The sequence below is a fragment of the Macaca nemestrina genome, chromosome 11 (assembly GCF_043159975.1).
Source record: "Macaca nemestrina isolate mMacNem1 chromosome 11, mMacNem.hap1, whole genome shotgun sequence".
NCBI lineage: Eukaryota > Metazoa > Chordata > Mammalia > Primates > Cercopithecidae > Macaca > Macaca nemestrina.
In genome coordinates this window covers 53,247,247-53,535,604 of record NC_092135.1, presented here as the reverse complement: position 1 = coordinate 53,535,604, position 288,358 = coordinate 53,247,247, and the positions used below count along the sequence as shown (strand labels likewise).

The 288,358-nt window shown below is 33.8% G+C and overlaps 2 long non-coding RNA genes across 4 annotated transcripts; one reads left to right on the top strand and one right to left on the bottom strand.

Moving 5' to 3' along the window:
• Nucleotides 1-50,653: 50,653 nt before the first annotated feature.
• Nucleotides 50,654-176,250, bottom strand: LOC105493229 (uncharacterized). Of its 3 annotated transcripts, XR_011609784.1 has the most exons (6): nucleotides 176,161-176,250; nucleotides 159,452-159,531; nucleotides 156,860-159,191; nucleotides 153,800-153,859; nucleotides 55,011-55,162; nucleotides 50,654-53,066 (listed from the first exon to the last, which is right to left on the bottom strand). It is a non-coding gene; the product is annotated as an uncharacterized lncRNA (long non-coding RNA). The 3 variants fall into 3 exon arrangements; XR_011609782.1 differs by having other exon boundaries at nucleotides 153,800-159,191; XR_011609783.1 differs by having other exon boundaries at nucleotides 153,800-156,964.
• Nucleotides 71,361-95,073, top strand: LOC139357120 (uncharacterized). Its single transcript, XR_011609785.1, has 4 exons — nucleotides 71,361-71,481; nucleotides 90,432-90,552; nucleotides 93,971-94,032; nucleotides 94,954-95,073. It is a non-coding gene; the product is annotated as an uncharacterized lncRNA (long non-coding RNA).
• Nucleotides 176,251-288,358: the final 112,108 nt, after the last annotated feature.

Genomic DNA, 288,358 nt, shown 5'->3' with positions numbered 1-288,358 from the left:
TACAAGACTATGTCTAATCAGTCGACTCTGTAGCTGGATAGAGTCAAGTGCCATTCATCTGCCTCCCCTGAGATTTGTGGAAACAAGAAGGAGGACCAGGCATAAGACAAAGATATATAACCATGTTGACCACTGAAGTTCATGGTTAACAACTTAATTATCTAAGTTCAGCTATCACTCAGAAACAAATCTGTGCAATTTAGGCACATTTTATAATTTACAATAGAAATAGCATAATGCTAAGGACAGTGCTGCTAGAATTGGAATCTACATTAAGCATGTTTAATTTAATTTTTCTAATTATATTTCTAATAGCTTAAATATCTGCACTGATAAAACTGTTAACCACCTGCATTTAAATGCCACCTGATGCGTTTATTTTGGAACAGTAACAGATTGGTATAATTTGAGCTCAAGTTCCTCTAAAAAATTTTCTATTAATGGGTCCTAATTTAATCTTTGTGCCTGATCTCAAAATTATGTTATAAGGCAACAATCATTGTGAGACTTGCCATTATCTGGTATTATCCTGTTGTGATCTATTTTCCCAGTTCAAACTTGGATTCATAGATAGTTAAATCAAAAATAGAAATTTGCACTGGCATTTCCATTTTCCTGTGGAGCTTCAACTTTGGAATAATGCCTGGTTAAAAAAAATCAATTCAGTGAAATGTTTGCATAGCACTATGTGAGGAAGGTTAGGTGAATATGCACTACATCTACTGTTCCAAGTGGGCAAACATATGCAAAATGCCCTTATGATCATATAATTTCTATATGGCCCACGTATTTTGGGCTGATAATACTACAATGAAACTCAATTTTTCACCCACATAGTAAGAAGTCTAATCTTTTGAAAATCTGATGAATGATATAGGTCCTCTCCTCCTTTCCCAAAAAGAAAAAAAAAAAAAAAGAACAGAGAAGGTATCAGCATTTTATCAGACCATCAAATGAGAGTATTCTATTTCCTTTTATTTAGAAATAACCTAGTCCCAGAGAAGCTCATTGTAGTGAAAAGATCAAATAAGCACTGCTGTTCGTTCTTAGACACACAATTGTATTTGAAAACGTTAAGTCTTAAGACAGTGGAAGGAAAAGCTTCTGAAGCTCTGATTCTAATGATACCACTTTTTCACTGAGCCGACGCATAGTCCATGCTCAATATGCTATTATTCAAGGAAGCGTGAGATAATGCGACCATAGGGAATAATATGGTAGTCCCACAGAAGTTCCATCACTAACTAGAAGTATGGTTTCAATTAGCAATGGCAATAATAATACTTATGATTGTTGTAATATCTATTATCATCTTTTTCGTTGAACATGATACAGAAGAGAGTTGAGGGAATCATGAGTTTAAGTGTTAGCTCTAACAAATGTTTGTGTGACCTTGATTTAGTCATTGAACCAGTACATGGCATAGTTTCAGCATCTGTAAAATGTGGAGGTTAAACCTAATGATCCTTAAACGTTAAATTTCTATATTGAATGCAATATTGTAAAGGGTACAAAACAGGAGTTTTGAAATCCACAAGAACCTAGGTTAATATTTGGCCTTTACCACTTATTACCTATGGGACTTTGTTCCACAACAAGCACTTCTATCTTCATTTTTCTTTTGAGTACATTTCAGATAATTAAACTGCTAAGATGGAAGTCAAGATTAAAGGGTAATAGTCCTTGATGCATTGTAGGTGTATAAATGTTTGTTTATTTCATTATGACTACTTCTTTACATGACTATGAATGAGGCAAAAGCGACAGAAACCATGTCAGTAACCAGCGATGGTGTGATTAGAAAACTATGTATGGGTTCATGGTAGCTATGCTTTTCAGAACTATCACAGTAGCCTTTGTCTCATAGTTAGCAGAGAAAATAGACTATGCAGTTCTGAAACTTAAATGCTAAATTTGGAAGCTTGTCCTATATATGGAATAGACTCGTGAGTCCATGAAGATATTGCAGGAGACTAATAAAATAGCTCTACTCTGGGAAATTAATAGATTCTGTTCTGCTTGTTCTTTCCACACTATACTCTCAAAAATACTGCATGATAAGGTTGCTGATTGTGTAAAGGGCTCTTGTTGTAACACTCTGGAACTGTAAAGTGGGGCACACTATATCTTAACTGTTCAGCAAATGTAAAATGGTAGGAGGTTCACTTTTTCTGCATAGTTCTGAGTTCTTTCCTCTCTTTTGCAGAGAGAGTTCAGCTCACTATGATTTCTGCAATATACAATTATGGGAAATCATGTTTGGATTGACACTGCAGACAGAAATGGCATGCATCATTCCTGTTTGGACAGGAATAGCTGTTGCGGAGGAAGCCAACCTTGAATGACACTGAAGAGCAACATAATGAAGCATGAATTGACAGGTGATGGGAAAGATCTAAAACATTGAAGGTCTATATAATAAAATGAGTGAAATAGGTTGACTCGATCAAGTGATATTATGGGAAATTATGTCATTACTGTACTATTTGTTTCTGTGATGAATGAAGAACTCTATTTCCTTGAGTCTGGTTTAAGATTTTTTTCTATTCATAATTTTTTCTAAATCTATTTTGGAAAAAAAAGAGATTCATCTGTAAAGTATTATTGTATTTGTCTCCTGGTCCAAATTGTATATGTCATTTTGTGCAACCCAAGATGAATATTGTGGTAATGACAGTCTTATTTTCTTTCCCTGGTTTGAAAGAAAAACAATTCCAGATAATGGTCAGTTTTGAGACCACCAGAAAGAGGCAGAACATGTCAAAAATATGTTTGCAAAAATTACTTAACAATCTCTTCACTGATAAATGGAGAGGGTAAAATAAATATGTCAATTAGATTTAGGTCATTCTTAACATTGAGGAGAAATGATTCTTCTTTACTCTTTCCAGTATTTTCAATTTCTGGTTAACAGCTTACCAAGACTTGTGTGTGTCCTGAACCGTATAAGGGATACTAACTCTTCTGAGAAGATACACTGCTTTTTAATTTCCTTAATGCCTTGCTATCACTGACTAGGTAGATAACGGCAGAAGTGAGGTAGGCACATCTCAGAGGGACTTTTACTGATGCCAGGGAACTACCTCAGTACTGGAATAAGGGCTGTGCTGCCAATCACACTGGCTAGCAGCCAGGAAAAACACCTGACAACCATTGTGCACATGTCAGGGGTCAACTAATAGGTCTTCCTGTTGAAGTTTCAAGATTGACTGATAGAAGCAACTTCGAAGATAGTTTGTCTATATGAAAAGTGACTTATTCGCTGTATTTAATTGTGTGAAAATATGAGTGATCATTTAAATCAAACTGATATTTTAGCATACTTTAAAAGCACTACAAAGGTGAATACTTCTCTCCTTGGGGAAAGCACAAGAAATAAAATAATGAAATCCAGTTAAAATGTAAAAGTGTTGAATTTACTAAGCCCCCTATATCTCTACTTCATTCCTTATTCATTGTTGTCAGATGATAAAATCTGAATCCTTATTGACTCCTCCCTCTGGTAGAAGCCATTCCCTAGCTGGGTCACCCAAGCTATCACTTCTACTTCCCAAGTATCTCTTAGACCTGGCTGCTGCCTTCTACTCCCACTCCCACTGTCTTAGTTCAGAATCCTAGCAACCTTCCCCAGGAATAGCCTCATAATGTGTCATACTGCTCTCATTTCCTTCTGAAAGGCATCCTTCACGTTGCTTCTGGCTTCCCATGTAAAAAACCCTATCTGAGCGCAGCTCTTATGGGGCCAGATCCAGGGGAGGAGAAGGGAAGTGAGGCCCAGAAAAAAATAGATTATCATGGAGTAAAACTGAAGACAAAACAAAAAGGTGAAAAGATTAAAGCGCCCAGTAAGTTATCTACCAAGAAAGAGTTTATATTGCCTTTTACTTTCCGTACTAAAAATGTGCAAACATAACCCCACTGATTGTCAGTGACTACCACACAGGACTTTCCACACCTAGGCCCCTGGCTTATACTGCAATGGAAGAAGAGGAGCAGAAATACTGCCAAGATCCATATGGTAAATTTGATACAACTCCTCAGAGCAGTATTTTCTATGCTTCCTTTTGGGTCTTTTTGAACCACAACACCTCTTACAATTATAGCTTAGAAAGTGTGCATGGACATTGTTTTTATAAAAATGCACTTTTTTAAGCATTAAGAGGTGATTGCTTTTTAAAAATTATTATTTTTATAAAACGAATAAATTTTTCAAATAAATACTTATGTTCTGTTGGTGCAGAGGGTCAGCATATATAATGGCAACTTTGTAAACAGAAATTGAGTTTGAAGTTTATTTATTCCTAGTACTTAACTGACTACAAGGCCTCAGTTTCTGGTCTGATGTGTCTGTCTAGGCAATTGTTTTACTTCCATCTCCAGACTCACTTAATGTTACACTCTGTTTACACTGAATTTGTTGCTGTTTCTGGATCAAGTCATGCTGCTGTCCTACATTCAGCCTTCAGAAATGTTTCCTCTGTTTGCAACATTGTCTCATAATCCATTTTTTTGCCAGCTGTTTCTCACCCTCACACACATGCACAGATGAATACCAAATTCCTCACCATCCTTCAGGCCTTAGCTTAAATGAAACCTCCTACAGGAAGTCTTATTTAACTCAACTGAAGTTTGGTCTTCCTCCATGACCTTATATTTCTCCCATCATAATGCATTTTATTAAATTCTGTAATTGTCTTCCCAGCAAGACCATCAGCTCTATGAGAACAAAGCTCTTGTCACTCTTGGTTACCACTCTATCTTTAGCGGCTACTAGCCAGGTCTCAGGAAATATAGGAGACACTCAGTGAATATTTGTGAAATAATACCCACAAATGCAATTTGTTGTTTATCAGAGGGGTGTACAAAAATCTCACCAGTTCTGCTGTATAACAACAGACTAGCACATAGTAGACATTCATAAATATCAGTTCAAAGAATGATTAAAGGAGTGAATGAATAATGTGCTAAAAAAGAATCGAAAGTCCCTTTGCCTAAAACGTTTGTTCATAGAACTGGAACTCCTGAATAATATTGTTCATTTCATAGCTCTTAATTCTCCTTCACAGCAGCCAGGCCTGGGAGAATGGAATATAAAAGGATAGGAAGCCACATAGATTCCAGTTTGAGGACAGGTCCTTGGGAAACTGGAAAAAACAAACAATGAAGACCGCAAGATATTGGAGTGGCAGAAAAAGGAGACAGAAAAAAACTGTAACTACCTGCCTGTGTTAATTATTTTGCACCCAGTTGTGGCCAGTGAGAGACTTTTTTCAGGGAAACATGTTGGAAGGCTTGTTCTGCAGCAAGGACCTCAGAAACAAAGGAGACATATGCAAGTTCACGAAAATGAAATCCGTGTTTAATTACTAAATATTCTACCTCTAAAATTAAAGGAAAAAAAAAGCTTAAATAATTCAGTTTGATTTGGTCTCATTAGTCTGATTTCCTAGTATTTAGCCTTAATTATGTGATACATAAGCCCTAATTATGTGGTACATATACAGTGCGCTCTCTAAAGTTAAAGATCAGAACGGATACTGACTTAAATGATAAAATATGTTAAATTATTAATGGTAATTAATCTTACAAAATAGGCATAATTAGTTTAAGTACTTTAGATATTATTCTTAATAGCATTACAAATAATATGACACAGTTTGATCATTTTAAAAATAATTTATTGGGAAAAAAGTCTACACAAGCACTGTTTCTTACTCAGGAGAGCTAACCAATTGCTTGGCGCTGTCAAAATATATCTAGCTGTCCTTATTGAAAAGGTGAGTTTGCTTTAACCCAACAAATGCTGTGTCCTAAACAAAATGGGGATATTGCTTTTAAAGAATACTTTTTCATGGACATAATCATCTTTATAACAGCAGTACCTATGCCTTTCAGGGTTTAAAAATAGTTTTTGATTTAATTTACTCTGGGTATTGTCCCACGAATTGTTCAGAACTGTTCAGTTTGTTTTTGTATTTAATTTTGTATTTAGTATTCATATTTATATTTAGTATTGCTTTTTTTTAAAATTTTCTACTGAGGTCAGTTTAAAAGTTAGTAATTTCACTTTGATACCACAATCCAAAGTGTTTGGTTTTAATTCTTTTTCCTAACTTTGGATAAATCCGCTATTGTCAGTTAGTATCTAGCATAGGTTTAAATTCTGAAAAGTTCTATAGGAATATAAAAGAAATAGTTTGCTTTTAAAGCAACATTTTAAAATGGATGTTCTTCTATTGAATGGGAATCAGATAACTGTTCATCTCTTCTAACTGGAGTTTAGGGATGAAGAATAAGATGATAAAAACTACACATCAGAAATCATATTCCTTACTCTCAAAGTTTTACTAGTGTTCCCAGGCCAGGCTTAAAAATATTCTGACTGAATACAACTGAGGAAATCTTACAATCAAACTGCAGAACCTTCTTTCACACTGTAATAGAAGAGAATCACTGGAAACGTGATTTTGTCAAATAAAGTCCTAACGCACTGAGCACAGTGGAAAAAGTCTATAGTCCCAGCTACTAGGGAGAGTGAGGCTGTATGACTGCTTGAGCCCAGGTGTTTTAGGCCAGCCTGGGCATCATACTAGGAGAACCCATCTCAGAAAAAAAATAATCCTGATGTGATAAGATTACCGCATTAGACATAAATCAGTCTTGAACCTTGATGTTATAAGATTCTACAATAGTTAAAAAGTAGGTGAAAAATGATAAGGATTATCTATCTCTAAAGTCACCCAGGAATAGTTTCTAATATTAGAGATTTTTTCTAATGAAATCCTTCCACAACATTCAAATCAAAACTGCATTCTTTTCAGACATTACATTCATTTGATATATTCTTCCAAGTCATCATCACCAACAGTTTAAGCACACATCTCCCCAATATTCAGGCTCCCAAATTTGATGTGAGGCAGCATTGATGTGATAATAATTCAAATTTGATTCTGCTGCATAAGTACTTGTTAAGGACAGAGAGTAAAGACTGGCCCCAGCAAGAGAAGGCTAACTAAAGTGGGGACATTCAGGGAAACGAAGTGTCTGCACTGTCACAAAGTTTTGCTGAGAGAACTTGAAGCAGTAAAGGGTTGCAACAATGGTTTTGATACTTTAAAAAAAAAAAACAGTAGAAAATTTTCTTTGGATGAAATCTTGTACAGAAACTCAGCATGTAAAAACAGATAAAACTGACATTTTAAAAGTCAATGAAAATAATGCAGGTATTTAGCCAAAAAATGTAAAATTTGATATTATGAAGGACAAAACAAAACAACCTTAGCATTCAGATGATTTCTGTATTTTGTGTTGCACCATTTTAAGAAAATCTGCCCAGATATGGACTATGAACAATTTCATTTTTATTTTTCAACAGATGGCCTTGCATTTTAGACTGCTTTTCAACTGATTATGACAGTATTAACAAAAGAAACTTTCACTTGACGTATGCAAAGAAGCAATATTAATACAGTAGCATGTTAAACTATTGGTTCATGTGTTTTCACTTAATTATATTTTGTTGTGATCTATACGTTTATGAGTGATTTTATACAAAATATTCTTATTAAACTCTTTATTGCATATTTCATATTGCTTAAGATATTGCACATTATATTATACAATGTGGTCTTTATGAGGTCTCTGACGAGAAATTCCAGTTTGAACTTGTGCTAAAAACGAGTGGTGGTTTTAGCCTAAAAACAAAACAAAACAAAAATTGGTGAACATGGTGAACTGTGTAATTGCCAAGTCTTACCTAGTCATTTTGGCTGCAAAAGTACTTGGAGCCACCAACTATGGCCAAGTACTGGAGAGTCATGTCTTTATACCAAGAATTTTAGCCTCACTGCCAGTCTACTTTTTCCTTACTTGCCTCTTTTGTGTATTTTTCTGAACTTTAAAATTGCTGTATAATATCATACATTATCTTAGGTATTATCATGTTATCTGAAAAAGTCTAAGATTAGGGCAACATAAATGATAGATAATGTAAAATAATCTTTTGACCATTTCTCTCACTGATTTTCCCACTCTTGAAAAATAGGCTTGTATAATTGGATCTAGGGCAGTGTCTGCCATTTAGAGGGTACTAAACCAGTGATACTAATGAAAATGAATTAATGAAAATACTAATAATTTTATACTATAATTCTATACCTCTTTGCTATTGTGAATAGTGCTGCCATGAGCAAACATGTGCATGTTTATGATATAATTATTTATATTCTTTGGGTATGTACCCAGTAATGGGATTGCTCATGAAATCAACCTAAATGCCTATCAGTGATAGACTGGATAAAGAAGATGTGGTACATATACACCATGGAATGCTATCCAGCCACATAAAAGAATAAGATAATGTCCTTTGCAGGGACATGGATGGAGCTGGAGGCCATTATCCTTAGCAAAGTAACACAAGAACAGAAAACAAAATATTGCATGTTCTCACTTATAAATGGGAGCTAAATGATGAGAATATATGGACACATAGAGGGGAACAACACACACTGAAGCCTTTTAGAGGGTGAATGGTGGGAGGAGGGAGAGGATCAGAAAAAATAAATAATGGGTACTAGGCTTAAAACTGGGTGATGGAGGCCAGGCGCAGTGGCTCACGCCTGTAATTCCAGCACTTTGGGAGGCCAACGCGCCCAGATCATGAGGTCAGAAGATGGAAACCATTCTGCCTAACATGGGGAAACCCTGTCTCTACTAAAAACACAAAAAAATTTAGCCAGGTGTGGTGGTGGGCGCCTGTAGTCCCAGCTACTCGGGAGGCTGAGGCAGGAGAATGGCATGAACCTGGGAGGTGGAGCTGGCAGTGAGCCCAGATTGCGTCACTGCACTCCAGCCTGGGTGACAGAGCGAGACTCCGTCTCAAAAAAAAAAAAAACCAAAAAAAAAACACCAAAAACAGACCCTGGGTGATGAAATACTCTGTACAGCAAACTCCCATAACACAGCTTCATCTATGTAACAAACTTGCACTTGTACCCCTCAACTTAAAAGAATAATCGGCCAGGCACAGTGGGTCACGCCTGTAATCCCAACACTTTGGGAGGCTGATGTGGGCGGATCACCTGAGGTCAGGAGTTCGAGACCAGCCTGGCCAACATGACAAAACCCCGTCTCTACTAAAAATAACGAAAATGATCTGGGCATATTGTCACACGTGCCTGTGATCCCAGCTACTAGGGGGACTGAGGCAGGAGGATCGCTTGAACCTGCCTGGAGGAGGTTGCGGTGAGCCGAGATCGTGCCACTACACTCCAGCCTGGGCAACAGAGTGAGACTTCACCCCAAATAAATAAATGAATAAATAAATAAATAAAAGATTAATGAACAAAAACAAACCAAAAAACACAAAAAATTCTATACTTCATTTTATAAAATTCTATAACTGTTTATTAACTACCAATAAAAATGTGTGATAAAGGCTATTAATGACGGGGTTTCCTTTTTTACTCTATAAGCATATTTACCATCTCAATAAGTTACAAATATCTTAACATACCCTATGCCATTTTATATGTATACTATGACATGTAATGATTCTTGCCCTGTTCTTTGTGTTGGAATGTTTTTGTCAGTTTTAAATGAAGTGTCACTTCCTCTTTGAAGGTTTTTGTAACTCTGTTGAAAGAATTTGTCACTCTTCCCTTGAATTTTTAATGTAACTGGCTCAAAACTTTATGTAAGTATTTATCAAACTGTATTTTAATTATCCCCTAATATGTTTATCCTGCAAGTCTGTGATCTCCTTAGGGATAAATAACCAGACTTCCTCATCTTCATACCTGACATGGTATGAATGTTTAATACTTTTTACTAAATATATAATATTAAGCAAATTAAAAAATGGCTATCGATTCAATAGTTTTTAATATCTTCAATTTCAAAAATATTTCTTATAATTGCTGTTATTTGCACCAAGTTTTGCTAATATTTAGTTTTACTTATTGAGATGAGTTTTTAAAAGTATCTGTTATTCTTTCCCTAAATTTAGAGATAAGTAGTAGGGGTAAAGTCTCCAGTGTTCTCGAAATTTGTAGGAAAGTTAGTAAACATTTTTAGGGATTGAAGACTTTGCCAGTATACAACTATACAAATATATAATATTCATAAAAATATTTAGATCTATGCATAAATTTATAATATAAATAAATTTATATTAATTGATTTATGTATTATTAAACCATGGGCTGTAAATAAATTGATCAATTATAAATATATTTGCATATTTATAATATATTTATATATTCCAATGTCTATATTATAAAATTTACAAAATATTTTACATAAACATAAAACTAAATATACATATACATATAAATACATATGTATACTTATATACACATATATGCAAATTTTTATATTTATATATTTTATATGCATATGTATATTTATGTATACACGATGTATTATATATATTATGTATATACATATCTGTATGTTTATATTATGTTTGTATATGTATATACATATATACATATAAAAATGTGTATATACAAAAATATACATATAAAATATATAAATGTATATATGTATATAGAACTATATACATATAAAATGTATATATGTATATAGAACTATACACATATAAAAATGTATATGTGTATATGTATTCTTGGCAAAGTCTTAAGCATATGTATATGCCTAATTAAGTAATTAAGCAGGAAAGCAATAAGCAAAACCATGTAATATTTGAAATCGCACAGAGCTAGAAATTTTATTTTCTGCTGATGCTGCACAATGCATGGAGTTGAATGTTTGGTAATTGTTACTCTGTTTATGTCTATCTCCTGGCTTTAAAGATAGGTAAGCCTAGCCTGAAATCTGAAGAAATGTGATGTTTGAGACTAAGCTCACGAAACTAAAAAATATGTTAGTGTGCGCTTTAGAACTGAGTGAATATTTTCAGCTATGAATAAGCTGCAAAATGATAAATACTTGGAATGTCAGTTTTACATGTCTAATGTAACTTTAATATTTACTTGTGATCAATTATGACAATACTAGTGCTATAAAACAGGAGATTCATTTTTCTATTCATTTTAAATAATCTAATCACTTGACATATACATATTGATTTCTAAATATTTTCTTTGCCTGGTTGTCTGGATTTTCATTGATTGTAGGTTCAAAATCAATATTTCTATAAGAAACTTTTAGATTTTTAAAATTAGTTTAGTTGCTTTATTTGTTTATTTTTCTTGACTTCTGGGAAAGCTACAAAATAGACACAATTACATAATATGTGGTTTTAAAGTTATAGCAATATGTAGTTTTTAAATTGAAATGCTTTGGGGAGGTATTAGAACTTAATGAGAGAACAGATATTAAAACTGATGAGCTCCATATTACCTTATATTTATAATCATATTTCAATATTATGTATTGTTAGGATCCATGATAATAATCTCAATATGATAATATACTTGTGGAAAGTAATGGTGCTAATTTGATATCAGGCTGCTGCCTTGCATCATTCAGTTTAATAATTATAACATCTAAAAGTTAGTGTACAAATGGTGTCAGTTCTCTCACTTGTTTCATCTTGGCTCGCTCCTCTCTGACCTTTCCACTTGCTTCTCAGTTATTAAACAGAAGACTCAAGATGTATGAAGAAAACTTTTAAAATCATTTCTTAATTTTTTCTATTTTTCCTGAATTCTTTTGCTTGTTAGTCATCAAATACATATACCTTTAGTGTATTATTGATTGAGAAAAAACATTTAGGTAGTTTCAATATTAGATATCAAATACATATACCTTTAGTGTATTATTGATTGAGAAAAAACATTTAGGTAGTTTCAATATTAGATATCAAATACATATACCTTTAGTGTATTATTGATTGAGAAAAAACGTTTAGGCAGTTTCAATATTTTAATAAATTTTATTTTTGTTGCCTAATTTTAGTTTTTTAATAACTTTTTTGTCAATGCAGTGCCTATTTTTGAGACTTTAAGAAACTACTGCACAGTTTTTTTCTGTACTTTTTAGGTTACTCATTTTTTTTCCCTAGCAAATCTTTTATAATTCATAATCCAAAGGAGGGGTTAGAGAAGAGCATAAGAAGACGAAATAGGAGGAGGAGGAAGAGGAAGAGGAGGAGAAGAAACTAGAGAACAGAAGAGAAAAAGAGGCATTCATTTTCTACATCCAGAGCTTCGGAGAAAATCTAGCTACAGTTAAATGAGTAAGAGGAAGTTGAAGCCCTCCCAGAAATATGGGAGAGGTCAGTGGCAGTTAGAACCCTTCAAGAAAAGACAGAGCAAAAGCACCAATCCAACACAGGTTATTCTTGAACTAATTTGATATTCAGGAAACTAAGTGTGAATAAATAACTTGCCAAGTCTCAGTAATTCTGTAGTCATTTTCTACTCTGCTAAGCGAAACAGATCTTACCAACACATCCATTACACTCTGTATTGAGTGATAAATGTCTTTTAAATCTTAAACATTAAGTTTCATCAGAGTGAAAAGGAAGAAAACCTACTTTCTGACTATAACAATCAGCTTATGTCTTCACTGGAAAAGGTGGCACTTGAGTTAGACCTGACCAGCTTGTCACTAAGAGGGATAGAATAGTGTCCTTCCCCCCATGTCTTGAATACTTCATGTCAAGACAGAAGAAGATATTGCTCAAAAAAAAAAAAAAAAAAAAGGGATAGGTAATTAGGTAGGGCTGGCTGATTACATTAGAAGTCTATGATAAGGATTTGGAAATTTATATAGAAATCACTCAATAGAAGGAGATTTACATGGTTGGAATGTAATAACATTAAATTTAGTGTCAACTCTTTAGTTGGCTTCTGGAGAGGGAAATCTGAAGGAGAGGCTAAAATAAGCCCAGTAGATAAGTTGAGACCCTGGGATACAGTGGTAAAAATGGGGATCAAGTGAAATAATAAGATTCATAAAATGTTCTTGAAGATAGTTAGCTCATTTATTTTATTTTTGTTTATTTAACACTCAATAAGAGGTTATCATCTATTAGAAACTGTTTTAAGTACCTTGTAAATATTAATTCATTTAATTTGTAAAACTTCAAAATATTTGAATAAAAAAGAAATAAATTAAAAATGGCTACATATTTGTGTGGTTGTAGTCAGAAGAGTTAATTCATTGAAAGTCCAACTAATTCAATGTCGTCAGAAGAGTTAATACAATTTAAATTATATTTAAGTTTTAATATAATTTAAAACAACTTTGCCATGGAATAACTTATAGTTATAAACATATAGTTATAGACCTATATGGCTTGTATGTTTAGTGAGATAATCTATAAGAAACAACTTTATAAACATCAAACTCCTGAACAAATGTACAAAATATTATTATTCTAATTGTTCAAAATTCACCACACACTTTGGAAACAAATCAAATTTAAATAAGGCTGCAGTCAGGCAGTGCATTATCAGAATTGCAAGAGAACCAGGCAACAGTGGAAAAAAATGCTTGCATGATACCAGAGATATATGGCTATTATTGGGAAACTGTTATGTGACTATTTTCCATGTACTTCTTAGCATATTTTTGAGATGGAAAATCCATGGAATGCTCCATTTTCCTTTTTGCATTAAGGCTTTCATAAGAAACTCATTGTGCCAGTGTGATAATTTTGCATAGTTTAATAGTTTCCATGAATCATGAAACTACTTTCAACCCACACATCATTTGACCCTTATCAACTTTTACACACTAATCCCAAAGGATGGAATTTGGATAAAATAAAGAAGTGCCAATCACAAATTATTCTGGATTAAAGACAAAGATGAAGAAATTATTTTGATTGTGGTATAAATACGCGTTACAACATTCAAAGCAAAATGTTGAATCACATTAGAGCACAACGAACTGAAGTGAAAGACTTAAGTTAGAAAATGAAACTCTGTGGATACAGCAGTGCAATGAATCTGCTTAATATTATTATTTTTTAAGGGTAACTACACTAACTTTTATTTGCACTACTGCGTAAATCAGTTTTCAATTTCATTAGTTATATAGTCCAGAAAAAATACAGTCTGGACTTCTTGGAGAAAAATCTACATTTTCATTGAAAGTTTCATCTACTCTGATAATTTCATATAATAGTTGTAGGCTTTGTATTATGAAATATTTATCTATAGGCCTGGTCATTCCCAGATTTTCAGATTCATACATTTAAATACGTACTGTAATCTTCCTGTTGAATAGGCCATATAAACCTCAAACTTAACAAGTTCAGAACAGAACTGATTATCTCCTCTGCTCACTTGCTGCCACATACACTGACACCAAAATTTCTTCCTCTTTTTCTCTTTTGGCAGTGATTGGGAAAGCTTGAAACCTAAGAACGTCTGTGACTCTAAATCACCCGTATTATCTCCAGTGAACAGTTGATGATTTTACCTCCTAAGTATCTCAAATCTGATTCTTTCCTTCCTGATCCAATATCATCCATGTGCTTACTAACTCTCTCCTGATTATTGAAATAGCCTCTGAATTAATTACCTTGACATCATTGTCTTCCTTATCTAATCAGTTTTTCACAGTTATCAGACTGATGATGCCAATATGCAAATCTTTGATTTTAAAATTAAAATTAAACTTAAAATTTTCTATTGTTTCCGAAAGCCTAAATTATAAATCTAAATTCATATTTTCTGCTCTACTACACAAAATTCAACCTTCAGCTTTAGCAAGCTCTAAGAAATAGGTTTGATAGAGATTGTCAAGGTATGGCCAGATGGGTCTATCCAAAGTGAGGTATGGGCTTTGGTGTTCTAAGGAGTAGAGTGAAAACTCAGAAAGAGAGACAAGCATGCCTTCATTTATTACCATCTATTTAGTGAGCAGTTAGTAGATACTAGGTGCTGTGTGAAGACTGGTAAGGTATAGTCTTTGCCCTTGAGTTGTTTCGGGATGTCTATGAGAAACATTTAAACTGCTGTTTGAACTTGCACATCTGTTTTTGACTAGAGTAGGAGGTGGTGCCTGAGCAGAATCTTAAAAGACACTTAGGAGTTATTCAAGAAAAAAAAAAGAATGGATTTTTAATCATAACGAGAGTGCCAAAGGTACAGAGATTCACAGGGTATAATTACATTATAACAACTACAAAACATTTAAGCTAGACAGTCAGGGGTGGTGTGTGTCAGTATTGACAAGACAAGAAGAGATCAAATCAAAGTCCTTAATTGTCATTGTAAAGTGATTGAACTTTGTTATTTGTACAGTAAAAATTGGTATATTTTTGCTTTTTTGAGGCCAGAGTACATCGATACAAAAAATAAAAGTATATAGAAAGTAGAAATTAACAATTCCATTTTAATGCCACCTTTAAAGTATGATGAACAGAGGTGACTTGATCATCTCTGCATTTAGAAAGGTTCTTCTGATCTTGGGAATAGATAGAAGGGGACCAAGACATGCAGAAAGAACATCAATTTGGAAGATGTTGTTATAATCCAAACAAGAAATAGTAAGACTCTGACAGAACGGAGGAAAGTGTGCATATTTGGAGATGTTTAAGATGTACAATTCACAATAGGTGAGTATTTGAATAAGGAAGTTAAGTGAATGAGAACGCACAGATACGACTAGCAAAACTAGGAAAATGAAAGCAGAGTTCATTGCTCTGATGCAAAACACAACTGTTCTAGAAATGAAGAACCAATACCAACCATCCATTTATATACTCATATTGCATGTTTATTTGGATGGCTCAGACTTGTTTATAGTGGCTAGGTTATAATAAGATAATTATTCCAGTAATTGGCTTACAAACAACAAAACCTAAAGTAGTATAAACTACACACATTTTTGATTGGAAGTACAAGGAGTTATAATATATATGAAAGTTCTTAATTTTTCTGTATATGAGTATGATGTTCCTTTGAAGTTAAGAAGATGTGTACTAAGTTGTGGGTATTGATACTGAACACCCCTACGTTTTCAATAATCACTAGCCCTCCTTCTCCTGTCTATTGTTTTTGGACAGGAGAGAGTTAATAAGGCAATGCAATAATAAAGAAAAGAACATGAAGAGAAAAAAGCTATGTGACATTAAGATCTACTGGGGCACTGCTAAAATTGTTGAGCTTGATTTAAACCTTCAACCTAATTTAAGAAGGAGGCATTCTTCATCATTCTAAGCTCAAATCCTGAATATAATTAAAGCTGTAGGTTAAAGCTTTGATGGAATAATTTCCAGGTTTCTCTTTTCTAGTTCTGCATTTTGAAAAATCTTAATTATTATTCTATTTAGAACTTCAATCACTTAAATTTACAACTTGAGTGACTTTAGTTCAACCAAAAAAGTCTGATGTTTTCTGTATCCAGATTTTCTGTTCTATTTTTCTTTAATCTTTTATTACCAACATGTCTAACAACTAAGGTCTTAAATATTCAGCTCCTCTTTGCTCTATGTTGAAAACAAACAGGGAACAAATTAGAGTTGCAGTTATTTTAGAGAGAGGATAAGATCCCTAATGAATTCTGGAAGCTAGGGAAGTTGATTTGTGAGGGATGTGGATATGCGTGAGAGATGTACAGATATAATCTAGTGAGGAAATTTGAATCACGCCTCGAGGCACAGGATGCCTGTGAACCAATCATTACATAAAGACTTTTTTGTTGTCCCATGCTTTGGCCTCTTGGTGAGGTTATTCTTTTGGCAAATGATCTATCTTAATATTACACAAGGAAGCTTTGTATGGACAGTGCATAATCAGAGTTCTCTTGTCCGACAATAATGTAGGGAAAAAAATGTGTGCAATATCAAACACTACAGAACAGAATAAAAATAGTATTCCTTTGTTACATAAATGTAAAAGTAATAGTGAAAAGCAACGACTTAGAAAGAACACTGAAATTATGAAAACTTGGTGTCTTTGGAAGATTCTTTGTAGGATTTAAGCAGGAATTTGGTGCTTTGGAGTATATATTCACATCACTAATGAGAACATTAATAATATGTGCTAATATGTATTGTTAACGTGTACTAAATGCTTTACACGTGCCATTATTATACTAAGTAATTTTATATATTATTTCACATACTTCTAAAACCAAATAAAGAGATTGGTATAGTTAACTATTCACGAATCCCAGATAGGGGAACTGAACCTACAGTTGTAGTTCAGAATTTCAACTAAAGTCCATTGATTTTTAGATATGGTCCTTCCAGTCACCATCCAGGATTTCTTCTAAGAGTAATGTGTATTGTGGCTCCTTAGGAACTGCTTAATGCTATGTGATAAGATGTTTTGTTTAGTATTTCACTGAATTAGATCTAAGATACTTATGTAAGTATTATATGCTGAAGAAAATCTTGAAACTGTGTTTACCTGTCTTTCATATTTTCAACATTTCAAAATTGTATTTAAATCATAGATCATTATTTTACAGTTCATGGTTCTCTAGGAGATAAATAGAGGTGCTTTAGGGTACCAGTGGCCTTCTAAAATTACATCTTAAACATAGCATACTTGCAGTTTGTTGTATTTTTCTGGAAACTGATAATATTTTATAGCTGCATATGATCCAAAAAAAGTTTAAGAAACTTTAGCTGGATGTTTTGAAAACAAATGAAATCTAAAAGTAACACTTTTACCAAAAAAAGTAAAAATCAATATTATCCCCAAATTTTAATAGGAATAATGACAGGTTCATAAATGCTTAAAGACTTAGAAATAATGTCACCAGAAAACAGTGATTTTAAAAATTATTCCTTAGAGATTAGAGTATTAGAGTTACGTGATGTTGACTCACTAAGCAATAGCAAGCCCTGTTAAAATTCTGTATTTTGAATTTGTTTATGTCAAATATGACTATATCAAATCCACTTAACATGAATCTCTCAAATCTGTTTTAAAATTTGGTATGGAGTGGTTTGGATTACTGTTTTTATGTGGTTTGACTATTATTTTAATTTAAACATAAACTTTATTTGGTAAGTGTGTATGTGTCTTTATGAGAGACTGCCAGTCTATTCAAACGTGCATAAATTTACATTTCTACCAGAAATGTATGAAAGTTCCAGTTACTATACATTTAGATCAGCAATTGATATTTTCAGTCCCAATTTTAGCTCTTCTAGTGAGTTTATAGTAGAATCTCACTGCAGTTTTAATTTGAATTTTCCTGATTGCTAATGATGTTGAACACTGTTTCTTGTATTCATCATTCATTTGTGTATCATCCTTTGTGAAAAATCAAATGACTTTCCCAATTTTAATTGAGTTGTCTTCTTGTAACTCATATGTAAACATGCTTTTTATATTCTGAATATAAGCTTTGTGTCAGTTTATGCATTGTGAATATTTTTTCACAGTTTTTGGCTTTCTTTTTCATTTATTTAAGGGCTGAAAGATTCTTAGATAAATTTTGATAAAGTAAAATGTATCAATATTTTCCTTTTATGGACTCAGCTTTTTTGTGGCTTGCCTAATAAATCATTGCATAGTCCAAGTGTGCAAAGATTTCCTACTGTGTTCTCTTCTAGAAATTTTATATTTATAATTTTAATTTTTAGATCTATGTTCTATTTCTTGTTAAATTTTATTTGTTACATAAGTTAAGAATTGAAGCTCATATGCATATCCAGTTGTTCCAAGGCTATCTGTTGAAAAAACTACTTTTTCTCCATTGAATTGCCTGTGTTTTTGCCAAAAGTGTTATAATTGTAGGTTTTTTCTAGATCTAATTAGTTCCTATTAGTTAGATTCTAACTAGTTTGTTAGGACATATGTGTGTCCTAACAAAAAACACACTGTTTTGATTACTGTAGCTTTATAGTATAAGTGCTCCAACATTGTTATCGTTCAAAATTGTTTTTGGCTTTTGTAGGTTATTTGCATTTCTATTTAATTTTAGATTCAGTTTAATAAATACTACAAAAAAGTCTTCTGGTATTTTAGTTTGGATTGCGTTAGATCTAGAAATCAATTTGAGAAAAAAAATGATATTTTAATATTGAGTCACCCAGTTCATTAACCTGATACACTTTTCATTTATTTAAGTATTTAATTTCTCTCAACCTGAAAATGTTTAAGAGACAAATAAAAGTGGGTGTTTCTTCATACTCTTCATTCAAGTAGAGTTATTTTTAGTTTACTTTAATATTTGTTTATCCCTCTCTCCAAACTTGGAGGATCTCAAAGCGTCTACCTAAGCTGCAAAAGAGAAAGAGGTCTATGTTGGGGTTGGAGAAATTGGAGTCTTCAAAATTACAAAATTGTACTGTAAACTTCCACATGTTGCTTCTCCTTACAAGCTCAGCAGGTTGGAACTTTACTCTGAGAGGGTATAGCCAAGATCTTTGTCTCCAGTACCCAGTCAAGGACTAGGGTTTCTCCTAGGCGTGCCAGGTCACCAGCATTTCTAATCACTCTCCCGTTTGATATTGCAGAAGCTCTTTCTTGGCAAGAGCAACAGAGAGGTCCAGGGACTCTTTTGCCCATCCAACTCCTACGTGTAGGGCAGGAAATCTATTCCAGGAGTGGCGAGCCAAGAATACTGGGCTCTCATTATCATTGCTGCAGCTTGCTCATAGGGCAATGGGCTCCATCCTGTGAAAGCCAAGATGGGAAGGCCAAAGGCTACTACCCACATCCATCCAGTGTTCCAATAGTAGACTGAGTTGTCACTCTTAAAGAAGCAGACTGATGTCACCACCCCAGATCCAGAGTAAGGATTCAGAGGAGCAGATACAGAGATACCACATAGAAGGTGACAGGACACAAGAACAAAGTGTTCCATAACTCTTTCTAAGGGGATTGACTTCCTTTGGGACAGAGTGTGGGATAGCACAGCCTAAGGACACTGTGTAAAGCAATAGAGATTTTTGGTGGAAAGCAATTAAGAGGAGGCTGGTAGACTTATGAGAACAAAATGGACACCAGTAGACCAGTTAGAAATTATTTTTTAAATTATTATTATTATTTTTTAAGACCAAATCTCCCTCTATTGCCCAGGCTGGAGTGCAGTGGTGCGATCTTGGCTCACTGCAACCTTCACCTCCTGGGTTCAAGAAATTCTCCTGCCTCAGCCTACCAAGTAGCTGGGATTACAAGCGCCCACCACCACACCTGGCTAATTTTTTTGTACTTTTAATAGGTATGGGGTTTCACCATGTTGGCCAGACCGGTCTCAAACTCCTGACCTCAAGTGATCTGCCCGCCTCGGCCTCCCAAAGTGCTGGGATTGCAGGCATGAGCCGTGGTACCTGGCCACCAGATAGAAGTTTAACAGAGAGAAATACAGAAAGAGACAGGGAAGAAGAACCATCATTGAAAGAGCCATACAAAAATGTATACAGGAATGTTTGTAGCAGCATTATTCACAGTAGACAAAAAATGCAAACACCCCAGTTTCTAACAACTGATAAATAAACGTGGTGTATTCATATAATGAAATTTTATTTTGACAATAAAAAGGAATAAGGAACAGATGCATATTACAATGAATGTATAGCATAAACCTTGAAAACCTAAGAGAACAAAAAAAGTCACATAATTCACATTGTATAATAATATTTAAATGAAATGTTCAAACTAAGCAAGGCTATAGAGACAGAAAGTAGGTTAGTGGTTGCCTTGACCTGGGGAGATTGGGTTTGAAGTGAAGGGGGTGATTATTGATGAGTGTGGGGTTTTTCTCCTGGGTGATGAATATATAAAATTCATTGTGGTGATAGTTGTATAACTCTGAATATACTAAAAAACCGCTGAAATATACACTTTTAATGAGTGAGTTGTATGTGAATTATATCTTTAAAAAGTTGGTAAATATAAAACTACAACATCATAGTAATTTATGTATATACAGCCTATATATATATATATATACACAAAATGTTTTGGCCACTTTGTCCTTCCCTTTAAAAGCTAAAGGGAAGACCCTTTAAATGCTAAAGGGAAGGACAAAGTGGCCAAACATTGTGTGTGTGTGTGCGTGTGCATGTACACACAAATGGTTTAAAAATATATATATATATATGTATATATATGGTTTGAAAAAATTTATCTCCTAAACCATGGTACTGATGATAAAATGTAATTCTAATGAAGACAAGAAGGAAATATGGTGGTCCATTTAAGAGAGGCTTTAAAGTAAGTCACTCAGACTCCTATCTATAGATTAGCCCTTAATCTAAAGAAGAAAAGAGCCTCAGTTGGTAGAGTTCAAGCTTAAAGTTCTAGCTATTTAAAAAAAATCATATTTAGCTTTTAAAACTTGTATATTGTTAATGGTGAGAAAGGGACAGAATATCATGACTGATGGAGGACTTAGAAAGCTTGTATATATTTTTCCATTAGACACGACTAAAGAATATTTAATAAATCTTATTTTTAGAAAAAGAGGAATTAATATAAAAAATAAATTAATGATCAATACCCTTTTCATTTAGTACAGAATTACTCTAAATACTATCAATGTTTTCTCTCAATTGCCACTCTTATAAATCCTTTCGTGTTGCATCAACTTTCTCCCGAAATTTTATCCAGATTACATGTAACAAATTTAAAACAGTTGATCTACCCTCCCTCCCTTCCACCTCATGCAGTGTTAAGATAGAGATGTGCCTTTCATTAAAACATTCATCTTCTCATGCTATGCCAGAACTCACCTGCCCTCGTTGGCACCCTGTTATCACAGAGCTCTGGTTTACAAACTGTAATTATCCCAAAAGGAGTCACAAAATGTGCTTTATTTGAGAGTCAAAAAATATTGGAAAAACATTAATTTTATCTCATTCTTTAATAAATGTTTATATATGTCCCACAATATCCCCATTATATAATTAGTACAGTAGTACGAGTACATAATTTGTAAATACAGTACACACATATGGGATATGTATGCCCAAAAGTTATTTTTTACAGATGGCAAATGTGATACAAATTTTGAGGCTCTATGTCCTTAAGGAATCACTCATCGCTGGAGGCAAGGGTTTGACATTGGAGAGGGCATTTTTTGCAATGACTCTTAGAATTTAGTGGGTGGGAAGGGGGAGCAGAAAGGGATTTTAGGTGTAGTGCATAGCACAGTCCTGATCAAGGATGATTTTTCCTGAGGGAGGGTAGATCAACTGTTTTAAGTTTGTTAAACGTAAGTTTGTTACATGAGTCCTTAAACACTCTCCAAAGAATCACTGAATAGGCAACTGGGTGTAAAACAAATAAAAAATAACAAGCACTGGATTTGATTCCCTAAATAAGCAAAAGGCATTCTTTTGCAGTTTGATTTGCAACATTTTCCAGAAATGCCGCCACAATGGAAATAGAAGGAATTTTTAAAAAAATCATTATTTTGGAAAATCACATCATCTTTAGCAACCATGTCAGTGATTATTTGCGTTGCCAATGCAACACATCTGTTTCAGCCTATATTTATAAGCATTAAATTCACAATGGTTCCACATATAAGTGCAAGTATCTGAATTCTTTATCAGGTCTAATGCAATCATGTCTGGCATTTATGCCTTAATATTTACATTATTTTGTTTAAATATTTTCTTTTTATTTTGTCTTTATATTAACTTTTTGTTTTTAGTTTATTATATACATGTTATAATACATATAAATGTTATTTCCAGGTAGCTAAGTGGAGATTATCACATATTTTATAATATTTCATATATATAGATATATATTTGTTATTAAAATAGATCTTTGAGTCAGATACGGTTGAGATCACTGCCCTGTGAGATAAGAGCCATATAATATGTAATTTGCAGACTTTGGTCCCTGTCATCAGCTCATCATTTCATCATCCACCTTTGCAACTGCTCCCCTCATGTTTCCCAAATATGCCATGCACTGTTATGCCTATTCTGCTGTTCTTCTTATTCCTTTTCCCGGAAAAGTAGTTATTATTTTTTGTAAGACTCTGCCCAAATGGCAACCCACTTAGAGTTTATTACTCTCCTGCCTGGGTGACCATAGCATTTTGCCCTTATCTCCAACATAACACTCCTATTTCTATCTTCCCAATTAAACCGTGAGCTTCTAAAGGGCAGAGACAATGTCTTTTTCAGTCTTGGAGGGCAGGGATTGTGTTTTACTAATTTCTATCTCCACAGCTTCTAACTTGGTTGCCTTATAATTGCTTATTGACCAATCATTTATTCAATAAAATTGTATTCTTCAATGAAAGAATAGCAAATATAAACACCTTAATGCATGACATTTATTTGGATTATTGCATTTTTAAGCCTTTTTGTTCCCCAGGATTAGAAGTCTGTGGACCTACTATTCTAAACTCAGTTTGCTTTGTTGGTGGCTTTGCCTGCCATCCGTCTTCATCATCTCCCCTCGTCTAGCATCTGCTATCACTGTCTTATTTATGTTCACATTCTTCAGTGGCTCTAGCTATTGCCTCCAAATTATGCAGATTTCTCACCTATTCTTTCTCTTCATATCTGGAATCAGAAGTATGAAGCAGTAAAAAAAAAAAAAAAGAAGAAGAAAATACTATGCCTTCCTCACCATTCATTCTCCGGTGATTTTTACTCCTCTGATTAGAATTGCCAGTCCCTTATCTTGGCGTTCTTAATGCCCAGCTCAGTTGCTATCCAAATCAATTGTTGGACTACGTCTTTCCATAATACCAAAAGTTAGCAAATAGCCTTTGACTTTAGCATGAGAAATATCTCATGTATGCCAAGGCATGCTGTTTAATTAATTGCAGTAAATGAAATCGAGTTTTCACACAAATATGATTTTTGTTAACAAACACAATTATGGAAAGCAATAGAATTTGTGTTACATCAGCAAGTTTGTTTCTTTAAGATATTACATAAGAATTTATAATTATTCTGGGATACACAAGTTTATTGAATTTAAATTAATTTATAAATAAATGTTCTTGCAAGATTCAAACGGTAGTTAAAATAGTTGGAAGAGAGGCAAAGCTGATGACAGTATAAGGAGGAAGCCAATGTTATACAATTCAGCGATAGCTAATTCTTATTTGTTTATTGATTATTTCAGTATATTTCAGATACACTACTTGTTTGGTTTAAGTAATCACAGCTGATCATAAACTATGGAAAGTCCTATATTAAAATAAGGCAGTTTTATAAGAAAAACACACTAATTCCTGAATATGGTCTTTGAAAACTCTTCCATATCAAAAATTCTATGAGTCTTTCTCAACTATGTTTCTGCCAATAGAAATATGATCTATGGGATAGAAGAGATGTGACCTTATGAACATCCCTGTAAATTTCCTTTAACAGAATCTTCTGTTCTTACTAGTAAAATAGAAGATTATACTTTTGGAATAAAAATTCATTGAAACGATTAAATAATTTTTTTAATGTGCAATAAACTACCTTGTCTGAATAGTTAATATTAAAATAACTGATACAATATAAATGCTCTTTACAAGTCACAAAATATAAAGAATTTTTCAAGTCTGAAAATCTTTTCAGAGACTTTCTATCCTTTGAGACCAGAAACATGTAAGAAGATATATCATTTTGTTTCCTTGTGCCCAATCCTCTTCCTTTTCCATTTAATTCTGCAAATTTTTCTTAAATATATTTTTGTAGCAAGGAGAATCTAACTTCTATTTATACCATTAATATTATGGCAGGAAAAGAGCATTTAAAGGATACAGAGCTGGAAAAGATAATAGAAAATATATATATCTAACACACATTGGTATTTTATAGCTAGGGAAACTGAGTTCTGAAATTCTGAGGCACTTCTAAGGCACTCAGTAAAGCAGTACTACTAGAATGTAGATTTTCTTAGTATACAGATCCTTCTCATCATTGCAAGAAGTTTATCCACCTGTGTTAAGGCTCTGGTTGGAATATTTTGGGGGAGAAAAGAAACATGATTCAGCTTTTATTATTCTCTCTTCTCATCCTTCTGTTTTTCTAAACTTCATAATTAATCTTTCTTCTATATGTCTCCAATAAACAATTATCTGTTTTCAGTAAAGCCACATTTGATGTCAATACTTCTCAACAGCTCATCACAAATGTCCCTTACAGTAGTTGGTAATTTAATTCATTTTATCAGTCAAGTCCAGCAGCTAATATCTGATATTCAGGAGTTGTATACCTGGATAGCTTTTGACATAGACCATTTACTCTCCAGAATTGCAAATCAACGACTTTGGGACAGAATTTGGTTGCAGGTGCATTTTTCTTTAGTTGCATGGTGTTTTAAAAATTGAAAGCAAATCCCTTTATTAAGAACAGAATCACCAGTGTATCATTTGCTGTATTTCCTACTACTTGTGTGTATGACACCTGATGATCAGTTTCCATTGTGATTATAGAACTGAAACCAATATGAATATTGCTTTATGTTTGTTTATTTCTGTTTCTGGAGAGGAGGGTGTTTGCATGTTTTCTTCCAATGGAGAAATTATTGGGAGAGAATGGAAATAGTCGTTAGACTCATCATGCCACTGATGCTTCATAGACAAAGACTTTGCGCTTAACAGGGAAAGTTTAAAAACATTTCAAATGTTTCTTACTGTGCCTAATATTCTGACATTTATCATAGCCCTAATTCACTAAATAGACATTTGCATGTCTAGTAATGTGATTAAATGTGTTGCTTAAAAAATATAGTCTTACCTAAGTCTACTATCTTTTAAACTTCTTTTAAAATGGTTGATTGTAGAATAAAAGGCCAAACATTAAGACAGTTAATTTATATTTTAGTATATATATTTGAGTATTATGAAGTTAATTTTTGTCATGATGATTTTAACTAGGAGCACAGTAATAATATTTTAGTTTATATTTAGTAATGTTCTATAAAATTAGTGCATTGTCTTTTACTGTAAATGTAATGGCAAACAGCAAAGGCTAAATATTTTTCAGGTGAGTTTAATGTCATTAATGAGAGTTTTAAAGTATGTATACATTGTAGATTCATTTAGTAAATTGAAGAATCATATGTAAGCACAATAGTTAGAAGTTCTACATTTACAAAGAATGTTTAAAATGAGATTTTGTAAAAGAATATTTTATGAAAATTAAAGATGACCTGCCTAAAAACTATAAAAAATATTATGTTGCTAATTTTGCTTCAAATATACTTCCTTTGCAAATGTATTAAAAATTAAAATCAAAGAAATGAAAATTTTTGTTTCTAGCAAGTATGAATATATAATTTGCTATGAATCTTAATGAGCATGTCAAAACATCAGATGATAAAAGGGATTGAAATACTGCTTGCAAACAACAAAATTATGAAAATTAATGCTTCATGGTCTAAATATTATTCTTCATTGACCAAAAAAAATGTAACTTCTGTTTGGGTATACATAAAATACATAGTAGTTGCTTATACAGTTTTATGAAAATAGAGTTTTATTCTGAAGTTATTACATATTTTTAGCAAGAATACTGACAAATTATTCTTATCACTTTTTCGTTATACTTCTCAACATTTCTGATAAACATCTGTTCGATTTCATTAAATTATTTAAGTATTTTATATTTTACTTTTCCTTTTAAATTTTTGTAAGAAGGAATATGGTTTTAAAATTTTAATTTTTCTTTTTTTTAAGTGTACTTCTAATGTGTATTAGATCTAAAACAATGGCTTGATTAATATTAATACAGCCATTTTTTTTTTTGTATTTTAAAATTTGTATTCTACATCACAACACTAGAAAAAAAAAATCTGTCCCTCTGCCGGACTAGTGTTAGTTTGATGATTATACTAATATTAACTGCTTCACTTGAGTAAGCAAAGAGGAAGTAAAATACCAGTCAGACCAGCTGTTAATTCACAGAGTGTTGTACTACGCTTATTAAAAATACCCAAAAGATGTACCTTTGTGGTTCAGTCTTTTGAATTAGAATCAGAATATTAATCATGCCTCAGGCCTAAATTAAACATTGGAAGGCCCCTTAAGAATTTTCACCAAATTTTCTTGGATTTTTCTTTATTGGGTCTTCCTGGACTCTGTTTAGCTCTGTAATTGCTTTGCTCCTTTGTTGATAGGTTAAAGTACAACGTGATTTTCTCCATGTCACAATATTTAGGAGGACGGCTCAATGGTCTACTCCAAGTTGCGATGTGCAGCTGAGACACCTATTTGTAACAGAAATAGTGTTTATAACGTTAAATAAGGTATGAAGTAAGAACAATTATGTATCTCAGTGTCTGTAGTTAATTTTAAAAATCTGAATCATTACTGTCTTCATATCATTGTTATTCTAGCAGGGTTATCTTAAGTGATCCTGCCAAATGTGATTGACCTCTTATATATGAGTATAAATTTTAGTTTTATTTAAAAACAGAAAACCTAAGAAAAAGCTGAAATTCTAGCATGGTCAAAACATACTATTGTCTGTTTTCAGAAAATGTTCATTATTACTAATAAATAAATATATGCCCCATTACTTACACGTATATGTACACAATTTCAAGGAGCTGCAGCTTATGATTAACAGTAGCATTTGTGCATCTAACTGTCTAAGAATTGTTTCTAAAGTATATTATTTATACTGAAGTTCAATTTGAGCTCCGGACACTAGAAACCAAAACAAAAACATTATGATCTTCAACTATTTTTAAAACGTTTAACATATCTCTATTATGTCATTTACAAGGCAAAGGGATGAAATAGAAAGGTATGTTAACTCGAGACTATATTATTTTAAAAAGCAATTAATGATAATAACAAAAAACTCATGCTTTTGATACATCACAAAAGTTCCTTTTTCATTTCTCCATTGAATTTTTAATAAACTGCTAATATTCAAATAGGAACCATATTAGTTCTGAATTCCCTCATAATTATTTGTAGAAATATAAAATATGTCTGTTGAAATTGATATTTTTATTAATATTTATCAATAAATCTCAATAATAAATTGATATTATTAACACATTTAGTAGAAGAAACATGTTCAGTTTTTTTAAAGTTTGCTTAATAATATTTGAACTAAGCTGACACATGGACTTTATCTTGGAAGCATCTGTATATTGTGTATCAGAGTAATAGGTGTTGCTCTATGTGATTAAAACAAACAAAATGCTTAACAATTCATGCTACTATTAGATAAAAACAAGTGAGGGTGAATTGTTAACTAGTTTAAATTATCAGTTAAATATATGTTACCTAATTACCATTACACAAGTTAACAGAGAGAAAATATAAATTCATCTGACCTGATAGGTATCTAAAAAAGCAGTGCTGCACACTGTTAAAAACACTTTGGGTAGCTATGAGTTACCTATAAAACAATGCAATAACAGAAAAGGAGGTACACATTTCAGAGGGAAGTGTGAACAGTGAATGACTGGGGAGGACTTGGGGAACCTAACTTGGCCAGTATGGTACTAGTAGTGCTGTGCTGTAAAACTGAGTATCATTGATGTTCTAAATTCAATTTCATCTTTCTTTATCCCTTTTCTGTGTAGCTACTTGAGTGACAGACAAATGAATCACAACTTATTAATTGGAATGTGTGAATTTTGAAATAATTTGCTAGTTTTTGAAAATCGAGTACAATTTTGTTAAGCATTTCTATCAGAGATCAAACTGTGACCAACAAAGAATAGGTAACTGGAGGAAAAATGTCCAGTGCTTCTTTGACAACTTTAGTAGTGAAAATTATCACAAATCCAATGAAATGTCAAACATTTAGTAGATTGAAAACTCATGAGACCTATGAGATTATGAACATTTTATATTAATCCAAATCATAATGGCCTAGAATTTTTATAGAGAGGGGCTGTTATAATGAATCTTTATAGCCCAAATCTAAACATTATAAATATTTTACAAATTTGTGTTTTGTATTTCTCCATTTTTTTGGAATACATCAAAAGCATATCCCAAATAATTTCACCCATAAATACTAAGGGAAGTGTTACTAAGAAGTAATATTTTTAATATGTCATTTTTTGTTGTAGTATTTTAAAACAAATTTCACAAATATTATTTTACTCTGAATACTTTGGTATGTATCTCTAGCAGTAAAAGCATGTTAAAATCAAATAATATTAAAAATGCAATTCCTTAAAAGCATCTAATAAAATGGTCTCTGTCCAAATTTTTCCATTTTTAACCTGAGCTCTATTTTTCATACAGTTTTTGACTAAGGATCTAACTAGAGTTTATATGTTGTACTTAGTCAATTAAGCCTTTTAAATCTTCAAAAATATATAACTGCTCATTCTACTTTTTTTCTTGCCATTGATTTTTAATCACGGGTATTTACCTTGAAGAATTGTCTACATTCTGACTTGGTTGATTTTCTTTGTATTTATTGTAAATTTATATTTAGAAGTCTGATTCCATTCAGATTTAACTGGTACTCTGTGCTTTGTATTTTATCTCATCAGAAGGCACATATGTGTAGTTGCAGCACTTTTAGAGATATATTAAAGCATATCGGTGATAAACTGAAAGAAATATAAAAAATTTACTTTGTTTTAATTTTTAATTGTTGTGGGTACATAGTTGGTGTATTATTTGTGGGGTTACTTTACTAATTTTAACAGCAAAAGATTTAAAAATAAGACATATGTCCATCAATAGAAAACTGATCAAATAAACAAGAGCATACTATGCAGCTGAATAAAAATATGGAATATAATTTCCAGGATATGATGTTATATGAAAACACCATTTTGAAGAAATACACAAGTTGGTATGTGTATAGCAAATATGTATATGATGTAAAGCATATGTGTTAGGTATATAGCATGCTACCACTTAAAAATGGGTAAATGTATATATTACATGTATATATAGTATATTATATTTAGTTATATTAAAATGTACATATAAAAGATAACATTTTAAAAGTGTACATATATTTATATGTTATATGTGTTATATACGTATATATGCTATATATGTATATATATGTGTGTCTCTCTATATATATACCTGCATGTGGGGGAACAAATAGAGTGACTGGGACAGTGGTAGAGACTGAACTTCCTGGTAAATAGAGTATAGATTTATAGACATAACTCTGGAACAATGTAAATAGTTTATAAATTATAAAACAAAATAAACTAATTCATCTTTATATCTCTGGTATGGTATATATCTAACAGCAAAAAGGCCTGCAACAAATCCTAAGTTATTTTTCATGACCATATCAGTTTGTAATGTTAAAGTTATCCTGCAATACTTGTGTATATACTGTGGAATATATCAAAAGAATAATTATATCATTGAGAGGCAGGATTTTCATTGTGGTTAAAAGGGAAACATATTTAAGAAACCCAATTAGAAAAGTTAAAATCCTGTGTTTGAATTAAAGTCATTAATAAAAGTAGACCTTATGTCTTAAGAAACACTGACACAAACACATAAGCCCACACAAACACACATTCTGTCTCTCCACTCAGAAGGCTAGAAAAATAACTAATCTTATATCAGTAAGCATTCTGAGCACCCTTAAAAATCCTCTGTGCTCTGCCTATTCACCCCTTCTACCACCGTAACTCCTGGCAATCACTGATATTTTCGCTGACTCCATAGTTTTGTCTTTCCTAGAGTGTCATATAGTTAAAATCATACACTATGTAGCTTTTTCAGATTGGCTTCTTTCACTTAGTAATACACATCCAAGTTTCCTCTGTGTCTCAATATCTCATTGTATTTTAAAATTATTTTGTTTTAGATTAAGGGGGTACATGTGCATGTTTGTTATGTGGGTATATTGCTTAATGGGTGGGAATTGGGCTTCTAGTGTACACATCATCCAAATGATGAACATTGTACCAAATAAGTAACTTTTTTACTGTCACTCTGCTTCCACCCTCTCTCCTTTTAGAGTCCCCAGTGCCTATTATTTCTACCTTTGTGTTTATGTATATTCATTGTTTACCTTCCACTTGTAAGTGATAACACACAGTATTAGATTTTCTGTTTCTGAGCTAGTTCACTTAAGATAATGGCTTCTAATTCCACCCATATTGCTGCAAAGAACATGATTATATTCATTTTTATGGTTATATGGTATTCCATGGTGTTACATGTCACATTTTCTTTATAAAATCAACCATCAATGGGCACTTAGGTTGGTTCCATAACTTTGATATTGTGAAAAGTGCCGCAATAAACATATGTGTACAGGTGTCTTTTTTATACAATAATTTATTTTCATTTGGGTACATGCCAAGTAGTGGGATTGCTGGGTAGAGTAGTAGTTCTGTTTTCAGTTCTTTGAGACATCTCCATACTACTTTCCATAGAGGCTGAACTAACTTACATTCCCACGAACAGTGTACAAGTGTCCCGTTTTCTCTGCATCCCTGCCAATATCTGCTGTTTTTGACTTTATTGTAATCGCCATTCTGCCTGGTATAAATATCTCATTGTGGTTTTAATTTGAAATTCCCTGATCATTAGTGAGGTTGAGCTTTTTTTCCTGTGTTTGTTGGCTGTTTGTGTATCCTCTTTTGAGAAATAGCTGTTCGTATCTTTTGCCCAGTTTTTAATGGGGTTGTTTGTTTTCTCTCATGAGTTGTTTGAGTTCCTTGTAGATTTTGGATATGAGTCATTTGTTGGATGCATAATTTGCAAATATTTTCTTCCATTGTGCAGGTTGTCTGCTTATACTGCTAATTATTTCTTTTGCTATGCAGAAGCTTTTTAGTTTAATTAAGTCCTATTTCCCTATTATTGTTTTTGTTGCGTTTGCTTTTGGGGTCTTTGTCATAAATTCTTTGCCTAAGCCAATGTCCATAAGAGAATTTCCTATGTTTTAGTCTAGGATTAATACAGTTTCAGGTCTTCCAGTTAAGCTCTTTAATTGATCTTGAGTTAATCTTTATATATTTTGAGAGCTAGGTCCCCAGTTTCATTCTGCATATGACTAGTCAATTTTCCCAGAACTACTTATTGAATAAGATGTCCTTTCCCCTTATTTTATTTTATATTTTTGTGAACTTTGTTGAAAATAAGTTAGTTGTAGATATGTGGCTTTACTTATGCATTCTCTATTCTGTTCCATTGATCTATGTTTATTTTTATACCAGTACCATGCCACTTTAGTTATAAAATGCTACTGATTTTCGTACACTGATTTTGCATTCTGAAACCTTAGTGAAGTTGTTTATCAAGTCTAAGAGTCTTTTGGGGGAATCTTTAGGGTTTTTCTGGGTATATGATCATGTCATCAGTAAACAGAGATAATGTGACTTCTTTTTCACTTTGTATTCCTCTTATTTATTTCTCTTGCCTGATTGCTTAGGCTAATACTGCTACTACTATGCTGAATAAGAGTGGTGACAGTAAATATCCTTTTCTTGTTCTAGTTCCTAGGGGAAATGCTTCCAACTTTTTCTCATTCGGTATGATTTTGCTTGTGGGTTTGTCATAACTCATTTCTTTTTAGCACTGAATTATAGCACATTTCTGGCTGTACCAAAGTTTATCTATATGCACACCTACTATAGAATATCTCAAGTGCTTCCAAGTTTTGGCAATTATAAATAAAGCTGCCATAAATATCGATGTGCAGTTTTTTGCATGGATATAACTTTTCAACTCTTTCGGACCGCAGCTGCTAGATTGTATGGTGAGAATATGTTTAGTTTTGTAAGAAACTGCCCAAACTCTCTTCCAAAGTGGCTGTACCATTTTACATTACCACCAGTAATGACTGAGAGTGCCTGTTGCTCCCTATTTCAACCAGCATTTGCTGTTGTCAGTGTCTTGAATTTCGACTATTCTAATAGGTATGTAGTAATATCTCATTATTGTTTAATGTTTTATATCATTACCTAATGACATATGATGTTGTGATCTTTTCATATGCTTATTTGCCATCTGTATATCTTCTGTGATGAGGTGTCAATTTAGGATTTTTTTTTTTTTTTTTTTGAGATAGAGTCTTGCTCTGTCACCCAGGCTGGAGTACAATGGCATGATCTCAGCTCACTGCAGCCTCTGCCTCCCAGGTACAAGTGATTTTCCTGCCTCAGCCTCCTGAGTTGCTGGGGTTACAGGTGTGTGTCACCACACCTGGCTAATTTTTGTATTTAATAGGGATGGATTTTCACCATGTTAGCCAGGCTGGCCTCAAACTCCTGACTGCATGATCCACCTGACTCGGCCTCCCAGACATTTTTAAATTGGATTGTCCACTTTCTCACTGTTGAGTTTTAAGAGTTTTTAGTATATTTTAGACAACAGTGCTTTGTTAGATATGTGTCTTACAAATATTTTCTCCCAGTCTATGGCTTGTCTTTTTATTCTCTTGACAGTGTTTTCAACAGAGGAGAAGTTTTGTATTTTAATTAAATCAAATTTACCATTTTTTTTTCTTTCATGGATCATGCCATTGAGGTTGTATCTAAAATGCCATTGCAATACCCAGGGTCATGTAGATTTCCTCCCATGTTATCTTCCAGGAATTTTACAATTTTGTGTTTTACATTTAGGTCTATAATCCATTTTGAGTTAATTTTTTGTGGAGTGTTTCTCAAACTTTTTCAAAAAAATTGAAGATAAAGGAATATTTCTGAATTCATTTTACAAGGCCAGCATTTCCCGGATACCAAAGCTAGACAAGACTACAAGAAAAGAAAATTACATGCCAATAACCCCGATGAACATAGATGCAAAAATCCTCAACAAAACATTAGTCAACTAAAATCAACAGCATATTAAAAGGATCATTCACCATGATTAAGTGAGATTTGTATCTAGGATTAAAAAATATCATAGTTCAATATATGCAAATCAATAAATATGACACATATTAACAGAATAAAGGACAAACATCATATGGTCATCTCAGTAGATGCAGAAAAAGCATTTGACCAAATCAAACATTTCTTCTTCATAAAAAACTGTCAACAAATTAAGTCTAGAAGGAATGTATCTTAACACAATAAAGGCCATATATTACAAGCCCAAGGTAGCATCATATGCTGTGGTGAAAAGTTGAAAGCTTTTTCTCTCAGATGAAGAATAAGGCAAAGATGCTCTCTCCTGCTATGCCGCTTCTATTCGACATAGTACTGGAGTTATACGGAGTAATTATTCAAGAAAAAGAAAGCATCCAAATTGTAAAAGAAGAAGTTAAATTGTCCTTGTTTGCAGATGACATACTCTTATGTATAGACAACCTTACAGACTCCACAAAAACTGTTAAAACTAATAAACCAATTTAATTAAGTTGCAGGATACAAAATTAACATACAAAAATAAATAGTGTTCCTGTACACTAACAATGAACTATCCAAAAAAGAATTTTTTAAAATAAAATTCTATTTACAATAGATACCAAAAATACTTAGGAGTAAATTTAACCAAGGTGAAAGATCTGTGCATTGAAAACTATAAAACATTGATGGAAGAAGACACGAATAAATACAGTGTTCATTAATTGGGAAATTAATATTGTTATATCTGTCTACCAAAGGTCCATACTACCCAAAGCGTCTGTACTAACTAAGGTGATCTGTAGATTAAGTGCAATCCCTGTCAAAATTCCAATGGCGTTTTCACCGAGATTAAAAAAACAATCCTACATTCTTATGGAACAAATTGTTGCCAAATAGACAAGCAATCTTGAGAAACAGAGCAAGACTAAAGGCATCATACTACTACAAAGCGATAGTAGTCAAAACAACATGGTTCTGGCATGAAAAAAGCACATAGACCAATGGATTAGTATAGAAATCCTAGTAATAAATCCAGGAATTTACAATCAATTGATTTTAGACAAAGATGGAAAAGGACACATGATAGGACAAAGATTTTCTCCTCAGTAACTGCTGTTGGGAAACAATATCCACATGTAGAAGAATGAAATTGGATACTCACCTCATACCAGTTGCAAAAATCAAATCAAAATGGATTAAAGATTTACATGTAAAACCTGAAATGGTAAAGATACTAGAATAAAACATAGGGGAAAATCTTCATGACAATGATCTGGGCAGTGATTTTGTGCGATATGACCCCAAAAGCACAGACAACAAAAGCAGAAACAAACAGGATTACATCAAACGACAAAGTGTCTGCACAGCAAAGGAAGTAATTACCAAAGTGAAGACATGACCCACGGAATGGGAAAATATATTTGCAAAGCATACATCTGATAAGGGGTTAACACTCAAAATATATAAGGATCTCAAACAGCTCTATAGCAAGAAAACCAAAAACCTAATTAAAAAAATAGGCAATAGACTGGAATAGACTTTCCTTTCCTTTCCTTTCCTTTCCTTTCCTTTCCTTTCCTTTCCTTTCCTTTCCTTTCCTTTCCTTTCCTTTCCTTTCCTTTCCTTTCCTTTCCTTTCCTTTCCTTCTTTCTTGTATTTATTATTATTTTTTTTTACAGAGTTTCACTCTTGTTGCCCAGGCTGGAGTGCAGTGGTGTGATCTTGGCTCACTGAAACCTCTGCCTCCTGGGTTCAAGTGATTCTCCTGCCTCAGCCTCCGAAGTAGCTGGGATTCCAGGCACCCGCCACCACTCCTGGCTAATTTTCTGTGTTTGCTGGAGATGGGGTTTCACCATGTTAGTCAGGCTGGTCTTGAACTCCTCACCTCTGATGATCTACCTGCCTTGGCCCCCCAAAGGGCTGGGATTACAGGCATGTGCCATCGTTCTTAAAATAAGACATAAAAATGGCCAATAAGTACTTGAAAAAAATGCTCACCATTACTAACCATCAGAGAAATACAAATTAAAAACATAATAAGATAGTACGTCATGCATGTTAGGATGGCTATCATCAGAAAGAGAAAAGATGACAGCCGTTGGTGAGGTTGTGGAGAAAAAGGAATCTCTGTGCACTATTGGTAGGAATGTAAATTTGTACAACCAGCATAAAAATGGTATGGAGGTTCCTCAAAAATTAAAAATAGAACTTCCATGTGATCCAGTAGTCTCAACATCATGTTGTACACTGTAAGTATATACGGTTTATAGCTGTCAATTAAAAACAAAGCCTGGACTTAACAATATCCTAAAATCAATGAGGATGTAAGTTTGACATATTCCTGGCATACTGTAGGCCTAGGAAGTAGGGAATGTTGGAGTGGACCTATTATGTGTAACCCCTACAACCTTCCTTTAAACATTTCTTAGATGAGGCCAACAGAACACTCCATCCTTGTAAAATCAAGATGTGACTGTCCTCCGTAGGCAAGGCACAACAGTAGGAGGTACCACAATGAGATGGGATTTGGTGGTTTTTATGGAAATAATGGGATTACTGAGTGGAAGAGGCCAGATCACGGCCTTTACCCATTAGAAAAGAAGTGTGTACGATGACTGTAAAAAACACAGAGATGGAATAGTAACCAGAGATCTATGATATTGCCTGATTAATATGTCATTAGGGATAAAATAAGTGAGTACCTTACTAAGGTATTGCTTGACATATTTAAACAAAAAAAAAAAAATTGGTCTGGTAAACAAAAACCTAATATAAATTGACATGTGAGGATTTATGGCCTCTGATCTAGTTGTCTGTTCTAAGTTTGTCTTCCCTGAATTCACTGATGGGAAATTAATCTCTATGAAGCAGTCTATTTCATTTTTAATATGTCTTTATAATTTCCATCTATTGGTTTTTGCTTTTTCTTCTATATCCACATAGAGATAATCTAATATCTATTCTACTGGGAGATTCCTTAAATATTTAAGGACAATTTTGTGGTTTTTCTCCACCCTTGAAGTTTTAAATTCTTTCACTATTCTGGTTGCTACACATTTGCTTTCCAGTTTTTAATGACAATGTCTGAAATGCTTCACTTGTGTGAGGTGGACCTCCAAGATTTGGTGAGAATTCTCTCTGCCGTACTCCAGTTATAGTACTGGTTAATGTAGTCTAAGATTAAAATAGCTTCATTGTCAGATTTGTTGCAATGTTGAATTGAATAAAATGTTACCCTAAAAATTCTGGAAAAGATGGAATAAACAGATGCTCTTCAATAATGTATGCTTATGGTAAATCCTTTACAGAGTACCCCCCTGTAACCCATATTGTTCATCATTTACTAGTTAAAACATATCAGAAACTCTAGGTTTGAAATGGGTTTCAGACATTCTGTCTTGGATTTGATGGCTTCAGTGGTGTAGAATTGGCTTATGTTCATGTTTCGTTCTAAGCTAAGATATAGCTCAAGGACACATAGTGAAAAGTTAGGTCGGAATGGAGTTTGTACCATACATGATATATCTTACCCACTAATGACTGCTGGGTTTCATCTGACATGCTCAGTTTCCACGATGCTAAAATTCTGCATTTTCAAAGGACACATATATGCTGACAAAAATAAAATCAGTGTTGAGTATTAAAATAAGTCTGGAATCAACATGCTTATGAGAGAGGTGGCCTTAATTCCAGTCCACTATCATTCCCCACCACCTTGATGGCAATGAATCCATACATGGAATGCTTTTATTATACCTCCTAGGAGCTATAAGTCTAGCATATTCTTGAGTAGTTGGATTTTTCCTCTGATGTTGTTGTTAATTAGACTGTTTTATTCCATTATTATTCATGTAAAAGTATTAACATTTTTTTTCCAGCTCATTTCCCCATCCTGAAACTTGAGAAAAGTTTTTTTTCAAAGTAAAGTAACTCCTGAGTTCCTAGTTAATATTTAAAAAGAGCTTTAATAAAATAATACATAATCCTTTCAAGAACATACAATTTTTAAGCCTAAACTATTCCTATCATTAAGAATTTACGGGGGCGGAGCAAGATGGCCGAATAGAAACAGCTCCAGTCTCCAACTCCCAGCGCGAGCGACACAGAAGACCGGTGATTTCTGCATTTTCAACTGAGGTACTGCGTTCATCTCACTGGGGAGTGCCGGACGATCGGTGCTGGTCAGCTGCTGCAGCCCGACCAGCGAGAGCTGAAGCAGGGCGAGGCATTGCCTCACCTGGGAAGCGCAAGGGGGAAGGGAATCCCTTTTCCTAGCCAGGGGAACTGAGACACACAACACCTGGAAAATCGGGTAACTCCCACCCCAATACTGCGCTTTAAGCAAACAGGCACACCAGGAGATCATATCCTACACCTGGCCGGGAGGGTCCCACACCCACGGAGCCTCCCTCATTGCTAGTGCAGCAGTCTGTGATCTACCGGCAAGGCAGCAGCGAGGCTGGGGGAGGGGCGCCCGCCATTGCTGAGGCTTAAGTAGGTAAACAAAGCTGCTGGGAAGCTCGAACTGGGTGGAGCTCACAGCAGCTCAAGGAAACCTGCCTGTCTCTGTAGACTCCACCTCTGGGGACAGGGCAATAACAAACGCAGCCGAAACCTCTGCAGACGCAAACGACTCTGTCTGACAGCTTTGAAGAGAGCAGTGGAACTCCCAACACGGAGGTTGAGATCTGAGAAGGGACAGACTCTCTGCTCAAGTGGGTCCCTGACCCCTGAGTAGCCTAACTGGGAGACATCCCCCACTAGGGGCAGTCTGACACCCCACACCTCACAGGGTGGAGTACACCCCTGAGAGGAAGCTTCCAAAGCAAGAATCAGACAGGTACACTCGCTGTTCAGAAATATTCTATCTTCTGCAGCCTCTGCTGCTGATACCTAGGCAAACAGGGTCTGGAGTGGACCTCAAGCAATCTCCAACAGACCTACAGCTGAGGGTCCTGACTGTTAGAAGGAAAACTATCAAACAGGAAGGACACCTACACCAAAACCCCATCAGTACATCACCATCATCAAAGACCAGAGGCAGATAAAACCACAAAGATGGGGAAAAAGCAGGGCAGAAAAGCTGGAAATTCAAAAAATAAGAGCGCATCTCCCCCGGCAAAGGAGCGCAGCTCATCGCCAGCAACGGATCAAAGCTGGATGGAGAATGACTTTGACGAGATGAGAGAAGAAGGCTTCAGTCCATCAAATTTCTCAGAGCTAAAGGAGGAATTACGTACCCAGCGCAAAGAAACTAAAAATCTTGAAAAAAAAGTGGAAGAATTGATGGCTAGAGTAATTAATGCAGAGAAGGTCATAAACGAAATGAAAGAGATGAAAACCATGACACGAGAAATACGTGACAAATGCACAAGCTTCAGTAACCGACTCGATCAACTGGAAGAAAGAGTATCTGCGATTGAGGATCAAATGAATGAAATGAAGCGAGAAGAGAAACCAAAAGAAAAAAGAAGAAAAAGAAATGAACAAAGCCCGCAAGAAGTATGGGATTATGTAAAAAGACCAAATCTACGTCTGATTGGGGTGCCTGAAAGTGAGGGGGAAAATGGGACCAAGTTGGAAAACACTCTGCAGGATATCATCCAGGAGAACTTCCCCAACCTAGTAGGGCAGGCCAACATTCAAATCCAGGAAATACAGAGAACGCCACAAAGATACTCCTCGAGAAGAGCAACTCCAAGACACATAATTGCCAGATTCACCAAAGTTGAAATGAAGGAAAAAATCTTAAGGGCAGCCAGAGAGAAAGGTCGGGTTACCCACAAAGGGAAGCCCATCAGACTAACAGCAGATCTCTCGGCAGAAACTCTACAAGCCAGAAGAGAGTGGGGGCCAATATTCAACATTCTTAAAGAAAAGAATTTTAAACCCAGAATTTCATATCCAGCCAAACTAAGTTTCATAAGTGAAGGAGAAATAAAATCCTTTACAGATAAGCAAATGCTTAGAGATTTTGTCACCACTAGGCCTGCCTTACAAGAGACCCTGAAGGAAGCACTAAACATGGAAAGGAAAAACCGGTACCAGCCATTGCAAAAACATGCCAAAATGTAAAGACCATCAAGGCTAGGAAGAAACTGCATCAACTAACGAGCAAAATAACCAGTTAATATCATAATGGCAGGATCAAGTTCACACATAACAATCTTAACCTTAAATGTAAATGGACTAAATGCTCCAATTAAAAGACACAGACTGGCAAACTGGATAAAGATTCAAGACCCATCAGTCTGCTGTATTCAGGAGACCCATCTCACATGCAGAGACATACATAGGCTCAAAATAAAGGGATGGAAGAAGATTTACCAAGCAAATGGAGAACAAAAAAAAGCAGGGGTTGCAATACTAGTCTCTGATAAAACAGACTTTAAACCATCAAAGATCAAAAGAGACAAAGAAGGCCATTACATAATGGTAAAGGGATCAATTCAACATGAAGAGCTAACTATCCTAAATATATATGCACCCAATACAGGAGCACCCAGATTCATCAAGCAAGTCCTTAGAGACTTACAAAGAGACTTAGACTCCCATACAATAATAATGGGAGACTTCAACACTCCACTGTCAACATTAGACAGATCAACGAGACAGAAAGTTAACAAGGATATCCAGGAATTGAACTCATCTCTACAGCAAGCAGACCTAAAAGACATCTATAGAACTCTCCACCCCAAATCAACAGAATATACATTCTTCTCAGCACCACATCATACTTACTCCAAAATCGACCACGTAATTGGAAGTAAAGCACTCCTCAGCAAATGTACAAGAACAGAAATTATAACAAACTGTCTCTCAGACCACAGTGCAATCAAACTAGAACTCAGGACTAAGAAACTCAATCAAAACCGCTCAACTACATGGAAACTGAATAACCTGCTCCTGAATGACTACTGGGTACATAACGAAATGAAGGCAGAAATAAAGATGTTCTTTGAAACCAATGAGAACAAAGATACAACATACCAGAATCTCTGGGACACATTTAAAGCAGTGTGTAGAGGGAAATTTATAGCACTAAATGCCCACAAGAGAAAGCCGGAGAGATCTAAAATTGACACTCTAACATCGCAATTAAAAGAACTAGAGAAGCAAGAGCAAACACATTCGAAAGCTAGCAGAAGGCAAGAAATAACTAAGATCAGAGCAGAACTGAAGGAGATAGAGACACAAAAAACTCTCCAAAAAATCAATGAATCCAAGAGTTGGTTTTTTGAAAAGATCAACAAAATTGACAGACCACTAGCAAGGCTAATAAAGAAGAAAAGAGAGAGGAATCAAATCGACGCAATTAAAAATGATAAAGGTGATATCACCACCGACCCCACAGAAATACAAACTACCATCAGAGAATACTATAAACACCTCTACGCAAATAAACTGGAAAATCTAGAAGAAATGGATAATTTCCTGGACACTTACACTCTTCCAAGACTAAACCAGGAAGAAGTTGAATCCCTGAATAGACCAATAGCAGGCTCTGAAATTGAGGCAATAATTAATAGCCTACCAACAAAAAAAAGTCCAGGACCAGATGGATTCACAGCTGAATTCTACCAGAGGTACAAGGAGGAGTTGGTACCATTCCTTCTGAAACTATTCCAATCAATAGAAAAAGAGGGAATCCTCCCTAACTCATTTTATGAGGCCAACATCATCCTGATACCAAAGCCTGGCAGAGACACAACAAAAAAAGAGAATTTTAGACCAATATCCCTGATGAACATCGATGCAAAAATCCTCAATAAAATACTGGCAAACCGGATTCAGCAACACATCAAAAAGCTTATCCACCATGATCAAGTGGGCTTCATCCCTGGGATGCAAGGCTGGTTCAACATTCGCAAATCAATAAACATAATCCAGCATATAAACAGAACCAAAGACAAGAACCGCATGATTATCTCAATAGATGCAGAAAAGGCTTTTGACAAAATTCAACAGCCTTTCATGCTAAAAACGCTCAATAAACTAGGTATTGATGGAACGTACCTCAAAATCATAAGAGCTATTTATGACAAACCCACAGCCAATATCATACTGAATGGGCAAAAACTGGAAAAATTCCCTTTGAAAACTGGCACAAGACAGGGATGCCCTCTCTCACCACTCCTATTCAACATAGTGTTGGAAGTTCTGGCTAGGGCAATCAGGCAAGAGAAAGAAATCAAGGGTATTCAGTTAGGAAAAGAAGAAGTCAAATTGTCCCTGTTTGCAGATGACATGATTGTATATTTAGAAAACCCCATTGTCTCAGCCCAAAATCTCCTTAAGCTGATAAGCAACTTCAGTAAAGTCTCAGGATACAAAATTAATGTGCAAAAATCACAAGCATTCTTATACACCAGTAACAGACAAACAGAGAGCCAAATCAGGAATGAACTTCCATTCACAATTGCTTCAAAGAGAATAAAATACCTAGGAATCCAACTTACAAGGGATGTAAAGGACCTCTTCAAGGAGAACTACAAACCACTGCTCAGTGAAATAAAAGAGGACACAAACAAATGGAAGAACATACCATGCTCATGGATAGGAAGAATCAATATCGTGAAAATGGCCATACTGCCCAAGGTAATTTATAGATTCAACGCCATCCCCATCAAGCTACCAATGAGTTTCTTCACAGAATTGGAAAAAACTGCTTTAAAGTTCATATGGAACCAAAAAAGAGCCCGCATCTCCAAGACAATCCTAAGTCAAAAGAACAAAGCTGGAGGCATCACGCTACCTGACTTCAAACTATACTACAAGGCTACAGTAACCAAAACAGCATGGTACTGGTACCAAAACAGAGATATAGACCAATGGAACAGAACAGAGTCCTCAGAAATAATACCACACATCTACAGCCATCCTATCTTTGACAAACCTGAGAGAAACAAGAAATGGGGAAAGGATTCCCTATTTAATAAATGGTGCTGGGAAAATTGGCTAGCCATAAGTAGAAAGCTGAAACTGGATCCTTTCCTTACTCCTTATACGAAAATTAATTCAAGATGGATTAGAGACTTAAATGTTAGACCTAATACCATAAAAATCCTAGAGGAAAACCTAGGTAGTACCATTCAGGACATAGGCACGGGCAAAGACTTCATGTCTAAAACACCAAAAGCAACGGCAGCAAAAGCCAAAATTGACAAATGGGATCTCATTGAACTAAAGAGCTTCTGCACAGCAAAAGAAACTACCATCAGAGTGAACAGGCAACCTACAGAATGGGAGAAAATTTTTGCAATCTTCTCATCTGACAAAGGGCTAATATCCAGAACCTACAAAGAACTCAAACAAATTGACAAGAAAAAAACAAACAACCCCATCAAAAAGTGGGCAAAGGATATGAACAGACATTTCTCAAAAGAAGACATTCATACAGCCAACAGACACATGAAAAAATGCTCATCATCACTGGCCATCAGAGAAATGCAAATCAAAACCACAATGAGATACCATCTCACACCAGTTAGAATGGCCATCATTAAAAAGTCAGGAAACAACAGGTGCTGGAGAGGATGTGGAGAAATAGGAACACTTTTACACTGTTGGTGGGATTTTAAACTAGTTCAACCATTATGGAAAACAGTATGGCGATTCCTCAAGGATCTAGAACTAGATGTACCATATGACCCAGCCATCCCATTACTGGGTATATACCCAAAGGATTATAAATTATGCTGCTATAAAGACACATGCACACGTATGTTTATTGCAGCACTATTCACAATAGCAAAGTCTTGGAATCAACCCAAATGTCCATCAGTGACAGACTGGATTAAGAAAATGTGGCAGATATACACCATGGAATACTATGCAGCCATCAAAAAGGATGAGTTTGTGTCCTTTGTAGGGACATGGATGCAGATGGAAACCATCATTCTTAGCAAACTTTCACAAGAACAGAAAACCAAACACCGCATGTTCTCACTCATAGGTGGGAACTGAACAATGAGATCACTTGGACTCAGGAAGGGGAACATCACACACTGGGGCCTATCATGGGGAGGGGGGAGGGGGGAGGGATTGCACTGGGAGTTATACCTGATGTAAATGACGAGTTGATGGGTGCAGCACACCAACATGGCACAAGTATACATATGTAACAAACCTGCACGTTATGCACATGTACCCTACAACTTAAAGTATAATAATAATAAATAAATTTAAAAAATAAAATAAAAAAATAAAGTGCTCTTTTGAAAAGATTGCATAATTATATGAAATTTAGTCTGCTAAAGTTCTATTAACTCTGATCCATTTAGCAAATGGGTCACCATTGACATTGAATCTTATTTCCTGGAAAAGTTGGTTATGGAAAGGAGATTTGGGAATAGTCATAGTCTTTAAAGTGAATTTTTAAGGAACCCTCTGAGGTGTCATTACATTGCAATTGAATATGAAGAGTGTTAAGTGACTGCTGCAAAATATCTATATACTTCTGCCAGCCTCTATCTATTTTTAATTAACTGTATAATATTTATTAATAGATTATATGTAATGAATAAGGGGAAATTATAGACTACTACAAGATTTGTTTCTGGATGCAACTATGTAAAATTGGGTCATAAATCAACAGTGAATGTATTTTGAAATTTATTTCTATAGAGAACACTTTGTATTAGAAATACCAGTAATGAGAAATAGAAGCCACTGATAAGTAATACTGTGTCCTTGCATTATTAATTGTTTCTGTAAATGTATATGTGTATCACCCTAAATACATATATATTGCTTAAAAAAAAAAAAAGAATTTACATTCTCTGAAAAAGAACAATTTTGAAAATAAGCATACTTAGCAAAGAATAAACAAGGTGTATATGCCTGCTATTGATATTTTACAAGTTAACTATCTAATGTATTTCAGTTTATATTAGGGCTTGACGACTTTGCATAGCATTTGGTGAATCACATGTTGCAATGTATCTTCCATGGAATTCTTTGGAATAGACACTTGGAAAACAATGAAGTTCTTGACATTGTACACATAGTTTTTGAGATAAATGTACCTGTGCATTTATCTGAAAAAAAAAATTCAGACTTGTTAGATTTTCACAATGGCCCATAAAATAGATCCCACAAAAGATTAATAGCTTTGATAGATAAGTGTGATATGTGATATATTTACAAACTGATAATCTTTACTTTTAAAACTAGGGTTTTTGAAAGGGACGTTGGAGCTTTCAAGTAGGCTATTCGTGAGTGTCAGGAGATCAAACTCTAGATGGCAGGTTCACTTCAGATTGTGCTCCATTTGATCTGACTAAAACACTGTGGATATTAGTTCTTTCAGAATATCTCTGGAAAGGCTAACACAGTAGGTGTGTTTATAGCTCTTCAAAAGATTCATATTGGGAGACCTGAAGATTAATGATCTTTGTTGCACAAGGCCAGGTATAAGCTCAGGTAGCCTCCTAGGCAGTCTTGCACATTGCCATGGCAATGGATTTCTAACCTGACCTGGAGAGCCAATACCTGTTGGAGAAAGATAGGTCCTTCATATCCATGGACCACAGTTCTTTAAGAAATGAGGTTACGCGTTTTATTTCACAGTTTTATTTTTTAATGTTGTTATATTGTATTTATAAAGAAAAAGATTAAATAAAACAAAGTTAGATAAATTAATGGGAATGAATACCACTAGAAAGAAAATTTACACATTTTCTGGTCAGTGGGACTTATCAAATACCGATGACTTATGTCTGAAGTTAATTCACATAATTAAGACAAAACTCAACTTTCCTGAAGAAAATATCGGGTTGTATTTTAGCAGGGGTGTGGGAGGGGATTAAATCCTGTGGGCTATCATATAGAAAACGTTTTGATCAGTGTCCTGCAAAATAATTCTGAATAACATGAACCTTATTCTTTTGTAGTGAGAAATTAAATTGCTCTAATGTAATTAGCTGGATTTTAAGCAGAATTTTGCTTTTCTGCTAACAAAACATTTGGTGTACCATATCATTTCTACTTAAGCTACTGTTTTATATCCATGTTCCACAAACTTTAATGTGCACAAGAATCACAGGGGAATCATGTTAAATTGCAGATTCTTATTCAGTAGTTCTGGAAAAGGGCTTGAAATTCTGAAATTTTTATAAGCTCCCAAGCTAGGCCAATAGTGCTGGTGCCCAGGCCACACAACTGAGTAGCAAAGCCCTATATGATATGGCTATTATATTTCTTCAAATATACTAGGTAATTGAAACATTTTCAGTTTCATATTGAGATATTTTTTGATACAGAATGTTTTCATTAAATAAAATTGAATAAAAATAGATTCATAAACAGGTCTGTATTGAAAGAAAATAATAGTTCATATCTGAATTTTTAAATATGCTAAAAGTAAACATGATTTAGGTTTGTATTTTTGAAAAAATTGATTTTACCCGATGGTTCCAGAGCCACATAAAACCTCTATGCTTCATTGCCATAGATATGCTAGCTCCTTTTCAATGGATATTTTTACATAGCTTATGATATCAGAAAGCTGGAAAAACTTACTGGCAATTTCTCTGTCATTTATTTGAATGGTGAGATAGTTTCAAACAATAGTGACTTTAGAGAATAACTTAAAAGTACACACATACATGTGCCCTGCGCTCAAAATTCAATGTTCATATGTAGCACTGCATAGGATGCACCTAGTTCAAATCCTCAATCAGCACGTATTTGACCTGCTGAGAACTGGCAGTGTTTTGGACCACCATGTGGCTTGCTTCCTAATGTACAGTAAATTTCTTTTAAAACGAAGGTCCGTGAGCTTTTTGACTTTGGCAGGAAGGACAAAACAGGAGCATAATGAACTATAAATTTTAGTGTATTTATGAGTATTTATAGCTCACTGCAAGGTTTTACTTTCTGTGTTTTTCATACATTTCAACTGAACTTGGCTCTGGCAGCAGATTCAGTATGTTTGACCTTCTGACTAGAACAGTTACATCAGGTCCACATTAACCGGCAAATGTTTTATTTTGTGGAGAGAGTTGCAGCATGGGGGAAGGTTAGAATAATTTTCAATAAAACACACTCTTGGTACTACCTTTTGGCAAAAGTTTGCATTTATTTTTTACTTCATTTTAAAGGCAAAATTAACAATTAATGTTAATTGTAACACTATTACTCTTTAAAATGCAGCTGCCATAATCTTTTAACTTTAATTATCATGTGTCCGTGTGAGAGCTTTTGAATGTCAAAATGCTTTTGAATGTGAAGGGACAGGTAACACTGCTTTATAGCCTTCTGCCTATTCTTGGGATTATTTACCAATTGCATAGATTTGAATCTCTAGACCTAATTGTCTTGTATAGCTGCGGGGATGATTGTCTGAATTAACCGAATTAGACTTGCTACAAAGACAGGAGAAATTTTTTGATTGACAATGATGTCTCTGCCACTTCAATTGTGGCCTAGTACTTCATGCGAGATGTATCTTTGCTATTCTAGCTTATTTTCCTTCACACCAGCGCCACATGGCCACAGTAGGATAAGAGAGCGAAACGCTGTGTGAGCCTTCCTCAGCAGGAGCAAGTCCTGCAGGCCTACTGGGGGGCGGAGGCCTCTGAGAAAGGTGTCACAGAAAGGTCCACTCGAGGACCAAAAGTGTCACTCAAAAAGCCCTTACTAGGTGGCAGTGCTCAGGGGAGGAGTGTAGATTGGAACAAAATATTCTTATTTTCATTCAATAGAGCAAAAAGTATTTACAATTATGTTCTTCCAGATTAAGTACTTAAGGCCTCTTGTTTTTATCTCCTTTTACAGTTTTTTTTTTTTTTTTTCCTTAATCACCCCATTAATTTCCAGTTTGGTTTAAAATATTCAACAGGCTGGAACTATATGGCTCATTTGATTCTACTTTACTTATTTACTTTTTCAAAGCAAAATGGATAAAATCAATTAATAAATTTAAGCCTGTTTGCTATGATTTGGAGAGCTGTTAAATAATACATCTTCCTTTCTTCACTAAAGTGCTATAAAGTAATTTATCTGTGAGAATAAGGCAAAATGGCAGACTGTTGTCTTCCGAAGGCTTAAGTTCAGTTCTGCTCAGAGCCAGGATATGGGCTAAGCAGCCTGCACGAGGATTCTACCATAATCTATCAATGAAATTCTTAATTGCTGGCTTTATTACTTATATGAAAAGCATAAACAATTAATCAGTATTCTGATTCTCTTTTACATGTGTATAAATCTATTTTTATGATGATTCCTATGATGTGTTTGAGTTTTAAACTAAAACTAAATCTTGTGTAAGGAATGGCAAAACCACTCTTCAGCATGAATTTGGAAAGCATAATGATTGATAATAGCATACACGCAGGCAAAGACACACAATCTGAAATATAGTCAAGTATGTTAGAATGAAAAAGTGCCTGTCTGATGGGAAGAATGGATAGGGTATGGATTAAGGCTAGTCAGGGAAAAGGAGTATGTTAATGATGCCCAGGAGAAGAATGAAAGGGATTGCTAAATGCTCTAGGGAAAGAAGTCTCCAGACCCATCTGAGGTGGGCAAACTTCTGACTGTAATAATTTCCAACGTAGGTATAGCTTGTTCTCCTGTTTACAAAAGAGAAGTAAAAACACTAGAAAATAGGTGTTGAGGGGGTGGGGTGCAAGGAGAGGGACAGCATTAGGACAAATACCTAATGCATGTGGGGCTTAAAACCCGGATGACGGCTTGATGGGTGCAGCAAACCGCCATGGCACATGCATACCTGTGTAACAAACCTGCACGTTCTGCACATGCATCCCAGAACTTAAAGTGTAATAAATGAATTTTAAAAAAAGAAAATAAGCATTGAGTAGCACAGCTCAATCAGTATATGGTAGTAAAAATAATCTACTCAAGGGTGTCATGGGTACTGAGTTGTATATCATAATTAAAGTGCTTAGACCAATGCATGGGACAGTTAGTGCTCAACACACACTGGATATAATTTACATATACATACAGACACAGCTAGTGAAAGATAGAGATATATACTACATGTATATGCCATTTATGAAAGAAAAAATAAATCACAGAAATCTACAAAAGAAATTTACACAATTTTGCATAAGGCTAGAAATGTTTACATTTTCTGTTTTATTTTTTAGTTTAAAATTAAGTAGTTACATGCTCATTGTAGAAAAGTAAAATGGCACAGAAGTATATACAATAAAACATTATAATGTATACATCTTTTAGCAATTTTTACAGAATTTTTCTATTTACACATATACATATACATACACTGATGTGTATATATACACACACAAATAAATAATTTTTACTTTACATTCATAAGCACAAATGGACTCAGATACATTTTATCTCTATATCATTAGCTGAGTAGGAATAAGCAGAAGCTTTACATGAAGATATTTTGGTCACACACACTTGTATTACAACTTGATTACTTACAGTGTATTAACCTAACATAGTTGATTTCTTTTAGAAGTATATCTTTATCTATCTATCTATTTATCTATCTATCTATCTATCTATCTATCTATCTATCTATCTATCTATCTATCATCACGGAGGAATCCAGTAGTATAAACATAGTTGCTATAACAAATACCCAGTGAAAGATATTTTATAGTTTCTTCTTAAAACTCTGCATTAATGACCTAATAATACTCTGTGATAGCTTTTGGAAAATGTGTGAAGTTTCTGACAGTATGTCAACAAAGTGTCAAATATTGTGAGCAAGAAGCTATGAACTGGAATCATAGTGTCACCAAGTGTTAAAGCTGGAGGGACCTTAGACCCCCTTCATGTTGAAAGTAATGGGGCTGAAGCCCGGGAGGATTTAGTGATTTGTTCAAGGTCAAAAACCGAACAGTAGAACTTTGGTCCCCTGGTTCCCAGTCCTCATCTCTTTTAGATTTCTAATTTTGCTTCTAACTAGATTTATTGTTTAATTTTATGTAGAACAAAACACAGATTATAGAGTAGAGTCAGAGATTTTTGGGAATCTGAGTCATTTTAAAGGTCACTCATTTCTTATTAGTCAGAGTAAGTAGCTATCTATCCCGATCATTATTTAAGCATTTATTCCATGTAACTCCTAGTGATATTACTTTCCCTTTATTCCATGTAACTCCTAGTGATATTACTTTCCCTGACAATGAGAAGCAGTAGTCATAGTTTTGAATAAAACTCATCCCTCCCTTTAAATCTACTTTTTGTTGAAGGAAGTATTTTTTGTCTTTCTTTCTTGCACTCTAGCTTTTTAAATAGACATACCTTTTGTCTTTGTACTACTAGATCATGACAGTCAAGTAAATAGAAATTATTATCGCAAACACAGGCACACAAATACATGCAAATGCCCACGCATGTACACACAGACACACACACACATACACACACACACCCCACATGAAGCATTTGACAGAAGCTGAGCACTTTCACATATTCTCACCATAATTGCAAATTAGTTGAATGTTCTCAAAAGTTCACTTTATAGATGAGAAAACAGAGTTAAAGAGTCATAGTTTTTCCAAAATAAAGGCCCAAAACTAGGTCTTTTCCTTTCAATATACATAGCCATAATGGATTATAGATCTTTAATGAACAATTAAGATAAATGAGACTATTTTAAAGAATACTAAAATCTTTTGTATAATGGTTCTGTTTTCATATTTGGATCCTTTATATGAGTGTCTGCATTAAGAATTACCCAAAATAAAATAAAATCTTAATTTAACAAAATTAATAACACAAATTAATATGTAGAAATTAACAAATTAATATAAAGAAACTTTATAAATCATAGACTTTTAAGATGATCAAATAACCTTGCTGATCATCTAGATATAAAAGAAAATTAAAATAATATTTTTACCTAATATTTAGTGATAAGGAGTAATATTTTGCATTAGAAAATCCAAACTTAGACTAACATTTCTGTAGTTTAAATTTAATATTTTAAATTCTGAATCTTCTTTGAAAGATAAAACATATATTTTTTCAAATTTTTATTTATTTAATAAACAAGTAAAAATTATATATACGTATGGTATACCATATGATGTTTTGCTGTACGTATACGTTGTGGAATGGCTAAATCAGGCTATTTGTCATGTCCATTACCTCACATAATTATCTGTTTGTGGTAAAGACACTTAAAATCAATTTTTTTAGCAATTTTCAAGTATACAATATATTGTGGTTAACTGTAGTCACTATGATGTACTATAGAACTCTTAAACTTATTCCTTCAGTCCAGCTGAAGTTTTGTGTGCTTTGATCACCATCTTCTCAATCCTTTCACCCCTGCTACTAATTCCCAGGACTCTGGTAACCACTATTTTACTCTCTGTTTGTGTGAGTTCAACTTTTTTAGCTTCCACATTTAAGTGAGATCATACAGTATTTGTCTTTCTTATGTTGAATTATGTTGTCTTAATTGACAGAGTTTCCTTCATTTTCAAGGCTGAATATTATTCCATTGTGTATATATACTACATTTACTTTATCCATTCATCCACTGATAAACATTTAGGTTGATTCCAGGTCCTGACTCCTGTGAGTAATGCTTCAATGAACGTGGAAGTACAGATGTCTCTTAGACATACTGATTTCCTATCCTTTGGATATATACCCAATAGTGGGATTGCTGGATCATATTGTAGTTCTATTATTAGTTTTTTGAAGAACTAACTTTGAATATTTTAAAATTGACATTGTGGTCAAATATATTCAAAGTATATTTTTGTTTATAATCTCAAAGACATCTATCTTTAATTTAGAATGATCTTCAATAGGGTGGTATCACCTTCACTCTGTTTTACTATTTTACCTTTCCTCCTTTAGCCATTTAATGAGTTAACAGCTTGTGCCAGAGTCTTTTACAATGAAAATGATGAGTCATGGTGTTTGTGATGAGTCCTGGACTAGGAGCCGGAAGACCTGTGTTTTATTCCTGGTTTGTCCAATAGCTTGCCATATGCCTTTAGTGAGATCATTTACATTTGTGAGTTTTAGTCTAGTCTTCTATAAAAAAGGTGTGAGACTAGATGATCAGAAAGGTTCTTTGATCATCTTGAAAGTCTATGATTTATAAAGTTTATTTCTATATATTAATTTTGTCAAATTAAGATTTTATTTTATTATGGGTAATTCTTAACGCAGACACTCATATAAAAAGATCCAAATATGAAAACAGAACCATTTTACAATTACTACACATGTATGCCTCCATGAAAATACAGTCTTATAATTCCTAGGGCTTTGTTAACATGCTTCCAAAGTAACTACCTTCCTAGGGCTTTGTTAACATGCTACCAAAGTAACTACCCTCCTCAATGAAAACAATTTGTACATCTTTAAGATAAATTTGTGTTTAATGTAATTACTCAGTGATAAATTTATTTAGTTAAACATGTGAGTCCAAATGGTACCCTAATTTAGATGAGGTGTGGACATTGAAACTTAAATTATAAGACAAAATCTTGAGGCCATACACTATATTCACTCTTCACAATATGTGGGCTCAGTTTGGTGACATTTCAAAACATGATGATGGATTTAGTGATACCAAGATTTGTCAGCAATTCCCTACATATAGTCTGAAATGCATATGAAATACTATGAACCTCCAAGAACTAATAAACCTACCTACATGTTTTTAAGATCATACATAGCATACATTTCAAGACTCAAATTGTGTTACAGGTTTTAATTTTTGAAGCCAATTTGCATAACACACTTTACTGACATCAAAAATGGTGAATAAGATCTGGTATTTTTCTGTTTGTTTAAACATCTCTAGCAAAGGGTTAAGATAAAGATATATTTAGTTTTTTGGAAACATTTACAGAGTAGAACGCCTATTCAGTTCAAATCAGAAAATGCAAAATGTTCATGGCCTTTTATGCGTACATAGATTCCCAGGATCTGTTCACACTGCTGAGTCCATGGCAGAAGTTTTGGTGGTCAGCCTTACCTAGTCAACATTTTATTCTCTTCTGCTGCAGAGGAAACCTGCCATCCAGTAGGTATTGATAAAATCACAATTCTACTGCTCTTTAATATGCTAAAAATCCACTGTACTAGTTTTCTGTGGCTGTTGTAATAAAATTACCACATACTTGACTAAAAACAACAGCAATTTAATTCTCTTGCCATCCTGGAGGCCAGAAGTCTGCAGTCAGTTTCTCTAGGACGAAATCAAGTTATTGGCAGGGTTACATTCCCTCCACAGGCTCTAGGAGAGATTCTGCTCCTGACTCCCAGTTTTTTGCTGGACGCTGGCGCTTCTTGACTTGTGGCCACATCACTCTAATCTCTTGTCTTTATGGTCCCGTTGCCTCCTCCTCCTCCTCTTCTGGTTTTCATGCTTCTCTCTTCTAAAGCTTCTTGTGATGACATCTGAGTATCTGAGTATCCACTCAGATAATTCAGGATAGTCTCTTCATCTCAAAATCCTTAACTTAGTCACATCTGAAAAAAAATTAGCATATCAGGTAACATACATAGGTTTGGGGGAGATGGAAAGTATCTTTGGATGTAACTTTGGGAGCTGTTATCAGCCTACCACATCCATTCTTCAGTTAGTCAGTACTTTGTGTTTAATGGGTTCTTAAACTGCAACAGGTAAAAAGACTCCCTGTTACTTAAAAATTTGTAAGTCAGTTATAGAAAATTCACCTATACATGCGATAAGAAGAGTATAAAGAAGATGGGAGACAAGAAATAAAGCATAGTTACTATTTAAGACCAAGGAGGTAAATTTAAATTACACTAAGGTATTATTTAATATTTAAATTTAATGTAAATAAAATATGACAATTAGAGTGGATCAAGCATTTTTCAAAACCAAATTTTAAAAAAATAAAATCTTTTAATGCTGCTTTAGCTGCGACTGTTGATTTGCTTTTACTCTTGCTGTTTCTGAAGCTTGGAAATGCATTTCCTTTCACCTACTCATTATTTCCTTGTTGTCTTTCATGTCTCAGCTTCAATGTTACAACAGCAAAATGGAGGCTGAATCATATAACCTTGATATATTTTAAGTAGCTCTAATCACTAATGAAGATTTTAATTACTTGTTTGCTTGTGTTAGCATCTCACTTCCTTCCCAAGAAGGTATCTTTATGAAAGTTGAGATCTTTTCTATAGAATCCCAGCCCCTAGAACTGCAACTGGCATAACAGATTTTTATAAGTATTGCTTAGTAAATTAGATACTCCCTAAACATTTAATTCAGAGGTCACTTTCTCCAGGAAGAATTCTTGAACTAACTGTGCAGGAGAAATTTCTTCTTCTCTATGCTCCCATCTTCCTCTGCTTGTGCTTAAAACTAACATTCGTCAAGTTGCATATTAACATGTTTGTATGTCTATCTTCTGAGGATACTGTAAGTTCCTGGAAGGCAAGGATTTTATCTTAGGCTGCTTCATATCCATAAGTTTATATTCATACTGGTGCCTGGCACATGAAAGTCACTCAGTGAATATCTTTAAAATGAATTACTCTTTGAAAACCATGAAACTATCATAAAAACAGTTTGTTAAATCTATCTACAATAGTTTTATGCATCAGGATGACTAGCCTATAGTACTCAGTTATTTAATCAAATACTAATCTTGGAGTTACTGTGATTTTATTTTGTAAATGTGGTTAACATCTATAATCAGTTGACTTTAAATAAAAGAAATTGCCCTCTTTAATGTGGGTAAGGCTTATCCAAACAGGTTGAAGGCCTTGAGAGCAAAATTCAGGATTTCTCAGAAAAGAAATTCTGCTTCAAGGCTGCAACATTAACTCCTGCCTGACTTTTCCTACCTTTGGGCTTTCTCTCTCTCTCTCTCTCTCTCTCTCTCTCTCTCCCCCCCCCCCGCCCCCCCCCACCCCACTCTTCCCTCTCCCTTTCCCTCTCTCTCTCCCTCTCCCTCCTCCTCTCCCTTTATACTATCCACCTTTCCATTTAAACCTAACTTAGGCCTAACTTAGAGCAGTGGTGAGAGTTTGACCATATCTAAACAGATTAGACATGAAGCAATTCAGTAACCTTTCGAAGTCATGACAGTAGAAAATTAAAACTGAAAATAATATGTCCAGAAAGGAAATGAAAAATAAATTGACCCTGAAAAATTATATGAAGAACTAAATAACAATTCAGAAAAAATAAAAGATGAATTGACATTATAAACTATTAGAAAGTTTATATTATATTCAGTAGCATTTACTTTAAAAAGTAGGGTAGTACTAAATGGTATTTTAAAATGATTTTTATGCTGCAGATCCTTAAAAAATATATCAAGTTATTAGTCATATACCATAAGAGAAAAGGGATATCTTGATCATTTTTTGAGATACTTTACAATTAGTTTGTAACTTCTCATGAAGTGAACTTTTCACTTCAGAGCACTTCAGAGCACCTACTTCAGAGCACCTCCACTGTGAAACTTGACCAGGAAATGAGGCAGTTTCCATTAGAAGTGGTTCCTTTGAGGCTTTCTCTACTGCAACTGAGTAATGAAACTTTATGGTGTGGCTGCATCTCAGGATCCCAGGCACTGACTTCCTTCAGTGGCCTGGAATGAAGAAGATAAAAGCTAGTTATTCTCAGCTCTCACTTTTCCTACTCTATTTCATCCAAAATGAACCTTTCTTTTCAAAAGCAAAGCACGATATTCTATCCACACTGGATAAAACTAAGTAAATAGATTTCCATGTTAGCAGAATTTGAAAAGAAACTGTATTTTATAGTCAGGATCAAGTCAGGATCATTTCTCCAAACATATTTCATGTATTTTGGTATTGATATTTAGACATGTATTTTTATTATCTTTTTTGTTTTAGATTTTTTTTGCAATAAGATCATAAATAAAAAATTATGACTATTGAGAACTCTGTTGGGATTTTGATATACTAATAAAAAATGACTCCAGTTAAGTAGGTTTGATTAAATCTGACTTTCCAGATGAAGACAAAACATGTCAAGAATCACAAGACTTTACTTGGTTTTTCAGGGAGTTGGAACCACAAAAGAGCCTTCCTTTACTGGAAAGAACTTTGAGGTGACTAGAAAAGGCAAGGTGCAACGGATGTCATGGACTAAAGTAAAGAGTAGAGGCCAGCGATTTACAGCTCGAGCATTTCAGACTCAGCATGAGCATTTCAGATTCATCATGTCTAAAACCTAACATCTTCTAGAAATTGGTCCCATTCCTGACCTTCTAATGTCCATGAATAACTCCACTCTTCTCCAGTTCTGGGCTCATGTCAGTTTTCACTCTTCCTCAATTGTTCCTCTAAATCTAAATCCTCTCCATTAATCATTTGTTTCTAGTTAGGTTATTTGTAATTTTTTCCGAATCGGTTTGTTTTACTGCAATCAACTTAACCTGATTTTACACTATTGTATTGGCCTTTAACTAGATATTCTGACATCTAATCTCCTACTTCTTCAACTTTTTGTGCATTCACAGTGACCCGATTAATCTCTCTATAATGCAACTATCAGGCTTACTTACCTTAAAAATTTTAAATATGCCTATGGATTATAAGCAGGATAGTCAAGATCCTTTCATCTGTCACTCTGTGTTCTTCCAACAAGGACCTTACCTCCCTCTTATATACTTCTACTTTCTAACATGCCAAATAAATATTCCCCTGCTTTCCAAACACAATTCAGTGTATATCTGCACTTTACTTTTGAATGTGTCCAGTGTAAATTCTATATAAATACTATGCCTCCTTTAGAAATGGAGCCAGAGATGTCTTTGTTTAAGAAACCATGGTTTAGTTCCAGCACAAAACAACAAAATCCACATCTGTCTCTTTTCCTGTGGTGGGTATTTACTGACACATAGCAAAACGTACTAGAAAGAATCATATAGGTTGGATTCTGGCTCTGCCATATGCCAGCTTTGGAATACAGGCAAATGACTTAACCTTTCTGTCTGTTTCCTTATCCATGAAATTGGGATTAAAATATTTACTTTAGTGTAATTGTTTATCTCAGTTGTTTATTATTATTTATTGCCTCTCTCCCTTCAATGGAATATAAGCTTAAGAAGTCAAAAATGTTGCCTGTTTTGTTAACTGCTATTTCCTTCAACACCCTGAGTGATGTCTGGAACAGAGTAGGACATCCATACTATTTGTTGAATGATAAACGATTAGCACCTGGTAAGGGCTTCACAAATGGTGGCCATAATCACCATTGCCATCAATCATTATACATCACCTTTTAATGCTGCCTAGCATAGCTATTTATTTTTCAAGCGAAATTAAGGTTATTCCTACTTTATAAGTCTTTAGTAACTACTTGGTGATTGTCCTGTCCAAAATTGTACCAAAGCTCATATTATCTAAGATTACATGAAGTTCATGATTTGAGGAAACAAATCAAAGTTTATTTAGTGGCATTTTCTCCCTAAGGACCACATACTCACATTTTATTGCTAGTAATCCAACTAGAGATTATCAGCTGCCTCTAGGCTCTTTATGCCATACATATTTACTTTTTTAGCAGCCATTTTTAATTATTTTTGATTCCTCTTCAAAGCCCACAAAATAATAACATGTCACATTTTAATAGCGCCTTAGAGAAAATTATTTCTGACCAACACATGAGTGTTTAAATTTACAAGACATATATGTAGGAAGTGATGATATTATTAGGAAGTCAAATTTACAAGACATAGATATAGGAAGGGATGATATTATTAGTAAGATTCTTCCATGAGATTTCAGTGGTACTGTTGGAACATCAATTTAAAACAGCTAACCTTTCTCTCAATCCAACCAACCTGGAGGTTAATTTTTCAACCATCCAATGGATCAATTAGTCTTATTTCACACAAAAATGTATTTTTGGAGAAGAGGTCTTATCTTTAGCTACACTCAAGCTACACTGCAGCTTGAGTTTATTATATTCAACTCCTTCCTGTGCAAAATTTGATAAAGAAGAAATCAGGGCAAGCATGACTAGTAGTGGCTCATGGAGTCTGGCCATTCCTGCATCAGGAAGATATGCAACCCACCAGGAAAGTTCAAGACCTTCCCGTTCTGGTTCACACAGACTATTCATCTACACAGAACTAAAAGCTAGGTATTATTAATCCCAATTCACAGACTGAGTTATTGAGATTCAGTGAGGTTAATCAACTTGTACGAAGTCCTGCTTCATACTTGGAAGGCATTTATTTGCTTATGAAAAATCAGGTACTTGGACAAGTAGAATCAATGATTGGTTTTAAATAATTTTTTTTGTACATTTCTTTAACAGTATCTATAAAATGATTTGTTTTGCTATGAATTAAAAAGCAACCTTTTAAGTTCCTCTACCAGCTACCTGTCTTCAAGTGCAGATATACACAGGATGAAAGAAAGAGGAGAAAGCAAAAGTATTTGATCAGGAATCATAGTGATGCTATCTTGTATTTGTACTCGTTTAATAATTTTGGCTGAATAAATGGTATCTTAAAAAGAGAGTAATGCTATATGAGCAGAAATTTTATATAAATCTCTAGTAAGCTAGCCATGAATATTAAACAAAAGTTGTCCTTTTAATAAAAAAAATTAAAAGAATATTTTTTCTTAAATCACAAAATTATGTCTCTGAAATTGGAGCTCTTATACTTTTTGTGAGTCTTCCCTATTATTTTGTAACTGTAACATGAATATAGATTCCAAATATTGTGATTGAAAATCCTAGAGGGGATTTTTGTGAAACTTAACAGCAAAATGTAGTTGACACTCATTCTCTGTTACCCTAGGGCTATAGTTTTGCTACAGTTTTGATCATAGTCAGAGTGGATTCATTCCTGTCAGCATGGTGAATTTTATACTCATATCACAGGTATATTTTACAATCCTTTTCCCTTTTTTAAGTACAAACAAAGTAAAAATAAATTCAGTTATGCTATAAAATTTCAACCAAGATCTAAAAAAAATATATATGAAACAGATACAGGCCGAAATCTGTCCCCTTTCAAGTCTGGTTGTCTGATTAAATTTACTGTAATGCTATTATTGATGTAAATATTAGCATGCATTTATGCATACATTTATTTACTTAACACAATCACTTTAATACATCATGATAAATAGAAAATCAGAACAAAAGAGTTATGTATTTATCAATTGCCCTGTAATTGTAAGAAAGCAGTGGCTGTGTGTTACTAAACCTTACAATCAGTGTAATACATTATATATCATCTTTTAGCTTTAAAATATGTTTTAAGACCCTATTCCCTATTGCCCAGGTATTAGACACCAATGACAGTTGCTTTCAATTTTTTAAAAAAGTACATTCCGATCGTAGGTTCCCAAGAAGGTTAAATATAAATTAGTCATAAAGCCAATGGAATAGACAGGAAATGATTAGGCTGTGTGATTATTTCTAGATTTATAGTGTTTTAACACTACTAGTGTTTAATTAAGGAAAAAAGGAGTCAATTTTATTTTATGTGATTATTTAAGACCTCAAAAATTAATGTTCTTCTTACTCTGTAATGCTGTAGTTCTAAAGCAATGTTGAAGACAACAAAGTCCTGTTTGATAGTCTAGCCTTTCAGCGAACAGCTCTTCTTCCTGTCTTTGATGTAGGAATGGTTTATTTAATCAATTATTAATCAAAGTTATGGCATTCTTCTTATATATTTAGGTAAAACTAAAAGATGACTTTCCCAAGCCTTATTGCTTAAATAAAAGTTTAAATAGACTGTGCAAACACTTGACTTTGACAAGGCAGATATTGGAGTGATTTAAGTTTTAGAGAGTTATGGTCTCAATTGGATGCTTAGATGAAAAGGGATGTGTGTGTTTGTGTGTGTGTGAGAGTGTGTATGTGTGTGTCTAGTGAGATTTTCTAGCAATAGATGATGAGCATGTGCCAAAGTATCCAGAACACTTTTGATAACCTTCCCTCTGATAACAAAAGCCAGTACAGATAATTTGATTAGTGTTTTCTTTGCACAGGTGTTAAAGTTGACAGGAAACAGCTGAAAGGCACACATAGTGGTGCAAGCTGGGCAGCTGGACACTTTGTGCATGGAGAATCTTGAGCATTTGGTAACATTTGGCAGCTTAACACAGAAAAAAATGACTGCAAGCAAAATCTCAACTGCTGCTAATTAGCAGCAATGAACTGTGGGTAGGACAGTGCATTTTAATGTGAGAAGATTTTTACAGTAACCACCACACTAAGGGGCGGGGGGGTATAGAAAGAAATGCTCCCTAGCTGACCCTAGTGGCAATCCAAGCTGCATATTGCAATAATCCTGTAAATTACTATGCTTTCTTATACAGTAACTTGGAGTTAATTAGTAATTTAACATTCCTCTACACTATTAAATGTCTTTTTTGCATTATATTATGTTGTTTCATGGGCTTACCTTAACACTAATGGGGTTTTGTTATATTTTCTCAAAACAGTAACAGTAAAATAAAACTGAGCTAGAAAATTAATTAGTTATCTTTTTACCTTTGATTTACCTGTTATTAACAATTAAGTGGTGGTACACATTTTTAAAGTGGTTTCAGAGGTTACATTGAGATGAATATACTTCCAGAATATATTAGAGAGGAAATGTGAATAAAAATGAATAGTGTACATTCTTCAAGTGACTATGCCATAGATGCAGAATGCAACGCAAACATATTTCATATTTCTGCTCTAATAGAGTGGTTTAGTAACGTGGGTGGCAGAAGGGAAGGAGGAATAGAGGTAGAAAAGGAAAGCCTATTTATCTACATTTTCTAATTAAAAAAAAATCTTTGTAAAAAAACATCCATACCATTCTTGAGTTTATGTCATAAATGTTAATGTGCTGGAGTGAAGCAGTAGATTTTAGCATATAAGAAAAATATGCACACTTTTGTAGCTTTGCAGTTTGTAAATGCCAGAGGATTTTGTAGGATTCTGTGATGAGGAAAATGTGATACTCAAAAATTTAGGTAATATAAATTAATGCAAGTCATGATAACTTTCAAATAGAAAACTCTTAGATGAGGGATTGTGGTAAATGAAATTATTCTGAATATTTGAACAGAAGAAAGAGGTTAAATTTGTTAGTATGGTGTTTTCTTAAAATTTTTTAACTAGCCACCTCTTTCTCCTCCTGCAATTCTAATTTTCCTACTGAATGAAGCAGACAAATAAAACAGTATTGCGTGCTTGCACTTTAAAAACTGTTCTTATGCATTTGAAATGGAAATTCTACTGTAGTGTGTGTGTATATTAAAGATAAAGAAAGTGTTTTTATTTGTCATCTTAAAGATCAATGTGAACTTGACGGTGGAACAATTTAGTAAAAGCAGGGCTTCAGAAGAAGAAAAGCTACGGATGTACGTGGAAAGGAATGAATTCAACACAAAACACTTCCAAAAGATTTCGTCTCTTGGGGCTCCCTCTAAAAGTGTCTGCTACCATTTAAAACCCCATCCTTTGCAGCTGGATTTGAACATACCATAAAAAATTCATCCACGCTTTAAGAGATTTCTGCTTTTCTGTCCTCTCTATTGTTAGACAAATTGAAGTGTGCACTCGGAAGGAGAGTGGCAGTGAACTGCGAATTTATTTACTCATTCGATTCTAATATTGAGAGAATCTACTCTCTCCGTTCAAAGGGTAGAGCAACAATGCAAGTGACATCAGGTCACCCAGCACTTCATAGCTACCTGTGAGATAGAATTGTTCTCCTTGCAGATAGGAAGTGACTGAAACCTCTTTTTCTCATCAATGTCTATTATGATTGATGGCTCTATGGTCACATTGAATATGCCCTTTTTAAATAATTCACAATGTCATCACCATAGTACTAGTTGATAACTAGCCTGTTATTTTTACCTTTGTTCATTCACTATCAGAAGGTTAGATAAATTAAGTACTGTGGATTTTGGTAGCATTTAACCAACCAAAGTAGACTGTTTATAGCCCAACACAACAACAACAGCAGCAAACATTGATTTTATTTTTTACTGGCACTCTGAATGTTCTCTCTCTCTCTCTTCCCCCAGTGAGTGCTAAAAGGAAAATCAAAAAACGCAGAAGCACTTGTAGAATGCTTTAACTTGAAACCACACTTCGGTATTAAGCTATCATAAGATTTTCAATATAAAAAGCAGTCACACTGCATTGAGATATATGGAATTTTACATATTCTGTACTTATTTAAAAATAACCTATCATATTTATTTAATGTGTCCATAATAATAAGATTTATAATTTACTTCCAAATATCTGATGCATGAGTTGTTAAACCAGCATCTGTACTAAACAGCAGAAAAAACATTTATTTAAAATGTAATGCTTGATATCGGGAGTACACTACATAAGAAATAATATAATATTTCAGTTATTTTCTAAGTCGGTTGGAAGTCAGAGTTTATTTAACTTTTGAAATGTGGATGCAGGTCATCAAAAATTCTTCATTTTATAAGATACAAATGATTATATAGCAGTTTTGACCAGTGCTAGTTATTAAAATGAGTAACAATGTGCCTTTTATAATGCAAATTTTGTTGTGTTACACATAAATTGTTGAGAGGTCAATTATACAAATTCAAAATATCAAACAAAGGAATTGACTTATGTCGCCTTAAATAAACAAACTTTCTTTAGATTTTAATTTTAACATATTGTAACATAGTAACATATTATTTAACAATATAATACAATATTTAACATATTGTAACATAGTAATTCAATATATTTTATTTGTGCAAGTCTCTCCACAGAGTACAAATGCTTCAAATCTCAGATTAAGAATACTAATTTTCTTTTCTTTTCTTTTTCTTTCTTTTTTTGAGACAGAGTCTGGCTCTGTCACCTAGGCTGGAGTGCAGTGGCGCGATCTCAGCTCACTGCAACCTCCGTCTCCCGGGTTCAGGCCATTCTCCTGCCTCAGCCTCCCAAGTATCTGGGACTACAGGCGCCCGTCACCACGCCCGGCTAATTTTTTGTACTTTTTAGTAGAGACGGGGTTTCGCCGTGTTGGACGGGATGGTCTTGATCTCCTGACCTCGTGATCCGCCCACCTCGGCCTCCCAAAGTGCTGCGATTACAGGCGTGAGCCACCGTGCCCGGCCTAAGAATACTAATTTTCTTAAAACTTAGATATGCTACACATATTCAACCTACAATAAGTTATATAATTTTCAGAGATAAATTATGGGCTTAATAGAATTGTGTCTTTATAAAAAAGTTTAACCTTGGTGTTTTATTTTTAGAGTCCTAATTTTGGATGTTTATTATTTGTTGATTTTATTGTCCAATTCTGTTTCTCAAAGTAACAATGTCAGGTGGAATGAAAAAATATAAAGTGAGTCTAGACTTAAAGTATGTGCTTAAAGTTTCAATATGTTATCATAAATAAAAGAGGTCGAATTGCTAGGTAAGAGCTGTCATGTTATCAGAGATGCTATAATTGTAAGTATAGAGTGCTATTCGTTCATTTACTCAATAAATATTGGCCACTAGGAAATGGAGAGATAGTTTATGTTCTATCAGGGAAGACAGACAACATATTTTATTTTTAAAATTAAGGCAACCTCAGATAGCAATACATCCTTTGAAGAAAATAAAGCAAGGTGATGTGCTAGAGAGACATTGGGGAAAACAGGTCTTGAGAGCATTATTTAGACTGAGTGGCCAGGGAAATCCTGTGTGGGTGAGACTGAACTGAGAAAAATAATGCACAGGTACCAATCATGCAAAGATCTGAGGCTAGAGAATTCTAGATCAGCAATTCCTAGATTTCTATTATGGCAAAAACAAACATGGTATTTCAGAATGACTAGAATGATGAGGAGAAAGCCCAGACAAGATGAGGTTAGGAAGTCAGGCACAGACCAGGGAAAATGCTGCATTTAGGTGCTAAGACATTTGGATATCACTGTATTCTATACACAGTGAAAAGCCATTGAAAGGTGTTAAGCAGGATAGTGACGTTATTTGGTTCCTGTTTTACAAAAAATTCCTAGCTGTAGAGTTAAGACATTTGAAGCCTTGCTGTCACCTCCAGTGTGTGCTACTTAACTTCTGGGAGCCTCCATTACTTTGACTCCAGTATTGAGTAGTGCCAATAAGAAAGATAGATAAGAAAGTGCCTAACACAGTGCTTGGCAACTTGTAAAGGCTCAATGAATATGAAATCTCTTTAGTGTTCTTACCTTTGGTTGTAAAGTTTCAAAATGTCTAAGCACAGGATTTGGACACCTTATCACTATGAAGGTTAATTAAATCTCATTTTAATATTAATTTATCTTCATGAGAAAATGAAGTAACAAGTTGATCAAAGACAGTTACTTGTTTCACAGGTGCTATCCATTAAGCAGCTATAGGTATTAGTAAAATAATTACATTTATGGAGACCTTAGCATGTCCTAGATACATCCTAAGCTTTTTGCATACATTTGCTTATTTATCTTACAATACAGACATGAATTTATGCTATGATTATTCTATTTTACAGATGGAGAGAGGGCCACAAGAGTTATATAACTTTCCTAGGTCATAGCAACAGAAATAAGATATTAAAATGAGGTTATTTCTTCAAAACTAGTATCTTAACAATATTCAGGGCTTAGGGAATTAGTGAACTTAAACATTTGAGATTTAATATAGTTAATATATATTCTCAATTTAGAGGTCAACTGATACATACATAAAATGAAAATTTGATTTGTTATTGTAAAACAAGTGGCTTAGGCTTTAAAATATATAGTAAAGAATATAAAATGAAAAGACTGCTGAGTTGAAAACAATCTTTTTCAGACTCCCCCTTTTAAAAAGCAATTTTATTTTAAAAATGATTATTTTGAAGTAGTTTTATAAATAATTCAAATATTTTCTCTTTATGTATTGTTGTTTCTTAACTTTTACCTAAATATAACCACATGGAACACGTGAAAAGTAGAAAATAAAACAAATGGAAAAAACCTGAAAAGTATTTAACTAGATAAAAATGTTCTTAATTGAAATAAGTGTTATTTTCTTTTCCCTGTGATTAAAAACTCAATTTTACTGTTAAAAAATAAAAGTCAGCATTTTAAATATATTTAAGAGTCTATTATCACAAGAAATTCTAGCCAAAAGAGGTAGTGCAATGTTTTAAAAATTAAGGTTCAATTTTGTTTTTTTTATTTCATAAAACTTTAAAGAAGTGCTTGTACAAAGAGATGGGGGCAATTAGAGAGGAAGCTAAGAAATCAAAGATGTAATAAAGAGAGAATATGCTTTGAAATTTGTGGAAGCTTGAAAATCACTATTTGTTTTTACTTAAAAAGAAAGAAAAAGTAACTACTCAGGAGCCTGAGGCAGAGAATTGCTTGAACCCAGGAGGCAGAGGTTGCAATGAGACAAGATCACGCCACTGCACTCCAGCCTGGGCGATGGAGCGAGACTCCATCTCAAAAAAAAAGAAAAAAAAAAAAAGAACAGAAAAGCAAAAAGAAAAAGTACAAGGGAAGACATGGAATAGTGGAAGCATGATTTCCTTGTAACCAATAAAATACATTTTATAAAAATAGCTCTTTAAAACGGGATTAAATAATCTTTAGCTATCCTAAAATTCCCGTGGCTTTCTATATAAATGGCCATCCTTTAGAATGCCATATTTGAGGCTTTGCCTAACTTAAAAACATTCATTTATTAAAATAATAACAATAATATTGTTGCCGTTTGACCACCATATTTCAGGTAATATGGTAGACAACCTGGGATATAAAAGTCAACAGTAATCAATGTCCAGCCTCAAAGTAGGAGAATTAAGACAACTATATGTAACACAAACCAATATACACTGGGCTTGGTGTGTTGAGCTGGTCAGTTCATATGGTGATGTGATAATCATTTCACTGTGGTGAGTTTAAAGTTGTAGTTGCCATTTTTTTTCAGGAACGATTCAAATATGGCTTTTTATTAATACAAAAATTATCTCTGTGTAACTTTTTCCATCAGTGAATATTACAATGTAATCTATAAAGATCTCCCATTTCCAAGATGACTGATTGAATCTCAGTTGTTGAAGCATCACTAGTACTTACCTCAGCAGGGTTAAACTTGACAAGTGGTAAAAGAAAAAGCAAAACAAATTAAGCAAACATCCAGACATGCTTACATACAAATAATCCAAATAAACTAGAAAGCAATCCAGTATATCCCAAATAAATTTAAATTGGAAAACCCACAGTAAATATATGGAGCATTATCAATATGAGAAATGGCCAGCATAAATATGAGGGCATCATGAAGGTAGGAGAGTCCATAATAACAATAGGAGGTTGTTCAAAGAAACATGTTAAGAAAGTGAAATACAAAGTTCTAAAGAGAGCCTGTGGAATGGAAAGTAAATTGAAGAATTAAAAAAAGGGGATGGGGAATAAGGAAAAGTAGGAAAGCAGTGCCATAAAAGGAAAAGAAAAAAATATATATCTTTGACCAGGCACGGTGGCTCACACCTGTAATCCCAGCACTTTGGGAGGCTGAGGCAGGTGGATCATCTGAGGTCAGGAGTTCAAGACCAGCTTGATCAACGTGGTGAAACCTCATCTCTACTGAAAATACAAAAATTAGCCAGGTGTGGTGGTGGGCACCTGTAATCCCAGCTACTCGGGATGCTGAGGCAGAAGAATCACTTGAAACCTGGAGGCAGAGGTTGCAGTGAGCAGAGGTCACACTAGTGTACTCCAGCTTGGGCGACAAAAGCAAAACTTCCTCTCTCTCTCTCTCTCTATGTATATATATCATATATATATGTATCATATATATGTATCATATACATGTATCTCATATATATATCATATATGTATCATATATTTGTATCATATACGTGTATCTCATATATATGTATCATATATATATATATGTGTGTGTGTCTTTTCTTATTATTCTTTGAAAAAATTAAAGAATTTACATTGGCCCGCAATGATGAGAGCAGCTTCAGTATGGTTATTTTGTGGGGGAGGGGGATATAGAAGGGACTGGTTATAGGAGGGATAAAATATAAAGTTAGAGTTTCTTAATTTGAAAGTTTGACAAGTATATTTTATGACAGTGTTGGCACAATGAAAAAAAGTATTTTGCTTGTTAAAAATATTTTAAATTTATATAATTAATAATTCAGTAAAACCATCCATTTACACTTTTAGCTGACATTTTGAAATATGCTGTGTGTGTGTGTGTGTGTGTGTGTGTGTGTGTGTGTGTGTTTATGAACTCATGGTGTTAATCACTCCCTACATAATACAGAATTATTTGGGACTTTAAAAATTGAGGAAAATTTGAGTTAAATTTTCTGAGGTGAATGTCAACAGCCTTGATACATGATGATGTTCACTTCTGAGAATATGCATAATTCCAGCCAGGTATCAAATCAAGCCACAACTGGAGATCTGAACTCTAAGAATAATATCAAAAAATAATTTGGTATGTGAAGGCTGAAATGATCGCAATTTGGATAACATGCTGGTATTTACCTTACAACATATATGCATGTAAACTACTAGGGTCTAATCAAAGTGAAAATAATTTTGAGACTGAATCAGTCTGGCAACAAAACATCAATTCCTTGAGCAACTAGACTCACTGCGCTATATAAAATTTTCCTAAACAAAGATACAAGTATCATTCTGTCATTTCTAACACTCTCTTTCTCTTACATAAAATACAGCTTTTTTAGTGTAGTATATTATCACATACTATCATTATTATTTTGTGAATATCGGAACCAGCAAAGAATGAACAGATCATCTGTCCAAATCCTCATTTATTACAGTTTTGTAGCAGCATAATAAACAAAACTTATAAAATCCCTGTCCACATGAAGCTCATAATATAGTTTCAAAAGATCAGGAAATCCAGAGTTTAAGTGACTCATAATCCTTATTTCTCAAGGTCTCTCTGCTACTAAATAGAAAATTGGGCCAAGAACTCAAGTTGCCTGACCCCTGATTTATTAATGTTTCTGGTGTTCTGGCCATGAGAGTCAGAAGGTCTGCATTTGTGTTCCAATTTGCTATTCATTGACAAATGTTTTGGAAATGACATTTGTATATGACATTTTCATTAGCTTATATCTAAAAAATACAATTGTTCAAACAAATAGTATATGTATATACTTTTTGTCCTTTAGTGAGTGCTTTTCTTATATATTAACAACAGTTTTTTATTCTTCAGATGAAGAAGGCAAGAAACGTGTACTTCAAAGAGTACTTCATGGTCCAATGATAACCCACAGGAAAAAAAAAATTACAAAAAAACACAAAGGTGCTACTCAGATTGTTAGATAATGTGCAAAATAATTGAACTAGGCTGTCTATGAAATCTTTCCAAATAAAAATTTTAACTCAAATTTAAAACAAAATTATTTATCTTGTTACTGTAATACAAATTTCTTCAAGCTTTAAAAGCTGTTCAAGAAAATACGGTGGTAGTGAAATTAGCATTAAAACTTTGTAAGTTATTAGCTCCTATTAACTGACATTGGATATCTAGCCTTCTAAAGTATACTTTCTCTTCAAGATCTTTCTGTGTTGCTAATGTTTGTCTCTCACACACTTTGCCACAAGTCTACTACAGCAATTCTTGCCTAGTCTTTTGAGCAGGATCTTGTCTTCAGATGACTCTCCAAGCATCTCAGTCCCTTCTAGCAGTTGCCTCTATTCTGTCAGGAATTGCAGTTATCATCAATGTATCAGCAGGATGGCATTCTTTACCAGACCCCGATTTATTCATCTTCTTCAACTGAGGACCACATTCATTTCCTCTACTCCTTTTGGCACGGCAGTTCACCTTTGGTGGCTATACCATTCTTCCACAAGGTCAAAGGTAATTTTTTTCTCTGACCAATAGGTTTACTCTCTTATTTGTCATACTGTTTTAGGACATCCATAAGTGGTATTGACTGAACTCCAATGTTATAGAGAAAAATCTCTTACAATACTCTACCATGCTTCTGGTGATGTCTTAATGAGGTACATACATACACTACAAAATTATTACTGTCTCTTGAGTTTTAGAATAACTAAGTCAGATGTATCATACTTAGCTACTGGTCAATGGACTCTAAACTCAAGTTGATGTTTTAACTTTATGCAATTTGAATAAAAGGATAACACTTTAAACAAAAAATTAACAAGTGGGTGTCATTGACAGCTTTTAAGATTTATTTCTAAATACCAAGACAAAGAACAAAAGATCAATACTTGAGAATCCACGTTCAAAGATCTTTTTTTCAACCTATGTAAGTAATTCTCTAGTGTCCTATGGATGACTAGCCTACTGGCAAGATATTAAGTACCAGAAGACATTCATCTGCCAACATTCAGGTTTTCTAATACAGAATCCTATGTTTACATGAATGACTTCTCTATTTCAAAGATATATGGAGAACGTGAGCACTCACTTTATTTTTCCCTTTTCTGTCTTTAATGGATAATGCATACATGTTTTACTTCTATTGACAGCGTAAAAACATTTGAAAATAAAATGTGTGGAAAATCTCATTGCTATTCATACAAACAAATGGACAATAAGCAACAAAAAGTGTGAACAATAAAAAATAAGACTAACTTCATTATGGCTATTGACTAATGGCCTTGTCTAATCAAGATACATCAAGAAGCCCTGATCTAAGAACTGACTAGCATTATCCAAGAATTTTCTGGATGTGGCTGGAGTGTGAGAATTCCACATTGATTGTGCATATGTTTTAAAGGATTGATCTTCCACAAAAACAAAATAGAAATAAATTACCCTTATCCATAAGAAACAAATTATAAGCAAGATTGGTTTTCCAAAATCCACATTAGATGGGATTGTAGTGTCTGAATGGAAGTCTTTACTTTATGAAAATTATAATTATTTTGATTTTTGTCCACAATCAGCTTGAAATGTTGCAAAACTCTGCAGGTGCTCACTGTTATAACAAAACCATGGGAACAGATGGTGCAAGGTACCAGGCCAGCTCAAGGGATTAAATGTGAGGCTTTTGAAATTTAAAATTAAAGCTGGGTGATCTTGGGAAAACCTGCCTGCCAAACACGCTTGCTTAAAAAAAATAAAAATAAAAAATTTACCCAAATTCTCTTGACAAGCTTATTTACATTCGAATGACTAGGAAATATTAAGTAGTTATAAAGTACTCTTGGCAGGGTGCAGCCCACCTGATCAAATTAAAATATGAAATGCTCACTTCCATTATGGCGCTAAGGCTTTGCATGCAGTGACCTCCCTCTTACATTTAGTTCCTACCAGGAGCCAATTTCTTTGGACAAGTTGGTACATTTATAGGTGCTAAAATAAAGATATTGTAAGCACTGTCTCTTTTAAAAGGACAGAGTGAAATGTTTGGTTGACTTACTAATGATGAGTTTAGGAGATTTACATCCATTGCTATGAGTAGAAGAAATGAGAAAAGAAAATATTCAAAAGTTAACATGCTCAACCAGCTTTAGTTCTAATAACAAAATCCAGGTTCAAAATACATTGAGAGAAACATACTTAAAATATCAAGGTTGTTATATTTATTTTGGTATTGCTAGTATACTCTTTATAATAAAGTAATATCTTATGATGATACATATTAGAACATTTGAGCAATTACTATGAAACACGAAGTATTTTTATATTAACATTAATGCTCCAAACTCCTTTGCAAGGTACATATTATCTATACTTACAGTTGTGGAAACATTCTCCATTACTTGCTACTAAGTATTGAAAACTTGAATACAACACTGAATGAGTTTCTCCTCAAAAGCCATATTTTTTTCAGTTTGCCAAATATATTTATGACTATCATCTAATCCTATTAACAATACCCTATGTCAAGGCATATGCAGTAATATCCATCTTACAGATGAAAACAACAGGTCCTTTCAGAGGGTCTGGAATTATAGCACATCACAGAGTTCTGAAATGACAAAGCCAGGATTAAGGCATAATTCTTTCTGTCGTAGTTAAGTGTTATTTCCATTGACCGCTTAATTTGTTTACAGATAACCTTGTAGTAGAGTGAGGCATTTGAAGATGTAGATGTATGTAGTTGAGCTTTTCTCTGTTCCTCCAGAAAATCTATCCAATGGCTTAACATTATGTTTCTTCTTTTCCAGGTTATAGTGTATTTCATGATCATGGGTGGGAATTCTTAAATTCTCTGGGAGAGTTTTTAGGCTTCTAAGAAGTTGAATGAGTCAGACATATATGCAAGATAGTAGTCCAGGCCTTTGAAACATAAGGATAAGTAAATCATAGACCCTGACTTTATGATAGTCATCATCTGAATTGCATAATATATCAGATAGCATGCTGAACATTTTCCATATTTGATTTTATCTAATTTCTCTGAAAATATGTTGGGTCAATATTGTTATTCCTATTTTAAACCATGAAGAAACTAAGGCTCTGCAAAGTTGATTTATTTGTCTAAATCCACAAAACTAAGAGTTGGGGCAGCTGGAATTCATATACAAGTGTGATTGACTAAAGTTACTACATATTCCACCTCTCATAGAAGGGGAGAGAGAATATACACAATTAAAATAAAATGTGAGAAAGTGAGATGAAGTCTCATAATTGGAATCTAAATGAAGTAATATTGAATTATTCTGATCGGAGGACATTCTCATTACAGGTGGTGACATCTCAGTTGAGTCCTTGAAGAAAAACAGATTTTGCCTATTGGCCTAGAGAATGAATGGTGTCTAAGCAGGGGGTACAGTGTCACTAAAGCCACAGAGTCATCAAATTTCATGCTACATTAAGAGAAACGAGGATATAAGTTTGGAAATCTTGATGGAAAGAAGAAATCAAATGATACCCATGTAGGGGAAATTTGGGGAAGGAGAAGTTCAAGATCGTGCATTTCTTGGATTTTAGAAGGCTATTACCAGTGCTTGGGTAAGAGAAGCTAGTAGAGCCACTGTGGAGACAAATCATTTTTCTTTGAATGTATCTCTCCAAAATACCCCTTAAAATCTTTCTAAAGTTAAGCCTTAGGTTACATAGGAAAGCTTGGATATATTGGGGGAAAAAGTTACCTTGTTTATGATAATGTGTTATTTCTTTTTAAAGTTACATAACATTTTTCTTTGCTACTATCTTCTCTGATGCATTATCAGCGAAAGCCCAGTGCTTCTCCATGAATAATATAATCTTTATTCCCAAGACTATGGAATAAACATATGTTATAGTAAGCAAGATTTGTCATAAACACAAAGTGTTTTGATGGACTAAAAATTAAAGGTTAATTAAGTCCACTATGTTTTGTAAATCTTTGATAAAGATTTATTTAGAGTAAAAGTATGAATTTTATTTATTAACCATTAGTGAGTTTTTCTAGGGTTTTGGGTATCAGTGCCCAGTTTTTAACCTACTAATAATATTAAAATAGAAAAATTCCAGTAGAGGCTCTGCATTCTTAAGTCTGAAAATGAAACACCTGCTCAGCTTTATGTTTTTTTGCATCACTCCTGTCTGCTTATAAGAATATTTTAAATGTCCTGAAATGTTGTAGCCATATCTGGAACCACAATACCCAGTATAGTTTTGCTAAACTTGTGGTTAAATATGAGAGTAGATGCAGAAGAAATCATCGCAATAGAAAACCAAAACTATGCACCAGGCGCGGTGGCTCAGTCCTGTAATCCCAGCACTTTGGGAGGCTGAGGCGGGCGGATCACAAGGTCAGGAGATCGAGACCATCCTGGCTAAGACGGGGAAACCCCATCTCTACTAAAAATACAAAAAATTAGCCGGGCTTGGTGGCAGGCGCCTGTAGTCCCAGCTACTCAGGAGACTGAGGCAGGAGAATGGCGTGAACCCGGGAGGCAGAGCTTGCAGTGAGCCGAGATCGTGCCATTGCACTCCAGCCTGGGTGCCTGGGCAACATAGTGAGACTCCGTCTAAAAAAAAAAAAACATAAAAGAAAACCAAAACTGTGGAATAATCATAAATTAATTGCTGGGCAATTTTGCTTTTAATCACTTTCCTAAATAAATATTTTTTGTGGTTGACCAGATCAAATGTAAAATTTCCTCATTACACATTAACATCTTAGCAACTGCAGTTCCTCATAGATCTTGTAAGAATAAATTGTCTATTTCTCTTTATTCATTGCAATACTAAGAAGTAATAGCTCATAAGCATTTAGAGAACAATAGACTCAACGTGGGGTGAGATAGAGATTGGGTTCACATTGTGTTTCAGGAATATTGTTAGTACCTGTTTTAATTGTTATGTTATTGGAAAGTGTAGGATACATAGATTTTCTGTATATTTAGAAATGACCATACATAATTACATCTTTTTAAGAATATTTAAGCACACAGAAAAAGGTGTCCACTTTTCACCCAGCTATAAGCTTCATAACCAGAGTAGTTCAAGGCTGAACAGACCATAGCAACCCTTTCAAAATCAATGCATTTTGCAAATCTGATAGTATTGGACCATGCTGACTTGTGCCTTTGTTAAAGCGTTAGATAACCTATTAATCATAACTTTATTGTTTCTATGCAAGATATGCCTAGAGGACCATTTACTCACATATTAGATGCACTTTATTTTCCTATAACTTTCTTTCTCTAAGAGTTTGTGTTCACTAACTAAATATGTTAGAGTGGAAAGACTTTGCAAGGCACAGTACATTCACTGTACAACTGAACTTCAAGATCTTGGAAAGGAGTGTGTTCAGGTTCAAGCAACCAGCAGACAATCTGATGGTAGCAGGTGCCAAAGGCGTGGGAGGACCTATCAGTGGCAGAGATCGCAGGCTGATAAGGTTTGATGACACTGAAAGCCAATTTGGTTATGATAATTGACTGACTTTCTTTTCCTCCTTCTTTCAGGTACCTGACCTATCTTGTCTTAGTAAAGGTTTTATATAATTTAATTAGGTAGTATGGTTATAGAAATGAGATAGAACAAAAGTCTTTCAGGATCAGATCAAACCTTTCTGCTTTGCACACTAGACATTTGATTGGGATGTTTTATTTGGCAGATACAGACCAGCAGGAAGAACTAATTTAAATAAACTAGAAGGGATAAAAGTAGGTTCAGGGAGCAATCTAAATTTTTTTAAAAAGGAATTTATAGACAAGGTCTTTGTCTGTCTCCTTGTGCTGTGTCATTGGAACACATATGGCTCTTTATATCAGCCTGCCCTATAACAAAGCCAGTGTTTATTCTGGCTGATACTTAGAAATAATATGAGCTGCAGAGCCAAAGCACCAGGGACTGTACTGAGACATTAATTATAAATGTATAGTCCTTAGGGTCTTTTCCTTCAAAACTTTATAGAAAGATTTTCTATTTATTAAAAAAAAACTTGCCATCTCAAACTCTTCTTTTTCCAACTAGAAAGACAATGCCTTCACTAAAATATATATTGACACAAAATCCCATTAACACTATAACCAGGTAAAATATTATCCAGTATAGGAATCCCAGAGCACATCAAAATTATAGTTCCTAGCATTTTGATACATGGTAATGATTTTGGTGTGAAATAATGTATTACTCTATGAAAGGAAAAATATATTACTTTGGTTGAATCCAAACTTTAAAGTGTTTCTCATTTTGAATTATCTATCTTTTTTCAATTTAGAAAGAGTTTGGTTCAGTTGTGTCCTATTTTTGCAATATCTTAGGATTTTAAAATATCACTCTGTTTTGAAATGTAAATCAGCACATATTGGTAGGAGAGGAATGGATTTTGAGTTATATATGGACCAAAACTCTAATATTCAAACCATATGGTTCTAATAATCCAAATTGGAATATTCTTCTTTTAGTGGAAATAATTGGGTTTACTTAGAATCATACAGGCATATCAATTTAGGGTTTCCAGGAAACTTAGAAAATATCATCTAGATGATGAAATAGATTAAATCATTTGCCTATGTTAGTTAATGAAAGACATAGGTATTACATAGTTTATTACAAAATAAAAATGAAACCACTACCCCTACTCTTCAAAAATTCTGTGTTGTAATACAGGTATCAATTCCAGAGGTCATGCACAGAAACAATAATTAGGGGAGAACAAAAGCTATGCATCAGCGATGAGCTATTTCCACTTGCAAACAAACTCAGAACAAATGAACACTGACCATTTCTTATCACGGCATAGAAATCTTTTGCATATTTTCTTCAGTATATCATCCTGACAAACAATTCAGGTTACTTTTCCCTTAAGCACCTAAATATTCACTTTGAAATAAGCTGGATGTGAAAAACTTAAAGAATACTTTCAAATGCTTATGTTTTGACATATTTGGTAACTATCATTCCAGAACTTGCATTCTTCATGGTTTTCAAGTTTTAATTTCTAATGAAGTATAGTGATCTTCTTAAAAATGATTTAATTTAGATAATAATACTGAATATCTTACAGTATTTAAGAAGGTCTGAATATTGTATATTTCAATGTGAAGATTCTAGGGCTGAAAAGAACATTTCTTTTATCTTGACAACAATTGCCTACCTGGTAAAATATCTGTAGTCATATTGATCCCAGTGTAGCTTTGGGTTCCAGGACAATCTATTGACCGCTATCCATTAATTGCAAGACATGAAATGTTAGAAATAAATTCTACTTATGAAGTTAAATAGGTGAATAATCAGAGCAAAATCCAACAGGGCATTTCAAAATCAAATAGAAATTTCTTTCCTTAAGATAGAAAAAACAAACAAACAAAAAACAAAAAACAAAAACAAAAAAAAACCTCCTTCTTAGAAATACCAAATAACCAGGACAAGAAACAGAACCACATATTTTTCCTGAACAAACTAGAAGATCACCATCTCCTCAAACAACAATTTATGAAGGAAAGTGAGAAATAGGTGAAGATACTGACAGAAGCAAATCTCAAAGTGGCAGAGCAGAGTTATCCTAAAAGAGTGGTTCACACTAAACGGCAAACCAAACTACAGTTTGGAATGATGGAATGGATGTGTGTGCTGTCACCTCCGTTAGCATAAAACGGAAGCAGGGATATCAGGAATGAATTTCACAGAGAATGATATTTTCAGAAGCATCATGAGAGTGCAGCAGGGGAGGAGAGAGAAACCCTGCATTGAGAAGAAGGTTAAAACTGACATTGCATACAGTTGAGAAAAAGTAAAGTAAAAAGTGTGTGTCCTGAGAAAAGTTCCTGCTATTCTGGAACATGTCCTTGGCCCCTTCTCTACACGAACCTCTTGCAAACAGCCTATCGAGGAATTATTTATTAAAAGATGAATTATGGAAAAGGAAATGAACACAAAATCTGCAGAATAATAATCAGAAAGTAGCTGGCCCAACATAAAAACACATTGCAAGGGAAAATTGGAGCAAGACTAAGGGACAACAGTAAAAGAGATACATGTACTAGGAAAACATTGCCACAAAGAAGACAAACAAATACAACCACAAATATTGCTGTGAGTTAAATAAGTACATAAAAACAATGAAGTATCTGACTTTATAAAATAAAAGTCCAAAGTGGAGGTACCAAAGGTGTGATTTTAAACTAAAGGCATTACTTAGAAATGCAGAGAAAAAGTATGATGTAATGAAGTCCATAGTGAAAGCAGTTCAGAAGAGATTTTCATTTCTGAAAAACAAAAACAAAATTTAAAAATCTATAATTATATCGTAGACAACAGATAAGATATTTGAAATAAAATGCAAATGAACAGGGATTTTAAAAGATTAGAGGTCAGGTGCAGTGGCTCACGCCTGTAATCCCAGCACTTTGGGAGGCCGAAGCTGGTGGATCACCAGGTCAGGAGATCAAGACCATCCTAACACGGTGAAACCCTGTCTCTACTAAAAATACAAAAAACAAAAAAATAAAAAAATTAAAAATAAAAATAAGCCGGGAGTGGTGGCAGATGTCTGTAGTCCCAGCAACTCCAGAGGCTGAGGCAAGAGAATGGCGTGAACCCGGGAGGCGGAGCTTGCAGTGAGCTGACATCCCGCCACTGCACTCCAGCCCAGGCGACAGAACAAGACTCCATCTCAAAAAAAAAAAAAAGAAAGAAAACGAGTTAGAGAAAATAATACAGAGAGAATGGAAAAAGTAGTTAACTTATATTTAATGTTTGTGAAAATAAAACAAAAAAACAGAAACAGAAAAGTAATATGTTGCAAAAATGTCCAGAAAATATAGAAAACCTGAGTATATAAATTCAAATGGCATATCTTATTCTAAAAGCAAAAAAGATGAAAAGCAATCAATACCCAGCCACTTCCTGGTAAGATTCATTAGTAAACAGCAACAGTATTAAGCCCTAGCATACCAATTGGAATGAAAACAACCCTCTCTGAAATACCTCTTGGGCCAGTACTTAATCAAAACAATAGCTTTAAAATATCTAGACTATAATAACAACATAAACGTACATATCAAAACCTTGTGGTCAATTAAAACAATGCTCAAAAAAAAGTTAAAATTTTTTAATACACAGGTAAGAATAAAAAATAAAGTAAGGCTCAATTGAAGAAGCTAGAAGAATAAAACCAAAGGAATCAGTAAAGAAGAAAGCAAAGATTAATGTTATAATATAGCAAAATAATTCATATATTTAATCTAATAGTTTTCCTTTTAATAAGAACCAACAAAATATAAACATTTAGCCAACCTAATTAAAAATGAACTAAAAAAGACACACATATTTGAAATAAGAAATGCTACTCAGGGAAAAATGATAGAGAAAACTGAAGTAAATAAGCAATATTCAAATGAGAACTCAGAGAAAAAAAAAAAAACTTAGGGAGATAAGAACCAATATCAGAAATACAGATTGTGGTCAAAGAGCTATCTTCAAATGAGTAGCAGGCCAACCAGTTCAGTTTCACATAGAAATTATACCAAACCTTTAAAGGCCAAAACGCATATGAATCAGATATAGAGAAATAGAGAAATAAATTAATATTCTGATAAATGACATAACATTGATAAAACTGACAAAAAGAATACACAAAAGATCATATCAAATATTCTTATATGTATTTGTATACAAATTCCCCCCAAACTAGCAAATAAAATTCAGTAGTAGTTAGATCATTATCTCAAGATATACCTCAAACTGTATCATAGTTTATCAAACAAAAATCTATAAAAGGAATAAAAGAAGATATACTAGAAATAAAAATAATTTCACAGTGGCAAAATCCTTTTTATTTATAAAACAAAAATCAGAAGATACAAAAGAAAAATAATGGTAACTATAAATGCATAAACAATGAAAACGTTGGACATAAGATAATGTAATAAAGTCAGAGGTAAATATTGTAACTTAAATGACGCACAAGAGCTTAAATTTCTTTAATATAAAAAAGAAGATTCAGAATATTAGTTAGAAAAAGATCAACGACACAATAAAGTAATTTATACTCAGTTAATAACAGCAACAAATATGATTTTACAGCGAGAGAAATCCAAAATAAACTTACAATAAGAACAATTTTTCATCTAGAGCTTGGCCAAACTCAAAAGGTCGGCTCTGGGAAATTACAATCTCTTTAAAGAGAGCTGTTTTTAAAATTTAAAGTGGACATACCCTTTGACCAAGTAATTCTACTGGAAAAATTTATCCTCAAATTATAGTCACACATTTATAAAGTAACCTTCTTCTTTTGTGATTTATACACCATTGTTTGTATTTGCTGAGGAAAGATCCTTTTAATTCAAATCTTTATATATATATATATATTTTTTTTTTTTTTTCCCAAAACAATGTCTAGTAATGGTTGTGTCTGAAAGGTGAGTATGGTATTAGATGTTTTTTATTGCATTGTCCTAGAAGCAGACACTGAGACAGGGAAAGAAAGAAGTGCTCTTCAGGGCAATATCTATAAGGGAGTGAGAAAAATAGAATTGGTCAAAGGCAGAAGTTATAGACGAGTCACAAAAATAACAGGTTTCACCAGATCCCACAAGAAACAATGGCACCGAGAAAGCCTACCCTTTAGATTGTCCTAATTTGATATAAGGGGACTGAGCTGGGTCTTTATAGCCCCCACATTAAATGCAGGCTGCTCTCAGGGGGAAGTGGAACTTTGAGTAAGGTGGCTCTCATCAACTCATCAACTCAGAGCAAGTTCATGAGACAAACTCCACTGAGAACTTTCAGCTGTCAATTCCCTCAGCAGCTGTGGAAATGGATGTCTCAGTCATGCAAGGGGAAGAGGATGGGTGGTGGAAAGTAACACACCACAACATGCACTGCACTGGCAGATCATAGGAAGAGGAAATTTCATTTTACTATAAATACCTCTGAATCTTTTCTATTTTGTATTATCATCACAATGTATTTTTTAAAAACAATACCTAGTCAAATAAATAATCACGAATAGCAACCGCAAAACAAAATGCAATGGGACACAAGGATACTTAAGACATTACTGTAAGCCAGAGAGTCACAGCAATAAACATCTGCAAAAGGCAGATATATGAAGATATATGTATATATACATATACGTTTTATATATATACATATATCCTCATAATATATGTATATATGTACTCATATATACTCATATACATATATATATACGATATATATCTGCCACTGTTATCAACATGAAAAAATTGGGTGTCTGTCTTTTTTGTCTGAAACTGTACATAATTTTTACCCATGTCTTTTCAACCTTAATTTTAAAATGTGTGTTGGTAATACAAGAGTGCATTTAAAAATATGAGTGACCTCTTAATCTCACTTGACTCTATTGGAATTATTAACGGATTCACCAAAGCTTTATTATTCACCAAACACAAGGTTGTTAACATTTAAGTTTTAACAACAGTTTCCAGGTTGCTTGTAGATGCTTTATTCAACAATAAGAATTGTATTGTGTATAATCCTATGAAAAGATATTGTAGTTAATTGGTGAATTGCTATGGCAGTGGTAAGTATTTTAAACCTTAATTACCTCTTCCTTTTGCTTTCTGTTTCAGATCATCAGTTAGGAAAGTCTGGCAGAGATATTCCACAAAAAAAGTGAAAGTGCATTTAGTTGGAGAACCAAAATGTTAATACTGAAATTTCTTTATTTTACGGATATTCAAAATCTAAATGGTCTTGTTCTTTGTAAAGTTTTAAATTAATGGCTAGGACAGAAGAAAAAAAGACTTAATTTGTGGGAAGGAAATCTCAGATGCAAGGAACTTATTCTTTAAAGCTGCAGAGAAATGTAGTGCATTTATCAGCTTTGAGTGGATATCATTGTGTTTATAACAGAGTGGAGGCACCATGCAATTTTGCTCCTGAAATTGGTTTATATAGATGACTGGTTGCTGTGAAGTGTGTGTCAGAGTTCCATGCAGCTGTTATGAAGTAGTACAATTGTCATCGCTTCTTACATGGTTGTTGAGAAGAGCTTGAGAGCCCAGCTCAGTCAGCTGTTGAATAGATAACCCAACACAGTTAACGTGGCATACATTGTAAAGAATTACATGCTTGCTACAATGAGCTTTGGGCCTTTGGTCTAGATAATAATTCTGGTGGGTGTACCACGTGTAGTGGCTGTCTGATCACTCAGATATAACTGACGAAACATAAAGAAAAATGTCAGTCGGCTGAAAGAAAAATGCTGCTGCAAGTTTGTTTAAGGTTCATGTAAACTGCTATGTGTATTTTTTAACCCCAAGTCTCCCAAGAACTTGACTGTCATGCTAAACGTCCAACACTAAGATGCAAAATCTGAAGAGAATGACCTATTTAAGGCTGTATTTAAATATATTCATGTACATGAAAGCACTGCCTATCTGTTTTGGTTACAGAGACTCAGCATTTCTGTTTCACAGAAATAAAAGCCTTTCTGAAAATCAACTTTCATATACAATGTATAAATAGAACACTACTAGAAAAGATAATTATTGACAACTTTTGAGTCATGGTGGCATTTTATGTTAATTTCCCAGAACATTAAGAATAGCAATGTAAACATTCTGGGTGATTGTTAATTATAATGAAATGAAATAAAAAAGTGGGAAGAAATACCACTATTTGCCATTTAAATGTAAACACAAACACTGGGATAATTAACATGCTATAACGATGTTCGTGAAGCCCAAAGGAGATAAAAACCACAAAAGTCATAGGATTTCCAACTTAAAGCTTTTATTTATTTTTTAAGTTATCCTAACTTACGCTTCTGGACTTGCTTGTTGCAGTCCATATGGCATGTCGCACACATGGCTTGAACTTGGACTACTTTGATTCCTACACTCATTGGGAGGATTTATGGATATAACATCTGCTTAAACTTGGAGACGTTTTTATATTTGGTAATTTATGTCTTCGAAAATTACCACTTTATCTCCCTAACTTCCATAAATAATAATTTATTCATCAGCAAATAATGAAACTCAGAAAATAAAACAAAGTCCTGGTTTTCAATGAGTCATATGATAGGAAACTGAGTTTTCGCACCTTGAGCTAATTTCAGTTTCTTATTATTATTCTCTCAAATCTCCATATTTACAAAGTTGGAGAGAACTTTGCGTTATCTTTTAGCTTTATCTCTTACCAAAAGCATGAATTGCTTTTAAATTTTTATGACTGATTTTTATAATAATAGTAATAGATTGAACTGAGAAATGTCTTAATAAACCATCTACCAGTCAAAACGCGATTATTTTAACTCCTGTTCCTATTACTTATATTTCTGGGGATTGTCTTCTGATGAGCTTATTTCTTAAATCAGTGTTTTTAAAAATGCAGTCCAGATACCAACTGCATCAGTCGTCCAATATAAAATTTCAAAGTATAGTAAGTTGCATTATTTATCAAGATCCTTCATATGCACATTAAAATCAGAGGCTTTTCCTTGCATTATATTAAAGCCTATTAAAACTTGTGAGAAATAGTTGTAGAGTCATTAAAATCTAGTTTTCTGTGATAATTACTATTGTAAAATTAATATTTGTCATTAAGGCTATCGAAAAATGATCAACGCACACCTAATTAATTGCAAACCAGGTACCATTTTTAAATAACAATGCTTTCCCGTATATTTTCCTCCCAATAAATAAAATCTTCAAGCACTTTTTAGTGCTTGAAGCACACTAGGGGCTATACAACACATAAATAATATTATACTCTATCCCATTTTTTATGATGTGAGTTTAAATTTTCCAAAATAAAATATTTGAACATGTTGTGTTAAAGCAAATAGAAATTGGGAAGATTCAACATGACCACGAATTCATTTCCAGTCCTCTCATCAGAAGTGATTCTATTTTTCAACCTCTTGAATCTGGGCTGGCCTTGTAAACAGCTTTGGCCAACGGAATGAGAAGAAGTGACTGTACGTGACTTCTGGGCCTAAATCTAAAAAGGCTTTAAAAGTTTCTGTGCTAATGCTCTTGTAACACTACTGCCATGTTGTATGAAACCTGGGCTCTCCTGTCAAAGGGGTTATGTGGAAGAGATTATAGACTTCCTACTAATGGCCACATTAACCACCAAACTCATGAGCGATGCTATCTTGGATCCTCCAGCCCCAATTGCACCTCCAGTGATTCCTTCCACGTGAGTAACACAAGACAAAAGCAGAAAAAAATCACCCCGCTGAGCCAGCCCTAAATACAAAGTCATTAGTACATAAATAGTTATTATTTTAAGCCACTAGGGTTTGTTGTGGTTTGTTACACAGCAATAGATAACTGAAACAAATGGTGATTATTCTGATGATGTCCTTGTTTGTAAAAATGGCACCATGATAATAATAATAGCAGTTTCTATGTCACGATATTAACTTATATTTCAGTAACTCTCATTCTAAATAAAAGAATTTAAGCATAGACTATATACATTTGTGGTTGAAGAAACTGGATCCCAAATATTTTTCTCTGTGTTATCAACTAAGCCACCTTAATAATGAAAATGTTATTCCATAGACAGTGTTTGTTTTTATTTTGTCTAAATGAAAATAAATTCACCACTTTTGCCTGTAGGAAATGATTAATTCTTTTAATACATTGGCTGTGTTTGGTTATTTAGGAGAAGAAAACTCATCCTTTTCCTGATATAACAGGATCGTTAGTTGTCTCAACTTGATGATGATCCCTAAAGAAGACATATTTCTGGGATATATTAGAACTCATCTGAACCACTTAATGATGAAGAGATGAACTTTTAAATAATCTATTATCATTTTTATTATCTGTTTTAATGACACCATTTGCCTTCTTGTTGCTTCTTTTGTGAGAACTGGGTTTACATTAAGTAATTTCTATTAAGCTATTGTTTCCAAAGCATATACCCTATTGACTTCACCACTTTTCACAATGTGCTTTGGGCATAGTCATCCACCACAGCCCTAAGGTCTCATTCTGCCAATCTCAACATTTTACATCCCTAAAGACACATTATTGTAGGAATTCCCTTGTTGATCTTTCGTGAGTCACTTTCTATTTATTGTTCCTCTTAGTAAAATGACAGCTGACCCTGAGTCTAATCAACATATTGTTTGTTAAAACATTCCACTTGGTAAATATACAGGTTGTTTTACAGTGATTTTTAAAATACATTCCATCTATTCAAGCCTGGCTGCATTTCTGAGCAGCAGACATAGGTTATGTTCTAAAATATAATATATTTCTGTCTTTCTTTTGAGACTGATATACTGGACATTTTTGAGTTTGATGTACTTGTTTCTTTCCTTCACCCATCACTTAGTTTGAAGATTGAACACATTAACAGAGAGGTCTCTCTTTGAGAATCTTAGCTAGAGTCATTGCCAGGATTTTACTTTAACAGGAAATGCTAACAACATGTCACTAAAATCCATACATTCCTGTATGAAAGGCCAAGTTCATGTTTTGGAACCCATAGATTGATAGAGATTACTTGATATAAACCCACTTCTCATAAAAGAAACAACATGAGTCAAATTTAGAAAATAAGCAAGCAATAACAAACACAACAAATCATTTTGAAAACCTATCACCATTTGCAGATTGATAGTAATAAGTAAATGAAAGAGATTTCTGGAAAAGCAGCAATAGGCTTGACCATTTCTCAGTAGTTAATTTTGTTTGTTTGGATGTTTTAGTTTTTATCTTTTCTTTTAAAAAATATTTATCACTAATCATATTTACAAGACTGCAAATTTGTATAAGATTACAATTAATACATACATCTCCTCTCTGGATTTATTGATGTACTCAATTTATGAGAATTTATTAATTATATACCTTTAAAAATTAATAAAATTTGAAATAAAAAACATACAATAGGAGGTTTGTATTTATATGACTAACACACAAACTAAGTCAGTTTCTAAGGGAGAAATCTACAAAGTGGTTGCCAGGCCTAGCATTGCACAACTACAGAAGTTATCTATGTTTCAGAAGGTATGTGTTAAAAATTTAAAATTAGAATAAATCACAAGTTAGATATAGAAGATTGTTACCTACCAGATCAATTTCCAAACACCAGTTAATTTCAAAGCACTCATTCCTGTTGGTGTGAGAGTCTCAGCCTCCTCACTCTCAAAGAGGGCACTTGCTGTGCTCCCAGCAGGAAGCCCAAATTCAGCAGTGCAGTTAGGATACAGCTCTTATGCCTAGTAACAGCAAGGGATTGTTCAAATATGAAACACTTGCTCTGAAAAGAGCTTCCTAATATATGTGCATGTTTATAATTTGGTCTCTCATGGAATATTATTATATATAACCCTGAGAGCTCTCACCACTCCCAGCTTTGCTGGGGTCGAACTTTTTATTTATGTAATAAAAGAAAATAATGTCTATGACATAATTATTTTGAGACAGCTAAATGATTACTATTTGACTAAAACTTTTCCTCCTACTAAGAGTGCACTGATGATAGATCCCATGACTATTTCACATATTCTTTCAACAATTCATATTGTGATTAACTTGTAGTATCATTTGGTCAATAATAAAGCACAGATACATTCACTTATTCACTAGTCAACAAGAATTTATTGAATAACCGCTATGTGTTAGTGTCTCTTAGATGAAAAAGAGATTAGACTAAACAAAATACAATGTTCAGCTGTCATAAAGCTTGCATTCAAGTGGGGAAAATAGCCAATAAAAAATAAGTAAATAAGTTAGTATGGTTGAATGCACACACCCACACAAGTAAAATCAGAGGAACTCATGAATGATAAAGTATGATAGAAAAAGAGTGAGTAAAAGGGGGCATTATTTTAGGTAGGAAAGCCAGCGAAAGTCTCTCTGAGGGTATGATAGTTTATCATAGACCTCAATGAAATAAAGAAATGAGACAACCAATTATTGAGAGAAGTGACATTCCAGACAGACCTTGAATGAATAACTTGGTACAAGCTCCCAGGAACAAGAAAGAGGGCCAATAATTAAAACTGCCACAATCACATGTGTGTTAGATTTGTCCAGTTGCTTTAAAACAAATTTCCACTTATATTTTAATTAACTGTGTCATAACTTTCTATTTCAGCCTCACTGCAACCAGTGCTATCTTATGAAGTATTCCCTTCTCAGTCACTCCTGCATCCTCCACATGCTTTTGCAGTTTTGAACTTCCAAACTGAACACTGCACTGCCAGTGGTCTGTTCTCTGTGGATGCAGACAGTTCTACAGTTTTATCTAGACGACTATGCATGCACACTACTGGCTTCACTGCTTCTCACAATGTGCTTTCAACATAGTGATCCACCATGACCCTAGGATCTCATTCTGCCCATCTGAACTTTTATATCTTTAAAGACATATTGTTGTAGAAATTCCCTTGTTGATCTTTGGTCACTTTTGTTTATTGCTCCTCCTGGTAAATGACAGTTTGAATTTCTTTTCTTAAAGGTTCTAGCTCCTTGTTCTGCAAATTGCTATCGTTGTCAGCCTCATTCTTTTGTCATACAAATTGTAGACAAAAATGTTAACTGCCATATCCTAGAGTGGTGCCTGTTCTTCCTCAGGGCAGAGGGTGATCCAATGAAATCTCATCTTTGACATCAGACTTCTATCCATTTTGCACAAAATAAAGATCTTGCACCTCCAAGTGTGATGAAAGAACCTGTGTAACCAACAGCATCGGAAACACCTGAATGAAGAAATTTGGGCCTCACCTAAGTCTTATTGGACCCAATTCTGCATTTTTATATGAGCTCTAGAAAATTCATATATACATTCGTTTTTAAGAATCTCTGTACCAGATGACCTCACAGCAGATTTCTTCCTAATTATAAAGGTCTTTCAACATTGTCTCGAAGTTGTCAGGGTGTAAGTGATTCTCCTTAGAAAAGGAAAAACATGATACAAACCAACACACTACACTGTATTATAATTACCTCCAAATTTCATAATTTCGGTTGTACATTTAAACTTTTACAATCAGATAATTGTTTTGCCAAATGCGTCTACTTAACCTACCTAATGCTTAGTTTGACTTTTATGTTAGTTAAAATAATTATACATTATTTATTATTAGATACAGTGTCTAAACCATGTATAGCACACAGGTCTTAATATGTTGAGGGTCTCTTGAAAAGAAATAGGTTGATCATCAAATTATCTCTACTGCCATCATTTCCTATTGTATATGTTTGTCATTAAGCACAGGGCTCAGTTCTAGACACACCTCCCTCATTTTAATGGATATTTTGCTAGGATTACCCTGAAATGTAGTACTCCACTCAATAGTCTGAAAGAAAATCTAAATGTTATCTCCTCTATCTAGAATCATATTACTTAAACTATCAATATAACACACTAATATTAAGGAAAAACAAAATAATTTCTTATTGAGATATTTTTATTTATATATGTAAATGCTTGGGCATTTGTCAACATAATGAAATCATCAGATTTTTGTCCATAATAATAGAATCACTGTGAATGTGATAATTGCAAATGGAGATAGATACAGGTGCTTCAGATTGACAAATCAAATGCCACAAGCAATATTGCTATTGGTGATTTAACAAAATGATGTGCAACTCAGATAATGTTCTGAAAAAAACAACATAATCTTCTCTTAATATTCATGGACTTGCCATCTTTAACAAATCAGAGCATATTCAAACTTTGAAAAATGAATTTTTGTTTCAATTAAACTCAGAATTATGTTTTATGTTCCGATAATTAAAAGTATCTTTAATAGACTTTACATTTTAGAACACTTTTATATTTGTAGAAAAGTTGAAAAGGTAGTACAGAGAGTTTTTTGATATGATCCCTTCACCCATTTTCCATATCATTAATACTTTCATTAGTATGGTACATTTGTTTCAATTAATAAAGCAACATTGAGGAATTGTAATTAACTAAAGTCTATAGTTTATTCAGATTTCCTTAGTTTTTCTCTAATGTCTTTTACCATTTCAAGATCCCATCCAGGATAACATATTACATCTAACCTTTTCTCCTTAGACTCCTCTTGGCTGTGGCAATTTCTCAGACTTTGTTTTTGACAACCTTGACAGTTTTGTCAGTTTTGAAGGATGCCATTCTACTGGAATTTTTCTGATGTTTTTAAGGTTATACATCTTTGGGAGGGAACAACATATCATAAGTACATACTATTAAAGTGATTTAACACTCTTGATATTGACTGTAATCATCTGGCGAAGAGACAAATAGTTTTCTCCACTATAAAGTAACTCATTCACTCAACTCCCTTTCCATAGTGTCTTTCTTAGAAGGAAGTCACTGTGCACAGTCCACACTTAAAGAGCACAGACTTATGTTCCTCATCTTCAAAGGTGAAGTATTTACACAAATTATTTGAAATTCTTCATAGTAGATTTGCCTTTTTTCCCCCACTTATTTAACTATTCAATTACTTATGTATAGCAGTATGAGCACATTGATACTAATTTTAAATTTTAGGTTGTAATCTCATACTATTTTATTTATTTTGCTGCTCAAATTGCTCCAGCTTTGGTCACTGGGGGCTCCTTTAGTTGGTTCCTATGTTCCTTTGTTATACCCCCATCGGTGTAGGAATTTGTTCTATTTTGTTTTCTGAGCCTTTTCTTAATTTCTGATACTACAACATGCTCCAGGCTTATTGTGTGTGCTTTTTGCTTAGTCCTAGAATCAGACATTTCTCCAAGGAGCCCTGGTTCCTTTTAGGTGGAGAAAGGTATTAGAAACCAATATAAGGATATTAGTTGTTTTCATTGCTACTAGGATGCCGTTGCTTGCAGGCACTCTCAAATGACAAAACAGGAGTTTTATGTACACTAATTTGTGTATATTGTGTATACTAATCCTCTGTCTACACACACACACACACACACACACACACGGGTAATCATCTGCATCTAGATTAAGCTAAAGATGAGTTCAGAGTAATATCTTCAACTCTAATTCATTAGCACATACCATATGAATTATTCTGGCTTCGACTCTAACAATGAAAAACCTGGAGCTCATTATCTATCATCCAGTAACTTAATCATTCAATTTTAGTCTACTTGTATAGCAGTATTATAATTTTAACATGTACCCCTTAAGGCGGAAAATACTCTATCAGCTGTAGTATAGGGCTGTTGTGCAATTTTCTCTGGGCTTTTGCTTTGCAGACTCCACTTATTTCCTAACTTACTTAGGTCAGCACCTTTTCTCTCCACCCTCTGCCTTAAGGTTGTTTTGTATATTTACAATACCGTTAGATTCATTTATATTCTTTCTTGGGATTCCTAGGCCTCCTAATGGTTTTATTTTAATTTGTATGTATTAAGATACACTCTTTGTGCTGTAAAGCTTTGTAGGTAGTCAAATAAGTAATGTCTTACATTACGGTATCATAGAGAATAGTGATGACAATCTAAATATCTCATACCTATTCAATCCCCTTTCCCCTTTATAAGTACCTTTGCCTACATAATGGCTGTGGAGATTTGTAAATTCCCTGAGCAACAGAGAGCGTTATAGAATATTCAGCATACCTGGTTCTCATCCACAAATGACAGTAATGCTCTTCCATCAATATGAAAAACAACATTACAAATTTCCTAAACAGTCTCATCCCATTGAGAACCATTGAACTAATAGAAAGCCAATATTTATGCAGTAAATAAAAATCCCTTTAAGAGACAATAGGCAAATTATATATAATTTGGTTGCTTCCTCTGGTTTTTCTATAAATGTGTATGGACAAAAATTTATATTACTGTAATGTTTCATGCTGTCTTCCTTGGTATACCCTCTAGTGGTCCTGAAAACATCTGGGCAATTTAGTCTTTTAAAAAATCAGAGCCTAATGGTTAAATCTCCAATGCATAGGAAAGGAAATCTGATGAAACATGGAACATGTTTATCTAAAATATTTTAAAATGTTTAAAATGTATTGTTGGACAGTTTTTGATCTTGCGCTATAAATATGCCAAACTATGAAAAGACAGTGAGGGTGAATTTGGGGACCCAGTCAAAGAAGAGATGCTTTAACTAAATAGTTAAGGTGAACATATATGAAAGGAAGTCTGTGCACTTGAAACTTTATATAATTTTCCGGTAACTTTATTCTACCTCACAGCTGCAGACCCTTCCCTAACAAGAACTGGCAGCAGTGATTGCTGAGGACAAATAATTTAGCACTAAATTTGAGTAAGTTAGAATTATACTCTCAATATTGCAGAGTTTATAGTGATAGATACGTATAGTGAAGTTATCAGAGTACCATTTTACAACGTGGCAGGTAAAACAACTATTAATAGCCAGTCTTTTTTTCGTCTCCCAGTATCTTGCAAGGGGGCAATTTGTACAGCAATTTAAAAAGTCTTATTGAATACTTAGATCTTTATATTATACTTTCCATTGTATACTTATTTTCATTATTCTCCTATTTATTGAGGAATATCATAGAAGCACATGGTTTCTACTATTATATGTGTAAACTACTTTTTAATCTATATCCAGATCACAGATCTCCTTGTCTTCTCCAGATCTATGGAGTCAATGGGCATGTAAACTTGAATGTATCAGGACTCTTAATCATGTTCAGAACTGAATGCACTAGTTTCTTCTCTTAGACTTCATGAACATATAAGAGTCTACCTTCCCTAGAACTCATCTTTTAATTTTTTTTGTCTCAGCTACTGAAGATAAACAGCTAAGGGTCACTTAATCATGTTTTCACTTTTTATTTAATAGATAAAAATTCCAGTTCATTTTATCTCTTAATATATCTTACATCTGTTTGCTTCTCTATCTCTACTGTTGCCTATATAGAGAGGAATAATATAGAGGCTTATGAAGTTCTCCTATTTTCAATTGCATTTCATGTAATAATAATCTGATCTTTCTAAAATTAAAATCTGGTTACTTCTCTCATTCTTGATTTTTTTATTTGTTATATCATATTGAATCATGATCTAAATGTCTATGCTTTTTTAATTTCTATAAGTCTAGCCTTCACCTCCAAATACTCAATGCAAGAAGAAACTGTTTACCTGTCCCTCAATAAGTCATAAGGTACTGTCATGGATTTAGACATATTGTACATAATACTTGAAATGCCTTGTCTTTTCCCTAATCTACCTTGTGATTTCATTTTTATCCTCTTACCCCAACTAACATAGGAATATTTAATCATTCTGTAAGCATTATATAAGCTACTCATTGTCCTAATAATGCTGTGTAACAAATACAAAACCTCAATGGCAACAATAATTAATTAGGGTATCAAGACGGCTTTGCTGATCTTGGCTGGATTTGTTCCTGTCTCTGCATGTCAGATGGTAGTTAGGGAATGTGGGCTGGTATCAGCTGAAAAAACTAGTAAGATTCATCTGTTATTTCTTGCCACATCATCTAACAGTAGGCTAGCCTGAATGTGTCTTTATGATCATAGTAGAGGTGCAAATGAGGACAAGTAAAAATATCCACAACTTCTTAAAACCTAGGTTCAGAAATGACACACTGTCACCTCTACCTCATCCAATTGATGAAACAAGTCACATGAGTTGAGGAAATGTACTGCACCTTCAAGGAGAAAATTCCTAAGTCATGTGGATTCAGAGAAAGGTAAAGAATGAAGCCATTAATGCAACTATTCTATCATACATCTATCAGAGCAATTTTCATATTTTATTAAAATTATTTTTACATGTTTTCTTAGAAAGTATGTTCTTTGAACAAAAAGAGCATGTTTCATTCAGTTCTCTGATCCAGGGACATATACCTAATGGTTCTTAATATGTATTTATTAAATAATTGTTTATCATAATGTAATTAAAATCTAATATGTATATATGACACATATTATATATTATACATTTAATTAAAAACATGTATATGCACAATATAACTTTTTGAAAAGTATGTGAATATTTTCATAGATTTTAAATATAATTTTTCAAAATGCTAAAAATTGTTAATATGTGATGAGTGATAGCATTTGTTTTTATAGAGCAATCCTAAATATAAACATTAAATATATAGCATAATAGCAACTAAGAAACTTATATGGTCAAAATTCATATGGCCCAAAGAGATAGTTATAATTTTCTTTTTGATAAGAATTTACAATTATACATTTGTACTGCATAAGGGCAATATTATGGAAAAATATAATTTGCTCAGACATTTTCATTGCAGTTATATTAGATGTAATCCTTTTACAAAATTAAATAGTTTACACATGACACTGTATTTTTAGTGATCGTTAATTAGTTCAAGTATTAAAAGTGTAGGTTAATATTAACATCCCCATTTTACAGAAGTAAAATTTTCTTCTTGATAATTAGTGTAAGTAGAACATATACAATTCTTACCATGTTTTTTCCCCTCTGTGATGAAAAAGAAAAGTAATGAATGGTTAGGTGTATTATAAAACCTTCTCTCGGTGTTGTTGTATACTGATCGAGATAGCCATTTTGATAATATGGATAAGATACATAAATTTTAGTATTTCTTTAAAATTTGGAGTGACTTTACTTAGAAAAAATAAGACACTGCTGAAACAATTTATTTATGTTGCATGTGGTTTGAATTATTTTAAGAGTGCACATTATGAAAGAATATTAGAATCCCTAAAGCCACTTTTTGTCCTGATTCCCTCTTGTCTCACTAGTTATCTCATACCAGGGACATTCAGTAGATGAGTGTTTTTGTTTTCTCTCTAGAGTTAGATAAATTAAAATACTTCAGAAATTTGTTTATATTTCCAAGCAAAGCCACATATTGCATGGCAATGAGTTCAGCAGAACTGTTTAATATATCCTTTGATATACTTAGATCAGTTAATAGAAGCTGCCTTAACTACTGTTTCAAAGCCAGACTTGAGAATAGTGTGAGGAATTGGAAACTCCCTATTCTATTAGAGAGAATATGAATTGTTCCAAACTTTTACAAAGCTGAAGTGATAGTATCTATCTCAACTGAAAATGGCAGTAGTTTTTTAACACCTTTAGAACATCTCTCCTATAAAAATAAAACAAATAATTTGGGGGCAAGGATTTGAAGTGCTCCCAACTGAAATCATTTTGAATGTTTTTTAAAAAGGAAAAATATTTGAATAAATTTTGTTAAAGCCCTATGCATGAAAGAAGAGCATGTGCAATAATCTAACACAATGTCCATGAAATATGTAGTAATTTCTTAAAGCAAATTGCAGAGTAAAAAGAAAAGTATTAAAGTTTAATTTTTGCTAAAACATTTTGAATATAAATTTATGTTTATATAAGTTTTGTAAATATAGTGATTTGTGTGGATAGATTTCATCCATCTCTTATCGTTGGTTACTCCAGGGAGTGGGTATCATGTAGCAAGATCAAGAGGTGGCCATTATACTTTACTTTCTTCTTTTTTCTTCTATCAAATAACTTATTTCAATGGCTTCAAATAACTTTTTACCTAAAATCGTAATAATAAAGGAATATTGGAAAGAAAAGAAAGAAAATTTTTATCAGAATATTTTTTTGTTAGAGGATTTCACACAATGAATGGCTAGAAAGTTGAAGCTATTGAAAATTATGATGTAGAATTTTATTGTTGTTTTTGTTTGTTTGTTTTTGTTTTGAGACGGAGTCTCTCTCTGTTGCCCAGGCTGGGCAATGGCACGATCTCAGCTCACTGCAAGCTCCTCCTCCCGAGTTCACAGGATTCTCCTTCCTCAGTCTCCGGACTAGCTGGGATGACAGGTGCCTACCACCACGCCCAACTAATTTTTGTGTTTTTAGTAGAGACAGGGTTTCATTACAGTGGCAAGGTTGGTCACGAACTCCTGACCTCAGATGATCCACCCACCTTGGCCTCCCAAGCGTTAAGATTATAGACATGAGCCACCACGCCCGGCCAATGCAGAATATTAAACAACAGTTTCTGATTTGTTAGACTGACTCTTGGTTGAAAATGACAACTTACAGGACCTTACTCATTTATTTCCTCATCTCCCCATTGCCCTACTTTATTGTCCTTTCTGTTCTATGTTATAACATTAAACCAATTTTTCCAAAATTGATATTTAGGACTTTATCCTTTAAATTATAGCACTTCTCAGAAGTAAATTGTATACTAAAATTTTATTAGCACATTATTTGTTTTGAACGATTGTATATATTTCAAAGTTTGGATTAGGGCTTAAGCTTGGCTCATATGTATCCATGTAGTCCAGCTACCCTAAATACTTTAGCACTATCTTTGAGACAGAAATACCGCAGATTACTGATTTCAGGTCCTGGTTCTTGAAATTTTCTATTTTGAGCCCTGAATTTCTCTAACCTTCTAACTCCTTTCAATTCTAAACTCATCTGATCTCTATGCCCCGGCTGCAGCTTTTGCCAACTCTACTGTCAGTGTCTAACACTGGAACTGAGAGATTCCTTAAGGTACATAATATAAAAAGGAAAAACCAGGCTTGAGGCAAGAGATGGAGCTAATGCAGTAATAGGAAGGAAGAAACACCAAATTACTTGAGGCTGAATGCAGAAGCAATTGCAGAATGCACCTAGGCTGAGGCTTTGCCATGGAATGTTTGTAATTTTGCATTAAAAGCTAGGCTGGAGAAGGACTCAAATGATAAGCATTTAAAAAAATCTTTATTTCATCTGACTTAAGAATGTTAATGTTTGATTGCCTGACAATTTTCTCACCAAAAAGGTAAAATAGAATCAGCTATCATTTTTAAAAATTTTCTTTGTGCTGAGAATTGTATATCCATTTTATACTCATTTAATGTTCAAACCAACCTTATGAAATGGGCAATATTATTATCCCTATTTTACCTAGGACACTTTCAGCTAATTAAATTGTCCACTCCTACACAATTAACGTGGTAGATCTGGAATCTGAACCAAGAAAATCTAGCTTGGAATCTTAGCTCTTGGGCACAATGACAGGAAACACCTTCTCTCCCCTCCTCCATAACTTATTCTTCAAACCATGATAAGCTTTAGAATTAATGACTATGTATTTTTTACCACCCAAACCCCCAATCTCTCAGGGCAGCAGATACCAGCTAGAAGGTTAGAGGGACACAGCCTAATTGAACCTATTCATATTAAGGTAAGAAGTATTAGTCACTAAGCGCTCCCAAAGGTATTTTCATTTTTAAAGAGAGTGCTTATTAAAACAAATTAATCTCTCATTGGTGAAACGTTCGCTTGTGTAAAACCAACAAGTGAAATAATTTAGGAATGTGAAAGGAAAATATTTTTGAGCAGAAGTTGCCATTCATTAAACAAATTGAACTACAACTTCCCTAAATTACCCTTTTTCTTATATAGTAACTTTAATTTTGTGTGTTCCAAACCAGATTTTTGTGCTATGGCTTTGTTTTTCACTGCTAGTCTCAATTCCAGTAAGAGTGAGAATACTGGAGAATAAACAAAGTGGAGGAAATGGAGAATGTAAAGAAAGTGGAAGAAAAGATAAATAGCCATGTGGGGGGACTGCATGTACAGCATTGAGAGGACTCTGGAGAAATGATACATAAATAGAAAAATGTGAAGTTATCAATTCATTCAGATCTATTGATGTCAGTAGTCATTAACTATTTTATAAGAACTGCATAAATTATTAGCATCTAGGATACATTCCTAAAATAATTAAACACACATATTCTCTTTGAAGCCCTTATCAAAAAGTAAAACAACACATATGAACCAATTAATTTTAATTAACAACTACAGGTTTCTAAGATAAATTATATGAAATTAAGTCAATTAATATCCTTCAAGGTACTTTAATCCAGAAATATTTTAGACTTCAAGTTAGTTTCAAATGAGTACTAGTGTGTGTGTGTCTCTCTTGCATATTTAAGGATAATGACCGAAATCTACTTGTAAGTTTCACAGAATGAAAAGACTAAAATCACAGTGTCAACAGCGATTTTGGAGATGAGTCTTCTAGGTAAAAATATAGATAAAAAAGTGTATGAAAAATAATATTGTTATTATGTTTTCATTTTTTCCTTTGTTTCAAAAGTTCTAGGCAAGAACTTCCAAATCAATGGACAGCACATAGCAGCAACAACTTTATTGAAATTTACCAAACATGGAAGTTAGAGGAGCCAGAGTAATGGAGGAGAGATAAATACACGTGCCTAATTCTAGTGAATAATAGATCATCTTTTCATCTTTTCTGCATCTTCGTGTAGAAGGCCTGCACTGAGAATATCCTTCAGAGTGTGAAATTGCCCCATGGTGTTGTTGAACAAGTCAAGAATATTTTATGAATTTAGTCATCTATCCTGACTGTTCACTTGCACTGATAGACTGTCCAGTTTAGAAAAAAAATCACCATTATTTTATGAGACTGTATTTAGTCAAATGTATATAAAATGTGCATGCTAACCTTTTTATCGTAAGCAAAAATATAAATTTGAAAGTTTGTGTGACTGAGCACATCAAAATATAATTTTCAGAAACAGTATTTTTTTCATCCAAACCTTGTACCTGAACTTTGCTGTGATGAGATCAGTTACACTGACACATCTCTTGCATGTAAGAAACCCAAAGCCCACAAGTCACCCTACTAAATTGTTTTTGTTTCTGTTTCTAAAATTCCAAACACTTGGATCATTGATTTAACTGTCTTCTGAAATGTGTAATTGCAAAAACATTCTGAAAATTAAAATGCTTACTTTCTTTTACTCATCCATTACTACTGAGGTGTTAAAATAATTTATTCCATTGTATTAACGATTGCTTGATGCATCAAAAGATAATTTGCCATGTAATTTTGTTAAACCTGAAACTGTAGCATATTTTCTTGATAATACCATTAATATATCAAGAGTAAATAAAATGTTTAGTGGTAGGCACATTAATTATCGCCTTCATCTATCGGTGTTTAAAACTTAGAAATAATTAAATGTGCTTTAATAAGATATGGTTCTGAGAAAGCAGGATCATTTATGAATTGCTAGAGGTGCGTGGAGCTACGTTTCCCTTGAGAGACGGAATTTATGCCTAACACCCCGCTGATTGTTCAGGAGGTAAAGAACCAATAGCTGCATGTACAGAGGTTTAATTTAAAGTGTGTTTCTCACTAGGCTGCTCACAACACTTAATTAAACTCTGCTGTTTTGGCAATGACAAATGCTGTAGTGCAAAAGGAACCTGAGTCGCAGTGACTGAGAAGCTTTTGTAATTTCTTTCATGTGCATTGGCAGCCAGATCCAGATCAGAAAAGAAAGCAAGAATAAAAAAAGACATGTTTAAGGTGTTTGGACAAAGTTGCCACTTTCATGCATTTATTTTAGATACCCAAAAGTGCTGCATTATTTAAAGGATTTAATCATGTGGTGTTTGTGGAAACTGTGGCATGTGATCAGGGAAAACAATTTGAAGTTGTTTCTAAGTCGTGGCTTTTGGAAAAATCCTCTTTTTCATTAGCAATTATAAAACCTGAAACGATAATTGATTCAAATTTAGATCAATATGTAGAGCTGTTATTTCTAGGCAGTATTTCCTGCTATATTTTATATATACTTTATACTGTATGTCTAAGTTCATTTCTGGGTATATATTCAAAATTAAGAAAGTCTATTATATGAATCAAAGAAGAAAAGCCAAATTTTTGTATTAAAAAAAAATCACAAAGTGAAGCATAGGCAATCAACTTTTACAATTCTACCTGTTGAAACGCTTTTAGTTTGAAAAGTGTCCTAAAACTCTTTTTATATACAGCTATCATCTCTTCTATACAGGCACATTAATGTAGGGTAGTGCTTTTAAGAAGACACAGACTTTTAACTCCATTTTTATATTGTTCTTATCCCAAAACGATGTCAAAGGTAAAATGAATAAAATATTGAACAAGATAAATATAGCTGATATTTATTGAATGCTTACTATATGTCAGAAGCCATTTAAGCATTTTTACATGTGCAAATTCAGTCCCCATGAAAATGTATGTATTCTATCATTATCCCCCACAGATCATACAACTGAGGTGTAGAGAAATTTTAAAAACATACTAGATTACACATCTATTTCATGAGAGAGCAAGGATTCAACCCCAGGGAGTCTGCAGAATCCACATCCCTAACCAGTATAATATACTCACAAATTAAAGCATTTCAATCCATGAGCAGAGAAATCAAATCAAATCAAGGTGAAAATGACATACACAGTAGATTTTTTTTCTTTCTTTCTTCCTCTTCTTCTTCTTCTTCTTGTTATGATTAATTATTATTATTATTGAGACGGAGTCTCATTCTGTCGTCCAGGCTGGAGTGCAGTGGCACTATCTCGGCTCACTGCAACCTCTGACTCCTGGGTTCAATTGATTCTCCTGCCTCAGCCTCCCAAGTAGCTAGGATTACAGGCACGTGCCACCACTCCTGGCTAATTTTTGTATTTTTAGTAGAGACTGTGCTTCTCCATGTTGGTCAAGGGGTCCTGAACCCCTTACCTCGGATGATCCGCCCGCCTTGGCCTCCAAAGTGCTAGGATTTCAGGCATGAGCCACCGCGGCCGGCATTTTTTCTTATTATTAAGGAACTATACTCTTCCTTGGAGAATCACATTGTTATAAAAAATTTAGAAATCCTTCAACTTCAACTCCTATCTAGATACAGAAAGTGAGGCACAGAGAGGTTAAAGAAATGTACAATATTGCAGAGCTAATAAATTGTAGAGGTAAAAATAAACTAAGCTTCCTACTGCCAATCTTTTTGCTTTTTAGCATACCAAGATCTTCACTTTTGATTGTTCGGCATACCTTAGCTTAGAAGCAAATGCATGTACTTGTTATTACAAACAATTAAAAATGAGATTTATTTAGTCTATCATATTCTTTATTAATTAAAATATCCTATTATTAAAACCATGATATCAAGTTTTTACTTAATTGAATTTTGTGGATAAAATTTACATCAGCAAGGTGTTCAAAAGTGGTTCAAAGTATTTGACTGAACTTATTATTTCTTTTTCCAACTGGTGTCGTAAGTTCAGATAGAGTCATCTTAGGTCCTAGGATTATGGAAAACATTTCAAAGCATGAAGAATATAACCTTCATTCCCTGATGTATGAGTATTCATTCTTTACATGAAAACATCTAGGGTGGAAAATCTCAACTTTGCAAGACAGCCTTTCCATCTTTGCACAACTCCAATCAGAAACAACTTTCTGACTTATTTCAGATATTGGAATCTGCCATGTTGGTTAGACAGTGATCAGGGCTTAATGTTGGATAGTATAATAAAATTTGCTATAAGAAAACAAATAACATAAAGATATTAAGGAAAATGGATAATATAATCAGCCTAGCTCATATCAGCTTTAGATTTGTGGTTCTAGGATATGGCATATTTAAAACTTTATAACAGAAGTTTCTCTAACTAAATCACATCAAGTATTAGGTTATTCATTTAAATGAATATTTGTACATTGAAAAAATTGCTGAATTTTAAAATAATGAACAACTTTATTTCTTTGGTTATTAACAATGCAGGGACAAGTATCACACTCACAAGGGAATAAGTAATAATTATCTTCCATTTTGGAATATATCGTATATTCAACCTGACAGCTTTTTAAGACACAATACACCAAAGAGTACCACATTTGAAAGGCTGCGAAATAATATCTCCAGGATGAAAGTAACATATAAAGCTTTCAACTGAAATACAGTTTTAGTCCCATGCATTGGCAGTGGAGGCTGTTAAAAGGGGTACAATGATACTGTTTCTGTTTTTTCACCTCTTCACATTCAGGCAATCTCACATTCAGCAGAATTTATCCCTTCATTCATAATATCCCAGTAGAGCATTTTGATCAAGTAATTTTAGTTTTCATAACAGACTTTTCAAAACTTTGTACTGTATCTAGGTTACTTTCAGTATTGGAAAATCACTTATACTTGCATTGGAAATTTATTTTCTACCTTGTAAGGGCTCCATTCATTACTCAGGTAAATAAATATATTTTATTGTGGCTTAAATGCCATCTTTTCACAGATGTATTATTTGACAATCTTATCAAAGTTATTCTTTTTAACTTCATCATTAAATCTAGTTTTCTTCATAGAACTTGTCAAATTTGATATATTTATTTTTCACATATATTTATGTGTATATTTATATTTATATCTCTTCTAAATTGTGAAGCTAGAGCTGTGCCCAGATCTACCTTGCTCTCCATTAAATCCTCAACATTGACAAAGTAATTATTAAATTATTATTCAAACTGATTAGTAAATATTTACCAAAAAATAACAAATGAAAAAATATAAAAACATGGTCAAACCACCTATATGTTCACTATAGTTTCTTTTTATATATTCTTTTTTTTTTCCAGACCTGTCAGCAGGATGTATATATATCCTTTATTTCTTATTTTCTGCCACTTTGGAAGGGCCTTTACCTGGCTCTTGGGAGATTTGTCCTGCTTAGACCAGAGTTATACTCTTCTGCTCAGAGAAGAGAAAATTATTAGAAGGCATTCACATCCTAAAACATGAGACTACAAAATACAGGTTTTCTGAAGTTTGATAGGTATTTATCTACAACAAAGAGCACATAGTCAAGGAGAGGTAGAATTTTGAAATGAGAGCAGCTGATGTGACAGAATATCAATGTTCTCGTGTTCATTTTGCTTTCTAACAAGCCACGTGATGCCACACATATTTTAACCTCTCTGAGATCTGTATTACTATATGTAATACATGGGGATAATAAAAGTTAGCAGAATTTTGGTGAATTACCAATGGAGTAATATATTTGAAAGAGCTATGACAAGCTAAATAACCATACAAGTTCAAGTTACAATAACAGTAATGACCAGCATATTAAAAGAATATGATAGTCAATAATTGTTTTATACAACAAACAATTCTTTCTTTGATTTCTGTTTTAGTTTTTCCTATCCGCAGTTAAAGTAATTTAAGTTTGCTCAAACGTTACAAGCAATTGTTTTATCTGCTCTGCAGAGTGTTTGAGCAAATACAGGAAAACACTATTGTAAGGTATAATGATTGTTACAGTTTCTTGTTCCTAGCATCAGTTAAATAGACCTTTTCTCTTCAGTCTTCCCACATTTTCACTATCTTAGATCTTCCTAAAAGCTGAGTGGCTTCTGAGAAATCAAAGCGGTTCCCTCTCCTGTATTTTCATCATGTCCTTGACAATGTTTTAAATGAACTTAAGTTGTAAAGGGGCTTAGTAAATTTCACCTCTCTGGATACTCAACTCTCTTTGCTCACATCCCATCTCCTAACACGTAGTGGATACAGAATGTACTTGAGTGGTTAAGGCTGAACTTCACGTCCTCAACATTTAGAGAAGCAATTCACAGCAGATAGTGAGCAATTCAGCCAGGGCCTATTTACCCTAGTCATTTATTTTAAAAACCCTAACACTAAAACCAGACCATATTAAATGGTAGATAAAAGGCAGTGAAATTGATGAATGCCTTTTGGCAAGTACAGTTGAGTTTCCATGGGGTTTTATACATTATTGACACTGTCAGTGATTTCGGTGATTGTGGCTACAGCTGGGATGTTATTATTACCATGTTGCAGTACTTCTGTTGGGAGGCTATTCCGTGGTCACAGCTGGAAGTGTTAGTGGCATTTGATGTTCATGACCTGCAGTAATTGTACCATTTTATAAGAGGAGTTCACGAAATCCATAGTCAAGAATTAAGCTGTGCCCAACCAAGTGACTTACGCTAGTAGGCAAGAGAATGAACAGGAGTGGCCTCAGTCAGAATTCAATAGTTGCCACGAGAGACTGAGCAGGTCGTTGTGAGGGTAATGCTACTGTACAATGGCCCCAATCTACACAGAAGTCTGAGGTTGCTGTGCTGGCACTGATACGTTTCCTTCCCGGCTGTCTTTGGGGTAGGAATTTTGTATGCCTTTAAGGCCAAGTGAATTCTACTCCATAAATGTATTATGTGATGAATAACCCTTTTACTTTCTCTGAAATTTTTTTCAGATTATAAAAGTAATACATGTTCATTATGAATAATTTGAACAACACAACAAAGGATAAAGAATAAATTTGAAATCACATTTAATCTTACTGCTCAGAGGTTACCAATTTTAATATTTCTTTGGACATCTTTCCAAATATATATGCATGCACAGTTTTTACAAAATTGAATTAATGCTGTGCATACAATTTTTTAAACAAAATAAATCTGTATTTCTACACTTAGGATTAGGACTTAATTAATGGGCTGATTCATAATATAAACAGGAGTCAATGAAATTATTTCAGGCTTCTGAGATAAAGAATAAGTTGATTTATTACAAAAATGTAAATTGGACTTTTAACAAAACAGTCCTAAAATATGCATCTTTTTTTGTGTACCTTAGAGTCAACTTTATGATGACAAGGATCGCACCTAGGTAAATCAAACAGTGGTTAATCCTATATAGTACAATAGGCATTGAGAGACCACTCTAATACCCTATGCCCCAATTACTTTCCTTGTTAACAATTTCTGATTATCTAAATTAAATCCTGAGAGATCAACCTTTTGAAACAGAGGAATTGTGTATGCAGAAATCCTCCATTAAAAAGCAACCGTGTTGGTGCTGGTGGAGCAGTGCGAGTCTATTATCACTTACTGACGTGGGCTAGTTGGTAATGTCTTCTAAGGCTTTAGAAAGAAGAGAGAAGAAAACTGAGGAAAAGATAGGCAGTTTGTGCCATGGAAATGAGGAATAGGATTCATGTATAAAGCTAATTTACAAGTGCACATAGATAGACTACCAAAGTCACAGAATAGTAAAGATTACCACCTGCAAGGCAGACTACATGTCTACCTGTGTATGTTACTAGCACAATGAACTTAATATGGCTCAGAATAAATATTATGTCCTCAATTCAGTAGGTACCCATAATGACTTCCTTGTTTCAGGATAATAGTTATCTTCTCCCAGTAACTTAAACATTATAGTTGAACCTTCGCTCTCACACCTACTATTAAAAAATACATTGTTATGACTTCTTAATTTTACCTAGTAATATCCATTCTTACCAAATACTGGAGCTTTTTAAACCACTTACTACCTCTCATTTGATCTATGACATTAGCCCTCTAGTTAGTTTTTCTCTCTCCACTATTTCCCCTATGAAGTATTTCTATACACAACAACCCATTAATAGTTCCCATTGTTTAATCAAGCCCATGCTCACTAAAGCTGTCAATAGCTCTCCGTTGTTAATAATAATAAAAGCAAACGACTTAATGACTAAGATATTCCAAATCTTTCTTCACTGTCATATTCTCTCTACTTCTTTTTGGTATCCTATACTTCAGCACACTTGGTCTTCTACTTCTTATAAACATATTTGGTACATACCTCTGTCACTTGGCACACATTGATTCTGTTTTTGTTTATCTCCTTTTATCATTACTGTTCATAAAAATTATTTCCATCAGCATTTTCTGAAGACAGAAGTGTATCCTCCTCAGAACTGCATTGGCAGAGTTTAGACAGTGATTTCTCAGAGTAGGTGATCAGTAAATGCTGGTGGAGTAAATTTATGTAGAAATGAATCCATATCCTTGAAAAATAAACGTTTTAAGGCAACGATGGAAATCAGTACATATGATTGTTTATTTTATATGCAAACTTGACTGGGCCATTGGGTGCCCAGATATTTGGTCAAACATTATTCTGTCTTTGACGGTGCTTTTTGATGAGATTAACACTTGAATTAGTAAACTGAATAAAGCAATTTGCCTTCTTTAATGTGGGCAGCCTTTATACAATCAGTTGAAGGTTCACATAGAATTTAAAAACTGACCCTCCCACAAGTAAGAGGAAATTTCTCCTGCCTGAGTGCATGAGCTGGGATATCTGTCTTTTCTTGCCTTTAGACTTGAAGTAAAAGATTGGCTCCTCTTGGGTCTGCTGGTTTTCAGACTGGCTCTTATACCATTGGCTCTCCAGGCTTTGAGGCCTTCAGACTTGGTCTAGAACTACATCTGCCCTCCTGAGTCTCCAGCTTACCAATTAGCAGATCTTGAGACTTTTGAGTCTCCATAATTATGTGATAATTTCTTATAAATAAATCATTTTATAGATTTATCATGTGTCTCCTCTTGATTCTGTTTCTCTGGAGAACCCTGACTAATACATGAGATTTGCTGGACAGAAGAGTACTTATAGAAATACATATGATTTCTTTGAGAAAAATGAGTAAGAAAGGAGATGCAAGGAGACATTTCCTCACTGAAATTTTTCCCATAAAACAATTGCATGGATTTTCACAATTGTTCTCTCACATTACTCTACCTTCCCTGGCCCTGATTCAGATTCACTCATGTGTCACATGAGTCTGAAGGAACAGAGGTTCCATTGCAGCACATGCAGATTGAAATGGCAAATCAGACATGGTTTTTGTTTGTTTTGTTTTGTTTTGGTTTTGGTTTTGTTTTGTTTTGTTTTTCTGAGACAGAGTCTCGCTCTGTTGCCCAGGCTGGAGAGTGGTGGCGTGATCTCGGCTTACTGCAAGCTCCTCCTCCTGGGTTCACTCCATTCTCCTACCCCAGCCTCCCGGGTAGCTGGGACTACAAGCATCCGCCACCACCCCTGGCTAATTTTTTTTTTTATTTTTAGTAAAGACAGGGTTTCACTGTGTTAGCCAGGATGGTCTCATCTCCTGACCTCGTGATCTGCCTGCCTCAGCCTCCCAAAGTGCTGGGATTACAGGTGTGAGCCACCGCGCCTGGCCGAGACATGTTTTATTGCTACTCAGGTCCACCCAACTCCTAACCTAGACCGTTTGTAACGAAGATGAGAAAAGCAGTAACAGAAATTAAAGAAGAATCATTATTTAAAGTGAACTCAATTTATTTTTAGAAAACAATCTAATTTTGAGTTGAATTTGATTCTTTTATCTTGACTTGTTTTTCTATGTCAAACTAGTCAGTTATACTTGAAAACGTAAATTTTTATGTATAGAAATAACTTACAGGCTACTTGCTCGGTGTTAAAAAAGATGGTACTCAATACATTACCACCATGCAAAATAAACTTAATTTTATTAGTAGTAACATTTATAACCCTTAATTTTATGTTTCTCCATTAGTAAATCATGAAGTATTTTACCTCAATAGTCTTTTTTATATTTTGCTGTCTCTTTTACTTTTATTGAGGTTTTACTTAGAACTAATCTATGTTCACTTTACAAAAGTTAGAATATATTGATAAACACAAAGAAGGAAAAATGCAAATAATGTATGATCCAATAACCACTGTGATATTTATATTTTTACCGTTATTATTTGTACCTATGAATACGAACATGCATATATATATAATCTTTTAAAATGGAAGTGAAATTTCACCACACAAATGGCTACTTTTATCTTTCTAATTTATACTCACACAAAAAAGTTATATATATATATACACATAATTGTGTGTGTATGTGTATGTGTGTATATGTGTGTGCGTAAATATACACACATATACATTATACAAACATACATATACATATGTAAATAAAATGTGCAGATATATATACATTTATAGTTACATATCGTGGTAAAGATAGTTTTAATGACTGCATAATAATTCACAATACATTGTTCATTATGTATATAACTAATTGCTTCTTCTATTTTGGAAAGAGTTTCAAAAGAATATTTGTTAGTTATTATTTAAATGCTTGGTAGAATTTACCAGTGAAGCAACTGAGTCCTAGGCTTTTATTTGTAGAAAGATTTTGATCAGTTCCATATCTTTGTTATGTTATAGATTTATTCAGATTTCCTACTCCTTCTTCAGTTAGTGAGGTAGTTTTTAATCTTTCAAAAAAATTTCCATTTCATTTAGATTATATAACTTTTTGTTATACATTTTTTATAGTTTTTTCATCTTTTTCATGTCTCTAATCTTTTTAGTGATCTTCAAGTTTTCATCCCGGATTTTGCAAAAGAGTAATTTTTTTTTAGTTGGTCCAGGTAAACTCCTGTTTTTCTACATTTTATTTCTATCTCCCCTGATCTGTATAATCCTCATCATTTTTCTTGTTTCAGATTTAGTTTACACATTTTCTAATGCCTTAAGGTGGAAAGTTAGGTTAATGATTTAAGATTTTTTTTAGTAAGTGTTTGCACCTATAAATTTCTTTCTAAGTAATGCTGTTACAGCATCTCATAAGTTTGGTTATGTTATATATTCTTTAATTTACATCAACATATTTCTTAATTGTAATTTGTGGTTTCCTTTTCTGCCCATTTGTTGTTTAGGTGTGTGTTACTTAATTTCCACACGTTTATGAATATCTGTAATTTCCTTTTGTTATTTATTTCTAATTTCATTTTATTATGATCAGAAAATCACAATTTTGTGTGATTTTGACCCTCTTAAATTCATTTAACTTGTTTTATGGCATTTTCAATACAGTCTATCCTGCAAAATATTTTATTTGTAATTGAGAAGAAACATGTATCCTGTTATTCTTGAGTATAGTGTTCTATAGATGTCCATCAGCTATACTCAGATTACTTTATAATTCAAGCCTTCTATTTCTTGTTGTCCTTCCTAGTTGTTCTATCCACTTTTGAAAATGAAGTATTAAAGTTTTCAACTACTAATGAGATATGTATTTTTCTCTTTAATTCTGTTTATGTTTCATAAATTTTGGGGCTCTGTTATACCCACAAATACGTTTATAACTGTTGTATCTTCTTGATGGGTTGATATTTTATCCTTATAAAATGTCTTCACTTGTCTCTAGTAAAAATTTTTCTTATAAAGTCTATTTTGTCTGATATTAGCGTTACCACTCCTGCTATCTTTTGGCAACTAATTGTATGTTATTCTTTTCCAACATTCTAGTTTCAAACTATTTCTTTGAATCTAATGTGTATCCCTTTGTAGACAGCATGTAGTTGGGTAAAAATTTTGTAAACCCATCTTGCCAATCTCTGCCTTTTGATTGAAGGTTTAATTTATTTACAGGTTTAATTTATTTAATGTAATTAATGATAAGGTAAACTTTATATCTTATATTTTTCTATTATATGTCTTATGTCTTCTTAATTTCTTTATTCCAACATCATTTCCTTCTTTTGTGCTAGTTAGATATTTTATAAGATACCACTTTAATTCTCTTGTTACAGATTTACCATATTATTTTGGAGTTATATCCTCAGTGTCTTTTCTGGGGTTGCAATTGACCTCTTAATTTATTACAAGCTATTTCATGTCATTACTAACTTTATTGAAATTGTATATGAAATATTTGCTTCTAAATAGCTCTCCCCCAAACTTGTGATTTTATTGACATACAAGTTATATGTTTATACATTGCATTTTTATAAGTACAAGTTTATAATTATTACTTTATGCAGTGCTAAAAATATATTTATATGATATTTAATATTTATCTGTGTGGTTACTATTATTAGTAGTTTTTATTTCTTTATTTTCATTCAAGTTACTCTAGTATCCTTTCATTACATCCTGAAAGACTACCTTTATTATTTCTTATCAGGCAGATCTGCTTGGGGTGAATACTCTCAGGTTTTGTTTACCTAAAAATGCCTTAATTTATCCTTAACTTTTGAAGAATAGTATTCTTGTTTGACAGACTTTTCTTTTAGTACTTTAAATTTGCATACCATTGTCTTCACAGCTTCATTATTTCTACTGAGAAATCAACAGCTATTCTTATTATAGCTACCTTGTAGATGATGAATTGTTTCTTTCTTGCTACTTCTGAGATTCTCTCTTTGTCTTAGTCTTTCTACAGTTTGAGTATAGTGTGTCTAGGTGTAAACATCTTTGAATTTTTCTTCTTGATGTTTGTTGAGATTATTATGTTTATTAACATTACCACTCCTACTATCTTTTGGCAACTAATTGTATGGTATTCTTTTCCAATCTTCTAGTTTCAAACTATTTATTTGAATCTAATGTGTAGCCCTTTGTAGACAGCATGTAGTGTAGCAATGGGCATAAGCCAGTCAAAATAATTTAGTATTTTTCTTCAGATTTGGAAATTTTTCACTTATTTTTTCAAATATCATTTATGTATTTCTCTCCCTCCTCTTCTATAATTCTTGTTATTCATATAACAAGCTTGATGGTATCCCACAGGTGTCTGAAGCCTAATTTATTTTTACATATTTATTTGTTATAATTATAATTATTTGCTTTCATTTCCTCACGCTGAGTCATTTTAATTGATCTGTCTTTAAATTTGCTTTTTCTTACTTCTGCCTGATCAAATCTGCTGCAGCCTCCTCTAGTGAATTTTTCACTTTAGTTATTGTAGTATACAACATTATAAATTTTGTATAGTTTTTTTAAAAAACAATTGCTATCACTATTTGTATTCTCTGTTTTGTGTGACATCATTCTCACATTTTTCTTTAAATCTTTAGATGTGGTTTTCTTTAGTTCTTTCACTTTATTAAAAATAGCTAATTTTTAAAGTCTTTGTCTAGTAAATCCAACATGTGGGCTTTCTTAGAGGTATTTTCAAGTGACTACTTTTTATTTCTGGGTAAGGACACTTTTGGTGAGAACTATACATTTTCAGAGTTCTGGAAATCACATAATCTCTACTCCTTAGGTTTTATTATTATGACTGTTGGATTAGTTACTTTTTCTGAGCTAATTCTCTAATGTCTTTATTCTTTATTGTGTGGACAAGGGAGTCTTTACTTAGCTTACTGATCAGCTAATAGTTAAACAGAGATTTTCTTTAATGCCCGGAACCAATACTTTTTCCAGTCTTTCCTAAGGGACTGTGTCTGCATTTTGGATCATCTCTTTAAAACTCAGGAAGGCAGTTGGCAATTCTTACTTTGCCTTCTTTTTCTGCTTAGGCTGAATTTCAAGGTCAGTGAGAAATGGAAGCACAGATCAGGTGCAAAGACCTGAATATATGCATAACCCTACCTATATAAGTGGCCTTCCATACCCCAGAAATGTGTCAAAGCTTTTGAAATATAGACAACTTGCTTACCACATTTCTGAGATTATTTTGTTTGCCTATTGTTTGCCCTAGCTGTTACTCACTGCTGTCTCAGTCATGATAGCAAACAATTGCTACTGTTTGTTGTTGAGACATGCTCCTAGAGAAAAGGCTATTTTCTTAAGCTCTGAGTCAGGTAAAATAAACACCTTCTAGATAAGGTCTTCTGGAAAATTACCAAACATATCAAGGAAAAACAATTGTCTGGGTATGGGGTTTCAAGGAGATTCAATCCACTTCTGCCCCCTCCAGTGGCTGCCAGGCTCTTGGTTTTCACTGTGACTGCAGGCTGTTAGTTTTCCAAGCTGCTGTAAAGATGGTGTAGCAATGGACGTAAGCCAAACGGCAAAGCTCACTGTTCTTACTGTGATTCTGCCATTTTTCTTTAATGATGCACCCTGGATTGCTGCAAGCCTTTGGTTAATTTCCAGAGTTCTGTAAAAGCTGATTTTAGCCAGTTTTCTCATTGCTTTTATGGAAAAGAAGATTTTCAGAGGCACTCCTTCTGATGCCTGAGGCCTACATTTCTATCACTGAAATTTAACATGTGTTTATAGAGATGAATTACTGAATTCATAAAGAATGGGGAACTAGAGGCAGAGAAATAAAATGAAAATTACAGACACAGTGGAGAAGTTGCAAAGCACAATGTGTGAAAGCATGAACTTTTTGAGGGCATAGTTATAGAGGAGCTGGGTAAGGTAGAGTTTAACTAGTTTTGTAGTACTGTGTTATGTAAAAGCAGTTAAAGATTAACTGATCCTTTTTCTAGTGTGATATATCACATAGCAATAGCTTTAGAGTTATACTTTATATATATGTAGGATGCTGTGTTCTCCTTTCTATTAAAGAAGTGGTAGGAAAGGTTAAAAGTAATCGGAAACTGAGGTGCATGCCTTTGTAATTTACATAGAAAACTGAGATATGGATGACTACATATGGGTAAACTTCAAAGAAATGTTACCTCTTTAATCATGCTTAGAAAAAATTTTGACATGAATATGTAAGTTTATGCTAAAATATTTACATCATTGAATATTTCTGAGTAAAGTAATTGTCAGTATGTAATACCAATAAAAATACTGAGTTTTAATGCCCTATGGCAAAGAAGATACATATCCGTAGTAATATAATTCATTAAAGCAAAAAATCTATGAAATAAAATAAGTTTTTTAATTTTCAAAGTTGTATACAAATTAAACATTTAATGTAATGAAACCTAAAAATACATTTTAAAATTATTTTGGAGGAATTATTTGAATTCCTTGAAAGAATTTTGAGTGTATATATTCTTTCTCTCTCAAAAGCATTACATTTAGTGTACATTTGAAATGCAATGATATTAACTTTAGTAATTACATAACGGTCATGTACTCGAGAAAATATATCCTGCTGCCTTCTGATATTACAGTACTCAGCATTTGCTTTCCAAGTAAACTTTTGTGGAGACAATGTAAGAAAATGTCTCTCATAGAGCCTGCTGGCTCTTCTAAGATTTTAGGAAGCAAATAATCCCACAAATATCCCTTCATAGGAGATACGTGACACAAACTTACTGCCTAATACAGAGGTAGCTCACCAGCATGTTTTTAGCGCCTACTACATGAGAGCACTGCACGTTTTCTGTTTTCCAATATTAAAGTCATCCAGGATCTACATCATGTACTCATCTATGTATTTTCAGATCAGAACTCTCCTCTTTTCACTCATTTCCCTTCATCTCTGTCAATATTATTCAAAGATATATGCCTTTTAGCTTCTTTATCCAGTACTATCAGTCTTGTATAGTGCTTCAGCTAATTAATAAAGACTGTGAAGAACATATTCATTTGAGACAAGCATGAAACCTACCTTTGTTGATTTTATTTTCTCCTCCTTTCCTACTCTTCCTTTGTGAGACTATTCTCTCTCTTTCTTTGTCTGTCTCTCCCTCTCCTTTTCCATTGTCCTGTCCAACCCCCCACCTTTCTTCTTTCCATGTTCACTTTGTGTGTATGTTTGTGTGTGCATGTGTGTGTGTATTAACACATGTGTGCATGCCTACTAATATTCTCTCCTATTTTCACCTTCTTGTTTTTTTAGAGAATCCAGCAAGCTATCTGAGACACATTTTCATCCCTTAAATTATTATCATAATGTGTTACAGAAGGGAGCAAGTGAAGAATGCCTCTAAAACTTCTTCAGCTGTTCTTTAGAGAATTTCTCTCTTGGAGCTCACATTAGAAATGAGAGCATGCGAGCAAATAACTTTCTCTTCTCTTTTCACTTTATATCTTGGTCAACCTTAAATACATATAGAGCTTAAGTGTAAAAGCCCAGCACCTCCTTCCAATTAGTATTTCTGTGAGAGAGCATTACCAGATGCCTCAAAGTCCGTTTATGATTATTTTAGGGTTATCTACAAATCCAAAAGATTCTGATGTTTTAGTTTTTAGGAGGTAATGAAAAGTGTCCTTGTGCTGACTGGAATGTGTGCACAGAAAGGAGAAAGGGTTAACCACTTTGAGGCAGAGGAAAGGATGAGATTACCTGAACTCTGCTTCTCTTGAATTGCTACAAGGACAGTTGTTCTCAACAGAGCTCGTAAAATAGGTGACAGAATAAGAACACAACTTTAAACCTTATTGCAAAGGTTCATCTAAATATCATAGTGAACTGTGTGTTTGAGCCACTTTTACTTCAACCTTTAGAACGGAAGATGCTGCTAATCTTTCAGTGAGAAATAAGAAAAATTGTAATTATATTTAGATAACATGAATGTTCAAACGCATCATGAGTTAAGATCAACATTCACAACTGCCTTATTTGGTATACTATTTTGTATTTTAAAATTATAGAAATCCTTTAATTTTAAACATCCTTCAAATTTTGAAGAAGACAACCTGAAATATTTACTCAGCCTAAGAAAATCATTCTAGACATTTTGTTATATGTTTTTCCAAACTTATATGTATTTACATTTTACTTTTTAAATTGAATTATTGGTAATACAGAATAACACCTTCTTACGGTATAATAAATGAAAGAAGAGAAGGAAAAAGATATAAAGACAGAGCTAAACATCTCTGCTCTACCGCCCCTGTACTTATCTTGTTCTCCTACTATGTTAATCGATATAAAATGATTTTTGTATATTAAAAAAATCCTCTTTATACAAATACATATATTGTATTTCTTTTTACTGATGCAGAATCATACCGTACACATCACTTTGCAATTTTCTATTTTCACTTAGTGTAACACATGCAATTCTATAAGTCAGGACACATAATTCTAATTCAATTTCATTATAACTGCTTTGCATTATGGCATATAAATAAGTACATATTTATGCATGGGAGCACACATAGATGTGTATTTAAACGAACATGAAAGGTATATATTATACTTCATTATCTTTCAAGGGCCTATTTTCTTTTTCTTTCACTTCTCACTTTCCTCCTATTTCTTCTGCATTTCTACCCTGACTGCCTACTCCCCAGATATATAGAAGTGTAGTGCTAATAACCTTGCATGTGGTGGTAATACAATAACCCATGGTTGGTTGAAATGTACAGTGACTGTGTGTATAGGTGTTTGGTGAGGCATTCGGGAATGTGATGGCTGAGACACTTTTAAGTATAAAGTGGCTTTGATGGCAAAGACAGAGACTATCTATTGGCCCAATAGCATAGGCTCTATCTCAATAAGAGTTAGCTACTTAACCATCACTGCTGATAGCAGAAAGTGATGCTGAGCTGTCAGTATGTCAATATTCCTCAATGAAACTATCAAGCTACTGTGTGGCACACACAGATTGATTATATTTGATCCCTTTCCACCTGGAGGTTGTAGCAATTTGTTCTGACAGGATTGATACTTGCAAAAAACAAACAAATAAAAACTTATAGAGAGGTTCTTCCTCTCTTATCACAGTGCTCTGACAGAACCATTATCGAAGGACTTCTATATATCCTTCTTCATTATCCAGAAACAGCAAACCTAATACAACAGTAACATTATGTGTTAACAGCTCAGCAAAAGGGTCAGCTTGGTGACGGTACTGTGTGAGACTGGGGAGCTTTGGATCCATAATAGCTACAATAGGGAAGCCAAGGATATAAAGTATAGGAGTAGAGTTTGTCTCTCTCACCATCACTCTCAGTGACACAATTAAAGAACTTGTGTTTTTCACCAGTGAAATCTTAGGCTCTGCTGGATTAGAGATTCTTCGTTGAGGAAGACTTCCACCAAAAAGTAACTATACAACTTGGCCACTTCAAACTCCTTATGGCACTCTTCCAGGAGACAAATCAATAAATTACCAAACTCATGGGGATGCTTGACCCCGAACACCATAGAAATCTAGTGTTCCTTCTAAAAAGTTGGACTGGAAATGCTTGTCTAGAACTTGTGGAGAGACAGAGGCATCACTTGGTTATTTTGTTCCCAGTGGTTATAGTGAATGGACAATGCAGGCAATCTCGTCCTGAGAAAGGCAAGAACACTCGAGACTGAAATCTTGGTGTATAAAATCTAAATAATCAAACTAGGCAATAAAGCTCCCAAAAGGCTTGCCAAAGGTGAGAAAAATCTAGAATAGGTCAGAGGAAAAAGATCCTAAATGTGAATGATAACCTTACCACAAGCTACAAAAATGGAAAGTGTAGCTCATTTTGTAAACAATCTTACCTTAAATTATTTTACAAAATTGTAATTGTTCACCACTTTAAATAGGACTTATGATAGATTAGATTTCATGGCATGCATGAGTGCATTGTACCAGACCCCTCCTATCTATAACTTCAGATTATCTCAACCTCATTGTTCTCTTATTTCAGCCATGGTTGTAAAATCCAGTTTGGTTTTTACAGGGCTTCAACCACTTTCATACAGTTCTTACTATCAGCATCATGCCTCAGAATTATACTGTCTACTTTCACTTCCCATCTTAGGCTTCTCTGCTGATTTTATTGTAGGGGATATTGTGATAACTCATTTATTGCTCACGTATATGCAACTATTAAGTAGAGAGACATTCACACCCTGTACAGTAAGTAAACCTTTGAGTAGACAGTGGGAGGATTTTCTGAGGGATGTTCTGAGATGCATTTCGTATGGTTTTTCAGATAGTACTGTAATATCGAACTATACATTGTCCTTAAAAAATAATCCATTCAGTAAAACATTTTTGAATTGACCTTCCCCTCTTCCACGCTTCAGTCCTCCATCCTTCTCTCCTAATTCTTCGATCAAATATCCAACAAAATAGTGCAAAGCACTGGGCACATAAGCTAAAGTATCCTAGACCAAAGGTAGAAAGGGATGAAAAATGGTTGGATTTTGGGTGCATTCTGAATGTAGGAGGAAAAATGTTGAAATTTCCCTTATGAATTCATTTATGGTGGAGTGCTGCTGATGAAAAACCATACCGGGGTGAACTCTGAGAGAGTGGGACAGAATTGAGGGAAGCAAGTACTGACAATACTTGTGAGGAATTTTGTTGCATTGTGCTCTCTTAGTTTTATATCATCCCAATTTACCCTCCTAATATGAACACCTCAGTGTATTATTACTTTATCTTTATCTTTACAATTTTATCTTCATATTTGCATTTGTCTATGTTGATAATCTTTAAAGTTTATTTGGCTATTATTGACCCTCATCAAACATAAAAATTTTATAATCTATATTTATATGTCTGGTTAATAACTTCTCCCTAAAGCCCATTTATTTGTGCTAAATCATCTTTGAGTTTTATTGTTTTGTTTTTCACTTTTAGTTCTTCAGTACACTGGAAATTTCTTTTCTTTCTGCAGATGGTATAAAGTAATGGTCCATATTTATTTTCTCCAAGTTGGATAACATTTATGCCAGCATGACTTGCTGATTAAACCATCCTTTTTCCTCCCCATTGAATAAAAACTTATTTTTATATTTAAATCTCAGAAGAATATTTCTGGAATCTCCGTTTTGACTAATCAATGCATTTGGTTAAGGTAAGGTTAGACTGATAAAATGTTACACCCAAAAGTGTATTTTCCTCTCACATAATAATTCCAATATGGATAATCTGGTTTCGAATGAGAGATCTGAACCTTCTTGTTATTCAGAATCACATCACTTCTTTTTTCCACATGTAAACTAAATCTCTGCCATGTCTAGGTTCTTGCTTATAGACACGGATCTGAGTACAGGGAGACTTGCCTGAGTGTGTTATGTACCTGATGGAGAAGTGAAACATTGAATTTTGCTAATATTTCATTGGAAAGAACTGAATTATAGTCACATGGCTAAGTTGAATTGCAAGGAATGCTGTGGAAAGTAATTTTACTAGGAATCCATGTGCCCAGCTATAAATTTGTTACCATGGAAGAAAGTAGGGATTCGTGTGGACAGCTAGAACTATCTGCTGCATATGCCCATGCCCATACAATACTGATTTGATTATACATGTTCTGACATCAATTAAAGCAAGGCCTGTCCCCATTCCTGCTTTTGAAATGTAATTTCTGGTTCTAAGTTTTTGAGGAATCGCCACACTGTCTTCTACAACGGTTGAAGTAATTTACATTTCCATCAACAGTGTAAAAGTGTTCCTATTTCTCCACAGCCTCACCGTAATCTGTTGTTTCTTCTTTTTAATAATCGCCATTCTGTCTGGCATGAGATGGTATCTCATTGTGGTTTTGATCTGCATTTCTCTAATGATTAGTGATGCTGATTTTTTTCATGTTTGTTGGCTGCATGAATGTCTTCTTTTGAGAAATGTCTGTCCATATCCTTTGCCCACTTTTTAATGAGATTGTTTGTTTTTTCTTGTAAATTTGTTTAAGTTCTCTGTAGATTTTGAATATTAGACCTTTGTCAGATGGACAGATTGTGAAAATTTTATCCCATTCTGTAGGTTGTCTGTTCACTCTGATGATAGTTTCTTTTGTTGTGGAAAAGCTCTTTTGTTTCATTAGATCCCATACATCAATTTTTTATTTGTTGCAATTGCTTTTGATGTTTTTGTCATGAAATCTTTGCCTGTGCCTATGTTCTGAATGATATTGCTTAGATTTTCTTCTATGGTTTTTACAGTTTCGGGTTTTACATTTAAGTCTTTAATCCATCTTGAGTTAATTTTTGTATAAGTTGTGAGCAAGAGGTTCAGTTTCAATTTTATTCATATGATTAGCCAGTTTTCCCAGGACGATTTATTAAATAGAGAATTCTTTCCCTATTGCTTTTTTTTTTTTTTTTTTTTTTTTTTGCCAAATTTGTCAAATACCAGATGGTTGTAGATGTGTGATCTTATTTCTGAGATCTCTATTCTGTTCCATTGGTCTATGTGTCTCTTTTTGTACCAGTACCATGCTATTTTGATTTTGTAGCCTTGGAGTATAGTTTGAAGTCAGGTAGCATGATGCTTCCAGGTTTGTTCTTGCTGCTTAGAATTGTCTTGGCTCGGCCGGGCGCGGTGGCTCAAGCCTGTAATCCCAGCACTTTGGGAGGCCGAGGCGGGCGGATCACAAGGTCAGGAGATCGAGACCACAGTGAAACCCCGTCTCTACTAAAAATACAAAAATTAGCCGGGTGCGGTGGCGGGCGCCTGTAGTCCTAGCTACTCAGGAGGCTGAGGCAGGAGAATGGCGTGAACCCAGGAGGCGGAGCTTGCAGTGAGCCGAGATCGCGCCACTGCACTCCAGCCTGGGCAACAGCGTGAGACTCCGTCTCAAAAAAAAAAAAAAAAAAAAAAAAAAAAAAAGAATTGTCTTGGCTCTATGGGCTCTTTTTGGTTCCACATGAATTTTAAAGTAGTTTTTTTCTAATTCTGTGAAGAATTTTAATGGTAGTTTGATGGGAATAGTATTGAATCTATAAATTACTTTGGTAAGTATGGCCATTTTCAAGATATTAATTCTTCTTATCCACGAACATGGAACACTTTTCCCTTTGTGTCCTCTCTTATTTCCTTGAGTAGTGGTTTGTAGTTCTCCCGTATTAGCTATATTCCTAGGTATTTTATCTTCCTTGTAGCAATTGTGAATGAGAATTCATTCATGATTTGGCTCCCTGATTGTCTATAGTTGGTATATAGGAATGCTTATGATTTTTGCACACTGATTTTATATCCTGAGATGCTGAAGTTGCTTATCAGCTTAAGAAGCTTTTGAGCTGATATAATGAGGTTTTCTAGATATAGGATTATGTCATCTGCAAACGGAGACAGTTTGACTTCCTCTCTTCCTATTTGAATATGCTTTTTTTTTTCTCTTGCCTGACTGCCCTGGCCAGAACTTCCAATACTATGTTGAATAGGAGTAATGAGAGAGGGCATCCTTGTCTTGTACCAGTTTTCAATATCACAGGTTCCACAGAGTCCCACAATAGGCTTTCTGTAAGCTGAGGGTGAAGGAGAGCCAGTCTGAGTACCAAAAGTAAAGAACTTGGAGTCAGATGTTCAAGGGCAGGAAGCATCCAGCACAGGAGAAAAATGTAGGCTAGGAAGCTAGGCCCATCTCTCCTTTTCTCATTTTTCTGTCTGCTTTATATTCACTGGAAGTTGATTAGATCATGCCCACCAGATTAAGGGTGGATCTGCCTTCTCCAGCCCACCGACTCAAATGTTAAGCTCTTTTGGCAACACCCACACAGACACAACCAGGATTTATACTTTGTATCCCTCAATTCAAGCAAGTTGACACTCAGTATTTATCATCACTAGTCCATCCCTTGTCAACTTGAACCCATACACATCTCCTGAGATCATACATAATCTTCAAATAAAGACAATAATGAAGTCATAATTACACCTAACATAATACAACTATCCTTGATAAAACTGGAAATGCACCAACCCCAACCCAAATACTATTACATAAAGTTAACAATACTTAAATGTTTACATAAAGTCAATTAATCTTATGTCACATGATAAAGGGAATAAAATGAAGATATTTTCTTAGTACAAGTGTATACATGCACAAACATGTTTTTAACAAAAGAAGGAGGAAATACTAGTGACACAGTCCTCGCTTCTGCAGTTGATCTTGTGGTCATAGCTGGTGTTGATGACTACTTTCTTCTACTACACATTCTGTATTTCCTTTGCGCTCAGCAAGCACCTCAGCATGTCATGTTTTTTGTTTTTGTTTTTGTTTTTGTTTTGTTGTTGTTGTTGTTGTTTGTTTTCTGGTGGAGTAACCCAAACCTTCATTCCTGAAGCATATGGGTCATTTGTAGTCCTACCTGGATTGGGCTAATACTAAGAGACACCCTAATGGACCTCCTGTATTCCATGTGTACTCTTCCCTACCTCCGTTGTGGGGTAGTAGACTGATTTCATCTTGATAGACTGGGTCAATCACTTCAGCAAACACTGTAACTCCCTTCATAGCCTGTTGACTTAAAGGTAGGGGGTGCCCAAGTGTCCAGGTGGCAATCTTAACTTCCAGTTTAATGGAATTATTGTTTGGTCTCCTGGAGGCAGCATTCCTCCCTCTGGAAGTGAGACCTCTAAGCCAGCAGAAAGTAATGTTGCAGGAACAGTAGGCAACATTTTGCCAGTGGATCACTAGGGGTGATGGCGAGTGGTGCCACTTCCACTTCCACCCCTTGATTCCTGGACCTGTGAATCCCGGTTACGGAAGGAACAGTACTATATATTGGACGCTGCTTCTGAGCATATATGGCCATATACTTTGCTGCAGCCCTGCAAACTATTGCCACCTAGTTAACATGGTAGTTATGACTTCAAAAGGCCATTTCACTGTTCTATCAATCCAGCTGCTTCAGAATGATGAGGAACGTGATAAGACCAGTGAATTCCATGAACATGAGCCCACTGTTGCATTTTTTTAGCCATAAAGTGAGTGCCTTGGTCAGAAGCAATGCTGTGTGAACTACCATGATGGTGAATAAGGCATTCTGTGAGTCCCCTGATGGTAGTCTTGGCAGAAGCATTGTGTGCAGGATAGGGAAACCCATATCCAGAGTAAGTGTCTATTCCAGTTAGGACAAACCTCTGCCCTTTCCATGATGGAAGAAGTCCAGTACAATCAGTCACCAGGTAGCTGGATGATCACTCTGAGAAATGTTGCCATATTGAGGGCTCAGCATTGGTCTCTGCTGCTGGCAAACTGGGCACTCAGCAGTGGCCATAGACAGGTCAGCCTTGGTGAGTGGAAGTCCATGTTGCTGAGCCCATGTGTAACCTCCATGCCTGCCACCATGGCCACTTTTTTCATGGGCCCATGTGCAATGACAGCAGTGGCTGGGGAAAGAGGCTGGGTGGTATCCACAGAATGAGTCATCCTATCCACTTGATTATTAAAATCCTCCTCTGCCAAGGTCACCCATTGGTGAGCACTCACAAAAGATACAAATATCTTGACGGTTTTTGACCACTCAGGGAGGTCTATCCATATACCTCTTCCCCAAATTTTGTTGACACCAGTTTTCCAATCATGCTTCTTCCAAGTTCCTGACCATCCAGCCAAACCATTGACTACAGGCCATGAATCAGTATATAATCGCATATCTGGCCCTTTTTCCTTTGATGGAAAGTGCACAACCAGGTGCACTGCTCTAATTTCTTCCTACTGGGAAGATTTCCTTTCACCACTGTCTTTCAGGGATGTCCTAGAAAAGGACTGTAGTGCTGCAGCTGCCCACTTTCGGGTAGTGCCTGCATATCATGCAGAACCATCTGTGAACCAGGCCCTAGTTTTCTCTTCCTCTGTCAACTGATCATAGGGAATTCTGCATGAGGCCATCAGTTCAGGCTGGTAGAGAGAAGGCAGGGTGGCAGAATTGGAGACCACGGGCATTTGAACCACTTCCTAATGTAACCTACTTGTGCCCTCAGGACCTGCTCAAGCCCAATCACGTATGTCCACTTCCATTTGATAATGGAATGATGCTGTGCATGACCCACTTTATGGCTAGATGGATCAGAAAGCACCTAGTTCATGATAGGCAGTTCAGGTCGCATGGTGACTTGATGACCCACAGTCAAATGTCCAGTTTCCACAAAAGCCCAGTAACAAACAGGCCAAGAGATGTTTCTCAAAAGGACAGTAGTTATCTGCAGAAGATGTCAGGTAACTTGCTCCAAAATCCTAGAGGCTTCCTCTGTGATTCACCTATGGGAGCCTGCCAAAGGCTCCAAACAACATCCCTATCTGCCACTGACACCTCAAGCACCATTGGATCTACTGGGTGATATGGCCCAATTGGCAGAACAGCTTGCAGAGCGTTCTCCTATTCTGGACCCAACTCAAAACTGGCAGCCATTCGGGTCACTCGATAAATGGGTCAGAGTAGCACACCCAAATAAGGCATGTGTTGCATACAAAATCCACATAGGCACACTAAGCATTGTGCCTCTTTCTTGGTTGTAGGAGGTCCCAAATGCAGCAACTTATCCTTCACCTTAAAAGGAATGTCTTGACAGGCCCCACACCAATGGACCCCTAGAAATTTTACTGAGGTAGAAGTTCCCTGAATTTTAGTCACATTTATTTCTCATCCTTCGGCACACAAATGTCTCACTAATAAGTCCAGTGTGTTTGCGACTTCTTGCTCACTGGAGTCAATCAGCATAATGTCATCAATGCAGTGGACCAGTGTGATATCTTGCAGAAGCAAAAAGCAATCAAGATCTCTCCGAATAAAATTATGACACAAAGTCAGAGAGTTGATATACCCCTAAGGTAGAAGAGCAAAGGTACATTGCTGGCCTTGCCAGCTGAAGGCAAATTGCTTCTGGTGGGCCTTATGGACAGGAATGGAGAAAAATGTATTTGCCATGTCAATGGCTGGATACCAGGTACCAGGAGATGTGTTACTTTGTTCAAGCAATAAAACCACATCTGATACAGCAGTTGCAATTGGAGTCACCACTTGTTTAAGCTTATAATAAGCCACTGTCATTCTCCAAGATCCATTTCTCTTCTGCACAGGCCAAATGGAAGAGTTGACTAGGGATGTGATGGAAATCACCACCCCTTTGTCTTTCAAGCCCTTGCTGGTGACACTAATCCCCCAATGCCACCAGGGATGCACCATTGTTTTTGGTTTATTATTTTTCTAGGTAGAGGCAGCTGTAATGGCTTCTATTTCGCCCTTCCCACCATAATAACCCTCACCCTACTGGTCAGGGAGCCAATGTAGGGGTTCTGCCAGCTGCTACGTACGTCTATGCCAATTATGCATTCTGGCACTGGGGAAATGACCATAGAATGAGTCCAGGGATCCACTGGATCCACTGTAAGTCAGACATGAGCTAAAACTCCATTAATTACTTGACCTCCATAATCCCCTACTTTAACTGAAGAACCATAATGATGTTTTCAGTCCCCTGGAATCAACATCAGCTCAGAGGAAGTGTCCAGTAGTCCCCGAAATATCTGACCACTTCCCTTTCCCCAGTGCACAGTTACCCGGGTAAAAGGCAGAAGGTCTCCTTGGGGAAGGATATGATAAAGATTCACTGTATAAATTGTCAGTAATGTAGTGCGGTCCTTCCTTAAGGGGACTTGGCCTCCCCTTCATTCAAGGTGCCCTGGGTTGTAAACTGGCTCAAGTCTGGAAATTAATTGAGTGGTGGTGATTCTCTGTTTTTATAATTCAAATTAGTCTTTTGTCCATTCGACCTAGAAGTGCTCTTTTTGTATAATTTAAGTAGAAATGCAGTAGGTTTCCTATCAATTTCACTGCTAGCAACACTGTGATTAATTAGCCAATGCCAGAGCACTACATGTGTCAGACTATTCTGATTGCTGCTTTGCCTCTGCTGTCCATTATGGTAGCTATGCCTACCTTGCCTTTGATGGTTGAGTGCTCCCACTTGGCCCCTGCCACCTCAGGATCCAATTATTCCCAGTGTACTTAAATTTTGTAGTTGAGTGACTGCAGTTCACGCAGTTAGATCTGACAGAGAAGAGCAATTACAGGGTTCTTCAAAAATGCATCTGCTGCCCTCACAAATTTATTGTGCAAGGCATTGGTCAAGGGTATTTCTTCTGGACCCCCTAAGCTTGGATGAGTAGGTCTAAAGTGACTAATCCACTCCACCTTCCCAATCTCCCTAACCCTTTGGATCCCTTCCTCTACATTAAACCAAGGGAGATCAGGCATTTTCAACTTGCTTACAGTGGGCCATTGGTTGGATCTAATCATATAAAGCAGTCAACTTTAGAAACCCCCAAACCAATGAAAGAACTCCATCCTTAATATTCTGTTCCACTAGAACCACTCCTGGTACCAAAACCTGTATTAGTCAGGGTTCTCTTAGAGGGACAGAACTGATAGGATATATATAAACAATAGGTGGTCTGCAAGCTGAGGAGAAAGGAGAGCCATTCCAAGTCCCAAAACTGAGGAACTTGTAGTTTGATGTTCGAAGGCAGGAAGAATCCAGCACAGGAGAAAAATGTAGGCTGGGAGGTTAGGCCCATATCTCCTTTTTACATTTATCTGCCTGCTTTATATTCACTGGAAACTGATTGATTGAATTGTGCCCACCAGATTAAGGGTGGATCTGCCTTCCCCAGCCCATTGATTCAAATGTTAATTTGAACACTCACACAGACACACCTAGGTTTAATACTTTGTATCCCTCAAACCAATCAAGTTGACACTCAGTATTAACCATTACAAGCATGATATTGGGTATATACTCAAAGAAATATAAGTAACTCTATTATAAATATGCATGACCACACATGTTCATTGTAGCACTGTTCATAATAGCAAAGACATGGAATCAACCTAAATGCCCATCAATGATAAAATGGATTTAAAAAATATGGTACATATACACAATGGAAAAGCAGCGATAAAAAGGAATGAGGTCATGTCTTTTGCAGGGACATGGATAGAGCTGGAAGCCATTATCCTCAGCAAACAAACTCAGGAACAGAAAACCAAACACCGCATGTTCTCACTTACAAGTGGGAGCTAAACAATGAGAAGACGTGTCCACAGGGAAGGGAAAAACACACACTGGGGGTGGGGTGGGGGGAGGAAGACCATCAGGATAAATAGCTAATGCATTGGGGGCTTAATACCTAGGTGATGTGTTGATAGGTGCAACAAATCACTCTGGCACATATTTGCCTATAAAACAAACCTGCACATTCTGCACATGTATCCTGGTACTAAAATAAAATAAAACAAAATACAATTCTAGTGGTAAGCTATGCAAATTTTTTAATGGAATCTAATTTCAATATTTTGGTAGTTCTAAAACATTCATTTTATTTTATTTTATTTTTTATTTCCAACTTTTATTTTAGTTTTGGGGGTACATTTGCAGGATTACTATTGGGTAAATTGCATGTCACAGGAGTTTGGTGTACAGAAAATTTTGTCAACCAGGTAACTAGCATAGTACCCCATAGGTCCTTTTTCAATCCTCACTCTCTTCCCACACTTCACTCTCAAGAAGTCCCCAGTGTCTTATTGTTCCCTTCTTTGGGTCCATGTGTACTCAGTGTGTAGCTCCCACTTATAAGTAAGAACATTCAGTATTCAGTTTTCTGTTCCTGTGTTAGTTTGCTTAGGGTAATGGCTTCTGGCCCCATCCATGTTGCTGCAAAATACATTATCTCATTCTTTTTAATGGGTGTGTACTATTCCATGGTGTATATGTACCACGTTTTCTTTATCCAGTCCACTGCAGATGGGCATTTATGTTGATTCAATTTCCTTGTTATTGAAAATAGTTGTATGATAAACATAAGCATTTATGTATCTTTATGGTAGAATAATTTATATTACTTTGGGCAAATACCCAAAAATGGGATTGCTGGGTCCAATGGCAGTTCTATTTTAAGTTCTTTACGGAATCCCCATACTGCTTCTCACAGTAACTGAACTAATTTACAGTCCCACCAGCAGTGTATAAGCATTTCCTTTTCTCCACAACCTCACTAGCATCTCTTATTTTTGACTTTTTAGTAATAGCTATTCTGACTCGTGTAAGATGATATCCCATTGTGGTTTTGATTTGCATTTATCTAATAATTAGTGATACTGAGCATTTTTTATATGCTTGTCGGCCATGTGTATATCTTCTTTTGGGAATTGTCTGTTCATGGTCTTTGCCCATTTTCTTCTAATATAATTGTTTGTTTTCTTGCTTGTTAATTTAAGTTCCTTTTAGCTCTAGATGTCAGATGCATAGTTTGCAATTTTTTTTTTTTTTTTTTTTTTTTTTTTTTTTTTTTTGTCTGTTGATAGTTTCTTTTGCTGGACAAAAACTCTTTAGTTTACTTGGTTCCACCTGTCAATTTTTGTTTTCATTGCAATTGCTTTTGAAGACTGTGTCATAAAATTGCTGCAAGAGTCAATCTTCAGAAAGGTACTTCCTAGGTTATCCTCTAGAGTTTTATAAAGTTTTAAGTTTTACATTTAAGTGTTTAATCTCCCTTTAGTTGATTTTTGTATATGGTGTAAAAAAGGGGTCCAGTTTTAATCTTCGGCATATGACTTGTCAGTTATCCCAGAACAATTTACTGAATAGGGTTTTCTTTTCCCATCACTTGCTATTGTCAGTGATCAGATAGTAGTCACAGATCAGATGGTTGTAGGTGTGTGACTTCATTTCTGGGTTGTAAAACCTGTTCCATTGGTCTATGTGTCTGTTTTTGTACCAGTAACTTGTGGTTTTATTTACCATAGCCTTGTAGTATAATTTGAATTCAGGTAGTGAGATGACTTGAGCTTTTTTCTTTTGCTTAGTATTGTCTTGGCCTTTGGCCTCTTTTTTGTTTCCAAATGAATTTTAGAGTAGTTTTTTTGTTTTGTTTTGTTTTGTTTTGTTTTGTTTTGTTTTTTTCTGATTCTGTGAAGAATGTCATCTGTAGTTTGATAGGAATAGTATTAAACTGTAAAATTGCTTTGAGTATTAGGCCATTTTAGCAATATTGATTCTTCCTATCTATGAGCATGAAATGTTTTCCATTTGTTTGTGTCATCACTAATTTCCTTCAGCAATGTTATGTAGTTCTCCTTGTAGAGACTTTTCACCTCTCTAGTTAGCTGTATTCCCAGGTATTTTATTCCTTTTGTGGCTATTGTGAACGGGATTGTGTTCTTGATTTGGCTCAGTTTGAACGTCATTTGTGTATAGAAATGCTACTGACTTTTGCACATTAACTTTGAGTCCTGAAACTTTGGTGGCAGGTGTCCTGAAACTTTGGTGACTTAAATTTGAGAACTTTCTAACTCTTTGATGTGGGTGTTAAGCACTATAAACTTTCTTCTTAACACTGCTTTAGCTGGATCCCAGAGATTCTAGTACGTTTCATATTTGTTTTCATTATTTTCAAATAATTTCTTGATTTCTGCCTTAATTTCATTCTTTAACCAAAAGTCTTTCAGGAGCAAGTTGTTTAATTACCATGTAATTTTATTGCTTTGAGAGATCTTCTTGGTATTGATTTCATTTTTTACTGCACTATGGCCCAAGATTGTGGTTTGTGTGATTTTGTTTTTGGGGATTTATTTTTTTAATTTGTTGAGAATTGCTTTTTGGCCAAGTATGTGGTCAATTTTAGAGTATGTGCTATGTGCAGATGAGAAAAATGTGTATTCTGTTGTTGCTGCATAGAGTGTTCTATAGATGTCTCTTAGGTTCATTTCAGTAACTGTTGAGTTTAGATCCTGAATATGTTTCTTTGTATTGTACCTTGATGATCTGTCTAATATTGTCAGTAGGGAGTTGAAGTCTCTGACTACTATTGTGTGGTTATAATTGTGTTCATAAATCTCTAACAACTTCTTTTATCAATCTGGGTGCCACAGTGTTGTGTGCATATATATTTAGGATAGGTAAGTTTTATTGTATTGAACTCTTTATAATTATGTAGTGCCCTTCTTTGTCCTTTTTGATTGTTGTTAGTTTAATGTATGTTTTGTCCAAAATAAGAATAGCAGCCCCTTCTCCTTTTTTCCTGTTTGCCTGATATACCTTTCTCTATCCCTTTAGTTTGAGCCTATGGGTATCCTTTCATGTGAGACAGGTCTCCTGAAGGCAGCATAGAGTTGGGTCTTGCTTCTTTGTCCAACTTGGACCCTTGTCCAACTTGCCCCACTTGTGCCTTTTAAGTGGGGCACAGTTACATTTAGCACAGTTACGTTCAAGCTCAATATTAATATTTGAGGATTTGATTTTGTCATCATGTTATTAGATGGTTTTTATATAGACTTAATTGTGCTTTAAGTGTCAATGATTTTCACACTTAAGTGTGTTTTTGTGGTGGCCAGTAACAGTCTTTTTTTTTTTTCGTGTTTAGTACTCCATTAGTAAAAAACCATACATAAGGCAGGTCTGGTAGTAACAAATTCCTTTAGGATTTACTTGTCTAAAAAGGATTGTATTTCTTCTTTGCTTATGAAGATTAGTTTAGTGGAATATGAAATTGTTGCTTGGAATTTCTTTTTCTTTTTTTTAATTTTTGAGATGGAGCCATATTCTGTCACCTAGACATACCACAACGCCTAGCTCTTTGTTTTTTTTGTTTGTTTGTTTTGGTTTTTGTTTTGTTTTAGTTTTTTGGTAGAGGCGAGGTTTTACCATGTTGCCCAGGCTGGTCTCTAATTCCTGAGCTCAAGTAATCTACCCACCTTGGCCTCCAAAGTGGGAATTTCTTTTATTTATGGATGCTGAATATGAGCCCTCAATTTCTTCTGACTTTTAGGGTTTCTGCTGAAAGATTCACTGTTAGGCTGATAGGGTTCCCTATGTAGGTGCCTTTTCTCTCTAGCTGACTTTAATATTTTTTATTTCACAGTGACTATGGTGAACTTGATGACTATTTGTCTTGGAGATGGTCATCATGTATTGTATCTTGCAAAGATCCCTGAATTTCCCAGATTTCAGTGTCAACCTCTCTAGTGAGTTTGGGAAGATTTTCAAAGACAAGACCCTCAAATATGTTTGTAAGTTGCTTACTCTCCTTCCTTTTCTTTCAGTGATGCCAAAGAGTCACAAATTTGGTCTCTTTACATAGTCGTATATTTCTGAGATATTTGTTTATTTTTTTAAATACTTTTTTTCTTTACTTTTGTCTGACTGAGTTAATTCAAAGAACCAGTCTTCAAGCTCAGAAATTCTTTCCTCAGTTTGGTTTATTTTGCTGCTAACACTTCTGATTGTTTTATGAAGTTCTTGTAGTTAGTTTTTCATCTCTGTCAAGTCACTTTTGTTCTTTCTTAAAACAGATACTTTATCTTTCAGTTTTTGTGTTGTTTTACTGGATTCCTTAGATTCCTTGGATTAGATTTCAGCTATCTTCTGAATCTTGATTTTTGTTGCCATCTAAATTCTGTATTTTACATCTGTCATTTCAGCCATTTTATTCTGGTTAAGAATCATATCTGGGGAGCTAGTTACAGTAATTTAGATGTAAGAGGACATTTTGGCTTTTAGAGTTGCCAGAGTTCTAGCACTGGTTCTTTCTCATCTGTGTGGACTGATGTTCTTTAACTGTAGTGACATTTGAGTATCATCAGTTGGTTTCATTTCTGGATGTTTGTGGAGGGCTGAAGCTTTGTTCAAAGTTCAAGTTTTCAAGTTAAGAAAGTAAGAAGTTGATATAGCAAAGAGCTAGCTCTCAGATTTCCAAAGATTAAGTGGAAATTGTGTACATTAAACATATAACTATGTATATTTTATGTATATGTACATATATATGTCAGCTGTATTGCATAGGGTAAATGATTATATAATCCTCGGTTTGTCACTTATATGCCTCTCTATTTATATTTTGTTTGCTCATATATTGAAAACAATATGTCTATAACTTATAAAATGGCAAGGGTTAAGTTAGATGAATCTCTCAGTACTCTCTGTCAACTCAAAGTAAGAATTCTAAATATCATGAAAACATGGCCATGGTGAATAAATAATACAATATAAAGATAATAGAAAAATTGCTTGTGTCATTTGTGTTTGCATTTTCCAATGAACTGAATTCATTAATGGAAAACATTTAGTAAGTTAACTTTTAATCAGTGTATTATGTATGCAATTTTCATGGAAAATATTCTCAACAAAATTATAGTTCCAGATTTGTGGACATATCAGGATTGGGAGAGATTCAAAAAAAACCTGGAATTTCTTTGAATTATGATAGGCAGAAACCAGGAATTATTAACTTTGTGAATACTAAACACAAACTCTATAATTTTTATTCTGTGTAGAATATGTGTGATAAATGAGGCCAGATCTGGCTTTGACATCCAGTTCCAACCATAGTTATTGGACATGTAATTTCAGGAAATTTACTTAAGTTTTTGAGTCTTACTTTTTTAATCTACAAAATTTGGAAAATACACCAATCAATTCAAGTTTTTTTATGAGAATCAAGTGAGTTAGTCTATGAGAAATAGCATAATTATAAAAATTTACAAAAAATAATATTTAAAAATGGTATCTATGAGGGTGTAAAACTTTAACATGAGGAAATTATCTCATTACTCAGAAGGAATATAAATGTAGAGATAGAAGTCACCCAAATATTATTATCTTCCCATTCCCATATTCTTATTTATTCTCTCCTATCATTAAAAATCAAGATCTTTTAAGTGTAGAGACTTTCAATACTAAATAGCAAGCAGAATATGAAGGATAAAAGGGGATGTCTAACTAAGACAATCAAATTGCATGTGTGTGTGTTTGAGTGCTGTTATGCATGTGTTTGAGCACAGTACATAATATCTATTTTAACCTTTTATTTGGCTTTGCACTTTTGTCCCACTTCTACAGACAAATACTTCTATATATCAGAAACTTATAAGGGAGAAGTTACATAAAGTTGAGCAAAATTTAAAATAAATTACAAAAGTCATATGAAAGTAAAATAAATATAAATGCCAAATGCCTTTGACATTATTTAGAACCCCTTCACAAACTCTTGGATTACAAAGAAAATATATTATTTTTTCAAAATGAAAAATATTTAAAATAAATCTTTCATCCTCTTCCTTCTCCTGTTTCTTCTCCTTGCTACTCTTTAATATTACTACTGATAATTGCACTAATTTGTAGTAAAAATAGTAACAGCAATTATTATTTCTTTGTTTTGAGAACATTCAAAATCCTCTCTTCTAGCGGTCTGAAAACATACAATAAATTTTTATTAATGATAGTCATCCTACAGTGCTATAGAATACTAGAACTTACCCCTTCTATCTACTTGTATTTTTGTATCCAATAACCATCCTCTCCCTTCTCCTTCCCTGCCTCTGGTAACCAGTAGTCTACTTCTATGAGCACAACTTTTGTGCCTCCCACATGAATGAGAATTTGTGATTTGTGTCTTTCTGTGCTTCACATACTTCACTAACATAATGTCCTGCAGTTCCATCCATGCTGCGGTGAATAACAGGATTTTATTCTTTTTCAGGGCTGAATAGTGTTCAACTGTGTGTGTGTGTGTGTGTGTGTGTGTGTGTGTGTGTATAACATTTTCTTTATCCATTTATCCTTTGATAGACATTTATGTTGATTTCATATCTCAGCTATTGTGAATAGAGCTACAATAAACATGGGGGTCTGCAACTCTTTGAAATATCCATTTCCTTTACTTTGGATAAACACACAGTAGAGCGATTTCTGGATCATATGGTAGTTTTATTTCCAGTGTTTAGAGAGCATTCATACTGTTTTTCACTGTGACTGTACTAATTTTTATTTTCACCAGCAGCGTATAAGAGTTCCCTTTTTGCCTTGAATTGATACTTACATTGTATACATGTACTAAAATGTCCCCCTGTGTATTTTATAAAATGTACAATTATTAGGTGTCAATTACAAAATATATATATCTATATATAATGATCAAATCCATAAAGACAGATACCTTAGTATCTAGTAGACTGGAAAACCACAGATACTGGGAAATACTGTTTCTAAAATTTCATTCAATTAAATAAACTCCTCTACAAAAACTATGAAGAACAGCTATAATTTACTTTGAACCTACAAGGCAACACTATAATTTGCAATTCACTCATAATATTTGTAATTTTTAAATGATAGCTGTTATAGAAATTATCAGAGCATCTTTAAATCAATGTGGTAATTTTTATTTCATGTATGATATGTTTTAATATGATACTAATGTATCTACCAAGATGTTAGAAATCAGAATAGTGGTTACCTTGAAGGTTAATGACTAGGAAGAAGCAAGAAAAACCTTTTTGGTGCTGGTAATGTAATATCTAATGATTGAGGCAGTGGTTTTACAGGTGTCTTATTTTGGGAAAATTAATAGAGCTGCACATTTATGATTTGCACACATTTCTGTATTGTGAGATAATATAATAGTAACTTCTCCCCAGTTAGTACCCATTAATATCTTCTGATCTTTTCCTGAATGATCTATTCCACATCTATAATCCACTAAGTTAAGTTGGGTTGTCTTTGACCAGACAGATGATGAATGGTGCTTTACCACTCAATGTTATTTTTAATTGTGAAGAGCTATTGACAAGTTTAAGAACACCAACATCTAGAAAGGGTTAGCTAATCAATACATATAATGTGGGTCATTGGTTATTATTTAATGCTGATGATTATTCAGTGTTCTTTGTCTGTTGTCTTATGTAAAACAAAATCATTTAAAAACTGGAAGATGCAGTGTAATCTCCTCTAAAATATTGACAGTCTATCTTTATTTGTGTGGCATGCTTCTGAGAAATGATCACTAGCTCTGGAGACCAAACTTATCTGTCAAATTCTAGTTTTTGAGATTTTGATCAGATTACTACATTATTTTTAACTTCAGTATGCTCATATGCCTGCTTATAAGGTAACACTAGCAGACCTGTGGATCCTTCTTTTCTTTTAACATTCTATGTATTTTATTTGTATTTGTTCTTGAATTTCTGACTATTCTACCTTCTTAGCATACTTTTCTAACTCTAAGCTTAAAGTGAAAGTTTTTGAGAATTAAAAAAATAAAGCTAATCAAAACAAACTTTGAACTGCACTAACAGGAACCTTAAGTAAATTGCCTGCTTTTGTTGTGAATTCTTATCCTCTTTATAAAAAGTATTTTTGTCATTTCAGATATTCTATTGCTATTTTTTAAGCAAGTCATTAATATCTTCAAAATTTTCTAATACAGTTGTATTACATTGTAATTAGGAGTAGGTATCTAATAGTACCTAATAACAATAATAGCAAGATTTATAACAATAATAAAATATTAACAATTATAACAACAGTGTTAAAACGGAAACATCCAAAACAAAGTTTCTAACTACTTAAAGCAAAAATTGGCAGAAATAAAATTAAAAATAGAAAAATTCACGACTATAGTTGGAAACTAACAAGTGGATAAAATATTAGTAGGAATATATAATTGAACAATACTATCAATAAGTTGATCTAATGGATGTTTAGAGAATAATGAACCAAATAGCAGCAGAGAAAGTCCTCATGTGTGCATAGAACACTGATCAATATCGATTATATGCTGGGCCATAAAACAATATTCTATTTATATTTTATTTTATTTTATTATTTATTTATTTATTTTGAGATGGAGTCTCGCTCTGTCGCCCAGGCTGGAGTGCAGTGGTGCGATCTCGGCTCACTGCAACCTCAACCTCCCGGGTTCACACCATTCTCCTGCCTCAGCCCCCCGAGTAACTGGAAACACAGGTGCCCACCACCATGCTCGGCTAAGTTTTTGTATTTTTAGTAGAGATGGGGTTTCACCATGTTAGCCAGGATAGTCTTGATCTCTTGACCTCGTGATCCGCCTGCTTTGGCCTCCCAAAGTGCCGGGATTACAGGCGTGAGCCACCAAGCCTGACCTATTATATTTATTTTAAGAGATCAAAGTCATCTAGAATATGTTTACTGGTCATATGGCATTTACTTAGAAATCAATAAGAAGACATTTGAAATTTTAAAAGTATACTACTTACTAAGTAACCCAAGGATCAAAGAGAAAATCACGAGGAACATTAAATATACAATAACTAAGTGATACTAATGACCTAACTTACCAAAAGTTATGGGGAGAAGTTAAAGCAACCCAGATGTAAACTTAAAATTTAAACAGAATTTTTTTTTTTAAAAAAAGTAAGGTATACACAGGATCAAATTTTCAAATCAGACTTACACAAATTAGAAATTTTCCCCAATATCAAAATTTCATAATAATTTCTAAGACGCAGACAATCTCAAATCACAATCTCTAATCTCTTTACTTCATTATTTCAATTAAGAACATAACCATGGGCCAGGAGTGGTGGCTCACACCTGTAATCCCACCACTGTGGGAGGCCAAGGCAGGCAGACAGCTTGAGCCTAGGAGTTTGAGACCAGCCTGGGCAACATGGCAAGACCCTGTCCCTACCCCCAACAACAACAAAAAAATTGCCTGGATTAGTCTGGTATGGTGGCAAGTGCCTGTAGCCCCAGAAACAAGGGAGGCTGAAGTGGGAGGATCACTTGAGCTGGGAAGATTGAGTCTGCAGTGAAACATGATTGTGCCACCGCACTCCAGTTCGTGGGCAACACAGTGAGACTGTCTCACCCCCACCCCCCCTCCCAAAAAAAAGAAAGAAAGAAAGAAAAGGAAATAAAGAACACTAACCCCCTTTCCTTCCTTTATACCCATCAGCTGATATTATACACTTTTCTCATTTAAATATCAGTGTGCAACCCTTCAACATGTCTATCTTGGTCAGCTTGGACTGCTATAACAAAACGGCATAAACGCAGTAGCAAATGGCAACAGAAATGTATCTCTCACAATTCTGGTGGATTGGAAGCCTAAGATCAATGTGCCAGCCGACTTGATGTCTGGTGAAGGCCTGTTTCCTGGTTCACAGATGGCTCCTTCTCGCTGCATCCTCACATGGTAGAAAAGGCAAGGGAACTGAAGCTTCTTTTCTAAGAGCATTAATCTTGTTCATAATGGCTCTGCTCTAATGACCTAATAACCTCCTAATACCATTAGGGTTGAGATTTCAACATATGAATTTTGAGAAGAGATAAACATTCAGATCATAGGAATGTCCTTTGCAAATTTCTTAACCTTTGCTATCTCATTGTACCATTATTAACTTCCACAAGGATGTGTGAACTTGGCAGTCAGTCTCTGCACTCCTTTAAAAGTTGGATAAATTACATAACTGGGCAGTTTGATGACACTAAAATTTCCTAACTCACAGTCCTAGACAATAGAGACCTTGAGTCTATTCCCATCCTGTTATGTTATTATTCTCATCCCATTCACTCATCCTCCGCCATTAGGATTTCAAAATATCTCCATTTTCCTCAAAACTCCTATTTTTCTTAGATAAACTACCCATTAAGAAAAGACTTTTTCACAGAGACAACTGAAGTCATTGGACTGACCATCATCTTATCATCATTTTTATAGATGTATCTTTAAGTGATCCAAATTATTTTTTATTTCCTGGTACAACCAGAAGGAACTCAATCTCATGTAAAATCAGTCTTTATGACTCTATTCTAGACTTTGTTTTTTACACCTTCATAGGAACTTACTGCCATCTGTTATTCTTTCTATATCTTGTATACTTGTCTTACTCTATTGGTTCCTTCTGATGAGTTTTTAAACAGATTTTGTTTCTCCTGCATAAACAAATAAAGTGAAAAAAACCTTCATTCTATCCCATATTTGTTTAGTGTAAGATTTGATCTATCTTCTTGATACATTAAAACTTCTGGAATAAATTCTCTATTCACAAAATCCATTTGCTTACATTTCTCATTTTTTGTTGTCTGTTGTTTATTCCTATTGCCAATGTTGTCATTAATCTTCATATTAATAATTCCAAGGATACATTTCAGATTTCTTCTTCCTTATTTTCTGAGAAGCATTTGACCCTCTTGAAAGCATTCTTTTGTAACTACTCTTCCATTGCATTCTATGTCAGAACGTTCTCCCAATCTTCCAAAAGCTTTGACAACTCTTTCTCATTGTCTTTTGCTGGCACCTCCTTCTCCTCTACATTTTTCTTATATGTTGGAATGTTTTAAAACTATATTCTAATTCTCATTTCTTCTTATACTATTCAATCTCTAGGAGATTATACATAACTTGAATTATGAATGAATATCATCATTTATAGTACAACTTCTTGAGTTTTAGTACCAATAGCCTCTTCTGTATCATAATTTTGATGGTTCACAGCTCTCCAAATTCAGTAAGATTACATTGATTTAATTATCTTCTTCCTATTATTTCTCTTTTATGTTGCCTTTATCCATCACGTTCCTTCAAAAAACTGAGTCATTTTGTATTGTTTTTCCTTGCATCTGTTAATTCTCCTCATAATCTAATCTTCAGATCAAAGACAGGATGATTATTATAAAAATTCAAATCTGATCATAATTCTTCCCTGGTTTCTCTAATCATCGCAGTCCAAGTAATAATTGATGATCATATTTAAACAAGTCTTGAGGCTTTTTAAAATTTAAAGATAAGCAACCACTTAACATGTTTAAACAGAAATGAATATGTATATGCAACATTAAATATCAGAAGACAGAAAAGTTTGAGAGTAGTTGTTATTCCTGTATGAATATTATAAAAATATTTAATTGAGCAATAGCCCAGAAAATATACCTTATGTCTTTTCAACATAACATGTAAATGATTTAATATAGCCAATTGGAAGCTAAGTTAAGCTTAGAAAAATCTTGATATTAAAAAAACAACTTTATATAAGTATACTAATGATTAGAAACCTCTTAGAAATAGATATAAAATAAAATAATGTTAAGGTAAAAATTAAGATGAAAATTAAAATGTATATGCAATTTTTAAATAAAATATTCTAAATTGATTTAAGATAAAAGACACGGAGCACACTAAGCTTCACCTCCCATGTCCCTTTGGAGGGAGGACTTGTTTTAGCAGCTGATATCAGACAGCCTCTAGCTGCAAAGGGCAGCCTTTTATGAAGGCTTGCACTTCCCAGGATTGTATTATCTTATAACAGATGTATGAGATAGTATAAGGACAGTCGTTTTGGCTCAACATGGGACAATTACAAACGTATCATATATCCTCCAGAGTCCCACATGGGTTACCTAAGATGATATGGCAAGCCTGCATCACAGTTCAACTGCTCCACCTACTCAGTCCTGCTTCCAACCATACCTTCCACAAGTGTTGATCCCTAAGAAATATCCTGCATGCTAAAGTCTGTATCAGCATTCAATTTCAGAGAATACAACATACAAAAAATGATCAGCTATGGTTATTTGGAGATAGTAGCACTTTCACTTTTTGTTTACACTTTCATTTTACATATTTTACAACAAGCATGTTTTTTGTTTTTCCTTTTTACATGTAATCTTATGAAGAATTGCATAAGTAGCGTCTCGTATTAATATGAAAAAAGTATAAAAAACACAAAAAACTTTAAGCAGAAATGTAACCACTTTAAGGAAAATGCAATGACTTAATAATCACAATGACAAATCTCATTTGACACTTTGAACAAAAAGATACCAAAATTTCAACGAAAATAACTATAAAGAGCATGTTGTCTACAAAAAGTTCTGTCAGTTTCTTCAAAGGTGTGCGTCATTGCAGAATCACGGATGAAATTGCTTTTGTTTTTAAAGAATGCAAATAGAAATTAATAAATTAAGCATATAATCCGTAAAGTTAGGAAAAAAAAAAATGGAAAGAAGAAAAAGCTATGGAAAAATTAAGCTACTAAATTTTAAAAAGTAAAAATAATTATAAACTTAATGCCCAAAATGTAGATATGGCACATGAATAAAAGTCAAAAAAAAATGTTAACAAGCATGTGACAAACATGTAAAAAAGATCGTAACTATACATATAATGTGAATTTAAACTAATTACCAACCTACAACCACGTGCTAATGTGGAAATCTCTAAGGAACTAATGGAGTGGAGAAAATATAAATTATTAAAATTAATTTGAGATAATTTTACCCAAATTACTTTTGATTAAATTGAGTATTATTTGAATTGATAAATAATTATATCCAGAAATTATGCCAATTTCAGATATTTCATCAGAGTGATTCATTACAAAATTTTAAGGAATATTAATTTACATATAATTTACTCCATAGGGTAGTTAAAATGAGTTAATTAATTAATTTGAAGATGTTTTCATGGCCTTAATGTTAAAAAAGCTTTATCAGCAAAAGATAAAAAATGGAAAACTACTGACAAGTCACATTTATGAATATCCATTTATTAAGCATGCTAGCATCTATACTAAGTACTTTACATGCATTTAACACCTTCAGCCATCTAAAAGGGTAGGATATTTTATAATCATCTCATTACCCATAAAGATACTAAGACTTAGCAGGTTTGGACAAGTGGCTTATGAATACAAGGCTAAACTAGGAAAGAAATGGGATATAAATTCAGATGTTTCTAATTCTGCATTCAAGCTATGAAGTTCTACAACCTACTCACTCAAAAGTTAGAAATATAATATTAAAAAATATCCAGTCAGAGTATTAAAAATGATGAAGTCATCAAATATGCTATTTTCTACAGATGAAATAATAATCCAATATTCAGAAATGTATTCATATAATTCTTCACATCAATAGTTCAAAAGGGAGAAAAACATGAACTCCTCTCAAAATATGCTAAGAAGTTAATTGGATATATTTGAAATTTATTTCTAATTTATTTAAAAATGCTTCCATTCTTTAAAGTTATGAATAGTCAAGTTTACATTCTGGTGAACAGGCATGTTTTTAACCATGAGTTTTCTAGCACTTGGCACAATGGCTGCTTATTGTTTGCTTATATCGGTCAATATTACCTACAATGAGAAAAAATAAGTATAATTCTTATTAAAATTCATACTTTTTGTATTCTCATATTTGTCATTTTATATCTAACCAACACATGAAAAGAAAAAACAAAAGCTATAGGAAAGGAAAACAGCAATATCATCACTCACATGTGATATGATTCTTATCCTGGCAAACCAAAGTAAGTCAACTGAACGATTATTAGGATAATCAAAAGAGTTCAGGAAAATGACTGGTAATAAAACAAATATTCAAAAATTAAGAATTCCTCAATGAAAGCAATACCATAGAGAAATATAATGAAAAAATTTCTTTCATAGTGAATAGAAAAAATGAAAATTCAAATTATTTAATAACTGTGTGTAGGTCCTGGAGAAAGAAAACCATGAAATTTTAATGACAAACATATGTATGTTTATATGAACGTATATATTCACATATTCAAATGTACTCATATATACATGCACATATATGCATACATTCACTGACAAATACACATACACATATGCATATGTATTGCTTACACTTATTGAACTATGTATTTTTATAATTTACATATTCATATATTTATTTTTCTTTGTAAATTATTTACATTCATTTATTTATATTGTTTTTAATGAGAAAATATATCATATTCTTAGTGAAAAGACTATTGCAGAGACGGTATCTTTCCTCAAAACGTTTTATGAGCTTAATTCAACTTGTTAACAATCTTTCAGGCTGCCAAAGACTTAAAAGATTAATAATTCTCAGCATTGGAAAACATTTGCAGAATTACACACTCCTACAGATTAAACATGAAAGTATAAACTGGTATAGACTTTTTGCAGAATACCCTAAAGTTATTTACCATTTTTTTTTTTTTTTGAGACAGAGTCTCCCTCTTGGCTCTTGTCGCCCAGGCTGTAGTGCAGTGGCGCCATCCCGGCTCACTGCAACCTCCGCCTCCCAGGCTCAAGCGTTCTCCTGCCTCAGCCTCCTAAGTAGCTAGGATTACAGGAGCCACCACCAAGCCCGGCCTATTTTTATACTTTTAGTAGAGATGGGGTTTCGCACGTTGGCCAGGCTGGTCTCCAACTTGACCTTAGGTGATCCGCCCTCCTCGGCTTCCCAAAGTGCTGGGATTACAGGCGTGAGCCACCACGCCCAGGCTATTTACCAAATTTTCAACAAATAAAGAATATATCTTTACCCAGCAATGGTACTTTTAGTAAACTTAGACATAGCTGCTCAATTGAACAATAGATTAGAGAACAGGGATAGTTTGGGGCTTCAGCTTGTGGGCTGGAGAAAAACAATTCATATACTATTCCCATCTTTATTAATATCTATATGCGAACACATATTTGCATACAATATGCCTTTTTAGGTTAACAAATATAATTCAGTATTTGCATAACAAAATGAGCACTGGAGATGACAGAAATGGTGATTTACAGGAAACACAAAAGGAATTTACTGAGAACCAAAAATAATAAGTATTGAAACAATTATCAGGGCTTCTTTGGAAGCGATTATAAATGATCTTTTAAAAATATTATATGAAGGAGGATGGGCGCAGTGGCTCAGCCTTTAATCCCAGCACTTTGGGAGGCCTCGGCGGGTTGATCACGAGGTCAGGAGATGCAGACCATCCTGGCTAACACGGTGAAACCCCGTCTCTACTAAAAATACAAAAAAATTAGCCGGGCATGGTGGCGGGCGCTTGTAAGTCCCAGCTACTAGGGAGGCTGAGGCAGGAGAATGGCGGGAACCTGGGAGGCGGAGCTTGCAGTGAGCCCAGATTGTGCCACTGCACTCCAGCCTGGGTGACAGACCAAGACTCCATCTCAAAAAAAAAAAAAAAAAAAAAATTACATGAAGGACATTTAAATTGTATTAATGAGTGAAAGAAGCCAATCTGAAGAGGCTATATAGTGCATGATTCCAACTACATGACATTCTTGATGAGGCAAAAATTATAGAGACAGTAAAAAGATCTGTGGTTCCCAGGAGTTAGGAGGGAGAGAGGGAAGGAGGGAAAGAGGGAGTGAGGGAAGAATAAATTGGTGAAACCCAGAGAAATTTGAGGTCAGTGAAAGTACTTTGTATGATACTATAATGTAGATATACACTAGGAAGAGTAAACTTAATGTAAAATGTAGAGTCTGGGTGATAATGATGTGCCAATGTAGACTATGCTAGGGAGTGTTGATAATGAGGGAGGCTATGCATGTGAGGAATAGAAAGTATATAGAAAACTCCTCTACCTGCCTATCAATTTCATTGTTAACCAAAACTCTTTCAAAAAATAAAGTCTATTAAAAAGTAAGTATGTGATATCTGTGATTCCTTTGCTTGCTTGTAACCTTCATGGCTCATCATTTTACTAAAAGTAACAGCAAATCTCCTTATGTTGCTTTCAAGGTCCTACTTAATTTGTCCTTCAACTCATCTCTTCAACCTCGTATTGGTTTACTGCACCATTTTCTCACCCTGCTGTGCCATATGACCTTCTTACTTTTCCTCAGACATGCCAAGCACTATTCTTTGCATTTGTTTTTTTCTCTGCCTGAAATGCTCTTCCTTTTTCCCTCTCTTTCTTCTGCTAAACAGCTACATATATCACTTTCTAATCCGGAAATGAGAACTTGTCAGAACAAGTTGTCCTCCACCAAGTCCTACCCCTGACCATGCTATTTAAAAGTAGAACGTGTTTCAGTTCAAAAACCTCAACGGGAGAACATACCTGGCACCTTCCAGGAATAGCAAAAAACCACTGTGACTTTAGAAGAAAGAAAAAGTAAATCACTGTTATTTCCTGATGATGGGGATTTGGGTGTATATTAGCTGTGCCTTTATGTTTTCCTGTATCTTTGCAATTTTCCATTATGAGAATGTATTATCTAAATAATTGAAAAATTAGAAATATGATTAAGAAATAAAAGTTAAATTGATAATAAATTAGGTCACCCCAGAACTTAACAGCCAAATATGTGAGTGACCTGTATACAAGTGTGTGTTGCAGCCTCTTTCTTCTTACCGTGGATAAATGTTTCTAATGGTGAAATATCACAAAGATCTCCTATGAAATTAGTGCCTCTTTCTGCTTCTGTGACTGCATCTTGAGCCTTATGCTTCATTTGCCCTGTAAGCCTTCTTGGTCCTACCTTGGAGTTCTCTGGGCCAAAAGAACTGGGTAGATCACACCAATGTTCTATGCACCATTGATAATATTTCTAGTAATCAGAAAAAGTGTTTGAGTTTGAAATACCTAGGTATCACTAATTTATATTTCATTATAGTTTTATAGTTTGTAAAGCAATTACCTCTTAATGTGTTGATTAAGTGGACAGTGAATTCAAGAAACGACTGTCTAAATGAGTCCGTCTTTATTAGATATAACATCAAGTCATTTTTTTAAATATAAACTATTAAAGTTGAATGTTTGATGTTTTCCTGAATATTAAAAATATATCTCTAATAACAAAGCTTATAGTTCGATCTCTATATGAAATAATATTTGATAGAGTAGAATGAAAGTATCCGCATACAATATGGTTGAATAATTAGACATTTCACTAAGCCAATTTAACATAAATTCTTCCTCAGAATTAAAGCTAATCATTACATATTATAATGATTATATAAAAAGTGATCACCATACCATACATGATTTTTTGCTTTATAATGTTTTCACCTATTAACATTAACATAAGATACCAAAAGACGACAGTAGCATTAGATCCATGCAGTACTTTATAGGATAAGCTCACCACCATTTTGAAGAGAGAACATACCAAAACCTCCAGCCTATTCCAAAATAAAATGCAATTATCTTCATGCAACATTTAAAGAAAGAAAATTATTATTTGAATAAAACTTGGTTTGATTGAGAAATGAGACACCACACAATGAATACAAGATTAATGCTGATCACTAGAGAAGGTAAGTCAATATGTAGGAAATGGGTTTATGAAAAGACACATTTTAATATATACCACAGAATTTAACAGATTTCACACATGAAATAAATTAATTACTGTCCCTATTGTTAAGGCCATAAAAATTTTTTTCTTAAAATTGAAAATATATATGAAAATAACATTTTCTTAAAATTGAAAAATTCTTTCTTAAAATTGAAATTTTTTTCTTAAAATTGAATATGGCCTTTGCATCTGGTAATTGACCAGACAAACATGTGATTAAAAAAAAAAGGATAACTTTGGATTTGTTCAATTTGTGTTTGTTGCCTAAAGGTAAAACTCCACTGATTTTCTTCTCATCTCCTCAATGAAGTCTTTGCACTGATTAATCTCCCAGAATAAAATATGAACTAGAATGGCATTCTTTCCTTTATATGTCACTATCTCTCATTACACAGTTCATATACTTGAAATCTCCTCCTGAGAAAATTCAACTACATTTTTTTTTCCAAAATTAATCCTGAGGTAAGTTTCTTTACAAAAATAAGACAAATAATAATTGCCATGAGAAAAAAAGACACCTTTATGTTAGGTTTTACTTTCTAACTTAGAACTGTACTTAATATCTTTTTTCTCTTTAAAAAGATATTCGTGTAATAGTGCTAAATTTACATCATCCGCTATGTAGTGTATCGTACTAGAAGTTGGACAATACTCTTAATCTCTTCTTTTGATAATAAAACCCTCAAAATGCTTGACAAAGGGATTCACATATAGGGTTCAAAATTTCTAAGTAGATGATGGCTATGGGCTAAACTGTGTTTTCCCAAAATTCAAATGTTGAAACCCTAACCCTCCCAATGTGATGATATTCAGAGACGGGACTATTGGGAGATAATTAGGTTTAGATAAGTTCATAAGGGTGGAAGGGTGGGGCCCTCATGATGGGATTAGTGCCTTTATAGGTAAAAGGAGAAACACCAGAGTTCTCTTTCTACCATGTGAGGATGCAGTGAGATGTCTGCCCAAAAACCAGAAAGATAGCCTGCACCAGGAACTGAATCAGCCAGCTTCTTAATCTTAGACTGCACAACCCCCAGGACTGAGATAAATTATCTGTTGTTTAAGGCATGCAGTCTATGGCATGTTATAGCAGCCTGAGCTAATATAGTATGTATAAGTATAAAATAATTTGTCAAATTGTATTATGTTATGAAGAAAAAATGAGGGCAAACGAATTAAAGAGTGCTGCAGAAAGGCATGAGATTATTATTTTATAGAGCATAATCAGGGAAGGATTCACATAACCATGGCAAAGTCATGAAGGATGTTTGAGCGGAAGTATACATTTCTAGGAAAAAGTCACCACAAACTGATAGAAAAGCACACACAAAGTCCCCAAGGCAAGAATGTGTTTGCGAATTCTGGGACAGAAAACCAGAAAGATATGTGGTGGGAGATAAAGTGAGGAGCAGAGAGGGATTAGTGACGTGGCGCCTTGTGCACCATTGAAAAGTTTCACTCAGAGACAAGAGAAATCACTGAATGGTTTTGAGCAAAGGAGTAGCAGGATCTTATCAATGTTGTTGTTTTTTTTTTTTGTTTTGTTTTGTTTTGTTTTGTTTTGTTTTGTTTTGTTTGAGACCAAGTCTTGTTCTGTCATGCAGACTGGAGTGCAATGGCACGATCTTGGCTCCCTGCAACCTTCACCTCCTGGGTTCAAGCGATTCTCCTGCCTCAGCCTCCCGAGTAGCTGGGACTACAGGCGTGCACCACCACGCCTGGGTAATTTTTGTATTTTTAGTAGAGACAGGGTTTCACCATAATGCCCAGGCTGGTCTCGTACTACCGACCTTGTGATTCACCTGCCTCAGCCTCCTAAAGGGCTGGAATTACAGCCGTGAGCCACCGTGCCCAGCCTTATCGATATTTTAAAAGTATCACTGTTTTTTTGTGTAGTGAATTGACTATAGAGGAACAAGAGTACAATTAGAGAGACCAGTGACTTTTGAAAGCGTTCAGCCAAGATTCCACAATGGTCTAGATCAGAATATAAACAGTGGAAGTGACCGGAACACTTTGGATGTATTTTCAGGAGCTAACAGAACACCATACTTATGCCAAAAACCTGAATTGGCTTCCTGTCATACCATGGTCTGCAAAAACTTACAGGTTTGGTTCCCTGGCTCCTTCTCCCACCTAATTTCTGTTACTTTCTTTGTGAATGCCCTCTAGTGAATCAAATTTATTCACAAACATCATGTCCTCAGAGAAGTTTTCTCAGAATACCCTGCCTTATCCTAAATCCACCTACATCGTTTCACTCTCTTGTTGCTTGGATTTCTTATCTTCATAGCACTTATAAATACATATCTATTATTATATTATTTATTCATTTATTCATCTGTCTCCCCTTTAAAAATATAAGCATAATAGGAAATGTCATATTTTGAAATGGACTTGAATAAACTTTATGTAAGTTTGACTTGAAAATAGCTATTACTCTTAGATGCTGATTATGTTATACATTGCTGAAAAATAATCTAAAATCTTACAAATATTTATTGAATTCTATATTCATTTACAATTTGTGTTCCATACCTTATTCATTATGCTGTTTTCCATTGATTGATTACATCTTAATCATAAAACGTAAGAAAAACTTATTAAGCCTACATGTTATATCTTCTGTCACATTTATGATCTCATATTCAAAAAATGAAATTTCTATAAAAAACAGGGTTATGTAATCATGTGATTGTTCTATTACATTAGTTATCTAATACTACAAATGTCCTTTTAGCAAATATCATGTTCTTTTATTTTTAAATCAATTCAAAAAGTTTACTGAATTCCTAATATATATGAGGCCATCAAGCTAGACAACATTCCCACCCTCAAAAAGTTTATAGTCTAACAGTGGATCACATATTGCTATCAATATGGGAACAGTTAATAGCTTAATATTGAGACTTCTAATAAACACAACATGTCTCCATTTGTTTAGTCTCTATTTAATCAGTGTTTCATAGTTTTTAACATATGCATGTACATACTTTATTAGATTTATACCTAAGTGTTTCATGTTTTGGTGTTTTTTTTTTTTAACTTTTAAGTTCAGGAGTACATGTGCATGTTTGTTATATAAGTACACTTATATCATGGGGGTTTGTTGTACAGATTATTTCATCACCTAGGTATTAAGCCTAGAACCCATTAGTTATTTTTCCTGACACTCTCCCTCCACCTACCCTGGGACTTTGTTGAAGTTGTTTATTAGCTTAAGAAGCTTTTGGGCTAAGATTGTTTGGTTTTCTAGATATAGGATCATGTTGTCTGCAAACACGGATAGTTTGACTTACTCTTTTCCTATTTGGATGCCCTTTATTTTTTTCTCTTTCCTAATTCTCTGGCCAGGACTTCCAATGCTATTTTAAATAGGAGTGGGGAGACAGAGCATCCTTGTCTTGTGCCGGTTTTCAAGGGGAATGCTTCCAGGTTTTCCCATTCAGTGTTATGTTGGCTGTGGGTTTCCATAGACGGCTCTTATTATTTTGAGGTATGTTCCTTCAAAACATAGTTTGAGAGTTTTTAACATGAAGGGATATTAAATTTTATCAAAAGCCTTTTCTGCATCTTTTGAGATAATCGTGTGGGTTTTGTCTTTAGTTCTGTTTATTTGGCAAATCACATTTATTGATTTGTGTATGTTGAACCAAACTTGCATCCCAGTGATAAAGTCTACTTGAGCGTAGTGGATAAGCTTTTTGAAGTGCTACAGAATTTGGTTTGCCAACATTTTGTTGAGGATTTTTGCAACGATGTTCATCAAGGATACTGGCCTGAAGGTTTCTTTTTTGTTATATCTCTACCAGTTTTTGGTATTAGGATGAGGTTGGCCTCATAGAATGAGTTAGGGAGGAGTCCATTCTTTTCAATTGTTTGGAATAGTTTCAGTAGGAATGGTACCAGCTCTTCTTTGTTTATCTGGTAGAATTCAGCTGTGAATCTGTTCCGTCCTGGGCTTTTTTTTTTTTTTTTTTTTTTTTTTGGTTACTTGGCTATTTATTGCTGATTCAGTTTTGGAACTCATTATTGGTCTGTTCTGTTCGGGGGTTTAATTTCTTTCTGGCTCAGTTTTGGGAGGGTGTATGTGTCCAGGAATGTATCCATTTCTTCTCAATTTTATGGTTTATATGCATAGAGACATCCATAATACTCTCTGATGATTGTGTTTTCTGTGGGGTGTATAGTAATATCCCCTTTGTCACTTGTTACTGGACATCATTTGCAAATAGTTTATTGTGCATTTTTACATGTATGTTCTTAAGAAATATTGGTCTGCAATTCTGTTTTCTTATCTTTTTCCTGGTTTTGGTATCAAAGCAATGCAGGTCTCATTACAGGAGTAGAAAATCTTCACTTCTCTTCTATTTCCTGAAAGAGATTGTGTTGAGTTGGTATTTTTTCTTTCTTAAATATTTGTTAGAAACCACCAGTGAAGCCATATTGGCTTGAAGTTTGCTTTGTTTGAAGGATTTTAGCTACAAACTCAGTTCCACAAATCCTTATATAACAATGTAGACTATGTATTTCTTCTACAGTAAGCTTTGATTGTTTGAGACTTTCAAGGTCATAACATTTCATCAAAGTTGTTGATTTTATGGTATTTAAGTTGCTCATAATATTTATTTCCTTATTATTCTTTCATTGTCTGTAATATCTACAAGGAGATTCTGCTTATCTTCTTGATATTTTGACAATAATTTCTCTTCTTTGTCTCTCTCTTTTTTCAGATTCCCTTTTTCCTGTTTCTCTCTCTTCAGTCAAGATGGCTGAAAGTTTATAAATTGCATTGATCTTTTCAAATAGCCAGCTTTTTATTTGACTGATTTCCTTGTTGATATTCTCTGTTTTCAGTTTCATTGGTATCTTATACATTAATTGCTTCCTTTCTTCTACTTACTTTCTGTTTAACACTAGCTTTTCATATATTCTTGGAGTGAAAATCTTATATATTGATTTAAAACCTCTTTTGAAATTCATATCTTGATTTTAATTATATTATATAATTATATATTACATATATAATTAACACAATATATTATGTGTTCTATATAACATATACATTATATGAATACATATATGTATATGTAATTTCATATTAATATATAATAATAGTTATAGCATTTAATTTAATTACCTTTATTTCTAAGTACTATTTTAGCTGCTTCCCCTACATTTTAAAATGTTTTATTTTTTGTTAAATCCCAAATATTTATAATTTTCCTTATGACTTCATCGTTAACCTCTTTTAATTAAGACATATTTAATTTCCAAATATTTCAGGATTCTGCAATATCTTTCTGTTAATGATTGCCAGTTCAATTCCACTTTATTCAAAGAGCACATTTTGTATTATTTCAATTTATATTATTTTCTTTTGTTTATTTTATTTTCCAGCATATACTTACCCTGATGAACATGTCATATGCACCTGAAATAATACGTATTTTGCTGTCTTTCTGTAATCATTAATTGGGGCAATTTGATTTACACCGTTGTTTTGGTCCTGTATAACTTTAATAGTTTTCTATCTACTTTTTCTATTGATTATTTATAGAGAAGTGTTGATATCACCAATCATTATTTTGATTTGTTTTCTGTTAATTTCTACTTTTATTTCTATCAGCTTTTGCTTTATGTATTTTGATGCTTTTTAGGCAGTACATTTATATTTGATATTACTATCTCTTCTTGATGAATACACACTTTCATCATCTTGTAATGTCCCTCTTTATCTTAAATAATAAGCCTTGTTTTGAAATATTGAAGTATCCACTCCAGGTTCTTTTTACAGATTAATGTTTGCATAATACATTTTCTTCATACTTTTATTTTTACTTGTCTAGATTTCTATACTTAAAATGAAACTTTTGAAGGCAGTATATAATTATGTCTGGCTCCTTCCTAACAACGCCTTTCTTTTAACTGGTTTGTTTAGATTGTTTACCTTTAATATTATTACTATTATGGTATATTTTTGTCTATCATCTTTTTAGTCATTTCTCTCTAAGTATTTTTCCATCCTCTTTTTGGGTCTACTTTAAATGAAACAGATTATTTTTTATTTTTCCATCTTATCACATTATTATTTATAGGTATTTTAAAAATTGTGTAACCCTAAGGTTTACTCTCTTTCTATATATATAGAGTAATATATGTACATAATATATATATATTTGATTAATCACAGTCACCTTCAAATTATAAATTGCTTTATGTGTAAGCTATAAACCTATAAAAGTATACTCCCAAATTCTCTTTTTTATCTGTTCTCATTTTATCATATATTTTACTTTATGTAATACCTTGCTAATGTATTTATTATAGACCATCATTTTCCTTTTAGATAAATTAGCAACAAAAATGTCTTACATACTTTAATTTTCAGGTTATTTTTATTTCTTGGTCCGGATTTATGTTTCTGTCTGACATTATAATTCTTCTACCTAAAATCTTCCTTTACCATTTCTTGTTATTCAGGTTTTATTTGTCAATATATTGTTATTTCTCCGTTTTTGAGAAATATTTTTGCTATGTTTAGAATTTTAGATTGACAGATCTGTTTCACTTTTGTTTCTTTCAGCACTTCATGTTTCACTTCATTCTTCTGTCTTGCATGAAATACCTTTTCTAATTCTTATCATTATTCATATTTATTTGATTAATCTTTTTTTATTTTTCTAATTCAGTATTAACTTCAGATCACAAACTTTAGCAGTTTTTATATGATATTTCCAGGTAATGATATTGGTATTATTTGCCCTGTGTGGAGCTCTTGAGATTTTTGGATACATAGTTTGATGTTTTTCATTATTTTGGAAAAATTATCACCCACTATCCCTCCAAGAATTTCTTCTTCCCTTTTCTCTCTTTTTCCCCCCTTAGATTCCAGCTATTGTATATTTAGAATGTTGATATTGTCTGAGATCTGTTTAATGTTGTGTCAGTTTGTTTAAATTATCATTTTTCCACTTGTATTTCAGTTCAGATAATTTTCATTGATCTATCTTCAAATTCAACAATGTTTTTCTTGATAGTTTTGATCAACTGGTGAGTCTCTGGAAGATATTCTTGCTCTCCATGATTGTAGTTGTTAAAATTTCTAGTGTTTTCATTTGATACTTTCTTAAAATTTTATCCCTCTACCAAAATTATGTATTTATTTATGTATATTAGCTATTATTTCCACTAGAGTCTTTACTATATTATTTATACTTATTTTAAACTTTCTCTCTAATAATCTCAGCCTCTGGGCCATTTCACAATTGGCTTCTGTTGTCAGGTATCAGATGACACTTTTGTTCTTGCATATTTAGGTATCTCTTAACATTTTATTCATCACTGTACATCCTGTATATAAACATAATACATAGAGACTGAGGTATGTACGTCAAGAAATAGGAACCCCTCTTCATTTGTGGTAGATTGAGTCAACCTATTTAGGAATTTAGTTGGTTTTGGTTTTTATTGTCCTGCAGTGACTTTTAGTGCAGCACTGGCTTCATTTTTCTCTGCTATAATCACCTGCTTAAAGTAGAGATTACATACTGTAGGAGTTTTCTCCATGTTCCTGCTTCAATCTCAGCAGGAACTCTGAGACTTCAGAAAGGGTTTCTGTCTGTATTCTTGCCTCTCTTTCCTCAGGCAATGCTACCTAACCTAGTGCTGGGAAGTGGAGGCAGGGGTTCTCTGCTTGCCTGACTCAGTTTGTGTCACAGAAGCAGAATATTTTATATAACTGTTAAAATCTTTCAGTAATCATTTGCATGACACTGTATGTTGAAAGTTTAGGTATAAGTAACTAAATTGAAATATTTTACTGAGAACAAATAATTTGAATGCATTATTTTGTATTAGAATATAATTATCATTATATTTTCACAAAGTAAAATGGTATCATTTTAATGATGCATTTGCACTAAACCTTGTCATTTGTTGCTGCAAGGAGATATTCATTATCATTCAAATTATTATTTACTTCTAGGTAATTTGTCTTTTAATCCTGGCTGTTTTTAAATTTTTCTTTTTCTTTAAAAATTTGAAATCCTATGTCAATAAATCTAAAGTTTTTGTTTTGGATTGAAGTTATCCTTCTCATAACACAGTGAACTCTTTGAACCTAAAGACTCATTGGCTTTTGTTTTGTTTTGTTTTTTACATTTTGGAAAATCTCTATTATTTCTTTCAATAGACCGTCTTCCTAAATTTTCATATTGTTTTTCTATCACTCTTCAGAGACATACAGTAAATTTTCTCAGTCTAGTGTTTAAATAACTGAACTGACATAAATTCTGCAAGTTTTGAGAATGTTGTTTTAAGTTAAACATGTGGAGACAATTACCATTTAATAATATACTGGTCAAGGAGATTAATCTTATTCTCTTTCGTATATACTCAGTCTCTTTTTTATATTTTCTCTCATTTCATCTGAGTTCTGTTTTATTTCCTCAAATATATTACACAATTTACTCATTTTCTCTAAGTTTCTGTCTATTTTTTTGTTGGATCCATCCATTCGGTTCTTCATTTCAATGAGTATGTTGTATTTCATTTATTCTCAGATGCATATTTTAATATTTTATTATCTCTGAATTTGAGACATACTGGCTACCTGATGGCATGCTAAAATTATCACCAGGTGTGTGTTATTATAAACTAGTAATTGTCTCCACATATATAACTAAAAACAACATTCTCAAAACTTGCAGGATGTATGTTAGTTCACTTATTTTTTAAAAATCTCATGTAGATATTGAATTTAAAAAAGAAAATGTATTGCTGGTAGTTAATGCCAAATTCACTGGTCATCTCGTCTACCTGCCTGTTATCTAAATCATCGCTCTCAAGTTCAAAGTCCCATCTACCTACCTCTCTGAGTCACATCTAATACCTTCAAGTGGTAATTTGAAAAACCAAACGAATAATATTTTGCTTGTCTTAAAATGCTAATTTTTCTAATTAACGCTAACAAAAAATAATGGCATAATTTTCCACCAATTATCACTTAGTTAAGTTTAATAAAATTAAACATATATTTGAGAGACCACTGTGTACATGAAAATAGCTGAAGATATAGCTTTTGATTCAAATAGACATGTTTACAAAATTAGGTTCTCCCATTAATGCCTGTACAATAAGAAAAAAAGTCACTAAATCACTCTAAGGCACCTAATGTTAACTCACTATCAAGTCTCCAGTCTTCCCATCTTCCTTAGTGATGCAAACCCAACTTGGAGTTTAGCACCAAGATTAAAGTCTATATTACTAGCTTAGATTTTTGTATCATGGGCTGTGTGGCTAGATTATGCCCTATATAATTTACTGAGGAAAGTTGTGTGGAAATTATAGGAAAGTTTCTTGGAAAAATGGGGCAAAATCCTTTTATCTTTCTCACTTTTCCTGCTACTTACAGTGTGAATGTAATACCTGGAACTCTACCAGCCATCTTTGACCATGTGTTAATGGGCTGCATAAGGCAGAGCAGAACGATAGAATTCTGAGTCCCTGATGAAACTTTGGAGCCACATTGGCACTTCTGGTCTTCTTATATTTAGGAAATATATCTGTAAACTTAAGGCATTGATATTATTTTAAAAATATTTTTCTATGCTGATAAACTAGCTTGCATCTGCTCATCTATAATGTTTAAACAATTACAGTAATGCTATGGTTTGGCTGTGTCCCCTCCCAAATCTCATCTTGAATTATAGTTCCCATAATCCCCACCTATTGTGGGAGGGACCTGGTGGGAGGCAACTGAATCATGGGGGCGGTTTTATCCATGCTATTCTCATGATAGTAAGTGAGTTCTCATTAGATCTGATGGTTTTATAACGGGTTTTTCCCTCCCCTTTACTCTGCTCTTCTCCTTGCTGCCACCGTGTGAAGAAGGTTGTGTTTGCTTCCCCTTCTACCATAACTCTCAGTTTACTGAGGTCTCTCTGACCCTGAGGAACTTGATTTGATTAAACCTCTTCCCTTCATAAATTATCGAGTCTTGGTTATTTATTCATAGTAGCATAAGAATGCACTAATACAGTAAATTGGTACTGCAGAGAATGGGGTGTTGCTACAAAGATGCCTGAAAATGCAGAAGCAACCGTGGAGCTGGGTAACAGGCAGAGGTTGGAACAGTTTGGAAGGCTTGGAAGAACATAGGGAAATGTGGGAAAGTTTGGAACTTTCTAGAGTCTTGGAGGGCTCAGATGGCAGGAAGATATGAGAAGGTTTGGAACTTCTTAAAGACTTGATGAATAGCTTTGACCAAAATGCTGATAGTGTTATGAACAATGAAGTGCATGGTGAAGTGGTGTCAGATGGAGATGGAGAACTTGTTGGGAACTGGGGTAAAGGTCACTTTTGCTACGCAAAGAGACTGGTGGCATTTTGCCCCTGCCCCAAACTTAGAACTTGAGAGAGATGATGTAGGGTATCTGATGGAAGAAATTTCTGTTTTTGTCACCCAGGCTTGAGTGCAGTGGTGCGATCTTGGCTCACTGCAAGCTTCACCTCCCGGGTTCATGCCATTCTCCTGCCTCAGCTTCCCAAGTAGCTGGGACTACAGTCACCCACCATGCCCAGCTAATTTTTTTGTATTTTTAATAGAGACAGGATTTCACCATGTTAGCCAGGATGTTCTCCATCTCCTGACCTCATGATCTGCCCACCTCAGCCTCCCAAAGTGCTGGGATTACAGGCATGAGCCACCATGCCTGGCCAATGGAAGAAATTTCTAAGTGGCAAGGCATTCAAGAGGAAGCAGAACATAAAAGTTTGGAATATTTGCAGCCTGGCCATGTGATAGAAAAAACAAACAAACAAACACAACTACATTCTGGGAGAAATTCAAGCTGGTTGCAGAAATTTGCATGAGCAACAAGGAACCGAATGTTAATCACCAAGACAATGGGGAAAATGACTCCAGGGCACATCAGAGAACTTCACAGCAACCCCACTCAGCATAGGCCCAGTGGGCTAAGAGGAAAAAATGGTTTCCTGGGCCAGGTCCAGGGCCCCCACTACTGTGTCCAGCCTAGGACTTGCTGCCTTGTGTCCCAGCTGCTCTAGTCATGATTAAAAGGGGCCAATGTATAGTTCAGGCCATTAGTTCAGAGGGTGCAAGCCCCAAGACTTGGCAGCTTCCATGTGGTGTTAAGTTTGTAGGTATACAGAAGTCAAGAATTGAGGTTTGGAAACCTCTGCCTTGGTTTCAGAGGATGTATGGAAGTGCCTGGGTGTCCAGGCAGGAGTTTGCTGCAGGTGAAGAGTCCTTATTGAGAATCTCTGCTAGGGCAGTGTGGAAGGGAAATGAGGAGTTTGAAGCCCTACACAGAGGCCCCACTGTGGTGCTTCCTGGTGGAGCTGTGAGAAGAGGGCCACTGTTCTTCAGACCCCAGTATGGTAGATCCACTGACAGCTTGCATCATGCACCTGGAAAAGCCACAGGCACTCAATGCCAGCCCAAGAAGGCATTCAGGAGGGAGGCTGTACCCTGCAAAGCCACAGGGCTGGAGCTACCCAAGACTATGGTGACCTGGATGGGAGACATAGAGTCAAAGGAGATCATTTTGGAGCTTTAAAGTTTAATGACTGCCCTATTGGATCTCATAGTTGTGAGGGGCCTGTAGCCCCTTTGTTTTGGCCAATTTCTTCAATTTAGAATGGCTGCATTTACCCAATACCTATACCCCCATTGCATCTAGGAATTAATTAACTTGCTTTTTATTTACAGGCTCATAGGTGGAAGGGACTTACATTGTCTCAGATGAAACTTTGGACTTGGACTTTTGGGTTAATGCTAGAATGAGTTAAGACTTTGAGGGACTGTTCAAAGGGCATGATTGTATTTTGAAATATGAGGAAATGAGATTTGGGTGGGGCCAGGGGTGGAATAATATTATTTCGCTTTGTCCTCACTCAAATCTCATCTTCAATTATAGTTCCGAAAATCTCCACCTATTGTAGGAGGGACCTGGTGGGAGGTAATTGAATCATGGGGTGGTTACTTCCATGCTGCTCTCATGATAGTGAGTGAGTTCTCACAAGATCTGATGGTTTTATAAGGGCTTCCCTACCTCTTCACTCTATCCTTCTCCTTGCTGTCACCATGTGAAGAAGGATGTGTTTGCTTCTCCTTCCACCATGATTGTAAGTTTCCTGAGGCCTCCTCAGCCTTGCATAACTGTGAGTCAATTAAACCTCCTTCCTTTATAAATTACCTAGCCTCAGATATTTCTTCATAGCAGTGTGAGAACAGACTAATACAGTGACTGTTCTTTAGGTTTTTTGTTATAAACAATAAATTAGGAATGTATGAAATTGTGTAGCCCAGTGCCTGGCACACAGATATTGTTTTAAAAATGTTAGCCAATTGTGTACATTATAAAAAAGTCATTAATGCGATGTCTTCCTTTGAAAATATCACATATCATAAAGCCCATTTTTCCCCTTTCTATCTTCCACAACATGACACGTAGTCAATAACAACGTGATTTGAAAATAATCAGAATATACAAAATTATGTAAAAATATATCAAAATTCAAACAAGCTAAAGAATATGTGGAATTCCTTTGAAGCCTTGTGATTAAATATATTCATTTTTTATTTATTTTATTTTTTTATTATTTATTTATTTTTTTTTTTTTTTTGAGACGGAGTCTCCCTCTGTCTCCCAGGCTGGAGTGCAGTGGCGCCATCTCCACTCACTGCAAGCTCCGCCTCCCGGGTTCACGCCATTCTCCTGCCTCAGCCTCCCGTGTGGCTGGGACTACAGGCGCCCGCCACCGCGCCCGGCTAATTTTCATATTTTTAGTAGAGACGGGGTTTCACCGTGTTAGTCAGGATGGTCTCGATCTCCTGACCTCATGATCCGCCCATCTCGGCCTCCCAAAGTGCTGGGATATATATTCATTTTTTAAAAGAAAATTATTTCTTGTATATGATGCATATGTTATGAATGGTTACAATACAAATCAATCATTCCATATATAAATACAGCCCACCAAAATTTACCTATTCTTGTAAAAGTGTATCCCTACAAAACAAAATTTGATTTTTGAAGTGTGTATATTAAGATTTAGGTAAATATATATCTCTACATATTTGAAGTTTTAGAGTAAAATATGGTCCTTTAATGCCTTCTTATAAAACTGTTACATTTTCATTATGTTGTAACCACAAATTTTCTACAAAATATCCCTGGAAGATCAAACCTGTCTTTAGATCGAGTGAAAAATGTACAAAAGTGGGGGATTTTCCTTTGGCCTACTTGAAGGTAATAATTAAAGTTTTGTATCTCTGCCCATTGTTCTGGGGTTACATGGATTCAAGCTTATTGACAGCCCAACCCTGGTATTACATTTTCTACGAGACAATATATTCTATCTGGTCAACAGGAGATAATCTGAATATCAAACGTGAGTTGCATTTTTGTGGTTGACTAACTTCCATATGTATTGGAAGGCAGGGTAACGATAGTGGAGCATTTAGGCATCTTTACTTCTAATTCATGTAACAGGTAAAGTTGGCTCCTGAATCACTATGAATGTCAATGGGTGCCAAATCATAGAAGTTTCTGCAGCAAGCATCTTAATAGTCCCAATTTTGTAATATGCGGAGTATGCATACTTTGTTATGACGGTTGTTTTCTTACAGACCTTGCATATGTAAGGTGCAATTCTGCAATTCCTCTTAGAAGCACTAGTCTTCATTTTATTGAAAAGCAGAACAAGTAGTGGCATAAAACCTGTATAATTCACAGGCTTTTAAGTTAAGGCCTCAGGCAAACCATTCTTTCTTTTGTTTTGTCCCCCATACTTGCAGGGCAATCTCAATGTTAACTTGCTCTACATTGAGAGGATGTATTATATGCTGACCTCCCCAAATAATAACTATCAAATGTGCTTTATATCTTCTCTACCTTACGATTGATTCTTAACCTAGTTTCTCTTTATTATATTATTAAGTGAATATTATATAAACATTAAGATGGGTGATTTTGTCCATAAAAGATGCATCTTTTTAAAACCAAAGTAAGACTGAAAATAATGTTTTACTCACTTGGAAAGTGAAAGTGAAAGTGTTAATGATCCTGTGCTGGAATGGCACTTACCTTAATACTGATGTAGAGGCGGATACCATATTTATCTTAAACTACCCCAGAGCAAAGAACCTGTGAAGAAGACAGTTACCTTCGGAACCATATTTATCATGTAAATAGCTCAGAAAAGGATACTGCCAGTTACATCTTTAAAATACAAAAATGCATCCATTTCACTATTTTGTAAATGCCAGAGAGATGCAGCATTCGTTAGAGTTAACGGTGCGGCACTTTTGTGTTCAGTAGCATGAATCATTAATCATGAGACAGGCCATATTCTTGTACTGCTTCTGCTTTCATTACTTGGCCTAATTAAACAGTTCTCTGAACTGGAATCTCAGATTCCTCTGTTACAGATTATCATTAATTATGGTGAAAGTGCTCAGAGATGTTGGACTCAATTATATTCTACTCAACTCTGGCACCGTGTGATTCATTGCGCAGCCTGCTCTGCAGATGTACTCTTTTCTTATCTCGCACTCCCACTTTTGTAAATTGGGCTCTGGCAGCCAACAAACTAAGAGTTATGTGCTGCGTTTTCATTAAAAACATGTTGGAGAAGCACAGACCAATTAAGGATTCTGTATTTTATAAGGAGTGATGAGATGAACAGTGGATTCTGGGAGAATTAGCTCTGTGAAGAAGCAATCTCAATCTTATTGTATTGCTAAATTTGGTGCTAGGTTTTTTTTTGTTTGTTTGTTTGGTTGGTTGGTTTTTTTTTTGTTGTTTGTTTGTTTGTTTTTCAATTGATTAAGTCTCTGTCTTGGAACTTTTAAAAAATTAAAATAATGTATTGCAAACTTAATAGAAAGAAACTCAAAATTGTGTTTGGTGCTTGTGTGAGCTACTGGAAAACATTTCCAGTGACATATGCCAAACACATTATAGCTCAAAAGACACTAATTTCTTCAACTTTGACAGTCATTTTTATGCTATGTAATACAATCTCTTCTATAGCACTAAGTTTAAGCAGACTGGACTACTATTTTGGCATAGACAAAGCCAGAATATCAGGATTTGCAGGCTTTGGGTACTGTTTGGGATGTGTGTTTGGGGGAAGGGGAGTGTATGATTTGACATATGGCACATGCGAATCAAATTATCCCAAAGTACTTCTATTGCATTTAAAATTTGTTTATTTGTTTAAGGATTCTATTTTTTTTCTTCTTTTATTCTCCTTCCCTCCCTTGTTCTGTCTCTCCCTACCTCTCTCCTTCCCTCACTCCCTTCTTTCCTTCTTTTTTGTCTTTCTCTTTCAGGGGAGTCAAAAGATTTTTCTTTTGTTCAAATAATACAGAAACTGTATTTTAGTAATTAAAATGTAACAAAGTTTATGATAAAATAATGTCTTCAGTTTCCCCACGGACCACAAAACCATACCAAAAAACTTAAATGCTTAAAATCAATAGTATTTTAGCATTTCATGAAAAGAAAATATGTTTATCTAATTTAAATGTGAAAAACACAAAAATGAAATTTTATTTGCAGATTATACTTAAGAAGTTGCATGGCCTTTGATACTTTATGGATCATAATTCAGAGATTTTACAGACACTAAACTGCAGTGATAAACATGCAAATATATTTGGGAAGCGTTTAAGAAGGCTATTCAGTTTTCTCTTCCTTATGTATCATAAATTCTAAATTATAGTAGAAATACTTGGCATTTAAAACAGCTGGTCTGAAAGTGAAATCAACTGTCATTCAATTTACCTCTGATGTCATTTTAAAAAATAAATTGTCAGGGTTTTACCTGAAAACGTTTATTTAATAAAAGATAAGTGTTAAAATAATTTTATAATATGAGAAGTTTGTGTTATTATTGATAAGATGATATAATTATATCATTCAATGACAATTTTTTTTAAATCTCAGGGCAGAAGAAAGTGACATCTATAAAGTTACATCTATAGTGACAGAAGAAAGCTTTATGAGCTGTTCTTATAACTGATCATTTATTTAAATGAAGCAAATAGATTAAAGCCAGTATTTTCTAACTGATAAATTTGTTATTCTTATGTGATAAAAATACTATTTATTCAAAACAAATATGAGGTTAATGGTTTCCTCTTTTTTTATTTCCTCTTTCCACTTTAAAGATATGGTACCAAATCAAATAGACAAAACTGCTATGCTTGTGTCCCTTTGTTTCTCATGTGAGAAATTAACAAAATAGCACACAAGTAACTCTTATCACAAAGCTATTCTCAGAGGTGAAATATGAACAGCATTGTCTTGGTTCAAGCCAACTCAACTAGTCACATGTGTCATCATTATTACTTGCTCTCTATTTTCACAAGTAAAACTTCTGTTTATTTTGTATTAAAAATTGTCTTGATCCTCATCTGAAACTCATTTTCCTACATCATGAGATATGTACTGGATATATTCATCCACAAGATCAGACCCAAAAATAAGGGAAGGGGGCATCTCTTCTCTTATTTTTATGTTATCTAAAAGTTTCTGTTTTGATTTTTCCTAAATGAAGTTTAATTTTTGTATATTTTCATTGACTATGTGTCCATTTTTCCTAAATGCAGGTCAGGAAGAGAACAGAAGTAAAACGATGTGGAGGAAAAAAGTTCTAGATGTAAGCCTTTTGGCTTAACAGTGTGTAGGTTTTCATATCCTGCAGTAGTTTCAGGTTTTAATATATATGAAAATCAGTGGTCTTGTATCTATGCATATGTGTCGTCTATAATATAATTTTGACAGATGGTGAGCTGGATAAATCTAGTCCCTGACTATAGAAAACCTTGGCTTGACTTGCACTCTACCAAAACTTGTTTTAAAAAGCATTCACATGTATTTATTTTTTAAATAAAGATTCATTTTTTGGCCTGCCCTTATTATTTCTCATTGAGATGCCGGCATCCTCATCTTTGACAGTCCCATATATGCATTTTACCTGAGTTGTGATTTTTTTTTTTACAGGATTATTCCATGCATAATGCTGATGACTATACTATTTTACATCTCCTCCTTATTAAAAATAAATATGTTACCTTGCCCCTGTTTGCACCCTCTAAAATTCTGACAACAATATCTTACTTAAAAACAAATACAAACCTAGAAACCAGGAAGCGGTTTCTCCCAGTAGCAGCTCCAGACAGACTGCTCATTGAAAATGTAATACACTGCTGCCGTGTCACAGGTCAGCTGGCAAATGGCAATCTGAATTTTAAAAGGAATATGAATAAAATTCTGTTTTATTTTGAAAATGAACTTTCTGCCCTCCATCATGAATCCAATATATGTCTTAATCTTCTATGCTCTTGAAGCCTGCGGCTCCTGGCTGAGTCCTTTGACTCCTGAACCTAATAAGGAAATAGGTTGTTTTCTCATCCTCGTCTCATTTTTAGAAGGGCTGAAACAAACAGTCCCCTATTTCAAATGTAATTGACAAAGCATAAAAACATGTATGTTATATAATTTTAGGTTTACAACCAAGCTCAGCACCAGGATGTTTTATTTTTAAATTTGATTAAGATGTTATACCTTTGGAAATGTGCTGTCAAGGTTTGAAATCAAAATTTCCAAGTATACGATGCATGTTTACCTTAGAACTGTACATGTGAAGCTGATAAAGGATAGAATGGATAATGGTACACTTCAATTGGGAACATTTTCATTTAACCTGGACATTATTTAGAGCCATACAGAGAGATGTATAGACAGAATTTAAAAATGTATATTTGTGGCCATTGTTGCTGTTTAAAAATCAACTGGGTGTGTGCCATGTCTGTAACTATGTTTGCTTTTTTCTCCTAAATAGAAGTTAGTTCATTATGCTATATTTATAAACTTATTGTTTACACATTCATTTAAATTAGTGACTTCTAATTAGAAAATGCTTTTCTTTCCAGAAAAATAAGGTTTCAATTTTTGAGTGTTTGTCCTTTTTTATTTGAAAATTCTAGGAATAATATATTGTCATGGCATAATTATTATTGTTCTTTTTTAAATAAAGTAATTGTAGAAACTACTCTTTAAGAAGAGAAATGGTAGAATTTAAAGCACTTAAAATAAATACAATTAGGCGTCCTATGCTGTTAGTACATCTTATAATTATATTTGTGTAGCATTATCACAACCTAACTGATCATTCTAAGGACATAAAGGCTGACATTTCATTGTGTATGTGCATCTTGTGTGTGAAACTTAGAGAGAGGTGCACATGAAAAGTTAAGCAATTAGTTATTTTAACACTTGGATTTGGTTTTAACCTAAAACTAGTCCATTATTGTTTTTCAGAAGATAGTTATATTTTAAATGTCTTTTTTTATTGTATGGCCATTCTAAGCTTAGAGCAATTAGCATATTTACAATGATACTTTAATTATTAAATGTTAGATACATGGAAAATTTTTAAAAACTTTAATTTCCGTAGCTATATCTAGTCCCTATTCCCTTTCCTGATATTCCAATAATACATAGGCTCATAGAAATCATGAACTGATATATACTTGATAGAGTCATTCATGATTCAACAAATAATTATTGAATATCTAAATAATGAATTAATAACTAAGTATATTAAGATAAATAGAACATGGTGTAGCAACAATAAGATGGTCTTTTAGTTAATCAGACAAATAATATAAGAGTTCTATCAGTGAGACAAGTGAAATGATAATGGTAGCAAAAGGTGAGTTAAAAGCACATAGGAAGACAGTTAACCCGGTGTGGGGAAGAGGAGCCCAGGGAAAACATTGAGGGAAAAGTCATGCTTAAGAGTGTTCTTAAAAGATTATGTGAACTATGTTAGATGAAGAGAAGCTTTAGATTATCTTCCTAGGGAGTAAATTAATTTTATGCAGGCATGAAATTTTTTAATGTGTAAGTAAAAGAAGCGATAAGTGTGTGTTGAATAACTGACCATATGAAATATAGAATCCATATTGTGGATTACTTCTTATTAATAATATTTGTTTACTGCTTCCTCATCAGATAGCAGCCATGTAGTTTGGAAGATAATGGCTTCAGGTCCAGGAACATGTGTTGCTTAGGGTAAGCCCATTAGAAGAGTTGTATTTCCCTAGAGAATTATCGTTCCAGGAACTTAGGTTTATATAAATTATCTTATAATGATACACAGATATCTTATCTTGGTTCAGATATGGGCATATGACTTTGGTTGACACGATTATACCATAGGATAGTGATTTTCTTTCATATCTGTAGGAATGATAAGCTCTGTCTCGTACCAGATATGAAGGCAGCAGTGATGCTATAGCTGTAGACATGTCCACATTCCAAGCAGGAAGAAGGAGCAGGACAAACAGTAGAATGATACACAGGCCAGCTGGGTCATCCTCCAATAAAGAACCTTCCCAGAAACCATACCCAGTGAATTGTTTATATCTTAGTGGCCAAAACTGTGTCAAATGTCTACTTTTAGCTGCAAAGGAAGCAGAGAAAATATTTTCACCTGGCTCACGGCTCCCCCAAATAAAGTGCAGCTCCATTAGTAAATAAAATAGTGAGAATTGATATTAGGTAGCCTACTAACAGTTTCTAACATATAGTCCTTGACCTCAAAGTGTTCATAGTCTATTCTGGAAATGTACATATAAAAATACTTAAAATATATTTTAAATTCTACTTCTACCAACAAGGTATTGCCAAGGAGAGAGCAATCTTCACATGATAAACATTTACCTGTAAGAAAGCAATAGATTACATTTCCCTATGTAGAAATTCAAGGCAGTTTCTAGCTTCAAGGCACAACAACTCCAATACTGTAGAAAAGAAAAAGAAAGAAAGAAATTAATACATTTTGAAAACCAACAATGGGCATTATCTGTGGACTGATTCCCTGATGCATTGTTTGAGAGAAAATAGCAAAACAAAACCAAGGTAGAAAGCCAAGGCAACATTTGAGGCTTTTCTCAGAGCACTCTTTGCTACTTCACTAGGAAGATAGAGAAATATGGTGCCTGACAGCCTCAGTCGCTGAACCCTCTTGGGGCTATAATGCACACAGTATTAGCATGTCCCGTAGCCAACTCGTGGGAAAAACAAACAAACAAACAAACAAACAGCGGTCTCAGGTACTAAGAGAAGGCAACCAGCCTCCCACAGCTACAGAAGGCTCCAACACACCATCTTCCGCAGAGTTTGTGCAGCCCACATGAAGCACAGAATTTTCATGTGGTAGAGAATAAGTACATATCACCAAATAGCTAACATTGAATACTGCTTGATAGTAAGTGAAAGTAGCAGTCTAGGAAACACAAATAATAGAGCCAATTGAAAAATATTACTGAATAGTGAAATGACACATACCTAAAATAAAAAGCAATTATTCTAAAAATTTCAAAATTTTTGAAATAAAATATGCCTATTCAAATAACAAATATTAATATAATATCCAAATAACAGAATGGATATTGACAAGGAGCTAAGAAAATCTTCCTGTACAAAATAAAAAAAAAGTGAAGAGATGTAAAATATGAAATACAAATGAAGAGACATGGAGGATATATTAAGACTTTCCAACATACATCTAAAAGTAGATCCAAAATTAGTGAGTTAAAAGAATAAAAGGGAAAAGAAAATAAAGAAGAGTCCCTGAGACTTTCTCCAAAACTTAGTAGAACTGTTATTTTAAAATAGTTCACTAAGAATCGAACAGATCATTTTTTCACACTTATTTATATTCAACAAAATGAGAATAAGGCTGGCTTCAAATTTCTAGAAAAACAGAAAGTTACTTTAAATCAGGAATGATTTTCCATCTTTATCACCATGCAAGGACCAAGGTTTTCTAGTCACGCAAGAACTCAGAAAGTTCACCTGTTAAACACATTAATAGAAAATGTATTTCAGCAAAAAAAAAAAAAAAAAAAAAAAAAAAAAAAGAAAAGTGGATTCAGAATAAAATGGGTGTTTCAAGAGGCAGTGAAGAGCACACATATCAGTTAGACGAGATCTGGTGTGTTCAGGGTGGTTTGGCTGTAGACAACACATATATCAATTAAACATAATGTTAGATGTAAATAAATATTGATACTATTAAATAATTACTTTAACAGCAATTTGGAATATTATTCCAGATTATAACAACATGGATACTGATCAGAGAGTGATTAGGAGTAAAAAATTCAAGCAAAATACAAATGTATAAATGTCTTTGTCTTCAGTGGAGTGTGTGCAGGGGTGGAGAATATTTTCACAGGCAAAGGGATAGGCAAAGATTTCTTAGAACATTAAAACCATATGCATCATAGAAATATGATAAATTCACTTTATTAACATTAAATGCAGCTGTTCTTTAAAAGACAGTGTTGTGAAAATAAAAAGTCAATTAATAGAAACTACCTGCAAACATAGTGTCAAAGAACTATCTAGAATATGTAAAAAATACTTACAAGTCAACAATAAGAATAACAAATAAGCAATTGAAGATGAGTCAAATGTTTTCATGAGCACCTCACAAAAGAAGATTTTGACTGGCTGAAAACCAAATGCAAAGGATCTCTCTATCAATATTCATCAAAAAACAAGATACAAACTGAAGGAACAAGCAATTGAAAGCACGGTGAGATACTGCTATTCATGCCCTGTTGAGGGGTTAAAATTTAGTAGCTTGACAATAGCAAATAATGGCAGAGATGTGAAACTCTGGGACATTACTGGTTCTAATGCAAAACTGTACAATCTGGAAATTACTTGGCTAAAATTAGAATTCAAAAATACATATATATATATATTTGTAGCTATTGTAAAATGTGTTGAGTTATTGATTTGATTCTCAGCTTGCTTGCTGTTGGTGTATCGCAGAGCTACTGATTTGTGTACACTAAATTTTGTATCCTGAAACTTTTCTGAATTCATTTATCAATTCTAGGAGCTTTTTGGAGGAGTCTTTAGGGTTTTCTAGGTAAACAATAATATCATCAGCAAACAGCGACAATTTAACTTCCTCTTTAGCAGTTTGGATTCCCTTTATTTCTTCCCCTTGTTTAATTGCTCTGGCTAGGACTTCCGGTACTATATTGAACAAAAGTGGTAAGAATGAGCATCCTTTTCTTGTTCCAGTTCTTAGAGAAAATTCTTTCAACATTTCCCCATTCAGTATTATGCCGGCTGTGGGTTTGTCATAGATGGTTTTTTTATTACATTTAGGTATGTCCCTTGTATGCCAAATTTGCTGAGGGTTTTAATCATAAAGAGATGCTAGATTTTGTCAAATGTTTTTTCTGCGTCTATTGAGATGATCATGTGATCTTCATTTTTAATTATTTTTATGTGGTATATCACATTTATTGACTTGCATATGTGAAACCATCCCTGCATCCCTGGTATGAAACTCACCTGATTATGGTGGATTATCTTTTCAATATGTTGTTGGTAAGCTAGCATTTTGTTAAGGATTTTTGTATCTATGTTCATCAGGGATATTGGTATTTAGTTTTCTTTTTTTGTTGTGTCCTTTTTTTCTAAGATAGGGAGTAAGACAAAAATGTCCACTCTCACCAGTCTCATTCAATATCATGCTGAAAAATTAACACAGTTCAATATAACAAGAAAAAGAAATAAAGTATACACAGAGTGGAAAGGAATAAACAAAGATCCCCATTTGCAGGAGATATGATTGCACAGAAAATATCAAGGAATCTATACAAATAATTACATAACTAATGAAAGAGTTGGGCAAGGCCATCAGATACAAGGCCAACAAGCAAAAACACATTTTTTTCTATATAGTACTAATAATTAATTGGACATATTTTTAAAATAACATTTACACTCACTCAAAAATCAAAAGGCATAGCTACAAATCTAATAAAACGTGTACAGAATCTATGTACTGAAAACCACAAAACACTCATAAAAGAAATCAAAGAAGATCTAAATAAATTGAGAGACATACAGTGTTAATGAATTGGAAAACTCAGTAAGTAAAAATGTCAATTTTTTATTTATTCACAAAAAGATCTAATACAATTTTTATCAAAATTCCAGCAAAATATTTTTTAGATATAAACAGGTTTACTTTAATGCTTACATGGCAAGGTAAAGGAACTAGAATAGCAAAAAAATTTTGTAAAAGGATAAAGATGAAGGGGTTATTTCTCAATCTGATTTCAAAATTCTTATTATAGAGCTATAGTAATCATACTGTGTGGTATTGGTAGAGAGATAGACATACAAATCAGTCGAACAGAATACAGAGCCCAGATAATGACCCCATACAAATACAGACAACTGTTGTTGATAAATGTGCAAAGGGATTCAATGGAACAAAGATATCTTTTCAACAAATAGTGCTGGAACAATTTGATATCCATAGAAAAAAAAACAAAAACAAAAACAAAACAAAACAAAAACCTTGTACTGAATCTCATGCCTTACCTAAAAAAACTATCTCAAAATGGATTGTTAATTTAACAGTAAAATATAAAGCTGAAAAACTTTTAAAATATGCCATAGGAAAATATCTTTGAGACTTAGGACTTGCTAAAGAGTTCCTGAATACCTTTGAGATCTTGGGCTAGCAAAATAATGATCTATAAAAGAAAATAAATAAATAAATTGGTCATTAAGATTAAAATATTTTTCTCCATGAAAGACATGCTCTGTTAAGAGGGTGAAAATACAAGCAACAATGGGAGAAATCAAGTACGGAAACTCAACAGAAAGAGAATAAATAACTAACTTTCAAAAATAGACAAATGACAGTTACTTCATCAAAGAAAACATAGATGACAAGTAATCACATGAAAAGTTTTGTATTATTTGCTGTTTGTAAAATGCAAATTGAAACCATGATGGGGTAGCACTATACACATAGTAAAACGGCTAAAACTTTTGTAAAGAAAATACTAAAACAAAATTGGTAACAATAAAGAACAGAAACTGTGATTCATTTCTGGTGGAAATGCCAAATGGTACAGTTAGAAAAATAGTGTAGCCTGTTGGTGGGACTGTAAACTAGTTCAACCATTGTGGAAAACAGTATGGCGATTCCTCAAGGACCTAGAACTAGAAATACCATTTTACCCAGCCATCCCATTACTAGGTATATACCCAAAGGATTATAAGGCATGCTGCTAATAAAGACACATGCACACGTATGTTTATTGAGGCACTATTCACAATAGCAAAGACTTGGAATCAACCCAAATGTCCATCAGTGACAGACTGGATTAAGAAAATGTGACACATATACACTATGGAATACTATGCAGTCATAAAAAAGGATGAGTTCGTGTCCTTTGTAGGGACATGGATGCAGCTGGAAACCATCATTCTAAGCAAACTATCGCAAGAATAGAAAACCAAATACAGCATGTTCTCATTCATAGGTGGGAACTGAACAATGAGATCACTTGGACACAGGAAGGGGAACCTCACACACTGGGTCCTATTGTGGGGAGCGGGGAGGGGAGAGGGATAGCATTAGGAGATATACCTAATGTAAATGACGAGTTAATGGGCGCAGCACATCAACATGGAACATGTATACATATGTAACAAACCTGCACGTCGTGCACATGTACCCTAGAACTTAAAGTATAATTTTAAAAAAAATAGTGTAGCAAGTCCTCGTAAAGTTAAATCTACGCTTACCTTGTGACTCAATAGTCACACTACAAAGTATTTACCCTAAAGTAAGGAAAACTATGTCCTCACCAAAAACTGTACATGAATATTTATAGCAGCACTATTCATAATCTTCCAAACTGTAAATGACCTAAATGTCTTTTAGGAAGTGATTGGATAAAAAAACTGTGTTGCATCCATAAAATAGAATAGTAATAAAAAGGGATGAGTTAGCCAGATAATCAAAGTTATCATCAATAGTATTAACTCATGATAGTACGTATTCTTGATGTGGTGTGATAGAAATGACAAAGGTAGACTTCTATGATCTTCCTCCCCAAAACTCATATAACCTCACTGTAATTATGAGAAAAGCATCAGGCAAATCCTAATCGAGGGACATTCTACAAAAAACCTCATCAGTACTCTTTGAAACTGTTAAAATCTTCAAAACTGAGGACAATCTGAGAAAAATGCCACAGCAAAGAGGAACCTAAGAAGACAATGCAAGTAAACATGATGTAGTATCATTAATGAGACCTGGAAACAGAAAAACGGCATTAGATTAAAATGAAGGAAACATGAATAATGTATGGACTTTAAATATTGGTTCCTTAACAGTGAAAATATACCATACCCTTACAAGATATTAATAACAGGTGAAACAGTGTGAGGGCTATGTGAACTCTGTATACTATCTTCGTATTCTTCTGTAAATCTGAAACTGTCTGAAAATGAAGAGTTCATTAAAATATTTTTAAATGCATGAAAATAAACTTTATAATTAAAGCCATCCATGAAAGAAAGTTTTAAAAATATGAAGCGAACTATTGATATATACAACAACTTAGATGAATCTCAGAGACATTTCTCTGAGTGAGAGAAACTAGTCTCAAAAAGTTGCTTACTGTATGGCTCCACTTAGGTTCTCAAAAATACCATAGTGATGGAGAATGCATTAGTGATTGTCAGGGATGAGATGCTCGAAGGAATTTGATTGTGAAGTGATAGCAACAGGAAATTTTATGGGGTGAGAAAACTATTTCATCTCTTTGATGTGGTAATGGTTACTCAAATCTATAGAGTAGATCTGAGTGTTAAAACTCAAATTTACATCAAAAAAAGTTTTATATTGATTAAAGATAAGTAAATGTAAAAAATAAACAAGTTACAGAAATGTACATGTGGAATGCTTCTTTGGGGATGAGGAAGGGAAAGAAAAAAGTACGTTGAGCTCTGTGGGCTTCTATGTGCATGGCAATCATCTGGAAGAGTAAAGAACCCACTAAACGTAGTTATTTGGGCCAAGCTGGAGAAAGACTATTCATTATTTTCCTTTAAATATTTTTGAGTTGGTTATTTATTTTAAAAGTAAATGTAAAGAAAAAATAAAATAAACTGTACCCAAAGATTTTTACAGGAATAGTCATAGCTTTTTTCTTTATAATAGCCAAAACCTAAAAGCAAACCAAATGTACATGTAAAGTAGAGGGAATAGATAAATTGTGACATTGCCATGTAAGGTATTATTTGGCTTAAAAAGTAATACAGATGAATCTCAAAAGCATTGTGCTACTCAAATGGACTCAATCATCAAAGAGTACATACTATATAATTCTACATATATCAAATTATAGAGAAGGCAAATATCTAGTGTAAAAAAAACAAATTATAGATTATCTGGAATGAAGGGAGTTGTAGCATCTAGGGGAGGAGATGACTACGTAGGGAGTTGAGGGAATTCTTTGGGGTGATGAAGATGTTCTATATCTTAATTGTGTCAGTGGTTAAATAAGTGAATACATTTGTCAAAATTTATCACTTAAATGAATGCATTTTATTATACATAAATTATACCTCCAGGTTGATTTTTTTTAAAGATTATACCTTACTTAACATTGTAATTTTTTTTTTAAAAAAATAGGGCTGTTCGAGGGGGAATGGGAAAATGGCTTGGAGAAATTGATGTCATTTTATTTCCTTTTAGTTTCATGCTTCTTTCAATTTTTAAAAATCTGGTTGATAAACTGAATCTTGAATGTAAATAATAAATATTAGTTTCAGAAATTGTACATAATTTTAAATTTAAAGCCATGATGTAATTATTATCTCTTGTTTTTCAGCATGAGAAAAGTCAATAACATTTTTCAGAGTACAGATGAGGTATCTGTGAGCAACTAGAATGGGAATCATTATTCATTTGACAAAGAACAAAACTGAGTAAAGTCCAAGCACTGTGATGGGGGATTAGGGTCTCTAGAGAGCATGGTTCATGACAATTTTTGGTGGCAAGGAAAGGCATCACCATTTCTAGTATTTATTTTTTTGTTCCTTTTTTTCCCTTATGAAATGTATGAGAGAACTAATATATCCCTCTTTGTAATCCTTTTAAATTTTTCTAAACTGATTGCTATGGAATGATATATGATTGTGGTTTAATTTATTTGTTCTTGATTAATAGTGAAGTTAAATGTCTTATTTTATATTAACTGACCATTTGGATTTCAACTTATGTGACTTCCTATTCACATCTTTGTCACTTATTTTACTTCCTTGTTTTTTTTTTTCTCTTACTCTGTATGTGAGTTTCATAATATTAATTCTTTGAAAGTTGCATGTGTTGCATGTATCTCTTCTGTGGCTTGTATATTTCTCTCTTTTTCTTCTTTCTTAATGTTTACTTTTTGTATTTTAAATCTTAGGTGACTAGTTCGCCTAGAATTTACTTTTGAGAATGTTTTAAAGGTGAGAATATTAATATTCTTCTTTCCATTTGCGTGGGGGAGTTAAACAATTGTTCTGTCAAATTTATTGAATAATTCATCTGTCCCACTGATTTTAAATGCATTTATTTGCATACATCAAATTTCTGTATATGTATGGGTCCGAATCATTGGTATCTTCATCCTTTTATCAATGATGAATTACCAGAATTTCATTAGCACTATATTTAGTCTTCTAAATTGTAGAAGTCTCCCAATCTTGCTCCTCTTTTTCAAATTCACTATGCCTATTCTTGAATATATAATATGATCAGCTTGAGAACGTTTGTAAAATAAACTTTTGTGAATTCACTTGAAATTGCAAGTAATAGTGGAAGAATTTTCATCATGATATTGACTTTTCCCATTCATAAACATGGTGTATCTTTAAACTTAACTTGCATCTTATCTTCTGTGTCTAAATTTTATAATATCCACTGATGTTAGAATTAATCTTGAATATCTTATAGGCTTTGTTACTTTTCTAAGATGCTCCATTTATTAAATCATAAAGTTTTTAATAATATTTTACTGACATAAAAATATAACTTCAATTTAAAATAACTTACATCTACTAATATTTCTGTAGATGTGTCTGGGTTTTTAGGTAGACAATTCCTTTTCTGAAAACATCCCTTTCTGTTTCTTCTTTAATTTCTAAATTTTAAAACTTATTTCATAGTTTAGAATATCTAATGCAATACTGAATAGAAGTATGATACAATACATACTTGCTTTGTACATGGATTTAAAGGAAACTATTACATTTGCTTTGAAAAACAATGTTTGTGTAAGTTTATGGTAAATAAAACTCATGAAGAAAAATTTTTCTATTTCTAGTGTTACAAAATGTAAATGTGATTTAATGGTTTATTCTTTATTGAAATTAACTATTTTCATTTCTACTTTAATATTTAATGTGTTGGTTGAAATAGATTTTTAAATGTTAAATCAACTTTGAACATTATGATTTGGTATGTTTTTAAAGATTATTTTACTATGTTTATATATAAAATTAGTTTTGGTCATCTTTCCTCATATACTTCTTGCATTGTCTGCTATAAAAACTTATACTATCCTTATAAAATTATTTGGTAATCATTGAGTTTTTTACTCTAGAAGAATTTATATAATATTGGGCTTCATGTTGCTTAAATGCAAAACATAATATGTTTATAAAACATATATGGGAATGCCTATTGTTTGAGTGAGGGACTAGGTATAGATTTTGCAGATACGGATATACAGAGGTACTATTTTTTCATGAGTAGGGTGGGTAAGTTACAGTTTTTAGAAACCATCTAGATTTTACATCTTTTTATACACATTTGTAGGATTTTAGCTATTTTTTTAAACTGGCAACATTGCACATATTTGACATGTAACATTTTCATTATCGTATAATTCTAAATGTTTCCTAGGTTTCATTACAATTTCTCATGTAATCCACTGTTTACTTATAGTAGGTTATTACATAAAATTTAGGCTATATTGTTACTTAACTCTCCCTTAGTTCTTTTCAGCTTAGAGAAGCTATCCTATACAACTACTCCCACATGCCATTTTTTGTGAAAATATGTATTTTGTGTCCTAGAACCTGATGAGGTTTCACAAGTCTACTACTGTGGGCTACAAAAATTCAAATTCTCTACATTATAAATATAGGCATTATATATGTTTGTTTGAACTTAATATTTGTTCACCATGTTGTTCAAATCTATATTTTTACTGATTTTTTTTCTACTTAATTTATCAATAACTAAAATAAGTATACTAAAATCTATACAAGGGGATTTGTCAATTTCTCCTGATAATTATGCTAATTAATGCTCTGTATGAATTTGGAACTAGTTAAATAAAACAAAACTTTGGAATTGTTATATTTATTTTCTGGAATTTTCTTCTTACTGTTTAAGTATATTTATTTTTAAACTACTAGAACTATAACAGCTTTATTTATGTTAACTAGGATTATTTACAAATTATTTTAAATACCAGGTTTGGTCAAACCAGATTTGTTGCATTTATTGATTTTTATTATTTATATCATATTATTTAAATATTTACTTTTAATTGCTTTCTTTTCCTACCATTTTCCTTTTGTAATCTTCAACTTGTCAAATTTAATCTATTCCACATTTTACCTCTATTACTAAGAAAATTAAGCATTAAACTCTTAACTTATATACTTAATAAAGTTTAATGTTACTAATTATTTCTCCCATTCTCACAAAAATATCCAAAATTTTTAATTCCCAAAACTGTTACATTTTATGTTTGTTCTTTATTAATCAGTATAATATTCATGATTGTTACAAAAATTATTGTTTTGTACTGTCAGAATTATTTAGTTTTACCCACCTGCTTTTATATATATATATATTATATATATAATATTATATATAATTTGTTCATCTTTGCTTTGTATATCTCATTCCTTTTTCTTTCTATTAATTTCTTTCTTTCTGATTTATATCATATAGTCATTCTTTTGGGACTGGCATGTAAGTATTCTTCTGTTCCTATCTCATTTTCATTCTTTAAAAACAAATATTTGGTTTTATCACTGGAAAAAATTTGTATATTTGTAGGGTAAAAAGCATGATGTGCCAATAAAGTTATATTTAATGGAATGTGCAAATCAAGTTCATTAACATATTCATTATCTCACATACTTGTCTTTTTTATGGTGAGAACATGTAAAATCTACTCTCTTAAGAATTTTCAATTATACAATGCATTGTTATTAATTACAATTATTATGTTTTACAATATATCTCCTGAACTTATTCCTCCTGTACAACTCAAATTTTGTGTCCTTTGACCACCTCCCCGTCCCCCACCACCTCACTCAGTAACCACTATTTTACTCCACTTCTATGAGTTAAACTTTTTAGATTTCACATATAAATGAAATAGTGAGGCATTTGTCTTTCTGTGATTCGATTCATTTCACCTGGCATAATATCCTCCAAGTTAACTCATGTTGTCACAAATGACAGAATTTTCTTTTTTTTTTAAGGCTGAATAGTATTCCATTGTGTGTATATATCACATTTTCCTTAACCATTTAAACCAAGTTTAAAAAATAGAACTGCCATGTTACCCAGAAATCCCACTACTGAACATGTATTTTTTTAAAAAAATGAAATCAGTATGTCAAAGAGATCTTTGTACTTCCATGTTTATTGCCACATTATTTACAATAGCCAAAATATGGGACCAACATGTGAATATCCAGTTTTCCCAGCACCATTTTTTGAAGAGATTGTGTGTTCTGGGCAATTGTGTTGAAGATAATTTGACCATAAATGACTGGATCTATTTCTGCATTCTCTCCTCTGTTCCATTGAAGTGTACCAGTGCTATCCTGTTTTGTTTACTATATCTTAGTAAATGATTTTGATATCAGGTAGTGTGATGCCTCCAGATTTGTTCTTTTAACTTAAGATTGCTTTGGCTTTTTAAGGTTTTCTGTGGTCCTGTGTGAACTTTAGGATAGTGCTATTTTCTTAATATTGTCACTGAAATTTTTATAGGGATTGCACTAAATCTGTAGATCATTTTGTGCAGTTGGATATTTTAAAAATGCTAATTCTTCTGATCCATAAACATAAGTTACCTTTTCGTTTACTTGTATCTTCTTCCATCATCATACAAATCTTTCATTCTTTAGTTAAAATTATTTCTAAGTGTTTTTTGATGATATTTTACGTGGAATTGTTTTCTTAATTTCTTTATCAGATAGTTTATTTCGTGTATAGAAACACTACTTATTTTTGTATATTGATTTTGTATTCTGCAACTTTACAAAAATCATCTATAGTTAATACACTTTTTGTGGAATCTTTAGGATTTTCTATATATAAGATGATATCTGCAAACAGAGGCAATTTTATTTTCTCCTTTCTGATTTAGATGTTCTATTTCTTTTTAATAATAAATTAGCTATATAATTGAGACGTGATAAATATTTTTCCCAGCACCTTAAAAATATTTTCTCCCATTAATTTTTGTCTTCTTATGTTGCTCTTAAAAAGTTATCTGTAAACCTAAGTGTCATTCTGTTACATGGACTCCCATTTATTATCTTTGGTCGCAATTAAGACTGCCTTCCCTCTTTTAGTGAACTTCCTTATAATATTTTAAATATTGTCTTTAGGACTTAATGTGCAAATGCTTTTGGCATCTTTGTCATGACATCTTTGCCTGTGCTTATGTCCTAAATGGTATTGCCTAGGTTTTCTTCTAGGGTCCTTGTAGTTTTGGGATTTACATTTAAGTCTTTCATATATCTTGAGTTAATTTTTGTATATGGTGTAAAAACGGGGTCCAGTTTCAATTTTCTACATATGGCTAGCCAGTTCTTCCAGCACCATTGATTAAGTATTGAATCTTTTCAGAATAAAATACCTAGGAGTACGGCTAACAAGGGAAGTGAAGAACCTCTTCAAGGAGAACTACAAACCACTCCTCAGAGAAATCAGACACAAACAAGTGGAAAAGCATTCCACGCTCATAGATCGGAAGAACCAATATTGTGAAAATAGCCACATTGCCCAAAGTGATTTATAGATTTAATGCTATTCCCATATAACTGCCACTGACATTCTTCAGAGTTAGAAAAAAACTATTTAAAAATTCATATGGTACCAAAAAAAGCCCGAATAACCAATAAAATCCTAAGCAAAAAGAACAAAGCTAGAGGCATCACGCCACCAACTTCAAACTCTACTACCAGGCTACAGTAACCAAAACAGCATGGTACTAGTACAAGAACACACACATAGGTCAATGGAACAGCATAAAGAAACCAGAAATAAGACCACACACCCACAACTATCTGATCTTTTACAAAGTAATGCATTTCTAGGAACACTTATGCCTGAAAGTCTTTCTTGGCTTTGCAATTTTTCTCAACAATGCTTAAATTTTCACTGAAGTTCTTCTTTATACAAAAAAAACTGGGTGATATTTTTCTTGCAACCACCCAATTCATAACTAATGCTAATCTGTAATTTTTTGAAAATTACCAGGTATAAATATTAACAAAAAAAGCCATCTACATACCAAAAGACTAAAACAAACAACTGAAACGTTCTCTCAATTTCAAGACTAGTTGGAACTATAACCAACTCTGTACTATATACAGGAGTCACCTAAAGCAATAATACAATGGTACAAACTCAGTATGGGGGAGAAAAAATGCATAAAAAAAATTTGAAAATGTAGCAATATTAATAACAGATTTTATCAATTCTACTAAATAAAATAAAGAGAGTACAATTTGTTAAATTAAATTTATTTTTTAGGCAGTTGGGTCATAAGAATTAATAATACATGAAAAATACAATTCAGCAGAAGAAATCAGACACAAAATATATAAATGAATAAATGGATAAAATACCTTTTAATAGTGGTAAGTTCTAAAAAATAGATATAATCTATATGGCGGTTAAGGACTCATCACATGGAGATATGTTACATAATACGGTCAAGTAAAACTTTTCTCCAGTAATTTTTGAATTGTTATCTAAGAGCAGGTAGGAGCCATTATAAAAACATTTAAGACAGTATTCCTCTACCCTAGCTACATATTGGAATCATCCAAGAAATTTTAAAAAATACTCTTGACTGTTCCCTCATCCAATCTCCAAAATTCTTATTTCGTCAATTTGGGTTGGAGCACATGCACTGTTTTATATTATACCCCTTTGGGCTTTGGAATTTTCATTCTCATCCATGGCTGAGAGTCACGGATGAGAATGGCCTAAGGCCATGGTTTTCCACACATTAGAAGCACCTGAAGAGTTTTTAAAATCTCATTTCTCAAGCTGCTTTCACATCAATTAAATCAGGATATCTGAGGGCAGGTTCTTGGCATCAGTCTTCTTTTGTAACACTCCAGGTTATTTCAGTGTATAGACACAGTTGAGAGCCTGTGTTCTGGAGGAAGAATATTCTAAGTAGAGGAAAGAACAAATGCAAAGGCCCAAAGGCAGGGGTAAGCTTGATGTTTTCCAAGTCCAGAAAGAAAGCCAGATTTAATGGAGGGAATAGAAGTGTGTTCCAAGATGGTATGGTAATGGCAGTTTCAATGAAAATCATCTAGCTATGATTAATCAGAAGGATAATTAGTATAATTTCTATTTAAAAAATTTTTTGGCCACTGCAGAGATTAGGCAATATATACACAAGAATAAAAGCAGGGATCAATAGACGTAGTCTAAGCAAATAAAGAATATATAAAATGAAGTTGAAGAAATAACAATAAGAACAAAATAAAAATTATAAAAGAGTAATTTGTAAAACACTATAGAAATAAACTTGAAAATTTAAGTGAAATGAGTCTTTAGCAAAATACACCTGAATTTCTAATAGACCAGTAAACTAAGATGATAATAAAACATTTATCAAACCACTCACAAAAAGAAAAAAAAAAGGCCTGTATTATGAGTGAATAAACAAATTAAAATGCTATTTAAATGTATCCAAAACATAATTTTAAGAACAAAGCTTCTAAATTGATTTTTTTGACTCTATCATAGCACTGATGGCAAAACTGGACGAAGACACAAAAGTCAAACCAGCAAACCAAAATAGCAATACAAAAATATTACTTATTGAAATGATATCAAGTTGCAAAAAAGTACTTCCTACTGACCAGGTCTGAAAAATAATTAGAATTTTTTTAAAAAATTCAATGTTAAAAAAATTTTTTTTAAAGCATATTATTTATGCTGTATATAAAAAATTACATTCTGTGTGCAGATGGATTTCATTTTAGACATATAAAGATTATTTCTTTTCAGAAAACATACTAAAATAATATGGTAACTAACATATACACAAAGACACTTATTAAGATTGAAATTAGTTATCGATAAGACCAAATAAATATTTAGCTACTCTGTTCCTCACTCACATTCTGTGAGTTCTGTGGGTTGCTTTATGGCTGTAATCTATGAACTCTACTAGGCAATGCTGAGCTGGGCTGAACTGACTGGATTCAGGCTGAAGGAGTAACTTATCTAGACCATGTGGCCCCCATGGTATAGGTCACAGGATCAGGGTTAGTAAAACAACATAAACCCATTAAAAATGTCTTTACCCATGTATCGTTGGTCCAATCAAGTAACATGGTTCAACTTAAACTCAGTGGAGTGTAAAATTCATGGGAAAGGTGAGGAGAAATACATAATTGAAAAGAAACTGTAAAATCTACCTCTTAAAATAAACAAACTAACTAAATAAATAAACCCTTAATATTATATGAAAATAGATACCTTCATAGAAGAAAATTAATATCTATATCTTCATAGAATAATATAACAGGGATTGAGCTATCACAAACCAATGCCAACCTAAAGCTTAACAACTTAAACATATTTTATTAAAGTGATAGAAATGAAACAGATCCTTACTTTACCAGTATTATTGAATAATATTCTGGAAATTCTCGCCAGTGCAATTAGAGAAGAGAAGGAAATGCACAGGATATAAAATTGAAAGGAGAATAGAAATTTAACACTTTTTGTGGATGTTATGACTATATAAGCAAGAAAACGCAAGAGAATATACCACAATCTACAAATAATAAAAGAATGTAAAAAAAAGTGAATGATTAGCCAATTAATATAAACAGCAGCTTTCCTGTATACAAACAGTGGCAGGTTAAGATAGAAAGAAAAAGTTCTGTTGTTAATTAGGTTAGCATCAATGATAATAATAATCAAGAGTATAGCTAACTAGAAATCTACTGACTTTATTTTAAAAAAAGATTACAAATCTGATATATTGAATGACAAACATATAACTGAAAGATATCAATAATCTTGAATGAATAGTAAAAAAAATCATGTTCTTTGATTAAAAACTGTGTTTTTATAATTCTCCCTAAATTAAATTCATAAATACTATTCAATAGAAATGAAAACTCCATCTGCCTTTTTATCTGGAGGAACACTTGACAAAATAACACTGGGGTTCATCTAGGAAAATAAATATGTGACAATATCCAGGAAATTTCAGAAAAAGATCAGTAATGTGACCCTTGCCAGATATTAAAATGGCCACTAATGTGGGTCTGTTTAGATAACTTAAGGTTCTTTTATATAATAATTAATATAAAGCTATTAAAAACAAAAATATGAATTGTCATATGCAGAGTTTCAGGACATTATTTAAAATATATAAAAATATTAAATACTATTATAAATTTTAAAACATACATATCAAATGTTTCTGAAAGAATATACTTAAAACTATTAAGCAGTTACATAGTCTCAGAGGCGCTAGTGGTTTTCCAGTAGGAGGAAAACTTGTACTTTTTATTGTCTGATGCTTTTTTATCATATGCATGTATTACTTTAGTTGCTGTTCTTAATGCTCAAAAAGCTTTTGAGTGCTGATGGGTTATAATGTATCCAGGAATTGAAATGAAATGTATACCCATAACAAATCATATATTTAAACATTACTGAACAACATGCATTCAAATCATTTAAATAATTTATTTATTTAATGTATATACTATACTATTAAATTTAAGGCATTCGTTTATCCCGAAAGACATGTTTAGCATAAATTTCTCTTGTTTTAATTGTTATAATATTTGACAATAACTGAAAATTATTTGATGTTTCCATTAATTTTTACAGTTTTTACTCTTAACTTGCCATGTGAATGTGTTACCATTCAAAAGAGCTAGCCAATAATATCTGGAATATTCTCATTTAGTAAAAAGCTCAGTTAACATCATTCCTTTCAGACACAAGGTTAAGGAACATTGACTGAAGAATCATGATACAGTGTTCAAGAAATCTACCATTTTATTGAGTGGCCAGCTAGATAATTATAGTTTCTCATAAAGCGACAATCCAAGTATTCTTTAAACCTCATCCTTTGCTGCTGTTTCAAAATTCCAAACTAAAAGAGTTCAAGTTATTGTGATTTTCAAATACAAATATTTCAGTATCTGAAATAACTGAACTAACTCCCTAAAATATATAGAAACAGTTAGTGAAGGCTAAATGCAAAGGAAATGTACCATCTTACCTTAGTTGCAACCAGATCGCTAAAACAACTTTGCCCAAGAATCTGGCCCTACGGAAACATATTTGATGTTGAAACAAGGTCTCTTTGCTAGTTATTTCGTTGCATGTCCATCTGCTATGTTGAAATTTTGCCAGCTCACAAACTGGTCTGCTATTTTCAGTAAAGCATGTGCCAAAGCAGCACATGGTTTAGACTGGCAGATTACATAAGGCTGTGAGTATCCACTATAATAAAAATTTAGTCTTTTGCCCAGTATGTTTGATCCTTAAATTGCTCACTGCACGCTCATTAACTCAAAAAAAAAAAAAAAAAAAATCCCTTGAAAGAGATGACATACTATTAGTTTACTTTACTGTTAAGGAATCTTGACAGAGATGAAATGACTTAATCAGAGGCACAGGTGAATATTTAACGGAATGTTTGTGTTTGTTTACTGGAACTACATCTTCTCACCTGAGGTTTTGATGTTTGTATTGGAGGGAAAAGTGTTAAAATTCAATAAGATATAGATAGATATTTTCTGAAAGAGTAGTTAGTGGTGAGAAGGAAACACTTGAAATAACACAAATTATTACAATAATTTCTGATGTATATGTCTGGAAATTCTTAATTTTAAACCAATAATTGAACTAATTCATCTTACAAGTCTACTTTGGTGGTTACTTTGGCTTATTGTACTGGTATTCTCTGTACCATAAAGGCTATTTAGAAGTTTTAGGAATATTATCCATTTCAACAGAATCCTTTGGAAACTTTTGAACATAATTTATTTAAAGAGAGAAGTCAGATGACGTTTAAAACTTTATCATCGTTTACAATCTTTGTAAAGATAAAACATATATGAAAAACTTAAATAATTACTAGCATGCAGGGATGCAAGCCTGCTGTTTCAAAAGACCTAAGGATATATGATAGTAAAGTTTCATTACCATCAGAGTTAAAAACAAGAGTTTTGATATTTCATAGTTCTTCAGATTAATTGAAGCTTTTCATCTTGATTGAATTTCTAGGTTTGCAAAATAATCAAACTGGTCCCAAAAAGTTTTGCTAGGCTCTTTTATTAAGGACTTTGATGAGCAGTCAGACAAGCACGCCAATCACATTTGTGAATGGCATGAGGGGAATGTAGAAAATGTTCACCTATTATTGATATCTGAAAAAATCTCTAAAGGCAAAACATAGGTAACCCTGTAAGGTTAAAATATTATAGCAGTTAATGTGAAGTTATCATGTTCTTAGGTCTGAAAAATTCAAGTTTATAAGGATAGAATAAAGAAGGCATACCTAGGATTAACCCATGTAAAAATCACATTAGAGTTTTAGTTTAGCGTAATAATAAGTGTGGATGTGGCCAGACCAATCGCCACACTCAGTTGTGAGAGTCATAATTTGAGATGAATTTTGATAAGCAGGAGTAGAGGACACAAAACAGGATCATGAAAAACTAGTATATAGTATAATTATAATATACTAATACATATTATATTATATAATACTGACAAAAGTAATATATATTGTGTATACTATATATTATAATATAATATTATTATGTAACATTTTATTATATAATATATATTGTTATATAACATTTTATCATATAATACATATATAATATTATATAAGATAATGTTGTTATATAATCTATAATATTATATAATGCCTAGTTTGAAGTAACTGAGATTACGTAATGTAGAGAACTCAGGCAAAATGAAATACGTATTTTAAAATATTTGAAAGACAGCATATGGAAATGTATTTAGCCATGATTTGTATAACTGAAGAGGTAATAAGAAGATCCAAAAGTTGAAAGTTACTGGGGCCACATTTCAATTCAAGTTAAGATAAAACTTTTTTTTTTTTTAACAACTCAAAAACAGAATGAGTTTTGAAGAGAAAAATGCTTGAAGGGCATATAAAGAGGTGAAATCATCTATTAAGGGAAGGAAAGAAAAGAAAGGGATTTAGAACATATTACCTTAGCAGTCCTTTTAAATTCATACATAATTTTAAATATAGTGTTCTTTAGACGCTAAAGCCAATTGGTTGACTGTATATATATATATATACACACACACACAAATTATATACACATAAATTATATATAATTAATGAGGGGTGTGTGTATATATATTATATTTGCATTAATGTTTGCACACAAGCATATCTGAAAAGTTGAAAGTTTTTAATATTGTGATAAGTTGATAAAGTCTTGGTAAATATTTATTAGCCCTTTAAAATGGAAAATTTTGGACTCTAATCCCAGTATAATATCAGTTGACTTCCTGCTTAACTGTTGTAATGTTTCTACTCTGCTTACGTGGTTAAAATTGACCGGAGATAAAAGTGACAGCTAGGGCAGTGTGTACAAGAACAGAAAGGCAAGATAGAGGTGGGTTCCTTGAAGATGACAAGAGGAAGCTAGGATTTGCTGTAGGAGGCAAGAGGCCACTAGTAAACGGATTCAGAAGGGAATGGTTTGGTCTGAACAACAAGAAACAGGGAAATGTTAAGCTCTCAAAGGTTTCCAAAATAAAAGGGACATGGAGAATACAAGATTTTATATGTCCTAACCCTGCTATCTAACTGAGAGGCACACAAAAGCAATGGGCCAGATAAAACTGGCATTTATCAGGAGTGGAGCAGATACACCCTTAACCTGGCGACTCTATGGCAGACTACAAGGAAGAGGCTTACTTGTTCTGGGAGGCGAGTTCAACATCGACACTAAGGGATAAAACCTGAACAAAGAAAGGCAGGAGTAAGTCTAAGGACATGAGGTGGAAACCTAATGGGATTGGGCAGCAATTCCCGTTTCCAAGGGCGAAAATGACTTTTACACTAAGCCTCAGCAAGTGGCTGCGTTTTCCCTGTTCCCGTGCTACAATGTGGTTAGCCATGACGCTGCCTGATTTATAACACTGTGGATTTACTGACTTCTGTTAGGGGCTACAGTGCATTCATTTTTCTTCTTCTTTTTTCCTTTTTTCTGTAGAATAGATATCTACTTTGAAAAAATTTTTCATCATTCTATTATATATACCTTTTGTCATACCAGCTAGATAAACGATTTTGAAGAGTTTCAATTTTTCTATTTTTCTATGTATATAATAGAAAACAATTTCCTTGAAGTGGTCCTACATTCTATATGTTAATAGTGGTGAGATTTAATTCTTTACAACCCCACTCATTTCTATTTTCCACTTATCAGTAAGGTTTGTCAGATATGTAGGTTTTCAAGAAAATAAGTGTGGTATTATGTATTATTATGGAATTTTAAACTACTGCTATTTATCAGGTTAATGGCATCGATTACATGAAAGTAACATGTTACTTTCTAAATACTATTTGTTGACTGCATAATTCCAAAACTGAGGTGCATCTGCAGGAGCCAAAATCCAACAAAACTCACCCCAAAAGGACTCGTCTAGCTCCATTAAAGGAAGTAGTTCTTTAAACATCCTCGAGTAATCAGTTCTCAGTGTATGTTTACTATTCATGAAACATTGCTCTAAGGAAATGAGAGAGAGAGGGAGAGGGATGAGGAAAGGGGGAAAGAGAGAGAGAGAACAAATCAGGAACTTGTTCACCTTCAGAATAAAATACTCAGAGGTAAATCAGGTAAGAACATTAAGGGAGGGAATGGTCTATAAAATTGGCATCAAGCCACATGTTACAACATAAGGAGGTGAATAGGAACAATACTCAAGCCTTAAAGTTACCTTGATGAAGAAAACAAATCAAGATCTCCAGGTTGGAGAATAATTTACAAATTTATACTGGATCTTATAGTAAATGGTCGATTGTGGCAAAAATTAAGCAACCCTTAAAAAAATATCTGAGATAATTCTACTACAAATTAATGCTATTAAGCACTTTTTAATCCCTCCATTTAAATTTTGTTCATGTCCCCCATAAAGCAACTTAACTATATAGGTGGAATTAGATACAGAAAGTGCATGGCAGGTGTCTGGATCTCAATATGAGATTATATGAATGAAAGTGTCCTAATGGAAGGTGAGGGAACATCTGAACATATAAGTTCCTGGGTGCCTTTGGGCAGTCACGTAATTCAGCACATCTGCAATTCAGGGAATTTCAAATCAATTTCCAAGCCCCAGAAAATTCTAAAAGTCCACCTATGGGATAACGAACTATAATTTTTGCATGTTTTATGTTAAAATATTGAAAGAAATGTTTATATTTATTGTAACTAGAGGCTTCATTACCTATTTTTCTATTTTAAAGGAGGAACCTAGATTTACATTTTGAAACAGAATGAAGAATAAGTACTGATGATTGATAAGGTATCCACAGAGTTGGAGAAACAAATTTGGAATAGATTCTCATCACTTCTTTATCATTAGTTCCTTTCCTTATTTAATCAGCATTTTGTGTTGTTATACTTAACAATCTTTGATTTTTAAAATATTTCCCATGGCTTACTATCAAGTCAAACTGAATTATCAGCCCTATCTTATAGTTAAAAATACAACAATGTGGTCAAATTGTAGAGCAAAATAAATGTTTAATGGGTTCATAATAAAAAATTTGAATAAAGGAACTTTTATAAATGTATGTCTTAAACATTCTTTGACATTCATTTATATTCATTGTGACAGTAAAAAAAGTTTCCAGCATGGAAATGGACAGAAAAGTACAACGAGCAAGTCTAACTTCAATAATCGCTTAAACTTAAGTCATGCGAGGAACGTTTATTATAATAGAAGAACTTGAAATTACTTGGAAAAAAGCTATGACAATTGGCAGATTATGATTCAAGCACCTGTAAATTTTTATGACACTATAATGTTTTTAAAAACGCAGGAGTAGGGAATCCATATGCTACTCAGTTTAGGATAAATTAATAAAATTCTGCATATTATTATCTACTTTAGTGATATCTTTGTGGTATCTTCAGTTAAATTCAAACTACTGTAAATCAATTCAGTAATAGTTACTGAAATAAAGAAAAAGAAGATAAAACCTTGAATAAATGTACCAAGGAAAAAACATTATAGTCTTGGCATGTTTATAGTTCAGTAGAACATTAGGTTAGCAATTTAACAAAAACCAAGTCTTCCAAAATATTTAAAAGTAGTGATGTATTCTTTCATACAACCTGGCTAGTGATTTCTTTAAAGATCTAGTGAATACATGGGCATTTCTTTCCTGTTGAAGCCATGGACAGTTATTGCACTTTAACTAAGTAACCCAGGGGCTGTCTTTTTAAAGAGAGGACAGCCATAGTTTTTCTCAGGCTTGGACATTTGGTATTGACAGTTTTGCTGTATGAAATCAGGCGAAGCTGCTTTTCTAGAGTCTGCTATTTATCTCTTAAAAAAAAACAAAAAAAACAAAAAAAAAACCAAAGTTTGACTGACACTAATTTCCTGAACAAGATACTCTAGAAACTCCAGTTTATCTTATAAAATCATAACAGACAAGGTTTGTGATGTCCCCTCCACAAGATTCTTTATTCTGTCAGTTTATAGCATTTGAAATGACGGAAAGGGATGCGTTCCTTTCATATGCCATCCAGGAGAACAGAACCTGTCACCAACAGTGTAATGTGCTATGTATTATCACTCTGAGTGATCCAGAGGCCCAGAGACTGTCATCTTTTTAGACTGTACAAGTCAACACAAATAAAACTGAGGAGGCAAATGATAATGTCTCAGATAGAGCCAGGCTCATTCTGGCCATTACTTTTTATTCAAACCTTACAGATGACATGATGTGAAAAATGAGCCTATGTCTAGTTCAATGCCCATTAGTGTGTGAGCACATTATCTTCCACTTTTCACATTGAATCTCTCTGTACTCACTCTGCCAGTGCGAGTTCAGCGGCCTGTCAGCGAAAGGGGATTTTGACTACTTTAAAAAAATTTTATCTTATTATAAATAAATACTAAATATTACCTTTCTCTTCATAAATTGCAAATAATGTGAGCTACTCATTCAGAAAACAAGGCCCAGTGTTTCCTAAAGTTTCTAAGAGATGACTCTTCTGTTTATAAATAATTAGAGGTGGCAACCCAGCTGTTGTTTTGAATAAAAAATATTCATTGAGAATAATTCTAAAACACTAAATAAAATTTCTATTCAAATAAATAAGCTGAGAATTTTAATCTGTATTAAAAAGCACATTTTGAGTATGATAAGACTGCCCTATCATTTCTTATCCATGATAAATTCTAGATTTTTCCATATCTAAATACCTCAGGCACTCCCTGTCAAAAACGGGATAAATCGTACAATTTTGTAATGTGTAAAAGACTCAGAAATATTTGTTTTCTGTAGAAATGTATTGCTAAAGAAAAGTCTGATGAATACTTTGCAATCCTATTAGTTGCCAGGACCCTCATGCTGCTTCCATAAACATAAAGAAACATCTTTGTGCCTGGTGATGTGAAGAAATCGATTAATTTATCGTAGCACTTCTTAAGTGTCACATGATTTTGGCCAGGGGTAGCAAACTGAACTATGAAAATGTACTTTTTAACAGCTCTATTGGATGGAAAATCTGACAGCCCTTGAAGTGTAGATATGCCATCTTCAAAAATAGCTGAAAACACTCACACCCACTCACACTTTGAAAATAAATCCAATTCCTGAAGAGTTTTTTAACATGTTCACTAGCATTATCAATAGCTGTGTAAAATTCCTATGTTACTATTTGTAATCTTGAATCATCCCCAATACTCTCAAAATATTCCCCCAATTACCTTAGAGCAAGAATTAGTCACATTTTTAGTTTTCCTAAAGGATATAAGTACTAAGCATGAGATTGTTTTGTTTCTATTATTTAAATTACAATGTATTTAATTAAAATAGAATTAAAATTATCAGTATTGAATATGACTTGAAAGATATAACTTGAAATTTTTCTAACAGTTACTGCATATTTAGTTTGGCTATTCCACTATCACTTGATGTACCTTCCTGTTGAATTACATTCCATTTTGTGGCCACAATAACAGCCTAAAAACATCTAAAGATCTTAGAAAAGGAAGCTGAATTTCTTGTTGGCAAACTTTCCCATGTGTCCTGTAACGGGAAGGTAACAGCGTGTTTTATGATGAGCTTTATTTTATGCTGAAGTCGTCAGCCTTTCCCTCTTAGACTGAAGCATTGTTTGAATACCATAATTTCTTACCTCAGAAAATGGTTTACAATGTTTTCAGTTCCCTTCTGAAATGTCAATGATAGGCATTACTGTCTGTGCAGAAGTTAAATGGTACCACATTGGAAGAATAGTAGATGAGCAGTATTTATTTTAACTTCATCTTCCATTTTCTTCTGCCTGGATTATCATCCTGTGTTATTTATAGTGAGAATGATGGTCTGAATGTACAAAATTGTGTGTACTGCCTGGGAGAGATATTGGAGTCACCGTGATGACTTTCTATGGTGAATATTTTGTCCAAATATAACAACAATGTTGGTGACATTAGCTGAGGTTTATTTTTAAATTCCAATTCAAAGGGTAAATAGCTTAATAGACAATCATGGCCATCTTTGAGGAAAACCAAAAGCTTATGTTATGGGAAGGTATGAGATGCTTATATAGCACATGGTAAAATAAAATATTTTATCACTTTTGTTTATGTAATATTTCAAAAAGTTTTATATTGATTATATAATTATTTTGTTTCATATTGTCTTAAAAGCAATGCATCTAAATGGACTAAAATTAAACAAGCATTTTCATTAAGAATTGAATGTCACATTTTTTTCTTTTCTTTTATTTTTAAATAACCATAGAGACTAGAATAATAGCAGCTTCTTTAACTGCTAAAATTGTAGTTTCAAAAAAGAAGCACCATTTTAAAATTTGAAAATTCACTTAATCCCCAATTAAGCTAATAAAAAAAGTGAAAGGCTTTTTTTCACTCTTTGTGATGAATCTGCTGTCCTTTACTTTTTCACTATGACGCTGTCCTTGGCACATGTACTCTTGAGAGTAGCTACTGAAACTAAATTAAAATGATACATTGGTGACCAATGAAAAGATGACATTGAAGGTAATTCAATTCATGGCCAAGAAAAATTTGTTATCGAAGAGTATACAAAAAGAAGTAATTACTAGTAATTTGCATTCTGCTTTTAATCTCTTGATTATTCAGGATGAGCTTAATATATGTGTTCTGCTTTCATATTCATACTTTGTTTTCGCATAGAGTTCACTGAATTAAACAATGTGTTCCTACACTTCCAACTTCTGTGTAAACGGCTTGTCTGCTTCTAAAAACACTCCTGTTGTACACTACTGTCTTAAATGGGCTTCTCTCTGTTTTTTTTCTTTGACTTTATTTTCTTTGCTCAGAAAAAAAAAATGTCAAGTGTCTTTCTTAATCTAGCTGGTGTATTTGCATTTTCCCAGGAAATATCCAACTGTTGATCTTTCTGACCTTGAATGACATGATATTCTAGAAGTAATGCCACCTAATCCTTTTTTCCTCTCTATAAAGAAAGAAGATAATCAACATTTTTCTAGATTTGAATATTCTCTTTATGCAAATTAATTATTGTTTTTATTCTTGTTATTAAATGGAGGACCATTTTTCTAGATTTGTAGAAACCTAGAAACCTTTCTTTATTCTTTAGTTGATTATGTAACGTCTTGTAAATTTATTTTTACCACTAACCATATATTTAATGTATTGTTTAGTATTCTGTAGAAATGAAACTGTTGCAAAATCATAAACTTTTGGTATGTCCAGAGGAAACAATTAATTGTTCAACACTAGAATTGGAGAAAAACAGGAATGGAAAAAGGAATCACCTGTGATATGGGCTTAATTGCTTAGGAAAGTCTTAATATTAGAAGCACTTATAATAGCAAAAAGAAATTATCCTTGGGGTTATAGTTTCTTAAAATGTTAACCTTACTCTAAATGTTCTACTTCATTAACACTGTATTTCATAGATCTCCAATTTCAAATACACTCTTTATTTTGAATAATTTCGTGTCACAAAGTAAGTCAGCTTGCCAAAGATGTTAAAAGTGGAAGACCAGTTTTGTGCATCTCAAGACCACTATATTATTCAGGAGCAGATAATCTGTAATGAATCCAAAGTTAGTTTATCCAAATATTCCAGAATCCACTAGAACTATATCTAGTAAGTTAGCCTTTTATTTTTCTCCCACAATCCCAATGGTAAATAACTACTTTAAAGATAAAGTACAAAAATAAAATAAAATAAAATAACCGATTGATGCAAACTTTCAATGCTAGAGTTGTTTCAACTTATTTTACTGCTGATTGTTACAATAATAATTCAATTTTTATGCTATACAAAAGTAGAGGAGTCATCAAAAAAGATATTCATTAGAAGCATATATTTATAACTCTTAGGAATTCGAGTGAGAAAAACGTTATTTTAATGAAATTTTAAAATCTTCAAATAAAATACAAGAAAACAGTAAGAACAAGAAAAATGGGATAAAATGATAAGGTATATTAGAAAGCATAAAATATGAGAACCCTAGAATAATTAGTTGAGTAAGGTAAGTGGGAATTGAGGAGTCTGAGAATCCTCTAACACAATTATAACCCATAAATAGCTGCTGCCAAAGAATACCCCAGTCAGAATGGAGTCCTCAGAAAAGAGATATGAGTAAAAGTACAGTAAGTGAGAGGAAGCTCTACAAACTCTAATTTGCCTAGGAATGCAGAAAAGACTGAACAATCCCACTAAGTAGCTGTGAGGCTATCACAGTGAAATAGACAAGAAGTTGACCAGAGTAGTACTCTAGTGTCAGACAATAGAGAGGTGGGTGGACCAACCTCCCAGATTAGCCCTGGGCTGAGGGGTTTGCCTGAATGCAAGACTTTCAGTACTAAAACAGTCCCAGACAAACAAGGATAGTTGGTTACATCACATTAAGGACATTAGAAATATTCCAAAAACTTTTATTCAAAAGGACAAGGAACTAAGGGTATGCATGAAAAAATTCTGCAATTAGAAATAAAAAGCATAATAGGAACACTGGGTGTAAATAAGAGAAAAGATTCAGACATGAGGCTTGTATGGAAGATTCCATAAGAATTAAATCTCAGAAGTATAAAAGTGGCTACAAGGGAGGAGCTTTAAAAATGCTTTATATTAATGACAGAATATGTGGTTCTTGATCAGTGAAATCAGAAAATCTACTACCTTCTTTCATCATTCAGAAAGTTTGTCTTAAAAGTTTTGGTAAAACTCATCACATATAAACATGAGCAACATAAAATGATTATAGACACAATCCCTTAAAAATCATTGAAGAAAAGAAGACAATAAACTGAATAATGTAGTGATGGATAATGAAAAACGAGTAGAAAAAAGCATGGTCACAAAGTACATGAAAACTAGTGCCTATTAGTCTAAAATTCATTTTAAATTGTGAGAATATCATAGAATGTAAAAAAAAAATCAAAATAGAAGAATTTGGACATGAGGTGAACAAACAGCAACAGGATAGGAAAAGAAAGACGACTGCTGGGAAAAAAAATAAGGAAAAATTCAGAAATCAAGACTAAACTACAATGAAAACAAGAGCAAGGAAACTACTGTAATGAAAATAGAAAATATAAAGAAGTAAAAAGGTAGTTACTAAAGAGATAAATATTTAAGAAAAATATAGATTAAGAGAAAAGTGATGAAAGAGAAAAGACATGCAAAAAAGATCCACTGTGAGTATAATTTAGGTCCTTGAAAAAGAAAGCCCAAGCTATGGAATAAAGCAAATTCTATAAATAATGATTCAACAGTTATCAAAATGATTATTCTAACTTTTTAAAGATTCATGTACATATTCTACAGACCAGTCAACATCAAGAGCTATTTTCATTCATCTATCGGTCTTTAAAGATAAAGAAATAGTTTATAAGCAATCAGGCAAAAAGATCGAGTTACCTATAAGTTCAATCCAATGTTATGTACATTTGGGAATTCAGGTAACATGCAAATTCTGACAAGTTTTTCCTGGAGAATCTTCAAACAAAATCTTTCAAACAAAAAATTGTAAAAGTTGTTTTGGTATAAGTTTTGTGGTAAGTACAGAATATATTTAATACAGGTATACCACTGAATAATATAGATAAAGATGATAGAATACTATGCAAATGTCATTGTAATAAAAAATATATAGAATATAACTAACAAAAAAATTGAAAATAGAAGACAAGGGTATGTAAAAAGTAGAATAACCTTTATGATAATTACTCATATATTAATTTAAAGTAAATTTGATGCTGAGGAGAAGAAAGGAAGGGGAAAGAGAGGCATTAGTAACTCTAAGTATTAATCCTAGTAGAAAATAAAAATAAATTATTTAGATAGGACTATAATAATATAATAATATATTTCTTATTTTTGTTAAGTTTAAATAATATAATAACATAATGATTTGTATATGATAATCCTTGTAAAAATACTTTTTATTATTCCTTCAGGGTTTGCTTGGCAGACAGAATTGAAGTAAATATATTTTCCTAAATCAAAACTCTAAAGTTATTATATAAAGATACCATTAGAAAAAATGCAAATGTTCTGAAATATTAAAAAAACTAGAAAATAAACATATTGTAAAGTTATTTTATAGTACCTTAATTATATAATTTATATATTAAAAGCTTTCACTTACATTTTCTACATAGAAATTTGAGTAAATGAAGATGATTACATGGCTCATTTTAGTAATGTAAGTGGTCAATCTTCACAATTAAAAGAATCTAATGTTTAAATTGGCTGAACAATAGCACTCAACTCTGCTGAATATGAAAGATGCACACAAAGAACAGGAGATTCAGAATGATTAAAAAGAAACGGATCAACAAAGATATACTAGGGAAGCACACATGAAACCATACTAGAATCATGATTTTGTAATAGAAAAGTAGAATGCAGAAGGAAACAGAAGGAAGGAAAAAAGGAAAGAAGGAAGGAAGAAAGGAGGAAGGGAGGAAAGGAGGGAGGGAGGAGAGAGGGAAGAAAAGAAAGAAAAAGAAAGGAAAGGAAAGGAAAAGAAAGAAAAAGAAAGGAAAGGAAAATAAAGACAGAGAAAGAAAGAAATGAAAAGAAAAGAAAGAGAGAAAGGAGAAAGATAAAAGACAAAATGCTCAATGTAAACCTCAAAATACAGTGTCCACTAGTAACACTTATATACCTAATAATAAAGCAACAGCTTTTATAGCAAGATCCTAAAGAACTAAGATAAATAAAAAGAAAAAAATGATAACAGTAGTTTAACACATCTCTTCATTCCAATAGAGATTCAGGGGAAAAAATAGAAGATTATAGTTATACATAATCCATAATGTGGATTTCATTTACATAAAGAGGTGAATGTGTTTGAACAATAGTATTTAATAAAGAATCATTATTTTTCCCATACAGTTTTATATTGGTAAAAATATAAATAATACAGAAGTTCCTCTATGATGAAAATGTAAATAAATGAGCCTCATTAAAAAATAAAACACAAATTTCCTCCCATTTGTAAATTTAAAATTATATCATTAAGTAGTTCATAGCTAAGGGAAAATAGCAAATGAAATTGCAGATTTTTAAAAATAAGAATAGTAAAAACAGTATTACAGCATTTATGAAACACAGTTAAAGCACTGGTTCAAGAAACATTCACAGCAGGTAATACTTACAGGAAAATACTAAAAATAAATAAACAATGGAAACATGCAATCCAGAAAAGCTGCAAAAAACACCAAAAACTATACAAAAAAAAGTAAACTAAACCTAAAAAAAGAAATAAAATTAAATGTTAAAAATAGATATTAGTAAAATATGTTCAAAATATAGTAGATAAAACTATGCAATTATATATTAAAATATGATATACAATTAGCATAATACTAAGAAAAAAATGAGAAGAAATGCAAATTACCACTATCAAGAAGAAAACATGGGACATCACCATAGCATTAATGACAATTTTAAAAGATTATAATATGTTCTAAACATTTTATACCAATAAACTGGACATTTTCAGAAAATGGACGTATTCCTTGAAATCACAACTTGCCACCTAAAGGAAGAAATAGAGTACTGGAACATCTGGCACGTCTTAAGGAAAGTGAATCACTTATTAAAAACCTTTACATAAAGAAAGTAAATCATGTTCATATAGCTTAATAATTAACTTTTTCCAGACATTAAAGAATTAAATTTTTTTCTTGTTCAAAATTTTATTGTAAATTTAAAAAAATAAAATTGAGGAGTAGCACTTTTCATCTCTTTTTAGGTGGACGCAACCTCTACTTCAAAACATGATATGGACATTGAATATAAAAGAATTCTATAAGCCAATACTTTTCATATAAATATATTTCAAATTTTAAATTTGTTATTATTATATAATATAGAGAAAATTTTATCACCAAATGGGTTTTATACCAGTAAGCTAAAATGGTCCAACATTTGAAAATCAGTAAATAGAATATTAATATAATATAAAAATAATATCTAAAGGGGAGAACACAAATAATCTTTTAAATAGATATAAAATATTTGACAAAGTCAACATTGATTCATTAGAAAATCTCTTGGCAACTTTGAATAGAAGGGTACTTTCTCAATCTGATCAAGACTGTCTCTCCTTTAGGCCGGGCAAGGCGGCTCACGACTGTAATACCAACACTTTGGGAGGCTGAGGCAGGCAGATCTCTTGAGGACAGAAGTTCAAGACCAGCCTGAGCAACATGACAAAGCCCTGTCTCTGAAAAATAAAAATATCAGCCAGTCATGATGGTGCACACCTGTCATCCCAGCTACTGGAGAGGCTGAGGTACAAGAATCACTTGAACCCAGGAGGTGGAGGTTGCAGTGAGCATAGACCACACCACTGCACTCTAGCCCGGGAGACAGAGTGAGATTCTGTAAAAAAAAAAAAAAGGAAACAAAATGTTAGCCATAAGTATTGGAAAGAAATAAAAGTAAAGTGTCATAAATCTTAGAATATTTTCCCCTTGTCATTTTCATTTTCTCTTAAATAATAAATATCTCTTAGTAATTATCATAAAAGAACAATCTTATCTATTACTTCTATTATTTTTCTCTCTGAGCACATTATTTTCTGGTTTTATCTATATTAACCCTATTAATTTATTTATTCTTCTATTGTCTTGATTTTTTTTGTTCTTTCTCTGACATTTATGAACAGCATGCTGAATTTATTTATTTGAAATGTTTTATATTTTCAAATTTAATATTTATGGCTAAGAATTTTGACTACTTCTTTAGTGTTAGTTCATAGATTTAATATTTACTTTCTTAACTTTTTCTAAAAACTGTTAATGTTTTGTTTGTATTTTTCCTTTAACAAAGAGCTATTTTATAAACAGCTTTGGACATTATTGCTGTATTGTAACAAAAGGTGAAAGCAACCTTTTAGGGATTTGTTATTACTTTCTTATTTGCAGTGTTAGCAAAGAATGGTGCCAGTATTTTTGCATTTACAAAACACAATATTTTCTTTGTAGACAAATATATCTCCAATGTTTGCATATTTTTCCATTGGTTTAGGAAAAAAATATGTGCTTCTATTATTAAGGTGTGCCATCATTTGGTTAATTTTATATGTAGTTGCATTATTTTATAGTATTGTAATAGGTATTATTAACCAATGCAGGCTGACAAAGTCTTATTCCTAGCCTGTTTTTTATGCCCTCTAATTTCTACCATATCAAAGCAGCTTCTGTGTTTATTATATATGTAGAGATATTTATGTCTTATGCCTTCTTATTTAATTGTAGACATTAATTTAATAACATGCATTTGTTTTCTTAATTCTACCTTAATGGATAACAAAATCACAGTATATTTTTTATTTCTTTTTATATTTGCCTAGAACATGTTGTTCATAATTTTATTTTTAATATTTCTAAATCTCTTTTTCTGTTATGCTTCTGGTGAACAGTATGGAGTTAAAATTATAATCAAGTTTGAACAATACTCCTTTAATAGGTGACCTAAGCTTATTTTCATTTTTTTTGTTATGATAAATACGTTTGGTCTTAGTTCTGATACGTATGTATATATGTGTTCATGTGTGTTTACACATACCCATTTGCACACACATACACAGAAACACATACATCAATGTATATAATTTAATTTCCACTATTTTAGCTTCTTGGTTACTATTTTTATTTTGAAATTTGTTCTAGTGATTACCTTCATATATATATATTACCTTCATATATATATATATATATATATATAAATAAATACATCGTTTGCCCCTTTTGTTAGACAATATACATTGGGTACATGTTATGAATAACAATGAAATTAGCTTGTAACTTCTTCCCTCCAACATCAATTTTTGTCAACTATATTATCATCCTTGATGCTTGCCTTTGTATTTGTAAATATGTTTTTACTTATAACAGTCATTTGCTATCTTTATCCTTTTACAAGTCTTTAAATTTATTCTAGTTTCTAATAGCTTCTCTCTCATCTCATCTATATATAGACTGATTATAAAAAATCTAAGGTTAGTCTCTTGCAGACCTTTTTTTTTCTCTTGGTCCCAAATGTGGTTGGAAACATTTAAAAGAATAAGAAATTGGAACAGTTCATCTGGCACAACCTGACAACTACAGTTTAAAGCCACACATTTGATGGGGTTCTTTGATGAACATGGAACAAAACTGTCTTTTTAAAGTCTCCAGCCTCTCCGACTGCTAATATGGACAAGAAAGCCAATGAAAGTGGTAAAATACATTCTGATGTCTAAAAATAATTCATATCATTTAATTTTATATAATTGAACTATTGCTTTTACTGTTTCTGATTGCTAAAGACTTGCGAAGCCAGTTCCATATTTGCTAAAGTTGTCAAGGTCTACCATCTATTTGCAAGGACTGTAATTCAAGTACTCAAGTCCTAAGGTCTATGCCTGCAGCTTTAACTTTATAAAAAGTTTCTGTACAGAGCCATCATAACCTGCAGCTAATCCAACATGGTAAAAAAAAAAAAAAAATCACGCAACAATTTCTTAAATTCTAAAGCTTCCTTATTATGTTTTAACTGCAAGTATTTTGCTTCCCAAAGGAGTTTCTGGGTCAATTATCCAAGTTCCTAATCTTTGCAGCAAAAGTTGATAATATGCCCTTTGTAAATAACTAATTAAATAAATGAAATTAGGCAAATAGAGGCAAAACTATTTTATGTAGTGCTAATGATGTGAATATGAAAAACAGCTTACTGTGACAGCCACATAGCCTTTGTAGCTTTCTTCCAAATTAAATTATCTCACTAGTCAGAGGTAGTGATGGGAAACTACAAACTTTTCTGATATACATTTGTACTCCTAAAATCATGAAAAAACCATAATATGCTAGTATTTTGCAGGTAGGCAGAGTCCCAGGGAAAGGATACTAAACCAAACATGATTGTCAGCATCCACAAAGCTCACCAATCATGTAGCTTATTCTTTCCCCAAGCGATGGAGGATTGAGAGAATGGGGCAAGAAGTGAAGAATGTAGTGTACATCTTTCAACATTGAAACAAATTATTAAAATGCCTATCTCTTCACATTTGCCAACTCTTCTCATCTACCTTTGCTTCTTGTCTCTCATTTTGTCCTTCTTAATTCACTTTTTCTTTCTAAAAACATTCTTTGTGAGTACATTTAATGTGGTTTGATGAAGAATACGCTCAGCATTTTTTGCCTGAAATATTTATTTTTCCCTCACTTTTGAACAGCAGTTTATCGGTGTATAGAATTCTAGATTGACCCATTTTTTTTTTCTCAGCACGTTGTTACTACAAAATAATTTATTTTTTTCTTCTACTTTTATTTTAGGTTCGGGGATATATGTGCAGGTTTGTTATATGGGTAAATTGCATGTCACTGAGGCTTGGTGTGAGAATCATCCTGTCACCAAGGCAGAGAGCACAGTACCAATAGGTAGCCTTCCAAGGCATGCCCCCCTTGCACACTCCCCCTTCAAGCGGACAACAGTGCCTCTTGTTCCTATCTATGTGCCCATGTATACTCAATCCTTAGCTCCCACTTGTAAATGAGGACATGATGTATTTGGTTTTATTTGGTTTTTCTGTTCCTGTATTAGTTCACTTAGCATAATGGCCTCCAGCTCCATCAATGTTGTAAAGAACATGATTTCATTCTTTTTATGGCTACATAGTATTCCACGATGTATATGTATCACATTTTCTTTGTCCAGTCCACCATTGATGGGCATCTTGGTTGATTCCATGTATTTGCTATTGTGAATAGTTCTGTGATGAACATACAGATGTGCCTTTTTGGTAGAACTGTTTATTTTGCTTTGGATATATACCCAATAATGGGATTGCTGAATCAACCCTTAAGTTCTTTGAGAAATCTCTGGGGTGCTTTCCACAATGGCTGAATTAATGTACATTCCCATCAGCAGTGTTTAAATGTTCTCTTTTCTCTGCAGCATCACCAGCAATTGTTTTTTGGCTTTTTAGCAATAGGCATTCTGACTAGTGTGAGATGGTATCTCACTGTGGCTTTGATATGTATTTTTCTAATGATTAGTGGTCATGAGCACTTCCTCATGTTTTTGGGCTGCATGCATATCTTCTTTGAGAAGTTTTTGTCCATGTCCTTTGCCCATTTTTGATAGGGTTATTTGTTTCTTGTTGATTTTTAAACATTTCCTTATAGATTCTGGATATTAGACAGTAGTTGGATGCATAGTTTGTAAATACTTCCTCCCATTCTATAGGTTGCTTGTTTACTTTGTTAATAGTTTCTTTTGCTATGCTGAAGCTCTTAAATTAATTAGTGCCTAGTTGTCAATTTGTGTTTTTGTTGCAATTGCTTTCAGGGATCAGGTGGCTGTATGTGGATGGCATTATTTCTGGGTTCTCTATCCTTTTCCATTGGGCTATGTGTCTGTTTTTGTACCTATGCCGTGACATTTTGGAAACTGTAGTCATTTAGTATAGTTTGAAGCTGGGTAGTGTGATTCCTCTGACTTTGTTCTTTTTGCTTTGGATTGTGTAACCTATTTGCGCCCTTTTTTGTTTACATAGGGATTTTAGAATACATTGTTTTTCTAATTCTCTGAAGAATGTCTTTAGTATTGTGATAGAAATAGCACTGAATCTGCAGATTACTCTGAGCAGTATGGCCATTTTACCACTATTGTTCTTCTTTTTATTTATTTATTTATTTATTTATTTATTTATTTATTATTATTATACTTTAAGTTGTAGGGTACATGTGCATAACGTGCAGGTTTGTTACATATGTATACTTGTGCCATGTTGGTGTGCTGCACCCATCAACTCGTCATTTACATCAGGTATAACTCCCAATGCAATCCCTCCCCCCTCCCCCCTCCCCATGATAGGCCCCGGTGTGTGATGTCCCCCTTCCTGAGTCCAAGTGATCTCATTGTTCAGTTCCCACCTATGAGTGAGAACATGCGGTGTTTGGTTTTCTGTTCTTGTGATAGTTTGCTAAGAATGATGGTTTCCAGCTGCATCCATGTCCCTACAAAGGACACAAACTCATCCCTTTTTATGGCTGCATAGTATTCCATGGTGTATATGTGCCACATTTTCTTAATCCAGTCTGTCACTGATGGACATTTGGGTTGATTCCAAGTCTTTGCTATTGTGAATAGTGCCGCAATAAACATACGTGTGCATGTGTCTTTATAGCAGCATAATTTATAATCCTTTGGGTATATACCCAGTAATGGGATGGCTGGGTCATATGATACATCTAGTTCTAGATCCTTGAGGAATCGCCATACTGTTTTCCATAATGGTTGAACTAGTTTACAATCCCACCAACAGTGTAAAAGTGTTCCTATTTCTCCACATCCTCTCCAGCACCTGTTGTTTCCTGACTTTTGAATGATGGCCATTCTAACTGGTGTGAGATGGTATCTCATTGTGGTTTTGATTTGCATTTCTCTGATGGCCAGTGATGATGAGCATTTTTTCATGTGTCTGTTGGCTGTATGAATGTCTTCTTTTGAGAAATGTCTGTTCATATCCTTTGCCCACTTTTTGATGGGGTTGTTTGTTTTTTTCTTGTAAATTTGTTTGAGTTCTTTGTAGGTTCTGGATATTAGCCCTTTGTCAGATGAGTAGATTGCAAAAATTTTCTCCCATTCTGTAGGTTGCCTGTTCACTCTGATGGTAGTTTCTTTTGCTGTGCAGAAGCTCTTTAGTTTAATGAGATCCCATTTGTCAATTTTGGCTTTTGCTGCCGTTGCTTTTGGTGTTTTAGACATGAAGTCTTTGCCCATGCCTATGTCCTGAATGGTACTACCTAGGTTTTCCTCTAGGATTTTTATGGTATTAGGTCTAACATTTAAGTCTCTAATCCATCTTGAATTAATTTTCATATAAGGAGTAAGGAAAGGATCCAGTTTCAGCTTTCTACTTATGGCTAGCCAATTTTCCCAGCACCATTTATTAAATAGGCAATCCTTTCCCCATTTCTTGTTTCTCTCAGGTTTGTCAAAGATCAGATGGCTGTAGATGTGTGGTATTATTTCTGAGGACTCTGTTCTGTTCCATTGGTCTATATCTCTGTTTTGGTACCAGTACCATGCTGTTTTGGTTACTGTAGCCTTGTAGTATAGTTTGAAGTCAGGTAGCGTGATGCCTCCAGCTTTGTTCTTTTGACTTAGGATTGTCTTGGAGATGCGGGCTCTTTTTTGATTCCATATGAACTTTAAAGCAGTTTTTTCCAATTCTGTGAAGAAACTCATTGGTAGCTTGATGGGGATGGCATTGAATCTATAAATTACCTTGGGCAGTGTGGCCATTTTCACGATATTGATTCTTCCTATCCATGAGCATGGTATGTTCTTCCATTTGTTTGTGTCCTCTTTTATTTCACTGAGCAGTGGTTTGTAGTTCTCCTTGAAGAGGTCCTTTACATCCCTTGTAAGTTGGATTCCTAGGTATTTTATTCTCTTTGAAGCAATTGTGAATGGAAGTTCATTCCACTATTGTTCTTCTTATCCTTGAGCATGGAATGTTTTTCCATTTGTCTGTGTCATCTCTGATTTCTTTCAGCAGTGTTTTTTAATTGTTGTTGTAGAGATCTTTTACCTTCTTGGCAAGCTTTATTTCTAGGTATTACATTATTTTTGTAGCTATCCTAAATGATATTATATTTTTGATTTGGCTTTGAGCTTGGTTATTATTGCTGCATAGAAATGCTACTAATTTTTGCATATTGATTTTATATCCTGAAACTTTACTGAAGTCATTTATCACTTCCAGAAGCCATCTGACAGAGTCTATGAGGTTTTCTAGGTATAAAGTCATAGCATCTGTAAAGAGATGATATGATAGTTGGACTCTCTCTATTCCTATTTGGATGCCTTTTATTTCTTTCTCGTGCCTGATTGTTCTGTGAAGAACTTCCAATACTATGCTAAATAGCAGTGGTGAGAGTAGGTATCCTTGTTTTGTTTCAGTACTCAAAGTGAATACCTGCAGATTTTCTTCATTCAGTAGGATGTTGACTGTAGGTTTGTCATAATTTGCTGAAGACTTTTAACATGAATGGGTGTTGAATTTTATTGAAGATCTTTTCTGTGTTTATTGCGATGGTCATATGGTCTTTGTTGTCAGTTCTGGTTATATGGTGAATAACATTTATTGATTTGAGTAAGATAAACCAACCTTGCATCCTAGAGATAAAGTCTACTTGATCACGGTTAATTAACTTTTTGATATGCTACTGGATTCAGTTTCCTAGTATTTTATTAAAGAATTTTGTGTCTACGTTTATCAGGGATATTGGCCTGGAATTTAGTTGTTGCTGTGTCTCTGGCAGGCTTTTGTATCAGAAAGATCCTGGCTTCATAGAAAAAATTAGGAAGGAGTCCCTCCTCCTCATTATTTTGGAATAGTTTCAGAAGGCATGGTACCAACTATTTGTACATCTGGTAGAATTCGGGTGTGAATCCATCTGGTCCTAGGCTTTTTTTTGGTTGGTGGGATATTTATTACTGATTCAATTTTGGAACTCATTATTGGTCTGTTCAGGGTTTAAATTTGCTCCTAGTTCAGTCTTGGGTGGCTTGTGTCTCCAGGAATTTATCAGTTTCTTCTAGGATTTATAGTTTATGTGCTTAGAGGTGTTCATAATAGTCTCTGAGGATTTTTTGTGTTCCTGTGGGGTTGGTTGTAATGTCACCTTTGTCTTTTCTGATTGTGTTTATTTGGATCTTCTCTTTTTCTCTGTATTAATCTAACTAGTGGTTTATTAGCATAGTTTAACCTTTTGAAGAACCAACTTGCGTTTCCTTTTCTTTTTTTTTAGATGGAGTCTCACTGTGTCGCTCAGGCTGGAGTGCAATGATGCGATCTCAGCTCACTGCATCCTCAACCTCCTGGGTTCAAGCGATTCTCCTGCCTCATCCTCCTGAGTAGCTGGGATTACAGGCATGTGCCACCATGCCTGGTTAATTTTTGTATGTTTAGTAGAGACGGGGTTTCACCATGTAGGGCAGGCTGGTCTCGAATGCCTGGTCTCGTGATCCGCCTGCCTCACCTCCCAAAGTGCTGGGATTACAGGCATAAGTGACCATTCCCAGCCCTTCATTGATCCTTTGTATGAATTTTCACATCTCAATTTTTTTCAGTTCAAGTCTAAGTTTGGTTATTTCTTTTCTGCTAGGTTTGGAGTTGGTCTACTCTTGTTTTTCTAGTTCCTCTAGGTGCAACAGCTGGCTGTTAATTTGAAATCTTCCTAACTTCTTGATGTAGGCATTTAGTGCGATAAACTTTCCTCTTAATATTTTTAGCTGTGTTCCAAAGGCTCTGTTATGTTGTTTCTGTTTTCATTATTTTCAAAGCATCTTTAAAATTTCTGCCTTAATTTCATTATTTCCTCAAAAGCCATTCAGGAGCAGATTGTTTAACTTCCATGTAATTGTGTGGTTTAGATAGATCTTTTTAGTATTGATTTCTATAATATTTTGTGTGTGTGCTGTATTCTCAGAGTATAAATGATATGATTTCTTTTCCTTTTTAATTTGTCGAGATTTGCTTTATGGCTGAGCGTGTGATTGATCATAGAGTATATGCTGTGTGTAGATGAGAAGAATGAATATTATGTGGTTGATTGGTGGAGTATTCTGCAGTTTTCTATTAGGTCTAATTGGTTATGCACCAAATTTATATCCAGAATATATTTGTTAGTTTTCTGCCTCAGTGATCTGTCGAGCACTGTCAGTGGTATGTTGAAGTCCCCCAATATTATTGTATTGTTGTCTAAATCTCTTAATAGATTTCTAAGGAGTAGTTTTGTGTATCTGGGTGTTCCAGTGTTGGGTGCATATATATTTGGGTTAGTTAAGTCTTCTTATTGAATTAAATCATTTACTATTATGTAATGCTATTCTTTGTCCTTTTTGATCATCGTTGGCTTAAAGTCTGCTTTATCTGGTATAAGATATACCCTTGCTCTTCTTTGTTTTCCATTTGATTAAAAGATCTTTCTCTATACCTGTCTTTTGAGCTTTTGGGTATTGTTGGTTGTGGGATGGGTCTCTTGCAGACACCAGGCAGTTGGGTCTTGCTTCTTTATTTAACTAGGCACTCTATGCCTTTTAAGTGGCATGTGTAGCCCATTTACATTCAGAGTCAATATTGATATGTGACGAATTGATCCTATCATTATGCTATCAGCTGGTTGTTATGTAGACTTAATTGTATAGTTGCATTATGGTGTCAATGCGACATAGGCCTAAGTAGCATTTTGTGGTGGCAGTTACTGTTCTTTCATTTCCATGTTTAGCACTCTCTTTAGGAGCTTTTATAAGGCAGATTTAGTGGTAATGAATTCCCTTAGCATTTGCTAGTCTGAAAATGATTTAATTTTTCCTTCTCTTTTGAAGCTTAGGTTGGTGGGATATAAAATTCTCAGTTGGAATTTCTTTTCTATGAGGATATTAAAAATAGGCCTCAAATCTCTTCTGGCCTGTGAGGTTTCCGCTGAAAGGTTGACTGTTCACCTGATATGGTTCCCATTGTAGATGACCCGCCCCTTCTTTCTATCTGCCTTTAAGATTTTTTCTTTCATGTTGACCTTGGAAAATCTGAGGACTCTTTGTCTTGGGGATGGACATCTTACTTAATACATATTATCTCACATACATAGTTATCTGAATTTCTTGAATTTGCATGTTGACTTCTAGAAATACATAGTTCTCTGAATTTTTTGAATTTGCATGTTGACTTCTAGAAATTGGGAAAATTTTTGTGGAATATATTCTTTTTTTTTTTTCATTGTCTATTGTTTATTTTATTTTATTTTATTTATTTATTATTATTATTATACTTTAAGTTCTAGGGTACATGTGCATAACGTGCAGGTTTGTTATATATGTATACTTGTGCCATGTTGGTGTGCTGCACCCATCAACTCGTCAGCACCCATCAACTCATCATTTACATCAGGTATAACTCCCAATGCAATCCCTCCCCCCTCCCCCCTCCCCATGATAGGCCCCAGTGTGTAATGTTCCCCTTCCTGAGTCCAAGTGAAGGAATATATTCTTAAGTATGTTTTCCAAGTTGCTTGCTCTGTCTCCTTCTCTTTCTGAAATGCCTATAAGGTTTAGTCTCTACATAATCCCGTATTTCTCAGAGGTTTTGTTCATTATTTAAAATTCTTTTATCTTTATTTTTGTTTTTCTGTGTTGCTTCAAAGGCCCAGTTTTCAAACTCTGAGATTCTTTCCTTAGCTTAGTCTATGTGCTCCTATGCAGAAGTGTCCCCTGCCCACAGTGCCCCTTATACCAGAGCACATCTTACTTGCAGCAACCCTGATGGAGTGCTCCCATCTGCCGTGCCACTGCTGCCCCTGCTGGAGCATCTCTTGCCCATGGTGCCCCCATTGGAGCAACTTCTGCTTGTGATACCCTCCACTGGAGTGTCTCCTCCCTGTGGGGTACCCATTCTCCCCACCAGAGCACTTGCACCCATACCCCTACTGCCTTCTCCTATGGAGTGCAGTTGCCAGTGACCTGGGAGAACCTCAGTCCCTCCACCACAACTGGAGCTTGACTTTGAGGAGCTAGAGGACAAAGCTGGACTTAGACCTAGCCTCCTATGGTTAGAACATACAGCCCAGGAGTGTGGGGCTGGTCCTTGCCCTCTAGAGCCACTCAGGAATGAAGCCATTCAACTATACCAAACTTGTGCCACAGTCAAACCCTCATAGGCAAAAAAATGATAGTAACAAAAAGCCCCATTCAAAGCACAACTTCAAAGGATAAAGTAACATTCACTGTCCCAGATGAGAAAGAATTAACAGAAGAACTCTGGCAACTCAAAAACCCAGAGTGTCTTTTTACCTCCAACTGATCATGCTAGCTCCACTGCAATTAATTCTAACCATATTTAAATGGCTGAAATGTCAGACATAGAATTAGGAATCTGGATGGCAAGGAAACTCACCACAATACAAGAGAAGATTGAAACCCCATCCAAGAAAAACAGTAAAACAATCCAAGGGTTAAAAGATGACACACCCATTTAAAGAAAGAACCAAACAGACCTGGAAATAAAAAATTCACTACTGAAATTTTGAAATAATCTTAAGGTATCTGTTGTTGTATAAAGACACTTGCTACTATGAGTGTTACTCTATAGAGGTACTTTGAACTTTTTCCTGGTATTTTTAAAGATCTCTTTATTTATACCTAATGTTCTGCAGTTTTATTACAAACACTTTGCATGTCTAAATTTATCATAAGTCTCATGATTTCCAAATCTGAAGACTCACAGCTTCATCAATGCTAATTTATTATCTTTGGCTATTATCTCATTCCATTTTTTGATATTCTTTACTTTATCACAAATGCTCTTAGGTCTATATTGGCATGTTTATTCTATGTCTTTTTACATTCGTGTTTCCTCACGTCTTTTATATTTGGATGTTTAACTGAAGCTTTTCTTCATGTTACTTTCCAATTTGCTAATCCTATGTTTGGCTAGTCAGTGTAGACTTTTATGCCCGTTGACTTTTTAATTTTTATTATAACACGTTTTCACATACGGGCTTAATTTTTTAAAGTATCTTCTTTTTTTCATAGCCTCTTGCTTTTTACGATGCTTTCTATTTTATTTCATTTAAAATGAAACAAATTATATGGTCTTTTATATTCTTCTACCTAGAGTTTTGGGATGCTCCAATTTTCCAGGTTGTATGTATCAATGGTGGGTTGCCATTTCATGTAGTTTATATTTTGAGTATGAATGTATTTTGAGCAAAATTATTTTTCTTTTTCTAGCGGAAGTTCAATGCATTCTGGGTGTCACTGAACAGTCTGCTAGAAGTATCATCACCACCAGACTGTTCTCAGTTCGGTATCAAATGGTACACTAGTGATATGAAGAAGTACAGCTTACAGGAGTCCACTTTGGCGACAGTGGCAGACATTCAGTTACCAGACACATCAGTGACAGTTATTCCAGATGTAGATCAGGTTCCAATCTCAGAAGTGGTAGGGGAAGAGAGTGGTAAAATTAATGTGTGCCCAGAAGCAGTGCAGTGCTGTCTACTTGAACATTTTTCAAGCCAATCATTTGCTGCTTGGTTCTACTTAAATTTCCCAGTCAATTTTTTTTAACTTACAGTTAAGAATCCTAGCAAATGCATGATTGTTTTCTGTTTACCACTCCACTTATCAATATATTTAACAGCATTTATTTTACTATGAAATTTCTTTTCTTAATTTTAACATTAGATAAAATTTATGGCTTAGATTTAGGAGCCGGGTTAATAAAACTACAATTTTGTTTTCATATGATGTTTTATTTGAAATTATGTGAGTTACATGTACTAATAGTACAAATATACTCAAATTGGTGAACCTATTTTCTTGAAAGGAAATATTCACTCACTTCATCATTTATACTGGCTGCATGATATTCCATTGTTAAAATATATCAAAGCTTGTTCTATACCTAAATAGAAGGCAATTATGTATTATCCAATCTTTTGCTATTAAAAGCAACTCATGATAACCTAGTAAACAAATATGTTTAAGTTCTGAAAATCCTTATAATGGGATATTACATAACAGTTAAAATTACGTTTATGAATAATTTTGTAACATTATAAAATAATGCACACAGTTTGAAATAATGTGTGAAGAAAAATTTCAAAGTATATTTTTTAAAGAACTGTGGTTACTTGGCATGAGTGATTTTTCATTGTTATAATGTTTATTCTGATACTCTACAATAAGTGTGACATTAGTTAATGAATTTTTTAAGTTGAATTCTGAATAATGCTTATTTTTTGCATGAAGATGTTTGTATTCTAATTTTACTATGTGCATCATTCCATTTTCGTGATGCTGTGAAAAAACACTGCAGACTGGGTGATTTATAAAGAAAAAGAGGTTTAATGGACTCAAAGTTCCACAAGGCTGGGGAGGCCTTTCAATCATGGTGGAAAGAGATGGAGGAGTAAAGGCACGTCTTACAGGGCATCAGGCAAGAGAGCATGTGCAGAGGAACTGCCACTTATAAAACCATCAGATCTCATGAGACTTATTCACTATTATGAGAACAGCATGGGAAAAATCCATCCCATGAGTCGGTTACCTTTCACCAGGTCCCTCCCATGATACATGGGTATTATGGGAGCTACAATTCAAGATGAGATTTGGGTAAGGGCACAGCCAAACCATATCACTATGGGATTGATTTATAGAAATAGGATTACTGTATTAAAAGCATAAAGTTACCCTTAAAGGATAACTTGTATATTCAGTCAAATTCGCTTATTTCAAGTTTTTAGGATTATGCTGAATTAAGTATATTTCTAGAGTCTGGATATCTTAACTGCACAGGAATAGAATGATCCAACTCCACGACAGAAATTAAGACAAAACATCTACTTTAAATATTACTTATTGGGTAAATATTTCCAATAAAGGGAAACTAGTAGGTTATATCAAAGCAGGAGAAGGCTGCATTCTGAGATGCTTATTTTGGTGTTTTCATTCAGAATTTTGTTTTCACATTTTATTAGCTAAAGAAACTCTGTATATTTAAACATTTTTGAAAGAAGTCATTCTATAATAAGTAATGGAATATTCTAGAAAGGAAAGAAAACTAAGAAAGCAGCTGGAAAATTTCTGAGAAAAGAAGCAAAGACCACATGTTTAGAAAATATATTTAATATCAGGATTCTAGTTAAATTTGTTTTGCAATGATTGTGTTAAAAAGATTAAATTTCATCTAATGTATCTGGTTTAAAAATAATTTTAGGTTATTCACTACTTATACATTTTAACATTAATTACATATTTTAACTGTCATTTTTCTGGATTTCTTGGAGGTATTTTCACAAATGCAATAAACAGTCATTAGCATAACATGTCAATATCTTCATTAATGTGATGTATTGGCAATCTATTGTGGATATGTAATATAGTATGAAAGACTTAAACAAAAATTAGAAATAAAGAATTTAGATTTGTGTCTTTGGTTTTATACAGCAGATTTTGTACCTTATTTCCTTTGAATCCATGAAAGCATAATATCAACTTGCAAAAGATTTTGCACATCTGTTAAAATGCAACTGGTCTATGCTGTCCACCAGCAGTGAAGTGCAAAGGATTCCACCCAGACTCTATTTCCAGATTGTTAATTCCCTTCCAGATGGTACTGCAGAAGGCTGCATGGAGTGTATGACTTTTTTAGCCAATTCATGAAAAATTCTATTCCAAGAAGAAAATCTCTATTCTAAGTAGTGACATGTAATATAGACATCTTAGGTTGAGCACTCTTTCTCACCCGGTAGTTGAACATACATAGCAGTTCATAGTTAGCAGACGTGTTCATTACCTAGTGTACTAGTAATCAAGGGCATATTCTTTCTCTAGGAAAGAAAGGTAAAGTAAGCCCCTTACATTTATCAGCAATGTTACATATATGGAACATAAAGTGTATTTTTAAACCAATTAATTCTTTTTTTCTTTTCTTTTTTTTTTTTTTTTTTTGAGATACTGTCTTGCTCTGTCACCCAGGCTGGAATGCAGTGGTGTAATCATAGCTCACTGCCGCCTTCAACTCCTGGGTCTAAGCAATCCTCCTGACATGGTCTCTCAAGGTGGTGAGATTACAGGTACCCAACATCATGACCAGCCTCAAATAATTTTATAGTCTATTATAATTTTTTCACATCATTTTATTATATTTCCAAATATATGAAACATAACAGGAAACCTATATGGATAACAATGTGCAAATACAATTTAGACATGTTCATATAAATTAAGTTCTAGTCTTTTGTGTATTGATTTTTGATATAGAGAAAAGAAAGAGTCATTTTTAAATGGGAGGGAAGTCCAGAAGGAGATTTTAAAAGAGGAAAAGTTATCATTTATGTTATAAAGCATACACAAATAATATATCAAAGGGAGTAGAACACTATGCATGACTGTTTGCTATCCAGTGATTGCCTTCCTGTCATCAAGTATTTCTACCCTAAGAAGGTGCATACCTGATTTTGGAGGGCAATAATTTAAAGTAAATGTAAAGAAAATACAAATTTTACATATTAATACTTAGCACCTTTCATATGTAAAGATGTAGTTTAAGGAATCACTCTTTGCCAGTCTCAAACAAGTATAAAATTAGTAAACATTTATTAAAGAATAGATTCTGAAAAAATAAGTTTGGTGCAACGTTAAAAATAATCTACTATAAAATTAAAGTGTTACAATTTTGGATTTTACATAAAAATATCTAAAGAAATGTTAATCTGTGAGTTTGTCTTATGTCTCCATAATCTCAGGCCCAATGTATGGATTCAGCCAACCTATGGAGGAAACTAGGACATACATAGCTCATTCAATTGTTTAATCTTTTGGTGCTACCCATTGTTCAAAGGAAAGGGCGGCAAGAGGAGAAGAAAGTTCATCAATGGAGGACAAGTTATCTGAAGATGCATTGATCAAGTTAGAGAAGAGGCACAGAGAAATAGAGTGAACAATGTGAGGAAATTTTGGGGGCTGGAATGAAAAATAAATAAAAGTTTCTAATTGTTCTAGGTTTATTTTGTATATTTTTATTCAAAGTAAACACCAATTTCATATGAACACCAATGAGCACTTTATCAGCTTTTAGGATTGCATTAGTCCATTCCCACATTGCTATAAAGAACTACCTGAGACTGGGTAATTTATGACGAAAAGAGGTTTAACTGACTCACAGTTCTGCAGGCTGTACAGGAAGCATGGCTGGGGAGGCCTCAGAAAAGTTACAGTCATGGCGGAAGGCAAAGGGGAAGCCGGCAGATTTTCACAAGGGTGGAGCAGGAGAGAGAGAGCAAAGGGGTAAGTGCTACACACTTTTAAACAAGCAGATCTCATAAGAACTCACTCACTGTGGCAAGAACAGCAAGGGGAAATCACCTCCATGATTCAATCACTTCCCACCAGCTCCCTCCCTCAACATTGAGGATTACAATTCAACATGAGGTTTGTGTGGGGACACAGAGCCAAACTAGATCAGGATCATTTGACTTGATGTCAGCTTCAGAATACAGAAAAGGACAGAGAGAAAACAAGGGCCTTGAGTGTAAAGGTAGTTTGTATAATGTGAGGAGGAGGAGTTTATATGGAGCAAGGCATTATCCTCTAAATCAGGGGTTAGCAAACTTTTGTTGTAAACAGTCATATAGTAAATATTTAAGGCACTGTGGGCCACACCTTCTCTGTCACAGCTACACATTTCTGCCATTGTTTGCCAAAAAGCAACTATAGGAAATAAACAAAACAAGTGAGCACGACTTTGTGTTGACAAAACTTTATTTATTGAAAAATGCCATCTAATTTTTATATGTCATAAAATCATAGTTTTATTGTTTCCAATCATTAAAAATTTTCTTTTAGAGATGGGGTCTCATGATTTTTTCCAGGCTGGCCTCCAACTCCAGGACTTTAAGGAACCTCTCACCTCAGCTTCCCAAATAGCTGAGACATCAGACTTGCACCACCACGCATGGTCAAAACTTTTTGAAATGCAAAAAGCATTTTTAGCTAGTGAACAGTACAAAAATCAAGTGGCAGGCGAGATTTGCCATTCAACCTGTACTTTGCTGGCACTTGCTTTAAAGTAGTGGTCTCCAAAGTCAGGTATGTACCTTCTTAAGGTAGCAATACATGACGACAGGAAAGCAATCACTGGAGAACAAACCATCAAGCAACAGTGTTCTCCTCTCTTTCATATTTTATTTGTGTATGTTGTATAATATAGATATGTATTTAATATTGTAATAGATGATAAATAAGTTTATAAAGTGTACTCCAAATTTCATTTTAGCTGACAGAGATCACAATCCAAACATATGGTGACTAATTTCCTAATACAGCTTCTCAACTATTGGTATAAGTAATACATGTAGCACCCAGAAGTATGCTGAATGAAATACAAAGTTCTTTTGTGGGTTTTTTTTTTTTTTTTTTTTTTTTTGAGATGGAGTCTTGCTCTGTCTCCCAGGCTGGAGTGCAGTGGCACTATCTCGGTTCACTGTAACCTCCCACTCCCAGGTTCAAGCGATTCTCATGCCTCAGCCTCCTGAGTGGCTGGGATTACAGGCACGAGCCACCACACCGGGCTAATTTTTGTATTTTTAGTAGAGACGGTGTTTCGCCATTTTGGCCAGGCTTGTCTCAAACTCCTGACCTCAAGTGATCCGCCTGCCTTGGACCCGCAAAGTGCTGAGATTGAAGGTGTGAGCCACCGCATCTGGACCAAAGTTTTCATGGTAATGACCAATAAACCACTGCTTTCTCAATCTCCAGATAAGTTGCAAGTGTGCTATATCATTTTGGGTCTACCCTGTATATTGCAGATTCTCTGTATCTAATATTTGACATTGCAGAACATCATTCAGTGTTTTTCTTCATCCTTCAACCACAGAAGTGTTTTAATACGTCTCTTCCTATCAACCTGTTTGCCAGAGATTATCCACTGTGCTTCTCCCTTATCCCTTCTTCAGTCCCAGGCTGAATGGAAGAAAGCGTAGCCCTAACATATGCAAATGTTTAAGAAATCCAGGAAGAGCAGACCTCTTTGCATTAAATGGCTTAGGCGGATAAGTTGCTGAAGATTCTCTTTTGTTTGGCTCAATCTTATCACTGAAATACACATCTGAAAATGAGGGTAGGAGAGAAGGTGTTGGAAGTTTAAGAAGAGAGGATTCCCTCTTGAAGGACATAGAAATCACCTGGAGTGCCTTTTTAAAATCTGAGTCATTAATCATGGGGCTTCAGCAGGACCATCTGGGGTAGATTCTGTTCTCATCATTTTACCAGTGGTGCAAGGTAAAAATACTGCTTATCTCTTTTTAAGAAAAATTACGTCAGCAATGCTCTTAGACTTAGCTTACGTATATCAATTCTATTTCTTCATTGAATAAAGTATACAACATGAAAAAAATCACTTTATTCCTTTTCAGCATGTGGATTTTAACTATGTATATACATCAGGAGTCACACTTATCTTCGTTGAAAGAAAGACTCATAATCTTCATTAGATATTCACAGATTTTATCTTCCTTCTTTCCCTGTGCACATTTTCTAAGGCTATCAGAAAGTCAGTTTTTGCCATAATGCAACCCTTTCACTCCTACATCATTACTTTTTTTTTTCTATTCAGTTGTATCATTCCTATCAAGTTAAAAATTGTTTACACATGCACACACACACCAAGTACATTTATTTATGCAAATTAAAAGTGGTTTTCAATTATTTTTTGAGAGTGAAATTAAATCCAATTTGTAAAGTAAGAACAAATTTACTAAATTATTTTGTGTTTCAGTATTCATTAAAGTATATTTACTAAAATTAATTTTTATCATAATCATGATCAAAAGTTCTATGCCATGAAGACTACTCCATGATTTTATTTTTATGAGAAACCCAGTATCCTTGCTTTTATTGTATTATATTAAATATAATAATATAAAGACTTTCTTTTATCTTGCCATCCATGAGTTGTATCTATCTGTACAAGTGTGTAAGTTTTGATATGTTTCCCGTTCTCTTGGTCTATATTAACATAGTTTAAGTAATACAATATAAAATTTATCATGCAAATATTCCTTACATTTGGGAAGAGAAAAAGGGAAGAGCAGAAATGAAGGAGGGAAGGAAGGAAGGAAGGAAGGAAGGAAGGAAGGAAGGAAGGAAGGAAGGAAGGAAGGAAGGAAGGAAGGAAAAAAGGGGAGGAAGGAGGGAAGGAGGGAGGGAAAGAGGGAGGGAGGAAGAAAGGAAGAAAGCAAGGAAGAAAGAAAGGAGGGAGGGAGGAAAGAAGGAGACAAAGGTTAAAGCTGCAATAATTGACTATCTATTAATAATTACATTTTTTCCTCCAGGCCTGAAGTCTAGCCAAGCCCATAGCAGTGACTATTTGTCACTGCTGCTTAAATTTATGAAAGTTGAGAGCAATGGCTTGGTAATTTGGAATTCACCTGCTGAGCTCATCTAGTCTCTATTTGGAATTTTGCAATGTCCTGCATTACACATGCATACACTGCACCGTCATTTACAGATGCAATGAGAGAAAACCTGATAAGATGAGTCTTTGGGAGAAGAAAAGGCATAACAAATACAAAAATTAAAACACTCGGGAATAAGGTAAATACTGAGAGTAAGAACTGGCAATGAGACAAATATTGGATTAAGACAAATACTGCTGCAGATTCCAATGTCAATTCTAACGGTGCTGGTAAAGATTGGATTGTGTTGACAGTTGAAGATGAGCAGCTAAAGCAGAAAGTAAGAAAAAAATCTTCTAGGCCTGAATCCTATGTCATTGAATGTTTTTTACTCAGGTAACAACTTATTAGATTATAAAAATAAATTTAAGCACAGGTGGTTGTACTCCTAAAAAGAATTAAGATTAATAAATTAATGCAATTAATTTAAATTGACAGCTAATAGTAATATATGAAAGTCATTTAAGCCCCTGAAATATTTCCTCTTTTTAGTCTTTGAGAGATAAATTATGCACAAATATCTCATACCTACAAAGAATGTTAATTATAAAATATAGGTGTTAAGAGCACGATGAACATTGTGTTTAGATAATATCACTACCAAATCTCTAAACTCACATTATTCACTTTATTATCCTAACATATTTTAATTTGTTCAGGTGTAATGCCACGATTATTGATGTTCATCTGAGAACCTTTTCATTGGAAGACATAAGAGAAGTAGATTAGTGTAGCAGTCAAAGCCTGGACTCTGAAATCAAACTCAGTTTAAATGCAGACTCTGCCCTTTCTTAGGTATGAATTCTTGGACCACTTAAGTAAACTCAAAGGAGGGAATCCCTGAATCCCTGGCTTTCATATCACCTTTCTCAGATGTGATGCAGAAAAGAAGAAGAGAAGTGGGGCCTGAAAGCTATCAGCAGTCAAACATCAAAAATGAAACCAGATTCTTCATTATTCTGAGTAATGTTAAGAATTAAATGAGGGTTTTGTTTGTTTTTTTAGTGCGTAACACTCAGAAAAGGCTCAATAAATCTTACCTAGCATATCTTATCAAGGATGTTGAATTGGAGTCTAACGTGCATGACAGTGAGGGAAGAATGAGACATAGTCATGAGCTCTAAGGTTAATTATGTTTGAGGAGAATGAAGAGGGACCTTTCTAGGGATAAGATAATGAGCAGTAGCAAATTTTAACCATCCTAGACTGTTGAGGTTTTGTATTTATTAAAGACCAAGATAGTTCATGTTTATAATTAGCAGTTTTCACATCCATGTTTCCATTCATAACCTCAATACTAGTCTGGCACCCATAATAAAATTTTTAATACACCTTTGCTGTGATAATAAACATTATTTATCAGAAACATCTACGTTGAAATTTAGAGGATAATTTTAGCATTGGTTACTCAAATTGCATGGTAAATCTTTAAATGATTGCAAATTTTACCATCATTCTTCCTTTAGCTATTTTTACCTCTCTGCTATATTTTTTTTCTTTCTTTTTCTTATTTCTAGGACCATTTACTACTTGTTTTCTCTTTTGATGCTTTCTCTGTGTAATTTGTGGGTCATATTTTCTTCTCAAACTTCCAAATTGTGGCATTATTCTAAGGCTATATCTTCACTCTCGCCTATATATTTTTGGTTAGTTCATCCTCTTTTACAGTTTGAACGAAGGTATTATTTCCAATACCAAAGTGTCTCCAAAAACTCAAGTACACATCATTCAATGACCAATTGGTTAATTATTCGTGCTTTGTACTCAGTGTCCACAATTACAAGTAACTTCGTTACACCAGATTCTTCTTTGGATCTTCTTATTTCATTTAATGGAACCATCATTCTCTTCTTAACCAGTTTGAAATATTAATATTTTTATTCTCGCTCTATCTACAAAATGTATCTGTTTACACTTTGAGTAGTTTGTCTTTCACAGTTACAGTACCTTTTATATCTACTCTCTTTTTACAATTTCCATTACTACCGTCCCAGTTCAGTTTTCAATAGCCTTTCTAAAAGGCTATTTTAGAATAGCCTTTCTAAAAGGCTATTTTAGAATAGCCTTTTATTTTAAAACTCCCCATTTTCCATTGGGGAGGTGATTCTTCATACTTGAATTTCATTTTGGCTGAGGGGAATTTACTTTCTAAAAGACCATTGAAGCAGCTCCCTCACTGACCTTACCTATCCAGTCTCTTTTCCTTATTCATACCCCATGTGATATTAAGTTAAAAAATTGTAAAGAACAACTGCTTTGCTAAAAAAAAAAAAAAAGAAAAAAAAATCACTATCAAATCACGTTGTCCCTGAACTTTAAAGCCCCAGCTTGCCTTTACAACTCATTTACATATACTAAGTGCTTCAACCAAACATACTATGTACATTTTCCCAAAAATTCTCTGTGCCTCCCAACTCTACAGCTTTTATCTTCCTTTCCATTCTTCATAATTTCCCACTGCTTGTGACATCCCAGCCTGTCAAAATTTTACAGTTTTTGGAAGCCCAGATCAAATGCAATTTTCTCAATTTTATCCACTCTCCCCTTACGAGTTGAAGTTCTCTCTTTGTATATTGTTTTCACAATTTCAAGTAGAAATTTTAGAGTTTCTCATTATGGTCATTTGTCTTCATCTGCTTTTTCCCCTACTAGAATGTTAGTTCTTTAAAACAGGTATTGTGATTTATCCAACACTTGTGTTTGTTCCATGATGAAGCAAAGTAACTTTCATGAAATAGACACCATTTAATTGTTATTAAGAATGCATAAACACCTTTATGTTGTAATAGTATTTAGGAAATTAAAAACCTTTTGTCTAATGATGGTAAAATAATTGAACAAGGTTATATAGCTTGTCACTGACAGAACTGAGTAAGAACCACAATACGAAGACAGAAGAGAAATAAGGCACAGAGGAGAATAGACAGTTTCTAATCCAGTTTCCAGTGCTATAGTTAGAATTGTGTTCAGTTACAGCTGAGTAAAAATAAAACTGCATGGTAAAGCAATGACAATGTCCAAATATTTAGAAAACAGCCATAGATTAGAGATTCTTATCAAATACTTAAATCCATCTGATTAGTACTTTCATACTTGAAAATAAAATTTGAACAGATATAAACACAGTATATTTACATTTTCCTAGAAATCTCCATTGCATGACTGCTGAAGAGAGTCAGCAATTACCCAGGGACCAATTAGCTTGTTTGTGGATTATCTACACCCTGTGGCTTCTTCCTCTTTGCTTTCCTCCTCTTTTTTGCCTTTTGACCACTTCACAGTTGTTAGAAGAAGAAATTAAAGAAGTGTTAAAAAGTAGAAAACCAGAACAAGTGAAATTAAGACTCTAAATTATTATACATGAAACACATTTATGTTATTAATAGTTGGCTGAATTTTTTAAATAAAATGGCAGACATTTGAGCCAAAGGGTAATTAATTTATTATAATTTTTTTCAAATTTGTTATCTTAATCACTTAATTGTTTCTTTTGGAAAGCTCAAAGCTTGTTCAGTAAGATGATACAGAAATAATTATTAAAATCAACCTGAGGAATTATTGAATATTTCATTACTTCATGTTGTCTTGCATAGTCACAATTTGCTAAAGTTTATCAGAAGAACATTAATAGGATTCTATGACCATTTAGTCTAAATATTTCTAAATGTCAGTCTAGAATATTTCTGTGTAGTTTATTCACTGACAGTTTTCACTGATTTGCTCCTACTCACAGAGAAGTTCCCAATACAATTGGAAAAATCCATCTTCAACTACTAACATACTCTTTTCTATTTATGTACAGTTGGAAAGGATCCTAAAAATCAATTTGTATCATTTTCCATTGGGGAGTTGATTCTTCATACTTGAATTTCATTTTGGCTGAGGGGAATTTACTTGAGCACATGTTAAACATTTTTTGTCCACATTTCGTGTCCTCTGTTATTTTGGGACAACTCAATGTTGGCAATCTCTGTGGAGTTTCTCTTTACCCAGGAGGTCTGCACTCAGGGTTTCATGAACACAATGCAGAATTTCCCCTCTCAGCTGTCCTGGGACTATTTCTTTTTCTTCTAAGAATAAAATTCTGTTTCTGACATATAATGATTTTCCTCTGTACTTGCCTATAGACCCAATGTCTAATAGTTTCTTATTCTTTAACTTTTCTATTACATACCTTATTTGCAATAAATAACCCAAAATCACGAGGTAAATGGTTATTCAAACTATTGTTTTATCCCAGATTATTTGATAAAAACTTTAGCTTTCCCATTTTTACTTTCTTAGCATCATTTTTCTAGTGTGTCTGACATTTCTGCCCAAATACAAAAAGGGAATCCCTGAATCAAATTGCAAATGTTTCTAATGTATTCTGTGCACTCAATTGTATCTCGAAATCATCCAAGGAAAGGAAAACATCAGATTTCCATGCTGAATCAGGAAACAAGAGAGTATTTCAATCTTGGAACCATGAAATTTTGATAGTAGATATGATTGCAATTTTTCTGTATATTTTATGAATTTGGTAAAAGTTTTACTTAACCTCCTTTATGTATCCTATTCAAAATAGTTTTCACGCAATACTCTCACCTATTTCCTTTACTTTTAGGAAATGTCATCGATCCATATTTTTAAATTTTTACTATTAATGTATGGAATTCTTAAAAAGTAAAATAGGAAGAGATCAAGTGAAAGCTGTACTTTTATGCCATTCTTTCTACATGTGGTTTTTCTTAATTCTTCATTCTGCACACTTGAATTGAGCATACAAATCACTTTTCTAGAAATAAAAGTCAAATTTGTTATGTGTATAAAATGGTTCACAGCTTACAATACACTGCCAAATGTACTATATCGCCTCCCAAATCGTGGTAATCCTGTGAAGAATATGGTCTGGTTATTATTATTATCTCTCATTTTATTGATTGGAAAACTGATGCAAAAAAGGACTGTCTTGTTCTGGAAGCACAATTCAGGCCCCAATTTTGAACTTGATTCTTACATGTTTCACTAATGTAAGCTGCCAGTGAAAATAAATGAACTAATAACAACTTTATTTGCATAGTGTTTTAAAATTTATACAGGAATTTCATATGAATTCTCTTTCTTATTTTGGTAGAGTGTAGAAAAAAGAAGCATTTTCTTTCTATTACATCAAGACTCATGTTTCTATCTTTGGTTCCAGACTGATGTAATATGAAATAAGAAAAATGGAATCAGGAGGAGAAAAACGTTTAAGAGAATGAATGACAATTTTTTCTACATTTTAATTTTTCTTTTTTAAAGTAATGTGAAAATACATAAAGGAAGATAAAAATTTTTAAAGGATGATACAGTTTTGTGTGTTTCTTATTTTAATATGTTGATTTTCAGTTGCTACCACATGTAATAAATGTTTTCCTGTATTTCAAGATTATGAAATGTCAAGTGAAAATATTTTATATTTTTATGAGATTATCAGTGGGTAATTATATATTTGAGAGAGAGGGGGAGATATAGAGGAATATACACATACATTTATAAAAGTATTGCAGAACCATTAAAAAGTCTGCTTTCTGTAATACAGTTTTAAAATGTGCATGAAAAAACAGCATGAGGGTCAGTTAAAAAAACCCATGCAGCATTATAGAAAAATCAAATTCAAAACATATTGCTTTGCTTATTAGGCTGCAATCATTTTAACCATACACTTAAAAATAAATGAAATGTATTTTTTAGGATAAGATTTAGCAGAATGCTACATATGACATAGAGATTATTGACAGCAATGGAAACGCTCAAAACAGCAGAAAGTTAAAATACTCTGCTGAAATACCAAAATTAGTGGAGAGGAAATGGAAAATTATTTGAAATGTTAGAGACGTTTCATTCCAGTACCTTGGCCTCATTATATTATCAGCTAAATATAAAATACATAGACCAGATAAATGTCTCATTAAGTCTTTCACAGTTCTTTCTGGGAAGTTGGTAGTGGTCTTGAAAACGAAAAATAGAGAAATGTTTTATATGAAAATTATGGCATAAAATGTATTTCAGTGAATGTTTTTATTAACTCACTGTGTGTGGTAAGGCATGGTAGTAGAGTTATAATTTTATCAATTGCTCTTAAGACAAAGATGTATTCTATATAGTAAGCTTTAAGACTAAACAAAATATCTGTTGCATTTCACGTTTAGTTACATTGTCAACTGCTCAGATGTAGTCTATATTAGATGCTTTCTACCTCCATTTTATGAGAAGGCTTTTTTCATACAATACCATTTCTGAGCTAATAGAAGCATATTAAACTATCATATTATCCCGTTTAATTTGACATTTATTTCTACATACACACACTCAAATATTAACATACAAAAATAGGAACATATTTCATGTTCCGATTTATGTTCTGATTTACTTATTTATGATTTTCATCTAAGATTCATGTGAACACAACACAAGAGGATTACAGACAGGAAAATAGCGTTACTTTTCAGGGTAAAAATAACTTTCTTCCTCAATTAATTCATGTAATCTGAATTATTGCATCTAATTAAGAGACTCATTCTCTTCCTATAACAAAACAGGGAAAAAATCTTTACAATGAATTACTGCTGTATTTCTCATTCTGGCAAAGTTCCCACTGCTTTCAGATATACTTAATGACAAGGTGAATAAGATGACACCACATTTTCTTTCAAAAATGTAGTCATGCTGAAAATATCTATGTAGAAGACAAGTCACAACACATAGAAAATATCATAAAGGATGCTTGTTAACAATAGAAAAAATGAATGGAGAGGGGATAGAAAGGTGTCAGATGAGAGGTGTTCATAATACCTGCAAAATAAACACCAGCTTCAGTTTCAGAGACAAGTGAGTCTCAAATTGACAGATGGTGGATGATTGCTTCTGGTGGAGCGAATGATGGTTAGTTTGCAAGTAAAAGCAGATAAAGGAGCACATGAATAATAGTCAAATCTTTGGTATGTGGGTAAGGCTTAAATTATAAATGGCTTAAATTATAAATGGTTCATGATTGACTGGCCACAAGAAGTTATTAAGAATGCACATATGGTGAAGAAAGGCAGTAGTACTCTAACAAATGAATGCAGCTGGTCATAAAAAATCCTATAGTGAATGGAAAGGAATACTTGGAAAACAATAAACTTGAAGGAGACCTAAAGGTAGATGAAATACAAATTAAGCCGGCACTTGCAACAAAAGCAACAAAAACATGCTTGGAATATGGGCATGTTAGGGTTAAATTTTGGTTGATCTAAATAATAAATTTTTCTCTTCAAAATGACCTGGTCATGTCTCTAAGAGATGTTTCACAAGTTAGTTTATCCTTCTGTCTCTTGAAAAGACTATGCGTATAGAACCTGGTACCATCTTGAATACCATGCAGAAAGTTGGCTCCTAATCTATTTCTTATTTTTAAATCAGTGCATGTGTCCATGTTTTTTTTTTTTTTTTTTTTTTTTAATTCAGGTAGAATCAACAAGGCTATAGCAATAGTTTGAATGATTATAAATCATAAAATGCTAATTCTGAAATTACTTCTAGAAGTCATTTGCTCTAAGCTCCTCTTTCATTTTTCATTTGGAGAAAGTGAGGTCCAAACTGTGTAGCTGAATTCATCAAGGCACAACTAATTATTTAGTGCCTTAGCTAAGATTAGAAATCAAGAATCCTGATTCCCAGCGGACTCACCAAAAAGTTAGAAATAATGACTCAACCAATCATAATATTTATTTATGGAAAAGTGTGGTTGTTTTCCTCTTCTTTAAAGAAATATAATGTCATTCTGAAAAAGAAAAAGCAAAGATAGTTAAATGTAAGAAAATTGGATTCAACTTTAAATAAAAGCTCATTCTCCAGTTCTCCTCTTTAACTATTTACCATGGATTCTGAATTGGGGAAGTTCCTGATCTACTTTAACTTCTAAACTTCTTAAAAAATTACTTTTAAATATCCAAGTTTATCATTTAATTCAACTGTTGACAGACTTTACTGTATAGGATTACATATTTAAATAACACTTTGAATTTGTATGACATATTTTAACACCTAATTTGATTTACAGTTTCTCTTATTTTCTCTCTATGAGATTTCTCTCTACGCTAGCAAAGCATGCAAGGATAATTAATCTTAGTCTGATTACTGTCAAGAAACAGAGAGGTTTCGATTCCACACAGTTTTTGTTCAGACAGGAAGGGATACAAATGAGTTTCCAACAGAAAGTGGTAGAGACTCTTTTACCATTGTATGCTGCTCAAGGTACTTTCCCCAAAATAAGTTGAGAAACGTGGTGTAGAGAAAAGAGACCTCAAGAACAGGGTGACTGAGCACAAGAGAAAAAAAAAAGACTGCAACTTGCTCTCAGGGAATGGAGGAATTTTTTAAAAAGAAAGGTTGAAATCCATCAGTGTTCTGTTAGTCATCTTCTCTTCCATCCTCCTCTCCTTCCTCCCCTTCATAATCATGTTCATCTTCTTCACCTTCATCCTCATCCCCTTATTCATCAATATCTTCTAATCCTTCCTCCTCTTCATCATCATTATCTTCTTCTCCTTCTCCTTCATCATCCATATTGGGAACCAAGTAGTGCTGTAATGGGTTTGGCCAAATATCATCGAGTTCTGTGAGAAAAAGAAAAGCCTGCTCCTGTAGCTCTGCTGGATGCTGGAGGGTGCCTAGGCACTGTAGCAGTGCATAGAATTCCAGCTTTTTACCTCCTTTCTCTATATATAGGGCTCAGAGAGTACATTGTGTCTCTATGTGAATATGGACAGTTAGCATTTACCAACATGTATCTGACTACTTTCTCTTGTTGAAAAAAAGAAAAAAAAATCTTTAAAAATGGGTTTACAGAAGATCAGCAAAGGCTGGATTTGAGATGTTTGAGTGAGTTAAGTGGTTATTTTGGCAACACGGCTTCTCCTTTGGCATATTTAATTATGATATTTGACTGACATCCTTGCAGTTTAAGATGACACTTTTAAAATAAATTCTCTCCTAATGATGACTTGAGCCCTGCCACTCAATGGGATAATCAGCAGAACCTGTAGGATCTTATTTGGAATTGACACCTTCTATTTTAATTTTGTTTCTGTTTATTTTAATTTTTGTTTGTTTGTTTGTTTCACTGAAAAGGAAAGAAGATGCTCCATTGTTAAAAATGTACAAGTTGCTTTGTTACAATAAAACAAAATGTGTACAAAAAAAAGAAAGAAACAGAGAGGTTAAGTGAATGGCTCCAGGTCACACAGCAAGCCAGTAGCGATTTTGTAAATGTCTTGTCTGAATATAAAAACATTTAGACAATAAAATAATTATTTAGGGTCATCAATAGTGGTAACACTTGCCATGTTGAGATAAGAAAAACATATTTAAAATCTCACAGGATATTTCCTCATGGCAAGAACTGGCTTAGCAAATATTTTCCTAATCTTAATTTGTGTATATTTAAACTTGCATATGAAAAAAACAGAAGAAATTCAATCCTATTTAGTAAAAATGTTGAATGCTCAGTATTTGCTCTTTTGATAAGACAGCATGTATTTTCATTTAATAATATAAAATTTATTCTTTTCCTTTTTAATTTTTATGAAATGGTGAAGTCAAACACCGAAGGATTTTATTAAAATTAAAATAACTTTGTTTAGGTAGTACATAATATAAACAAACAGTATTTCAAAACTCTTGTTTGTATGATGAAAAACACAGAAAATGTGGTAGATATTTTTGTTTGTTTTGATTATAAAATCTGAACAGTACATAGACAAAAAATTACTTTCCTTAATTTTTTAAACCATACTCAGAATTTATTACAGAAAGGAGATCTTCAGAACTTATTACAAAAAGGAGAGCTTCAGCACTGCACTTACTTGAAAAAGGAAGAATTCGAGTTTAAGAAATAGGGCTTTTTTTGTGAAACATCTTCTGCAGAATAGATATTTTTACCAGTGAAAGTATATGTTAAATTTTTTGAGTCAGATAGCAAGCAACATTCCTTACACATATGTACTGTTAACACATTAAATCATGTTATTCATTATTTTTATCAACTGCTCCCACCACTTTTCAGCTTTTAACATTTTTAAACTATATAAAAATTCATTTCAAAGAAGCAGATAATTCCTTGAAAATTCAGACACCTTGTTACTGTTATTTACTAAGTTATTTACTAAGTAAATAAACAGTAAAAAACTGTTATTTACTAAGTGTGTTAATCCAACAATGTTAATTCAGCTTCACTAATTGCCTGATATTTAAATATTGGATACTTATTGTATTTATTTCAGTTAGATTAATGCCCTTAGTATATATTCAATCAAGATGAGTTTCATGGTTTCTAGCATTCTATATGAAAATTGCCTATTTGGGCCATGTCTAGCCAGAATTTCTCCTACGAAGTAACAATATTATCAGAACATGGCATTTATAGAGATGACAGAGAGTATAATCAATTTTTCAGCTGTTCATTTCAACAATGTAAAATATAGGCCTTGAACTAAACAGAAATAGATAACCTATTTATTGGTAAGAGGTCTTGGCAGTTTATTGGAAATGACTTAGATACCCATTATTATATTACTTTCCATGTTAGAAAAAAAGGAAATTACAGTTGAATATAGCATAAGAAATTTCAAAACAAAATCAACCAATGAGGACACAACTTTCTTTGAGTTACAACAATTTTACTCAAATAATATGTGGGCATGAATATTGAAATATACCCTTAAGCTGCAAAATAATGTAGATGGATCAGTTGGTTACTTGGGAAGAGATGAATGTGGGTAGGAAATAACTCATTTTCCCTATATTTGAGCAAATATATAAAGAACAACTGCAGGTAATTTCAAGAAATTGTTTTCCATTTTAAAGAAAATTATATTCTAAACTTAGTAAATGCATAAAAATCAAGAGAAGAAATAAATGATGCAATACCATAGCCCAAATATATATACTATCATATATTTTGTACCATTTCATTCTGGTTTTAAATTTAATGAGGTGATTTTTACATAGTGACAGTCATACTGAACATGCAATTTTGTTTCTACTCATTCATTAATTGTTTAAACTTATAAATTCAAAAAATTCTGTTTTAATATTGGCATATTCGGATATTTTGGGGTTTATTATAATTTACATAATCATTTCCATATAGCTAGCCAATTTTTTTGTATTGTGATTTTCTCTGTTATAAATACTGAAACAATAAAAATGTGCCAAAAATGGTTTTGCTTTTAAGATTCTCAGTATATATTGCTAAACTGCTTTTTCAAAATTGTAATCAATGTCTGACTCTGAAGAGGCATCATAGCATGTGCTTAGGAGCAGGGAATCCAAAGCCAGACTTTAACAACTCTGGTACTAACTTCCTGTATGACATTGAGGAAACCACTTAACCTCTCACCGTGACTCAGTTTCTTCATCTCCAAAGTTAGATATTAATAGTATGTTGCTCAAAGCATTGCTGTAGTATTAAAAGAGTTAATATATGTAAACGTATAAATATGTAACACTCAATTGCTTATAATCTATATGTAAATCCTTAGAATAGTTCATAATAGTATGAACTTTGACTATAAAAAATATAAAAAAACATATTCACATAGACCATACTGATAGAAAATTTGTTGTTCTAAACAATGTCATATTTTCCAAGGTTGATCCTTTTCTAGATAACCAAAGCTTGGTAGACAAAAGATCAACCATAGTGAACACAATTTATAGCCCTTTGGGTAGTTGTCCAATGAAATATCCTTGTCAGCTATCTACGGACCTTTACTTTAGAGAAATTTTACTCACAGACATTTTCCAGCAGTTCCTTTCTTGTTGACAGGGGTAGAGTTTTTTATATTAGTTAATTCATTAGATGCAAGGTGAGTATGGCATCTGTCAGCACACTGGTGCATGGCCTGAGCATCTGCATCCCTGCTGTAGAGATTTGACCAATTCTGCCTTAGCATTCAATTTGATTTCTGAGGTGGCAACTGACATCTTTATTGCCATCTCCATAAAACATCTAAATTATTACTCTAAGTCTTCCGGGGATTTCCATAAACGAGTGTTCCCTACGAGGGTATGCTTTTTAAAAGACTCATTTACCTGAACATACTGTAGCAAGGCCATTGATTATAGCTCAAGAGCCTACAAATACAAAAACATTCCCCTTAAGGCATGCGCCTAAATTCTCTCCTGCTAAATGGATCTCAATTCTGTCCACTCTGCAGATTTGTTCTTGGTTCTTCTTCCACTGAGGTTTTACCTTCTGTATGGTACAGTGTGACTGATTTCTAAATAGCAACCTGTCCCTCCATTGTAAGATGGCCTTACTTGATTTCTGGCAAGTGCTCCACTCCTCATACTTTCTAGTTTTAACCACTTCGAACACCACCTGCTCGGTTGGGCCATAAAATGGTTGGAATAACCTGTGTCGCCACTCTTAATATGTCATTTAATGTTTGTTTTTGCTCAGTGTTTTATTCAAATTGTGGCATTATTCTCATGACTTTATGAAGAAAAGCCAAAGAACTCACGGATAAGGAGCGTGATTTTATAAAAACCTGAATGGCACTGCTAGTCCCTGAACTGCTTTCTTCAGACGTGTTCAGTGAGAGATAACTTATTACTCACATTGTGAGGAATATACCTGGTTACTATTGCCACGTGATTCTCAGAAATCTCACAAAAGAAATTGGCCTCGAATTTTACCTGGATCTATCAGACAAAGACTGTTTGTTATTGTTATATGGATGACTACAGTCCTTAACTCTCCTGAGTTTTCTCTTCTGAAGAGGGAAATTATCATATTATCAATATAAGGAACTAACCTGCTCTTTGTGGCTATCAAATCCAAGCATCCCTGGTAAGATTATGACAGTATGATGGCAAATTTAAATATTCTTGTGGCTAAACAGTCACTGTATAGTGAATTCCATTTCATGAGAATGCAAATTGTGCTTGGACGAACTTCAGAACTGGTACTTTGATGAAATTATTGGCCACATCTGTATTGGATCACCAGTCCTGCTTGGTCTATTTCACTTCCTATATAGTATTTAAAATGTTACATAGGTATATAAGTACATATCAGGTATCACTAAAATTTTCAGAAAAACCACCTCTTTAATCCTTGTCAGTCTACTCTCGATGTCTCGGAACTGCCTTCTATACCAACCAGATGAGGTATCTTAAAAGGTGAAAATGTAGTAGTGAGAATTAAACTCCCATTTCACCCATTTTCTTAATCGGAACATAGATCTCATACCATCGCCTGGAATTCAGTTGCTGAACTTTTACTACCTAGAAGGACATGGATAATTACAAAAGTTCTTACTTAGCATGGCTAATTAAAACTGGGCAAAGGGCACCTTATCACTCTGTTGATTGTTTCCTTTGCTGCGCAGAATATTTTTAGTTTGCTACAGTCCCCATTTGTCTATTTTTGCTTTTGTTGCCTGTGTTTTTAGTGTGATATTCATTAAGTCATTGCCAAGACTGATGCCATGAAACTTTTCCCTTAATATTTTTTCTGCAGGTTTCACAGTTTCAGGTCTTAACATTTAAGCCTTTAATACATTTTGAGTTTATTTTGCAAACTACAGAATAGGAGAAGATATTTCTAAACCATATATAATAAAAGGTTAATTCTCAAAATATATAAAGGACTCCAACAACTCAACAGAAAAAAAAAAAAAAAAACCTAAGAACCTGATTAAAAATGGGCTAAGGACTTGAATAGACACTTTTCCAAAGCAGACATAAAAAAGGTGAAATATGTTTATGAAAAGATGCTCAAAGTCACTTATCATTAGTGACTTTGAAATGCAAATCTAAATCACAATGATATCTTACTTTATAGCTGTGAGGATGACTATGCTAAGAAAATGAAAGACAGCAAGTGTTGGTGAGGATATGGAGAAAAGAAAACCCTTGTGCGCTGCTGGTAGAAATGTAAAATAGTATAGCTGCTATAGGAAATAGCAGGAAGCTTCCTAAAATAATTTTAAAATAGAAGCCAGGCATGGAGGCTCATGCATGTAATCTCAGCACTTTGGGAGTCCAAGGTGAGAGAATCACTTGAAACAGGAATTTGAGACTAGCCTGGGCAACATTCCAAGATCCAAAATACTAGCCTGGGCAACATTCCAAGATACAAAAAAGAAAATGAAAAGAGAAGAAAAAACAAAAAGTAATAGAACTATCACATGATCCAGCAATTCCACTTCCTGGTATTTATCCAAAAAATTAAAATTGAGCTCTTAAAGAAATATTAGCACTCCCATGTTCATTACAGCATTATTCACAATAGCCAAGATATAAAAATGCCACAAACACGCATCATCAGATGAATAAAGAAAATGTGATGAATATACACAGTGGAATATTATTAAGTTTTAAAAAAGAAGAAAATTTTGCAATAAATTATAACATTGATGAATCTTGAGGACATTAAGCTAAGAGAAATAAACCAGTTACAGAAAGATTAATACCATATTATTCCACTTACATCAGGTACCTAAAGTAGACAAACTCATAGACGCAGAGTGTAGAATGGTGGTTGCCAAAGACTTGGGGCTGGGAGAAAGTGGCAGTTACTAATCAATAGATATAAAATTTTAGTTATGAAGGATGAATAAGTTCTAAAGATTCACTAAACAACATTGTGCCTATAGTTAATAATACTGTATTATAAACTTAAAATCAGGTAAAATAAAAAAAAAAAAAACAGTCAACCTCACATTTCTGATAGAATGAAGAGGGTTTATGCCTGTTTTCAAAGAATGCAAAAAGAGCTGTAAGCCCTAACTACACTTTGTGAAAACTCTCAAAGAAGCCTCGTGTTTTGGGTTCATCCTAGACTTCCACTTTTAGAACAACTCTTACTCCTGAACATGACTGAGATTCTGTACTCTAAACTGTATTGCCTCTGGGTCACTGCCTTCATTACCGGCTAAGTAAATTATGCTACGTAAATTAACACTTGCTACCTGGGTGCGGTGCCTCACGCCTGTAATCCCAGCACTTTGGGAGGCTGAGACAGGTGGATCAGTTGAGCTCAGGAGTTTGAGACCAGCCTGGCCAACAAGGTGGCTGTCTCTACTAAAAATACAAAAATTAGCCAGGCGTGGTGGCGGGGGGGCTGTAATCCCAGCTACTCAGAGGCTGAGACTACTTGGGAGGCTTACTTTATCAAAGAATGTCTCTATAGCGGAAAAATATTTTTAAGGTAAAACGGAATAAAACATTTAACCAAAGAAATGCTATTATTGTAAGTATAGATATTTGTTAGAAATATTCAAATGTTAATATTGTTCTCTAAGCGTACACTGTCATTTATACTAGATACCATTGCTCCCATTGTTAACTAGTAGACAATCTTTAATAATTTCCAAAATAATTTTCTTAAATCCATTAGAAAATTAATGATGCAAAAAGTCTAAAAACACAAACTCAAACAAACAAACAAACAAACAAAAAAGCCTCCAGATTGGGCAGAGCCCTCCTTAGATTAGAAGATATCTACTCTAGTTTTTTTTCCCCTTGGGGAATAGTGAAGAAAGAATTAAGTCCGCCATGAATAGTAAGGTCTGGGGGAGACTCTGTAAAGACAAAATTTAGCTTTAAGGAAGAATCATTAAATTCCTAGTACTTAAAGCCTTAATAGCAGATTAAAGAAGTCAATAAAAATAATCTAAACTGAAGCCCAGTTTAGATTTATTCCATGTTTCATTTAGTAAAAATACTTATAGTGTATTTTTTACCTATTTCAGCCATTCGAAAGAATTGTTAATTTCAGTAGACACAAAAATATTCTTTGCTTGGTCAAATGTAAGAACCAGCTGAAAATAAAGAAAATATATATTTGGATAATATAACTGTTTAACAAATACATAATAGATATGTATTGAAGATTATATATATACACTATTAAGAGATGTAAAATATATATGTTAACAAACAAAAATCAATAAGCTAGGGATCCATTCTTGCATACCTTCCACACTGAGCCAGTTATCAAGTCTTTATACATCCTATTCATCTGTCTCTCCAACTGACTCTTTTCTATACATCCCTACTAAGTATTGCTTATTTCAAATTATCATCTATTTTTTTCACAGAGAAAAGAAATTAGTATTTAGTTTGAGCTCATATTTCAACTCCCACTGGGAGGATGGTTAGAGAGAAATGACTTGACTAAATTTTCATATAAAATATAAATCAAACCTCTTGAGGATATTGACTAGCAGAAAGATAAAGAAGAGTCCTTGGTTGGATATAGTCTAATTTTAACAGGACTATTACAGTTCATTTTGTGCTGCTATAATAGAATACCACCCACTAGTTAATACACAAATAAAAAAAGTTTATTTAGTTAGTGGTTCTGGAAGCTGGAAAGTCCAAAAGCGTGGTACTAGTATCTGGTAAGTGCCTTTCACTGTATCATGACATGGCACAGGGTACCAGATAGTGGGATGGTAAGAGCTTGTGAACTCAAGTGTCTCTTCCTCTTCTCATAAAGCCACAAGTCCCATCATGAGGGCCCCACCCTGATGAGTTTATCTAATCCTAATTACCTCCCAAATACCCCAACTCCAATTCCTTAATCATGTGAATTTGGGGATAAATTTCTAACACATGAAATTTGAGGGACACATTAAGACCAAGGACCTAACCTGTCTGTCTAGGTTAGTCTCTGCTTTTTGCAAGTCTGGTTTGATAAACCAACTTTTGTGCTTCTCAGACTATTGCTATAAGCAGAATCATCTTTATTTTATACAAACAATAATGCCTAAGGTACATTTTAGCAAGAAAAAGCTGGAGTGGAAAAGCCGTATAAGAAACTGATGCTTGGATGTTTCCCTACCTATGGTTGGTAGGAAGTGGTGAAAGACATGATGTAGATTATGGAAGAAAAGACTTACCTTTTATCACAGGCTCTAAAGTTCTATACATTGTTTGCAACAATAAATTAAAATTATAAAACACAAATAGGCAAGAAACAACACATTGTCAAGAGAAAAAAATAGTTAATAGAAAAAGATTCATGAAAGACACAAATATTGGAAATATGCAATAGATCATTTAAAAGACTATGATTAGTATTTTAATGTTTCATAAAGAATTTTGTCAGACAAATGGAGACAAGACAATGTTGAGTCGACATATGAAAAACTTCTATAGAGATACTGGAAATAAATGACACTGTGAGAGAGATTAAGGTTGTCTTAGACAAACTGACCTGTTTGATCTAAGTCAAAAAAGCTGAAAAAACAATCAGTGAACCTGAAGATAGTTTGAAAGACATTATCTAAACTAGAATATAAAGAGGAAAACATAGTAAGCAATCAAGAAGAAAAAACAGGTAAACAAAAACTAGAAGAGAGCATCCAAGAGTTGTAGGACAATATAACATTGCCTACTATATGTATATTTTGAATCTGAGGAAAAGGAGAAAAGATAATGTAGCAGAAAAAAAAAAATGTTAGAAGGGATAATGGCTGAGGATTTCCCCAAAATAGTGAAATACATTAAACGACATGTCAAAAGGGATCAAAAAAACTCTAAACAGGATGAATACCAAAACACCCACATATCACATACAAACTACTTAAAAACAAATACAATGGAAATCTTGAAGTCCAATCAGAAGATAATGACACATTTCAGGTACAGGAACAAATATAAAGCCCAGACAGATTTCTAATCAGAAATTATATAACATAGATGACGATGAAGTGTGACCTAAAGTACTGAAAGAAACAATAATACCTATCAATCCAGAGTTCAAATTCAGTGAAATTATCTTTTACAAAAGACATAGAGAAAATGAGTGCCACATTTCAAGTTGGCTGATTAGATATGTTGGACACTCACCTTCTCCAGAAGGAAGAGTTAAAATTGCAAGTAGATAAACAGACCTAAAATAGAACATCTAAAGATAGAACACTGGAGTTAAAAAGCCCATGCCCAGAGAGAGAAGGAATTGATCGGACAGTTCAGCTGAGATCAGCTGGGAGCCCAGAGTAGCTTCCCATTGCAGGGCAGGAGTAAGTGGGTCCACACTCAGGAGTCCAAACTCTTAGGAGGCCACACTTCTACTTCAGACTACCCTAATTGTAGCCAGAGTTCCTTTACCTATACGGGCTCTGACATTAATGTTGGCAGTGATCTGGAGATCCCACAAATGCAATGTTCCAGACAGAAAAATTGCAATGGACCACACACCCCCAACTCCCAAGGCCTAAGCAACAGCAGCATGGTACGCCTGTGAGAGCCCAGTCTCCACTGAACTGCATCCTACCCTGGGAACCAACATTCCCACACATTCACAACTCAGGAACCCCCGTTGACATCTTCTGGCATCCACCCAAAGGGCTGCAGTCGTGCAGTGCCACTGGCTGGTCCCAGTGGTGTTGCAGGATCCTGAGCACTCTAGCTCACATACAGTACCACTTTCCAGGGAAAGGACAGTGGGGCACACCAAGAAGCTGCCCCTGGAACAAAGAGCACACCTTCCAGAGCCTGAGAGCTTCCTGAATGAAGCTATAAATAGCAAACCTGCCCCCACCATCAACATCACTTCCATGGAAGGGTGGAATGAATCCCCACCATGACACAACATGACAGCCACAGCTGCCTCTGGAGGTAGAATAAGTGAGTATCAGTGATGTCTGGCTGGAGCTGTGAATAGCAAACCCACCCCCACCAGAAGCATGACCTCTGTGCTCTACTGTGCATTCTGAGTACAGAGTCTTCATACATACCACTGAAAATAATGCTACTGTCAGAGACAGTGTGGACTCCCCAGAGCCTGAGAGCTCCCTGCAGGTGACTGTATACAGCAACCATACTGACACAAATAGCAGGACCTCTGTGCTCCAGCATAAGCCTTGAGGTCAGGCTTCCCATGCCCATTGCCACAGATCACTCTTGTCTGCCTACTACAGCCTATACACCTGCACACCATCAGAACCTCATGTCAGTTCACCCAGTGTGGTACTGTCCACACAGAGATCAAACACCCCTCCCTGGAACCTGGTTATATCCTTATCCATGACACCAGCTGTGGTATTTGTGCACTTGCCGCTGAGGACCTGAAGTTGAGTTCATCCAGCCTGTCACCAACACCACCAGGTATACTCACCCACAGGCACTACCTATGAGCTAAAAGGCCAGCATGCTGAGCCGATCACTATAACCGCTAACATTAGTAATAACTGCCTGGGTTATCCTGCCAGTGCTACTACCATCATCCATGCTACAAATGATACTCAGGGGCCTGAGAACCAGGTAACCCATATGGTCTCCACTGCTGCCACTGCCAGTACCCAAGCAAGCTACTTGGAAGCCCAGGTATTTGCCCACCTAACCTACTAACACTGGTGCCCACATGCACCACCTAGTGGCCCAAGGCTATGGATTCTCAGCTTGCTGCTACCCCTACCAGGGCCTGAAGATTGGCCCACCCGGCATCCCCAACCACAGCAAAGCCTTACCATGGCTTCTATTATACTAACAACCACAACCAAGTAACTGAGGAATTTACAGATTCCATGGATGCTTTGTACAGCCAAATAAATTGTGTGAAGACAAAACTACCATGCAGTGTAACCTATTATGGACTGAGAATCAAAGCTAAGGTGCCCCTGCCAACCATCATCATACACATATCTTCAAGTAAAAATCCTTGTATATGAGTCAATCCAAAAACAAGAAGAAGTGACTGTTAAACCAGATCCCCAGATAACAATGTAAGGCAAACAGAATCATGAAAAAGAAAATATGACACCTCTACGAATCACAATAATTCTCCAGCAATATATTCTAATCATTAAGATACTTATAAAATCCCAGAAACCGTAATTCAAAATATTGATTGAAGAATCTCAGAGAAGTCAGAAGTGGTGGCTCATGCCTGTAATCCCAGTACTTTGGGAGGCCAAGGCAGGCAAATTACTGGAGGTCAGGAGTTTGAGACCAGCCTGGCCAACATAGTGAAACCCCATATCTACTAAAAATACAAAAATTAGCCAGGCATGGTTGTGCATGCCTGTAATCCCTCGGGAGACTGAGGCAGGAGAATTGCTTATAGCCGGGAGGTGGAGATTGCAGTGAGCTGTGATAGTGCCACTGTATTCCAGCCTAAGTGACAAACTAAGACTCTGAAAAAAAAAACAACAAAAAAAAAAAAACTCAGAGAGTTACAAGAAATAAGAAAATATATAAGATAAATAAGCTATAAGAAAATATTAAAAGACAACAGAAAAAAATAAAAAAAAAACAATTCTGGATATGAATGAGAAATTCACCAAACAGATAGATATCATAAAAAAAGAAATAAATAGAAAACATGGAACCAAAAAATGAAATACAAAATACATTAAAAACTTCAACAATAGACTAGATCAAGCAGAAGAAAGAATGTCACAATTTGAAGACAGGTTTTCAAAATAACCAGGTCAGACAAATATAAAGAAAAATAAATAAATAATAATAAGCAAAGCCCGTGGGATATATGAGACATCATCAAGTGACCAAATACTCTAATTTTTGAGGTCCCAGAAGGCAAAGAGGAAACTAAAGTGTTAGAAAACCTATTTAACAAAATAATACGTGAAAACTTCCCAAGCCTAGCAAGAGATTTAAGCATCCAAATTGAAGAAGCCCAGAGATCCCCAAATAAATACACTTCAAAAAAGTATTCTCCAAAGCACATTATGGTTAAAATGTCAAAAGTCAAAGACAAATAGAACTCTATAAACAGCAATAGAAAAATGTCTAGTCACCAATAAAGGAATCCTTATCAGATTAACAGCAGATTTCTCAGCAAATACCTCACTGGCCAGGGGAGAATGATACATTCAAAGGGATAATACATCCAAAGTACTAAAAATAAAAAGAATTTTCAATAAAAAATACTATACCCAGCAAAATTATCCTTCATAAATATAAAAGAAAAAAAGAAATTCCTAGAAAAGTAAAAGCTGAGGGAATTCACCATCACTAGAGTAGCCCTACAAACATTGCTTAAAGGAATCCTAAATGCAGAAGTGAAACAATGATACCGTTACAGAAACACACCAAAAAATAAAACGCATTAGTAGAGCAAACATACAAACAAGAAAAAGATTCAAGTGGTACTACTACAGAAAACCACCAAACCACAATGATAAATAAGAAATAAAGGAGCCAGACGCGGTGGCTCACGCCTGTAATTCCAGCACTTTGGGAGGCCGAGGCAGGCGGATCAAGATGTCAAGAGATCGAGACCATCCTGGCCAACATGGTGAAACTCCACCTCTACTAAAAATACAAAAATATTAGCTGGGCCTAGTGCTACATGCCCGTAGTCCCAGCTACTCGGGAGGCTGAGGCAGGAGGATAGCTTGAACCCAGGAGATGGTGGTTGCAGTGAGCCGAGATTGTGCCACTGCACTCTGGCCTGGCAACAGAGTGAGACGAAAAGAAAAGAAAAAAAAAGAAAAGAAAAGAAAAGAAAAGAAAAGAAAAGAAAAGAAAAGAAAAGAAAAGAAAAGAAAAGAAAAGAAAAGAAAAGAAAAGAAAGAAGGAAGGAAGGAAGGAAGGAAGGAAGGAAGGAAGGAAGGAAGGAAGGAAGGAAGGGAAAGAGACAGAGAGAGAGAGAGAGAGAGAGGGAGGGACGGGAAGGAAGGAACAAAACAACCAGAAATCAATCAACAAAATTATAGAAATAAGCCTTCACCTATCAAGAATGACCTTGAACATAAACAGATTAAACTTTCCACTTAAAAGATATAGACTGCCCAATGGATTTAAAAAATCATGACTCAAGTATATGATACCCACAGGAAACCCACGTCACCTGTAAAGACACCTATAAGCTAAATGTAAAGGGATGGAAAAAGGTATTCCATGCAAACTGAAACCAAAAATGAGCAGGAATAGCTATACTTATATCACATAAAGGAGACTGCAAGGCAAAAACAGTAAAGGGCAACAAAGAAGGACATTATATGTTGATTAAAGAATGAATTCACCTAAAGGATATAACTGTTCTAAAGATATATGCATGCAACACTGGAGAACCGAGATATATAAAGCAAATACTAGATTTAAAGGGAGAGGTAGACTTCAATACAGTAATAGTTGGAGACTTCAAAACCTGACTTTTTCCATTAGATATCATCTAGACAGATAATTAACAAGGAAACATTGGGTTTAAATTGCACATTAGACCAAGTGGACCTAACAGACATTTACAGAACATTTCATCTAACAGCTATAGAATGCACCTTCTTCTCATTAGCACATGAAACATTCTTCAGCTTAAAACATATGTTAAAACACAAAACAAGTCTCAACAGTATTTTATAAATAAAATCATATCAACACAGATAGTATCAAATCATCCCGGACCAAAGTGAAATAAAATTAAAAATCAATAACTGGAGGAACTTTGGAAGTTATAAAAATACATGAAAATTAAACTACATGCTCCTGACCATTTGGTTAAGGAAGGAATTAAGAAGGAAATTGAAAAAAACAATGCTTGAAACAAATAAATATTAAAGCACAATGTACCAAAACCTATGAATATAGCAAAAACAATGTCAACAGAAGAGTTTATAGCAATAAATGACTACATCAGAAGAGTTTCAAATAAATAACCTAATTATATATCTCAAGAAAAACAAAAAGCAAGAACAAACTAAACCCAAAATTGGTGGAAGGAAAGAAATAACTATCAAGAGCAGAACTAAATGAAATAGAGACTAGAAAATAATATGAAAGATCAACAAAAGGAACAGTTATTTTTTTAAAAAGCTAACAAAATTGATAAACTGCTTGCTAGACTAATGAACTAAAGAAAGAAGACACAAACAAAATCGGAAACAAAAAAGGAGATATTGCAACTGATACCACAGAAATACAAAAGATCATCAGAGACTACTGTAAACAACTGTACCCTAACAAACTAGAAAACCTAGATAAAATGGATAAATTATTGGAAAAATACAATGTACCAAGATTGAATCAGGAAGAAACAGAAAACCATAAGAAGCAATGAGATTCAATCAGTAACAAAAAGTCTCCTAACAAAGAAAAGTTTCAAGACAGATGGCTTCACTGCTGATTTCAGTCAAACCTTCAAAGAAAAACTAACAGCAATTCTCCCCAAATTATTTTTAAAAATTGAAGAGAAGTGATTTCTCCCTAATTAATTATATGAGGCCAGCATTTCTCTAATACCAAAGTCAAATAAGAACATGATACAAAAAACAAAACTAAACAGCAATATATCTGATGAACAAGGACACAAAACTCCTTTAGTTTACTGTTAAACTAGATCCAAGTACAAATCAAAAGTTAATACATTATAATCAAATGAGATTTAACTAAGGGATACAAAGATTGTTCAAAATGTGCAAATCAGTATACATAATATATTACATCCACAATGAAAGACAAAAACCATATGACCATCTCAACAGAGACAAAAAAAGCATTTGATAAAATACAACACTTATGCCAAAAACTCTCAACAAATTAGGCATAGAGAAAAAGTTCCTCAAAATAATAAAAGCCATATACAACAACCCACAGTCCAATGAGGAAAATCTGAATTATTTTCCTCTAAGAACTAGAAAAACACAAGGGATCCTGCTTTCACCACTCCAATTCAACATAGTACTAGAAGCCTAATCAGAGCACCAGGCAAGAGAAAGCAATAAGAACCATCCAAGTTGGAAAATAAGTCAAATTGTCACTCTACTGATGATATGATCTTATATCTGGGAAAACCTAAAGACACCACCAAAAAAATTATTAAACCTAATACATAAATTCCATAAAGTTGCAGGATACAAAATTAATTTGCAAAATTTTCTAGCATTTCTAAACATTAACAATGAAATATTTGAAAAAGAAACCAAGAAGGCAATTCTACTTACAATGGCTACGAAAATATACCCCAAAATAAATTTAAGTAGAGAGGTGAAAGACCTCTACAAGCAAAACTACAAAACACTAATGAAAAAGACTGAAGAGGACAAAAACAAATGAAAAGACATCTCATGATCATGGAACAGAAGAATTAATATTGTTAAAATGGCCATACTTCCAAGGCAACCTACAGATTCTACACAATACTTATCAAAATACCAACATTATTTTTCACAGATATAGAAAAACAATCCTAAAATTTGTATGAAACAAAAAAGACCTGCCCCCCACCCAAAAAAAAAAAAAGCTGTAGACAACACAATATTTGACTGAGCAAAAAGAACAAAGCAGAAAGAACCAAGCTGATGAAAAAGTATAGCATCTACAAGCAATTCCTGGACATCAATAAACAAAAAGAGAGGAAAAACAATTCTTAAAAGTGGAACAAAGGATACCAGCAACTAGTTCCTAGAATAAAAAGCCTGCATGGATATAAACAAATAACAAAACAACAACAAAAATATGATACAATGCTCAAACTCACTGGTAATCAGAAAATCGCAAAAAGAAAAAACATGAAAAGCATCTGTAAACCATAAGAATGATCAAATAAAAAAAATAGGCAATACAAAAATAAACAAATGAAGATGCAATATGTAACATTGGTACAAATAGGTACAGCTATTCTAATAGGAATGACATCTGGTGCTAAATAATAAAATTACGTATCTGTCTATATACTTAATTTATAGTCACCACCTTTGGGCATATATCCCAGAAAAATTCCAACATGGGTCCACAGGGAATATATACGAGGACACTCATCAAAGAATTGTTTGTGTTAGAGGGAGTTGCAGGCAACCCAAATGTTCATCACTAGAGAAGTGCGTACCATAAGTATGTTACAAAATAATCTGCAACAATTAGAGCAATGGAACCGATGAACACAAAGCAATATGAGTAGATCCTCAAAACAGAGCACTGAATGCATAAAGTTAGAGTGAAATTTATGTAAATGTAAAACACAAAGGCACAAAAAAAACACAACATATTTTACATGGGTAAGTACATATCTAAAGAGTGGTCAGAAGATTAGAGTGGATGGTTATGGAGTACAGAGAATGGGTATTAAAGAGAAATAAGTATAAAATAAAGACATTGGAAGTGAGAGTATAGGAATTTACTTGAGCACCATTCAAAATGAATAGTACTAATTAAAATATAGAACACTATTAAGCAATATAGGATTCTAAAGCAAATAACCGCATATGATATACAGTTTTAATGCTCGGAAAATTCTAATGATTAGCTGATAACTACAGTGGCTCTTTTTTACAATCTCTCTAGTTTGCTTTTGCTACTAAGACAGAATAGCTGCATTTTGTTTGTTTCTCATTTTTTCCCTCCCCTGACTTAATTTTCTGTACAATGAATTTCTAAGAGCAATGTTATTTCTTCACATAGCATTTTTCTGCAGTGAGTCTTAAGATAGTAAATTTATTTTTTAGTATATGTAACCTTATTTAGGAGTTCTGAACACTTAAAATGTGTTCAAACTCTCTGTTAGTTCTACAAACATGCAGCAAAGGTGTCCTAGTCAATTTTGTCTGATCTACTATATGGACCTTAGATATATACATATAGTCATGAAAATAAACAATATTTTATTTAAGGTGCTGGTGACATTTTCGTTAAGGTATTGATCTTGGCTGAGCATATATCGAGGGTCATATTGCTATTTCTAAATTTTAAAATACTATAGAAGAATTATTTTAAAACATTTGTTGTAATTTAATTTATATCTATATTTTAAACTCTTTAGCCATTTTTTTTCTTTAGATTCCCCCTTCTGGATTTGAGATTATAACCCAATGTTATTGGTTTAATAATAGTAAAGTATGATGGCAGGACACTTAAGAAATGCCACTATATGTGAAACAGAATGTAATGTGATTTTAGATCTGGAAATTGCTGGTGGTGAGTGGAGTGCGAATAAATATCAAATGTCTCCTCTTTAGCACTAAATGTAAAATGTTCCAAATCATCTTATCCAACTCTAGATGTTAACTTAAATGTAAATGCACATATTGAATGCAATAGTGGAATAGCAAACAGAATTCATAACAGAACAAGTAATATGATTGGGGATGCTGTTTTGCTGTATTTTTTAATGCCAAGAAATAGCAAATTGGTCTTTAAGAACATATACTGTAGGGTACTTGGGGTGCTAGAAAAGATAGAGCTGCATTATTGCTAACCTAGATTTCTTTTAAATTTCAATATTGTAACACAGGAGGGTAAGGTAAGAACTTTACCTAGGCAACTACTAAAACAGAATCTAACACACCAGATCGAAATAGTTAATATATCTATGTGCTTCAGAGCATACATTCAAGTCTATCTGCCTACTTGCTAAAATGTCCCTACTGAGAGGAGTTCACTTTCTTGATTTGGAGACAAACACTGATTAATACGACGGAGTGAGTCCTGTTATGCCTTAGGAGATTCAGTGTTCTACAAAATAACAATTGCTATATTTTGTCTCAGTCAGACATTTAACAAGTTTGTAGACTCGCTGAAGATTTAATTTTTATTAGGATTATTTAGAGATCTAAATTTTACTAACACAATTATTCATCAGGTTCTGAAGCAAAAGTATAGCAATGAGAATCTTGTCCAGATCTTATCTTGAACAAAACAACCTTACACTCAAAGCATTCATAATTTTTATTTTCCACCCATCATTTATGGCTCTATATTTTGTCATTATTTTCTCAAGTAGACTAAAGCTGCTCTCAATAAAATGTTGGGTATATCAGAATTGATCCCTAAATATCCCTTGATACAGTTCAATAAATTGTGGAATATATCCAAACAACAGAATAGCTTGGCATGTTTAAAAGACTGTGTGGATCTATCTGTTTTTGTTACAAATGTCCTTTAAAGCTTAGAAGAGTGCGCATTGTATGATTTGTACTGGGTTTAAAAAAATAGATTTGTACATTCACCTATAGATAAATATAGGAATAAAGATATACTTTTTACTTATATGCTGTTCTAGAAAGATGAAAAAGATACATGCCTATTACAGTTCTAAAGATGAAAAAGAAAAAGTTGATGGTGAATAAGTTTGCGAATTAAAATTAGGGTCTGGGGAATGGAAGGGAAACATTTGCTTGTCATTTTGTTTCATTTTGTACTGTGTGACAATATAGGTAGACGATTGTGTTCATTTTATTGAAAATTAATTATTTAGATTAGTATGGTGAGATTATGGGCTATTTTAATTTTATTCTCTACTTTAAAATAACATGAATTAAAGTTTTAAGTAAAAGAACAAATAAGGCAAGAGACAAGCAGAAAGGGAAGGAGGAAGAAGAACGGAAGGGAAAGATACAAGAAAGAGGGAAAGGGACAGGATTGTAGAGGCAAATGTAGGTTTAAAAAATTCTCTAAACCACTGGTACCCCAGGCCTGTCATTAGAACAGAACTATTTAGTTACATGTTCTTGATTCCTGTCCACAATCTCATGTCAACTTGTTTAATCTTTTAATGACTTCTCACCAAAATGCGAAATACCTGACAATTCCTTTTACATAAGTTACTGCAGGAAGTCTTACAAACCTTTTATTTAAATATACAGCAGCAAAACTTTTGTAATTAAGTGTTCAGCATCGGTTAACGGGGCATAAAGAATCATGAATAGTGCAGTATTTTAAACACTGTTATGCTTGTAAAATCACGTGTGGTTTTCCAAACAGACATCCCTTTTTAAAATAAAATTTGATTGATAACATTTGCTTTAAAAATCTGCAAATTATTTTGTGAGAAAAAATATTAATATGTTATAATGCCTAATTTTGATGTTTATAATTAAAAAATTACCTGCTTACTAACTTTTAAATTACTTTATACCTCTTTATAAATTGGGAAGATTTTCTTCAAGCAAGGCACATAAAATACATTAATATAAGTATGTATTTTTGATCCTTCTAGAAATTTATCCTAAATGATATAGTCAATTGTATATTTTCAAAAGAATATGAGAATTTATTATGTAATTACCAGAATATTGATGATTTATAAATGACCAAAATATCTAACAAAATAAGATTGGTTGTAGGAAGTATGCTTTGAAAAATTTTGCAATCATTATAATTTAAGAAACATGGAGCTATATGTATTGCCAGATAAATAAATTCATAATATATTTTTACTTGAAGAAAACACAATATAAAATGCATGATTTATTTTTTGTACAAGTTATTCTATTTTTTGCTACAAACAAATGATATATGCATAAAAAGCTGAAACAGTATGCATTTATCTTATCTCTTAATGTCTGTTTCTAATTAGTAGGATTACTTTATTCTTTTTTAATATATGTATTATCTTGTTATTCAACAAGCATTTACTATTTGGGTAGTAGAGATATATAACAATAAATAAACTATAAAATGCTAAGTGGAAATCGCATTACCACATATTTGAAACTAAGTATGATTTCTACTTTCTTCACTCCTGAAGTCTCAAGTCAATCATCACCTCCTCTGTTGAAGTATTTTGCAGCTTCACTTTATCATACTGCTTTGACTCTAATTTGTATGCCCTTATTTGTTAATAATACCTGTCAAAATGTGTGTCAGCATTTAAAAACAAGCCTAGTTATCCACTAAATTCCTTGAAAGTTGGGACTCTATTTCTGTTGCCTATGAGCAATCTGACAATTATCATTTTTTCAGTGTGGTTTAACTTAAATCCAAAAATATAAGAAAGAAAAGTTTTAAAATACCTGCAAATGAATTCATATGAAATAAACTGGTCAACCTATAACTACACATGTAACCTGCGTGTGGATAACTTCTACCAGGAAAAAAAAATCTTGAAAATATATGATGCTTAACAGCTATCAGTCATCAGACAGTTTCTGGGGATTTTAAATTCACAGTGTTAGGATAAGAGGGATACAATTGTTTATTAATAGCTGTGAGTGCAAGATGGAATTCAATCCATTATTGATGAAACAGACCAATAATCAATAAATGCAAAATTGGAGATATTTTTGACATATCCCTTTTAAGTTTGCAACCACTGAGGCAGTCATTTGCCTATTGCTCTCACATCTATTCTCAGTCTTTCACTTATTCTGCTTTGTATCTCAAAGAACTACATTTATGCAGACTCCTTTGCCAACTGACTCAGAGTTAGGTTTAGCAAGTTGCAGGCACAGGGAGGAAATGGAGAGAAACCAAAATATATCTTTCCTGCTCTGCTACTGATGTCATAAATGTCTAGGTCTCTTCAGTGGCTCCAGCTCCTGCCAGGCAGTTTCTCTCTCCATGCTCATGGCAGCCACATGGCAACCTCCACCTTGATTCTAGATCCTATAGCATGACCCTGGCTTTCAGGTTCTAGTAATATCATTTCTACCAATTTCTCCCAGCCCTGGTTCCTGCTGTTTACTATTCTTTTTTTTTTTTTTTTTTTTTTTTTTTTTTTGAGACGGAGTCTTGCTCTGTCGCCCAGGCTGGAGTGCAGTGGCCGGATCTCAGCTCACTGCAAGCTCCGCCTCCCGGGTTTACGCCATTCTCCTGCCTCAGCCTCCCGAGTAGCTGGGACTACAGGCGCCCGCCACCACGGCCGGCTAGTTTTTTGTATTTTTAGTAGAGACGGGGTTTCACCGTGTTAGCCAGGATGGTCTCGATCTCCTGACCTCGTGATCCGCCCGTCTCGGCCTCCCAAAGTGCTGGGATTACAGGCGTGAGCCACCGCACCCGGCCTACTATTCTTTAGGTTGATTCACTGGTTCTTTATCTCTTATATCACACACATAATCAATTCCTTGCATCAAATTATCTGTTTCAAATAGCTAGAGTGTTTTTTTTCTTATCTGGATACCTTTCAATACAACAGCCAAGATTTCTTTCAAGTTACAATGGAAGCTGGTGTGCAAACTGCCTGGTTCAAAAGCACTGTTTAGTAACAAATCCAGTTTACCTGGTTTACCTGCTTGAGCAACCACATTTTTAAATGTAAATACAATTGCATGTACAATCGTTCAAGGACTTTTGCAAAACATCTGATGAAACTCATTTTACTTAGTACTTACTTGCTAAAATATAATAGCAATTGAGGATGATTTAGCGTGCCCTATAGACATGCTACTTATGAAAATTATTGATCAAAGTATGTGCATTTTTTATATAATGATATGTATTATACTTGTTTATATAATTGTCTTAAATAATGGATAACTATAGATACAATGAGATTAAGGATTTGTTTCCAATTCCTCCTCCTTTTCAAATTGATGAAGACCTTTGTCTCAATCACCTAATTGAAATGTCCCCATCCAGATTCTGTCCTAGGTTTGGCTTTCATCAACAATTCTGTGTAATTTGTTTATCCTTTTTTGGTTATCACTGATTCACACTTCACAGATCACTTAATGGTATGTCATCAATTATTATGACTACAGGATACTCCAGTTCTTTATGTAATGGCTCGAAGCAAATTATTAATCAAGTGTATCAAGGAAACTACAAATATGTGTTCCAATTTACTACTACTAAATTCTGGCTATACAGGAACGTTAAGGGGGTTAAAACTCTCTTGATCTCATCCTAGTCAGGCTCCTCTGAACTTTTTTCAAGTAGGCCCTGACTGTTGGGCTTCCATGTACAACTCTGCTTAGCCCAGTTTTAGCAGGAATCTTGCTCAATCTGTGTAGCAAAACTCCTCAATCTTTGATACATAATCAAATTCCTTATGCCCCCACCCTCAATGTCTTATCACCCAGTCTTCATATTGCCTTCAGCAATTATGCTGTCAAGTCTGTTTAACCAGAATCTTCCTTACCCGTGATGCTGCTTCTTAGTAATTTTCCATCCACTGACCCCCACTAGGATATAATTGTCCACTTGACTTTGTTTTATTTCGAGTTGAGCCAAGTCTCTCTTTCTACTACCAAACCGCATTGGAGGAGCACCCCTTGGATAAACTCTGCCTTACCATTCTTTAACAGATGTCAAAAATATTCATTTTTAATGAAGGAGCAGGAATTTATTTTATTATTCTGCAGATATGGCTGAAGGGCTACCTGGTTATTGAGAATGAGTTTTTCAGTTCTTCCCAAGCTGCTGTCATGAATGAACCCTAACTTTTAAAAAATTCTGTTTGAGGGTGAAACAAACATTTTCAAATTACTCTCTCTCTAAAACACTTTCACATCACTCAGAAACATTACTCTTTTGACACTTTCTGTGAAGCCTATTTTGCTAATACTATGTATATATACTTAGTAAATATTCCAGTTTGAATAAAATGGCTGGGATTGAAAAGTTTTGAGATACAAATCCTAGATGGCTATTGTGTTTTGTGATTACTTTTTGGCAGTTTCATATCAAGGTAGAAGTTATCATGTTGTACCTCTAAATGTTTTTTATAAACCAAATTCATTTCTCATTTTTTAAAAAAAATTATGTCTTTGCCTTGAAAGTTCTCTGCACCTCTGGAGTCTTATAGAATTTTTAAATTTGGCAGAGCAATGCTAATGCCCTGATCATTTTCTGTATGGATTCTGAGACTATATTATTCCACATACCTGAGAAGGGAGGGAAATGTTCTTATTCCTCTGTCGACTTCTCCTGTTGTATGATTAGCTCTGTGACATGCCAGTTTGACCCATCTCTTAGTCTCCGTTTGGAGAAGCAGTCAAAAAGGCAAGTGCCTTAGGAACTGAAACACTCATAAGCTGTCAACAGGAGTTATAAACCCATAAAAGATGCGCTTTAAAAACAGATTGTAATATGCAAGAAGGCATTCATGCAGCAAGGAATAGTAAAATTCGGAGCCAGGAAAAATTGGGTCCTACCCTCAACTCTGCCACTACTGCAGTTACCTTAAACAAGTAGATATTCTTTTCTCAGCCTAAATTTTCTTATCTGCAATTTTAGGGGAAATGATACAATTTTGATACAATGTTATGGTGTGACATTTTAAGGATGAGAAACCTAAAAAGTCCTTCTAGCCTATCTTCTTCAACCATCTGCTTCCAAAATCCTTCACAGTTTGAACATTTTAAAGTACAAACAGTTGTGTGATGATTATGAAATTCAACTATGACAGCTTCCACAGGGTTACATTTCATATTTACTTAAATGTAAAGGTAACTGTAGAACATGATCACATAGATGAGTGGGTTTAGAAATAACCTAAGAAGAACTGTAATCATTGCAGCAGGAGTTTTAGATAGAGTTAGGGCTCTCTATTCAGAGGCATCTGACAATAACTAAGAAATTTTTCCACCTGAAATAATCCTGCGAAATGAATGTGAATTCTTGGCCCTGAGGGACCGCTTACAGACTCACAGTCGAGTCTGTAGTTAACTCCTTCGTAGTCGCTGGACTATAATGATTAATTCCAAGCCAGCAAATTTGAGTCTAATTTGTTCAGAAACAATATTTCTCAAGTATGAAGAAAGTATCATCATTTTACAAGTGGATTTAAAACTGATTCTGTCTTCTCCATAGTACAATATTTTGCATTGTTGGTTAAAACTTAAGAATTATCATTAATTTCAGGATTTTTATATGGTTGTCTTTACTTGTATGTGTGTGCAAGTGTGTATTTTTTTAAATAGAATTTGGTGCTTTGCTCATGTAAAGACAAAACAATGTGGTATGAAAAAGAAAATTCAACTAAATAATGAATGGGATCAAAGAGGCAAAGTATATTTAAGCATATTTATTATTATTCTAAAATATATTTCATATATTCATATTATATGTATGTGAATATACATAAATATTTTATGTAGACAAAGTATTCTAGTAGACAAAGGTGTATGGCTCAACATGAAAGAAGATACAAAGAAATGTTAGTAAAACCCAGATATCAAAAGAATCTTTATATATGTTCACACTTATATAACATAATTTTAAAAATATTAATCTGATATTACTCCATCACAACTCCAGAAATTTTCTTTACTTTTTTCTTTTTTTATTACACTTTAAGTTCTGGGATACATGTGCAGAACTTACAGGTTTGCTACATAGGTATACACATGCCATGGTGATTTGGTGCACCCATTAACCCGTCATCTACATTACCTATTTCTCCTAATGCTGTCCCTCCCCTAGCCCTTCTCCCCCAGATAGGCCCTGGTGTGTGAATTTTTCATATGGGAAAATGTGATCCATTTATAGCATCATTTGTCAACTGCAATAAGAAAGTCTTAAATGCATCTTTTTGTTGTTTTTGAAAACAACTATTTCAACTATGTTTCGTCTATTTTGACACATAGCTTTTATTAAACACTCATGGGGAATTTTACTGAATTTAACTAAATTATGTATTATTTCTTTCATAATCATTGAGCTGAATTTGAGTTTCTTTGAAACAATTTGACTTTCTTTGAAATGAATGTACATGCATCTTTAAGTAAAGATAAATTTGAGGTGCAACGTGCAAAGTCCATTTAATAATTTACACAGAACTTTTGGGTTTTATTTCATTCACCTCTGAGAGATTATTGATGGAGATCAACATGGAAGGGAAATTGTATAATCAAATTTCTTTAAAAGAATGTCATTGCTAGTGAAAGACAGGATGGATGACACAGAGAATTGATCATAACCCTGATATATACATTTCCCAGATATAAGAAGGTTGCCAGGAAGTTAGAATTATGAATTTTTTTTTTTTTTGTATTTGTAATAGCCACTAACAGTCAAGATAAGAGGATTGGAGAGATCTCAGGATCAGGTCATTTTGAAAGAGTTTGCATGATTTTCATGTCTTTAGGAATATAGAGACCGACGTAACATGGGAAAACTTGTAAGTTATAATCCTGGATATAAGTGACCAGCTGTACATGTAATGATATTTTTGTGGTTTATAGTTATACAGAGTAGAAATATTAAAATGTACAATAAAAAGGGCCAAAAAAGCTTAAATTAAAATAGAAAATACTTTTCTCTGAGCCTACTAAATTTTACAATTTATGTTTTCAGTTTCTCCATGACCAAACATATACTACCTCTTTTTAACCTACCACAATTATACTTATTACAATGTAATTTGTCACTTGACTAATTTTATCAGATGTCCATTGTCTCTAGTTATGTCAAATAATCAATACTTGTGGACTAATTTGAAATTATACTTTTATCCTATAATAAATTCTGGTGAATAGCTGAATATGCTACAGTATTTTCTGTATTCATTGTCTTGTGTTGCACCTAATGTGTACTAGAATCACTTTGTTTTGATGACTGTGGCTTTATAGTTCATGTTTTTCTCTGATAGAATAATTATCCTCCAAAATTACCTCACCTCCAATTATGAATTCTTATTACTCTGTAAAAATATCCTGGTTATATCCACAAATTGACAAATTTTAGAATACACTTGTAAAATTTCCAAAAAAAAACATGCTTGATGTTTTCATTGGAATCAAATTACATTTATTGGCTAATGTATAGTGAAATGGTATCTTTATAGTACTGTGTCCTCTCAATTCAGAGAAGGTGTGACTTCTCATATAGTCAAATATCCTTTCAATTCCTTAGCAGAATTCTTACCATTATTGTTCTTATATGGTTTCCATGCATTTGTTGTAAATTTTGTTCACAAGTGTTTTCTTTTGTGTTATAATTAAGCATGTCAATTTCTACAGAGGTATTGAGCTGCTTATTATTTGATATATAAAAAGATCATTTATTACATATATTATTTAGAGACTAGCTATTATGCCAAACTCTGATTTTATTTTCATTCATTACCAGATTATTTTGGGCAGGCTTTTAGGAATATAGTGATATCAGCTACAAATAATGGTAATTTGCTTTATTTTTTTTCTTCTATATCTTTTCCTTGGATTTTTTCACAAATTGGTTTGGCACCAGTTTTAAATGATGTTAAAAAATGGTGTCCTTGGCCGGATGTGGTGGCTCACGCCTGTAATCCCAGCACTTTGGGAGGCCAAGGCGGGCGGATAACAAGGTCAGGAGATCGAGACCACGGTGAAACCCTGTCTCTACTTTAAAAAAAAAAAAAATTAGCCGGGCGCGGTGGCGGGCGCCTGTAGTCCCAGCTACTCAGGAGGCTGAGGCAGGAGAAATGCGTGAACCCGGAGGGCAGAGCTTGCAGTGAGCCGAGATCCGGCCACTGCACTACAGCCTGGGGGACAGAGCGAGACTCCGTCTCAAAAAAAAAAAAAAAAAAAAAAAAAAAAATGGTGTCCTTATGGAGCCTCTGATTTTTTCCAACTATGAAAATCCATGCATAGTTTCACTGTCAGGCATGAGATTAGCTATTAGTTTGACATAAATAATGCTTGCCTCATTAATTAACGTTTTATCCTAAAATTTTATTAGAAATGAGTACTGAATTTGCAATATAGTTTTTTTAACAACTATTGAGATGATATTATTCTTTCTACTTTAGTATGAATTATAGTAATAGTTGTCATATTGTGACCTAAATGTGATAGAGGTTAACTTTCCCTTTACTGTAAATAAATCATCATAAATCTTCATTTCACATTATTTAAGATGTTTAGTGGATTTCCTGACATTCCATGAAGTCTCAGGGGCTAGTGTTATTCCTAGTTAACTTTAGTATTAATTTCCAACCTTTGAGAAATTGTTTTCTCTTCTTTTTTGGCCCATTTATTGTTTGCTCATTGGTTTGTTTTTATGCCTAATTCCAAAAAGACCCAAATATGAAATGCCTTTATATGTTTGTTTCATAATTTATACTCTTTCTTTTATATTTTTATTTATCATCTTTCTTCCTTTGACAGTACTTATTATTTGGGTTTAGCTTTGCTGCTTCAGGCTTCTGAGTTCAACTGATTGTGTTACAGAACTAGAGTATGCTACAGCTGTAGAAGCATTGCAAAACATGTTCCATTTAAGCTTTATCTTGGTCAGGGGACGTGTTCTTCCCTTCAAACTCTCTGTGTGGTAATAATTGTCAAGGTCTGGGGTGCAGCTGGAGGTGAGTTCTGGTGATCTTCAGACTGCATGAAAAGTTTGATTTCTATTGGGCTTAATACTCCTCCTCTTTCTCTTAATAATTATTTTCCAGTCATTTCAATCTTCTTCCTATTGTTACTTTGTTCCTGTTGTAGGAATTTTTACCTTACTTCTCTGTCTTTAATGCTCTTCCACAAAATATTGGCACATTTAACTTCTCATTATTCATTTTATGTCAAATCTCACATCCTCAATAAAACCTTCTTGACCACAATATCTCAAGTTTTATAATACTCCCATCACCAACCACTGATTTCCTGTAATTATCTCATTTTATTTTCTTCATAGCTCTTTATCATTATTTGAATTATCTCATTAAAATAATCAGTTATTTCTTTATGAGCCACAGCCCTCATCAACACTTGATGTAAGAATGTAAGAAACATTAGAGAAAAGACATTGTCTAAATTGTTCACCATAATATCCTCAGTTTTAAGGATACTGGTGTTTTTCTCCCAGGAAATAAGAGCTTATTAGATTTTCGTATAACTCAAATCTCTTTCACTCATATGCAAAATAAAACAAAAAAAGAAAGAAATGTTTTTTTTGTGATCTGGTTGTGTGTAATACACTATGTTTATTTTATGGCAAACATTGGATATTGGTAAACAAAATTAACTAACTGGTTATAATTTTGGTATAACACAGTCAATGATAAATAGTAATATTATGAAGATTTCTCTTTTGTACATTTATTTGGCACATTTTCATTTCTCCTCTATTGTATACAATAAGAAAACAAAAATTTAAAGAGCTAGAAAAGTGACTCCCAAAGACAGAAAACATCATTTTACAGTATCAGATATTACATTTCTAATCCATTTGGAATATTTAAAAATATATATTTACCGAAGTGTTACAGTGAAATCAACTATTTGTATACAAAGTCTTAACATCTTTAGCCATATCAAGAATTGGATCTAGAATGCATATATATGATTTATATATGTGTGTGCATATATATGTACAATGTATACATATAGATATACATGTATAATGTATACCTGTATAATGAGATTACATATATATTTAATATATAATGATTATATATTGAGTATATATTTTATGTATTTATATATAATCACATTATACATGTATTTTTCTTTTGCTGCTTTGTAATAAATGTATTTTCAATACATACATTTTTAAAAAATTAAATAATAAATGTATTTTCAACTTTCAATAAATACATTTTCAATTTGTTTTATTATATAACTATGCCCATATGGTTAAATAGAGAATAATACTAAAATTTTTGCCTCACAATAAAACCTGTACTTTGAAAAATATTTAATATTTCTTTTTAGCCTAAATTTGTAAAATGATGTGAAATAGTTTATCTTTGTTGATATAGGTTCAGTTTCTTGGAATTATATTCAGGAAGCAGCGCTTCAAGGATAAAGGCTGGCACAAATTGCCAGCAGTGGAGGGGTTGATAAGTATAATTTTTCTTCACCATTTGTCACTCCCCAGCCTCCACAGTAATCACAGAGGAGAGTATTTCAAGATGCACGGGTTAAATATAATAGTATCAGAGAAAAATTCCAATAAATTTGCTGTAAAGATTTAAATAAAATAAAATAATTTTTCAGAGAATACCAAAATATGTAATACTTGAAGATCTTGAACAAACTAGAAAATATTGCTAATATTTTATCACAGATTGTTATTGCTTGCCCCATTTTGTTTTGTTAAACTGATGTTTGAGGGACTTCTATCAAATCTTCCAAACACTTTGATGGTAAATCTGTCGATCTATGGAGCCCTTGAAGGAAGATGGAAAAGGCCATGAGAAAATTATTTTCTGTAACTAATATTCCAAATGAGAAGCAAATTAAATACCCTAAAACTATGAAATTATATTCTAGCATATACTGAAAGGGGTATATTAAAAGGAATCATCTGACCTGTATCTTGGTAGGTGGATGATGATCAGAGAATATTCTGAGACCTAAATTCTGGAATACCCAAGGAGTAGCAGTAATTGTTTTAGATGTTGCATTTCTGTGAACTATTGTTTCTTCTCTTTTCTTTGTAATTATTATCAAGCCATGAAAAAGGTTTTCTTAAATGCCCTTCATAAATTGTTGATAAATACAGTGTTTATCTTATAGCCAGCAACAAAACAAAGCACCTTGATGAGGGCAATAGTAATATCACTTTTTAAAATATTTGCTGGAATGTAACCTCAATCATTTGATTATTTGTAACATCTTTTGACCAAAGTACTCACAATCATTTAGCGTGTAAAATTTCGAATATTGTTAGGAAATAACAAAGAAAAGCGTTATAAAATAAGCACAAGAAAAACTTTGTAGTTAGGTTAAATTCATGCAACGAAAGGCAGTCTTGTTGGAGCTCAGGCTGAATTTTCATTTAGGTCACCAACTTGCTTGATGATTCTGCATAAGCTAAAATGCATTTCTTAACCATAATATTTACAGCTGAAGATTTGCATTGCTGGTTCTCAAACTTTAGTCTGCACTAGAATAACCAGACTTTTTAAGACACAGATTACTCGTTCAGTAAGTCTGGGGTGATGTCCAATAATATCTCAAATGATGTTGCTGCTGATCTTGAGACCACAATTTTTAAGAAGCACTAATGTATAAGATCACACACAAACACACACAGATTTCCTGGGGTCAAATTTCTCTATTAGAGAATTTAAATTTAAACTTAATTCTTTTGACTTGACATCATATATGTTGAATGTACTTTTCTAATTTTGAAACATAAAGAGATGTATCATTCACTACTCAAACTTCAAAAGATTGTAGTATAGATAACACTGAGTAGCATAAAATGACCATATATAATTAGTAAATTTACCTATTAAAAAACCCTCTGTTAATTTTCCAATTTAATAGACACAGTCTAAATCAATGAAGGGATATTGACAACCATTACCGTTGCTCTATTTGTTGTGAAAATAGAGTAACATTTTTGGACTACTTTGTCTATGCTCGTAAGTCTGGCTAGCACTTTAAAGGTATCAGCTTATTTAATCTTTATAAAAGCCTATTATGTGAGTTCCAATTATTATTGTTTAAAGAAAAGTAATAGAAATTTTAAAATTCAACAAAACATGCCCATTGTTCTTCACCTAGAAAGTAGTTGGGCATCTAACTCAGACAATCTGACTTCATATATCACACTCTAGTCTGAAGCAAAATTTAATGACAATCTTGTTTATGAATGAGTGGCTTGAAAACATTATATAAATTTATATATGAGTCATATTTGGTTTTTTTTATTTGATTGCTTGCTGAATCAGCCATGATTCGGTTTTACTGAAAGTAGCTTAAGAATGAAAACAACATTGGCATAATAAAATAGAATTTTTTTTTCATATTTAGAAATTCATAAGAGTAATACTAGAGATGTAAAGATGCTTCATGCTGTCAAGGACTCACGCTTATTATATCTTATTCTTCTGCCTTATTCAACTTCAATTCTCAGAGTTACTTAATGGTCCAAGATGGCTGCTATAGCCTCACCCAGTTTTATCTATATCATGGCCAAATGTAAGTAGAAAACAGGAAGACACATGATCGCTCCTTAAAAACACTTCCTGGTTGATGTACTGAGCATTTCCATTTATAGCCTATTGGCCAGAACTTAGTTACAGGGCCATATCAAGTTTCGCCTTGGATATTCAAGGAAACCCTGCAAGTCTCAGCCAAACTGGTTGCCCAGCAATGGATGAGTCATGTCAGACACACAACTGGATCTCAGTCAGGCATCATTTGCTTTCCACATTTTACTACCTAGGATAATTTGGATTTTGACATAGACAGTATTAAATATTCGTCACATAGTTTTCTCTTTCTGAGCACATAGGATGATTACATTTCCCAGACCCACTTGAAGTTAGATTAGGTATAAATGACTCAGAATTAGCCAATGGGATATGAATAGTAGTGATATGAGAACTTCAGGCCTGGGCCTGAAAAACTGTATAAAACAATTCTCCCTCTCTCTATTCTGATGCAGCAATTTTGGGGGCTATTTTTCCAAAATTTCCTGTCTTTGAGTTATGTAGGACTCATTGATCCACATTGAATTTTGTGTGAGATATAAACCTTTATTGTCTTAAGCCCTTGAAGTTCAAGATACATTTGTTACCATAGAACAACCTAACATATATTACTACTACAGGAATTATTATGTAGAGTGAGATCTGGTGTAAATGTCATTTATCACACCAAAAATCAATTTATTGAGCTTTTGCAAAGTATCAGGTACTTATAATAGATGACATAAATGCGATGATGATGAGCCAGATTTCCTCCTCTCCATGAGTTTGCAAACCAGAAAAGATCTCATAAAGCAGTAATGTACTCCTAGACTTGTGTAATGGAAGATCTCAACTGTAACAACATAGTAAGTGTACCCTCAATTCTCAAAGCTCTCTGAAAAGAACTGTGGGTACTTACATTGTCTCTGGTAAAGGAATAAATGAAGAGAGAATTTTTAGGCAAGGCTAAGCATGGTAATTAGAATGAAGATGAGAAAGTGTAATGTTAAGAAGATGAACTCTGGACCCATATTGAGTCAATTCAAACTTTGCTTTACCACCTACTTTGCTTCCAGCTTTGGACAAGTTATGTAAACTCCTTGCATCTCATATTTCTTACCTGTAAAATAAGTGTAATAATAGTCCCTACCTCAAAGGATTATTAAAGAGATCACATGGGTTATTTGTAAAACAATTAGAACAATGGTTGAAATACACAAGTATTAGGTAAGTACCCGTTAACAATATCTGAGGACTATATTTCCCTTTCTTTCTGTTAATCAAGATTTCTCAAAAACTAGGAGTGAGACTTCACACTTTTACCTAATCATTTACTTGTAATTCATAATATTAGCAAGCTATTAAAATGTTTCCTGATATAAAAGCAGCATTTCTCATCTTTGTCTACTTTAAGATCTGTCAAAATAAAGCAGAATAATAAAAAGGAAAATCTAGACAATCAGAAATCATTCTAATATTAAAATTGTTCTTGTTGCTATACTCTATAATGTATTTTTAATGTAATATATGTCTGAGCTATTATCACACAAGAACCCATTGTCGATAAACTGTCATATTTAATTGGCCTGTATTGTAAAAATATCCTTGAAAAGTAGAACTGTCTCACATTGAATTAAACTCAAAAAGGGGGAAATTTTGTTTCATTCAAAATACATTTCAATAAAGTTAATACAGGCACAAATTTCAATGTTACAATATTTTAGTGGAAGGAAATCAAGTGCTTTACATAGTTTGGTACTCTCTCATCTATTTAATATTATCAATTGATGAAAAACATGTATGTTTATCTAGATCACTATAAAATTACCACTTTGATAAAGGAGGGATGACCTGTCACCCTCCTTCAGAGGCTGCCTGTGGGACTTTCTCAAAATTTTCTTATTTTAACAGAAACAAAAGTAGCATGGATGGGGTCAAAAGCATTGTTGGTTTTTAACAGAAGACAGAAAAGCATGTTTATATACTGAAGAGAATAATTCAGGAAGACCCGTAGTCTTTTTTGGAGTCTAGATTTTTAAGAACTGAGAAACGGCAAGTTATGGTTTTACCTATGATTAAGTAGGGAGCAAATAATACCTGTAAACACAATCATGATGATTTAATCACCCTGTCTAGATAATACAGATAGGAAGAGAGCAATCCATTACTTTTTAAACCCTCTGACTTCAAACTTGATGTCATTTATATTTAAAGCGTAAAACTTTTAAATCTTTTTTTCTTAGATATTTTTGCATCAAATTATCACACACTTAAAACTTAGTAACCAAGTAGAGGAAAGAATTTCAGAGGCTGAAGACCAGTATTTCAAACTAATCCAGTCAGACAAAAATAAAGAAAAAATAATTTATATTCTTCTATCTGAAGTAACTCAGTAATGAAGAACCAAATAACAAACCTTCTCACTTTTAAGTGGAAGCTAAACTATGGATATGCTCACAATAGGATCAAAATCTCACATGTCAATATTAACCTTGAATATAAATTATCTAAAAGCTCCACTGAAATGGCACAGAGTAGCAAGTTGGACTTTAAAAATAATACCCATCCATCTTCTGTTTTCAAAAGGCTCATCTCACATTTATCAAAACAAATAGATGCAAAGTAAAGAGTTAGAGAAAGATCTACTATGCAAAGGAAAAACAAACAAACAAACAAACAAAAAGCAAGGGTCACTATTTTTATATCAGATAAAACAGACCTTAAACCAATAATGATAAAAAATGACAAAGATGAGCATAACATAATGATAAGGGGTTCAATTCAACAAGAAGACTTTATTGTCCTAAACTTATATGGACCTCACATTGAAGATCCCAGATCACAATACAAGTCTGTCTAGACCTCCTAAAACCTTAGACAGCCACACAATAATAGCGAAGGACTTCAGTACCCCATTGACAATGTTAAACAGATCGTTGAGGCAGAAAACTAACATAAATTTAGTGCATAACCAATTGGATCTAATGGACAGCTACAGAATATTCCACCAGTCAGTCATATAACAAACATTATTTTCAACTAAATATGGAACATACTTCAAGAATGATCACATGCTCATCCATAAAGCAAGTCTCAAAAAATTCAAAAAACTTGAAATCCTACAACCATACCGTCAGACTATGGTGGAATAAAAATAGAAATCAATATCAAGAAGATCTCTCAAAACTGCGCAATTACATGAAAACTAAATAACTTGTTCTTAAATGACTTATGTGTAAGCAACAAAATTAAGAAAGAAATCAAAAAATTGTTTCAAATACATGAAAACAGAAACACAACATACTAAAATATCTGTGATACTGCAAAAAGAGTGTTAAGAGGAAAGTTTGTAACAGGAAATGCCTGTCTCAAAAAGTTACAAAGTTTTCAAATTAATGATCTACCATTACACATTGAGGACTTAGAAATACAATAAAAAAGTAACCACAAAACTAGCAGAAAAAGAAAATAACTAAAATCAGAGTAAAACTGAACAAAATTGAGACTCAGAAATCCATGCAAAGACTCAACAAAACAAAAAGCTGGCTATTTGAAAGAATAAACATTATCACTAGACTGCTAGCTACATTAACAAAAAGAAAAGAAAGAAGATTCAAATAATCACAGTAAGCAGTGACAAAGATGACATTACAATTGATCCCACAGAAACACAAAAGATTCTCAGAGAATATTATGAATATCTCTATGCACACAAACTAGAAAATCTAAAGGAAATGAAAAACTTCCTGGAAACACAAAGCCTCCCAAGGATGAATCAGGAAGAAATTGAAATATTGAACAGAGCAATATCTAGTTCCAAAATTGAAGCAGTAATAAAACACCTACCTGAAAAAAAAAAAAAAAAATAGCATCGCCCTGGTACCAAAACCTAGCAAATACACAACAAAAAAAATAAAACCACAGGCCAGTATCTCTGATGAACATAGATACGAAACTCCTCAACAAAATACTAGGAAACCGAATCAAGCAGCACATCAGAAAATTAAATCACCATGATCAAGTAGGTTTCTTTCCTAGGATACAAGGTTGATTCAACATAGGCAAATAAATAAATGTAATTCAACATATAAACCTAATTAAAAACAAAAGCCATATGACCATCTCATAGATGTAAAAAAATCTTTCTAGAAAATGTAACATTCCTTCATGATAAAACATCTCAAGAAACTAGGCATCAAAAGAACGTAACTTACAATAAGATCAATCTATGACAAACTCATGGCCAACATAGTAAAGAATAGGCAAAAACTTGATGAATTCACCTTGAGAACAAGATTAAGAATGCCCATTCTCACCACTCCTATTCAACACAGTACTGGAGGTGCTAGCCAGAGCAATTAGGCAAGATAAATAAGTAAAAGTCATACAAATAGGAAAAGAAGGATTCAAACTATTTCTTTTTTAGATAATGTGATTTTATACCCAGAAAACCCTAAAAATTTCACCAAAAGGTTTCTGGAATTGAGAAACAAACTCAGTAAAGTATCTGAATACAAAATCAATGTACAAAAATCAGTAGCTTATCTATACACCAATAACTTTCAAGCTGAGAGCCAAATCAAGAACACAATCCCATTTATAATAGCCACAAAAAATTTAAAATACGTAGGAATACATCTAAACAAGGAGGTGAAAGATCTCCACAAGGAGAATTGTAAAACACTGCTAAAAGTCATCATGGATGACACAAACAAATAAGCAAGCATCTTATGCTCATGGACTGGGACAATCAATGCTGTTAGAATGGTCGTACTGCCCAAAGCAATCTGCAGATTCAAACCTATACCTATCAAACTACCAACATTATTTTTCACAGAAGTAGAAAAAACAATTCTAAAGTTCATATAGAACCAAAAAAGAGTCCAAATAGTCAAAGCAATTCTAGGTAAAAAAGAACAAAGCCAGAGGCATTACATTACTTAACTTCAAACTATACAATAAGGCTACAGTAACCAAAACAGCATTGTACTCATACAAAATCAGAGGCATATACCAAGGGAACATAATAGAGAACACAGATATAAAGCCACACACCTACAGCTATCTGATCTTCAACAAAGTCAACAAAAATAAGCAATGGGGAAAGACTTTCCTATACAATAAGTGGTGATGTGAGAGTTGGCTACTCACATGCAGAATAAGGAAACTGGGCCCCTACCTTAACGTATGCAAAAATTAACTCAAGATGGATTAAAGATTTAAATGTAAGACCTCAACCTATAAGAATTCTATAAAAGAAAACCTCAGAAATGTCATTTTGGACATCAGACTTGGCAGATAATTTATGATTATTATTCACCCCAGCAATTCCATCACTGGCTATACCCAAAAGAAAACAAATTGTTCCACCAAAAAGACACATGCACTTGCTTGTTCATCACAGTACTATTCACAATAGCAAAACACTGAATCGACCTAGGTGCCCACTAACAATGGATTGAATAAAGAAAATGTAGTACTTATAACCATGGAATACTATGCAGTCATAAAAAGGAAGGAAATCATATCCTTTGAAGCAATATGGATATAGCTAGATGTCATTATCTTAACTGAATTAATGCAGGAACAGAAAACCAAATACCAAATATTCTCACTTATGAATGGGAGCTAAATATTGGGTACTCAGGTACATAAGGATGGCAGCAATAGAAACTGGAGACTACTAGACGGCTAGCAGAAAGGGGGACAAGAGTAGAAAAACTAACTTTTGTGTGCTGTGCTCAGTACCTGAGTGACAGGATCACTCATATTCCAAATCTTAGTGTCACACAATATACCCAGGTAACAAACCTGAACATGTACCCACTGAATCTAAAATAAAAGTTCAAAACAAAATAGTAGGTGGAGCCATCCATATAATTGTGTTATGGGAACCATGACCTATGATTGAAAGAGTTACTATTCTCACCAGCCAAAACAGAAAGAACTGTTAAAATCTGGAATTGAGTAGAGTCTTGAGAATGGTATTGCCTTTGTATTACAATTATACTTAATCTTACACTGCAGGCTGCCTTGAAATTAACAAAATATAAAAGCAAGCCTTGAAGAAGTTAAGTTGATTACAATAATTTGACTGTGTCTCAGAACAAAGACTAACAACATCTAGAGTAATACAACAAACACAAGTAACAAACAAACACATTAAAATGTCTTTCAATGACATTTGAAATAAATATAGTTTGACCTAATTCAGAGGGAAAATATCAATCAAAACAGATGGTTAAATAATACAGATTCTGGAATTAGCAGAGAAACAGTTAAAGCAACTATTATGAATGTACTCTATGTGTTCAAAAAGCTAGAATAAATTATAAAAATGAAGAGGAAAGAAGTGAAAGAAAAAGCCTGAAAACAAACTACTACATCTAAAAATTAGAATATCTGAAATTACATATTAGATGTTTCTACCTAAAGAAACTAGAAAAATAAGAGCAAGTAAAACCCAAAACATGTAGAAGGAAGGCAATAACAAATAGAAGAAATTGAAATAGAAACAGAAAATCAACAGAGAAATAAATAAAACAAAAACCTGGTTCTTTGAGAAGATAAATAAAATTGATAAACCTCTCACTAGAATAATCAAGCAAAAGGAGTATAAACAATTTACCAATCACAGGAATAAAGAGGGGTCACGAAGGAGCGGAGCAAGATGGCCGAATAGGAACATCTCCAGTCTCCAACTCCCAGCGCGAGCGACACAGAAGACAGACCCCACCTCTGGGGACAGGGCACAGCTCAACAACAACAACAACAACAAAAAGCAGCTGAAACCTCTGCAGACGCAAACAACTCTGTCTGACAGCTTTGAAGAGAGCAGTGGCTCTCCCAACACGGAGGCTGAGATCTGAGAACGGACAGACTGCCTGCTCAAGTGGGTCCCTGACCCCTGAGTAGCCTAACTGGGAGACACCCCCCACTAGGGGCAGACTGACACCCCACACCTCACACGGTGGAGTACACCCCTGAGAGGAAGCTTCCAAAGCAAGAATCAGACAGGTATACTGGCTGTTCAGCAATATTCTATCTTCTGCAGCCTCTGCTGCTGATACCCAGGCAAACAGGGTCTGGAGTGGACCTCAAGCAATCTCCAACAGACCTACAGCTGAGGGTTCTGACTGTTAGAAGGAAAACTAACAAACAGGAAGGACACCCACACCAAAACCCCATCAGTATGTCACCATCATCAAAGACCAGAGGCAGATAAAACCACAAAGTTGGGGAAAAAGCAGGGCAGAAAAGCTGGAAATTCAAAAAATAAGAGCGCATCTCCCCCTGCAAAGGAACGCAGCTCATTGCCAGCAACGGATCAAAGCTGGACGGAGAATGACTTTGACGAGATGAGAGAAGAAGGCTCCAGTCCATCAAACTTCTCAGAGCTAAAGGAGGAATTACGTACCCAGCACAAAGAAACTAAAAATCTTGAAAAAAGAGTGGAATAATTGATAACTAGAATAATTAATGCAGAGAAGGCCATAAACGAATGGACAGAGATGAAAACCATCACACGAGAAATACATGACAAATGCACAAGCTTCTGTAACCGACTCGATCAACTGTAAGAAAGAGTATCAGCGATTGAGGATCAAATGAATGAAATGAAGCGAGAAGAGAAACCTAAAGAAAAAAGAAGCAAAAGAAATGAACAAAGCCTGCAAGAAGTATGGGATTATGTAAAAAGACCAAATCTACGTCTGATTGGGGTGCCTGAAAGTGAGGGGGAAAATGGAACCAATTTGGAAAACACTCTGCAGGATATCATCTAGGAGAACTTCCCCAACCTAGTAGGGCAGGCCAACATTCAAATTCAGGAAATACAGAGAACGCCACAAAGATACTCCTTGAGAAGACCAACTCTAAGACACATAATTACCCGATTCACCAAAGTTGAAATGAAGGAAAAAATCTTAAGGGCAGCTAGAGAGAAAGGTCGGGTTATCCACAAAGGGAAGCCCATCAGACTAACAGCAGATCTCTCGGCAGAAACTCTACAAGCCAGAAGAGAGTGGGGGCCAATATTCAATGTTCTTAAAGAAAAGAATTTTCAACCCAGAATTTCATATCCAGTTTCATAAGTGAAGGAGAAATAAAATCCTTTACAGATAAGCAAATGCTTAGAGATTTTGTCACCACCAGGCCCGCCTTACAAGAGACCCTGAAGGAAGCACTAAACATGGAAAGGAACAACCGGTACTAGCATTGCAAAAACATGCCAAAATGTAAAGACCATCGAGGCTAGGAAGAAACTGCATCAACTAACGAGCAAAATAACCAGTTAATATCATAATGGCAGGATCAAGTTCACACATAACAATATTAACCCTAAATGTAAATGGACTAAATGCTCCAATTAAAAGACACAGACTGGCAAACTGGATAAAGAGTCAAGACCCATCAGTTTGCTGTATTCAGGAGACCCATCTCACATGCAGAGACATACATAGACTCAAAATAAAGGGATGGAGGAACATCTACCAAGCAAATGGAGAACAAAAAAAAGCAGAGTCTCTGATAAAACAGACTTTAAACCATCAAAGATTAAAAGAGACAAAGAAGGCCATTACATAATGGTAAAGGGATCAATTCAACAGGAAGAGCTAACTATCCTAAATATATATGCACCCAATACAGGAGCACCCAGATTCATAAAGCAAGTCCTTAAAGACTTACAAAGAGACTTAGACTCCCATACAATAATAATGGGAGACTTCAACACCCCACTGTCAACATTAGACAGATCAACGAGACAGAAAGTTAACAAGGATATCCAGGAATTGAACTCAGCTCTGCAGCAAGCAGACCTAATAGACATCTACAGAACTCTCCACCCCAAATCAACAGAATATACATTCTACTCAGCACCACATCACACTTATTCCAAAATTGACCACATAATTGGAAGTAAAGCACTCCTCAGCAAATGTACAAGAACAGAAATTATAACAAACTGTCTCTCAGACCACAGTGCAATCAAACTAGAACTCAGGACTAAGAAACTCAATCAAAACCACTCAACTACATGGAAATTGAATAACCTGCTCCTGAATGACTACTGGGTACATAACGAAATGAAGGCAGAAATAAAGATGTTCTTTGAAACCAATGAGAACAAAGATACAACATACCAGAATCTCTGGGACACATTTAAAGCAGTGTGTAGAGGGAAATTTATAGCACTAAATGCCCACAAGAGAAACCTGGAAAGATCTAAAACTGACACTCTAACATCGCAATTAAAAGAACTAGAGAAGCAAGAACAAACACATTCAAAAGCTAGCAGAAGGCAAGAAATAACTAAGATCAGAGTAGAACTGAAGGAGATAGAGACACAAAAAACCCTCCAAAAAATCAATGAATCCAGGAGTTGGTTTTTTGAAAAGATCAACAAAATTCATAGACCGCTAGCAAGACTAATAAAGAAGAAAAGAGAGAAGAATCAAATAGACGCAATAAAAAATTATAAAGGGGATATCACCACCGACCCCACAGAAATACAAATTACCATCAGAGAATATTATAAACACCTCTATGCAAATAAACTAGAAAATCTAGAAGAAATGGATAATTTCCAGGACACTTACACTCTCCCAAGACTAAACCAGGAAGAAGTTGAATCCTTGAATAGATCAATAGCAGGCTCTGAAATTGAGGCAATAATTAATAGCCTACCAACCAAAAAAAGTCCAGGACCAGATGGATTCACAGCTGAATTCTACCAGAGGTACAAGGAGGAGCTGGTACCATTCCTTCTGAAACTATTCCAATCAATAGAAAAAGAGGGAATCCTCCCTAACTCATGTTATGAGGCCAACATCATACTGATACCAAAGCCTGGTAGAACAACAAAAAAAGATAATTTTAGACCAATATCCCTGATGAACATTGATGCAAAAATCCTCAATAAAATACTGGCAAACCAGATCCAGCAGCACATCAAAAAGCTTATCCACCATGATCAAGTGGGCTTCATCCCTGGGATGCAAGGCTGGTTCAACATACACAAATCAATAAACATAATCCAGCATATAAACAGAACCAAAGACAAAAACCACATGATTATCTCAACAGACGCAGAAAAGGCCTTTGACAAAATTCAACAGCCCTTCATGCTAAAAACGCTCAATAAATTCGGTATTGATGGAACGTATCTCAAAATCATAAGAGCTATTTATGACAAACCCACAGCCAATATCATACTGAATGGGCAAAAACTGGAAAAATTCCCTTTGAAAACTGGCACAAGACAGGGATGCCCTCTCTCACCACTCCTATTCAACATAGTGTTGGAAGTTCTGGCTAGGGCAATCAGGCAAGAGATAGAAATCAAGGGTATTCAGTTAGGAAAAGAAGAAGTCAAATTGTCCCTCTTTGTAGATGACTTGATTGTATATTTAGAAAATCCCATTGTCTCAGCCCAAAATCTCCTTAAGCTGATAAGAAACTTCAGCAAAGTCTCAGGATACAAAATTAATGTGCAAAAATCACAAGCATTCTTATACACCAGTAACAGACAAACAGAGAGACAAATCATGAATGAACTTCCATTCACAATTGCTTCAAAGAGAATGAAATACCTAGGAATCCAACTTACTAGGGATGCAAAGGACTTCTTCAAGGAGAACCACAAACCACTGCTCAGTGAAATAGAAGAGGACACAAACAAATAGAAGAACATACCATGCTCATGGATAGGAAGAATCAATATAGACTGGATAAAGAGATGTGGTACATATGTGCCATGGAATACTATGCTGTCATTAAAAAGCACATGATTGTGTCCTTTGCAAGAACATGGATGGAGCTGAAGGCCATTATCATTAGCAAACTAATGTAGGAACAGAAAACCAAATACTGCATGATCACACTTACGAGTGTGGGAGCTAAGTGATAAGAACACCTGAATGCATAGAGAGGAACAGCAGACACGGGGGTCTACCAGAAGGTAGAGAGGGGTAGGAGGAAGAGGATCAGGGAAAATAACTAATGGGTACTAGGCTTAATAGCTGGGTGATGAAATAATCTGTACAACAAATGCCCATTTCATGAGTTTACCTATTTAACAAATCTGCACACATACCCCTGAACTTAAAATAAAAGTTAATAATAAGAAAAATAATAAAAAGACAACCTTTTCCAGAAAACAGAAAAACATGGGGCATTTCCTAACCATTTTATAAATCCAGCATCATCTGGTTATTAAAACCAAAGACATTATTCAAAAGGAAAACTACTGATCAAAATTATTCATTAACATAGATGTAAAAATTCATTAGCATATTTCAGGAAAAATCCAGACATATAGAAAAATAAAGCAACAAGAAGGAATAGAGTGCATCACAGGAATGCCAAGTTAATGTAACACTTAATCTGTTGTTATAATTCAAGTCATATTAAAATATTACAAAGGAAAATTAATATAATAATTTCAATAGATGCAAAAAGCTATTTGATAAAATTCAACATAATAAAGAACACCAAGAAAAACTTAAAAGCAAATCCCTCAAAGCCATAAAAGATATCTATTAAAAATCTAAACCTAACATTGTAATTAATGGTAAAATGTCAAATCATTTCCCCCTACTATTGGTAACAAGGTTCAGATTTCTGCTCACTCCACTTCCATTTAATGTTGTTCTACAACTCCTAGCCAGTGGAATAAGATAAGAGAAAGAAATAATAGGCATGTAATTTGAAATCGAAGAAACAAAACTATTTTAACTCACATTTGACACGCTTATGCACTTAGGAAATCTTAAGGAATCTATGGAAAAGTTGCTAAAATGTATAAGTTAAGCAAGATAACAGGATACAAGGTAAATATACACAACTCAATTATCTATATAGGTACTAGTAGTAAACAAGTCAGAAATTTAAATTTAAAAATATGATTATTTACAATAGCATCAAAGTATGAAATGTACGGGAGTAAGATCAACAAAATATTGAAATTTTATACATTGAAATCTACAAAATGCTCTTGATACATTTCAAAAGACTTAAATATATGTAAGATACACCATATTCAAGGATTGAAGGATTCAATATTGTTAAAATGTCAGTTCTCTCTAAATTTATGTACAGATTCAACAAAATCCAAATCAAAACCCAAGTAAGACTTTTTGGTAAAACTTAATAAGCTGATTCTAAGATTCACAAGGAAATGCAAAAAGCCTAGAATAACCTACATAATTTCTGAAAAGAAAAATAAAGTTGGAAGATTCACCTTATGTGCTGTTGCTTTTATAATGCTATAGTAATTAACACAAGAATAGATATAAGATATACAGATAGTCTAGAACTGCAGAATATCTGAATTTTTACTGTTTTTACAAGTTAACAAGTTAACGTATCACAGTTTCAATGATGCTGGCAGAATACAGGAGCCTTTATCAAAAAAAAAAAAAAAAAAAAAAAGGGGGTGATGGGAGAGGGCCTTATCCTTCGTAGCAGAGAAGGCATCTTGAACTTCACATTTGCAGAGATTTAACATGCACTCCAAGTCCCATGGTGATAAGGCAAGTGAGCATAATTGAATGCTGATAATGTGCTGCTTTTGTACCACAACAGGTGAACCTCACACTTAGGAACCTTAATTTTTCATACTACACTGAAAGCAAACCAAGGCAATGTTTGCCTTGATGGGAGACAATTACCTTGTTATACTGAACAGCAAAACAAAACAACGAAGAGCCTTTTGCTCTAAAATAAAACACTCTCTCTCTCTCAAGACTATTCATTGTACAAACATTTTTAGATAGTCTGGAATGAAAGTTGTCAGTACCTCTTTTTAAGAAAGGGCAAAAATTCAAGAAACTCATAAAAATCCATGAACAACTGTCTTCCAACAAAGTTTAATGGGACAAAATAGAGACTCTAGAAATCAACCTAGTATATTAAATTAATCAATTTTCAACAAAGCTGCAAAGGCAACTCAATAAGTAATGAATATTTTCAACATGTTAAAATATTTATGTATTTCTGTTAAAAAAATAAACTGTGACCCTTACCTCAGTGTATATATCAAATTAAATCAAGTGAATATATCAAAACAAAAACTGCAATCCTCCTGGAAGAAATATGAAAAAGAGGCTAAGTGGCTTTAGGTTTGCAAAATTATCTTTAAATAGAACTCAAAAAGCATGACAATAAAATAAGAGACTGATAAGTTGGAATTCATCCAAATAAAAAGACACGAAAATGAAAAGACAAGTCACATTTTGGAAGTAAATATTTGGAAAACATACAATCTGTCAAAAGACCTTTAACTAGAGTATGTGAAAAATGTTCACCATTTGATATTTAAACTAACAAACCATTGAAAAAAATAGACCAAAGATTGGATACTTCACCAACGAAAATATAAAGATGACTAATAGCCACATGAATGATGCTTAACATTATTCAGCATTAGAGAAATACAAACTAAAACTACAATAAAATATCACTAGAATCTACTTGAATGGCTAACATTAAAGAAGACCAACAACACCAAATGTCAAACAAATGGAACTTTCATATATTTCTCATTGGAGTGCAAAATGATACAACATCTTTGGTAATTAGTATGGCAGTTTGTTGTATAGGTAAAAATATAATGAACTTACTATATACATCAACCTACTTTCAGATGTTTACCCAGGAAAAAGGAAACATAATTCACAAAAATACTGCACTCAAATGTTCCTAATAGTTTTACTCAGAATAATTAAAAACTGGAAACATTCCAAATTTCAATATATTAGAAAAACAAAATATGATTTTATTTATATAATGAAATACTACTCAACAATTGAAATGAATGGAATACTGATAGATGCAACAACATGGATGAATCTCAAAAGAATTAGGCTAAATGAAATAATCCAGACATAAGAGTCTATATTTCTGTATGATTGCCCTCATATGAATGTCCAGAAAATGCAAAGCTAGAGTTGGAAAGTGGATGAGTGCTTGTCAGGGGATGAGGAATAGGAGGAGGTTAATGACTGCAATGGTACAAGAGGAAAGCATTTGGATGATGAAAATTAATATTTAACCCCTAAAACAGAGAAAAGGAAAAAGAAGGAAAGAAGGAAGGAATAAAGGCAGAATCTCCAGAACTGACTACCATGTTTCCTATAGCCTGTTTATCTGATGACCCTTTGATTCTGAAATACCTAGCATCTTTTCAATAAAATCTACTTTTTGTTTTAATTTTGCTTAAGTTGGTTTTTGTTATTGGCAAATCATCTTGGTTCACAAAAGCGGTCCCAGGGAGTTAGGTGTAGGAAACAGAACTTCAAGGAAATGTATAAAATTTGGTGTTGGATAAAAGCTGAGGTAGCTAAAAGGAATTTAGATTTGGAAAAATTGGAAGTTCTTGTTATATAGTGTCAGAGAGATAATGGAGCTTCATAATTCTTTCCTTAGACCAAGTACTCACTAGTAGTGAAATTCTAGGTGAGCAAAGAGCTGCTACCATAAAATAATTTGAAGTGGATAAGGAACGTTGGCATTGTACCCTCAGAGGGTTACTTGGGATGGCATTGGATAACTCAAAGTGAGAGAAAAGTAAAATCAAATCTGAAATTTCTTAATTTAAAACACTAAGTGAAACATAGATCCCTTTTGTGACCATACTGAAATAATTTCTGTTTGTGCAGAGTTTTAATGTTGTTGCTGTGCACCAAAGCCAGAGATTGCTTTCCATTATATACAAGATAAAATTCACCAAGATGGCTGAATATAAAATTAACACACAAGTTCAATAGTTTTCCTATTTAAATATTTAGTAAGTATAGTAGAAGAATTATCTACAGTAGCAAGAGAAAGAACTCTTACATAGGAATAAGAGGAATTAAGAGAAAATGAGCAAAATCACAATGCAGTCGGAAGGGCAAGAGCAAGAAGCGTGGGAGTGAGAAGAGGGAGGTAACAAAACTATCGGTAGCAGCCCTTCTCAAGTTCCTACCCTGGATCGTTTCGCCTACCAGCTATGATTGCAGGACACCCAAAAGTCAGGCATTAACTGCTTAGATCAAAAACGGAAGAAAGAGTACGTGCAACTGAGATTTTTATTTTTTGAAGGAAAGGAACTTCTAACTGTGGGGGAGTACTGGGGTAACCGGTGTGAGTGTGTTTACCAGAGAATAATGCTCGTTGTTTTCATATTCCTGGGTTTTTCATTGTACTGAAATAAAAAAGACTGGTTGACTTTTCCTCTTCAAGTATAAAATCTTGTTAAAAGCCCTTCTTTTTCCTTAGTTTTAACTTGTACTTTCTAGAAACATTAGGAAAACCTGTAACTCAAAAAAAAAAAAAAAAAAAGACCAGGAGCAGTGGCTTACTACGCCTGTAATCCCAGCACTTTGGGAGGTCTAGGTGAGCAGATCACTTGAGGTCATGAGTTCCAGACCAACCAGGCCGATATGGCAAAATCCTCTCTCTACTAAAAATACAAAAGTTAACCAGGCATGGTGGCAGGTAGCGGTAATCCCAGCTACTCAGGAGGGTGAGGCAGGAGAATCGCGTGAGCCTGGGAAGCAGAGGTTGCAATGAATCGAGATCACACCACTGCACTCCAGCCTGGGTGACACAGCAAAACTCTGTCTCAAAATAAAAAAATAAAATAAAATAATAAAGTAAAATAAAATAAAAAGAAAAACCAAGGTTTGTTTTTTTGTTTGCTTGTTTTTTAAAGAGAGAAAAGGCATTCTAAGGTAGGCAATACTGAAAATTTTCAGCAGTAGTCTCAAGCCACTCACCTTTAGTGAGTTTCTTTCATATTTTAGGAATTGAGAAATGCTGTGTAGTATTTTACAGACCCCAAATAGAAAAGTTTTATCAGTTTCTCAAAATCTCAAATGAGTAACAGAGTTGAACTTGGGGATGTTCACATCCAAAGATGGAAGCTTATTTTACCAGTTTTAATATCTGAATACTCCTCTCATTTTAGCAAAAAATTCCTCTTCTCACTCCTATTCCTGATACCACCACCTCACACTTAAAATAACAACAGCTTTCACAAGGGGTCTTTCATTTAATCTTCAAAAGAAAGGGTATGAGATGGTTATAAAGATGACTTATAAGGAAACCTACTTAAGGTCATCAATTTAGATATCAGATCTAAGAACCAAATTCAGGTTTTCTGACTCCAAGTACAGTGATTTTTCCATAATTAAAAAAAGTCATTGACTATAAAGAATTTACATTTATTTTTATTAACACCAAATGTTAGGATTTATATTCAATGTTTTGACTATATTCCTCTGCCAGTCTCTGTTTTTAATGATAACATTGATATTTAAAAGTTTTGTAGTCTCCTAAATTTTTAATAATATAAAATCTGCCTCTTCTCTTTCTCTAGGAAGTCGTTTAATAGTCGATTATTGTGTAAATCAATATGACAACAAATAAAAGGACATTTTAAATGGTCAGGTTAAAAATTAAAAGATGGCTGAATCACATAGAAAATGCGTAAATTCACCACAAATTAATCAACCAAGTTGACTCTAGATCGATTTCAACTATGTTCTTTCAAAATAAGAAACACTGAACCTATAAGAGAGTATATTTGGATAAGCTAGTGATACTTCTTTTAAATAATAAGATGAAAACATTCTCTAAAGCATAGTGGTGTTTTAAATAGGAGACCCACTTTAAAATTTTTCTTCGTCTGTGTACTTTTGCCATCCTGAGCTTTTGTGACCCTTTATTTTCATTATCTTACCTTCCAAATGGCCTAGCCTGGCCTCCTACTCAATCTCACTTACATGAGCAGGTCTTTTACAATAGAAATGGTTAGCATCAGAGGAAAAATCTATTCACCAAAGGTAACTGAAAATTCCTAGGTGCTTCTCCATCTTGTTACCCTTCAACTTTCTTCTCCAAATCCATTATTTTGAAAGTAAGTTCTGTCCAAAGCATAGCTTCTCAAGTTTGATTCTCCCTTTAACCAATGGCCCTCCATTATTATAAGCAACAATACAGGGCAAATTACAGATAAAAATCTTACACTTCACATACACAGTGATATCCAAAAGGGGAAGCATTATTTGACTTTATAAGGAAATGGAGAAGAGCTATCCCACCTACATTTTGTTGCCATAGCCACAATTGTGTAGTATGTGTGAACATGCATGTACATATATTATGTTTAAACTTTTATATAAACCCATCATTCATTTTGTTATGTTTGGCAAATAGATAAATGTAATTCCTCATATTCAAAAGAATATACAAATTCACCTTTAAATGGATTTGGGGAACCTTATGGCTTCAAGGAAAAAAAAATAGTCATTATGTTTCAATGACAGGTGCTAAAAAACTCTACTCTTTTTAATGCAGAAGAAATCAGTAAATTAATATAATTTTGTGGGAGTTAAGCAAGTAAATGACTTTCCTGGGCTTACTGGCTCATCTTTCCTATAAGCAACTTCCTTTATTTTTAGGTTATTTAGTGGCAAGAAAAATATTGGTAGATAGTTGATGCATTAGCAAATAAGCATTACTTGTACACAGGAGTTCTATCCTCACTCTGAGGTGAGTACATACACAATAGGGCAAGACAAGGTTATTGTCTTTACACAATTTTGACATAGATAGGGAGACACTGATTAAGTTTATGAAGTAATTACAGAACAGTCATGTGCAAAATAAATCCAAAGAAGAAAAATTAGTGAAAGTGGAAGAAAGCGGATAAAGTTTATTTGATAAGGTCAGCTAGAAGGAGAGGAAGAAGGTAAAGAACAAGAAAAAGAAATAATTTTTAAGAAGCATAGGCTAGGCCAGTTGCGGTGCCTCACACCTGTAATGCGAACACTTTGGGAGGCCTGGGTGAGCAGATCACCTGAGTTCGGGAGTTCGAAACCAGTCTGGCCAACATGATGAAACCTCATCTCTACTAAAAATACAAAATTTAGCTGGGCGTGGTGGTGTGCACCTGTAATCCCAACTAACCAGGAGACCAAAGCAGGAGAATTGCTTGAACTCTGGAGGCGGAGGTTGCAGTGAGCCAAGCTCGCACCATTTCACTCCAACCTGGGCAACAGAGTGAGATGCCGTCTCAAAAAAAAAATTGCTCAGATTATGTACAGTGCTTTACTATTGGCACAATCATAGTCCTTGAGCTGAACCTATGACATGAAGGAGCAAGAGCATGCCAGGGAAGAAAATAGCAACAGTTAAGATACAAGAATTGACCTAAAGAGAGTAGATTCTATGGACAAGAAGCACGCTTGCTTTCCTGAAATAAGGTGATATTAACATGGGATTACAGAATAAAATATGGATAAACTGTGGGGCAGAACAACCTACATCATTTGGGGGCCCAGTGCAAAATGGAAATGCTGGATGTTTCTTCCAAAATTAAGAATTTCAAGACAGTGACAGCAGAGTATTCAGCAAGCACTTCTAAGTGTGCGGTTCTGCCCACTGCACAAACCACATGCCTGTGAAGCCAGCCCCACAGGGGGGCATTACACAGGCACCCTAGAGTTAGGTAGAAAAGCTTAATATCTTATAAGCAGTGGGGGTCTTGCAACAGGGAAAATATGCTTTAAGAAAGGTAATGACTTGCAATTAGTGACTTAGCATATTCCTGGCAGCAGCACATAGACTGAATTGTGGAGAAGCCTCAGACTAAAGACAAGGTGAAGAGTTCAGAGATTAGCATAATGACAAAGTCTAAGGAAGATGCTTGCACCAGGATAGTGGAATGGAAACAAAGAAAACAACAGAAAACTGGATATATAGAACACCACGATTCTTACAAATAAAAAATTACAAACATAGAAGTTTTTGTTTTGTTTTGTTTTGAATTGGAAGGCTGAGAAAACAATGGTAAGACACACAAAATAGCAGCACTCTGGAAAGGTGCAGGCATTGGGTGTGAAGTTAATGACGCCAAGTGGGTAGTTGCCAATTTAGGAAGAAGTTTAACATTTACATCAGAATTCAGCCAATTTAAAGAATTTCCTGTATTTGCAGACATAATGGAATACATTGCTTTAGAAAATGGTGATTTCCTGTTACTATATGTGTTCAGATTTTTGACCCCAGTATCAGTTTCTTATTACAGCTCTAACAAATGACCACAAACTTGGTGGCTTAGAAGAGCATCCAGTAATGGTGGAGCTGTGTTCCTTCTGGAAATAGTGGGAGAAAATTGTGTTTCCTTACATTTTCCAGCTTCCAGAGTCTCCTTGAATTCCTTGACTCATGACCTTGTCCTCCAACTTCAAGGCTGGCAGTGTAGGGTTAGTGAAGAGTTAAGGACACGCCATCCCAAAATGTGCTGCTTTGGCATTTTGATTTTTAGCTGAAGTCACTTGAGAAACAGTAGATACAGGACAGGCTCTTTGATCTGCTTCTTTATACCTAAGAACAGGCCATAAAACTTCCTATTAGAAAGGCGCACTGAGAAGAGACCATGCTATCACCAAAGACTGAGGGTTGAGGATGAAACGAATGTATACAAACACACTTACTAAAATAACCCTGATCTTATCCTAGCCCCATCACCTCATACATCTCCTAGCCAATTCCTCATAATTCACTACCCTTCACCCCAACTCCTTTGTCTTCTTATTTCTTCATAAATTTATCATTTATCTAAAAGTTATAAAAACTTTATGCTCTAACCACTTCTTCAGGTATTCATTCTGTTGTGAAGGCTTTCAAGTACATGTAAAAATTTATTAAACCTGTATGCTTTCCTCCTGTTAATCTATTTTATGTCAGGTTAACTCTAGCCCAGCTGGAGACACTGAACGGGTAGAGAAGAATTGTTTCCTCTCCAAAAGTTCCATCTTCAAATCTCTCTCTCTCTCTCACACACACACACATGCACACACACATACACACACACACACGCACACACACACACCTTTGCTTTTGTCTTCTTCTGACTCTGACTCTTCTACCTTCTTTTCAAGAGTCTTGTGATTGCATTGAATGCCCCTGGTAATCTAGGATAATCTCTCCATCTCAAAACTTTTAGTTCAATCACATCTGCAATGTCTCTTTTGTACAAAAGTTAACAAAGTCACAGGTTCTGGGAATTTGGATGTGGAAATCTTTGAGGTGGGTAGTCATTATTCTGCCTACCACAGTAGATGTTAGTGATTGCTATTTGTTGGAGTATAGGCTAACTTTCTGCTAGTTTTATTTAGCTATAAGATTCAATGGTTATAAGAGACTTTCTGCAATATAAAGAAAGTAGGGAAATGTGACAGGAACATAAGCCAGAGCAGGATTATACATTGGATTTAGCTGAATTTAAGCTATTACTCTGAATCAGTTTCCCAATTGTAGGAGTAGATAAGTCAGTAACACACTTGGGAGAGTTAAAGGTGGCTATGATGGTTAGAGGGGAAAAGTGGTAAGAGGTATAAAAAGAAAATATAAAATAATAATATAGAAATGTATGGGATAAATTTTTAGACACTGGTCATATGTCTGATCCCAGAGAACATTTAACTTATAGCATAAATAAGCATTGTAAGACATGATATTTTAATTTTCTAGGATCTCCAAATTGGTGCTGCTGACTGGTACAGCAAGAAGCAAAACATAATTCAGGAATATCATTAATCAGATAGAGAAGTGGGTGAAGATATTGAGATGCATAGGATGAACTCAATGGAAAGTCATAAAGAGTAATTTGCTCAACATAATTTTATTGTGAGAACAGCAAACAGAAAAAATGACACACACACACACACAGAGAAACCAATATAGAATCATACAAAACGTTTCTGGCTCTGAAATTTTATGCCAAACTACTTTCCACTTTAAATGAAGAAAAGTTTTCGGAGAGGGTGTCGATGGGGATTATTAAACATGGAATTATTTTGCATAGTCCGACTATGTATTTGACAACTGCCATGAAACATTGTCCAGGCTAAGAAAATAGGCAAAAGAAGAAAAAAAGTACTGCGTGGAGTGGAGAACTTGACATTTGCTATTGAATTCTCTGGGAATTATATGGCTCTATATACGTGTACTTTTGATCATCTTTCTATTAACTAGGTTAGTTTATATCTCTGTGGGGCCAGCTCCACAAATCAAGCTGTAGGAAACTGATAGCAATGCAAGTAATTTTTATCTATAGAAATGCAAAGTAATTTTGTCCAAGAGAGATACAATTAATTTCTATCCTGTAAAAGTTAACTAGACTAAGAGAGAAGACCCAAATAAATAAAATCAGAAACAAACATAAAAAGGAAATATTACAATGGATATCACAGTAATATAAAGGATCATCAGAGACTATTATTAACAACTATATGCCAATAAATTTGAAAACCTAAAGGAAATGGATACATTCCTGCATACACACAATGTACCAAGATTGAACCAGGAAGAAACGGAAAACCTGCACAGGTCAGTAACATGTAATGAAATTGAAGTAGTAATACAAAGTCTGCCAACACAGAAAAGTTATGGACTGGATGGCTTCACAGGCTGAATTATACCAAACTTTTAAAGAAGAATTAATACGAATTCTTCTAAACTATTCCAAAATATTGAAGCAGAGGAAATTCTTCCTAACTCATTCTACAAGACCAGAATAATCCTGCTACTTAAGCCAGATAAGGATGCAACATAATAAAAATAGATGCAGAAAGCCTCAACGAAATACTAGCAAGCAAAATCCAACAACATACAGAAAAGACAATCAATGAAAGGATGGTTCAACATATGCAAATCAATAAATGACATACGTAACATCACTGAGATGAAGGGCAAAAGTCTTCATATTGATCATCTCAATAGATACAGAAAAAGCTTTTAATAAAATTCAACATCTTTCATGATAAAAACTTTTAGTGAACTAACTATAAAAGTACCTCAATGTAAAAAGTGCCATGTATGACAAATCCACACTTAATGACTTACTGAATTGGGAAAAAGCTTTCAGAACCTGAACGAGGCAAGGATGCCACTTTTACCACTCTTATTTAACATAGTACTGGAAGTCCTAACCAGAACAATTATGCAAGAGAAAAAAATAAAATGCATCTAAACTGAAAAAGAGGAAGTCGCATTTTCCCTCTTTACAGACAATATGATCTTCTATATGAAAATCCTAAGGACGCTACCAAAATACTCTCGAAACTGCAACTCAGTCAAGTTGCAGAATACAAGATTAATAAACAAAAGTCAGTAGTGCTTCTACATATGAACAATGAAATAGCTAAAAAAGAAATCAAAAAGGAATTCTATTTACAATAGCTACACAAAAAAAATAAAATAACTAGGAATATATTTAACAAAAGAGGCAAAAATCTGTATAGGAAAAACTACAAAACACTGATTAAATAAATTAAACAGGGTACAAACAAATGGAAAGACATCTCATGCTCTTCCTATGGATCTGAAGGAATAATATCATTAAAATGGCAATACTACCCAAAGCAACCTAAAGATTCAAGAAAAGCTTTATAAAATACCAATGATATTCTTCACAGAAATAAAATAAACTGTCCAAAATTTTTGTACAGTCACAAAAGACCCCAAAGAGCCAAAGCAATTCTCAGCAAAAAGAACAAAGCTGAAAGTGTCACACTACCAGACCTCAAAATATACTGCAAAGCTGTAGTAACCCACAGCAACACACTGACATAAAAACAGACATATAGACCAGTGGAACAGGATAGCAAACCCAGAAATTAATCCAAGTATCTCCATCTAACTGATTTTTGACAAAAGTGCCAACAGCATTCATTGGGGCAAAGACAGTCTCTTCAATGAATGCTTCTGGGAAAAGAGGATATCTACATGCAACACAATGAAATTAGACTCCCACTTCTAACCCTATACAAAAAACAACCCAAAATGCATCAAATACCTAAATATAAGGCCTGAAATCCTCAAACTCACAGACAAAAATATATTGGAAACACTTCAGGACATTGGTCTGGGTAAAGATTTTATGAATAAGACCTCGAAAACACAGGCAACGAAAACAAAAATAAACAAATGTGATTATGTCAAACTAAAAAGCTTCTGCACAGCAAAAGAAACAATCAACAGAGTGAAAAGACAACCTCTTGAATGGGGAAAAAAATTTTTTTAAACTACTCATTTAGCAAGGCATTAATGACCAGAATGTACAAATAATTCCAACATTTCAACAGCAAAAAAGTCTCCAATTAAAAAATGGGCAAATGATCTGAACAGACGTTTCTTAAAAAAGATATAAATTGCCAATAAATATATTTTTAAAACGCTCAACATCAGTAATAATCGACGAAATACAAATCAAAACCACAATGAGGTATCATCTCACCTCAGCTAGAATGAATGGATATTATCAAACAGACCAAAAATAGCAAATGCTAACAAGGATAAGAGAAAAGGGAACTCTTAGACACTGCTGGTGGAAATGTACGCTAGTATAGCTATTATGAAGAACAATATAGAGCTTTCTCAAAAAAATACAAATAGAAATATCATATGACCCAGCAATCCCACTACTGGAAATCTATCCAGAGGAAAGGAAATCATTATATTGAAGAGACGTTTGCACCTCCATGTTTATTGCAACAGGATTCACAATAGCCAAGATATGGAATCAACCTAGGTGTTCAACAACAAATAAATGAATAAAGAAATTGGTAGATATACAATGAAATGCAAATCAGTCATTAAAAGAAAGAATGAAATTCTTTCATTCGTGGCAACATGCATGGAATTGGAGAACATTACATTTAGTGAAATAAGCCATAAACAAGAGGTCAAAAACTGCACGCTCTTGCTTTTACCTGAAAGCTAAAAAGTGTTGAGCTCATAGAAGGAAAAGGTAGAACAGATGAAACTAGAAGCATCTACTAGGAGAAAACAAGGAATAAGAAAAGATTTGTTAAAGGACATGAAATTACAACTAGATAGGAGAAATAAGTTCTCGTGTTCTATGCCACTTTTGGATGAGTATAGTTAACAATAAATACAAAGTTTCAAACAGTTAACAGGGAGATATTGGATGTTCCAAAAACAAAGAAATGATAAATGTTTCAAATTGTGGATATGGCCAATTATCCTGATCTGATCGCTATACATTTGTGTATCAAACATCACTTTCTGCCCTGTGAATATGTATAATTATTATTTGCCAATTAAATAAAACAATATTAAAATACAGAAGAACACATTAAAAAATTATGACCCTAAACACTACATTTAATAGATCCTTAAAATATTAATCAGTTTTGCACCTGTTAGTGTTTCTGATCTTACACACATGCACGCACACACATATAATCCTCAACTTCTTTTAATAGCTTACTAGTTCCTTCATTAATTAAGGAGTTGACTAAAGCCTGTGTTTTTGTGCTAAATTTATATTTATATGAGAGTTGCTATGGTCTAAATATGTGTGTCCCCCCAAAATTGTATGTTGAAATCTAACTTCCAAGGTGATGGTATTAGAAGGCAGGACTTTTGGGGAGGTGATTAGGACATAAGGGAGCCCTTAAGAATGGGATTAGCACCTTAATGAAAAATGCCCCAAAGAACTGCCTTGCCCTTTCTACTATGGGAGAACACAGCAAAAAGGTGCCATTTATGAGAAAGCACACTCTTACCAGTCACTGAATCTTGATCTTGAACTTCCCAGCTTCCAGAACTCTGAGAAATAAACTTCGGTTGTTTATAAAATACCCAGTTTATGGTGAGACGGGCTCTGATTTACAATAGTTCAACTTAAATTTTTGACTTATGATGGTGCAAAAGGATATGCATTCTGTAGAAACCTGACTAAATATGAGTACTCACACAACTGTTCTGTTTTTTACTTTTAGTAAAGTGTTCAAAAATTACATGAGACATTTAATACTGTATTATTTTAAAAGGCTTTATTTTAGATAATTTTGCTCAACTATAAGCTAGTATAAGTTTTCTGAGCACATTTAACAGTGGCAGACTAAGATACAATGTTTGGTAAGTTAAGTGTATTAAATGCATTTTTAACATGGTTTTTTCAAATTACAGGTTTATTGAAATGTAATACCATCATAAGTCCATCTGTATTTTGTTAAAGCAGCCCAATGGACTAAGCCAAGGGTCATAATTTTACCTTTTTGAATATTTATATTTAACATAACCCAGTAAATATAATACAGATGGATAAAACAATCATTTTAGCAACTTCAGTTTTTAAGGCATGAATTTAAACAAACATTTGAGGGCAAAAAAGAACCTGGATCTATAACTTGAAGAACCAACCACTGTCTGTATAGGTATTCCAAAATATAAGCCGATTTACATGGTTTCTTATTCATTATAATATTGATTCCAAAATTCTCTCTGTAAACACTTGGAGGGATCATTATAAATTGCCTCAATTGTCAGAGGATCAATATTTCTTAAAGACATTTTGTTTTGTGGTTTTTGAGTTATTTCAGGAAAGAAGTAACATATTTTGAAATATCAATACTTTCTCTTTTGCAGGGAGGGGTCATGTGTATTAAAATGAAACTGAGCATCAATTAATCAAATAATTTTATTTCTCCACACTGAATTTAATCAGAACATATTATTTTGGTAAAGGAACATTTTTGGCCTCAAACTTCATTCTCAAACGTGTGCAAACAAAATAAATATAAGGAGTGCAAAGTAAGAAGACATTTTATTTTTTTTCTTTGCTTAAGTAAATACTCAGTAAAATTGTTGTTAGTATTATATTGTCATGACACCTTTGTGTTATACAACAGGCATATACATTTTCTTTAGACAAACTAAATTCATGCATCTCTTCTTTCAATTATATGATTTATATAATTTTGAGAACACAGAAGCTCTGCAACAAAACATTCAATAAATTATTTAAAAGTGCTGAGAATTGCTCTATGGCAGTGAAGAGCTAAATAAGGATCATCTAATTCCATCAGTTGTTAACATATAAATTCAAAACAGGAAAAATTCTACATGTAAGTATTTTGTCCAAAATTAATGTTTTCTACTTGTAAGTAGGTCATAAGAGCAAAAAAAGATATAAAGTTTAGATCTACCACACTTCACACTTATTTATTGCTCAATATTTCCATAACTAAATTTGTTAATCTGAACATAAATGTTTCAAACAGGAAAACAAATCAGCATAAAAGAAACTAAAAGGAATAATAAATATGTGAATACACATAATCATATTTACAGGAAATAAAGCAGATTAAACAATACTTACCTTAAGGCATTATTCATTATCACACACATGCACATAAACACATATACAGTAGTGACACATTTGGGGGAAAAAAATGGACAAACTGAAGAGTTCAGAACAAAGGGTTGATGAAATATTTGGAAAATAAGAACTATGAGGAAAGGTTAAAAGGGCAAGGCATGTCTGTCAAATGAGTATACTAAAGGGATACTGTGATATTTATCTACAAATACATAAAGAGGTGATGGAGGACAACCACCAATTATTCTCATTAGTCGATGAGGAGAGAATAAGAATAGACTGTTTGAAAGAAGGAAATCATGCAAAACTTAAGAAAAACTGTAAACAAAGTTTGTAAATCCAAAGAACAGGCAATTCTATGGCTATAGTATCTGTTGTTATTGAGAAGCCAAGATTGATGTTAGATGTTTAAGAAAGGCTCATAAATAAATAAGTTAACCCTGCCTTACTACAAAGAAGTTAATAGATGTAAACAAAAATCTTCCTTCCAATGTTGAAATCCAATTTTACTTCTTTCTCTCACTTGTTGAGAATTGGCTGACTTTAACCTTCTAGTTTATATTTTAAAATACTTTATTTATTTATTTATTTATTTATTTATTTATTTATTTATTGAGATGGAGTCTCGCTCTGTTGCCCAGGCTGGAGTGCAGTGGTGCGAGCTTGGCTCACTTCAACCTCTGCCTCCCGGGTTCAGGTGATTCTCCTGCCTCAGCCTCCTGAGTAGCTGGGATTACAGGCGCCCACCACCACGCCCGGCTAACTGGTTTTTTTGTATTTTTGGCAGAGATGGTGTTTCACCATGTTGGTCAGGCTGGTCTTGAGCTCCTGACCTCGTGATCTGCCCACTTCAGCCTCCCAAAGTGCTGGGATTACAGGCATGAGCCACTGCGCCTGGCCAAATTCTTTATTTTAAAGTAGAATGAAGCACAAAATAAAATGTAAAAGAACGTATACTACATTGAATGACAGATTAGCAAATACAAGCATGATGGAAAATGATTCATAAGGTTTTTTCTGGTCCGGAAACTAAAAATGAATTAGTTTTCCAATATAGATGTATTAACTTAATATATCCGACACCGTAATAGGCATTAATATAAATTCTTTGGAAGGACAGAATTCAAATACAGTTCCCTGTTTTTCAGTATCTCTGGTATTTTGTATAACGATATCTCATCTAATGACTAACTGTCTCTCAAATAATACATGCTACTTGCAAGGAAACCACATAAAGCCGTTCTACTAGGAAAATAATAGAATCAGTAAGAAATATCTTCTCTACCATTAATAAATCACCTTTACAGATGGAGAAAAATACAACAAACTTGAGCAAAACTTTGAGATGATAATTAGGGTATACATAATAGACAAAACTCTAACAATTTGTATTTCACTAATACAGAATTCATTAATTGACCGTAAGCTGCCAGGAATGCTATTTTTGCCTCGATACATTTCTTTCTTTTTAAAGAGAGTAAATTAATAATGTAAATAAGATTGCAAGAGGATCCTTGAAAATACTTAGTAGAATAAAATTTCTAAGCACCTTCAAGCACTTTAGAAGGATCCATTTCCACACAATTGATATGCTAATTACAAACCATTAAATCAGGTCAAGGATGTGTATTGGATAACACTTTGTTAGTTTAATGTGAGTTAATGTACGTACTTGAAATAATAGAACTCTGTTCCTTTTTAAAATAATATACCTTCACACTTTTTTTCTTAATTGAGATTAAGCTTCCTCCAATTACTACAGATTAATGACATCTTACAGGAGTCAATATTTAAGAACCAAGGGGTATTACTGACTCTTCTATAACCTATTTATGGTCATAAAAGGGCTTTAAGTTTGGGAAAAGCAATCCTAGAGTTGATACTTAATACTATCTTACAGTTGAAATAGTACTTCCAAACACAATAAAGTAACAGATATGACAAATTTGGATATAATCCAAAATAAAATCATTAACGATTTTTAAATATATATATATGCCTAGCAAATAAAGGAGAATGAATATCTTTGCTAGCCAATATTGAGAGAAGGCAACTTTTTATATATAAAGAGATTAAGGAAATATGAGTCTCTGCTCCCACATCTGTATACATAAGTATAGGACTTCCTCCTCTCTTACTCACATACATTAATAAAGTAGCATTAAAACAAGGTTAAGGCAGAGACTTGGCTAATTTACATATCATTAGAGCCTATTTTTACTGAGGAAGAAGGGAAGTGGGGGAGGGGCAGGACAGTGTAAAGCAAATTTAAGAAACTCCAGTGCTTTTCATCAGCATTACTAGTTTATCGTCCGTCATAAAAATACATGGTACACTGGCCGGGGGTGGTGGCTCAAGCTTGTAAGCCCAACACTTTGGGAGGATGAGGTGGGTGGATCACCTGAGGTCAGGAGTTCGAAACCATCCTGAACAACATGGAGAAACCCTGTCTCTAATAAAAATACATAATTAGCTGGGCTTGATGGCGCATGCCTGTAGTCCCAGCTCATCAGGAGGCTGAGGCAGGAGAATCACTTGAACCCGGGAGGCAGAGGTTGCAGTGAGCCGAGATCATGCCATTGCACTCCAGCCTGGGCAACAAATATGAAACTCCATCTCAAAAATAATAGTAATAAAACATGGCACAGTAAAGGTTATAGACGTTACTTCTAAAGAGATATTTATGAACCAGGCTGAACAACACTTCTCCTTCAAATAATTTAAGGGATATACTCACTATATACTTTAGTATATCTGACAGATGAGAGTACAACTTTTAAAAAACATTTTGTTATGTGAAAGTTTCAAAGAGCACCAAGGTAGAGAGGAGGGTAAATGACTATCTCTTTACCTGTTACCAGATTCAGTCTTTAATCAAAATTTTGCTGCCATTATTCTCTAACTCCTACAGTTGTGGCTCTCTCACTATTACTTTCTCTCTCTTGATTTCTGCCGTGTTAGTTTTTGGTGAATTACATAAAACAAATCCGAGAGAGTATCTCTCACCTGACGTCTTTTGCTGTGTATCTCTTAAAAAATATGGACAATTTATCAATAATAACTGTTACTTTTTTATAATACATTTACCATTCTAATTTGCTTCCTATGTGTCTTTGATTGCAACAAGAGTCAGACAAATCCTAGGCAGAGATGGGAGGGTCCCCAGTGAAACCCCACCTTCAAGTCGAAGACAGTTGGAAGCCAAGCTACAAATCTTGGGTAAGTTCATGGACCAGATTGAGAACCTCTCTTCCTGTTTGGCATGCTTTCCTCTGATTGATCCCCACCCTTCATCTATTTTACATACACCTATCCTTCCCTAATTGGTTTGCTACACTGTTGTACCCACCTTTGAGTGGTGCTTTTGTTTTAGCCTTTTTTTTTTTTTTTTTTTTTGCATACTCACAAACCAATCAGCATGCACCCCCCACCCCCATTCTGAGCCCATGAAAACCCTGGATCCAGCCACACTGGGAGAGAATCCACCCAACTTCAGGTGGGGACTACCCTCACATGCCCTGTCCACTGAGAGCAGTTTTGTTGCACAATAAAATTCTTCTCCACCCTCCTCACCCTTCAAGTGTCAGCATTTCCTCATTCTTCTTGGATGTGGGACAAGAGTTTGAGACTCACCAAATGTGGGTACAAAGAGGGCAGTAACACTGTGGTCCTCTGCTCTCTGCCAGTGGAAGGAAACTTCCCTGCATGACGGGAAACAACAGCAGGGCCAAGACAGCCTCGGAGTCGTGGGCTGGAGTGGGGCAATGGGGCTGACAGAGTTGTTAATGTTAAGCCATCTGCCTGGGCAGGGGCATCACTGGTCAGAGGTCTCCAGCTGGAAACCTTACTGAGAAAAATCCTGTGTCATCTTTGCTCTACAACTTAAGTGGTTAGTAAATAGCTAGAGGGCAATGACTTCATTTAGGACATAATAAATGATATCATATTGGCAAATTGTACTTTTCTTTTGAGGAATTGGTTGTGAATTAAATGCCATGTTCAAAACTGTTTCAGTTTTTGTGCTATCTGATTTTTTAAACACTTAAAAATGTTGCTAGCTACTAGAAAAGGGAAAAATGTATTTAAAAGACAGAATCACTATCTACTAAAAACTTGGTATTATTCTGACCTCAGCAGAGAAGGAACATTGTTATCAAAATTTGAGCATATTCACAATTGCTTTAACTCAGTCAAGAAATAAAATGTTTCTCATGTTTAGCATATTCATTTATCAGTTTTTTCTTCTTTCCCATCATTTAAAATGATACAAGAGACAACGTTTTGAAATCATGTTTTTCAGCTCATCATCAAATTTAATTTTGTGTCTTCTTTATTTGCTCTTTGAAGTAAAAATAGCAACTGTACCTTTAAATGATTCTCCCTGCATATTGTTCTCTTTAAATATTTTATGTATTTAAAAACAATATAACCACATTAATATTTATTTAGACATTTTTAGTAATCATTTTCTTTTTCATATAATGAGAGATTACCATAGGCTAATTCAGTGAATGAAGCATTTCACATACAAATTTTTGCATTATCTGATAGGTTTTCATATGTAAATCACATGCATCTGTTTATCTCCGGTGAATGGTGTCAAATATCCTCAATGCAAAATGCACCTTATAACATTATCTTCCTAATGACTTTTCTTTTCCCAAAGAAAAATTGGTTATTTGTGCCAGATATTTAGAAATTGTCATTCAAAAACAGCTTTTTGTTTGTTTTTGTTGGACTGCGTCAGGGTAAAAAGGAAAATTAACTCTGAGGTGAATTACCGTTATATTGCCATTATACAAACCTTAAGGGGTTTTACATTTAAGATTAGAAGATCGCAGGAATACACACATTTGAAATACAGAAGTTGGAATGTTTTGATGAGAAAAAATTCCACTACATTTAAAGGGTTTTGTTAGACATCGGGCACTTAAATCACGTTTACAAACATGGAAAGACAAATGCTCAGACCTCTGAAATAGTCTCTCTACACTCTCAAGTCTTCTTTGAATTTACCATGTGGGTGAAATCAAAGCACAGAACAAACACTGTTTTGATATGGCTTTGAAGATGATAACAGCTTCTAAGAGAAAAAGGCAGCTTTGGGTTTGCAGGAAAACGATGATTGACGTGACTCTCAGCCCAAGAAAGTTTACCTTTTAATGAGTGCGTGGTGAGCTCTCATCCCATGTTTTATTTTTGAGGGAAGCTGCCTAACTAGAATGGATCTCAGACATCTACAGCTGCTATTCAGGATGTAACACACGCTCTTTTAAGCTGTGACATCTTTTGATCCAAATGAGCACATGCAGGATCCAGATGTATACAGGAGAGTTTAAGGAGAACTAAGGATTAGAACTTTTTTCCCATGATATGCAAGCTTTTCTATCAATTTATGTAATGTGGTCCCCAGATAGAAGAACTTAATTAATACTCTAGTACTTATTAAAATAGTGGTCACAAGAAGGCAGAGATTTAATTTTCTTATCTGTTGTTTTTTTCTTTTCTTTATTCTTTGTTTGACCTTGGAATCTTTGGTGTTGGTAATAAAAGTGTTAGTCAGCACCCTTGCTGTCCGTCTTCCCTGAAACAAATCTTAGTCATAAAGAACTCTCTTATTTTTTGCTAATCTAGTTTTGAAACTTCCAACTTTCTTATGAATTTGTTTTATTTTTATAATATTTTTGAGGTCGTGAGTTTGAATTATTTCATGTTGACTCAGATTCCTTGAACCTGGGAGGCAGAGGCTGCAGTGAGCTGAAATGGTTCCATTACACTCCAACCTGGGTGACAGAGTGAGACCTCATCTTAAAAAAAAAAAAAAGTACTTTACATCACGCTTGTATCTTAGGAAGATATTGAGTTTAATTTCTGTTGAATTAAACAAAAAATTATGTCCACAAACACCAGAGATTATTGAAAATTTCAAATAGTTATAGGTCCCCAAATTCTCTTTAGAAATGACACTGTAGAGTAAATAAGCAGTTTCAACTAAATTTAGTGACAGAGACGGGCTGGACGCCCTCTAATCCTCTTTCCTACTTTTGGACACACAAGAAGAGTACATATCTCAGTTTCTCCTGCAATCGGGATTTCTGGCCAGTGGTATATGGGTGAAAGTAAGATGTGCTCCTTCCAGGCCTGGAAGAAAATTTCCTATGAGACTTTTACATCTTACAAACAGTGGTTTACAGGCCAAATCTGATGTGACCAGACATCTGTTTTTTAATTAAAATTTCCTTGGAACACAGCTATGCCTAGTTATTTACAATTATCTATGGCTGTGTTTCTGCTAAAATGGGAGGCTGAGTGTTTGCAACGATACCTTATAGATAAAAAGCATAAAATGTTTACTATTTGACCCTTTATAGAAAAAAATTGCTGACTCTGGGTTAGAAAAAGGCTCCAAGATTGACTATTGTGATTAGAAGAAAGGAGAGTCAGTGGTATTAAGAAAGACATTTCAGAAATTTATGACTTGGAACAAGAACAGTATCCATGGAATGTCTATATACTTGAGTTGCTAAAGTGATAGCTAGATAGCATAAATTGACATAAAGAACAAAGGAATGCATGACTATATGTTTTCATATATGTAAATAATGGAACCTACCCTATCAAATTACATATGCACTCATATCATTTTTTCAATTAATTTTCATTTTTTCTGTTAACTTCTATTCCCACAATGCCTGTTAGCAGAACTTCCACAATCATTTTCTTGAGACCTCTCCAGCACCTCAGGTTGAGCAAAGATCCTATCAGTTATTCATGGTAGAAGGAAAGAATTTTTTTCTTTTTTCTGATTGCCAGACTGAGAGAAGTAGAATCTTTCTTCTTCTTCTGTTTTTTTAATTTTTTTTTTTTTTTTTTGAGACAGAGTCTCACTCTGTTGCCCAGGCTGGAGTGCAGTGGTGCCACCTTGCCTCACCGCAACATCCACCTCCCAGGTTCACGTGAATCTTGTGCCTTAGCCTCCTGAATAACTGGGATTACAGGTGTCTGCCACCACACTTGGCTAATTTATTTTTGTATTTTTAGTAGAGACAGGTTTTCTCCATGTTTGCCAGGCTGGTCTTGAACTCCTGACCTCGAGTGATCTTCCTGCCTCGGCCTCCCGAAGTGCTGGGATTACAAGTGTGAGCCACTGTTCCTAGCCCAAGAAGTAGAATCTTAATTGGTTCACCACTGCTGTTATTTCTTGCAGCCACACAAGGGAGCTTTTGGAGATTCATTCTGCACACATCAATGGGTGGCGTTTGTTAACAATGCTGGCATAACTTTGTTTCACAATTTGGATCTCCCAGTTATGATTTCAAGCTGAGCACCAAGGTTATATTAATACTTCACTTTAGCTAACTTTTTTTTTTTTAAGTTCTAACATTGTTACCCGTGGGCCAGTAATCTGGAAGAGTTTCTAGCATTAGCCATAAACTGGGCCCAAATCAGTTCCAACCAACAAGCTCTTAGGATATTAAGGGTAAATCACTTGTCCAGATTTTTGTTCTCATCAACAAAACTTTTATTTGAGACTTGCAATTTCTTGCTTGCTCCCTGGACAAGAATGTCTCAAGAGTTACTGTGAAAATAGGTTCAGTCTCTACCTAACTCTGAGCTCTGCATAGTGGTGTTTCTTGCTAAATCATACGAGGAAAAAAAAAAGTTTTGTTACATCCTAATCTCAGGACAATGAGTTTTTACTTGCCCCATATTTGCATAACTAAAAGGGCCACACGAATGACTCAGGGCAGAACAAACAAGACCCACATCATGATGAACTTTCACTTCTGCAAATTCAAACGGCAGCTGCCGGCCTGGCTGCGTAGTATAGAAACAAAACCATCATAACAATTTCAACAGCGGAAAGCATACCTTTCAGCATTGGTGTATGTTTGTAAGCGTGTGTGTGTGTGTGTATGTGTTTGTGTGTGTGTATGAATCTGTGCAAATGTGTCCACATATATATGTACAAAGTTACATATAGTTATATTTGGATACAGATATGTATTTGATATTAATCATTTGAAATATATATATACACGCACATATATATATAACCAATTTTTCAAAGTAACTCAAATAGTACTTAAAAGTTTATGTTGAAAAAATAACATTACTTTGCCCCACCTCTAATTTTCAGCTCTGTTCATTTGGCTCTTAATTATAAACTTCACTTCTATATTATTAAATAATAATATAATAATAAACTTGTCGAATGAAAAATAACTCATCAAATTTACCTTTTGATAGTTGGACTTTTTCCTTTATTATTTTTTCAATTGAATTAACACAAGTGGGGGTTAAAGCAAGTTGGTGTTTGCATTTTCTGGCAATGTACGTTGTACATTTCTACGTGGAGAATGACACTCTTTCGGAATTACTTTATTTTTGTTGGATTAATAATGGCATTGTTTTTCTTTTTGTTATTGGCAGAAAGTGTCCAGGTTCTTGGTGTCTTGAACAAAGAATTGGACAAAATGCAGAAACAAAGCAAGGAAGGAATGAAGGGTTTTAATGAAAATGAAAGTACACTCCACAGTGTGGGAGCAGGCCTGAGCATAGGGGCTCAAAGGCCCTATTCAATAATTTGGGGGAGTTTAAATACCCCCAAGAGGAATCCATTCATTACTTTGGGTACATCCTATGTAAATGGAGAGGATGAAGTAAAGTTACAAATTCATTTATGGTGTACACCCTATGGAGAGGATATTTTCTGTTACAGCTGAAGTGTGAATTGGCCTTATGTTCCCTGCCTCCAGACCCTATTTTCCTGCCTCATCTCTCACCCTGAGAGATGTGATCCCCATAAATCTTTCTGGGAGATAGAGGGACTGATGGTCTTTTTTCTGTAACTGCTTCATGCTAGCTTAGGGCATAGTCCCTACCTATTGGGGATCACGGAACTCACCCTGCTCTGTCCAGTGGAGGCTGGGTAGCTTCTTTACTGCCAGGGGTGGTGTCTTCACCTGGAACTGACTGCAACCTTTGTTGCATGATAATCTGAAGCTTGATGGTCTCTAGGCAAAAGGAAATGAATTTGGTTAAAAGATTTAATGGGGACTTCAGTGGGTGGATACCTATGCTATCAGAAATGTTTGTTACAGAGATTTGCAGGAGAAAAAACAAAACCTGATTTGTTCTAGAATCTATGTGTTTCCTTAAAGTCTTAGCACAAGTGACTCCATTTTGGTTTGGCTTGGTTTGTTGGGGCCTAGAGCATGAGCTTATTCCAAAACGATGGCCTCCCAGAATTTTTTTAAAAAATCCCACTTTTTGGTCAGGTTCTCACTTAGGTGAGAGTGTGACCAAAACTTAGGGCTTTAGCACCACTCTCAGTTACCATCATTTTGGGTGTCTGGCCTCAGTGCCTCATTTACAGGTAACAGAGTCCTCATGGTTGCATATTTCTTTCAGCTCCTGTTCTTCCAGTTGAAGAGAGACCTATCTAGAGATGACTGCATGCAAGCATTTAAAACCTTTGAGGTAATACAGTGCACCAGGTAGGCTATTGTTTTGACTATTGGGAGAATAATACCAAGAGTTTGGAGTATGCTCCTTACATCCCATAAACTAAACCTCCTAGAATCAAATAGAACAAAGAATGAGCTAAATAAAGAGTTTACTCATTTAAGCAGTCTCCTTGTTAATCCCCTAACACTGAACTTCTATAATCTTCATTTGATGTATTTCTCCATAAGCCACAAGTGCCAGCAGCTGCACAGATACGTCTCTGTTCAGCCAATTCTATTATTTAGCATAACTTTCACAAGAGGATTCAAAGTCTGTTGTGTAATTATATTGTAACTTTACAATATAATTTGCTATAGAGCCTATCATGAGGGATATATTTCTAACCATTGCTTCTTTAATTTTAAATCATGGAAAACGGACCTAACAAATGATGCCCTTTTAGAAGAGTGAAGGCCTTTTGGCAATGTTCTCTTTAACTGATGATGTGGATTAAGGGAAGTAAACTAATGCTTTGTTTTTGACTGAATATGAGGCAACATGTGTACCATTAAAATTTCTTACCTGCGTTGGGTCTTCATCTTTTATATCAAAGTATAAGGTTATCTATATATAAGGCTGGCTGCAAACTCCTTAACAAATAGAGGTACACCCCATTAGTGCACATAGCAGACCCCTTTTCCACTTCTAATGTTCTTAGAGGCATAAGCAAGAAACAATATTCAAAGGTAAGAGTTTCACGGAAATAGAAGTCTTAATTTGTGAACTTGGGAAAAGCTGTTCATTTTGAGGATGCCATTCTCTTCTTGGGAGAAATTTCCCTGGTTAGTTTTACCTTAAGGTTTCCAATGGCTGTGCCCCAAGAGCATGGAGGGACCTTTCTCAGTTGTGAGATTATGAATTCAAATTTCAAGGTCCTGACGTTTTGTTGTAGTGTGGATGGCAAGGACAGTCTTTCTCTGTTGTTTCCAGAAGATTCAAACCATAAAAAACTTTTTTTTAACCTGGTGAAAATACACTGTAGTGTAATAATCTGCTGACATCAGCCCTCTTGCATGGGGAAGATTTTATACAACCAGAAAACATGCATTGAAAGTGACAATTGAATGAAATCCCTTTATAAAATGTTTAAATGGCCAAGCAGTTGACCAAATGTGTCTGAAGCTTTAATTGTTTTCCCAAGAGTATGAGAGCAAGCATTGGTTATAAACTATTTTAAACAATTTCAGTATTATCTGGTTTAACATGAAAGTATTTTCTTGATATTTAATTAACTTTTGTTCTACTTCGGTTAGTAGCTTTATACAAGGAAATTTGGTTATTTCTGTGGTTTACAATAACTTAACATGATAACCATGTTAAATGGTTAAAATAGCATGATAACCATGTTAAATGTTAAAAATAATTGATAGCGCATTACTCAGACATTAGAATTTTAGCAATCCTATACAATTTTGGAACATATATTAGTATTACTTACAAAAATATAACCTAAATAAGATTGAACATCATTTTGGCAATCCCATGTAACTAAACATGTCAAATAATTTCTTTTCTGGATGTTTTCAGGGGCCCTCTGACCCATCCAGAAAGCCAGACATTAAGAAAAATAATTTTGAAACTGCTGTTTGATTTTGGAATTCCAAATTACCATGTTAATTACTTTGCCAAAATGGTGACTGAGAAATTTTAAAGAAATAAAAACCTTTTATAACCTTTTATAAAATAAAAACACATTCTACTGTTTTCACACACCTTGCTTGTAAAACTGTTCTAGTAGTCTTAATTGCATGATACAATGGTGACTCTTAGCAATTTTAACTTACAATGGTGACTCTTCGCAATTTTAACTTTAATGTAAAACCTGGTAAGTTATGTTCTGTTAAGGTTTGACTATTTCCAGCGTAGCTAGAGGCGTGGGCAACTCCACATGTCCCCAGGCCTTACCTTGCTGAAAAGCAGGCAAGTTAAACAATTTTCTAAAGCCAAAGAAGCAGTTTATGACCATAAAGCATTTAGCAAACCTAACATTTGAACATAACTTAGATTACATGTTTACATTTTGAAGACAAATGTATTTTATCAATAATATTTAAAATCATCTTTATTTCCCAAAGATTACTCAAGTCACATGAACAAAATAAAAGGCATTAAGTTTTTCACTTTTCTGACAAAATATTTGATTTAAACTCTTATTATTATTAAAGCACTTTTTAAATATATTAATATATTTTTTAATTTTTTAAAATTATTTATATATAATATATAAAAATTATTTTAAAAATTATTTTAAAAAATATTTTTTTAAAAAAATTATTTATATATGATAATTTTTTTAAATTAATACTAATAATTTATTATTATTAATAAACTCTTATTATTATTTATAATTTAAAACGTTGCAGAGGAGATTAACAGTTTGCACAGAGAGAAAGAGGCCAGAGACTGACTGGTAAGAAATTCTTACCCTTTTGCCGGCATGTCAAGTTTCTGGGTTCTCTCTCCCTGAGCAGCCATGGCAACCCTGCTTGACTGTATGCAGACACTTTGCCATTAATTCAGAATATTCATAGAAGGTTTACAAATTTTGGAGAAACTAGGCAGAGACACAAATATGACTTGCATTTTATTTGTAAGAGTATACTCAACAAATTTAAAGTATCTGGAAACCTAAAATCCAAAAAGTTAGCTTAAGGATAAAAAGTTGGTGTGTTCCATTCATTCTGCAGCCTGACAAAGGTAGCTTAGGAATTCCAGATGAATGGAATGAATGATGACTTGCTAGAAATGCATAGGAAACAAAATAACTATTCACAGAACCAAATAAAAGCCTTCCACTAGAAACAAAAAAGCATCGTGGTTTCAAATAGATGGACAAACAAGCAAAGCTAGAGGAGAATAAACAGTAACCGAATGAAAATTAGAAGCAAGAACAAATAAAAAAACCAACCCTAAATTTTCCTATTCAATTTACCCTGGAGGCTACAGTGTTACCTAGGGCCCTAGAAAACCCACATAATGAATATTTTATTCCTGATACACAATTCAATATCCTTAAGTTCACCAATATCATTATACATTCTGTGCAATGGAGAAATCCACTGTAGGCACATGACCAATAAGTACTCCAGCACTATCCACCCACAACAGTAAACACAGTGTGAAACAATGCAAGCATTGTATGAGAAATTTGGCTCCACACTAAATTCAGCTTCGAGCTTAACTATATTTAAAAAGAATTGCCAAACTCCCAAAGCATTTTTACATTACTTTTTACTTTAATCAAGACTAAGAGCTTTAACTATGAAAATGTTAATTAGCCAAATGCTTTCAATTCTCTATCAGGTTTTAAATAATATTTTGTTACTAAACTTTTCCACATCTTTCTCCACTACTTAATGGTTCCTTACTACATTGTTTCATAAATAACCTTTTCAAATCTGTAATTTGAACTAACTTTTAGACAACTTCTGAATTAGACAAATTTTTTTTTCACTAATAACATAACCCCTTCTGGCACATTATGTATACATAATTACGTGTTACCTAGAAACCTAGAACTGTAGTAAAATCCTAAAAAGCAAGAAATACTGAACTATCAGATATGGGCATTTATAGATAAGAACAATTTCACAATTTTAGAAACATATTTCCCTGTATTACAACCCTGTCTTAATTGGAAATGACAATTTACACAAAAAGTTTACCTAAAACAGTTGTCCTATTCATTGAACTTAATTTCTTTCTTTTTTCTTTTTTTTTTTTTTTTTGGAGACAGAGTCTCACTCTGTTGTTCAGGATGGAGTGCAGTGGCGTGATCTCAGCTCACTTCAACATCCGCCTCCTGGGTTCAAGTGATTCTCCTACCTGAGTCTCCTGAGTAGCTGGGATTACAGGTGCCCGACACCATGTTCAGCTAATTTGTTTTTTGTATTTTTAGTAGAGACGGGGTTTCACCTTGTTGGCTGGTCACAAACTCCTGAACTCAAGTGATCCGCTGGCCTCAGCCTCCCAAAGTGCTGGGATTAAGGCGTGAGCCACCATGACAGGCCAATTTTTTAACAAGGGAAACTTGAGACATCAATCAGCATATGTAAAATGAACATTGGTTTGGTTCAGAAACACAGGAAAACTCCAGGCCAGGAGGCTTGGGAGATTTCAGATCACATTTACCTCAGTGGAACTTTGAATAGAATGGGGGGCAGGCTAGCCCCAAGCAGCTCCCAGCTTGAATTAGCACTGACATTTAAAAATATCTAGCAAAAACAAACATAAAATTTAGAAAAAATGCATGCAAACAATTCTGAAGGCATTTCTATTTTTATTCTACCAATAATTTTAAAGCTAGCTTGTTTAGTAAAGTTATACTTTAAGTCATGTGAACTTGAAAAATGCTTAGACTTATTTACTTAATTTATGAATTCTCTTTTACTTATAAGCTAATTTGGTAGACACAACATTTAACAATAAGTGTACATACAAATAAACACATCTAGACATGTACACTCACACATAAACGAAGATCCAATAGCTTGGAACCTTAGCCATGAGATA